The sequence below is a fragment of the Ranitomeya imitator genome, chromosome 6, assembly GCF_032444005.1.
Source record: "Ranitomeya imitator isolate aRanImi1 chromosome 6, aRanImi1.pri, whole genome shotgun sequence".
Classification (NCBI taxonomy): Eukaryota; Metazoa; Chordata; class Amphibia; order Anura; family Dendrobatidae; genus Ranitomeya; species Ranitomeya imitator.
Genome location: NC_091287.1, coordinates 400,849,620 through 401,126,932, shown reverse-complemented (window position 1 = coordinate 401,126,932; position 277,313 = coordinate 400,849,620). Strand labels below are relative to the sequence as shown.

The following is a 277,313-nucleotide window of genomic DNA, read 5'->3' as shown; positions in this document are numbered from 1 at the left end:
ACATGCTGCGGAATGTAAACAGCTGCGTTTCCGCGTGTTTTTTTTATCCGCAGCAAAATCCGCAACGTGTGCACATAGCCTTAACAACCAGAGGCATTTTTGGTGTTGCATTTTTAGTTTTTGCTCCCCTTCATCTCAGAGCCATAACAGTTTTATTTTTTTGGTCAATATGGCCATGTGAGGGCTTGTTTTTTGCGGGACGAGTTGTACTTTTGATAGACTCCATTGGTTTTACCATGTCATGTACTAAAAAACGGGAAAAAATTCCAAGTGCGGTGAAATTGCAAAGGAAAGTGCAATCCCCCTTTGTTTGGCCTTTTTACTAGGTTCACTAAATGCCAAAACTCACCTGCCATTGTGATTCTCCAGGTCATTACAAGTTCATAGACACCCAAGATGCCTAGGTTCTTTTTTAGCTAAGGGGTGAAAAACAATCCAAACTTTGTTAAAAAAATAAAAATTGTGCGATTTTTTAATACCTGTGGCGTCTCCATTTTTCATGTTCTCGAGTTGGGTGACTGCTTATTTTTTGCATGCAGAGCTGACATTTTTATGGATACCATTTTGGAGAAGATACAATCTTTTGATCGCTCGTTATTGCATTTTAATGCAATGTCGCGGTGACCAAAAAAATGTAATGCTGGCGTTTTGACTCTCGCTACACCGTTTAGCGATAAGGTTAATTTTTTTAATGATAGATCGGGCGATTCTGAACACGGCCATACCAAATGTGTATGTTTGAATTTTTTTTATTGTTTTATTATGAATCGGGCAAAAAGGGGGGTGATTTGAACTTATATATCTACATATTGTTTTTAAAAATATTTAAAAAAATATATATTTTTTTACTTTTGGCATGCTTCAATAGTCTCTATGGGAGAATAGAAGCTGCCACAACCCCATCGGCTCTGCTGCATACAGGCGATGCTCAGATCGCCTCTATGTAGTAGAATTACTCATTTGCTATGAGCGCCGACCACTAGGTGGTGCTAACAGCAAGCCGGCAGTGACAACCATAGAGGTCTCTAGGAGACCTCTGGTTGTCATGCCAACGAACCAGTAGCCCACGATCACGAGACGGGGGGGGGGGTCACCGATGGGCAGATTTGTGGTCCGATGGCCGGAAGCGCTAGTTAAAGGCCACTGTCAGCATTTGACAGTGGCATTTAACAGGTTAATAGCCATGGGTGGATCTCGATTCCACTTAGGAATCAACACTGTTTGACAATCAATTTCACATGCTGCCGCTTCTGTTCCGGGCACATGTCAACTCTGACATTAAAAATACTGCTTCAAAAGAAAAGAAAACAAATGCCCAAAACTTGTCGGATGTAGTCCAAGCATCCTGGGCTGGAATAACAGGAGCTAGGGGCCAGAAGTTAGTTGACTATGCAACATAGATGTGAAGCTGTTCTAAAAAAAACTGTGGGTATACAACTAAATATTAGGTTACTGATTCATACTAAATTGTCATAAAAATAGTACATTTTGTGAATTTGTAAAGACAAATGCAATATTTTTTTTTTTGCTGCAAAAGCTCAAAATGTTAATTTTTTGTTATTTTAGTTAAAAATTCTATACATTTTTCTAAATGTTTTGAATTTGAAAACCGTGTGCAATGTTCCTAATGCACGGGGATAAAAAGGAGATTTTTGTGTACTCACCGTAAAATCTCTTTCTCTTAGCCTCTAATTGGGGGACACAGGACCATAGTCCTGTGTCCCCCAATGAGGCGACAAAGTAAGATACTATAAAGATTATGTGATTAACTCATGTTTTTGAACACACTGCTATTATTATGAACACTACTGTGTCATTGACAGAACACAAGCATTACAGTCTATGGTGCTATTCACATCTCCATGTTATTTTGCAGACTATCTGCAAAAAAACAAAAACAAAACACATCCAAGTAATTGATGAAAATTACCCATAGAAGTCTATGAGACTTTGGAAAAATAAATGACAGAACATGAAGTGCACACAGATGGTAATTTATGCTGTCAGTTTTTTAACACCGTGACGGATTTAAAAAAAAGAAAAAAACTATTGCAGAACTTCTATATGAAAATACTTGGGCGTGCATCCTCAAGTCATCTTTTTTCAGGTGGGAGAATCAAAAGTTTTTAAAGAAGACAACTTCTGTAAATGCTGGCATTATAGCAGTTTTGCAGCTTTTTTCCCCTCACATTTTCTGGACTTTTACTTTATATGAAAAAAAAAAAAAAAGCTTGTTCAAAGAAAAACTCTGGCAAAATACTCAAAGTTTTTTTTAAGCCATCACATAGACATCTGTTATAAAGTATAGAGCAGAAAACACCAGAAGAACAGAATGCACAATGCTTTTAACCACTTTGAGGTTATACCAAGTGCTTTTTCAGGCGGGTTTCGAAATGGTATGTGCACACATTAAGCATTTTCTTCAGAAGTTTCTGCACCATATCTGAATCTCTTGACAGGAAAGACAATGTTTATTACCGTATATACTCGAGTATAAGCCGACCCGAGTATAAGCCGACCCCCCTAATTTTGCCACAAAAAACTGGGAAAACTTATTGACTCGAGTATAAGCCTAGGGTGGAAATGCAGCATTTACCGGTGAATTTCAAAAATAAAAATAGATCATTATTTCCCCATAGCTGTGCCATATAGTGCTCTGCACCGTTCATATTTCCCCATAGGTGTGAACCATATAGTGCTCTGCACCGTTCATTGTGCCCCCTAGCTGTGCCATATACGGTGCTCTGCACCGTTCATTGTGCCCCATAGCTGTGCCATATACGGTGCTCTGCACCGTTCACTGTGCCCCATAGCTGTGCTGTGCCATATACGGTGCTCTGCACCGTTCACTGTGCCCCATAGCTGTGCCATATACGGTGCTCTGCACCGTTCACTGTGCCCCATAGCTGTGCTGTGCCATATACGGTGCTCTGCACCGTTCACTGTGCCCCATACATAGCTGTGCTGTGCCATATACGGTGCTCTGCACCGTTCACTGTGCCCCATAGCTGTGCTGTGCCATATACGGTGCTCTGCACCGTTCACTGTGCCCCATAGCTGTGCTGTGCCATATACGGTGCTCTGCACCGTTCACTGTGCCCCATAGCTGTGCTGTGCCATATACGGTGCTCTGCACCGTTCACTGTGCCCCATACATAGCTGTGCTGTGCCATATACGGTGCTCTGCACCGTTCACTGTGCCCCATAGCTGTGCTGTGCCATATACGGTGCTCTGCACCGTTCACTGTGCCCCATAGCTGTGCTGTGCCATATACGGTGCTCTGCACCGTTCACTGTGCCCCATAGCTGTGCTGTGCCATATACGGTGCTCTGCACCGTTCACTGTGCCCCATAGCTGTGCTGTGCCATATACGGTGCTCTGCACCGTTCACTGTGCCCCATAGCTGTGCTGTGCCATATACGGTGCTCTGCACCGTTCACTGTGCCCCATAGCTGTGCTGTGCCATATACGGTGCTCTGCACCGTTCACTGTGCCCCATAGCTGTGCTGTGCCATATACGGTGCTCTGCACCGTTCACTGTGCCCCATAGATGTTCCACATAAATTTGTGCCGCCGCTGCCGCAATAAAGAAAAAAAAACACATACTCACCTCCCTTGATTGCAGCTCCCGGCGTCTCGTTCCGGCGCCTCCATCTTCCCGGCGTCTCTGCTCTGACTGATCAGGCAGAGGGCGCCGTGCACACTATATGCGTCATCGCGCCCCCTGCCTGAACAGTCAGAGAGCAGAGACGCCGGGAAGATGGAGGCGCCGGCCGGGAAGATGGATCGGCGCCCGGCGGCTGGAACGAGGACAGGTGAATATGCTATACTCACCTAGTCCTGGCGATCCTCGCGCTGTCCCCTCCTGTCTTCGGTGCCGCAGCTTCTTTCTCTATCAGCGGTCACCGGCACCGCTGATTAGAGAAATGAATAAGCGGCTCCGCCCCTATGGGAGGTGGAGCCGCTTATTCATTTCTGTAATGAGCGGTCCCACGTGACCGCTGAAGAGAGGAAGAAACTGCAGCGCCGAAGCCCGTGGGACGGCAGGGACAGCGCGAGGATCGCTGGGACTAGGTAAGTATACCCCAGCGCCCTCAGCCCCTCACCTGCCGACCCCACCGCTACCGTGACTCGAGTATAAGCCGAGGGGGGCACTTTCAGCCCAAAAATTTGGGCTGAAAATCTCGGCTTATACTCGAGTATATACGGTAACCCCTTTCTGACATCGGGCGTAATAGTATGCTGATGTCGGAATCCCCGTTTGCGCCAGAACCTGCATCTTTCCGGGTACATTACAGCTGATCTATACAGATGACATGTTTCCGCAACAGCCGCAGGTGGAATCACGATCCACCAGCGGCTGTTAACTAGTTAAATGCCGCTGTCAAGATCTGACAGCGGCATTTAACTTGCGGTTACCCAAAGTGCGTCGTAAATCCCACCCATCGGTATCCCCGTCACCGATGAATATGCGGCTCAACCTCCCATAGGGGTGGAGCCGCATATTCATGACTAATGGGCGGCACCACGTGACCGCTCATACAGGAGAAGGTGCGGCGCAGACAGGACGCTTCGAGGGAGTCGGGTGAGTATTTTATTAACAGCGACCGGGCGCACAGGGGGCGGGGACAGGGATCTTTATTTTAACCCCTTCATGACCCAGCTTATTTTGACCTTAATGACCTTGCCGTTTTTTGCAATTCTGACCAGTGTCCCTTTATGAGGTAATAACTCAGGAACGCTTCAATGGATCCTAGCGGTTCTGAGATTGTTTTTTCGTGACATATTGGGCTTCATGTTAGTGGTAAATTTAGGTCAATAAATTCTGCGTTTATTTGTGATAAAAACGGAAATTTGGTGAAAATTTAGAAAATTTCGCAATTTTCACATTTTGAATTTTTATTCTGTTAAACCAGAGAGTTATGTGACACAAAATAGTTAATAAATAACATTTCCCACATGTATACTTTACATCAGCACAATTTTGGAAACAAAATTTTTTTTTTTGCTAGGAAGTTATAAGGGTTAACATTTGACCAGCGATTTCTCATTTTTACAACACCATTTTTTTTAGGGACCACCTCACATTTGAAGTCAGTTTTGAGGGGTCTATATGGCTGAAAATACCCAAAAGTGACACCATTCTAAAAACTGCACCCCTCAAGGTGCACAAAACCACATTCAAGAAGTTTATTAACCCTTCAGGTGCTTCACAGCAGCAGAAGCAACATGGAAGGAAAAAAATGAACATTTAACTTTTTAGTCACAAAAATGATATTTTAGCAACAATTTTTTTATTTTCCCAATGGTAAAAGGAGAAACTGAACCACAAAAGTTGTTGTCCAATTTGTCCTGAGTACGCTGATACCTCATATGTGGGGGTAAACCACTGTTTGGGCGCACGGCAGGGCTTGGAAGGGAAGGAGCGCCATTTGACTTTTTGAATGAAAAATTGGCTGCACTCTTTAGCGGACACCATGTCGTGTTTGGAGAGCCCCCGTATGCCTAAAAATTGGAGCTCCCCCACAAGTGACCCCATTTTGGAAACTAGATGCCCCAAGGAACTTATCTAGATACCTAGTGAGCACTTTAAACCTTCAGGTGAGTAGTGTATAAGCGGGTGGTTTCGTCAAACTCAATCTGACAGGTGCCCCGCCCCTATCAAAGTGTATCAAAGTGTGTAACCCCTCCCCTCCCCTTGTTTGACGGCTGGTATCCAGCTGTCCCTCCTTGTTTGATTTCCCCTTTTGATATAGTTTAATATAGTTTAATTTGTTGTAGTTTTGATATTATTCCCGTATTTTGTGGAATAACACATGTTTATAATTATAGCCTAGTCGTGTATTTATTTTACACGTGGTTTATAACACCTTTCTCATTTGTTTATAATAGATTTTATACGTATCCCCGAGTTTGATTCTGTAAGCTTTTGTTTTATTCACAGTGTATTCATATAGTGGAGAACTTAAAGCTGTTTATATGTGTCTCTACTGAACACTATGGTGAACATTAACTAAATGTTTATTTTCCCAAACAGAGAATCTGCTGTGGGTATTTGCAGTGTATTCATATAGTGGAGAACTTAAAGCTGTCTATTTGTTTTTGTAAATGGTGAACACTAACTAAATGGTGAACATTATCTAAATTAGGTTAACTGCGGTTCAGAGGTTCATAACACCTAGGTCAAGCAATTGTTGTTGTATTTGCGTACCCCATAAATGTTTATTTCCACAAACAGAAAAGTTATTGTGTCCTGAAGATGGCATCTGAGGTTATTTGTTATCTACTGAGGCCATTGCAAGCTGTGTTTATTCACATTGTAGCAGGTTTTATCCTTGTGGCTGCCTTATATACACAGAAGAGATATGCACCAATGTCACAACACAAGTTATAATATGACCCAATGTTACAATACAAGTAAGAAGCGGCGTGTTTTATACGAATAAAAACCAAAGACACGATATTGTAAAAAAAATTTAAAAGATTTATTTCTCACGATAAAACAGCATCTCAAAGACATTTCAACACTATAAAAAATTCTTACAGAATATAAAAAGTAAAAACATTACAATACAGTAATATGACAGTACAGTAACAGTACAATGATCAATTACACTTCTTACAAAATAATTAATATAGCGTTACAAGGCGTGTACAGCATTTATCCAGTACATTCTTTACATCGTGAGCCACATGGTTTGTAGCAGCGGTAGAGACCTTTTTTTAGGTAGCAAAGTTCCACGTGTGGTACCTAATGACGGGGAATGTAAAGATTGAATTGTACGGGGTGACGCCGCTAACTTCAGCGGTGTAGATACAGAGCGTGTCTCACTGTTGGTAATTTTTAATTCATCTAAAAGCTTCCTAGTAGCGGGGTTACCCACAACTGTAGACGGCATATTTAGCTCTGCCATAGCCTGCATAAATGAATCCCAACCCGGCGGTAAATTTCTACTGTTCAGAGCATGACTCTGCGTTGTACTACGTACCAAATCCAGTAAGTTAGACCCTGGTATTACGGATCCTTTGAAAATAAATTCAGCATTATTATTCCATGCTGTGACATTTTTATTCTGCAGCAGCCTGTTTAGTAAAAATTCAGCATTCTTTTTATATCTTTGGTTTATATGGCCGACAATTTCAGCGATCTCATGATTTTTATCAGAGTCGGTATTTGGCAATTGCTGCTGACCAGGATCAGGAGGGCTAACGAGATTTAAAGCCGTTACTTCTTTTGAGCTGTGCCTCGTATGTACCAAGTAGCGTTGTAGCACAGCGCTATACATTTTAATTTTCACATCATCGGGAATGTCACGACGCTGTAAAATGTCGCTAATCTCACCATCAAGGCGCCGAATAACACTGTCGCGTATGTTATCTGTAGTACCGGGTCTTAGTTTGTCTAGCTCCTGTTTGGGGACTAGATACATTTTCGTTGTATGCTCCATTATCTTCCGGCGATCAGGCTTGTTATTATTGGGATTGCAAAAGCTAAAAGAGGACCGATAAACCCGCCGGCCTGTTTTAGTAGGCGCTTCTTTTTCTTTATGGGCTGAGACCTGTCGTCAGTGATTTTTGCACTTTATTAACATACAACACACAAGAAATAGACATTTAGAACTTATTTATGATTAATATGCGATTATTAGGCATTTAGGACTTATGTTATCATGTTTTTGCACTTTATTAATATGCGGTTATTAGTCATTTAGGACTTATGTTATCATGTTTTTGCACTTTATTAATATGCTGACCACATAGGTCAGGGATTTTTTGTACTTTATTAATATGCGGGCCACAAACACTTCTGCACCCACGGGCGCTTCTCAACCAACCATGCATCCGGTACTCATCAGGCACTGTGAAATAATGCAAAAATACATCTGTGCGCGGCTGTCGGCATCAACATTGTGCTATTATAAGTTTATGGTTCTGTAAAGAACACGCAACACATACAGAACTCACACACACACACAAATACACACAGCACACAACACGCACACATTTCTCAAAATGCCATACACTTCAGAATATATTTGCAATTCACTACGCATGTAACACATATTTCTTCGCCCCACACGCATTTAACAGTCTTTCATATGTATCGCAGAAAGATTTTAGTTCCAACTGCGGGTCAGCGGCTTAAAGAAAAGTTATTGTGGCCTTGATTCTGGGGTAACACATGTTTATAAATATAGCCTAGTCGTGTATTTATTTTACACATGGTTTATAACACATTTCATGGCCTTGATTCTGGGGTAACACATGTTTATAAATATAGCCTAGTCGTGTATTTATTTTACACATGGTTTATAACACATTTCATTTGTTTTTGTTGTTTGATTGTCATGTAAGAAGCGTTGTGTTTTATACGAATATAAAAGTGACACATTCCCATATATTATTACAGCTTTCATTAATTCTACATTATTTTAGCACATATTAATTTTACACTATTAATTTTACAGGAGCCTGTGCTGCCTATAATTTGACTCCTTTTTATACAAAGACATCTAACATATACAGACTTTTAATATTTTTGTGTAAAATCGCGGTCAGACAGGCACAAACACACACACACACACACACACGCACACAACACAGAACCACACACAACAAACACACAGAACCCACACACACACACACACACACACACACACAAGAAATAGACATTTAGGACTTATTTATGTTATTATCTTTATGCACTTTGAATGTGCTGTCTATAATTTGACTCTATCCTTGTTTTGTTGAAAATAACTGGACATACATAAGAAACCGGGCAATATATCTTTATAGAAATAACACTTCTGCACTCTTTGTGTATTTCTATCAGTTTTATTCAGGCATTTATAACACAACATGTTTGATATTGGTAATTTGATTCTGGGAACACATTTTAAGTTACTGCTGCACATGTATTACTGTTTTTCTTGTTTTTTGTGTAAAATTTCGTTGTTGGTTTACAAAGACATTTCTTTGAGAAATGTGTAGCATAACCAATTACCCATCACGGCCACTAGATGGCAGAATATCATATTAATTATTCTGGGATAACATTTCTCTTTGTGCCTATTAATTTTACAGGAGCCTGTGCTGCCTATAATTTGACTCCTTTTTATACAAAGACATCTAACATATACAGACTTTTAATATTTTTGTGTAAAATCGCGGTCAGACAGGCACAAACACACACACACACACACACGCACACAACACAGAACCACACACAACAAACACACAGAACCCACACACACACACACACACACAAGAAATAGACATTTAGGACTTATTTATGTTATTATCTTTATGCACTTTGAATGTGCTGTCTATAATTTGACTCTATCCTTGTTTTGTTGAAAATAACTGGACATACATAAGAAACCGGGCAATATATCTTTATAGAAATAACACTTCTGCACTCTTTGTGTATTTCTATCAGTTTTATTCAGGCATTTATAACACAACATGTTTGATATTGGTAATTTGATTCTGGGAACACATTTTAAGTTACTGCTGCACATGTATTACTGTTTTTCTTGTTTTTTGTGTAAAATTTCGTTGTTGGCTTACAAAGACATTTCTTTGAGAAATGTGTAGCATAACCAATTACCCATCACGGCCACTAGATGGCAGAATATCATATTAATTATTCTGGGATAACATTTCTCTTTGGGCATTTCTATCAGTTTTATTTATGCTTTTATAACACAACATGTCTGCTATTGTTAATTTGATTCGGGGATAACACATGTTTATAAAAATAACGCTATAGCAAGCGGTAATGTCAAATTCTGAAAATAGCCATTTTATATTGAATTACTAACATTTTTCTATTTTAGCGCTGACACAGCCACATATATTATTCCAGCTTTCTTTAATTCTGCATTATTTTATCACATGATGAAAATAGTCATTTTATATTGAATTACTGCAGCTCGCGGCGCGTTACCACTGGTCTCGTTTCTCAATTAATTTCCCAGCTGACGACGCTATCTATAATTCTGCGTATACCTTAGGCGTGTATTTACATGACAGTGTAATTATTTCTCACAATAAAACAACAGCTCAAATTTTAAGTTAGCTAACAGCATAATGATGACAAATGCATCTTTGCGGAATCTGATAACGACACGCTGAACAAAGGACGGAGCCTGACAAATACACACAACACACAACACGCACATATTATGAAAAATGACAACCATTGTATGTGATTTAAAAAACTTTAGTTAGATTTATCAGGGGTGATTTAGTTTGAAAGCACGCAGCTCCTCGGTAATGTCATGTGTTGGACACGCATTTAACAGTCTTTCATATGTATCGCAGAAAGATTTTAGTTCCATCTGTGCGAGTTTGCTTTGAGCGTACTGCGCAGACATGTCAGTAAACATTTTGACATGGTCAGCATCCCACGAAGGACGACCTGTGTAAGGTGTATGTACAGCAACTTTCTGCTTTCTACCTACACGGCGTCGGGATACGGTTCGTTTCTTTAGAGGTAATACAGGGGCAAAAACGCTAGAAAAGTCTGCAAGAGCAGTATCTGCAGATTGCACAGTCTGGCACACAGGTATATTGAGGGGCTCTGTGGGTGACCACAGACCCTCGGAGAGCTGCTCAATTTCTCTGTTTTCAGGCGTAACTTGGGGTATGGCGCCTGTGCTATTGGCGGGCCGTGTTATGCGGGGCCGAGCGTTCGGCGCTGCACGTTTCTCTCTTGAAACGTTCGTATATTTCTGATGTGAAATCTTGGGGCTTGGATTCCCGGGTTGTTTTGGTGCAGCGTAGCATTCATCACGATCCACAACACAGATGGGCGAGAGAGATGTTGTTCGCACCGCCGTATTAGCTCTTTGTGGTTGATTCTCTTCAGTGTCGTAATTACGCCAGTGCAAAACTCGTTGTTGAAGAGGCGACGTATCTAAAAGAAAAGATACAAGTGGCGGGTAGCCGCGAAACGGCGCAAAATTGGAAAAGCTAAACGGCGACGCATAGCTATGATCATACGTAATATTTGAAAAGTTAATGGGGACAGGTAGCCATGAAATCATTGTAACAATATTTACATAAACCTGTATAGAGCAGTCCAGATATATACTTACAAGTATGAAGCGGGAATTGTCCCACATCAGCTCCTGGTTTAACGGGAGGCGCAATGCTCAAACTCGCAGAGGCGGGAATATTCTCTTTTTCAAGCTGTATTTTCCGGGCAACTAGATTAGCGGGTGTAAGTAAAAATATAACGATTAGCGAACACAGAATTGATTTTCTACACAAAACTGCAGCGGTGAGAAGAATATATATATATTCAAAAATGAATTTTCTGACAGTTAGCTAGCAGCTGTAAGTAAATATGAGTATTACACAAAAGTGAGAATCGACTGTATTTCAAGTGAACAGATACCTTTTCTATTCTTGAAACATCGGTGTAACGAGTTGCCGCGTCTTTTAGGCGCATCGGGTTTCGCTGAAGTTGCAGGGTTCTTGACATCTATGATCTCCACGTCTGAACCCAGCGTATCGCGTGGTTCGGGAACACACCAGTTTTCAGCCATAGCGTCAGATGTCTCCGTGTCAGTATCTGTATGAGAAATTGCGCGTAGTTCGTGTTTACATACAAAGGATTAAAGCAACTGATATAGTATAATATAGTTTTACGGTATAAACATATTTGCGGTGTAAATTAATATAGCAAGACTTATGCCGCTATATATTAATAATTCAGTATTATATTGACGGCTACCGCTATTATTTGTTTTATTAATTTAATCATATATTTATTATGCCATAATTTGTGTAATACAATAGTTAAATGTCTGTTGTACTGTAGTGGGACAGTCAGCTGTATTTATCCTGAGTGTCAGAAAGCAACTCAGGTGTTAACACCCAGAAACACACCCAGTTACGCCACATCACACGCCTTCTGTTAACACCCAGAACACAGTCATACATGCAATTAATGCATGTATTAACTCGGTATTATACGCGTATAATGTACAGAGTATTGACTCATTCTGATTGTGTCATTATATTATAAGTAAATTATATTAATTATATATTCATGCATTCTTTCTTATTTAAGAGCCGTGTATGTCGCCCGATTGGCGCAATAATTTCATAACGCAGAATTATGCGCGCATTGAAGCCGTGGCGCCGATAGCCGATAATGGGCCTGCTCTTCATCTCATCATGGGTAATTAGGAGCACCTTTTTGCTTTTAGATAGGGAAAAATGTCATTGTAACACGGTACAAAGATATTTATCTTTCATGTATCACATGTAAGAAAGCTAAATATATATATATATATATATATTATCTATGTTAATATATACTGTTTATGGCGTAAAACTATAGCATCTATTAACTATTGTATTACACAAATTATGGCATAATAAATATATGATTAAATTAATAAAACAAATAATAGCGGTAGCCGTCAATATAATACTGAATTATTAATATATAGCGGCATAAGTCTTGCTATATTAATTTACACCGCAAATATGTTTATACCGTAAAACTATATTATACTATATCAGTTGCTTTAATCCTTTGTATGTAAACACGAACTACGCGCAATTTCTCATACAGATACTGACACGGAGACATCTGACGCTATGGCTGAAAACTGGTGTGTTCCCGAACCACGCGATACGCTGGGTTCAGACGTGGAGATCATAGATGTCAAGAACCCTGCAACTTCAGCGAAACCCGATGCGCCTAAAAGACGCGGCAACTCGTTACACCGATGTTTCAAGAATAGAAAAGGTATCTGTTCACTTGAAATACAGTCGATTCTCACTTTTGTGTAATACTCATATTTACTTACAGCTGCTAGCTAACTGTCAGAAAATTCATTTTTGAATATATATATATTCTTCTCACCGCTGCAGTTTTGTGTAGAAAATCAATTCTGTGTTCGCTAATCGTTATATTTTTACTTACACCCGCTAATCTAGTTGCCCGGAAAATACAGCTTGAAAAAGAGAATATTCCCGCCTCTGCGAGTTTGAGCATTGCGCCTCCCGTTAAACCAGGAGCTGATGTGGGACAATTCCCGCTTCATACTTGTAAGTATATATCTGGACTGCTCTATACAGGTTTATGTAAATATTGTTACAATGATTTCATGGCTACCTGTCCCCATTAACTTTTCAAATATTACGTATGATCATAGCTATGCGTCGCCGTTTAGCTTTTCCAATTTTGCGCCGTTTCGCGGCTAACCGCCACTTGTATCTTTTCTTTTAGATACGTCGCCTCTTCAACAACGAGTTTTGCACTGGCGTAATTACGACACTGAAGAGAATCAACCACAAAGAGCTAATACGGCGGTGCGAACAACATCTCTCTCGCCCATCTGTGTTGTGGATCGTGATGAATGCTACGCTGCACCAAAACAACCCGGGAATCCAAGCCCCAAGATTTCACATCAGAAATATACGAACGTTTCAAGAGAGAAACGTGCAGCGCCGAACGCTCGGCCCCGCATAACACGGCCCGCCAATAGCACAGGCGCCATACCCCAAGTTACGCCTGAAAACAGAGAAATTGAGCAGCTCTCCGAGGGTCTGTGGTCACCCACAGAGCCCCTCAATATACCTGTGTGCCAGACTGTGCAATCTGCAGATACTGCTCTTGCAGACTTTTCTAGCGTTTTTGCCCCTGTATTACCTCTAAAGAAACGAACCGTATCCCGACGCCGTGTAGGTAGAAAGCAGAAAGTTGCTGTACATACACCTTACACAGGTCGTCCTTCGTGGGATGCTGACCATGTCAAAATGTTTACTGACATGTCTGCGCAGTACGCTCAAAGCAAACTCGCACAGATGGAACTAAAATCTTTCTGCGATACATATGAAAGACTGTTAAATGCGTGTCCAACACATGACATTACCGAGGAGCTGCGTGCTTTCAAACTAAATCACCCCTGATAAATCTAACTAAAGTTTTTTAAATCACATACAATGGTTGTCATTTTTCATAATATGTGCGTGTTGTGTGTTGTGTGTATTTGTCAGGCTCCGTCCTTTGTTCAGCGTGTCGTTATCAGATTCCGCAAAGATGCATTTGTCATCATTATGCTGTTAGCTAACTTAAAATTTGAGCTGTTGTTTTATTGTGAGAAATAATTACACTGTCATGTAAATACACGCCTAAGGTATACGCAGAATTATAGATAGCGTCGTCAGCTGGGAAATTAATTGAGAAACGAGACCAGTGGTAACGCGCCGCGAGCTGCAGTAATTCAATATAAAATGACTATTTTCATCATGTGATAAAATAATGCAGAATTAAAGAAAGCTGGAATAATATATGTGGCTGTGTCAGCGCTAAAATAGAAAAATGTTAGTAATTCAATATAAAATGGCTATTTTCAGAATTTGACATTACCGCTTGCTATAGCGTTATTTTTATAAACATGTGTTATCCCCGAATCAAATTAACAATAGCAGACATGTTGTGTTATAAAAGCATAAATAAAACTGATAGAAATGCCCAAAGAGAAATGTTATCCCAGAATAATTAATATGATATTCTGCCATCTAGTGGCCGTGATGGGTAATTGGTTATGCTACACATTTCTCAAAGAAATGTCTTTGTAAGCCAACAACGAAATTTTACACAAAAAACAAGAAAAACAGTAATACATGTGCAGCAGTAACTTAAAATGTGTTCCCAGAATCAAATTACCAATATCAAACATGTTGTGTTATAAATGCCTGAATAAAACTGATAGAAATACACAAAGAGTGCAGAAGTGTTATTTCTATAAAGATATATTGCCCGGTTTCTTATGTATGTCCAGTTATTTTCAACAAAACAAGGATAGAGTCAAATTATAGACAGCACATTCAAAGTGCATAAAGATAATAACATAAATAAGTCCTAAATGTCTATTTCTTGTGTGTGTGTGTGTGTGTGTGGGTTCTGTGTGTTTGTTGTGTGTGGTTCTGTGTTGTGTGCGTGTGTGTGTGTGTGTGTGTTTGTGCCTGTCTGACCGCGATTTTACACAAAAATATTAAAAGTCTGTATATGTTAGATGTCTTTGTATAAAAAGGAGTCAAATTATAGGCAGCACAGGCTCCTGTAAAATTAATAGGCACAAAGAGAAATGTTATCCCAGAATAATTAATATGATATTCTGCCATCTAGTGGCCGTGATGGGTAATTGGTTATGCTACACATTTCTCAAAGAAATGTCTTTGTAAACCAACAACGAAATTTTACACAAAAAACAAGAAAAACAGTAATACATGTGCAGCAGTAACTTAAAATGTGTTCCCAGAATCAAATTACCAATATCAAACATGTTGTGTTATAAATGCCTGAATAAAACTGATAGAAATACACAAAGAGTGCAGAAGTGTTATTTCTATAAAGATATATTGCCCGGTTTCTTATGTATGTCCAGTTATTTTCAACAAAACAAGGATAGAGTCAAATTATAGACAGCACATTCAAAGTGCATAAAGATAATAACATAAATAAGTCCTAAATGTCTATTTCTTGTGTGTGTGTGTGTGTGTGTGTGTGTGTGGGTTCTGTGTGTTTGTTGTGTGTGGTTCTGTGTTGTGTGCGTGTGTGTGTGTGTGTGTGTGTTTGTGCCTGTCTGACCGCGATTTTACACAAAAATATTAAAAGTCTGTATATGTTAGATGTCTTTGTATAAAAAGGAGTCAAATTATAGGCAGCACAGGCTCCTGTAAAATTAATAGTGTAAAATTAATATGTGCTAAAATAATGTAGAATTAATGAAAGCTGTAATAATATATGGGAATGTGTCACTTTTATATTCGTATAAAACACAACGCTTCTTACATGACAATCAAACAACAAAAACAAATGAAATGTGTTATAAACCATGTGTAAAATAAATACACGACTAGGCTATATTTATAAACATGTGTTACCCCAGAATCAAGGCCATGAAATGTGTTATAAACCATGTGTAAAATAAATACACGACTAGGCTATATTTATAAACATGTGTTACCCCAGAATCAAGGCCACAATAACTTTTCTTTAAGCCGCTGACCCGCAGTTGGAACTAAAATCTTTCTGCGATACATATGAAAGACTGTTAAATGCGTGTGGGGCGAAGAAATATGTGTTACATGCGTAGTGAATTGCAAATATATTCTGAAGTGTATGGCATTTTGAGAAATGTGTGCGTGTTGTGTGCTGTGTGTATTTGTGTGTGTGTGTGAGTTCTGTATGTGTTGCGTGTTCTTTACAGAACCATAAACTTATAATAGCACAATGTTGATGCCGACAGCCGCGCACAGATGTATTTTTGCATTATTTCACAGTGCCTGATGAGTACCGGATGCATGGTTGGTTGAGAAGCGCCCGTGGGTGCAGAAGTGTTTGTGGCCCGCATATTAATAAAGTACAAAAAATCCCTGACCTATGTGGTCAGCATATTAATAAAGTGCAAAAACATGATAACATAAGTCCTAAATGACTAATAACCGCATATTAATAAAGTGCAAAAACATGATAACATAAGTCCTAAATGCCTAATAATCGCATATTAATCATAAATAAGTTCTAAATGTCTATTTCTTGTGTGTTGTATGTTAATAAAGTGCAAAAATCACTGGCGACAGGTCTCAGCCCATAAAGAAAAAGAAGCGCCTACTAAAACAGGCCGGCGGGTTTATCGGTCCTCTTTTAGCTTTTGCAATCCCAATAATAACAAGCCTGATCGCCGGAAGATAATGGAGCATACAACGAAAATGTATCTAGTCCCCAAACAGGAGCTAGACAAACTAAGACCCGGTACTACAGATAACATACGCGACAGTGTTATTCGGCGCCTTGATGGTGAGATTAGCGACATTTTACAGCGTCGTGACATTCCCGATGATGTGAAAATTAAAATGTATAGCGCTGTGCTACAACGCTACTTGGTACATACGAGGCACAGCTCAAGAGAAGTAACGGCTTTAAATCTCGTTAGCCCTCCTGATCCTGGTCAGCAGCAATTGCCAAATACCGACTCTGATAAAAATCATGAGATCGCTGAAATTGTCGGCCATATAAACCAAAGATATAAAAAGAATGCTGAATTTTTACTAAACAGGCTGCTGCAGAATAAAAATGTCACAGCATGGAATAATAATGCTGAATTTATTTTCAAAGGATCCGTAATACCAGGGTCTAACTTACTGGATTTGGTACGTAGTACAACGCAGAGTCATGCTCTGAACAGTAGAAATTTACCGCCGGGTTGGGATTCATTTATGCAGGCTATGGCAGAGCTAAATATGCCGTCTACAGTTGTGGGTAACCCCGCTACTAGGAAGCTTTTAGATGAATTAAAAATTACCAACAGTGAGACACGCTCTGTATCTACACCGCTGAAGTTAGCGGCGTCACCCCGTACAATTCAATCTTTACATTCCCCGTCATTAGGTACCACACGTGGAACTTTGCTACCTAAAAAAAGGTCTCTACCGCTGCTACAAACCATGTGGCTCACGATGTAAAGAATGTACTGGATAAATGCTGTACACGCCTTGTAACGCTATATTAATTATTTTGTAAGAAGTGTAATTGATCATTGTACTGTTACTGTACTGTCATATTACTGTATTGTAATGTTTTTACTTTTTATATTCTGTAAGAATTTTTTATAGTGTTGAAATGTCTTTGAGATGCTGTTTTATCGTGAGAAATAAATCTTTTAAATTTTTTTTACAATATCGTGTCTTTGGTTTTTATTCGTATAAAACACGCCGCTTCTTACTTGTATTGTAACATTGGGTCATATTATAACTTGTGTTGTGACATTGGTGCATATCTCTTCTGTGTATATAAGGCAGCCACAAGGATAAAACCTGCTACAATGTGAATAAACACAGCTTGCAATGGCCTCAGTAGATAACAAATAACCTCAGATGCCATCTTCAGGACACAATAACTTTTCTGTTTGTGGAAATAAACATTTATGGGGTACGCAAATACAACAACAATTGCTTGACCTAGGTGTTATGAACCTCTGAACCGCAGTTAACCTAATTTAGATAATGTTCACCATTTAGTTAGTGTTCACCATTTACAAAAACAAATAGACAGCTTTAAGTTCTCCACTATATGAATACACTGCAAATACCCACAGCAGATTCTCTGTTTGGGAAAATAAACATTTAGTTAATGTTCACCATAGTGTTCAGTAGAGACACATATAAACAGCTTTAAGTTCTCCACTATATGAATACACTGTGAATAAAACAAAAGCTTACAGAATCAAACTCGGGGATACGTATAAAATCTATTATAAACAAATGAGAAAGGTGTTATAAACCACGTGTAAAATAAATACACGACTAGGCTATAATTATAAACATGTGTTATTCCACAAAATACGGGAATAATATCAAAACTACAACAAATTAAACTATATTAAACTATATCAAAAGGGGAAATCAAACAAGGAGGGACAGCTGGATACCAGCCGTCAAACAAGGGGAGGGGAGGGGTTACACACTTTGATACACTTTGATAGGGGCGGGGCACCTGTCAGATTGAGTTTGACGAAACCACCCGCTTATACACTACTCAGGTGCTTCACAAATTGATCTGTAAAAATGAAAAAGTACTTTTTTTTTTTTCACAAAAAATTTTTTTCGCCTCAATTTTTTCATTTTCACATGGGCAATAGGATAAAATGGATCGTAAAAATTGTTGGGCAATTTCTCCCGAGTACGCCGATACCTCACATGTGGGGGTAAACCACTGTTTGGCCACATGGTAAGGCTCGGAAGGGAAGGAGCGCCATATGACTTTTTGAATGGAAAATTAGCTCCAATTGTTAGCGGACACCATGTCGCGTTTGGAGAGCCCCTGTGTGCCTAAATATTGGAGCTCCCCCACAAGTGACCCCATTTTGGAAACTAGACCCCCCAAGGAACTTATCTAGATGCATATTGAGCACTTTAAACCCCCAGGTGCTTCACAGAAGTTCATAACGCAGAGCCATGAAAATAAAAAATACTTTCTTTCCTCAAAAATTATATTTTAGCCTGGAATTTCCTATTTTGCCAAGGGTAATAGGACAAACTGGACAACAACATTTGGGGTCCAATTTCTCCTGAGTTCGCTGATACCCCATATGTGGGGGTAAACCACTGTTTTGGCGCACGGCAGGGCTCGGAAGGGAAGGCACGCCATTTGGCTTTTTAAATGGAAAATTAGCTCCAATCATTAGCGGACACCATGTCGCGTTTGGAGAGCCCCTGTGTGCCTAAACATTGCAGATCCCCCACAAATGACCACATTTTGAAAACTAGACCCCCAAAGGAACTAATCTAGATGTGTGGTGAGCACTTTGAACCCCCAAGTGCTTCACAGAAGTTTATAACGCAGAACCATGAAAATTAAAAAAAAAAATTATTTTCTCAAAAATGATTTTTTAGCCCGCAATTTTTTATTTTCCCAAGGGTAACAGGAGAAATTTGACCCCAAAAGTTGTTGTACAGTTTCTCCTGAGTACGCTGATACCCCATATGTGGGGGTAAACCACTGTTTGGGCACACGTCGGGGTTTGGAAGGGAAGTAGTGATGTTTTGAAATGCAGACTTTGATGGAATGCTCTGCGGGCGTCACGTTGCGTTTGCAGAGCCCCTGATGTGGCTAAACAGTAGAAATCCCCCACAAGTGACCCCATTTTGGAAACTAGACCCCCAAAGGAACTTATCTAGATACGTGGTGAGCACTTTGAACCCCCAAGTGCTTCACAGACGTTTACAATGCAGAGCCGTGAAAATAAAAAATAATTTTTCTTTCCTCAAAAATGATGTTTTAGCAAGCAATTTTTTATTTTCACAAGGGTAACAGGAGAAATTGGACCCCAATAATTGTTGCGCAGTTTGTCCTGAGTATGCTGGTACCCCATATGTGAGGGTAAACCACTGTTTGGGCACACGTCGGGGCTCGGAAGTGAGGGAGCACCATTTGACTTTTTGAACACAAGCTTGGCTGGAATCAATGGTGGCGCCATGTTGCGTTTGGAGACCCCTGATGTGCCTAAACAGTGAAAACCCCTCAATTCTACCTCCAACACTAACCCCAACACACCCCTAACCCTAATCCCAACTGCAGCCATAACCCTAATCACAACTCTAACCACAACCCTAATTCCAACCCTAACCCTAAGGCTATGTGCCCACGTTGCGGATTCGTGTGAGATTTTTCCGCACCATTTTTGAAAAATCCGTGGGTAAAAGGCACTGCGTTTTACCTGCGGATTTACAGTGTTTTTTTGTGCGGATTTCACCTGCGGATTCCTATTGAGGAACAGGTGTAAAACGCTGTGGAATCCGCACAAAGAATTTACATGCTGCGGAAAATACAACGCAGCGTTTCCGCACTGTATTTTCCGCACTATGGGCACAGCGAATTTGGTTTTCCATAGGTTTACTTGGTACTGTAAACCTGATGGAACACTGCTGCGAATCCGCAGCGGCCAATCCGTGTGCACATAGCCTAATTCTAAAGGTATGTGCACACACTGCGGAAAACGCTGCGGATCCGCAGCAGTTTCCCATGAGTTTACAGTTCAATGTAAACCTATGGGAAACAAAAATCTCTGTACACATGCTGCGGAAAAACTGCACTGAAACGCAGGGGTTTACATTCCGCAGCATGTCGCTTCTTTCTGCGGATTCCGAAGTGGTTTTACAACTGCTCCAATAGTAAACCGCAGTTGTAAAACCGCAGTGAAATGCGCAGAAAAACCGCGATAAATCCGCAGCGGTTTAGCACTGCGGATTTATCAAATCCGCTGCGGAAAAATCCGCAGAGGACCAGAATACGTGTGCACATACCGAAACCCTAACCCTAGCCCTAATCTTAGTGGAAGAAAAGAAAAAATGTCTTTATTTTATTATTGTCCCTACCTATGGGGGTGACAAGGGGGGGGGGGGGGTCATTTAGTATTTTTTTTTATTTTGATCACTGTGAGGTTTTATCACAGTGATCAAAATGCACCCGCCATTTTGGAAGATGGCGGCACCAAGGAAAGAAGACGGACGGACCCTGGGAGGCTCGGTAAGTATGATGGGGTGGGGGGTGGGGGGGATCGGAGCATGGGGGGTGGATCGCAGTGCGGGGGGGTGGATCGCAGTGCGGGGGGTGGATCGGAGTGCGGGGGTGGATCGGAGCACGGGGGTGGGATTGGAGCACGGGGGGAGCGGACAGGAGGACGGGGGAGCGGACCACAGATCTGAGGGCTGGGGGGGGCGATCGGTGGGTTGGGGTGGGGGCACATTAGTGTTTCCAGCCATGGCCGATGATATTGCAGCATCGGCCATGGCTGGATTGTAATATTTCACCAGTTTTTTAGGTGAAATATTACAAATCGCTCTGATTGGCTGATTGGTTTCACTTTCAACAGCCAATCAGAGCGATTGTAGCCATGGGGGGGTGAAGCCACCCCCCCTGGGCCAAAGTACAACTCCTCCTGTCCCTGCAGGCCGGGTGAAATTACAGTTAACCCTTTCACCCGGCCTGCAGGAGCCCAATCCGGCCATGACGCATATGCTGCGTCACAGGTCGGATTGGCACAGGTTTTCATGACGCATACGGTGCGTCAAAGGTCGGGAAGGGGTTAAACATGAAAAAAAAGGATTTTTCATATCTTCTCTCTAGCGAACGCTGCTGGAAAGAAGATATGAATGGCGGCTTCAGCGCTTACTTGTAGCACTGTCTCCTGCACGGTCCGTGTGGTACCCAGTTGGCACACGGGCGGCACACGGCTGCTGCACGTGTGCCACACTGATGTTCACGGTAACCACACGGACACGGATAATTCCGGTACCGATTTTTCAGGTACCGGAATTATCTGGACGTGTGAGACTGGCCTAAGTGAGCATTTCTGCTACACACAGGCAATCTGATCGTCGCCTGTGTGTAGCAGAACTGATCAGACAACTGCAGCTTCTAGTCTCACATGGAAACTATTGAAGCAAGCAAAAAGTAAAAAAAAAAGTTCATAAAGTAAAAAAAAAAATATAAACATTCAAATCACCACCCCCCTTTCTCCCCATTCAAAAAAAATAAAATAAATGATAATTACTTACGGGTAATTTGATTTTCCAGATCCATGACAGCACTGTTACATGAGAGATGGTCCCGCCCCCAAGAACAGGAAACCTGCAGAGGAGATAAAAGATGGGGGCGGCACCTCTCTCCTCATTTTGTTTACAGAGAATGAACGCCCTCCCCTGAGTTTATCTCAGGGGGGTCGCATGAGAACACAGCCCCCTTTAACATGTTCATCTATTGGTGGTTTATGGTAAACATGAAAGGGTTAATTTTGGGTTTTCTTCCAAGTAAGCTGTGCAAGGCACGAGCAGGTTTTAACCGGTTTATACAGGTTCTCCTTCTGTGTGCTTCCCGCAATTTTTAAGCAATTTGATTGGTTATCTGATTTTGTGCGGGAAGAATTGTTTGTATATAAACAGCTGTTTGTGGACCGTTTCATCAGTCGACCTCAGGAAGATCTGAAGACCTGAAGACGTCAGATGGAAGCATTGATGGAGCAGCTGAGGAGGAGGGCCGAAGAGGAGGGCGGCGCTGAGTGGCTACAAAGCTGCCTGGCTATAAAACCTGCTATATTACCTACCTCCGCTCCGGAGGTTATCGCAGCTTGTGGTCCTCGGTCTCCGCTCTCTCCCAGTGTCCATCCAGAGTCTCCGGCACCTCAACGTTCTTCACGCAGCTCCACAAGGAATCGCCAGCCGAGGAGATCCTTCTCGCCGCCGCCATCTTCGTCAGCTGACCGGACTCGTGATACCCGGAACAGGAAGCCGTCGCGTCTGAACTCTCGCAGCCCCCTGCGCGACTCTGCCGGTTATCATCAAGCGACGCCCCCGACGTCATCTTCCACGGCCGCTTCCGCCATAGGTCACAGAGGAAGCCGGCCGGCAAGCGGAGGACACGTCGGCGGGTATCCATCTAGCCATCACACCCATAAAAGAGGTGCATTGGCCCAGGGAATGCCGGCGCCTGAACCGCAACAAATGAAGAAAACAGCTGCAAGAAAACCGAGTGCCACTTGCGCTGCGGCGGCCGTCTGGAGATCTGCATCACCTGGCTCGGATGAAGAGCAGGAGTTCCCCTTGCGGCAGCATTCGCCCTCTGATACGGGCTTGAGTGCTTCTGCTCCCACAGGCCAGGACGACATCAGACCAGAGAGGGGTGAGATTTTAAATGTGCCCCTGTCTGTCCCCCCTTTTGAGCTAAAATCTATGGTAAAAGACATCATTAACGAATATCTATCTAAAGGGCCTCCTCAGAATTTTTCCGCACCTGCTACACAATGTGTTGCAGGTAGGGTTAATCTTGTACAAAAGCCAGGTCTACCTGAGGTATTGTTAAAAGAGTCCCTCACATGTGAATTGTCACCACTTGGATTCCATCTTAGCTCTGCGTTAAAAGAGCAAATATGGAATAGGGAGTATGTTGATTTATTCTCATTACTGCCATCTGTCAAGGAACAACAGCATAGATATGAGAGGAAGGATGAAACGGAGGATAAAAGGAAGTATTCTCAGGTTAAGTCGTTTAACAATTGGCTTCAAGCCTTTTCTATCTATGCTGCAGTTCTAGGAGAAAAATTCCCTAACATTTGTTCAGGCCTTTTTCAGCATTTGGATTCTATTTTAGAAGCCTATAGGAATTTTGGGGGCATGGCTTGGCTCATCTACGATGAATCTTTCAGGCAAAAGCTAGCCATGCATCCCGATTTATCCTGGGGCAAGAAGGACATAGGGCTTTGGATTAACTTGATGTTGCCCCAAAAATTTTCTTCATTTAGACAGGGAGTGGCTGCTCCTGCTAAAAATGGAGTCTGCTTTGCATTTAATGAAGGCAATTGTAAATGGGCCCTTAATTACCGTTTTCGACATGAATGCTCTTTTTGCGGTAACAGCCATCCCATGTCTAAATGCTATAAAAAACAATTGCAATCTGGTCAGCAGGCCCTTAGGGAATCTATTCCAAAGGGCCCAGACTCCGGTGAAATTGCAAAACATGGTGCCGTGGCTAGAGGTATTTCCAGATCGGGAGATTAGCTCACTGATTTTTAATGGTTTTTACTATGGATTTTTTGTTCCACAGTTTAAAGGGGTTGGTTGCTCTTTGGTTCGGAACTTACCATCTGCTTCCGATTTTCCTTTAATTGTGAAAAAAAAAATCTTTAAGGAAGTTGAGGCGGGTAGGGCAGCTGGCCCCTTTAATTCTCCCCTCTTTGTGAATTTTAGGATCTCCCCTCTTGGGGTGGTTCCTAAGAAAGAGCAAGGCTCCTTTCGATTGATACACCATTTGTCGTATCCGAAAGGGGCGTCGCTTAATGATTAAGTTGACTCATCTTTATGCTCCGTTAGGTATTCTTCTTTTGATGAAGCTTTGGAACTATTACAAAAATTTGGTTCTAACGCTTTGATGGCTAAATCAGACATAAAATCGGCCTTTAGACTCTTGCCAGTTAACCCAGATGGGTTCAATTCCCTCGGTTTTTGTTTTAATAATAAAATTATTTTTTGACAAATGCCTCCCTATGGGTTTTTCGTTATGTTATTATTTTGAGTCATTTTCCTCATTTTTGCATTGGGTGGTCCAATTTTCCCTTTCAAATGGTGGGGTTCTTCACTACTTAGACGACTTCTTATTTATTGGCCCGGGTAGTTCAGATATCTGTAGTTCCCTTCTGGATAGGTTCCTTAAAATTTGTCTCCATTTTGGCGTTCCTATTGCCGTGGAAAAAACAGTCTCTCCCTGCACTGCGTTGGAATTTTTAGGCATTCATATTGATTCCTCTACCATGACATGTTCCCTCCCATCTGACAAGATAGCTAAAATGTGCTCCTTAATCAATTTATTTTTAACAAAAGAAAGTGTTACCCTTAGAGAGCTTCAATCTCTTTTGGGTATGCTAAATTTTGCGCTTAAGATCATACCTATGGGCCGTGTTTTTTCCAAGCGCCTCTATGAGCTTACATCCGGTCAGTCTTCTCCTAGCGCTCTTATTTATTTGAGCAGTGAGGTTAAGGATGACTTACGGATCTGGCTCCAATTCCTGCTTAGCTTTAACGGAAAAAATGTATGGCAAACGCCTTTTGCCTACGCTGAGGATCTGGGTTTTTCATTTTTTACTCATGAGAGCTTAGGTATGAGCCTTTCATTTGTTTCTTTTTGGGCCTTTGAGTCTTGGCCCCAGTTATGGGTGGATAACAAGGTCACTAAAAATCCATCATTTTTGGACCTGTTTTCCATTTTTTTAGCTATCCAGCTTTGGGGCGTTCATCTTTCCAACAGGCGAATCATGCTTCGCTCTGACAAACAAAACTTGGTTTTCATGTTGAATACCCTTTCATCAAAGAATAGGCAGTGTTCCATCATCCTGAGGCATCTTACTCTTATTTGTTTGAAATTCAATATCTGGTTGAAGGCTGTTTTTTCCAGCAATATTAATATTTATAATGCTCAGTTTATTTGTCACCGCCAGGCGTCTCGTTCCTTGGATCAAGTTCCAGAAGAGGTCAGGGGAAGATCAGTTTGTCCTCCACAGTTATGGGACTTGATTTGGGTTTAATTCAACATTCTTTGGCAGATAAAACTTGGGCCGATTACTCGGCTGCTTGGAACTTATGGGTAAAATTCTGTCAATCACACAATTATCTATTCAATGAATCAGACCCGGCTGTCGCATTATCTTTTATTGAGCAATTATTAAAAAATGGTTCTTCCTATTCTGTCATATATAAGAACTTAGCGGGAATCTCATTTTTTCTTAAGACCTTAGGTAAGAAATCTTTAACTGAGTATTTTTTAGTTAAGCAGCTTTTAAAGGGTTTTAAGAAAGCGACGTTTTCTGTAGATCGTCGCCGCCCGATATCAGTTAACATTTTAAGAGACATTTGTCTAGCCCTTTCCACGGTATGTGTTGATCAATTCGAGGCCTTCCTTTTTTCTGCTGCTTTTTCTCTTTCATTTTTTGCAGCTTTATGGGTGTCTGAGGTTGTTTCTTTAAATAAAACCTCCCCATCGGGTTTGTTTTTTGAGCATGTCCAAGTAGGAGTCCGATTCTTGCACTTGTTCATTAAAAAATCCAAGACAGATCAGTTGGGCAGGGGGTCATTGGTAAAGCTAAAATCTGTGTCAGATCCGATTATTTGCCGAGTTTTTTAATGCTTCAAGATGGTTGGCTCATCGGCCGAATATTGTCGGCCCATTTTTTGTACACAGGGATGGACAACCTGCAACAGTGTTTCAATTTAATTTTATACTTAAGAGGGCATTAGATCATTTAAATCTAGGTGGTCAGAATTTTTCTTCCCATTCATTCCGTATTGGAGCGGCGACTGAAGCAGCTAGTTTGGGCTTAAACGAAACTACTATAAGGAGGATTGGTAGATGGGAATCTAACCGCTTTAAGTGTATGTCCGTCCAAATTTATATTATCATTAACGTGTTATTCATTTCTTAGGTATCCTCACAGTATGGATCATCGGACATTCCTTTGTTTATTGGGCTGAGAAGAGGGCTACCGTAAGATGTTATACACAGAACTTATCGTTTGATAGTTCATCTTTACAAATTTTTTGGCATAGTAAGAGGGGGATGGTTTGGCAGAACTTAATTTTCGAGATGCATAGACTAGCAGAGAGAAGTCCTCACCCAAATTTAGTCATTTTTCACTTAGGGGGTAATGATTTAGGTAAAATAGGTACTCTTGACCTTTTAGCATTTATTAAAAGGGATCTTTGCTTATTAAAAATGGAGTTTTCTGATACAACTTTTGTTTTTTCTGAGATTGTACCCAGATTTTTATGGCTTAAAAGTAATACCCGTTTTTTGGAGCGTATAAGGAAAAGGGTTAATAGAGCGGTCCAAAAATGTATGCCTTTAATTCATGGGTTTTCTTTTAGGCACTCTAATCTTGAGGATACGGTTCCTGGGCTTTACAGGAGGGATTGGGTGCATTTGTCGGATGTTGGCCTGGATATCTTCAATTTAGATCTCCAGGCCATTATTGAAATTTGGCTGCGGCGTTTTGGGGGGGCCATTCCTCAATGAGGTCTGGCTTTTGGGAAAATCACCCGGTTTCGGGTGGATTTGGACAATTCATGGTATTTGATATTTTTAAATTCATGGAAATCTTTATAATGATTTAGTTGGTTATAATTTATTTAAATTATTATTCTGGTTACTCAAAAATAAACGCCACGGCCCAAAAAATTATTTATTCCAAACCTATATCTTGTGTCTTTGTTTTTATTTATTAGCATTAAGTGGGGCTTGTGTTACCATGAACGCCCTCCCCTGAGTTTATCTCAGGGGGGTCGCATGAGAACACAGCCCCCTTTAACATGTTCATCTATTGGTGGTTTATGGTAAACATGAAAGGGTTAATTTTGGGTTTTCTTCTAAGTAAGCTGTGCAAGGCACGAGCAGGTTTTAACCGGTTTATACAGGTTCTCCTTCTGTGTGCTTCCCGCAATTTTTAAGCAATTTGATTGGTTATCTGATTTTGTGCGGGAAGAATTGTTTGTATATAAACAGCTGTTTGTGGACCGTTTCATCAGTCGACCTCAGGAAGATCTGAAGACCCCACCCGCCCTCCCCTTTGGACTGTTAATTCCCCATTGCCGTGTCGTTTGTTTTGTGGGAAAATCGCCCGGTTTCGGGTGGATTTGGACAATTCATGGTATTTGATATTTTTAAATTCATGGAAATCTTTATAATGATTTAGTTGGTTATAATTTATTTAAATTATTATTCTGGTTACTCAAAAATAAACGCCACGGCCCAAAAAATTATTTATTCCAAACCTATATCTTGTGTCTTTGTTTTTATTTATTAGCATTAAGTGGGGCTTGTGTTACCATGTAAGGTAACCGCTTTGTCAGTCCTAGGCATATATTAATCTCTGAAGACTATTTATTGTTATATTAAGTGGTTATTACCCCATCTTATGTGTATAATTATATATTATATATATAATCAAATTACCCGTAAGTATCATTTTTTCCCTTCCCCATGACCGCACCGTTACATGAGAGGAAGAAATAGAAAGGACCTCTAGGGTGGGATAACGGCAGATAGCACTTTTCTCCCGAAGGCGAGATTTGATAGCCTCAGATTTAATCTATAATGGCGGAAGAAAGTAGAGGGTGAAGACCATACTGCTGCATTACAAATTTGCTCTATAGACACATTTGCCCTCTCTGCCCAAGATGTGGAAATAGCCCTAGTAGAGTGGGCCGTAACACCAGGTGGAGGGACCTGCCCCGAAGAGGAATAGGAAAGTGATATAGCCATACGGAGCCACCGTGCAATGGTTGATTTTGTGGCCTTTTTTCCCCGTTTGCCCCCTGGAAGGAGACAAAAAGGGCTGAAGACTGTCGCCATGGATTTGTCACTTCTATATATTGAAATAGGCAACGTCTGACGTCCAAGCAATGGAAGGTTTCTTCTCCCTGCGAGTTAGCACAAAATGAAGGCAAAACTATCTCCTGGTCCCTGTGGAATTTTGAGTTGACCTTTGGTAAGGAGGCCGGATCAGATTTTAGAATTACCCTGTCCTCCAAAAATGTAGTGTAAAGGTACCTTCACACAACGATATTGTTAACGATATCGTTGCTTTTTGTGATGTAGCAACGATATCGTTAATGAAATCGTTATGTTTGACAGCGACCAACGATCAGGCCCCTGCTGGGAGATCGTTGGTCGCTGAATAAAGTCCAGAACTTTATTTAGTCGCTGGACTCCTCCTGACATCGCTGGATCGGCGTGTGTGACACCGATCCAGCGATGTCTTCACTGGTAACCAGGGTAAACATCGGGTTACTAAGCGCAGGGCCGCGCTTAGTAACCCGATGTTTACCCTGGTTACCATCCTAAAAGTAAAAAAAAACAAACGCTACATACTTACCTACAGCTGTCTGTCCTCCAGCGCTGTGCTCTGCTCTCCTCCTGCACTGACTGAGCACAGCGGCCGGAAAGCAGAGCGGTGACGTCACCGCTCTGCTTTCCGGCTGACCGACGCTCACAGCCAGTGCAGGAGGAGAGCAGAGCACAGCGCTGGAGGACAGACAGCTGTAGGTAAGTATGTAGCGTTTGTTTTTTTTTACTTTTAGGATGGTAACCAGGGTAAACATCGGGTTACTAAGCGCGGCCCTGCGCTTAGTTACCCGATGTTTACCCTGGTTACCGGCATCGTTGGTCGCTGGAGAGCGGTCTGTGTGACAGCTCTCCAGCGACCAAACAGCGACGCTGCAGCGATCCGGATCGTTGTCGGTATCGCTGCAGCGTCGCTTAATGTGAAGGGGCCTTAAGGAGGGTCTATAGATATAGCCTGGGGCTCACTAATGCGTCTGGCTGAGGTAAAGGCAATCAGGAGAACAGTTTAGCTAGCGCTTTTACCGATATGAAGGAAAGAGGCTCAAAGGGAGATGTGGTTAAAGCATTTCAAACTAAATTTAGATCACAGGGAGCGACCTTTGGACGAGGTTTGAATGGTCTGGCTGTAAAGGAGGCCCGAATGAACCTACACACCCAGGGGTGATCAGCCAATTTTTGGTCAAACAGGGCGCTAAGCGCCGAGACTTGCACTTTTAGGGTGCTGGTAGATAATCCTCTCTCCAGACTCTTTTGGAGAAATTCTAGGATTTCTGATATAGGGACTTTCTGAACGGTATCTGTTATACCTCGGCCTGAAAACTCTAAAAATTTTCCCCATAATTTTTGATATTTATCAGCTGTGATCTTCTTTCTACTGGACATCAGAGTAGTAACTAACGGGTCCGAGAATCCCTTTGCTAGCAGAAGTCCCCTCTCAAGTTCCAAGCAGTGAGGTGTAGACTGTGTACTTGAGGATGTGCTACTGGACCCTGGTATAGAAGGTCTGGAACATCTGGAAGGATCCATGGGTCCGAGATGGTTCACTTGGCTCAGACGTATGTCCAAGCTCTCTTTGGCCAGAAGGGTGTGATTAAGATTATGCATGCTTTCTCTTCTCGGATCTTCTTCAAGACTGTAGGGATTAATGGAATTGGGGGAAACGCGTAGGCTAGTTGGAGCCTCCATTGGTGTAGCAACCCCTTCCGGGTTCTCTTTCGGGTTCAGAGAGTAGAATCTTTCTACTTTTCGGTTCTGTTTTGTGGAAAAAAGATCCACTTGAGGAAGCCCCCAGATGGCAAAGATTTCTCCAAAAATTTTTTGATTTAGCGACTACTCGTCCTGGTGCAGCACGTGACGACTCAGAAACTCTGCAACAAGGTTGTCCGACCCCTTTAAGTGTGTACTCGTAAGAGATAAGAGATGATTTTCGGCCCAACGAAATAGCCTTCTTGCTTCTTCCATCAGGGGACTATCTTGTTCCTCCTTGTCGATTTATATACGATACCGTTGTGCTGTTGTCGGACAATACTACCAGATGTCTTCCTTTGATGTCCTTTTCAGTTTGAAGAATCGCTTGCCTTACTGCTGTTAATTCCTTCAGGTTTGAGGAGGCTAATTGCAATTGTGAATCCCATAGAGCCTGTAGGACCTGATCTGATAGGTGTGCACCCCAACCTAACGGGCTCGCATCCGTAGTCAGTACTACCGGATTTTTGCTTGACCATGGGACCCCTTTTTTTTAAATATTTTGAATTTAGCCACCAGTTTAGAGAGTCTAAGTTGTAGGGTTTTTTTGTTTGTTCTGACAGGATCTGCCACTATAGGTCCCTTGAATGCAGTTGTGCCCATTGGACCGCTGGAATTGTTGCTGTTATCATACCTAAGAGGGACATGGCTTCCCTTACCGAGACGGATTGGGCCGCTTGTATTTGTCTTATTCGCTGTTTTATGGTCTCGATCTTTCTGTCTGGAAGAACACAGTCTTGTCTGACTGAATTTAACTGAATCCCCAGAAACTCCTGCATCTGGACCGGAACCATTATTGATTTCTTTAAGTTTTTTATTCACCCCAGCGTGGTCAGTAACTCTCGCACCTTCGTAACTGCCTTCGTACAGTCTTCTTGATTGTCTGCTATAAGGAGGAAATTGTCTAAATAGGGCACAAGTAGAATAATTTCTCTCCTCACGAAGGATGCCATTTCTGAAATTATTTTTGTAAAGATACGAGGAGCCACTGATAACCCGAAGGGGAGACATTGGTATTGTAGATGGGTGTATACCTGTCCCAGCTGCACTACTAACCTTAGACATTGTTGATGCTCCATGCTAATTGGTACATGGTAGTAGGCATCTGTAAGGTCTATGACTGCCATATAACATCCTGGATACAGCAATTTTACCGTCGTTTTCCGAGTCTCCATTTTGAATTTTTCTACTCGGATGAACTTGTTTAACTCTTTTTGGTTGAAGATTGTTCTTAACGACCCATCCGGTTTTGGTGTGAGGAATAGGGTGCTGTAAAACCCCTTCCCTATTTCTTGTGGAGGTACTCTTACCAGGACTTTTTTGTCTAGGAGAAGATGAATTTCTTTTTCGAGTACAATCTGGTTCTTTTTGGCCACACGAGTAACTTTTATTCGGTGAGGAGGCAGGGAAATAAAGTTTAATCGTAGGCCATCGGAAAATAGGTTTATTATCCATTGAGATGGCTGTAAGCTTACCCACTGATGGACAAACAACCGTAGCCTTCCTCCCACCTGGAATATGGCGCCATTGTTTAGGGTCTGGTTTTGGAGGCTTACTGAATAGGAACCCTCTCTCTCTTCTTTCGTCCCAGGTTTTCCCTCGCGTGGCCCTATCTGTTGGACAGCCCCGGCCTGCTTTACCTGATCCCCGAAAGGACCGACGATTGTCATACTAACGGCGTCTAAAGAAGGGAGGTGGAGGGAAATGTTTTTTCTTATCCGCCGCTTTTTCTAAAATTTCATCTAATGCCTTCCCGAATAAATATTGCCCCTCACAAGGTACGGCACAGAGCTTCACTTTTGACTGAAAATCAGCATTCCAGTTTTTTAACCATAACGCTCTTCTGCCCGAATTAGCGAGGGCACTTGCCCGGGCAGCAAATCGTACCGAATCAATGGCAGCGTCTGCCAGGAACCCTGCTGCATTTTGTAGTGAAGGGATGACTTCTAGAAGTCTGTCTCTTGGACATTTGTCCTTTATTTGGTCGCTTAGTTCATGTAGCCATCTAACCATGGCACGGGCAGTGCAAGTAGCCGCTACCCCTGGTTTGAACACCAAAGTTGAAGCTTCCCAGGCTGATTTTAGAAAGGGATCTGCCTTTTTTATCTAGGGGGTCTTTTAGGGCACCCATATCTTCGAAAGGAAGCGCTATGCCCCTGGAGGTACTTGCAATAGCTGCGTCCAACTTAGGTGCCTTTTCCCATTTTTCACAAATTTCCTCAAAGGGATATTTTCGTTTTAGGGCCTGGGGAACCGAAATCTTTTTGTTTGGTTTTTTCCATTCCTTTTTGATAAGATTTAATATATTATCGTGAAACGGAAAAACTTTCCGTTTCTTCCCTTCCAAATTACTGAACATAGTAACATAGTAACATAGTTAGTAAGGCCGAAAAAAGACATTTGTCCATCCAGTTCAGCCTATATTCCATTATAATAAATACCCAGATCTACGTCCTTCTACAGAACCTAATAATTGTATGATACAATATTGTTCTGCTCCAGGAAGACATCCAGGCCTCTCTTGAACCCCTCGACTGAGTTCGCCATCACCACCTCCTCAGGCAAGCAATTCCAGATTCTCACTGCCCTAACAGTAAAGAATCCTCTTCTATGTTGGTGGAAAAACCTTCTCTCCTCCAGACGCAAAGAATGCCCCCTTGTGCCCGTCACCTTCCTTGGTATAAACAGATCCTCAGCGAGATATTTGTATTGTCCCCTTATATACTTATACATGGTTATTAGATCGCCCCTCAGTCGTCTTTTTTCTAGACTAAATAATCCTAATTTCGCTAATCTATCTGGGTATTGTAGTTCTCCCATCCCCTTTATTAATTTTGTTGCCCTCCTTTGTACTCTCTCTAGTTCCATTATATCCTTCCTGAGCACCGGTGCCCAAAACTGGACACAGTACTCCATGTGCGGTCTAACTAGGGATTTGTACAGAGGCAGTATAATGCTCTCATCATGTGTATCCAGACCTCTTTTAATGCACCCCATGATCCTGTTTGCCTTGGCAGCTGCTGCCTGGCACTGGCTGCTCCAGGTAAGTTTATCATTAACTAGGATCCCCAAGTCCTTCTCCCTGTCAGATTTACCCAGTGGTTTCCCATTCAGTGTGTAATGGTGATATTGATTCCTTCTTCCCATGTGTATAACCTTACATTTATCATTGTTAAACCTCATCTGCCACCTTTCAGCCCAAGTTTCCAACTTATCCAGATCCATCTGTAGCAGAATACTATCTTCTCTTGTATTAACTGCTTTACATAGTTTTGTATCATCTGCAAATATCGATATTTTACTGTGTAAACCTTCTACCAGATCATTAATGAATATGTTGAAGAGAACAGGTCCCAATACTGACCCCTGCGGTACCCCACTGGTCACAGCGACCCAGTTAGAGACTATACCATTTATAACCACCCTCTGCTTTCTATCACTAAGCCAGTTACTAACCCATTTACACACATTTTCCCCCAGACCAAGCATTCTCATTTTGTGTACCAACCTCTTGTGCGGCACGGTATCAAACGCTTTGGAAAAATCGAGATATACCACGTCCAATGACTCACCGTGGTCCAGTCTATAGCTTACCTCTTCATAAAAACTGATTAGATTGGTTTGACAGGAGCGATTTCTCATAAACCCATGCTGATATGGAGTTAAACAGTTATTCTCATTGAGATAATCCAGAATAACATCCCTCAGAAACCCTTCAAATATTTTACCAACAATAGAGGTTAGACTTACTGGCCTATAATTTCCAGGTTCACTTTTAGAGCCCTTTTTGAATATTGGCACCACATTTGCTATGCGCCAGTCCTGCGGAACAGACCCTGTCGCTATAGAGTCCCTAAAAATAAGAAATAATGGTTTATCTATTACATTACTTAGTTCTCTTAGTACTCGTGGGTGTATGCCATCCGGACCCGGAGATTTATCTATTTTAATCTTATTTAGCCGGTTTCGCACCTCTTCTTGGGTTAGATTGGTGACCCTTAATATAGGGTTTTCATTGTTTCTTGGGATTTCACCTAGCATTTCATTTTCCACCGTGAATACCGTGGAGAAGAAGGTGTTTAATATGTTAGCTTTTTCCTCGTCATCTACAACCATTCTTTCCTCAGTATTTTTTAAGGGGCCTACATTTTCAGTTTTTATTCTTTTACTATTGATATAGTTGAAGAACAGTTTGGGATTAGTTTTACTCTCCTTAGCAATGTGCTTCTCTGTTTCCTTTTTGGCAGCTTTAATTAGTTTTTTAGATAAAGTATTTTTCTCCCTATAGTTTTTTAGAGCTTCAATGGTGCCATCCTGCTTTAGTAGTGCAAATGCTTTCTTTTTACTGTTAATTGCCTGTCTTACTTCTTTGTTTAGCCACATTGGGTTTTTCCTATTTCTAGTCCTTTTATTCCCACAAGGTATAAACCGCTTACACTGCCTATTTAGGATGTTCTTAAACATTTCCCATTTATTATCTGTATTCTCATTTCTGAGGATATTGTCCCAGTCTACCAGATTAAGGGCATCTCTAAGCTGTTCAAACTTTGCCTTCCTAAAGTTCAATGTTTTTGTGACTCCCTGACAAGTCCCCCTAGTGAAAGACAGATGAAACTGCACAATATTGTGGTCGCTATTTCCTAAATGCCCAACCACCTGCAGATTTGTTATTCTGTCAGGTCTATTAGATAGTATTAGGTCTAAAAGTGCTGCTCCTCTGGTTGGATTCTGCACCAATTGTGAAAGAATTTTTCTTGGTTATTAGCAGAAACCTGTTGCCTTTATGGGTTTCACAGGTTTCTGTTTCCCAGTTAATATCCGGGTAGTTAAAGTCCCCCATAACCAGGACCTCATTATGGGTTGCAGCTTCATCTATCTGCTTTAGAAGTAGACTTTCCATGCTTTCTGTTATATTTGGGGGTTTGTAACAGACCCCAATGAGAATTTTGTTACCATTTTTCCCTCCATGAATTTCAACCCATATGGACTCGACATCCTCATTCCCTTCGCTAATATCCTCCCTTACAGTGGACTTTAGACAAGACTTTACATAGAGACAAACCCCTCCTCCTCTCCGATTTTTACGATCCTTTCTAAACAGACTGTAACCCTGTAAGTTAACTGCCCAGTCATAGCTTTCATCTAACCATGTCTCGGTTATTCCCACTATGTCAAAGTTACCTGTAGATATTTCTGCTTCTAGTTCTTCCATCTTGTTTGTCAGGCTTCTGGCGTTTGCGAGCATGCAGTTTAGAGGATTTTGTTTTGTTCCAATCTCCTCACTGTGGATTGTTTTAGAAATGTTCTTACCTCCCTTCTGAGTATGTTTTCCTGGGTCGTCTTTGTTCGAGTCTAATGTTTTTCTTCCCGTCCCCTCTTCTTCTAGTTTAACGCCCTCCTGATGAGTGTAGCGAGTCTTCTGGCGAATGTGTGTTTCCCAGGTTTGTTGAGGTGTAGTCCGTCTCTGGCGAGGAGTCCAACATGGAGTCCTGAATCATTTGTTTTTCTTTTGATGTCTCAACTCCCAAGGTGGATCTGACCAGTTTTAGTAACTTCCCCATATCTTCTGATAACACATATGGGTGACCACACTCTTCATCCGAAGAGTCCAGGTCCGAGTCCTCCTCGGGCGGAAGCTCTCCCGGTTCACCCTCAGATTCTATATCAGATGTTTCGGCAAGCGTAGAAGGCGGATTTACGGAGCTCTGCAACCCATGATGTCTTAATTGCTCCTTTACTGTGCTTTGCACTTCGTCTCTAACAAAAGCCTTTATATTCTGAAGAAATGATGATGACTCTTCAGTTACAGTTTTTTCCATACATGAGCGGCATATTCGCTTCTCATATGTCTTGGGAAGGCTTTTATCATAGAGTGCACACACTTTATTCTTTTGTTTAGAGGTAACTTTCTTTCCCTGCACAAATATGCAGAAAACACAGTGTTACTGACATGGTTTGCCTTACAAATGCACTCACCCACCGGACCCTCAGTACCACGACAGGCTGTGGGTTTTCTGCTGGGATCGCTGATTCCACAGGATCTGCCATCTTGTAGGAGGCTGTTACCAGCGTCTGCTTGCCTCCTTCCAGTTTAAATATGCGTGGGCAGGAAGCGGTGTGTGTGCCCCTGAACTTCCTTTCCCCCGGGGAGTGTCAGCACACCGCTTCTCCGGCGTGTAGCTTCACTTCCGGTTTACAAACCGGAAGTTCTCCCATTCACTTGGCGCCAGCGTCGTGATGGGAACGCCCCCTTTCGTTTCTCCCCCGGCCCAGCCTCCGTCCAGGAGCGGACGCCGGGGAGTCCGCAGTGGGGAATGAAGCGCCTGCAGCCAGGTATGTAGGCGACGCACGCGCGCTGCCGCCGCTGCTCCCACCGTGGACCTCGGTTCGTGACCGGTTAGCAAAGGGAGATCCCCCCCATGCAGCACCACAGGTTCCTTGCAAGAACAGGAAACCAAACTGATGAGAGGTGCCACCCCCATCTTTTATTTCCTCTGCAGGTTTCCTGTTCTTGGGGGCGGGACCATCTCTCGTAACGGTGCGGTCATGGGGAAGGGAAAAATCAAATATACACATAATAGGTATTGCCGCTTTCAGAATCGCCCGATTATCAACATAAAAAAAAGAATTAACCCAATCGCCAAACGGCGTAAAGAGAAAAAATTAAAAAATGTCAAAAATGTTTTTTGGTTAGCACTACATTGAAATAAAATACAATAAATGGGCGATCAAAAGATCGTATCTACACCAAAATAGCATCAAAAACGTCAGCTAGGCGCATAAAATAAAAATAAGCTCTCACCCAACCCAAGATCACGAAAAATGGAGACGCTACAGGTCTTGGAAAACGGCGCTTTTTTTTACCACTTAAATAAAAAAGAACCTAGACATGGTTTGTGTCTGTGAACTCATAATGACCTGGAGAATCATAATGGCAGGTCAGTTATAGCATTTAGTGAACATGGTAAAAAAAAATAAGTGTGGGATTGCACTTTTTTGCAATCTCACAGCACTTGGAATTTATTTTCCCGTTTTCCAGTAAACGATATGTTTAAACCAAGGGTGTTCTTCACAAGAACAACTTGTCCCGCAAAAAAAACAAGTCCTCACATGGCCATATTGACCAAAAAATAAAAAAAGTTATGGCTCTAAGAAGAGGGGGAGCAAAAAACAAATTGCAAAAACGAGAATACCTCTGGCCGTTAAGGGGTTAAGCGTGTTTTGATGCATTTTCCCCCACTCAGTAGGAGTGAAAGCAGCAGCATAAACGCTGAAATTGAAATACTGCAGATTTAAATCGCCAAGTCAAAAATAAGCAATGTGAGCACAGACCCTCAATGTATATAGAAATAAACGACAAAGGATCTAATATATAAACTACAAACGTTAGAAGAAAACCCCATCTTGCTAAACAAGAGGTTTTTACGCTTTCTCTTTTGTTGGGGCTGGATTACACCTTTTTTCATATTAATCTATTTAGCAGAGAACCAGCTTGGAACTTCTGTGCACCTCATCATCGTAAAGATCCCTCTCCCCTTCCCTGGTGGCGGTGAGCCAGTACATAGTCTGTTTCTTTTTCAAGGATTTATTGGAGACAAATTTGTAACTGATCAACTAGAATTAGAGGCACAAAAAAGAGTGATATAGATTTCCTTACTGGTAATCTGTCAGAATTATTTCACTTCCAGAACAATTGATATGCAAATGAGGCTGAAGAGCAATTGTAGATCTGTAGACTGTCACTCCAGCTTTATCCGCTATCTCCTACAGCTTTACTAATGGCTCCTTTGCCTGAAGTCTCACAGCATAGTAGCTGTCAGTTAAAGTGAACCTGTCTGCAGTTTTGGCCGATATAAAATGCGGCCACCGCCTTTCAGGGCTTATCTGTAGCATTCTATAATGCTGTAGATAAGCCCAGATCCGACCAGAAAAATAAGAAAAATAACTTATTACACTCACCTGGGGGACGGTCTGATGGGTGTCGAAGGTCCGGCGCCCTCCCATCTACTTGCGATGTCACCCTCCTGTTGCTTCATGTCTCCCCGGCATTGCACTCCTGCGCAGGCGTACTTATCTGCCCTATAGAGGGCAGAGGAAAGTACTACAGTGCACTGGCACCGGGAAAGGTCAGAGGGCCAGCGCCAGCGCACTGCAGTACTTTACTCCGCCCTTTACAGGGCAGATAAGTACGCCTGCGCAGGAGCGCGATGAAGCAACAGGAGGGCGGCATCGCAAGAAGATGGGAGGCACAGGACCCAGACCTGCCACACCCATCAGACCGGATCACCTACCTCCCCAGGTGAGTATAAAAATTATTTTTCTTATCTTTCAGGTCGGACCGGGGGCTATCTACAGCATTATAGAATGCTGTACATAAGCCCTGAAAGGCAGTGGCCGTATCTTATATCCGTCAAAACAGCTGACAGGTTCCCTTTAAGCAGGAGGAGTTGGCGCTGGGCAGGAAATAGAGCTGGAGTGACAGAGGCTTCAGATCTACTGTAGTCCTTCAGCCGCACTTGCTTCGCTACAAAAAAATAAAAAGTAAATCAACATTTGAGTAGATGAGGAATCAATTGGACATGTAAAGGCATTGCTGTAGATGTCTTTGAAAGAGCTACATGCATATATAGTTTGGAGAGTGAGATTCCCTTTATTTTGGCTTCTATGGCCTGGGTATGTCTTGGATACAGAACTTAAAACTAAATGCTCACATACGCAATTCACTGGTCACTAAAAGGTGATTGCTGATTTTTGGAATACCGTATATTTTTTATATTCAGGATTTTATGTATTCGTATTTGCCAATATCACAACAATCCTGATGTAAATGGCTGCTTATATCCCTGAAATTCTAAAGAATACATGTACTGTATACACTTAATAATATTGGATTGTTTTCCTTGTTGTATTTGAAAGACCTTTATCAATGAATGTAAAATCTTTGATACTTGGATATGCTCTGCTTTGTGAAGTCAGATTCATAAAGCCATTACCACTCCATAAAAAGAATAAACATCTCTCTATATTAGGATATTTTGAACTTCTCAAACACACCAGTAATATTCACACTTGAGAATATTTAGAAATTCTTCAATTAACATCTTTCGAGCTTATCAAAATAACATTTATTTTTCAATATAAGGTATATATTTCTGCATCACATAAAATTTCAGACCCTAGACATGAGTGTATGCCATCTGCCAGCACCAGTTCAACACTACAATTCCTACTGGTGTTTATGGTAGCCTAGAAGGTTTCATGTATTGGATGGTTTTACAAAATGCCAACTAATCCAGTAGGGTTACATAAATTAAGTGCTATGGGGTTTGTGAAGGTGCAAGTTGCACAAAAAGTCAGAGAACACAAATCTACATTTCATACAGCTGAATAGACTCCTCTCGTGGCCACGATCAATAGATATCTGGAAGGTATGTGTAATTTCTGTCCCAGTACTTCCCACGGTAAAGCCAGTCCTGCGCATTGTTGTGAGGATTAGGGCCTTGGTGAAACCACCTGCAAAAAGAATTATTTGCATGTAAATTATATTAAAATGCAGATTATACTTAACATACTTAAGTGCATATATTGTCATATCAGCGACAATTGTTACCATACTGTGTGTTCAGGCAAGAAAGGGGCTTTCAGAGCTTACAATACTGATCGCCCATCTGTCGGGAAATGTCATTATAATCAAATCGGTAAAGGCCGTACTCCAGGCACCCTCACTGTTCAGCTGTTTACCTACTTGCCGTCTACTGGATATTGGATATATTTTGCTTAGGGGAAAGAACAGCGGCACAGCCAAAGTGAAAATCGAAGGGTGCAACTATTGCGCCTATAATATAAATGTATTTAGAAAAAAAAAAAAGAAAAAAAGAGGTGCAAATGAAAGTGCACACACAACAAATACGGTAAGTGAAATAAGCTTTATTTAGAAAACTAAAAAGTGTAAAATGGCATAAAAACATGTAAAATAGCATAAAAAACAGACAGCACACACCCCTAGTAGAATGTGCGAATACGGGCTAAGTAGGTCCAAATAACCCCACAAAGTATAAATATAACTCCAGTGAAGTAGGGCAATAGATGACTCCATGCAATGGACAAGCAGTAAACAACATGGAATAATTATGTGGAGAACCACTAAAATTTGAAAAGCACCAAATAAAAATATAATATTAATTATCAAATCACTCACAATAAAGTACAGATCTTGTAAACAATAATATGGTGCAAAAATTCAGCAAGATCACAAATGTATCCATGTTGTAAACCACAAAAGATATGTAAAGAACACCACCAATACTTGCCACCACATGAGCAACATGAGCATAAGAAACCCTGGAGTATCCCAACGCGTATCGCTACTCCATGTATATAATATAGCCTCCATCCCCTGTTGATGCCAGTCACTCTGGCGAAACATGTCGGGGAGGTTTAGGGCAATTTTTTAGATAACACTAGGCAGTGTAGGTTGATATGGCGATAAATATGGTATAGGTAGCGGCCGCACCTGAATCCACATGCCTTCTATTGTATTTATTAATGGGGTAATGAGAATCTTATAGGACGTGAGTTCAATCTAATTCAACCATTGGTATATTGGTGTCCCCCAATACCACACTGTCTAGTGCGAGTTTTAATCTTTTCCTTAGTTGGCAAATAAAGTATAATTTTTTTAGGTCTTTAGTTAGGGTTACTTGCTTTCGGCAATCTGTTATTTAACATACAAGAATGCGCTCCAAAGGCTGGAAGCTATCACAGCGCATGCAGAAGCAATCGCTATGCGTTCTAAAGAAGCAGAGAATGTGTCTCGCCACCAGCATACAGTGAGCAGGAGCTAGAGAAGCAAACAAGGTATTAAAAAAAAAAAAAAAGGAAAGAAATATTGAAAGCATTATTAGCAATGTAATTCATAACACTCCGAGGCCAAGTACAAACGGCCACATCAATGAAGACTTTATCAAACAAGTAGTAGAGACACAACCCTATAAAATGTGGAGACACAGGTGTGAGTAAGGGTCCGAAGGGAACAATGGGTGAGAGTACATCCAGAATTCCCCCTAATGCAGACACACCCACACCATGGTGACCACATCAGGGCATTAAAAAACCTGTGAACAGATATATCTTGCTCACACAAGAACTACAAGCCCTTTCCATGGCTGATTGGTAGGAATGTAGCATGTCAGACACCTAATCATTTGATATCAATATAGAAAAGACCAGGGAAATTACAGTTATTTATGTGTCAGCATGTCATGTCCAGGGGTTCCACACTTGATGAACAAGATGGCAAATGTTTCGATCTTCCCAGACCTTGGGACCCGTTACGAGCAATATACACTGCTCAAAAAAAATAAAGGGAACACATCTTAGATATCACTGAATGAAATATTCCAGTTGTAAATCTTCATTCATTACATAGTGGAATGGGTTGACAACAATAAAACCTAAAAAGGATCAACTTAATTCACAACTAACATTCCACGGAGGTCTAGAGTTGCAATGATGCTCAAAATCAAAGTGGAAAATGAAGTTACAGGCTGATCCACCTTCAGTGGAAATGGCTCAAGACAAGGAAATGATGCTCAGTAGTGTGTAGCCTCCACATGCCTGTATGATCTCCTTACAACACCTGGGCATGATCCTGATGAGGCGGCAGATGGTCTCCTGAGGGATCTCCTCCCAGTTCTGGACCAAAGCATCTGGCAACTCCTGGACAGTCTGTGGTGCAGCGTGACGTTGGTGGATGGTGCGAGACATGATGCCCCAGATGTGTTCAATCGGATTCAGGTCTGGGGAACGGGAGGGCCAGTCCATAACTTCAATGCCTTCATCTTGTAGGAACTGCTGACACACTCCAGCCACATGAGGTCTGGCATTGTCCTGCATTAGGAGGAACCCAGGGCCAACTGCACCAGCATATGGTCTCACAAGGGGTCTGAAGATCTCATCTCGGTACCTAATGGCAGTCAGGCTACCTCTGGCGAGCTCATGGAGGGCTGTGCGGCCCTCCAAAGAAATGCCACCCCACACCATTACTGACCCACTCCCAAACCGGTCATGCTGAAGGATGTTGCAGGCAGCAAATCGCTCTCTACTGCGTCTCCAGACTCTGTCACATGGGCTCAGTGTGAATCTGCTTTCACCTGTGAAGAGCACAGGGCACCACTGGCAAATTTGCCAGTGGCGAATTGGCCAATCCTGGTGTTCTGTGGCAAATGCTAAGTGTCCTGCACAGTGTTAGGCTGTGAGCACAACCCTCATCTGTGGACATCGGGCACTCAGACCATCCTCATGGAGTCAGTTTCTAACCATTTGTGCAGACACATGCACATTTGTGGTCTGCTGGAAGTCATTTTGCAGGGCCCTGGCAGTGCTCCTCCTGTTCCTCCTTGCACAAAGGCTGAGGTAGCCATCCTGCTGCTGGGTTGTTGCCCTTCTATAGCTCCCTCCACGTCTCCTGGTGTACTGGCTGTCTCCTGGTAGCGCCTCCAGCCTCTGGACACTACGCTGACAGACACAGCAAACCTTCTTACCACAGCTCGCATTGATGTGCCATCCTGGATGAGCTGCACTACCTGAGCCACTTGTGTGGGTTGTTGAGTCTGTATCATGCTACCATGAGTGTGAAAGCACAACCAACATTCAAAAGTGACCAAAACATCAGCCAGAAAACATTGGTACTGAGATGTGGTCTGTCGTCCCCACCTGCAGAACCACTCCTTTATTGAGTGTCTTGATAATTGCCAATAATTTCCATCTGTTGTCTATTCCATTTGCACAACCGCATGTGAAATTGATTGTCAGTGTTGCCCCCTAAGTGGACAGTTTGATTTCACAGAAGTTTGATTTACTTGGAGTTATATTCTGTTGTTTAAGTGTTCCCTTTATTTTTTGAGCAGTGTACTTCGTTGTCAGCCTCTTCACAAACCTCTACTAAATTGCTCCAAACAGGGTGGAACAAAGTACTGGGTGGACACTGGACATATCAATGGTGCAAATTCCCTCTCCAAAGCAGGAGGAAATGTGCATTAGGCCGGTTTCACACGTCAGTGGCTCCGGTACGTGAGGTGACGTACCAGAGCCACTGACACACGTAGACACACAAAAATCAATGCATCTGTTCAGATGTCATTGATTTTTTGCGGATCGTGTCTCCGTGTGCCAAACACGGAGACATGTCAGTGTTCGTGGGAGCGCATGTATTACACGGACCCATTAAAGTCTCCGTGTAGGAGACAGCGCTACATTAACCCCTTCATGACCTTGGGATTTTTTGTTTTTCCGTGTTCGTTTTTCACTCCCCTCCTTCCCAGAGCCATAACTTTTTTATTTTTCCATCAATTTGGCCATGTGAGGGCTTATTTTTTGCGGGACGAGTTGTACTTTTGAACGACATCATTGGTTTTAGCATGTCGTGTACTAGAAAACGGGAAAAAAATTCCAAGTGCGGTGAAATTGCAAAAAAAGTGCAATCCCACACTTGTTTTTGGTTTGGCTTTTTTGCTAGGTTCACTAAATGCTAAAACTGACCTGACATTATGATTCTCCAGGTCAGTACGAGTTCATAGACACCTAACATGAGTAGGTTATTTTTTATCTAAGTGGTGAAAAAAAATTCCAAACTTTGCTAAAAAAAAAAAAAAAAAATTGCGCCATTTTCCGATACTCGTAGCGTCTCCATTTTTCATGGTCTGGGGTCGGTGGAGGGCTTATTTTTTGCGTGCTGAGATGACGTTTTTAATGATAGCATTTTGGTGCAGATACGTTCTTTTGATCGCCCGTTATTGCATTTTAATGCAATATTGCGGCGACCTAAAAAACGTAATTCTGGCGTTTCGAATTTTTTTCTTGCTACGCCGTTTAGCGATCAGGTTAATGCTTTTTTTTATTTGATAGATCCGGCGATTCTGAGCGCGGCGATACCAAATATGTGTAGATTTGATTTTTTTTTTATTGATTTATTTTGATTGGGGCGAAAGGGGGCGATTTAAACTTTTATATTTTTTTCACATTTTTTTTTAACTTTTTTTTTTTTTTAACTTTTGCCATGCTTCAATAGCCTCCATGGGAGGCTAGAAGCAGGCACAACTCGATCGGCCTCTGCTACATAGCAGCGATCTGCTGTTCGCTGCTATGTAGCAGAAATGGAGGTGTGCTGTGAGCGCCGACCACAGGGTGGAGCTCACAGCCACCGGTGATCAGTAACCATAGAGGTCCCTAGGACCTCTATGGTTACCATCCTGACGCATCCTGATGCATCGCCGACCCCCGATCATGTGACGGGGGTTGGCGATGACGTCATTTCCGGCCGCCCGGCCGGAAGCGGTAGTTAAATGCCGCTGTCTGCGTTTGACAGCGGCATTTAACTAGTTAATAGGTGCGGGGCAGATCGCGATTCTGCCCGCGCCTATTACGGGCACATGTCAGCTGTTCAAAACAGCTGACATGTCCCGGCTTTGATGCGGGCTCACCGCGGAGCCCTGCATCAAAGCAGGGGATCTGACCTCAGACGTACTATCCCGTCCGAGGTCAGAAAGGGGTTAAGCGCTGCCCCCCCCACTGGTGCTGAAGCCGCGATTCATATCTTCCCTGCAGCAGCGTTTGCTGCAGAGAAGGTAGATCTTTATTTTAAACACACTTATTCTATGTGCCAGATTTTGGGGAACAGGAAAGGAGTGAGATTAGTGAAGTTCGGACTCTAAAGAGATGTATTTCTATATCATGCTTAAAAATGTGACACCTAGGTATTACTCGGATCATCTAGGGTAGTGTATTACAGAATACTGGAGCAGCATAAAAAGTCTTGGAGGCATTTCTTACATTCACATCTAGACTTTCACCAAACTGTGGAGCAGTGAGTGACAAGAATGGTGAGTGATGAGTAAGATATTGCGGCTACGGAGAAAACATAAAGGACAATGGAATACATCAATGCTTGCAGATTACTGCGCTGGACAATCATAAGAGATGATCCGATGAAGGAGTACAAGAGACAAGCATAAAAAAAAAAAAGTAGTCACTGAATGAGGACCAAATGTTGTAGTGCAATTTCTGTAACCGTGTTGAATTCGCAATAGTGTTTAGACATGATTTATTTATTTGAATTGTTGCCAAGTTTCCTCTAAATAAATATCGGAAAATAGGCATAACAATATTCTGCATCTTTATATTTGCAAAAATAACAATGTTTCAAAGAATTGAATCTTTTATGCATTAATTATATGCAGCAGTAAAAGGAAAACTGATATAGCCAACTAAAAATTTTCATTGGCAGATTTTAATTCAGGAGGTCAAAATCATTAAGAAATCAATCATTTAAAGGGACACTGTCACCTGAATTTGGAGGGAACAATCTTCAGCCATGGAGGCGGGGTTTTGAGTTTTTTGATTCACCCTTTCCTTACCCGCTGGCTGCATGCTGGCTGCAATATTGGATAGAAGTTCATTCTCTGTCCTCCATAGTACACGCCTGCACATGCCTGCAATCTTGCCTTGTGCAGGCATGTACTACAGAGGACAGAGAATGAACTTCAATCCAATATTGCAGCCAGCATGCAGCCAGTGGGTAAGGAAAGGGTGAATCAAAACCCCCAAAACCTCGCCTCCATGGCTGAAGATTGTTCCCTCCAAATTCAGGTGACAGTGTCCCTTTAATAACAACATGACAACTATTGAAAATATGTAGAACAGTGTAGAATTCCTTTAACCAAATATTACAATAACATATAGAGACCATTTATTTAGGTACAATCAAGGATACATCACATTAAAAATAATAATTTATATGATCATAGAACAATTATATAACCTGGGTTAAGAAGACTTTCTCAACTGCTCAAATGATGCTAATCCTGAGGCATTAAGCCAAGGGACCCAAATGTTTGTATAATGTAATTGCCCACCAGTTTAAGATATACACTTCTTTCCATAAGAACATAATTAATGAATACTCTACATGTGGGTGGAGTTTCCGACAACCAGTGGGAGGCAATCAATTTCCGTGCAGCATAAAGAAATCTAAATTTTTATTTTTCCCTGTTCATCTGTAAAAGCTTCATCCACATATCCTAGAATGCATACAATAGGATTTCTATATACTGTCGCTCCCATTTCTTCAATTAAGTTTAGAACAGTTGTCCAAAACCTCCAAGCTTCGGCAAGCCCACATCTAGGGCATGTGGAACCCCCACGTAGACCATTTTTAAACATCCATACTGATGTTTTATATAACCTATATGTGATATACCTACTGTATCCTCACCCATCCCTTGTAGATTGTGAGCCCTCGTGGGCAGGGTCCTCTCCTCCTGTACCAGTTGTGACTTGTATTGTTCAAGATTATTGTACTTGTTTTATTATGTATACCCCTCCTCACATGTAAAGCGCCATGGAATAAATGGCGCTATAATAATAAATAATAATAATAATAATATACAGTTGCGACAAACCTTTTAGTCTTGCCAAGAGGCAATTTGGGGATGTACTCTAAAATGGAGTTCCACATCTCATTTGAAATGGGCCCCAACTCATTTTCCCATTTGACGTTGGCTTTCAGAGGGTAGTTTGAAAGAATTATACTTAGAAGGTTATGTAGATTAAGGATATGAACTATTTGGTGTTTCTCTGTGACCCTATAATGTCTAGCACCAAGATCTGCATTGACACTCAAAAGCATGTTGCAACTGTAGGAATTGATAAAACAATATGACATAAGGTGTATCCCTCTTGCAGTCTATCAATTGTTTAAAAAATATTCTGTTCCATAAGTTGCAAGAGGTTCCACACCCCAACCTGCCATCAATATTCAAAGCCTTATATGGACAAACTCCGAAACATTATTTGTATTTCAAATTTTGGTGAATTTTGTAAAAGCAGTCACATTCCATAACTGTTCAATTATTTCCATTTTTTTTTGTGTTGTGGAGTATTTGGAAGAGCATATATGGAATTTGCCTGCCTCAAGATTTGAAAGCAGTGGACCCAGTCTAACCATGTATCGAAGGGCAATTCCCATAGGGTTATTACTATTATATTGCCCCCTCCCCCAATCTTCAAAATATTTCATCTTCTGAAACCGCCTTTTTCTTTCTGTAGCCCGTAAGGTTACCTGATTTTGCATGTCCTGAGCAGGTTTCAACCTGCTTTGCACAGCCGGCGCTGGATCTGTAATCATTGCACTCTCTACATCTCCCAATTCCTGAAATACCAATTGATCCTGCTGCTTAGGACAGGATTTAACTGCTGACATTTCTTTTATAAAATTACCCCTAATGTAGGCCTTCATGGCTTCCCATACACGTAAAAAAGTTGTATTTTTTATTGATCTAAAGTGTTACATACGTGGTTGTGGAACCACTGTGCCCCGGTCCGGTGGAGAACCTGGAGGTGTGTTACTAAGCGACCAGCTGGTTCTTTACTAGGGCCCCTGATGGTGTGGTTAGACTTGAATCCAGATGGACAGCAGGTGTTACTCCAGGACAAACAATGAAGCCGCATCAGCTGGCTGGGAAGCAGAACCGGCCAGGAACTGGATAACAAGAGGACATGCGTCTGGCAGACAGAACAGGTACTGGATCAGGAATGGACCGGATAGGTTCAGGAAGACAGGACGGACTCCGGTTCAGGTTCACAGATGCAGGTTCAGACTTGACTGGTGAGGCTGGTGGCATAGGTGCAGACAAGACGAATCAGGCTGTGGATTTCATAAAGGCAGGACAGCTCAGGAACAGGTTACAGCAGGGTAAGTAGGACCCCCTTCAGACAGGGTAGGCAGGATGGACAGACTCTGGTTCAGACAGAGCAGGCACTCCATACCCGTCTCCATCTGAAGCACAGGCTCCACATCTTTACCAACCTCAAGCTTGATAGACAGACTGATCAAGCTTTGTCATTCTAAACCTATCGGTTGATCCAACTCAATAGACGTACGGTTATCTGTAACTGAAGAAGGTCTGAAGTAAGACCGAAACGTTTTGCTACTACAGTGGACAACAATAAACCACCACTTGTTTATTTAAAGTAGAGTGCCGAGTTTTTGAATGCATAATGATATTTTGGTAACCTATTCGAGCACCCTCTCTATTTGTGCGCACGGTTATCCATTTCACTAGAGCAGGCAGGACAGACAGGATCAAGTTCAGGGAGCACTGGTGCTAAAACCTTACAACTTGGTAGCAGGAAACACAGTGAATACTAAAGTTGCTAAGGCACCTCCCAAAAGTGAAGGGTGCCTTTTATATCAGACGTCTCCCAGATCTTGGCTGGGAAGATTTTCAGAAAAGTGAGTGCTGTCCCTTTCAGAGGCAGGGAGAGCGTGCCCTAAGCATATTCCCAGGAGACCTGCGTGACATGCGTGGGACCTGGAAGGAAGCAGACACCAAGAAAGGATGGGTAAGTGACCATGCCGGCATTCCTGCTGGACCGGGGAAAGAGGACTTGTGCAGGGGTGCCGATGCTGTTCTAACAAAAAGATACTCCTTTAGTTCCCGTTCAATTTTTCCCTCAAGGTCTATAACTTGCAACTAAAAAGTGGGTCTACACTGCACTGAGACATTAAGCAGGCCTAGGGAGATACAGAGAGGCCAATGATCGAATAGCACTCTGGGTAGCTAGCTGATGTATGATGTAACGCCCTGATTCAGTTCAGTTCCAAGACCCACAACAATTCTCGACAAAGGAGAGTTTGGATGAAAAACAGGAGTATTGGTATAAAAAGATGACCAGCTCTCCAAAAACAAATTAAAGCAGTCTCCTTAAGTAGGTGACCAAAGGGGATACAGTTGCCTTCCACCCTCTTGGCTTCATGCCTCCCTCTGTCCCAGAGAGAATCTGGCAGATATACGGTAATTAAAATCCCCTATTAAAATATAGCGGATTTGTGAGACACCAGCAATAATAGACTTTTTGGTATAATTTTACTGGAATACGGTGGTGCTATGTAGATCGAGATTATTAATAGAGACTTTGTAAATGACTGAGAAGAAACATGCATACTGACCCTCTGTATCCATTATCACTAACACAAATTGAGCACTAGAATGTACTAATATACTAACTCAAGAGTAGGTAGTTTGCGTGGAGTAATAGTTGACCTGTAACCACTTCTTATTTAGTAGATGAAGTTTCTCAGAGGTAGGATGTGAAAGATTCCCTGCCTTTTAACATTAGCAGACCCCTTATATTCCAGCTAAACATTTTCACTAACCCCGCCATATTTAATATAGTAGATATAAGTCAATTCCAATATCCTATGAGTAGAGCATTTCCGTTTTACATAGCTAGTTAAGCAGATCTTACAGGATTGTCGACAATATAAAACATTCAAAAAACCCCAACCAGATATGAAGCACCTGAACAAGGAGATGAAGTATTTCTATGGCTCTGTCTAGTTATCTCTCAAACCCCTAAAAGGCAGAGAAAATGACGGCTCAGTCACTGTGGAAAGTATAGGAGAATCCCGCCTAAAACCTGCGCCTAGCTGGGGTTCAATTATCCACCAAGGAGACTTAAGGACTGCAATATAAACATAATAAAACCTGAGGGGGAAAAAAACCCCAAAATATTTGTTAACCTGTCCAACATGCAGGATTTCTTCCCATGCTCAAGAATCACAGTGTTTCTGAAGAATTAAAGTTCATACTACAGGATCTTCAACTTGTAACATCAAGAATTTGATCCTGGGGTATTTGTCTCTAATTCATAACCAGCCAGCGGCTTCTTTTGAATCTTGGGAGAAAAAAAAAAAAAAAAAAAGTATATGGTACTTCCGGATACCACCCTTATTTTGGCAGGGTACATCACTGACCATGGGACAAGCAAATCTCTTATGTTTTTGAAACCAAGGAATTTGGCCCTTTGTTTCTGCACTTCTATATGATAGTCTGAAAGATCGAGATTTTTGATCCATTAATCGTAAGAGTCGGGGGATCCCTTGCCTGTCGCAGGATCATCTCTGTCCCAATAGTGTTAAATTTTAGCCAGCACAGGTCTTGGAGGCTGTCCAGGAGGAAGAGAACCCCATGAGCTTGTTCCATAGAAAACAGAGGGGTTAAGGTTGCAGGGCCGATTTTTAAATTTCAGCCAGTTTTTAAAGAACTCGGTAGAAGAGCCTTCTATTTTTTCAGTCAAACCAATAAGTCTTATATCATTGCGCCTTGATCCATTTTCAAGGTCATCTGTTTTCGCCAGCAGTGATAATATCTGCTATACTGCAAGCCTGCTCTTTGCTTGTGCTGGCTATTTGATCCTCATTAGTGCCGATTCTGCCTTCCACTGTCCCTGTTCCATCTTCTATTTTATGCCGTTTGTGACATATACCTGCCATCTCATCTGTAAGACCACCAAACTGTACACTCAAAACAGAAATACCACTGCCATGAAAGGGTCTTTTAAAGTGGGTTCCTCTGGTACCTGTATGTCCCCATGGTGCAGATTAGGCTGTGGGCAGGAAGTACTGTACCACGTGCAGCTTTGCCGGCTTTTCGCCCCTCGATCAATCTGGCTGCCTCTCCTATCTTTCCCTCACCTGATTCTTCCGCTCCGTAGCCTGTGCATAGCTGCGGGGTAGTTGCTGTGTTAATGCCTCCATCACCAAATGAGACCAGAATTACGGTGATGGAAAATTGCTCAAGCCTGGTCACCACTTCCATCCTCCTCCTCATTTCCCGTTCAATCTGTCTCCAGCATGACGACGACAGCGCCATCTTGAAGCGGAGGGACTGCTTTTCACGCTGTCTTTTTGTGGCTCCTTCTGGTCAGTCCCCCACGGAACAAGGTTCCCCCACTCTGATCAACTTATCCAGTAAATATACTGCGATAGCACTTTTAATCATACCAATACACAAGCTTTCATTGTTCTACCCACCTTGTTTTCCAGTCTTCATCTGACTTAGAACGATTCTTCCGAGCAGCTCTTTGTTTTTCTTCTAGTCTTTTCTTTTCTTCACTTGCTGTATCTTAGATAATGAAAATAAAAAAGGCAGTTAGACCAATTTGTGTGTGCAACTTGTTATACATTATTAAAAGGGAATCTATCAGTAGGAACAACTCTCTTAAGTTGTCTATATGAACATGTAGGTGATAGAAAGTTGAATACAATTATACATTGATATCTGAGATCTAATTTCTTATTCCCAACAAATCCACATTTTTCTTAATATGTAAGTGAACTGTTAAGATCTATGGGCATAACCTAGATCTCTCTGAGAATCTTCCAGAGCTTACTTTACAATAATAAGGGTATGTGTACACGTTGCAGATTCTCTGCGGATCCGCAGCGTTTTTTGCAGTGCAGAAATGCTGCAGATCCGCAATTGATTTTCAGTACAATGTAAATCAATGAGAAAAAAAAAATGCTGTGCGCACTTTGCGGAAAATCCGCTGCGGAAACGCTGCAGTTTAAAAGAAGTAGCATGTCACTTTTTTGTGAATCTACAGGGTTTTGCACCCATTCCATTATAGAAAACCGCAGGGGTAAAAACCGCAGCAAATCCGCAAGAAAACCGCAGCAAAAAATGCTGCGGAACCGCACAAGAAACGCGACAAATCCGCAGGTGCGTTTTCTGCCAGGAGAGGCAGAATCCGCACCAGAAATTCCTAAGTTTAATCCACAACGTGTGCACATAGCCTAAAGAGGGGTGGAGATTTGCATTAGTAGTGTGACACATGTAGATCTGGAGCGCAGAATGGCAGTCATTACATATCACACTGGTAATGCCCCCTTTATTTTAAAATATGCTCTGGAGGCAGATCTTCATGAAGATCTATGAGCCAAACAGATGTGAATAGCCCTTTACATATTAAGAATACTGTGCATTTTCCTGGTATAAAACATCGAAAGCAGGTATCAACAAATCACTTTTATTCAGCTTCCCAAGACCTACATGTCCATATACATGACTTACCAGGGTTGATCCTACTGACAGATGTCATTACAATGGTGCTTGCAGGTTTCTGAATCCTTCAGAATTATACATTTTGTGGCATAAATTTGACCTAAAACTACTGCAGATTTTTACACAAGGTTGATAAAGAAAAGCAAATTAAATGCTGTATATACTTGAGTATAAGCCGACCCCCCTAATTTTGCCACAAAAAAACTGGGAAAACTTAATGACGTGAGTATAAGCCTAGGGTGGAAAATGCAGCAGCTACTGGTAAATTTCAAAAATAAAAATAGGTACCAATAAAAGTAAAATTAATTGAGACATCAGTAGGTTAAGTGTTTTTGAATATCCATATTGAATCAGGAGCCTCATATAATGCTCCATACAGTTCTTGATGGGCCCCATAAGATGCTCCATACAAAATACGCCCCATATAATGCTCCATAAAGTTTGAGCCCCATAAAATGCTCCATATTAAAACATGCCTCATATAATGCTGCACAAAAGTTAATAATGGCCCCATAAGATGCTCCATAGAAAATGTGCCCCATACATTGCTTCACAAATGTTGATTATGGCCCCATAAGATGCTCCATAGAGACATTTGCCCCATACAATGCTGCACAAATGTTGATTATAGCCCCATAAAAAACCAAGAGAAAAATGGACACTTGAGCAAAATAGAATATTTTATTGAAGAACTATATTAAAATACATAAATAATGCAAGATAAGAACATCATAAGATGATGCAATGACAAACAAGAAGGCGACACTAGTGCCACACACAGGCGTGATAATAAATCAGTGGAGCAAATAAGATAAATTTATATATATGCCACAGGAATACACTTATATATATCAAGAAAATACATCATGATATAGGGTGATGCATAATGCATATGAGAGATATATATCCAGATATAGTATAATTAACTGGGCAAATAGTGACAAGAATCAATAAAATAGTAACATGCAATATTGCTCATAGATATACTATGGGTACAGGGAGATACAGGATGAGAAATGCCTAGTATTGCAGCCAAAGTGGTAATAAAAGAGTACCAATAAAGTGCAGAGTGCAAGCCAAATATGGCAAGGTAAACAGTACCACTATTAATGCTAATGCAGAAGCTCATTAAAGTAATGAATATGCGGCTACACCCCTATGGAAGTAGAGTCGCGTCCATATTCATTACTGTAATGAGCGGTACCATGTGACCGCTCAACACAGGAAGAACTGCCGGCGCCTGGAGACCATTGGAGATGCAGGGACTGCGCCAGGAGCAGCTGAGAATGTGACAGCTGCCGCTCCCCCTCCCCCGTCGACCCCCTGAGACAATGACTCGAGTATAAGCCGAGAGGGGTGCTTTCAGCCTAAAAAAAATGGGCTGAAAATCTCAGCTTATACTCGAGTATATACGGTAAGTAAAATAGATTGTTTCCTCATAGAAAAAACATTACTAAATCTATCAAAGTCTGATCTTCATAGCACAATTGTGGAAATCTACAAAGGCAACTTCCGAAAACATCAGCAGAAGAATTGTTGATGCTCCCCAGGTCAGAAAAGGTTACACAACTATCTCTAAAGAGTTTGGACTCAACCAATTCACAGTTACAAAGATTGTAGTCAAATGGAGAAAACTCAAAGCCATCATTTACCTTTCCAATGTATAGTTGAAGTGTAACAGTTTTTTTTTTATTTTATATAAATCAATAGTACATATGAAAAGAAAGTTTGCCATCAGATGAATGGGCTACTTTCTCCACCAGGACTGATCATTCATTCTGAAAAGATTTTTGGTACTCAATGTAAAATCTGTCTCCGTAGTCTTCATTGGGGGAAACAGAGAACCGTGGGATAGTCTGCTGTCAGATGGAACCAATATTACCTTCTAAATGAAAATTGTCTCAGCAGACTATACCACCCCTGCTAGCCTAAGGCTCCCTCAATTTAGTGAGAAAGGAGGTAGGAGAAGCAAAACAAACATTAAAGCATATGGAAAAATAATTCAATTACACCCAGAGAGATGAAAATGAACGCCTAACCAGGCAACTAAGGGTGGGTGCTGTGTCCCCAATGAAGAATACAGAGGAACAGATTTTACAATGAGTACCACAAATCTTAATTGATCAGACCCTTCATTGGGGGACAGAGAACCACAGAACATCCTAAAAAGGTCCCAGGGTTGGGAAAATCTACTGTTTCTACCAAGTTCTCCACTCTTACTCAGGCCGAAGCTTGAGCAACTGCCGCCTGCCCAAATTTGCATCCAAAGAACTAAAGTTGTGGACCCTGTAAAATGTGAAGGTGGTCCACAATCCAACTAATTCTAATCCAACAGCAATGTTGCTTTAGATACAACCATGCCCCCGCGAGGGCCATCCGGCATGACAAACAAGTAATCAGACCTTCTAAATGGGACAGTGGCTGGTGAATAACACTGTACAGTCCTGACAACATCTAACTTACGGAAAGCCTTCTCGACTGGTGCAGTCAAGACCTTTACAACCTATAGAAAGGTTGTGGAGGACCTGAAGTAAGCAGTTCATGGAAGAAAGCTCACCAACATAACATAATAGAAGACGTTTTGTAGAGAGGAATGGGCTATAATTCCTCGAAGCTAATATATAGGACCAATCAATTACCAGGAAATGTTTAGATACAGTTATTGCTGCATAAGGCAGTCACACCAAATACTGAGAGCAAATGTTCACATTCGTTTGCCTCTCTCACACATATGCAATATTTAATAAGTAAAAGATGACAAACTATTATTTTTTACTCCCTTGATGTGGTTCTTTTTTTCTACATTTAGGACTTGTGTGAAAATGTAATGAAGTTTTAAGTCAAATCTATGCAAAAATATGGAAAATTCTGAAGGGTTCACAAATTTTCAATCACTATGCGCTTATAAATATGTGTATAATATAGCGGAAATGCATTAAAATATTTAATGATCACCGTCTCCAGCTTCCAGCGATGCTCCAGTACTCTCCCGGACCATGTGACCACTTCAGCTTTGCCAGATCACATGGGATCTACTGTGTGGGGTGGTGCTACTTTCCCAATGCAAGTCTTGGAGACTGAACAATGGTCTATATCAACACTGAGAAAGCGACTTCCGTTCCACAGTAAACCCTTTTGTGAGCCAGCAAGTCTGATCACATGGTCCAGGAGATGACTAGAGTGGAACTGGAAACTGGAGAAGTCAGCGATAAAGTATTTTACTGCACTTACACTAAACACATTAGCGAATAAAAATTTAGCTGGAAGAAAAGGTTATCAAAATGTAATGTTTTCACAACAGAATGCTATATATCAGAACAGAGGAAAATGTATAATCTTATTTCAAGGTGGAAACCTCTGAGGCAACCACCCCAAATTGCATTGATATATGGTCTTTTGGGTGGAAAGGTGGGGGTAGTGGGTGGTCTTAAAGTTAAGGGACAGTAAGCATAATATAGAATGAAATCTAAAATGTCACAGCAAATCTGATGTTGATTTAAAGTTTTCTCAAAGAGGGATACTTTTGAGGTAGTTTCACTGTATAAAGAACGTATTATAATTCATAGAGCTAAGGGTTGTGCTAGATCTTCCATGGAACTTTCATGGTTGTGAATTTGCTATGGGTACAGGAGTCCATTCATGGACCTTAAGTTTGTGATGGCCATTGAGAAGTGTTCTATAATTACCAATATCTCCATTTTCCATTGCCCTAATATCAGGACGCAGTCTGCAGTCTGTCTTGGGTATAATTTTTTCCATGCCTTTATCAGATTCATTCAAGGCCATAGCGAAGTGGGTGAAGTTATACATCTATAAACAAAGAAAGGCAGATATTTTAGTCAACAGGAAAACAAGGTGTATCATTAAATGTGAAAATTGCCTCTACAGAGAAAAAGAGGACTTGAACTCTATAGCGCCACCTGTTGGAAGTAGCGATCCTACAAGTCACAATCAACCCTTTAACGAGTCTTGTAATATGACTTCGGATAAAAGCCAAATCAGTATCTCAATTCGCAGACACGGTGTTTCGGGCTGTTGGCCCTCATCAGTGCAAAGTATGAGAACTGATTTGGCTAGGTGAGAGGCTCTGGACTGAGGTCAAAGGGATAAGGTTTCTCCTTGTGGAGTGACATACCAGCTCTGGCTTGTCAAGGTAAGGAGGCTTATTCGCCATGCAATGCTCCTCTGGGAAATTTAATATGCAAATTACCCCTTCAGAGAAAAAGAGGACTTGAACTCTATAGCACCACCTGTTGGAAGTAGCGATCCTACAAGTCACAATCAACCCTTAGACCTCAGTCCAGAGCCTCTCACCTATCCAAATCAGTTCTCATGCTTTGCACTGACTAGGACCAACAGCCCAAAACACCGTGTCTGCAAATTGAGATTCTGATTTGGCTTTTATCTAAGTCATATTAAAAGACTTGTTAAAGGGTGGATTGCGACTTGTAGGATCGCTACTTCCAACAGGTGGCGCTATAGAGTTTAAGTCCTCTTTTTCTCTGAAGAGACAATTTGCATATTAAATTTCCCAGAGGAGCATTGCACGGCGAATAAGCCTCCTTACAAGCCAGAGCTGGTATGTCACTCTCCACAAGGAGAAACCTTATCATTAAATGAGCATTGTTTTATTAAGAATGTAGGAGTTTGATGGTTTCAATTATTTTACTGCGTTACCAGATAAAAAGTAAAAGTTTTAGAATCTAGGTAAGTCGCGCTCACTCACTTACAAGCTGTTTTCTATGTATTCTAAACAGCTCGCAAAAGCGACTTTGAAGCCAACCAGATCGCTGGGAGGCAGATGATCAGTGCCCTCTTGAAGATCAGATCCTAAAAAATGTGCTTTAATTAGTTCCTTACTAACCATATGAAAACTCCTGGTGTACTTCTTTCCATTAGATAATGTGATCTCCTAATTCCCCCCCTCCGAAGCATCAAGGCTTCATAAGTTCTCTGAAAGGGGGTCACTTAACCAGAACTTCCTGAATGATGAAATTGCTTTGACTGTACTAAAGTTCTCCACAAAAAGGAACTTAAACCTCTATTACAATTACAGATGATTATTAGACAGCTCCTCACCCAGTTATAGTTAGAGAGATCACATTTCAATGTCCCAGCTTATTTAAGAGAACATACAAAGTAGGATAATCCCACTACTCTCACAGCTGCCAGAGATGTACTGGTGCTAGATGTCCACATGGTGCTGTACTGATGCATCATGAGATTTATAACAAATCAAAGGAATAAATGCAAGGTGAAATCTAGAAAAAGTAAGTGGACCTTGTACTCCAGGGAAGGAAGTACACCATAAAAAAAATGCACAGTGCAATAGACAGTTGGGGGGTGCAGGGATGGACAAAAAAAGATGCAGAGTTATGCATAAGTCTAAACTTTCATTTAACAAAACTACTTTGTGACAATTTTGATTACATGCATCTTTGCCGAATATACAGTGGGTGGAATAAGTATAGAACACGACACCAGTTTTCTAAGTAAATGTATTTGTAAAAGTGCTATTGGCTTGAAATTCTCACCAGATGTCGGTAATAACCCATCCACACAAACAATGAATCTCAATTGGTTTCAGAGAAAGAAAATAAAGTTGCTAGAATGGCCCAGCCAATCACCTGGCCTGAATCCTATAGAAAATGTATGTAAGGAGCTAAAGCTCTGAGTTCATGGAAGGAGCCCACGGGATCTAAATGATCTGAAGTGTGTTTGTGTGGTAGAATGGGACAAAAATCACACCTGAGCAATGCATGCGACTAGTTTCTCCATATAGGAGGTGTGATGAAGATGTCATCATTAACAATGGCTTTTGTACGAAGTATTAAATACATTTCAGAAAGTGTTCAATACATTTTCCTGTATCATTTTTCTTTATTTCATATAACTTATTTTATGGTCATCTATGGTTTGATTTCTTTGCATGTGTGGATTGCATGGGTTGTTACCGACATCTGGTGAGAATTTCATGTCAATAGCACCTTCAGAAATATATTTACTTAAACTGTTGCTGTGTTCAATACGCATTTCACCCAACATATGTGCTGAGAATTATCAAGATCTGTATTCTTTCAGCAGAATGTGCATAGAAGTTGTGGCAATGTACATGCCATCATTAACAAAACTCTTCTGCTCATTACATTTAGGTGGACTAGGTGTTTCTCACCAAATTACCCGAATAACTCACACCTGTATTGAGTAATTTCATCAGCTGAAGTATGTTAGGGAACTACTCCAACTCTTTAAATATACAAAGTATGCTACTGCTTTATGCCAAATACTGAATAAAGGGTTTCATTATTTTGCAGTAATAGTGCCACTTTTGTCCATGGGTTGTGACTGGTGTTGCAGCTTAGCCAACCTGTTACAGTCTTTTCAAGAACGTATAAAGTTATGTAGTATACGCTTAAAATGGAGTAGGATGAGGCCAACCTGTGCAGAATTGGATGGTCGAGGGGCTATTCGCCATAGCAGGGTACTCCCGGGAACAACTTGTACGCTCTCGGAGTCTGGTAATGGCATTTCATCAACCTCCTCAGTATTTCCAGACTGTTAAAAGTAAATGAAATCATATGCATTAGAAACAATGACACCATTGGCATTAAGTTGACGCAGACCACACGGGTTTAGCATTGCTTTTGAATAACAAAGTTATATGGTAAATGACTTGTGTTCCTTCTATAGCACTGGTTATATATATATATATATATATATATATATATATATATATATATATATATATATATATATATATATATATATATATATATATATATATATATATATTCATACATATACACACTGGTATCCATAACTGCATAGTATCTGGTGTAAAGACTACATCTGCCAGCATTTAAACAAGAAAAAGTGACTAACAATGAGAAAGTAGGACCATTAGTGATGAGCGAATACAGGTATACTCGTTACTCGAGATTTCCCGAGCACGCTCGGGTGTCCTCCGAGTATTTTTTAGTGCTCGGAGATTTTGTTTTCTTCGCCGCAGCTGGATGATTTACAGCTACTAGCCAGCTTGATTACATGTGGGGATTACCTAGCAACCAGGCTACCCCCACATGTACTTAGCCTGGCTAATAGCTGTAAATCATTCATCTGCGGCAATGAAAACTAAATCTCCGAGCACTAAAAAAATACTCGGAGGAACGAGTATATTCTCTCATCACTAAGGACCATGAATGCATTTCCAGACTCAAATTCTATGTAAACCCAGGCAAACATTTATATTTCCAAAGCATTTCTGTATTACACTGAATTACGAAACTTTTCATTAAAAGTACATTTATATCTACAGCTCCTGTGCAGACCTATATGTTGTCTTATACAACAAAAGCTTTTCTGTAACAAATGCTGTATAAGTATGGTAGATCTGAAGCCTACGTCACTGCAGCTCTATTTTCCGTGTAGCATGCCCTCCCCCGGCTTGACTGACTTCTCCTCTGCCAGGAGTCACACAGCATAGAGTGTCAGTGTAGCAAGAGGAAGTGAGGCTGAGTGGGGAATAGAGCTGGAGTGACAGAGGTGTCAAATATACAGACTCATTTACATATCAATTCAAACGCTGATTTCTCAGTAACAGGTGAATGGACTGGCAATGTAAACGGTATCGCTTAACTTGTCTTTAAAAGACCTACATGTGTAGTGACCTGGTCCAGAGTGTGTCCGTCCCTTTCCCGACCTGTGACGCCACATAGGCGTCATGAAAGTCGGTGGCAGGATCGCGTTCCTGCAGATCGGGTGAAAGTGTTAACTGAAATTTCACTCGACCTGCAGGGACAGGGGGAGTGGTACTTGAGCCTGGGGGGTTGCTTTGGGTGGCTTTGCCCCCCGTGGCTACGATCGCTCTGACTGGCTGTTGAAAGTGAAACAATCAATCAGAGCAATCGTAATATTTCACCAATGAAAATTGGTGAAATATCACAATCCAGCCATGGCCGATGCTGCAATATCATCGGCCACGGCTGGAGACCGCGATCTGCCCCCACCACCGACTGACGGCGGAGATCTGCAGCCGCCGCCAGTGTTCCCTACCCTCCATTAAGTCCTCAACTGCAATCGTCACCTCTTCATCCTGTCCGGCACCCCTCCTGTTATGACCTGGTGGTCAGGACAATAATGGACCTGGTGGTTAAGAGCACACGGAATGACCTGATAGTTACTGATAATAAAGGATGAGCTCTGGGACGTGGGAACTCTGCTGACCGCAATCCCTAATCCTATAACGCACACTAGAAATAGCCGTGGATTGCTCCTAACGCTCCCTATGCAACTCGACACAGCCTAAGGAACTAGCTAGCCCTGAAGATAGAAAAATAAAGCCTACCTTGCCTCAGAGAAATTCCCCAAAGGAAAAGGCAGCCCCCCACATATAATGACTGTGAGTAAAGATGAAAATTACAAACACAGATGAAATAGATTTAGCAAAGTGAGGCCCGACTTACTGAACAGACTGAGGATAGGAAAGGTTGCTTTGCGGTCAGCACAAAAACCTACAAAAAGACCACGCAGAGGGCGCAAAAAGGCCCTCCGCACCGACTCACGGTGCGGAGGCGCTCCCTCTGCGTCCCAGAGCTTCCAGCAAGCAAGACTACAATAAAAATAGCAAGCTGGACAGAAAAATAGCAAACCAAAGAAAATACAAGCAGGAACTTAGCTTCTGCTGGGAAGACAGGTCACAAGAACGATCCAGGAGTGAACTAGACCAATACTGGAACATTGACAGGTGGCATGGAGCAAAGATCTAAGTGGAGTTAAATAGAGCAGCCAGCTAACGAATTAACCTCGTCACCTGTGGAAGGAAACTCAGAAACACCCACCAGAGGAAGTCCATGGACAGAACCAGCCGAAGTAACATTCATGACCACAGGAGGGAGCCCGACAACAGAATTCACAACAGTACCCCCCCTTGAGGAGGGGTCACCGAAGTCTCACCAGAGCCCTCTGGCCTACCAGGATGAGCCAAATGAAAGGCACGAACCAGATCGGCAGCATGAACATCAGAGGCAAAAACCCAGGAATTCTCTTCCTGACCATAACCCTTCCACTTGACCAGGTACTGGAGTTTCCGTCTCGAAATACGAGAATCCAAAATCTTCTCCACCACATACTCCAACTCCCCCCTCAACCAACACCGAGGCAGGAGGATCAACGGATGGAACCACAGGCGCCACGTATCTCCGCAACAACGACCTATGGAACACATTATGGATGGCAAAAGAAGCAGGAAGGGCCAAACGAAATGACACAGGATTGATAACCTCAGAAATCTTATATGGACCAATGAAACGAGGCTTAAACTTAGGAGAGGAAACCTTCATAGGAACATAACGAGATGACAACCAAACCAAATCCCCAACACGAAGTCGGGGACCCACCCAGCGCCGGCGGTTAGCGAAACGTTGAGCCTTCTCCTGGGACAAAGTCAAATTGTCCACCACATGAGTCCAAATCTGCTGCAACCTATCCACCACAGTATCTACACCAGGACAGTCCGAAGACTCAACCTGCCGTGAAGAGAAACGAGGATGGAAACCAGAATTGCAGAAAAACGGCGAAACCAAAGTAGCCGAGCTGGACCAATTATTAAGGGCGAACTCAGCCAACGGCAAAAAGGACACCCAATCGTCCTGATCAGCAGAAACAAAGCATCTCAGATATGTTTCCAAAGTTTGATTAGTTCGTTCGGTTTGGCCATTAGTCTGAGGATGGAAAGCCGAGGAAAAAGACAAATCAATGCCCATCCTAGCACAAAAGGATCGCCAAAACCTCGAAACAAACTGGGAACCTCTGTCAGAAACGATGTTCTCCGGGATACCATGTAAACGAACCACATGCTGGAAAAATAATGGCACCAAATCAGAGGAGGAAGGCAATTTAGACAAAGGTACCAAATGGACCATCTTAGAAAAGCGATCACAAACTACCCAAATGACCGACATCTTTTGAGAGACGGGGAGATCCGAAATAAAATCCATAGAAATATGCGTCCAGGGCCTCTTCGGGACCGGCAAGGGTAAAAGCAACCCACTGGCACGAGAACAGCAGGGCTTAGCCCGAGCACAAGTCCCACAGGACTGCACAAAAGAACGCACATCCCGTGACAAAGACGGCCACCAAAAGGATCTAGCCACCAAATCTCTGGTACCAAAGATTCCAGGATGCCCAGCCAACACTGAACAATGAATCTCAGAGATAACTCTACTAGTCCATCTATCAGGGACAAACAGTTTCTCCGCTGGGCAACGGTCAGGTCTATCAGCCTGAAATTTTTGCAGCACCCGCCGCAAATCAGGGGAGATGGCAGACAAAATTACCCCCTCTTTGAGAATACCCACCGGCTCAGGAACACCCGGAGAGTCAGGCACAAAACTCCTTGACAGGGCATCAGCCTTCACATTCTCAGAGCCCGGAAGGTACGAAACCACAAAATCAAAACGGGAGAAAAATACCGACCATCGAGCCTGTCTCGGATTCAACCGTTTGGCAGACTCAAGATAAGTCAAATTCTTGTGATCTGTCAAGACCACCACGCGATGCTTGGCTCCTTCAAGCCAATGATGCCACTCCTCGAATGCCCACTTCATGGCCAACAACTCTCGATTACCAACATCATAATTGCGTTCAGCAGGCGAAAACTTTCTAGAAAAGAAAGCACATGGCTTCATCACCGAGCCATCAGAACTTCTTTGCGACAAAACAGCCCCTGCTCCAATCTCAGAAGCATCAACCTCAACCTGAAATGGGAGCGAAACATCTGGCTGGCACAACACAGGGGCAGAAGAAAAACGACGCTTCAACTCCTGAAAAGCCTCTACAGCCGCAGAAGACCAATTGACCACATCAGCACCCTTCTTGGTCAAATCAGTCAACGGTTTAGCAACACTAGAAAAATTAGCGATGAAGCGCCGATAAAAATTAGCAAAACCCAGGAACTTTTGCAGGCTCTTCACAGATGTCGGCTGAGTCCAATCGTAAATGGCCTGAACTTTAACAGGGTACATCTCGATAGTAGAAGGGGAAAAAATGAACCCCAAAAATGAAACCTTCTGAACTCCAAAGAGACACTTTGACCCCTTCACAAACAAGGAATTCGCACGAAGGACCTGGAACACCATTCTGACCTGCTTCACATGAGACTCCCAATCATCCGAAAAGACCAAAATATCATCCAAATATAGAATCAGGAATTTATCCAGGTACTCTCAGAAGATGTCATGCATAAAGGACTGAAATACCGATGGAGCATTGGAAAGCCCGAATGGCATAACCAGGTACTCAAAATGGCCCTCGGGCGTATTAAATGCTGTTTTCCATTCATCGCCTTGTTTAATACGCACAAGATTATACGCCCCTCGAAGATCTATCTTGGTGAACCAACTAGCCCCTTTAATACGAGCAAACAAATCAGACAGCAACGGCAAAGGATATTGAAATTTGACTGTAATTTTATTAAGAAGGCGGTAATCAATACAAGGTCTCAAAGAACCATCCTTCTTGGCCACAAAAAAGAACCCTGCTCCTAACGGTGATGACGACGGGCGAATATGGCCTTTCTCCAAGGATTCCTTTATATAACTCCGCATAGAGGCGTGTTCTGGCACAGATAAATTGAACAATCGGCCCTTAGGAAACTTACTACCAGGAATCAAATTAATTGCACAATCGCAATCCCTATGAGTAGGTAGGGCACTGGCTTTGGGCTCATCAAGTACATCCCGATAATCCGACAAAAACTCTGGAACTTCAGAAGGAGTGGAAGACGAAATAGACAAAAATGGAACATCACCATATACCCCCTGGCAACCCCAGCTGGACACAGACATAGATTTCCAGTCCAATACTGGATTATGAACCTGTAGCCATGGTAACCCCAAAACGACCACATCATGCAGATTATGCAACACCAGAAAGCGGATATCCTCCTGATGTGCAGGAGCCATGCACATGGTCAATTGGGTCCAGTACTGAGGCTTATTCTTGGCCAAAGGCGTAGCATCAATTCCTCTCAATGGAATAGGATACTGCAAGGGCTCTAAGAAAAAACCACAGCGCCTAGCATACTCCAAGTCCATCAAATTCAGGGCAGCGCCTGAATCCACAAATGCCATAACCGAATAGGATGACAAAGAGCAAATCAGAGTAACGGACAATAGAAATTTAGACTGTACCGTACCAATGGTGGCAGACCTAGCGAACCGCTTAGTGCGCTTAGGACAATCGGAGATAACATGAGTGGAATCACCACAGTAAAAACATAGCCCATTCCGACGTCTGTGTTCTTGCCGTTCAGCTCTGGTCAAAGTACTATCACATTGCATAGGCTCAGGCCCATGCTCAGATAGTACCGCCAAATGGTGCACAGCTTTACGTTCACGCAAGCGTCAATCGATCTGAATGGCCAAAGACAGACTCATTCAGACCAGCAGGCATGGGAAATCCCACCATGACATCCTTAAGGGCTTCAGAGAGACCCCTTCTGAAGATTGCTGCCAGGGCACATTCATTCCACTGAGTGAGCACAGACCACTTTCTAAACTTCTGACAATATATCTCCGCTTCATCCTGACCCTGACACAGAGCCAGCAAGATTTTCTCTGCCTGATCCACTGAATTAGGTTCGTCATAAAGCAATCCAAGCGCCAGGAAAAACGCATCAACATCACGCAATGCCGGATCTCCTGGCGCAAGGGAAAATGCCCAGTCTTGAGGGTCACCACGTAACAAAGAAATAATGATCTTTACTTGTTGAACCGGGTCACCTGAGGAGCGAGGTTTCAAGGCAAGAAACAATTTACAATTATTTTTGAAATTCAAGAACTTAGATCTATCACCAAAAAACAAATCAGGAATTGGAATCCTAGGCTCTGACATCGGATTCTGAACCACAAAATCTTGAATGTTTTGTACCCTTGTAGTGAGATTATCCATCCAAGAGGACAGACCTTGAATGTCCATGTTTACACCTGTGTCCTGAACCACCCAGAGGTAAAGGGGAAAAGAGAAACAAAACACACTGCAAAGAAAAAAAAATGGTCTCAGAACTTCTCTTATCCCTCTATTGAGATGCATTAGTACTTTGGGCCACCTGTACTGTTATGACCTGGTGGTCAGGACAATAATGGACCTGGTGGTTAAGAGCACACGGAATGACCTGATAGTTACTGATAATAAAGGACGAGCTCTGGGACGTGGGAACTCTGCTGACCGCAATCCCTAATCCTATCACACACACTAGAAATAGCCGTGGATTACTCCTAACGCTCCCTATGCAACTCGGCACAGCCTAAGGAACTAGCTAGCCCTGAAGATAGAAAAATAAAGCCTACCTTGCCTCAGAGAAATTCCCCAAAGGAAAAGGTAGCCCCCCACATATAATGACTGTGAGTAAAGATGAAAATACAAACAGAGATTAAATAGATTTAGCAAAGTGAGGCCCGACTTACTGAACAGACTGAGGATAGGAAAGGTTGCTTTGCGGTCAGCACAAAAAGACCACGCAGAGGGCGCAAAAAGACCCTCCGCACCGACTCACGGTGCGAAGGCGCTCCCTCTGTGTCCCAGAGCTTCCAGCAAGCAAGACAACAATAAAAATAGCAAGCTGGACAGAAAAATAGCAAACCAAAGAAAATACAAGCAGGAACTTAGCTTCTGCTGGGAAGACAGGTCACAAGAACGATCCAGGAGTGAACTAGACCAATACTGGAACATTGACAGGTGGCATGGAGCAAAGATCTAAGTGGAGTTAAATAGAGCAGCCAGCTAACGAATTAACCTCGTCACCTGTGGAAGGAAACTCAGAAACACCCACCAGAGGAAGTCCATGGACAGAACCAGCCGAAGTACCATTCATGACCACAGGAGGGAGCCCGACAACAGAATTCACAACACCCCTTCCCCCCCCCACTGTCTGATCCCACCCCCGGTACCTCCGGAGTCCCTCCCGGTGTCCATCCGGCTTCTAGTATGGGCGCCACCATCTTCCAAAATGGCCGGCAGATTTGTTCATTCAATTTGATCACTGCGATAGATCATATCACAGGGACCGAAATTAAAAAAATAGTAAATAACCCCCCCCCTATCCTTTATAACCCCCATAGGTAGGGAACATAATAAAATAAAGAAAATATATTTATTTTTATTTTTCCACTAGGGTTAGGGTTGCAATTAGGATTTCGGTTAGAATTAGGGTTACAATTAGGCTATGTGCACATGGTGCGGATTTGGCTGCGGATCCGCAGCAGAGTTTTCCATCATGTTTACAGTACCATGTAAACCTATGGAAAACCAAATCCGCTGTGCCCATGGTGTGGAAAATACTACTCGGTATTTTCCGCAGCATGTCAATTTTTTTTTTTTACACCTGTTCCTGTATAGGAAACCGCTGGTGAAATCCACACAAAAAACACTGGAAATCCGTGGTAAAACCACAGGTAAAACGCAATGCGTTTTACCTACTGATTTTTCAAAAACGGTGCGGAAAAATCCGCACACAAAACAACGTGGGCACATAGCCTTAGGGTTAGGGTTGGAATTAGGGTTAAGATTAGGGTTAGGGGTGTGTTGGAGTTAGGGTAAGGCTTATGGTTGGGATTAGGGGTGTGTTGGGGTTAGGGTTGGGATTAGGGTTGGGATTAGGGTTAGAGGTGTGTTGGGGCTAGTGTTGGAGTTAGAATTGAGGGGTTTCCACTGTTTAGGCACATCAGGGGGTCTCCAAACGCGACATGGCGCCACTATTGATTCCAGCCAATCTTGAGTTCAAAAAGTCAAATGGTGCTCCCTCCCGTCCGAACCCCGACGTGTGCCCAAACAGTGGTTTACCCCCACATATGGGGTAGCAGCGTACTCAGGACAAACTGGACAACAACTTTTGGGGTCCAATTTCTCCTGTCATCCTTGTGAAAATAAAAAATTGCAGGCTAAAAAATCATTTTTTAGGAAAGAAAAATAATTTTTTATTTTCATGGCTCTGCGTTATAAACTTCTGTGAAGCACTTGGGGGTTCAAAGTGTTCACCACACATCTAGATAAGTTCCTTGGGGGGTCTAGTTTCCAAAATGGGGTCACTTGTGGTGGGTTTCTACTGTTTAGGCACATCAGGGGCTCTGCAAACAACGTGACACCCGCAGACCATTCCATCAAAGTCTGCATTTCAAAATGTCACTACTTCCCTTCCGAGCCCCGACGTGTGCCCAAATAGTGGTTTACCCCTACATATGGGGTATCAGCGTACTCAGGACAAACTGGACAACAACTTTTGGGGTTGAATTTCTCTTGTTACCCTTGTGAAAATAAGAAATTGTGGGCTAAAAAAATCATTTTTGAGGAAAGAAAAATGATTTTATATTTTCACGGCTCTGCGTTACAAACTTCTGTGAAGCACTTGGGGGTTCAAAGTGCTCACCACACATCTACATAAGTTCTTTGGGGGGGGGGGGGGGGTCTAGTTTCCAAAATGGGGTCACTTGTGGGGGAATTCCAATGTTCAGGCACACAGGGGCTCTCCAAATGTGACATGGTGTCCGCTAACGATTGGAGCTAATTTTCCATTCAAAAAGTCAAATGGCGCTCCTTCCCTTCCGAGCCCTGCCGTGCTCCATAACAGTGGTTTACCCCCACATATGAGGTATCGGTGTACTCAGGAGACATTGCCCAACAAATTTTAGGAACTATTCTATCCTGTTGCCCATGTGAAAATCAAAAAAATTGAGGCCCAAAAAAGTTGTGTGAAAAAAACAAGTACCGTATATACTTGAGTATAAGCCGACCCGAGTATAAGCCGAGACCCCTAATTTTGCCACAAAAAACTGGAAAAACTTAATGACTCGAGTATAAGCCTAGGGTGGAAAATGCAGCAGCTATTGGTAAATTCCAAAAATAAAAATAGATACCAATAAAAGTAAAATTAATTGAGACATCAGTAGGTTTAGTGTTTTTGAATATCCATATTGAATCAGGAGCCCCATACAGTTCATGATGGGCCCTAAAAGATGCTCCATATTAAAATATGCCCCATATAATGCTGAACAAATGCTGATTATGGCCCCATAAGATGCTCCATACGGACATTTGCCCCATATAACACTCCACAAATGCAGATTATGATCCCATAAGATGCTCTATACAGACTTTTGCCCCATGTAATGCTCCATCCCTCCCCACTCATCTCAGCTGAAGACTTTGTCTCTGATGTTCTCAATCTTCTGCTTGAAAAATGAGGCAGTTGTAGTCGACAGCCCCCAGAGCCCTTTTTCCCCAACTACCCAGCCCTCTACCTCCAAAACCAACTTCACCATTACAGAAGATCGACTATCCACTCTACTCTCAAGATCGCATCTCACCACCTGTGTACTTGACCCGATGCCTTCCCACTTCATCCCAAACCTCGCCACAGTCTTCATCCCAACCCTAATCCATCTCTTCAACCTATCACTAACAACTGGAGTTTTCCCCTCAAGCTTTAAAGGGAACCTGTCACCTGAATTTGGCGGGACCGGTTTTAGGTCATATGGGCGGAGTATTCGGGTGTTTAATTCACCCTTTTTTTACCCGCTGGCTGCATGCTGGCCGCAATATTGGATTGAAGTTCATTCTCTGTCCTCCGTAGTTTGCCAAGATTGCCTTGCGCAGGCGTGTACTACAGAGGACAGAGAATGAACTTCAATCCAATATTGCGGCCAGCATGCAGCCAGCGGGTAAGGAAAGGGTGAATCAAACACCCGAATACTCCGCCCACATGACCCAAAACCGGTCCCGTCAAATTCGGGTGACAAGCTCCCTTTAAACATGCCTCAATCACACCTATCCTCAAAAAGCCCTCTATTGACCCATCCTCTGTATCTAGCTATCGCCCTATATCACTTCTCCCCTATGCCTCAAAACTACTGGAACAACACGTCCATCTTGAACTGACCTCCCATCCACTTCACTGAAACTGCTTTAACTAAGGTCACCAATGACCTATTAATCGCCAAGAGCAAGCAACACTACTCTATCCTCCTCCTCCTGGACCTGTCCTCTGCCTTTGACACAGTGGACCATTCCCTATTAATACAGAACCCCTCATACCTTGGCATCACAGACTTGGCCCTATCCTGGATCTCGTCATACCTAACTGACCGAACATTCAGTGTCTCCCATTCACACACCACCTCCTCACCTCGACCCCTATCTGTCGGAGTCCCACAAGGTTCAGTTCTAGGGCCCCTGCTCTTCTCCATTTACACTTTTGGCCTGGGACAGCTTATAGAATCTCACGGTTTTCAGTATCATCTGTATGCTGATGATCCACAGATCTACATCTCTGGACTAGATATCACCACCCTACTAACCAAAATCCCTCAATGTCTATCTGCTATTTCATCCTTCTTCTCTGCTAGATTTCAAAAACTTAACATGGACAAACAGAATTCATTGTCTTTCCTCCATCTCATGCAACCTCCCCAACGAACCTATCCATTACAGTAAACGGCTGCCCACTCTCCCCAGTCGCACAAGCTCGCTGTCTAGGGGTAATCCTCGTCACTGATCTCTCCTTCAAACCGCATATCCAAGCCCTTTCCACTTCCTGCCGCCTTCAACACAAAAATATTTCATGGATCCGTACATTCCTAAACCAAGAATCTGCAAAAACCCTAGTCCATGCCCTCATCTCGCCTCGACTACTGTAACCTCCTTCTCTGTGGCCTCCCCTCGAACACTCTCGCACCCCTCCAATCTATTCTAAACTCAACTTCCCAACTAATCCACCTGTCCCCCCGCTATTCCCCGGCCTCTCCCCTCTGTCAATCCATTCACTGGCTCCCCGTTACCCAGAGAATCCAGTACAAAAGCCTAACTATGATATACAAAGCCATCCACAACCTATCTCCTCCATACATCCGTGCCTTGACTTTTTATATTGATTTTTATTAGTTATTCAAAGTTAAAACATAGTATGTTATTACATCAACTTTTGTTGGAATCTCTTCCTACCTAATGATAATATGCCGTATAAGATCAGGTTTCGTCACAAATTGCTAGACAAGGAGCAGTTTAAATATACACAACAAACACTAAAACCACTGGCAGGTGACAGATTAACATTTTAATGTGATTATCAAAGTGCAAGCTATACAAGGTAGAAATTGAGAAGTCAGTTTTTGAATATATTGTGTTGGAAGAAGACAACTGGCAACCAAAAGGATCTATGATTATTATAAGGGCCAAATTGTGATGACTAAATAATGGTCAGAGCAGCAGGTCTTGCAGTGGTTAGCAACCATCAAATAATTGTCCAAGGAAGAACAAGATAAATGGCAACAGGGTTATGGGATCTCAGGGTTTATTGATGCATTTAGAGAGCAAAGATTAACCTACTGGATCCAATCCGCGGAAGATGTCGTCTGGGTATAAACCATTGTCTATGACAGAAAGGTGTTGGAACACACAGTGCTTACCAACTCCATTCACCTCCTTGAAGGTGCAAGAAAGCATCAGAACTAGACAATGGATCAATGGAAGAAGGTTACCTGGTCTGAGATTTAGTTTTCTTTTCCCAAAGAAAGCAACCCACATGCACCCAGTCATCCACATGATGTAAGACATGGCACCAGTATAAATTAGGCCTTGGCCACACTGCACACTTTTGATCATTAACAGTTTGATGAACATGACAGTTCAAGGTGATGATCTCCAAATTTCCAGATCTCATATGGCTTGATTATCTGTGGAATACGCTGGAACATCAAGTCTGATCCCTGGAGGTCTTACCATGCAATTTACAGGATTACCCCACAAACTGTTTTGATAAATGTTTGATGAATGGTGGAACAACCAGTCAAATCCCCACAGAACAAGGGAATACAGAACTGGAGTTGGTGGGGGTCTCAGTGGTCAGACTATAAATAACCGATTTATCAAATTTCCTGTGGATAGTTAATCTACACTGTGTGCGAAATTATTAGGCAAGTTGTATTTTGATCACATGATACTTTTTATACATGTTTTCCTACTCCAAGCTGTTCAGGCTTGAGAGCCAACTACCAATTAAGTAAATCAGGTGATGTGCATCTCTGTAATGAGGAAGGGTGTTGTCTAATGACATCAAAACCCTATGTAAGGTGTGCGTAATCATTAGGCAACTTCCTTTCCTTTGGCAAAATGGGTCAGAAGAGAGATTTGACGGGCTCTAAAAAGTGCCAAATTGTGAGATGTCTTGCAGAGGGATGCAGCAGTCTTGAAATTGCCAAACTTTTGAAGCGTGATTACCGAACAATCAAGCGTTTCATGGAAAATAGCCAACAGGGTCGCAAGAAGCGTGTTGGGCAAAAAAGGCGTAAAATAACTGCCCATGAATTGAGGAAAATCAAGGGTGAAGCTGCCAAGATGCCATTTGCCTTCAGTTTTGCCATATTTCAGAGCTGCAATGTTACTGGAGTAACAAAAAGCACAAGGTGTGCAATACCCAGGAACATGGCCAAGGTAAGGAAGGCTGAAAAACGACCACCATTGAACAAGAAACATAATATTAAACGTCAAGACTGGGCCAAGAAATATCTTAAGACTGACTTTTCAAAGGTTTTATGGACTGATGAAATGAGAGTGACTCTTGATGGGCCAGATGGATGGGCCAGAGGCTGGATCAGTTAAGGGGAGAGATCTCCACTCAGACTCAGACGCCAGCAAGGTGGAGGTGGGGTACTGGTATGGGCTAGTATCATCTAAGATGAACTTGTGGGACCTTTTCGGGTTGAGGATGGAGTGAAGCTCAACTCCCAGACCTACTGCCAGTTTCTGGTAGACAACGTCTTCAAGCAGTGGTACAGGAAGAAGTCGGTATCGTTCAAGAAAAACATGATTTTCATGCAGGACAATGCTCCATCACATGCCCCCAACTACTCCACAGCGTGGCTGGCCAGTAAAGGTCTCAAAGGAAAAAAAAATAATGACATTGCCCCCTTGTTCACCTGGTCTGAACCCCATAGAGAACCTGTGGTCCCTCATAAAATTTGAGATTTACAGGGAGGTAAAACAGTACACCTCTCGGAACAGTGTCTGGGAAGCTGCGGTGGCTGCTGCACGCAATGTTCATCGTAAACAGATCAAGCAACTGACAATCTATGGATGGAAGGCTATTGAGTGTCATCATAAAGAAAGGTGGCTATATTGGTCACCATTTTGGGGGTTTTGTTTTTGCATGTCAGAAATGTTTATTTCTAAATTTTGTGCAGTTAAATTGGTTTACCTGGTGAAAATAAACAAGTGAGATGGGAATATATTTGGTTTTTATTAAGTTGCCTAATAATTCTGCACAGTAATAGTTATCTGTGCAAACCGATATCCTCCTAAGATGGCCAAATCTAAAAAAAAAACCACTCCAACTTCCAAAAATATTAAGCTTTGATATTTATGAGTCTTTTGGGTTGATTCAGAACATACCATAGTTGTTGATCAATAATAAAAATAATCCTCTAAAATACAACTTGGCTAATAATTCTGCACACACAGTGTATATTGCTTGAAAGATACCTCTATAATAGGATATATTGTTAATGTCTTGATCGCATATCACACGACAACATAAAAATCAGGGTTTTAATGCCTGTAGTGGTAGACTGCTCAGCATTAGGCCCTCTTTCCCCGCCTTTCACAAATTCAGTGGACTTTGCATCCAGTGGACGAGGATACCAATGAATGCCATAGTGGATCAAGGAACCAACAGCTCCATGATCCACTATTCGGTGTGCACCTGAGTCCGAGACTCGGCACACTGCAGTCGCAATGACGTCACTAAATTATGTCTGCAGTGTGGCGCGTCATACTTCACACGCCCAAGCAGAGCAGCAGGGGAACAAGAATAGGTAAGCAGTGTTTGATGTTAAATGTAAGAACTTGCAGTGATTGGGCTGTGGGGCCATCATACTGAGTGAGGGCCTTCATATTGGGTGACAGAGCAATCCTACCGAGTTGGGGGCCATCATAGGGAAAGGGATAGGATTCTGCATTTGGGAGAATTTTGGAAACACCATACTGTGGGATGAGGGGAACACTACTGTACATGTGGGGAGATCACACTCTGTGTGGATGACTGCATTTTGGGAGCAACATACTCCATAATTATGACGAGGATATCGTGGGTGAGAACACTAAGAAGCTTTAACAGGGGTATACAGCAATTACCATGTACAAGAAATGTCCCTTTCCTGGTTTATAAAAGTTGACAGAAATTACCCGCTTAACCCATTGTTTATTTTTGAGGGAAGAGGGACAATTATATCTTTTGCTCGGAGTGCCATGATTTCTTTGCACATCCCTGATCAAAAGTTCTGGCATAATTAACATCTTGTTAAGTCAGAATTGTTTTTCGCGGCACATGGGTACCTACACAATATTATAATGGTGGTTGTAAGGTCATAGCCGATCAGTGCACATTGGTTTAATATACTTCTTTATAGAAATTACCTGTTTTGAGCTTTTTTTATCGTCTCCATTCTTCTTGTCATTTTTTTTAAATGTGTCAAATGAAGTAGGATCAATACTATAGAGACACTCTGTCCACTTTCCATACAGAGCAGAAAGCTTCTTTTTGCTGCACATTAAATAAAATAATGCAAATTAAACTAAGCGTGTATTCTTGTTTTGTAGATTTAAGGCCTAGCTGAAGGATATGCTATAAATGTACAGTAAAGGTGGGTGCCATAAATAGGTCCCAGTCACATGCTGCGGTCACTGGAGAGGAGGATGGAATTTTCATACCAGTAGGAATTCTGCAGACCTCTTCATTGACTGCAGCACGATATAGGTTCGTTTTTTTAGATAGATGTGGATCCCATCACTCAGAAAATCTTGCTCCGATTGGGGACTAACTGGAAACCAGACTAGTCCAGCTCCATCTCTGACCAGCTCTTCCCAGAGCAGCTACAGGTGACGGACAAGCTTCTCACTAGTCAATTGCGTATAGCAGTGCTGGGAGAAGCATGGCATCATTCTATTGTCCCCGGCCAGCTCTTTATATATTAAAGTTTGAGAATAGGTTGCGAGTATATTTCCTCTGACAAGCCAAAGTATTGGGGCACCATGAATCAGATGATGAGTTCCCTTTAAACTTCAGTGATAAAATTAGAATCAAACACATATCTACAGCGGGTAAAATAAGTATTTAACAAGTCACCAATTTTCTAAGTACGGTAAATATAATTTCTAAAGGTGCTATTGACATGGAACTTTCACCAGATGTCGGTAACAACCCATCCAATCCACAGAGGCAAACAAATCAAACCATAAATGCTCAAAAATTAATGTGTAATAAAGATAAATGACACAGGGAACAAGTATTGAACACATGAAAAAAAAGAAAGGTGCAAAAAGCCGTAACTCCAGCTGAAATCAATTTGTAATTATAAAACAATCCTGTCACTTACTGAAAAATAACATCACCTGGTTCAATTGATAGCCTATATAAAGGTCTCTCATTACCAAGGTGCCACCCAGGAAACATCTCATGATGGGTAAAACCAGTGAGCTTTCTCAAGACTTTTGCAACCTTATTGTTGTAAAACATACTGATGTAATTTATTACAGAAGAACTTCTAAACTAATGAAGGTTCCAGTGAACACTGTGGGACAATACTCCGGAAGTGGAAAGAATATTTCACCATAAACCGGCGACGACCAGGTGCTCCCCGCAAAATTTCAGGCTACCCAGTTTATTATTATATATAGATATAGGTAAATTCGTGAACGAAGGTAGTATAATATCTGCATGCCCACTTCTCCTCCCCCCCAAGTAAGTGTTACTGGTGGACCCTTGTCACCCCAGTCTGACACTGTACGAATTTATTACATTTCAGTAAGCATGTTCAATACTTTTCCCCTGTGTTATTTCACAAAACCTAAATTTATGGACATCTATAGTTTGATTGGATTGCCTTTGTGGACTGAATGTGTTGTTACCAATATCTGGTGAGAATCTCATGTCAATAGCACCTTTAAAAATGTATTTACATGGAAAATGTGTGACGTCTTAAAAACTTCATTCACCTGCTGTACGTACACATGCATACAACTTGTAGTTTCCAAATGCCATGATTAATTGAGAAATCATGGGGTCAAAAATGAATAGATACTGAAAATTTAAGGGAAAGTGTCGTATGATTTATGACATGACAAATGCAACATTTTGGAGTGAAACTTGGACAGAGTTTCAAAGAACAGATTTTAAATGGGGCAATGAATAAGGTGAAGGAGAAGGATAGTCACTTGGGCGACATTTCACGACCTGGCTCTGCCTAATTTACAGGTGTATGTAAAACACACACAGAATACATTTCTGCTTATAACAATTAAGCAATCAATAACAAATGTGAGAAAAGGATCTTTTCACAAATCGCATGAAATACTACCTCTCTAAACCTAGGTTATTACATTCCCTGTTCTTGCTAAAAAAAAAAAATCCTTTAATTGACTAAATGACGAATATCCACTTACCTCTTGTCCTGAATGTATCCCTCCACTTTGTGTAATTCCTTCCCAAACAGACCACAAGGCTTAAAATTTAGTATGCATTTATCACCAGTCCTATAAATGGATGTACCTACATTAATATCTGGTCTACAGAAATGTTGCAAAGTCTGGAAAAATGAAAACATGAAACTTACTTGTGATTGGTAATTTCCATATTGCCATACTGCTCAATCCACAGCTTGCCAACTATTATATTGTGTACACAGCAAGTAGGGTTTGTCCATGTATAAGCCTCATTGTGCCTATGAAACAGAAAAAGGACGTACAATCAGCCGCCTAATATAAACTAATTTACGTTACGTGCTTTAAGTTCCCCCTGGTCAGTGAGGCCTCAAGGATAAGTTTTGGCTAGACAACACCCATCAAAGACATTCTGAATTAAAGGGGAAGCCCAGAATCTGCAAATATAGGATAGGATTGATTTTGCCCGGCCACTGTACTGAAATTGCAGCACTACGTAAAAAAAATAATAAAAAATTAACCCGATTCCTCCTGGAAGCCGCTTGCTTTCAGTCGTGCAGTTATTTCGGGAGCAATTACAGTCACCCCTCACAGCACTGAGCATTTACTGACAGCCGGTTCTGTGCCGATGCACGGTAGAGTGAGGCTACTTTCACACTTCCGTAGGTATGGGGCCGTCGCAAACCGTCGGCCCGACGGACGTTGTGCTAAATTTAGCACAATGTGGGCAGCGGATGCAGTTTTACAACGCATCCACTGCCCATTGTGATGAGCGGGGAGGAGGAGCGGAGTTTCGGCCACGCATGCGGGGTCGAAAATGGCAGATACGTCGCACAAAAAAACTTTATATTGAACTTTTTTTGTGCATCGCGTCCGCCAAAACACAACGGATCTGTTGCACGACGGATGCGACGTGTGCCCATCCGTCGCGATCCGTTGCTAATACAAGTCTATGGGCAAAAAACGCATCCTGTGAGCACATTTGCAGGATCTGTTTTTTGCTCATAACGACGGATTGCGACGGAGGAAAAAAGATGGAAATGTGAAAGTAGCCTTAGCGGTCAGTCAGTGCAGGGGAATGCTTTCATCTGCCGCTCGGTGCTGGGAGCAGTGTCTAATTGCTCTGATGCCTGCATTACTGAAAGCTGGCGGCTCCCAAGCGGAATAAAGTTCATTTTCTCCCGGGTGCTGAACTGTCCGTATAGCAGCTAGGCATCTTCATAAATGCCATTAACCTGCAGATTGACCTTATATCTGCATTTAACAGCATTATAAGACTTGACCGAAAGCTTTTAAAATTAATAGCCATTCATATAATACAATACATATATGATGAGCGAGGAGTAGAGGTGGTTTATATTTCGACCTCCCCCAATCATATCAATATCTCCTAAACCCAGTGACATATCTATGTAACACAATAAACATTACTCGAAATCATAGTTTTACATTTCGGTGCAAATGTTTTACTCACTTAAGAAGTTCCAGTGTTATTATTCCTTTGGGTTCAGCTTCAACGCTCTTGCCCCAGAACTTTAGTTTTGGATAGATTGATCCATGAAATACAAAGTCATTGGAAAGACCTTCCGCATGGAAAGCGCTAACAGGTGGGTGGTGGCTGACCTGTTCAGAAATGAGCCTAAATCCAAGATCATCACTAGAATACAAAAATAGACATTCTGTAGTGTTGCAGAGACTAGCTGCAGTATAGCCACTGCATACATGTAAGATTTACTGGGAAATCTTAATTACATGTTCAGCATTATAGAAAATAATGTATCACCAGCTGATAAGACTTGGAATAAAGGAATATGAATGGATTTGGATATATCTTTATACATATTTGGTTCTGGGATGCCAGTCTTACAAGGAATATAAAACAGCCCTCATTACTCTGATACAGATGATTATTTGTCCCTGAAGCAATTGAAAGCAGAATCGTTAAAATAGGGAACCACCTTTAGTGAAATGTCAGCAAAGCAAATGTTCACAGATTTGCTGATCGTTCGATCACTCCAAAGTAAAAAAGGACAAATATTCTGTTGTGATCAGAACAATGAAAACTATGTCTCATCAGCTCTATTCACAAGTGCTTGGTATGAATTCTATGGATGCCATTTTTTCCTACCATGAAGAGTCCAGAACCAGTCCACGCACAGCTCTAGAATTGCTTCTCTCGTGTAATGAAGTGTTACTAGTCGACCATACTAAAGAATACGAATATCCGTAATTCATATCTCCTTATCAATTTCTCTTACCGAACTAATTCATAGGTTTCACCAAGAAGTGGGTTGAATGGTTTCCCTGTGCGTTCCCATTGCGATGCAACTGCTGAGACGGCGAAGGCAGCAACAGACTAAGAAAAATGTAATATTGGGATTTAAAATTAAAAAAATAAATAATCGGTTTACATTAACTACGTAGAAACGTTAGTGTTAATAATGATGCAACATTCACGAGCCGTTCCAGGCTGCGGTCCGGACATTGATCTGCATGATAATCTGCCTCCAGAGATTATTTTAAATGAAAGGGGAAGTTACCAGTGTGAGACAAGTAACTAACACCGCACAGGAGAACTGAACATTGTCATCTTACATTACCAGCTGCAGCTCTCACAGCTCTGCTGTATAGCAACCCTGGCTGCCTGTGCTGTGAAAGCTGAAGTTGAGAGGAACCTGCAGATGTGTCAGGTATAATCACACACAGCTCTGCAGTGAGATCAGGAGAGTGGCCATTACATATCACACTGGCAATTCCCCCTTTTGTTTATAATAACCAATTTAGGCAGATTCTCAGGATCAGTGTCTGGCCCGTAGATCTGAACAGCTCATTTACATATTAGAAAAACATGGATTTCTCTGGAAGACGACATCAGATTTCAGATATCAAAGCCTCATTTTATTCAGCTTCCTATGATCTACATGCCCATATAGAGGACTTATGAGGGTTGATCCTACTGACAGATTCCCTGTTAAGAAGTAATGGTTCCCAGGAGTCAGACCCTACAGCATTCAGAATGTTATAATATATCCTACTAATATTTACATCTATAGTACAGAAAATAGGGATTCTATCAAAACTGCACCAAAAATTCCAGTAAATAAAATATCACTGAAATCTGGCTCTCTGCCCCTACATCATGCGGCAACAAGATCACACTGCCAAAGTCTGCTGACTAATTCTCTTTACGTCTGATGCCTATTCTGTGGGCACATTTAACTTCAACCTTTTCACGCCACGACCATTTTCCATTAGGTTTTTTTCTCTTTTTCTTCCAAGAGCCATAACGCATTTATTTTTTCCATCAATATACCTGTGTGAGGGCTTGATTTTTTGTTTTCTGCGGGACGAGTTGTACTTTTGAATGATGCCATTCATGCTACCATATAGTGTACTGGAAAACAGCAAAAAACTAATTCCAAGCACGTGGAAATTACAAACAAAAGTGCAATTTCACTTTTTTTTTTATTTTATTTACCAAGTTCACTATATGGTAAAACTGATATGGCAATATAACATTTTCAAAGTCAGTAAGAGTACGCCGATACTGAACGAGTATAGTTTTTTTTTTTTTAAATTACATTGTGAAAAAAAATATATCAAATTTGTAAGAATTTTTTTTTCCTGCTTTTGTTACCATTTTCCCAAGAATAATAACGTTTCATTTTTTGGATTTTGAGGCTATGCGAGGGATTACTTTTATTTTTTTCTCCTAATTACGCCATTTACTGATCGGCTTAAATTATGTTAGATTTTGATAGATCGGACTTTTACGAATGCAGCGATACCAAATATGTGTATTTATTTAGAGCAAAAGGCGAGTGTGATTTCTACTTTTTTATTTGTTTAAAAACTTTTTGGTTTCACTTTTTACTGGAATTAATAGTCACCCTTTGGGATCTTTAAATCGCTTGTGGTATACACAGCAGTGCATCAGCTCTACCAGCGGATGTTAAGCGGTACATGATGGCTGATTAAATCAGCGATCATCTGCTGGAAAAGATGCTGGCGATGAGTAAAAGCCCACATCAAAGGAACACAACATATGGTGTAGGATTACGTCATATGTTGTGAAGGGGTTAAGAAAAAAAAATATCATTCCTAGCTAGAATAAGGCAACAGAGCTATGTGACCAGCAAACTTGAACAGGCATGTTGGCATTTAGGTGTTATGACCGATTTCGAAACACGCAAAAAGCAAGATCTGGTGTAAAAGGAACACCCATGGGAAGAAAACCACACTAACATGAAAGGTTTGCGGTCTCTGCCAAATAGAAAGTCATAGTCTAGCCATGGTTTTGGTGAAATTTGGAATCTTGGTTACATAATATAGGTTTTGAGCTTCAGAACCCTACAGAGGTACCAAAAGTATACAAGCAACATAGAAAAAAATCCAAGTCAGCAATTTACCTGCATTCTTTCCATCTGGTCTGTACATTGATTTGCTTTATGGATGAGATACGTGTGCTCCATATATTCTGACAGGCGTTGTAGAAAGCTCAGCGGCTCATTGAAAATTACAGGCATCGTGATCTTGGATAATTCCTGTAAGTGCAGAAGAAATGCATTTGAATCAGTTTTAAGTGAGGTATAAATTGATGAAATCGCTTAATATCTTTCTTATCTGCTTCACCCGTCCACGCAAGTTTGTATTAAGCATGCTCTGCAACCTTACCATCTATTCCATAGCCCCAATTACAAATACAGAAATGTAAAAAAAAAAAAAAAAAAAATAAATAAAACATCTAGTATTGCGGTGTCCATAAAAGTTTGGTCTATCAAAATCTAAAATTAATCTGTATTGTAAACACTGTAAAGAGAAAGAAGTGTCAATCTTGGTTTTTTTGGGCACCACACATCCTTAAAAAAAATATAATAGGGGTGATCAAAACATTACTTGTTCCTTAAAATGGTATAAAAACCATAAACTCGCAAAAAATAAGCCCTAAAGGCTTCTTTCACACTTTCGTTGGTACAGGGCCGTCGCTAAGCTTCGGCGCGATGTACCGACAAACGTTGTAAAAATTCGGCACAACGTGGGCAGCGGATGCAGTTTTTCAACGCATCTGCTGCCCATTCTAAAGTCCCATGGAGGAGGGGGCAGAGTTCCAGCCGCGCATGCGTGGTAGGAATTGCAGGATCGGACGTACGAAAAAACGTTCCCTTCAACGTTTTTCGTGATGGTCCGCCAAAACACGACGCATCCAGTGCACGACTGACGCGACGTATGGCCATACGTCGCGATTCGTCGGCAATACAAGTCTATGGGAAAAAAATGCATCCTGCGGGCACATTTGCAGGATGCGTTTTTTTCCCAAAACGACGTATTGCGACGGAGGCCAAACGACGCAAGTATGAAAGTAGCCTTACACATCTCCAATGATGAAAAAAACAAAAATGTGCTTAGGACAACCGAAATCCAATTCTTTTTGCTTTATTTTTCTTATAAATTATGTACAAAAATCTATATTTCATACCACTTGAATTATTTTACCCACTTTCTAGTACATTGTATAGCAAAATGAATGGCGCCATTCAAAACTACAACAAAAAAACCTCATGTCTAATTTTACAGAGAGAAAAAAAAGATACCCATTAAGGGAAATAAAAACTAAAGCGCTAAAATTAAGAGAAAAAAAAAAGACCTGGGCGATAAAAATGAAAAATGGCAAAAAGTCTTAACGTTACGATTTTACTTTTTCTTCTTCAATAAAGTACGGTAATCTTGCAATTTTCACACAGTCCACTGTAGCTTTTTGGATTTATATTCATACATTGTCCTTTCAGGAAGAGTTTTCAGCACGGCATCTTATCACCACAGACTGGATTACTCAGACCGGTAACATCTATACACACTGATAACACAATAGGCTGTCACTTGTGACCCTACTCTCCTCCCTTCACAATGATCTTTTCACAAAAACCATTGCCATTTATAAAAAAAAAAAAAAAAAAAAAAAATACATGGTAAATCCGAAAACCTGACTAAACAATAGGTCAATTTCTGGATGACGGCTTCCCTTTAAGGCAAACCTGACAGCATATTCAGAGCCAGGCAGCATGAATCAGTTACTGGTAGCATTACTACAGCAATATATGGTATGTTTCTGATAAAACATGCTTTTAAAAGCTGCCCAGGGACCATCCGACTAGGATAACTAGTCCAAGAGGCAGGTGCCCTGCGGCTAAACCCTGCCCCACTCCCCTAGATTGACAGGTCTGTCCCTGTGTGTGTATATGGAGGGGTTAGACTGGCAGGAGCCACAGTGAACCAGCACTTTGGACTCGTCATCCTTGTCACATTGTCATGACTGCAATAATGCAGTGTGTGCCTGTGGTATGGATTGTCTGTCACATTCACTATAGGCTTAGAATAATCTAAATTGTTTATTTCTACAGAAATCACGCAGTGCAACCTGCGAAAAAAGGGGACAGATTAGTGGCTACACCATAAAAATGTTCATATTTGGCTTTATATCTTCCCTCACAAGGTGTCTGACAATCCAGATTCCAATTTAATTGCAAGTTTTTAAAAAACAGGGCCATGACTTACTATCTAAATTATATGGCACCATGAAATAAGAAGATCTATCACAGAGGCATAAATAGTTATGCTACTTACTAGAAGATGCCATTTGTACTGGAACAATGTACTTACAATGCAGCAATTAAAGGAAACCTGACAGCACATATATTGCTGCCCGAGCCACAGGCCGCATGTATCCGACACTGGCTGAATGGTTTCAGCCATGTATGTTTGACGCTGAAACACTGCAACATTTCAGAGAAAAATATGATTTAAAAGCTGCTTGTGACATAGCTGCACAGAAGACTAGTCAGACAGGTGGGTCCCGGAGACTTCTCCCCGCCTGCTCCCCTCTGCAGGCACACAGTGAGACCTGTCAGTCATTGGCATTAGGTGAGGAAGAAGACGCCTGTGCTTCAGAGTCAAACAAACAGTGGGGAAAATAAGTATTTGATACACTGCCGATTTTCCAAGGTTTCCCACCTACAAAAAATGAAGAGGTCTGTAATTTTATTGTAGGTATACTTCAACTGTGAGACAAAATCTTAAACAACCCCCCCCCCCCAAAAAAAAAAACAAAAAAAACATAAAAACACATTGTATGATTTTAAAAAATTAAATAGCATTTTATTGCATGAAATAAGTATTTGATCACCTACCAGCAAGTATTCTGGCTCTACAGACGTGTTCATTTACTTGAAGAAGCTCCCTCTGCACTCATTACCTGTATTAATTGCACCTGTCCACACAATAACACTCCAACTTCTACACCATGGTCAAGACCAAAGAGTTGTCTAATGACACCAGGGACAAAATTGTAGACATGCACAAGTCTGGGATGGGCTACAGGACAATAAGCAAGCAGATTGGTGAGCAGGCAACTGTTAGCACAATTAATAGAAAACAGAAGAAACACGATGACTGTCAATCTTTCTCTGTTTGGGGCTCCATGCAAGATCTTGCCTTGTGGAGTAAGGATGATTTAAGTTCACCAAAGACCATCTGGATGATCCACAGGAGACATGGGAGAAGGTCATGCGGTCAGATGAGGCCAAATTAGAACTTTTTGGTATCAACTCCAGTTGTCATGTTTGGAGGAAGAAGGATGAGTACAACCCCAAGAACATTGGGGGAAACCTCATACTTTGGGGTGCTTTTCTGAAAAGGGGACAGGACGACTGCACCGTATTGAAGGGAGGATGGATGGGGTCATGCATCGTGATATTTTGGCCAACAGTCTCCTTCCCTCAGTAAGAGCACTGACGATAGGTTGTGGCTGAGTCTTCCAGCACAACAATGACCCAAAACACAGCCAGGGTAACCAAGGAGTTGCTCTGTAAGAAGTGTTTCATGGTCCTGGGGTGGCCTAGCCAGTCAACCCAATAGAATATCTTTGGAGGGAGCTGAAAATTCAATGTTACCCAGCGACAGCCTCAAAAACCTGAAAGGTCCGGAGAAGATCTGTATGGAGGAGTGGGCCAAAATCCCTGCTGCAGTGTGTGTAAACTCGGTCAAGAACTACAGGAAACGTCTGACCTCTAACTGTAAACAAAGGTTTAGTAACTGTAGGTTTATGTACTGTTGTACTCACTGAGCTGCGGTTGTGGTAGGCACAGGAAGCGGTTTACAGGGGCGGACATAGACAGCTTAGGGCCCCTGTGCAAGAAATGTATCTGGGCCCCCCTCCTTTCATCGCGACCAAGCTACAGATATACATATTTTTTTTACAGTGTTCTCTCATATACCGTATATTGCCGCCCTTATTACACAGTGCTCTCTCTTTATGTATAGCACCGTCCCGTATCATATAATTCCCTCTTGTTATGTACAGCACCGTCCCTTACATATCAGATTCTCAATATTTTTGTTATTTATACTTCCATGTTCTTTATTACATATCATCCACTCCTGTTAGACATAAACTGAAATGATGGCTGATGGAGCATGGGAAAGCTTCTTTTGTGATGATGCGGCTGATGGATTGGTCTTCTGGTCAGATGCTGCTCCCTCAGCAGTCATTTTACATTTTACAGGAGAGGACACCATGCAATAAAGAGAAGACACTGTGAATAACAAAAATAATGAGAATACTCAATATAAGGGACGGTGATGACAAGAGATGATACTGTGTAATAATGGACGGCGCTCCACATAACAGGACGCTATTAGTGATGAGCGAATATACTCGTTACTCGAGATTTCCCGAGCACGCTCAGGTGTCCTCTGAGTATTTTTTAGTGCTCGGAGATTTACTTTTTCTTGCCGCACCTGAATGATTTACATCTGTTAGCCAGCATAAGTACATGTGTGGATTCCCTAGCAACCAGGCAACCCCCACATGTACTTAGCCGGGCTAACAGATGTAAAACATTCAGCTGCGGCGAAGAAAACTAAATCTCCGAGCACTAAAAAATACTCGGAGGACCCCCGAGCATGCTCAAGAAATCTTGAGTAACGAGTATATTCACTCATCACTAGATGCTATATAATAAAGGACGGCACCACACATAAATAGAGAGGATGTTACGTAATAAGGGACGGGAGGGTACCGGTACCGCAGATGCGATTTCAGAATACGGACACCGCCGAAGCAGTCACAGGAAGCGAGCACTAATAACAGTACACAGGGTAGGGTATGGGATATGGGATACTATATCAGACTAGGGATGGGGGACCTGGCAACATACAGTTGCATACACACCAACCACCTAACATAGTGTTACTGTAAGGATTGCTCAGGCACCTCCCTACTGAGGAGGGTGCTTTTTATACAAGATGTCTCCACGCTTTTGGCTGGGAGACACGTTGCAAGTGAACACACATTTAACTAAATGCCTCCCAGCTGAGCATTTACCATCTGTACGTGCTGCCCCTTTTAGAATAGGGGAGTGCGCACACATGCACCCTAGGCACGCCATCAGGACACAGTGCAGCGTGCATAGTGGAGGTAGAAGGCAGGAGCATGCTGGAGACAGTGCCATGGGCCGGTGAGTAAGCTGGTGTCCCTGCATGGAGGGAGGAGGGGACACCATGTCGGGCATACCGCTACATGCCCCCTTCTGAATTTGTCTTGTTCTTCTGCAACACATGGAAAAAACCCTATTCTACTCACCTTTCTCCGCTCCCACGCCACGCAGCGTCCTCTTCTGCAACCGGCGCAAGAGCCGCCAGCTGACTTGTCACCACTGCCATATGCCCCCCAGTCATGGACACACCGAGGTCAGATGCTGGATGCAAATTGGTCAGTGGCGTGTACTGCAGTGGAACTGGATCACCGGCGCTGCAATATATGTCAGCTGAATGTGCATCCAAGGATGAAGATCGAGCTGAAATATCTGCTGGTGTCAGTGGCCGCACTCCACTTCTGGGCCCGATGCAGCTGCATTGGCGATTTGTCTGGCCCCAGGAATGCCCCGTTAAAGGGAACCTGTCACCAGGTTTGGCAGATATAAGATACAGCCACCACCTTTCAGGGCTCATCTACAGCATTCTATAATGCTGTATATATGCCTCTGATCCAACCTGCAAAAGAAAAATAAGTTTTATTATACTCACCCGGGGGCGGTCCGGTCTGATGAGTTGATGAGTGTCATAGCTCTGGGTCCGGCACCTCCCATCTTTTTATGATCGCCGCCGTCCTGCTTGCATCATGGCCCCCCGTCATTGCGCTCCTGCGCAGTCGTACTTATCTGCGCATAGTACTGCAGTGCGCAGATGCCAGGAAAGGTCAGAGAGGCCCGGCGCCTGTGCACTGCAGGACTTTGCTCTGCCCTCAACAGGAGAGATAAAGTACGCCTGTGCAGGAGCGCGATGTCGGGGACCCATGAAGCAACAGGGGGACAGTATCGCAAGAAGATGGGAGGCCCTGGACCCTGACCTGTGACACCCATCGGACCGGACCGCCCCCCCCATGTGAGTATAAGAAAACTTATTTTTCTTATCTTTCAGGTCGGATCGGGGGCATATCTACAGCATTACAGAATTCTGTAGATAAGCCCTGAAAGGTGGTGGCCGTATCTTATAGCGGCCAAAACTGCTGACATGTTCCCTTTAAGTGGTATTTACCTTCTTTACACTTACTACCTACTGTGTCTCAGGTACATATATATATATATATATATATATATATATATATATATATATATATATATATATATATATATATATATATATATATATATATATATATATATATATATATATATATATATATATATATATACACATATACACACACACACTAGATGGTGGCCCGATTCTAATGCGTCGGGTATTCTAGAATATGCATGTCCACGTAGTATATTGCCCAGCCACATAGTATATTGCCCAGTTACGTAGTATATTGCGCAGCCACGTAGTATATTGCCCAGTCAGGTAGTATATTGCCCAGCGATGTAGTATATTGCCCAGTCACATAGTATATTGCCTAGTGACTAGTATATTGCGCAGCCTCGTAGTATATTGCCCAGTCACATAGTATATTGCCCAGCCACATAGTATATTGCCTAGTGACGTAGTATATTGCGCAGCCTCGTAGTATATTGCCCAGTCACATAGTATATTGCCCAGCCACATAGTATATTGCCTAGTGACGTAGTATATTGCGCAGCCACGTAGTATATTGCCCAGCCACGTAGTATATTGCCCAGCCACGTAGTATATTGCCCAGCCACGTGGTATATTGCCCAGCCACGTGGTATATTGCCCAGCCACGTGGTATATTGCCTAGTGACGTAGTATATTGCACAGCCACGTAGTATATTGCCCAGTGACGTAGTATATTGCCCAGTGATGTAGTATACAGCACAGAGCCGCGTAGTATATTGCGCAGCCACGTAGTATATTGCCCAGTGACGTAGTATATTGGCCAGTGATGTAGTATACAGCGCAGAGCCACGTAGTATATTGCACAGCGACGTAGTATATTGCCCAGTGATGTAGTATACAGCAGAGCCACGTAGTATATTGCACAGCGACGTAGCATACAGCACAGAGCCACGTAGTATATTGCCCAGTCACGTAGTATATTGCCCAGTCACGTAGTATATTGCCCAGTGATGTAGTATACAGCACAGAGCCACGTAGTATATTGCCCAGTCACGTAGTATATTGCCCAGCTACGTAGTATATTGACCAGCCAGGTTTGTCACAGGTTAAAAAATAAAAAAATCAACATATACTCACCTTTCCGAAGGCCCCTTGTAGTCCACGGCAGCTTCCGGTCCCAGGGTTGGTATAAGCGCAGGGTCTGTGATGACGTCGCGGTCACATGACCGTGACGTCATGGCAGGTCCTTCTCCCATAGCATCTTTGCCACTGGAACCTGGAACGGAAGATGGCGGCCGGCGCGAGCGACTCAGCGGACTACGGAGGGTGAGTATAGCAGGTTTTTTTAAATTTTTTTATTATTTTTAACATTACATTTTTTTACTATTGATGCCGCACAGGCAGCGTCAATAGTAAAAAGTTGAGGACACACAGGGTTAATAGCGGCGGTAACGGAGTACGTTACCCGCGGCATAACGCGGTCCGTTACCGCCGGTATTAACCCTGTGTTAGCGGTGACCGGAGGGGAGTATGCGGGCGACAGGCACTGACTGCGGGGAGTAACAAACAGGTGCACAGAAGTATGGTAATGCACATAGGTGATAGTAAGTCTGTACACATTGTTACTTACACGTGCTGTCCCTCTGTCAGGTGCATTCTTCCATCTCCAGCAGCTCCATCCTGGGGGTCTTCAGTCCTCCATCAGCACTTACTGGCCTGATCTCCAGCTCTCGCCAGTCCTCCTGCCTCTTCACTACCTCTGATAGCTGCAGAGTGTTCTCCCCGCAGTCAGTGGATCTGAGACTTCTTCCTCCTGAGAAGTTCTGTCATGTGTCTGACCCATGTGAACATCGGCCATCACATCAACCTCCCCTCCCCCCCGTAGCCACTTACCACCCCTGTACTGAGGGGTCTTTACTGAGGAATGGCTGCACTGGCCACTCAGGCAGCATTCACACTGCAGCTCCTGCATCTGAAAGGGCCAGTGCAGCGGTTTTCCAATAAAGCCCCCTCAGTACAGTAGGTGGAGGTAGCAACAGGGGGATTGATGTGATCTCATGTGAGCACTGATCAAGCAGTTCAGTTGTCAGAACTCTCATGAGGCAGGAGAGGTGACAGATGTACTGACTGCTCAGAGGCTGGTCCCAGCAGCAGTCAGAGGCAGTGAGGAGGAGGCAGGAGACAGGACTGGCTGAGATCAGCCATACTTACCAGGCCTGTTCCTGCCTGCACCAGGATGAGAAGCTGGGGGCGTGTCCAAGGATTCCAGGGGGCGTGTCCAGGGATCCCGGGCTCCTTCATCATATCAAAGAGCCAGCGGCAGCATCAACTGTGAGGAGAGGAAGGGGCAACAGAAAAAGACTCGGGTACGGCCCCTTCCTCTCCTCTTAGTGTACATGCAGCCGCTGGCTCTATGAGAGAGTAAGATATTTGAGCAGCTGATCGGGCCCCCTGTCCTCCTGGGCCCCTGTGCAGCTGCACAGGCTGAACATGCGGTGTGTCCGCCCATGGCGGTTTAACCCCTTAATGACAGCCAATACGTCTTAACTGACCTGCGATATAAGAGAATAGCCTCCCCATACAAGTGACTATCCAGTAGCTTTCGGCTGTCCACTATAGCTGATAATTTGCTGCATCAGCCACGATCAGTGATTGCACAGTCCAAATCTGTTTAACCCCTTAGAAGCTGCTGTCAATAGTGACTACATCATTATAAATGAGTGTGGGGGCTTCCTATTTAAGCCAATTGGTGCCCTCATTTTGTGGTCCTGATGTTTGCCATGGCAATTTATGACCAAATAGCGGCCTTAGAGTCTGATGGCTGTAGTAATCTGTTCAGAAGTTAGAGACATTTAGGTGGCAAAAATGCACATTTTCATTCCTATCATGCCACTTTGCATTAATTCCTGTAAAGCACCTGAAGGGTTAATAAACTACCTGAATGCAGTTTTCAATATGTCTGGGGGTGCGGTTTTTAAAATGGTATCACGTTTGGGGGTTTCCCAATATATGAGACCCCTATAGGCACTTCAAACATTGATAAGTCCCTAAAAAAATAAATTTTGTAAATTTCCTTGAAAAAATTAAAAATTGCTGCTACAATTTTAATCCTCCTAAAATGCTAACAAAATAAAATAACATTTTAAAAATGGTGCTGATGTAAAGCCGACATGTGGGAATTATTATTTATTAATGGTTTGCTGTGGTATGACCATCTGGATTAACCCCTTCATGACCCAGCCTATTTTGACCTTAATGACCTGGCCGTTTTTTGCTATTCTGACCAGTGTCCCTTTATGAGGTAATAACTCAGGAACGCTTCAACGGATCCTAGCGGTTCTGAGACTGTTTTTTCGTGACATATTGGGCTTCATGTTAGTGGTAAATTTAGGTCAATAAATTCTGCGTTTATTTGTGATAAAAACGTAAATTTGGCGAAAATTTTGAAAATTTCGCAATTTTCACATTTTGAATTTTTATTTTGTTAAACCAGAGAGTTATGTGACACAAAATAGTTAATAAATAACATTTCCCACATGTCTACTTTACATCAGCACAATTTTGTAAACAAAATTTTTTTTTGCTATGAAGTTATAAGGGTTAAAATTTGACCAGCGATCTCATTTTTACAACGAAATTTACAAAACCATTTTTTTTTAGGGACCACCTCACATTTGAAGTCAGTTTGAGGAGTCTATATGGCTGAAAATACCCAAAAGTGACACCATACTAAAAACTGCACCCCTCAAGGTGCTCAAAACCACATTCAAGAAGTTTATTAACCCTTCAGGTGCTTCACAGCAGCAGAAGCAACATGGAAGGAAAAAATGAACATTTCACTTTTTAGTCACAAACTTGATCTTTTAGCAACAATTTTTTTTATTTTCCCAATGGTAAAAGGAGAAAATGAACCACGAAAGTTGTTGTCCAATTTGTCCTGAGTACGCTGATACCTCATATGTGGGGGTAAACCACTGTTTGGGCGCACGGCAGGGCTTGGAAGGGAAGGAGTGCCATTTGACTTTTTGAATGAAAAATTGGCTCCACTCTTTAGCGGACACCATGTTGCGTTTGGAGAGCCCCCGTGTGCCTAAAAATTGGAGCTCCCCCACAAGTGACCCCATTTTGGAAACTAGACACCCCAAGGAACTTATCTAGATGCATAGTGAGCACTTTAAACTCTCAGGTGCTTTACAAATTGATCCGTAAAAATGAAAAGGTACTTTTTTTTCACAAAAAAATTCTTTTAGCCTCAATTTTTTCATTTTCACATGGGCAACAGGATAAAATGGATCCTAAAATTTGTCGGGCAATTTCTCCTGAGTACACCGATACCTCACATGTGGGGGTAAACCACTGTTTGGGCACATGGTAAGGCTCAGAAGGGAAGGAGCGCCATTTGACTTTTTGAATGGAAAATTAGCTCCAATCATTAGCGGACACCATGTCGCATTTGGAGAGCCCCTGTGTGCCTAAACATTGCAGTTCCCCCAAAAATGACCCCATTTTGGAAACTAGACCCCCAAAGGAACTAATATAGATGTGTGGTGAGCACTTTGAACCCCCAAGTGCTTCACAGAAGTTTATAACGCAGAGCCATGAAAATAAAAAAAAAATTTTCTTTTCTCAAAAATGATTTTTTAGCCCACAATTTTTTATTTTACCAAGGGTAACAGGAAAAACTGGACAACAACTTTTGGGGTCAAATTTCTCCTGAGTACGCCGATACCCCATATGTGGGGGTAAACCACTGTTTGGGCACACGTCGGGGTTTGGAAGGGAAGTAGTGATGTTTTGAAATGCAGACTTTGATGGAATGCTCTGCGGGCGTCACGTTGCGTTTGTAGAGCCCCTGATGTGCCTAAACAGTAGAAACTCCCCACAAGTGACCCCATTTTGGAAACTAGACCCCCAAAGGAACTTATCTAGATGTGTGGTGAGCACTTTGAACCCCCAAGTGCTTCACAGACGTTTACAACGCAGAGCCGTGAAAATAAAAAAATCATTTTTCTTTCCTCAAAAATGATGTTTTAGCAAGCAATTTTTTATTTTCACAAGGGTAACAGGAGAAATTGGACCCCATTAATTGTTGTGCAGTTTGTCCCGAGTATGCTGGTACCCCATATGTGGGGGTAAACCACTGTTTGGGCACACGTCGGGGCTCGGAAGTGAGGGAGCACCATTTGACTTTTTGAATACAAGATTGGCTGGAATCAATGGTGGCGCCATGTTGCGTTTGGAGACCCCTGATGTGCCTAAACAGTGGTAACCCCTCAATTCTACCTCCAACACTAACCCCAACACACCCCTAACCCTAATCCCAACTGTAGCCATAACCCTAATCACAACCCTATTTCCAACCCTAACCCTAAGGCTATGTGCCCACGTTGCGGATTCGTGCACCATTTTTCAGCACCATTTTTGAAAAATCCACGGGTAAAAGGCACTGCGTTTTACCTGTGGATTTACCACGGATTTCCAGTGTTTTTTGTGCGGATTTCACCTGCGGATTCCTATTGAGGAACAGGTGTAAAACGCTGCGGAATCGGCACAAAGAATTGACATGCTGCGGAAAATACAACGCAGCGTTTCCGCGCGGTATTTTCCGCACCATGGGCACAGCGGATTTGGTTTTCCATATGTTTACTTGGTACTGTAAACCTGATGGAACACTGCTGCGAATCCGCAGCGGCCAATCAGCCAAATCCGCACCGTGTGCACATAGCCTAATTCTAAAGGTATGTGCACACACTGCAGAAAACGCTGCGGATCCGCAGCAGTTTCCCATGAGTTGAACATGTAAACCTATGGGAAACAAAAATCGCTGTACACATGCTGCAGAAAAACTGCACGGAAACGCAGCGGTTTACATTCCGCAGCATGTCACTTCTTTCTGCGGATTCCGCAGAGGTTTTACAACTGCTCCAATAGTAAACTGCAGTTGTAAAACCGCAGCGAAGTGCGCAGAAAAACCGCAGTAAATCTGCAGCAGTTTAGCACTGCGAATTTATCAAATCCGCTGCGGAAAAATTCGCAGAGGACCAGAATACGTGTGCACATACTGAAACCCTAACCCTAACCCTAGTTCTTACCCCAACCTTAGTGGAAGAAAAAAAAAATTCTTTATTTTATTATTGTCCCTACCTATGGGGTTGACAAGGGGGGGGGGGGGGAGGGTCATTTAGTATTTTTTTTATTTTGATCACTGTGATAGGTCTTATCGCAGTGATCAAAATGCACTTGAAACGAATCTGCCGGCTGGCAGATTCGGCAGGCGCACTGCGCATGCGCCCGCCATTTTGGAAGATGGCGGCGCCCATGGAGAAGACGGACGGACCCTGGGAGGCTCGGTAAGTATGATGGGGTGGGGAGGGCATGGGGGGGGGGGGGGGTCGATCGGAGCGCGGGGGGTGGATCGGAGCACGGGGGGGTGGATCGGAGCGCGGGGGGGGTGGATCGGAGCACGGGGGGGGGGATCGGAGCGCAGGGGGGTGGATCGGAGCGCGGGGGGGGTGGATCGGAGCGCAGGGGGGTGGATTGGAGCACAGGGGGGGTGGATCGGAGCGCAGGGGTGGGATTGGAGCACGGGGGTGAGCGGACAAGAGCACAGGGGGAGCGGACAGGAGGACGGAGGGGAGCGGAGCTGTGTACCGGACTGATCGGAGGACTGGGGGGGGGGGGGAATCGGTGGGGTGGGGTGCAGACCAGTGTTTCCAGCCATGGCCGATGATATTGCAGCATCGGCCATGGCTGGATTGTAATATTTCACCAGTTCTAATAGGTGAAATATTACAAATCGCTCTGATTGGCTGTTGAAAGTGAAACTGCCAATCAGAGCGATCGTAGCCACGGGGGGGTGAAGCCACCCCCCCCCCCCGGGCTAAAGTAAAGTGGAGTTAACCCTTTCACCCGATCTGCAGGGACGCGATCATTCTGTGACACAGCATATGCGTCACAGGTCGGATTGGCACCGACTTTCATGACGCATACGCTGTGTCACAGGTTGGGAAGGGGTTAAAGGGATAATCAAAGTTTGAAAATTGCTAATTTTTTAACATTTTTCTCAAATTTGATTTTTTTTTATAAATAAACACAAAACATATTGATCTAAATTTACCATTATCATAAAGTATAATGTGTCACGAAAAAACGGTCTCAAAATCACTGGGATTTGTTGAAGCGTTGCAGAGTTATTACCACAAAGTGACACTGGTCAGATATCAATAATTTGGCTCCGTCACTAAGGGGTTAATAAAAAATGTCCAGTCAGGTTTATTAATCCATAAACCTGCTTAGGCATAAGCTAACAAAAGTCAAAACAAACAGAAAATAAACCGTTCATACAGTACGGCGGGTCCGCCCGATCAGGTCTGTGTCTTTAGTTAACACACTTGAGGCTCCACACCTCCTGTCCGAGATACCGAATGAGACACTTGGTCTCAATTTTGTCTGACAAACCACGACCCCTGGGTGGGGATTTGAGAGCAGGGATTCCCACCCATCTGTTGACTGTTCGTAAAACCCAACCCTGGAATGACCTAAAAACTCTCTCAGCACTATATGTGCTGGAGCATCCTTTCCAAGCTCACATCACCGAAGTTCTGCTTTTCTACTGTTTCAAATACTTATTTCATGCACTAAAATGCAAATTAATTATGTAAAAATCATACAATGATTTTCTGGATTTTATTTTTAGATTCGGTCTCTCACAGTTGAAGTGTATGTATGATAAAAATTACAGACCTCTTCATTCATTGTAGGTGGGAGAACTTGCAAAATCGGCAGTGTATCAAATACTTCTTTCCCCACTGTACCTGGCTGAGATCATACATGCAAGCTCCTGTGGCTCAGGCATCAAGTATCTACTGTCTGGTTCTCTTTAATTATTTTACAGCATTTTTACAATCATTCTGTATTGTACATAATTTGAAATGTCCCAGTGGAAACCAAAGAGAAAAAAAGCCAGAAATATAGAAACATGCATAATAAAGGAAGATAAATGTGGATTTTCATTAATTTAATTGAACAGATAGATAAGAATGTACTTACCATTCCAATGCACTTTCTTAAAATACTCCAAATACTGAAATCATTTCTGGAAAACATTGGGGACGGCAAAGTTGTTCTGACAAGAGAAACAGACGATGTTCAGTCATGGGAGAACTCTGTTCAGAAATAGAAGCGAGCATTTTGCAGCAGTAAATCCTAAGCAGAGTCTTTAGCTTTGTGTGGTTAAAGGCAGTGCACGCTGATTTACTCCAGGGACATGGTCTATGATAAAAAGCTGGTTTATTGCTGTTCAGAATAAAAATATAAAACATTGCAGAAATTTCTTCACAATTATTTTATTTCTGTATGCCTAAGATTAGCGTTATTAACTGGAAAAATACCCAAAACAAAAGACTTTTTCTGACATCACGCGCTTAACTGAGAAATACTGGATAACCAACAAAAATTATATCTAAAAAAAAAAAAAACTCATGGGAGTGGAGAACAGTGAATATTCATTCCCTTTAATTGACGGCACACGTGAATGCAAGGCAGCTGCAGGAAGCCGGCTGGTGCGACTAACACTGTGCCCGCTATTAAAGATCAATGCATATTCACTGCTCCACACGCCCATATTCATGGCATGGGGAGCTGTGAGTATTCCGGCAGCTACCCTCTGCTTGCAGGCAACACAACGTCACTGCCATGCGCTGCTTACAAGCATAAACTAGCTGCTGGCATCACAACAGGATGCTGCGAGAGAGTGCAGGGAAGATAAGTAGAATGGTTTGTGCTTTTTTAATGTTTTGGGAGGTGGGCCATGCAAACCAGGATAGGGAAGGGGGGGGGGGGGAAGGGGGCGTGCATACCAGGGTAGGGATGAGGAGGCCATGAATGCCAGGATAGGGATGAGGAGGCCATGGATACCAGGATAGAGATGAGGAGGCCATGCATACCAGGATAGAGATGAGGAGGCCATGCATACCAGGATAAAGGAAGGATGGGGGGGCGTGCATACCAGGATATGGATGAGGGGGGCTATGCATGCCAGAATAGGGATGAGGAGGCCATGCATGCCACGATAGAGATGAGGAGGCCATGCATACCAGGATAGGGAAGGGGGGGCGTGCATACCAGGATAGGGATGAGGGGGCCTTGCATACCAGGATAAGGAAGAAGGGGCCATGCATACCAGGATAAGGAAGAAGGGGCCATGCATACCAGGATAGCGATGAGGGGACCATGCCTACCAGGCTAGGGATGAGGGGGCCATGCATACCAGGCTAGGGATGAGGGGGCCATGCATAACAGGCTAGGGATGAGGGGGCCATGCATAACAGGCTAGGGATGAGGGGGCCATGCACACACACACACACACCAGGATATTGGATATTGGTACACAATTGACCACAATTTTCGTTTTATTTTTTCTAATTTCCTCCTCTAAAACCTAAGTGCGTCTTATGGTCTGGTGTGTCTAAGGCCAGTCTCACACGTTCAGATATTTCTGGTACCGGAAGAAAAGGTCCCGGAGCTATCCGTGTCCGTGTGTGCACGTAGGCCGTTCGTGTGCAGTCCGTGTATTGAAACAATTTGTTTCAATTTTAACCCTATGACTTTAAAAAAAAACAACGATGTCGTTGGTTGTTGTGACCCTGTCACATGGCAGCTATTATGACGATTCAGACCTCGATGAGGGACGTCCTGTGTGATGTTGTAGTCACACAGGCGTGCATTTGCGTTGCCTTTTCCGCGCCCATTCAGTTCTGATTGGTGGTCGCTACTGCGTTCTGATTGGTGGCGGCCTTGCCTTATGAGGCGACAATAGCCCTTCCGTCCTTTGTTCTTGACCGTGTGGTGGTTTGCAGATCGTTGTAGAGTTCTCCGGCCTGCGACTCCTCTTCGATTTATCTATTCTTCAACGGTTCTTCTGACACCTAGGATGGAAGCGCTAATATGTCGCCTTCTGTTGAAGGCATGACCGCCAATCAGAACGTAGTAGCGACCACCAATCGGAGCAGAGGGGTGCGGAAAAGGCAACGCAAATGCACGCCTATGTGTCGGTGTCTGAGTCGTCAACGAGGTCGTTGGTAAGGTGTCAAACACAGCGATGTGTGCTACCCAGCGGGACCTCAATGATCAAAAAAAGGTCCAGGCCACTCCGACACGACCAGCGATCTCACAGCAGGGGCCTGGTCGCTGCTACGTGTCAAACATAGCGAGATCGCTACTGAGGTCGCTGTTGCATCACAAAACTTGTGACTCAGCAGCGATCTCGCTAGCGACCTCGCTTAGTGTGAAGGTACCTTAACACTATGTTCACATGATCCTGTTTTCTGTTGCCAAAAAAGCTGCAGACAAAAAGAAGGTTTTCCTAGCTTTGCTTGCTGCATTTTTCAGGATCCCAATGTTCAGATTTAGTTTTAGTTTGCATAAAAAAAGCAAAAACGCAATGTGTGAATATAGCCCAAATCTAAAAACTCATTACAGAGTGCAGCCATTGAACACACAATCAAAGCGACACATTGTTGGATTCTATTTCCCTACATCAGGCTGCTCTCAGATGAAGTAGCAAAAACTTGTTGACAGATTCCCTTTAATGCTCCTCCAGAAGATAATCAAAATCGGCAGCTTCCCTGTAAATCAATGTACAACCCAGTAATAAGTTTGAAACATGAATAGAAATGGCAAAACCGGGGAGACATTTACAAGAAAAGATCTTATCTACACGAAAATGGTATCAGTAAAAATGTCAGCTCGGGGCGCAAAAATTAAGCCCTCACCCAGCCACCGATCATGAAAAATTGAGACACTACGGGTCCTGGAAAATAGAGCCTTTTTATTTTTGAGACAATTTTGATTTTCTTTTATCACAAAAAAAAAACCCTATACATGTTTGCCATCTACGAACTTGTAATGACCTTAAAAATCATAATGGCAGGTCAGTTTTAGCATTTAGTCAACATGGTAAAAAAAAAAAAAAGAGAATTTCCCTTTATTGTAGTTTCACCACACTTTAAATTGCTTACCCGTTTTCCAAGACACTATATGATGGCAATGGTGTCGTTCAAGAGTACAACTCGTCCCGCAAAAAACAGGCACTCACATGGCCATATTGACAGAAAAATCAAAAAATTACGGCTCTTGGAATAAGGGGAGCAAAAAATGGAAACTCAAAGTGAAAAACCCAAGGTGGTGAAGGTGTTAAAAGTCTCAGAATTTTTCACATCACTAATAAGTCTGGAAAGGGAGAGAGTGGCACATGTAGCGGTCGACGGCCATTTTGGGCTTGTCTGCGCTTCAATGGGTCCAATGATCTGCGCAGACAGGCAATAGGCTGCTGCCAGAGATGTTTAGCAGTGACTCAGAGCACAGAAGTGCTTGGCAGAATGAGTGCTCCTGTATATGGGAGCACCCAGCAAGACAGCTGCCAGCCAAATGAGGTCTATAGGTTATGGGGGCTTTAGTCAATTGTTCAGCTGATAAACCTTCAGGCAGCTGTATTTTAAGTACAGCACACTTCTCCTATTACGTTTTAGTATCAAATCTGATTAAAGTTAACAAGGTATACATGACAATCACCAGAACCACTGTCAGAACATACATCAACAGAACTTCCATCAGTACAGTAATGCATCACCACAACCACCATCAGTGCAGTAATACATCACCAGAACTAAAAAATACATCTCTGGAACCAGACAGTACAGTAACTAATCACAAGAGCCCCAATCAGTACACAAATACATTGTGAAGAGTAATCAATTGCAGTGTCAGGTTAGCCACATATACAGTTGTATGACATTAACCTATAACTCCCACTGTGATTGAAGTTGTTCTTACCAGCCATCATACTATGGACCAAACAGGAAACATAGTATTGCTTAGTCATAGGCAGTAGCGTTAATAAACATTTTAAGACTAACTTTACTTATGGAAGATATCTTACACGTTTTCAGTCCATTCATTCGGAGCGTAGTGTGTGAGCCTGAGGTTGGCTCAGTATAGAGAAGGGGCATCATAGGGTGAGATCTGAGACCCCCACTGTTTGTTCAAAAGACCACTTAGAAGTGCACAGCTCAGGAAACTGTTATAACTTTCTACTCACTGCATCCATTCTGCACTGCGTGCATTCACTCGTGTCTACCGAGCTGCATTCTTCTAGGAGGTCTTTGCTTAGCGACTGGTGGGGGCCTCAAAACAGGTTGACCCACTGATCTGCTCAGAATGGGCATAAAAAAAATCCCAAAAGTTTAGATATTCTTTAAAGCGTATTTTTCAAATTTGAAAGTTATTCCCTATAAACAGAATAGGGAATAACTTTCCGATCGCTGGGGGTCCAACATCCATGGTCCCAACCAATCCCGAGAAGCAGAGCTCTGAGGAGCCCTGGTTGAATGGAGCAGTAGATTATCATCCGCACTACTGCTCCATTCATTCTAATGGGAATGCCGAAGAGCAGCAGAACGCTGTGTAGGGCAATCTCTGGCACTCCCATTAGGAATGAAAGGAGCGGTAGTGTGGATAATCACCCATTACAACGGTTCTCGGAAATGCTGGTGGTCCACCCACCTGAGGATAGGGAATAACTTTCCAACTTGAGATGACCCCTTTTGAAAAGGAGCATTAACACTGGAGCCAATAATGGGAAACTAATCGATCTACCTAAACAGACCTGTCAATCACTTGATGCATGAGCAAAACACTCATTCGGAAGGTAAAATTATTTTTAAGCATATTGAAAGGGAGTATGTCACCCCAAAATTAGACTGCATAAACCTTTATCTAGAGGACGTTGCCCCTATAAAACTAATACCAGGTATATGCAGTTTAGCTCATTAGCTAAAAAAGCAATGTTTATTTAATATGCAAATGAGGACACTTCTGTGCACCCTTGGAGTGGTCCAGGTCTTGGTGCTCCATATTGACCTAATATTTGAAAATTAAAACCAGTCCCTTGCCTTGATTGATTGTGATCCATTGGTAAGAGCAAGTACTGTTTAACATCAGCTCCACCTGTCTGTGCTTGAGCACCCACACTGGAGGAGCACAGCAGCATGGTCCAAGTGTCAGTGCGGGTGTGCACACAATGTGGCTGTGGGCGCATTCTAACCCTGGATCTGGTTTGCCACTCAATGCACCTGGAAGTAGCGAACGAGTGGCTTCAGTGACTGTGGATAAGGTGGTGTGATGTGCTGTCTGCTCACTCCAACGCTCTTCTTTCTTGTTGAATCCGCAGGCAGCAACCAGGCGTTAGATCATGCCTGCAGTCACATTGTGTGCGCACCCACACTAACATCTGGAGTGCTACTGTGCTCCTCCAGTGTTAGGCCACAAGCACAGAAATACAAAGTGATTTTGAGCAGCACTTACCAAAGGACCGCTGTCAGTAAAGTAAAATAGGAGGTTGTAACGGTGCACCAAGGCATAGGCCGTGGGAAGGGTGCACAGAACCACCCTCAAAAATAAAATATCAAGTTAAAACTGTATATGCCTGGGCTAGTGTTCCTTATATAAATGCAGATCAATTGGCATTTTGAGGGTGAAAAAAATCCCTTAAAATATAATCGTTCTCAGCAACACATTGTCCTGTGTACACGTGCTGCTGAGAACAATGCTTTCAATGTGCACAGAACGATTATGTTAACAATCGATTTCGTGCTGCTCATGTTTACCAGCCTCTTATGTCATTAATTTTACTTTTAATCTTGTCGGATTTGGTTTTTATCTTGACTCATGTGGCGTCTTCAATAAACATATGGATATATTATATGATGCCACTTTTTTCCCCAAATAGTCTTTTTGGTTCTATATTTGTCTGCTGGGTTGTGCTGAATTGCACCTACTATATATATTTACTTTAGGACATACTCCTTTTACAGGTTTAAGCTTTCTCCGCTCTTCAGCAGAACATCCCAATACAGTGCCCTTAAAAATAAGTGTAATTTTAATGTTCCAAAATAAAAATACCCACCCATGCTGTTCTATAAAAAAAAGCCTATGCTGTGTCCCTAAATAAATTGCCTGTCACTGCGTGTTCTACAGAAAAAATGACCCCACACTCCTTATGGTACATTGTCACCACACTATTTTCTCCTATAAAATATGACAGCAAAACCACCACACTAGCCTCTCCATTATTAAATTTTACCAGCCACACCTTATGAACCATGATCTCCACACTGTCCTCCCTCCATACAGCCCCTTCACTGTCCCCACTAAACAGCGAGATCTCCCATGCTACCAATTGTACATACTAAGCCCCCTACTTCCCATATCGATCCACCCAAGCTACCCCATTCTTCATACTGAGCCTCCCCAGCCACACTTCTCCACACCAACCCCTATGAGCCACCTTTTCTCCATACCGAGCGCCCCTCAATCACCCTTTCTCTATACTGAGCTCTCCCTTCTCAATACTGAGCCTTCTATGCTACACCATTCTGCATACAGAGTCCCCAATGCAACCCCTTCTCCATACTGAGCTCCTTCATTCTCTATACCTTCCATGCCACTTTTTCATACAGAATTCCCCATTCTTCATATCAAGTCCCCATGCTACCCCCTTCTCCATACAGAGCCCACTCATGCTACCCCCTTCTCCTTACCAAGTCCCCCCATGTTCTCCATACCGGGCTCCTCCATATCGAGTCAGCCTCTATCTTTGGCTCTAAGCGCTTACCTGCTACAGCCTCCATCTTGTCGTCCTCATCCGCACTCTGCAATGATGTCAGCAGCGAGATGAGGTAAACTCATCGAGCTGCCAGGATGTCCGTAGTGTGTGTGTGTACACCGCCGCACATCAGATCATGAAGCCGATTGGATCTCCACTGACCTCAAAGTGCAGGTGAGAGCTCATACTGTATACAGAGGGGCTATTTGGGGGTTCATACTGTATATAAAAGGCTATGTGCAGGCTTATACGGTATATAGGGGATGTCAGCATTCTTCTACTCAATATTAAATAATAAAATATAAAAATGATAAAGAATCGGTTATTAATATTGAGCAGAATTAACTTCAGCCAATTGATTTGGACTGCCACAACAGTCAAGGTCTCATGCGACCACTCAGGAACATAAATTGCCTACCATAGGTTTATGCACTTACATCATATGAGGAGTTCTAGTTACTGACATCACCCCCCGCACAACACAACATGAAGCCAAGTAATTTCCACAAAAGCTTCACCAAGACATTAAATGACAAAGCTGATGGAACTGCTTCACTGAATTTCCAGAAAACTAGATAAGGCAATTCCAGACGAGTTATCATGTGGGACTAGTGACAGGATAAGTTAATTAAAAAAAACAACAAAAAGGCGCTACTTGAAGTAAATGGTATACCGAATAAAAAAATATCAAAATAGAGGCCTATGGAAATGTTAATGTATACACCAGGAGCGGCGTCCACCTTCAGATCAGTGCACAGATGCAGTGTGTAGTTTACATTTTGATTTAAAATAAAAAAAACCTTCTGATTTCTTTAGGCTCATACTCAACTATGGAAATTATGTGCAGAGGTGAAGAAGCTACGCCTTCATCTATTTATTTTGGGATGACTAGACAGATACAGAATTCCTAATGAAGATTCATGTTTATTAGGAAACAGGAAAATTAGGAATCGAGAAAATCTCTCACACAGCTCACAATATATATTGGGTTAATCTGCAGGTAAATAGAGTTAATATCCCATGTAGCCAGCTTTCGGGTCTAGCAGCTCCAGGGAGAAAATTAAGCTTTATTCTCCCTGCTGCCCCTCACTTCATAGGGGGCAATGTAGAGAGGTTAGAGGCACTGCTCACTATTCAGTGAGTGACAGAGTGCTGAAATCACTCCCTGGAACCGTCACCGACGGCTGGCTCTGCAGCATATGTGCGAAGGACATTACAGCTCTCACTATATAGTGAGTGCTTACGATAATACTTCTCTGCACCTCCCCAATGACAGGCAGTAAGTGGCGGCTGGGAGAATAAAACTTATTTTTTGCCTGTAATCGCGTTTCCATTGTCTTTCTGGATAGGACACCTTTATAATATCTGTCAATAACAGCTTTAGTGCCCATTAGCAGCCAGAGGACAGCCAATACAACAGTTGTAAAGTAAATTAGCAAACTCTAGAAGACTTAAACCAACAGTGCAGCAATTGGAAGTATCTGGCATGATTTCCAGAGGTCGTGATATGTGCAAGGTATGTCCTGTACTTCCTGTAACACTGCACTACAGTAACTCATCAATGCAAGAGGATGACACGATCGGAAGGGGGGATATCAGTTGACAGAAGCTACAAGAAGTCGTTTTCCATGTGAGGTTTCGCAAACGAATATATTTTAATTAGAAAACACAAATGTGGTCTGCGTGTGCCAGGATTGCTTTACAATGAGTATATACAGAAAGGCCGTGCGCATGCGCATGTAGCTCCTTCAAAGACAAGTCCAGCATAACTTTTACATGGTCAGTCCAGTTCCTGAGAAAACTACAAATGAGGCTGAAAACTTATTGTAAATCTGAAGCCTCTGTCACTCCAGCTCTATTCCTCACCCAGCGCCGCCTCCTCCTGCTGCTTGACTAACTGCTCCCTTGCCTGAAGTAGCACAGGATAGAGGCTGCAAGCGGAAGGAGGTTATGCTGGTCAGTGAATAAAGCTAGAGTGACAGGTTTGAGATGGACCATAGCTTTTCAGACTCATTTACACATCAATAAGCACGCACATTTCTCAGTGAGGGAGGATAGGACTGCCCATGCAAGTAGTTGTGGGAGTTCGGGCGCCATCTTGCCGCATTGACGAGGAGAGGGAGCTTAGGCGCAGCATGGACCAGGAGGAGATCTCCCTGACGGGGGTGGGGAGGTCGGTCACACAACCTGCTTACATCAGCAGCAGGCTCCTACTGAGCAGAGGGCGCTGTCTCCTTCTGGGCAATACCCTTCTGCAGTGCCAAGCGGATGAGTCTCCTCTGTCCCCAAGGTTAAGAGGATCCCTCAGAAAAATAACAGTTCAGAAAGGAATGGAGAGGGAATGGTCTCCCTGACAGGTCTCCCCTATATTTCCCATTCTGCTAATAATGCAGAGGTTTCAAGTGATTACACAGGTGAGTCCTCTGAGGAAGAGGGTTAAATGAGTGCTCCTCCTTTTTCATCCTGGAAAAGACATCTTGCACAATTTCCTTCCAAGCATGATTTTAAATCCTCAATTGCAGAGGTCAAGGAGACCTGTAGGTATGAGATTGCCTGTATGAGACTGAATTTGCAGCATTTAGCTGACCATATAGGCTCTCTGGGGGGTAACATACCACTAGATCTCATGTGGCTGATCTCCATCGGTTAACCTGATTACAGGAGATGTCTGTTAGAGAACTACGAGGGCAACTGGAATATCTGGATAATAGAGGGAGGGGGTGCAATATCAGGGGGCGTTCCAGAATCTACTGAGAAAAAATAAACTCCGCATTAAAGATCTCCTGAAGAATTAATTTGGTGTTAGGGGAACCTCCCTTAAAGGGAACCTGTCACCTGAATTTGGCGGGACTGGTTTTGGGTCATATGGGCGGAGTTTTTGGGTGTTTGATACACCCTTTCCTTACCTGCTGGCTGCATGCTGGCCGAAATATGGGATTGAAGTTCATTCTCTGTCATCCGTAGTACACGCCTGCGCAAGGCAATCTTGCCTTGCGCAGGCGTGTACTACGGAGGACAGAGAATGAACTTTAATCCAATATTTTGGCCAGCATGCAGCCAGCGGGTAAGGAAAGGGTGTATCAAACACTCGAAAACTCCGCCCATATGACCCAAAACCGGTCCTGCCAAATTCAGGTGACAGGTTCCCTTTAACATCTATTAAATTTGACAGCGCTCATCGTGCCTTACAACCTAAGGGGTCAACCTCATAGCTACTGGATATCATCTGTTGTCTCCATGACTATGAGACTAAAGAAAAGATCATGGCAAAGGCAAGGTTGCAGAAAGATTATACTCAGGGACTGTGACCCAGTTGTTTACGGATTTGTCCAGTTTCACACTAGAGAAAAGAAACCTCTTCAGACTTTTGTTTTCCATTTTGAAAGACCTTCATATCCCGTAACGATGGGGTTTCCCCTGTACCCTGACAGCTCGCAGAGAAGGAATCTCAGCGACGCTATGGTCCTTGGAGGACCTTACAGCTTTTTGTGAAGCTATGAGATTGCAGATACCCAAGATGGAGGACTGGGATGCTCCTCTGCTGGTTGGATTACCGCCACCTCTGATCTAGAACCAGAAGAAGAGAAAAGAGTGGGGAGGTCTAAGAGAAAGAGCGAATAAAAGAGGACTACCTTCCAAAAGACTTCGTTGAAAGAGTCCTTCTTGGGGTTGTCTGAATATATTGTTTAATGTCTCATAATACGTTATAAAGAGTTACTTTCAGCATTTTTTCTTATCTGAGCATGTATTAGCAGGTAGAGACACATTCATATATTAATATGTCAGTTTTATGAAGCTGTTTAGTTGTTTTGTGGATTCATCCACATGGTGTCATTCTTAATGGCCAGGAGGAGCCCTGTATCTTTGCTCTCTTTTCTATTCTCTTTCAGGCAGGTCAGACTTTGGGCACTGCCGCCTAGGACAGTGTTTCTCACCTCCAGTCCTCAAAACCCCACAGGGTTTCAGGAAATCCTGAAAACATGACCTGTTGTGGGATCTTGAGGACTGGAGTTGAGAAACACTCGCCTTTTCATCAATTACTGCATCAATGTGGTGTGGCAGGGAGGCAATGAGCCTGTAGGTTTGCTGAGGTGTTATGGAAGCCCAGGTTGCTTTGATAGCAGCATTCAGCTCGTCAGCATTGTGCAGTCTGGTGCCTCAGCTGTCTCTTTACAATACCCCATAGATTCTCTATAGAGTTAAGGTCAGGTGAGTTTGCTGGCCAATCAAGCACAGTGATACTGTTGTTTTTAAACCAGGTATTGGTACTTTTGGTAGTGTGGACAGGTGCCAAGTCCAGCTGGAGAATGAAATTTCCATCTCCAAAAAGCTTGTCAGGAGAGGGAAGCATGAAGTGCTCTAAAATTCCCGGGAAGACGCCTGCGCGGACTTTGGTTTTGATAAAACACAGTGTACCTATACCAGCAGATGACATGGCTCCCCAAACCTTCACCGATTGTGATGGTTTGGGGAGCCATGTCAACTGCTGGTATAGGTACACTTGTGTTTCTACCCTTTCTATTTGCCCAGGTACAACAGTTTGGATGGAAGAATTATGACCGCAGATAGAGTTTGGAATTTCTTCACCTGCTGTGGGTTCTTGGTGGGGGGACATTTTCAGGGTCCTTGACATATGCGAGTACCTCTCCTGTTCATTATGGCTGACTTAATTTCATTGAATGTTAGGGGTTTCAATTCCCCTAGGAAACATAGGCTCACTTTACAGGAACTGTCTCAGAGCTGATATTACCTTTATCCAAGAAACCCATTATGATAAGGCTGGAACGTTTAATTTTGTCCTCGGCGCCTTTCCTGTGTCTTATTCAGATTATAGCAATAATAAGAAGGGAGGTGTTGCAATATTAATATCTTCACTTTGCCCCATACAGGTGGATAGGACACATTTATCCTGAGGGAAAATTTATTGTTTTGGAGGCCTCATTAAAGGGGGCAGGTCCATTATTTTGAGTGATTTATACGCCCCAAACACGAGGCAGATTCGCTTTTTGAGGAGAGTGTTCTCTCTTCTTCAGAAACTTCCGCCGCTGGCTTTAGTGGTAGGTGGGGACTTTAATATTCCCTTCTCAGAGGTTTCTGATGGAGCCTATTCCCAAGGGAATGTCTATCTCAGAATGTAACTAGACTGGAATTAGATTTTAGTAAATTAATTAGGGCCAATTCCCTTTTTGATTTATGGAGGATACAGGCACCTTGGGGAAAGGACATTTTCTTTTTTTTCTCTTTCCCTCATCACACCCATACCAGAATAGATTTTTTTTTTTGCAAACATAATATCTCTTAGGATGTTGGAAAAAGTGGAGATGGGTCAAATAACAGTCTGATCACGCTCCTGTGATGTTGGATCTTAAATGCACTCAACCTCCTTCCCGGGCACGTTGTTGGCGCCTGAATGAGTTCTTAATCAAAGATCCTAATATTAGAAAGACTTTATGGACCATCTCACTGAATTATTTCCTCTTAATGAGTGTTCAGTTTCTTCCCCTTCAGTCCTGTGGGAGGCTCAAAAGGCAGTGATGAGGGGGTATTGTTAAAAAAGAGGGCTCTAGATTGAAAAAGAATGCTAAATTTGAATAAAATAGACTAGTCTTGCAACTTAAACTAGAAAGTAAATTGTAATCCAATAAGTCCAAATCTATACCTTGTAATGGTACTTCCCAAATACCTATAAACAACCACAAGATGGCAGTAAATTAACTGCCCCCGGAAGAAGCTAGGGCGAAACGCGCGTTGGGGCGCTGGGAATAAGCCAGAGTGGACGCACACTATCTAGGACCTGCTTGAGGTAATATCAGCATTCATACTATCTACCTACCTTTTATTGTGATCAGCTTGTTGCGATCTGTATTGTGGGGTCTCTATGGGGTGGTGGTATGTTAAGATCTATTGGTAAATAGGATGGCCGTATAAACATGGGACACAGTTATTATGAAGTGGATGCAGATAGCACCTTATATTTAACCCTATGTGTTCGATGAGGAGGCTGGCTTTGATTTTTACATACGTACTTTATTGGTCTGATAATATAGTGTGCCTTTTTTGGCGTTCCCATGGGGTATTACCCGGAAGAAATGAAGTAGCTTTTTAATATGTATATGTATTGTCTTCAATTCTTTTGTTTGTTTAATAAAATTTATTTAATTTTTTAATCAATGGTTGGCTTCTTTGGGATGACAGTTAATTTACTGCCATCTTGTGGTTGTTTATAGAAAGTAAATTGGCTGATTCACCTTAGTTAGGGACTTTGTGGAAAGTTGGGGCGATTAGAAACAGGTTATAAGACATTTCTATATGTAAAGCTGATAAACAACTCCTATATACGAAACAAAAAATATTATTAAAGGGGTAATAAGGCTCATTCATTACTGGTTAGGCAACTGAGGGAGAGAGTCTCATCAAGTAACCCCCAGGCTATTAGAGGAGATGATGGCACGATTCACTATAACCCGGCGGAAATCTAGAACTTGTAATTTACAATAGAACATAGCCTAAAAGATACCCTTCCCACGGATGTGGAAACTAAAAGTACCTTGTTGCAGAACTTTGTTTCAGGTCTAAATCTACCAGTGCTCCCTCCAGAAGCATTAATATTTCTTAATCAGCCAATATCTAAAGATGAGATCGTAGACATCTTGAAGACACTTCCCTTTGGTAAATCTCCCAGCCCAGATTGACCTATTTGTATTATAAGACCTTTTTAGAGATTACACCCAACATGATTAAGATGTTCATTTCTTTTATGGAGAGTTCTCCCATCCCAGGTTCACTCTCGCACTCCTATCTGGTCCTTGTCCCCAAGACTGGAAGGGATCCCTTGGATTGTTCAAACTATAACCCAACAGCTTTATTAAATTCTGACGTTAAAATTTTTACCCGCATACTAGCCAACAGGCACAATTCCTGGCTGCCCTGGCTTGTTGACAAGGACCAGGTGGGTTTTGTTCCCTTTTATCAGGGGGCGATACTACTAGACGGGCAATAGACTCGATAGAGGTCTCTAACAAAAATACTGTGCAAACCCTTATCTTGAGCCTGAATGCAGAAAAGGCATTTGACCAACTAAATTGGTCTTTTCTGTCTGAGACTATGAGGGCATTTGGTATCTCAGAGGCTTTATTAAAATCTCGAATGGAATGCATCAGGGATGCCTCCTATCACTTTTACTATATGTTCTGTGCATAGAGATTCTAGCGGCCATCATACGACAAAATCCTAATATTTCAGGGGTAGAGGTGAGAAATAAAGTTGACAAGATTTATTTATTTGTGGATGATGTACTTATGACCCTTACTAAACTTCATAGTACTTTACCCAATCTCATGGAGGTTTTAAAAATATACGGGGGCTTATTGGGTTATAAATTAAATACTACTAAAACAGAAGCCATGCCGTTAAATGTACCCGCGGGCGTTCTGGACCATTTGAAATTAAACTTAAAATTTAGATTGAAGATTAACGCCGTCAAGTATTTGGGGGTTCACTTGTCCACTTCTTACAATACACTTTAGAATTGCAATTTTCCTTCATTTTTTTCTGAACTGAGGAAATTAGATAAATGGATGCCACTTTGGGTTTCCTTGACACGTCGTATAGCCTCCATTAACCCTGCTGTTCTGTTGGTCAAAAATGACAGACTTTGAACTTCAATATTCTTTAAAATATTCAAGATGCGGCTCTGAAACCCGTGGCCGACCGACCCATCCTCATTTAAGTCAATCAACCACAAGTTTCAGAACCGCATCTTGAACACCCCAAAAAATACCAAAGTTCAAAATAGGTCTCCCCAGACCGAACAGAACAGCAGGGTTAAGATGTCTCTTGTCCCCAAGGTGCTTCACTATTTTGAAACTCTTCCAGTTAAGGTATCCATGGGGGAACTTAAGTCCTTTCAGGTTTCTATAACGAAGTTCACACTTCGCTTCTTTCCCACTTGCGTCGGTACAGGTCCGTCTCTAAGTGTCGGCATGACGTACCGACGCAAGTTGTGAAAATTTGGCACGACATGGGCAGCGAATGCAGTTTTTCAACGCATCCGCTGCCCATTCTAATGTCCGGAGAGGAGGGGGTGGAGTTCCGGCCGCGCATGCGCGATAGAAAATGGTGGACGCGACTTACGAAAAAACGTTCCCTTGAATGTTTTTTCATGCCGACGGTCCGCCAAAACACGACGGATCCAGTGCACAACGGACGCGACGTATGGACATACATCGCGATCCATCGGCAATACAAGTCTATTGGCAAAAAACGCATCCTGCAGGCACATTTGCAGGATCAGTTTTTTTCCCCAAAACGACGCATTGCGACGGACGTCACACGACGCAAGTGTGAAAGTAGCCTATGTGTGACGGAAATAGAAAATCTATGGATAGCCCCAATCCATCTGAATGCCTTATGGACAAAAAACAATCAGGGTTTCAGTCTCGCTATTGGGACATATGCAGTTTACGAGAGGTTTGGTTAACGTGTATGAGGAAGTTTAATTTGGCCTCTCAACTCGCCAATGATATCATTAACTTACCAACCTCTGATTCCAAATAGCATGGATCCTGCAATGGTCCACTAGTGGATTTTGGCGGGATTGTTCAGATTTGGGGACCTGGTGGATGGTGACACGCTGGAAGTTTTGTCGTTTGATATCAAGTCTAGATTTCCTATAGCTAATAAGTAGTTCTTTCAATTCATGCAGATTAAGCACCTTGCTTTATCATTATAGGAAGCATCAAAGGAGTCCTCACCATCTGAGAGGATTTGCAAAAGAGGCCCATCAACCAAGGGATTAACACCGGAAATATATAAGATAATAATCATCCCCATGAGGGTCAGTAATGAAAACATCCGTACATGATTAGATAGGAATCTTGATAAGGAGTTATCAGTATAAAATTTTGATGTTCTGGGTACCACAATCCAGATCTCCTGCACAGATTGAATCCTTAGCTCTCGAACCTTTGCTGGCGTTGTGGTTTGGAGGTTGGCTCTCAATACACATATTTTGGTCTTGTCCGGAGATCATTAGTTTTTGGGAGGAAGAAAGTGCCTTCATCTACAGGGTTCGTTTTGTGGAGGTTAAATTAGATTTAGCTATTTTTCTCCTAAATGTCTCTCCTAGAGAGGTGGGGAAAATGCATATTAATTGCTGTTACACATTCTCACTGCGGTGCGGTGTTTGATAGCTCTTAATTGGAAACAGACCTCCCCCCTCCCACCAACACTTACTAAATAGAATTGATGACATCCGTAGAATGGAATATATGACGGCTTTGCTGAGAGCTGGAGTGGACAGATTTGACACAATTTGGGCTCCTTGGGATTATTGGGCTCAGATTGGCAGTTAGGACGTTTTTCTCTTAATATTTCTACACAGTTTGTGCCCTTATCCTGACTTTTCTCCTTATCCCTTTCTGTCCATGTCTTGTCCTTTTTATATTAAGGTATCAGCTAGTGGATTAAAGGATGGAGCTAGCATATAGTGTAATCAATCATTCTCTCAAGGTTTTTTTTTTAGAACTGGATTTGGAGTCTATCACTAAACACATCAGTTTCTGTTCCATTAGGGGGAGCGATCCCTCATATTTTATGTACCGGTAACTGTATTTAGTATTTGAAGCCCTTTCAATTGTCTTATTTTCGTATTTACATTGCACTTTGACAGATGCCTAGAATGCAACTATTCGTTTTTTGGGATTTTTGTTTACAATTGTCTACATATAAAACGTTAATAATATTTTACAGTTTAATAAAATATATATGGATCAGCTGTATATTGGATACAGTCAATCCTTCTATTAGGATGTAATGTTAAAGTGAATCTGTCAGCAGGTTTTTGCTATTAAATTTAAGAGCGACATAAGGAAGAGACAAGAAGCCTGATTCCAAGGGTATATCACTTATTAGAATGTGAGCTGTAGTTTCAATTCAATCAGTGTTTTATCAGCAGGATATTAACAATGCTGGACTAAGTCTCACAAGCAAGCCAGTCAGGCTGACCTGTACAAAATTCTATGTAGCAGGAAGAGGTAGAAGCTCCGGCTCTAGCTCCCTCTTCCTCCTACATAGAATCTCAGTAATATAGCATTGTCTACACTGAATACAGATTGTACAAGAGCATTGAGAATTTTGAAAATGACCGATCTGTCCTGAGAATGAAGCAGATTTCTCAGATATATCCCCATCAGGGCTTCATCAATTTGCGTGAACAGGCAGGTAAATCTGTACCAATAAGCAGTTTAGCGGCCTAGATAGGTGCATCTAAATATGCCACGAAGCCTAGTCCCATTCTTTCATCTATACACTCCAATTATTTCTCAGAGGTAATCTGTAGGTTGGACCAAACTTCCTAAGATATCTATATGAGCATGTAGGTCAAAGGAAGCGGAATAACATTATACCTTAAAATTCGAATTTCTTTGGAATCACATATATCCTTATATGTAATTGTCCTATTGGGAACTATGGGCCAGACATAAATTTCAGTGAGAATCTGCCCCGAGAGCCAATTTAAAATAAAAGGGAGCATGGCCAGTGTAAGACAAGTAACTTACATAGGACAGTAGAACTGAACTTTGTCTCATTACAAACACATTTACTGCAGCTCTCACAGCTCTGTTGTATTCAACCCGGCCTGCCTGCAAGATGGAAGCCGAGAGGAACCTGCAGATGTGTCAGGTATAATCACACACAGCTCTGCAGTGAGATCAGGAGGAGAGCAGAGAGCAGCCATTACACATCACACTGGTAACCATTACACATCACACTGGTAATGCATCCTTTTAGTTAAAATAATCTATTGTCACCTCAGCATTCCTATTCTAATAGCAGTCTAGGGTTTGTCAATACCTGTGAAACAAATCATATCTGTACTGTGGTCTGCAGGCAGAGGTGAAAGCAAAATTTGCTGCTAAAACTCCACTCCATCACTCCATTCCCATCATATGGGTAGAGCACAGACATGAAGACTCACAGTTCAAGTCTGAACCATGCCCACCACTGCCAACTTGTCAGACGTCCCACTGAAGGTCCTGAGTGGGGCATCGAGGAAGGAATGAATGTGGAGATTAATTTACATTTAAAACGTTAACATGACTTTAAAATTTTCATGTTTTTCAAGTACTACTAAGGTTAGAAAATCAAGCAGAATACTACAAAGTGCATATATAACATGGAAATTAAAGACCGCCAAACATACAGGGAGAGGGGCTGAGGACACCGCTACATTATGTGTATGGACACCTGTACTTGGTACACAGACTCAAATACCATATGATATAAACAGGATTTATAACAGACAACCAGGAACATTTGTGGCCCATTGTGAGTAATACAAGGATTAATGGTCACAGATGTTAACACAATTTTTTTTTTTTTTAATAAGATGCTCAATAATCTGGTCAAGCTTCAGTGTTAACCCCTCGATTCTCAGAACAAAAAGGTCATGGCAACCAGTGATGCACAAACCTTACTGAAATTCAATGGTTCCAAACCGTACATTAAAAACTAAAAACAAAGCTTGAGAACTAGCATTAGTGCCATCTCATTGTAAGAAGATGTGAAATCAAGTATATAAGGTATTGAAATCATTGAGAACGTAAAAGAAACAAAGTGCAGCTCACAAGTAATGTCCGGAGTTTTCGCTAAATCACTCTAAAGTGAAAACAAGGAAATGCCAAAAAACATGCGTGTCTGCTTAGATCGATGGAAATCATCAACGCGTTTCTGGTACGTCAAGCACCCTTAGTCACGGTATGGTATACTGACGTGCACCAGAAGAGAGTCAGTGTTTTCTATAGTTTTAGGCTTACATAGATAAAGTTTGGAATTTTTAATATGTATCAAAAGATAATTATTTTTTTTTATATCCATGGAGCTGGATCTCTTCTCCTTGAAACCCAAACTTAGAGTCCAATCACTCATGATCTTTTGCATAATGTACTGACATGTAAGTAGGCAACAAAATAAGTCAAATTCTTCTTCTGTTCTCCTCCTGGAGTCATTACATCTCCCCTGTCCCATCAATACCATGACATGAGCGGACATGTCACTGCCTCCTAGTGTCAGTGAACATAACATTCCGGGGACATGATACATTCTGATATCACACTTCCACACGAGAACCTCAAGCATTACAAACAAGACGAAATCTACACAAGTGTGCTCCGACCTAATGAAGTCCCATTAAAGGGAACCTGAATATGAGGCAGAATGTTATAGAGCAGATGATGATCAGACTGATGTACATTTTTTGTAGGAAAAGTTTAAGTAAAACTTTTATTCATTAAATTCCCTGGTGTTTGTATCCATGAGTCCAGTGGACGTTTCTACTCGGTCACTGACCTGTATGACTGTGCGTGCAGTGATAGTCACCAATCACTATTAGGACCGCCCTCTGGACCCACATCGATACAAATACCAGGGATTTCAATAAATAAAATACAAGTTATACCATAATGATACATCGGGTGAATTTTAAGACTAAGTCCCAAAACCTCTTAATGAATTAATGGCGTCTGCTATATTTTGCCCCCTCATCAAGACTGATGTTGTTCACCCCAGTCCTGAAGGGGCGTAATTAGGGCAATTCATTATGTGGGGTACGCCTCTTACTGAATACAATGCTGCGTGCGCCTCACCACAAATCTATTCACTTGGTCTGGAGTAAGATTTGAGGTGTGGGTACGCCACAGCTTGTCATGAATTAGATGAGCTGTGGAGCCACAAACAAAATTCCACCCCAGCTCCGTCCACTTTGGCAGAGCTGGATGAAATAGGGAAGTAGTACGCAAAAAATAACAACATTTCTGTGCTACACAGTGTTAGGCAAAAATTCTGAAACTTTTCATATTGATTTATGTCAAAATTCTGGCATAATGGTTTTGATGAATCAGTGCTCAAGTTTGCATTGTCCAAGAATTAAATAGCACTAATAAATATACCCCGATACGTACAGTACAGACCAAAAGTTTGGACACCTCTTCATTTAAAGATTTTTCTGTATTTTCATGACTATGAAAATTGTAAATTCACACTGAAGGCATCAAAACTATGAATTAACACATGTGGAATTATATACTTAATTTCAATTGTTTCACACTTTTTTGTTATGTATTAGATTCTAGGTTCTTCAAAATAGCCACCTTTTGTTTTGATGACTGCTTTGAACACTCTTGGCGTTCTCTTTATGAGCTTAAAGAGGTAGTCACCGGGAATGGTTTTCCAACAATATTGAAGGAGTTCCCAGACATGCGAGTCCATCCGTTCACCTTTCCTGCGTCGCACAAAGACACGGTGGTTGGAACCAAAGATCTCAAATTTGGACTCGTCAGACCAAAGCACAGATTTCCACTGGTCACGCCTCCTGACGAAGCCACGACAGGTGAAACGCGCGTCGAGGCCTCCCTCTCTGCTCACAGCACGCCGGCATTTATGACCAACATGTCCCAAGGTAACTTTACATAATTACTGTGACATATACGCATAATTTTGTTGCCTGGACCATACCATGTGCTTCCTGTCTTTCACCATTCATAGGGTTTAACCCTTAGGGATCGTCCAATTTAGGACTGTGTGCACATTAAGGATTGTTAACCCTACTATGATCATCTAGCACATGCTGGTATGCGGTCAGAGTTAGGGTGCTTGGATTTCTGATGCTATCTCTAGCATTGCTTTTGCCATCTATGTATGCTACCTTTTAGCGGTTTCTCCCTTTTCACCTTCTTGTCCATATATTCTGCTCATCTATATTATGTTTATGTATATTTAATATCTTAATAAACGTATCTATGCATATTTATTACATCCTCTGATACCTCTATTTTTCAGCATGGACCTTTGGTCAATGACCATTTTATTATTAAGTATGATCTTTTGGATCTAGGAATATTAGATATTATTCCATAAGTCTGGTATTTGCTTTTTAGGTTTATATGGTATGGCCTAGAGGTATGCCCCCTGTTGGCCGAGAGGGCGCTTTTGTTTAGGTGTTTTTCCCACTGGTCTAATGTCCACTCCTTGTGTTCTTTATCCCAAACAAGTCTCTTCTGCTTGTTCCTTGTATTTAGCAGTGGTTTCTTAGCAAGTATTTTACTATGAAGGCCTGCTGCACAAAGTCTCCTCTTAACAGTTGTTGTAGAGATGTGTCTGCTGCTAGAACTCTGTGTGGCATTGACCTGGTCTATAATCTGAGCTGCTGTTAACCTGCGATTTCTGAGGCTGGTGACTCGGATAAACTTATCCTCAGAAGCAGAGGTGACTCTTGGTCTTCCTTTCCTGGGGCGGTCCTCATGTGAGCCACTTTCTTTGTAGCGCTTGATGGTTTTTTTCCACTGCACTTGGGGACACTTTCAAAGTATTCCCAATTTTTCCAGACTGACTGACCTTCATTTCTTAAAGTAATGATGGCCACTCGTTTTTATTTACTTAGCTGCTTTTTTCTTGCCATAATACAAATTCTAACATTCTATTCAGTAGGACTATCAGCTGTGTATCCACCAGACTTCTGCACAACACAACTGATGGTCCCAACACCATTTATAAGGCAAGAAGACCCACTTATTAAACCTGACAGGGCACACCTGTGAAGTAAAAACCATTCCCGGTGACTACTTCTTGAAGCTCATTAAGAGAATGCCAAGAGTGTCCAAAGCAGCCATCAGAGCAAAAGGTGGCTACATTGAAGAACCTAGAATATAAGACATAATTTTAGTTGTTTCACACTTTTTTGTTAAGTCTATAATTCCACATGTGTTAATTCATAGTTTAGATGCCTTCAGAGTGAATTTACAATTTTCATAGTCATGAAAATACAGAAAAATCTTTAAATGAGAAGAGGTGTCCAAACTTTTGGTCTGTACTGTATATGTTTAGGGTGTATTTACCTTAGGAACTACACATAGGTTCTTGTTACAATGATGGCATCCGTACGTGTGAAGATCTTCCAGGTGCAGGCTGCATCTGCTCTACATGATATTCGCTTATGCTTCGTGGCGTGATACTTTCTACAGTCAGACGGTCAGAGTATGTGATCTGTGATGCAACCTAGCAAAGTATCTGCTACATTAGCCAGATCCAGTAAAATGGAGGAGTAGAGAAAAGGGATATACTAGATGGAGAGAAAAATTAAATGGTTCACACGTTCAGTAGTAGCAGCAGAGGCCTGGCGGGGAGAAGCATCAGAACCACAGAAATGACAGCAAACCCAAGTGTAAAATACACATGGTCTACAATACGGATATGCTGATTTCATCCTGAACAACTGTATACAATGTTCATAGCAAAGATCTCAGCCACAATATAGTGCTGGGCAAAAATGACTGAAAGCTTTACCTGCCTCAAAACCAAGGAATGAGAGAGGTGGGACCCGGGGAGAGCAATAAATCTTCTGTGTAATGGTAATAAAGTGAGGAATTGCAGATATAAAGCGAGTGTTTTCTCAAAGTAAAACTTTTTGGAAACATGTCTTGAACAGAAAACCACATGTAGTCAGTGAAGGAAAAGCAAGAAAGCAGTTACAAAAAAAAAAAAAAAAAAGAAGCATTAAAAATAAAGTGCTGTGTATTTGAATGGCCCAGTGTACATGGTCAGTATGTAATATCTGCTTTGCCCTTGTATGACATTATAGGGGCATTTGGATGAAAAACTTGACATCCGTCCACAGGCAGGGTCATTACACACAGCACTACACCACTTCTACTTCCTAAACATGTATTTTTGTTACCCCACTATCACTATGTGATCCTTCTCACATAATACACATTTGGGCAGTGGTCTACAGTACGTATCCTGTGCCTGTATTCCCCTAAAGAGCAAGTCTCTACCCTCTTCTGCACCTCATATTGTGCTCCATTTCCGTAGAGCCTTCCATGTAAGTTACACCTTCCTAAAATCTCCTGAGCATTCGTGTCCAGCAAAGTGAAGTTGAGGTACGGAAGTAACCTTAGACCATAAGATATAACCATCACACTGTAGGCGAGGGCGGGACAGGTTCCAGCAATTTTCCAGAACGCTAAGGCTATGTGCACATGTTCAGGATTTTTCAAGTTTTTTTTCACGTTTTTTCGGCCATTTTCCACAATAAAAACGCATACATATGCATCCCATCATTTAGAATGAATGCCGCAATTTTTGTGCACATGATGCGTTTTTTCCGTGAAAGCAGCATCCTCATTAATTTTGCGGATTTTTCGCATTTTTCCCGCTATTTAATGCATTGGGAAAGCTCTGGAAAAAAACACGCAAAAACCGCGAAATAAACGCATGCGGATTTGTGGCAGAAATATCCGTTTTTGTCAGGAAGTTTCTGCAAGAAATCCTGAAAGTGTGCACATACCCTAATCATTCAAATTACTCCATGCCCAGTGCCAACCCTTGGACTTCAGTGATGTCTGTTGACCATGGCTGATGAAGACATAGGGGCGCTGAGCAGGCTTTAATAAACACCTATGGCAACTAAAACTAGGCCGGAAATGAGGATGGATGCACTGACTAGGAATCTCTAGTTGCTGTGCACTTGTAGATTAGCTTATATAAAAGATTTCAAATTCATCTGCTCAGGAATGGAAAATTCATTTGTTCAGCAAAAGCCATGTTTGAACTTCTGATTAGTCCGTAACCCTGACCGGTTCCCTTTAAATGCAACTATAACCATTAATGATCATCCTTAACAGGCTGCGTCTATGGTCAGCCTAGGAATATTGCTCAGTAATTCTTGTAACCCTTTCCTTACATAAAAACTATTGCCCCCCATTTCGGGGGCAAGGTGTATGGGGCGGGCTATAGTAGGTGCTGGTTGTGTTATATAGCAGTGATGTGAGCTAGCTCCAATCCAAGCTGTTTAATCACAGACAAGCAGCTTTTAAGTAGCGCCAGCCCAAGGAGGAGCCCGAAGTGCAGTCTTTGAGTAAGTGCATCTACCCATAAAAAAAAAAATTAAAAAAAAAGTATGTACCCCAGTAAAAACTACAGCTCCTCACAAAAAGAAACAAATCAAAATCAACAAGCCCTCACATAGCTCCACAGAGGAAAAATTGAAAAAAAAAGCCATTGCTCTAAGAAATGGTTACACAACCCTTTTTTTTCAAACATTTTCAGCACTTGCAAAAAAAACAAACAAACTAAGTTTGGCATTGTCTCAGTCACATGGACCCGGAAAATGTTGATGCAAGGTAATTTTTACCACATAATAAACATCGTCAAAACAAAAAATGGTTCTCAAAAAGGGAACCTTTTAACGGATTCATGTCACCCAGACTAAGCTGCACAACTGCAGCTAGGTATATCTTTCTCCGATTTGCTCCGGAGTTTCAGAGAAAATACGGTGTAGTGATCCAGGTGGAGACCACAGCAAAGACTAGTCCAGCGCCGCACCCAGCTGACTTCCCAGCACCGCTACAGTTGACTCACCGGTCTCTCAGATAGCGAGATACCTGTAAAACTGGCCTCTAGTCTCGTCTCTAGCGATGTTCCCTGGCTGGACCTTCAAACTAGATGTTCTCTGAAACACTAGAGTATTTCAGAGTACAATATACCTAGTTGCAGTCTGGCACCATGGCTCTGATTCATGCTGCCTGTGTGGTTTGTACGGCATGAATCAGTGGACAGGTTCGCTAATGTTTTCTAGTAATATGTTTGATATTATAAATGGCGCCATTTAAAACTACAACTCATTCTGCAAAACTAGAAGCCCTCGTTTGGCCATGTTGGCAGATAAAATAAAGTTATTGGATGACTCTTGGAAGGAGGGAGGGAAAAAAAAACAAAAAGAAAAATAGTTCGACATGGGCGGAAAGAGGCTTGACACTTGGGGATAGACTTTGCTGTGTTAAGAGTGTCGATTTGTTTACTCAAACTGTGGATTATGTGCCGCCATTTCCAATAACATGCCATACCATGCCAGGCGGTGAAAAAAGTGCTGGATACATAAACATGCCCATTTTATTTACACGCCAACCTGTCGCAGAGACCATCAAAGTCATTGGAGAAGTGTGGTGTGCGTTTCATCCTGGCAGATCAGAGAACATAGACTATGCTGCAATGTATCGTCTTACAGACACCATTACAGAAGTGAACGGAAGAATAATTACACTATACAAAAAGTGTACTATAGCATCTGCGTATGCCAACATCTAGACTAAAATTAGTTATATAGGAATCTAATGCCACAAAAATAAAAGAAATACAAACTATGGCTCCTGTCATCAAGATGCCATATATACCAAGGAGACGGCCAAGTGAGAGATCAAATGACTGGAAACTGAAAAGCAACTGGAGATCCATTAATAAATAATGTTTAATTACCAGAGCGAAAGAACAATGAGCAACAAAGCTCCTACTGACCAGACCCAGCGTAATAGAATTTCCTATGGCCCGGCATTAATTCTCTAATGTTATAGCCAGAATACAAATAACGCAGTCTGGTTGAGGTGACGAAAACTGGGAAAAATTCCTGGGAAGAGCCTGGCTTCAATGGGCACAGGACAATGCTCCGACCCCTCTGTTCTAAGGATTTGGTGAAGAATCAGTCGCTAGGTCCAAGTACATGGCATTTTCTTGCACTATAATGTATATAAAAAGGTTTTTCACTTTTTCTGTGCAGTTTTACTCAATCTTCACCGCAGGGAAATTATTAATTTGGCCAAACAGACTGAAAAGTGAATGACGAGCCAAGACGTTTACAAGAAGGTTCTTGCCCGAGAATAAGCTGCAGTCACACACATTATTCCTACAGGGTCGTTATAGCCTCGCTGAATGGCTTGTCATGAATAAACCCTTCTGTCTGGCCTATTAGTAGTTTAGCTGTGTACTCCGGAGAACAGCTTTCCAGATTGTCTAGATTAACTCTTTCTGACCACAATGCTCATTGTAATTTCTCCATTCACAGACTAAGCCCAGAAAATAATAATTCTCTCATGTTGGGAGTTCCTCATTTCACTCCTCTTCGGTACCCACCATTTTAAAATAAGAAAAAGGTTTTGCACATTGGATATATATCTTACAAATTGTGTAAGGTGAAAATACATTCAGAGCTACTCTACCTGTGTTTCTTGATGCCATTCGATGTGGCGTCTCCTCCGCCGGGCTTCTTCTCATCTGACATGTTGGCTTTGTGGAAGTTAAACTCCAAACTCTCTTCTGCTGAAGAATTTCCAACAGTCTCAAATCCAGTCAAGGAATGATCAGACTCTGAATCTAAAAAAACAGTTGTGTGAATGAGATGTACGCTGCAACTACTGAAAACTTCTCACATTCACTGAGCACTGAAACTCGAGGAGGTTACTTTGTTTTTCGACAAGCTCCATTCATTAACAGATGCATCTCACATCAGCTCTTCACGTTATATAGGGGAGAAAAGGAGCAAACACTCCAGTATTATAAATAAATAAATATATTATTATATATATTATTATATACATTATATATATATATATATCACATATACACACATTATATATATATATATATATATACACACACACACACACGTACGTGTGTGTGTGTGTGTGTGTGTGTGTGTGTGTGTGTGTGTGTGTGTATACACACATATATATACACACACACATATATATATATATATATATATATATATATATATATATATATATATATATATACACATATATACATACATACATACATATATACATATATACACACACAAATATATTTATACATATATATATTAGCTATTGAACCCGTTCTACGCCCGGGTGGCGAGCATTTATATTGGTATATGGTCTCCATCATGTGCTGCTGCCATCCTGCGCCCGTTCTGTCATGCGCTGCTGCCATCCTGCGCCCGTTCTGTCATGCGCTGCTGCCATCCTGCGCCCGTTCTGTCATGCGCTGCTGCCATCCTGCGCCCGTTCTGTCATGCGCTGCTGCCATCCTGCGCCCGTTCTGTCATGTGCTGCTGCCATCCTGCGCCCGTTCTGTCATGTGCTGCTGCCATCCTGCGCCCGTTCTGTCATGTGCTGCTGCCAACCTGCGCCCGTTCTGTCATGTGCTGCTGCCATCCTGCGCCCGTTCTGTCATGCGCTGCTGCCATCCTGCGCCCGTTCTGTCATGTGCTGTTCCCATCCTGCGCCACTATTGTATTATATGCCCCCCATAAGACGCTCCAGTGTGTATGCCCCCGTATGCTGCTGCCATATAAAAAAAAAAAAAAAAAATACCATACTCACCTATCGTCCGACTCCACTGCAGGTGTGTCTTCAAGGCGATTCCGCGCTTTCCGGCGCCATTTTCTTGAAGACACACTCCGGCTCCTCTGCCTGTGACTGGACTCTGTCACAGCAGAGGAGCCGGGAGATGGAGCCACACGCAGCGCTGGAACGGAGGACAGGTGAATATACTTACCCTCCCTCCTGGCGCATCCACGGTCCCGGACTCTCCGGTATGCGTTCAGTGCTTACGCATACCGCGATCTCCTGGGAGCGTCACTCTGTGGGGGCCAGACTTGCGCCTGCGCAGTCTATAAAGGCTTCGGACAGAGTGACGCTCCCAGCGTTATATTATAGATAGATAGATATTATACACACATACACATATATACATACATATATATATTATATCTTCATGTATGCTGGGCCAGTTGCTTGACTTACACAATGAACATATTTAGGCAAGTAAGAGACCAATTTTCCCTATTTTCTTAAGCATGCACAATTGAAGATGGACTACTGGCCATTGTTGAGGTCTATTAGAAATGCTGCTTTTTGTATAAGACTCTTGACCTCTCAAAATCGTTCTCAGGTCCTCTTCTAATAACTCGTAGAGGACTTTTAGCACAAACTATTTACCAGACTCATTATTTGCAATTTACTGAAGTCAGTTTTTTTTTTCACTTGAGATTTTTTTGTTTGCAAAAATGTTTTTTGTCTAACAGCTTTTTTTTTTTTTTTCTTTTTTTTTTTAAGAGCAAACAATGTTGAAAAACTTTTTTCACCTTTTCTTAAAAAAGCACCAAATTAAAAACTTTGCCAGAAGCTTTAATCCACACAGGTGGGTCCCCAGCAGCTTCTCCCCACCCGCTGCCTTGAATTGACAGGTCTCTGCCTATGTGCAGGACAGAAGGGGGGAGAAGCCGCTTGGGCCCTGGAGGCTATTAAAGTGCGTTTTTCTCCGACACACCCTGGCTGGGATCATACAACCCATTCCCGATACATGCTGCACAATTCATGGCAGCATGTATCTGCTGCAAGGGTCTCTAATATCTCTGCTTACAATTAGCGACTTATTATTCTAGTCGGTTCTCATAATACTATCCAAATACAAATTCTCCAATAGACCAAAATATATGTGCATGCTACATTTACGTTAATACACATGGACGGCACATTTCTGAGTCTCTAAATACAATTTGAATTAATACACCATTTTTATACACAAATGGCGGCTACGTCAAATACACAACTTATCTCCTCCTACAGAATTAAGAGAACATGATATATTCATGTAGCCAAAACCACAGGCTTCATGAATAAAAGTCCATCTCTGTTATTTTAGCCAGGTATGTGTTAAATGCTGAAACATTGCAGCTTTTCGGAGAAAACATACATTTCAAAGAAACCCAAACCGCATAACGGCCACCGACTAGAAAGGATCAGTGGTACTCAGCAGCTTCTTTCTGCCCAGCTCCAGGAGACTGACAGCTCTCTTCCTATACATACAAATACAGAGTCACTTTGGAGAAGCAGTGAGAAGCTGTGGGTGACCAGCCCCTCGAACTGGTCAGCCCTGTCTCCTTTTCCCTGGCTGGTATCTAAATACAATTCTAAGGACAAAGAAAATAAAAGGGGAATAGAAAACTAAATTAAAAATGTTAAAATTCATGACAAAATACTATCATTTTCCATAATTCCACTGAAATCACCATTTGTAAGAGTAATTTCCATAATGGGAAACATTAAGCCTTCATAATCATTATATAAAAGGTTACCAGTAAAGTTACTGGCATTCCTTTCCTTGTATCTCTACATCCTCATGTGAAAATGGAACCAAACTGCACAAAGCTGATTTCAAAAACAAACAAAGACGACCTAGTAGAGAGAAGATAAGACCTAGTAAGGCAGATGAATAATGTTACCCGAGATGGCATCGTAGAATTCATCCTCGCTGAGAATACTGTGGTGTGGAGGGCTTCCTTTAACCAGTGACTGCTCTAATTCGTGGTGTTCAGTAGCCAAAGTCTGTAACGCCTCTGATAAGATCTTACTTCTTTCTTGCTCGTGTTCTAGTTTCAGATTTCTCGCCTATATTGGAGTAAGAACATTCCTATGTTAGTTCATTACCTGTAAGGTAAATGAAGGCGACAGATGAAGTAAAGCAAAAGGATCCATCCTAAATGCAGAGCGAAGAGCACTATTCTGCCGTCCAGCATTGCTCCACTTTACCCAGTGCACCCTTCCGATTTTAAGTGGTGCAATTGTTCTGTGTTACTGTAAAAATAAACTTCTTCGGAAAATAAATTAAATATAAAATTACCGTAAATGGACAAAACATTTTATGTTCTGCCGTGCTTATAGGTTTCCATCAATTTCAGAAGAACAAGTAACAATATCAAAGCTTAAAAAAAAATGTAGGCGTATCATAATCACAATGGGCATGTGCAGAAGTTTATTTTTTCGGACTATAAGACACAGTTTTTCCCCAAAAATTTTTGAATGAAAATGGGGGTGTATCTGATAGTGGGAATATACTTACAAGTAGTGTGGTAGCAGCAGGAGTTGCGCGATTCTGCGGCGGTCCAACGGTGCAGGGCAATTATCACACCACTCCCTTCACAAGTTGGTGCAGCAGTATTCGGCGATACGGGGTCTCTGCCGACATTTTGTGAAAGCCCGGAGACCCCGCACTTCCATTGCTGGAAGCAGCACATGTCTCGGCAACGAGATCTCGTCCTGAGATCTCTGGAGATGAGATCTTGGTGCCAAAATCTCAACCTGCGCATGCACCGCCCCCTGTGGCGATTGCAAAAACCAATGGTGGCCAGTGGAAAATTACCTCTAAATAAAGTGCAGAGTGCGCAGCTCCTGGAAGGGCTGCAGGGAAGGGGGGTGTGCCCGGCCCATCATACGTTTCAGTACTGCCTTCATTAGAGGTAATTTTCCACTGCCCACCATTGTTTTTTGCTGGGGCAGCATTATGTGATTCAATATAAGCTTTAGGCTATGTGCACAAGTCCAGAATTGCCGTGGAAATTTCCACGGCAATTCCGCAACTGTAAAACGCATGCGGAATTGGGATGCGTTTCCCTCTAAACACTAGCGCTTTACAAGCGTAATTAGCTTGCAGAATGCTAGCGTTTTTCCAAGCGATCTGTAGCATCGCTTGGAAAACTGATTGACAGAAAAGGTAAAGCATCAATAGTAAAAAGATAGAATGTTAAAAGAAATTTAAAAATCGTGATATTCTCACCTTCCGACGTCCCCTGCAGCCTTCCTGCTCCTCGCGATGCTCCCAGCAGCTTTCCCCAGATGACAGGTCATTGCCGCAAAGCATCCCTGGGAACGGAAGCATCGCGAGGAGTGGGAAGGCTGCCGGGGCCGCCGGAATGTGAGAATATCATGATTTTTTATTTCAAAAATGTTTTTCTTTTTTTTACAGGGATATGGTTCCCAGGGTCTGGAGGAGAGTCTCCTCTCCTCCACTCTGAGTACCAACCGCACATGATCCGCTTACTTCCCGCATGGTGGGCATAGTCACATGCAGAATGCAAGCGGATCAATGCATTCCTATGTGTGCGGAATCCCCGCGATTCCATAAAAAGAATAAACATGCTGCATTTGTTTCCGGAATGCAATTCCGCCGTGGAAAAAAACACAACATGTGCACAAAAATTGCAGATTGCATTCTAACAATAGGATACTTAATGTAAGCTTTTTTTCGAGGTTTTATAGCGAAAAACCGCAAAAAAAATGTGAAAAATCCTGAACATGTGCACATAGCCTAATACTTACCATATGGGGCCAAAACGGAGTAGTGTTATACTTGTTGTGCAGACCACAATATGTGATTTATTATGAAGTGATACATAGGTTTATCATTCTGTGCAATTGCTCTCATTGCTCTGGGTGGTTGTTTGTGGGGGTGCGTGTGCCTTTTCTGTTAACGGCATATTTGTATAATTGTGGTGTAAATGTAGTATCATTTCCTGTTTCCATGGTTTATGGTGTCAATTTTACATTTTTTCATATAATAAAGTATATTATTATACCAATTATTATACATTGGATTTGTACATCATTGCTCCCTTTGGTAGCTATTTTTCCGGGGTTAAAGTGGCCTAGGTCAGAGTATACCCTGGGCATATTCTGGCCTAGGCTAAAATATATCCCTCCAAGCCCGAATATTGGTGTGGTTTTCCTGCTCACCCACCCAAATCACATAATAGTTGTCCCGTGTATTGGGACCTTTAGGACAGGGACACACGGCAACTTTGTAAGCGATTGTTGCATGTGACTTTAAACGTTTATAATGTAGCAAGGACTTGCTAGTCTAAGGCAAGGGGTAAAGGCAAACACTGATAACATTAACATTAAAATGATCATGCCTCCTTTCAAGATAAAGTGCATGTTCTGTTGTTGACTGCAGATTGAAGCTTGCAGGATAGGTCAAACAATCCATAGAGTCAACGACTTGTGTGGATGACAACGTCACAGTTCAACAGATTGGCACTACGGCAGGAAAGACACACCAATATTTGGGAATTGAGGGGTATAGTTTAGCCTAGGCTAGAATATACCCGGGGTATCCTCTGGGCTAGGCCACGTTAAAGGGAACCCGTCACCCCCAAAACGGAAGGTGAGCTAAGCCCACTGGCATCATGGGCTTATCTACAGAATTCTGGAATGCTGTAGATGAGCCCCCGATGTAACCTGAAAGATGAGAAAAAGAGGTTAGATTATACTCACCTGGGCGGCAGTCCGATCCGATGGGCGTTGCGGTCCGGTCCGGGGCCTCCCATCTTCTTACGATGATGTCCTCTTCTTGTCTTCACGCTGCGGCTCCGGCGTACTTTCTCTGTCCTGTTGAGGGCAGTGCAAAGTACTGCAGTGCATAGGCGCCAGGGAAAGGTCAGAGAGGCCCGGCACCTGCACACTGCAGTACTTTGTTCTGCCCTCAACAGGACAGACAAAGTACGCCTGCGCCGGAGCTGTGGTGTGAAGACAAGAAGAGGACGTCATCCTATGAAGAAGGGAGGCCCCGGACCAGACCGCGACGCCCATCGGACCGGACTGCAGCAGGGAACGCCCCTGGGTGAGTGTAATCTAACCTCTTTCTCATCTTTCAGGATACAGCATTCCAGAATGCTGTAGATAAACGACTGATGCCGGTGGGCTTCGCTCATCTTCCATTTTGGGGTTGACAGGTTCCCTTTAACCCAGGCATAGTCTGGCCCAGGCTTTTTTTTACGCCTCGGGGGGTATATTCTGGCCTGAAGGGGTATAATGTGGCCTAGGCCAGAATATACCCCGTGGTATATTCTGGCCTAGGCCACTTTAACTCTGGGTATAGTCTGGGATAGTTTATATTCTGGCCTGTTACATCGGAGGCTACCGCATCACAGCAATGGATGTGAGGAGGATCCGGGCTTAAAGAAAATGTCGGCGGAGCCCCCGCACCACCGAACCTGTCGCACCAGTGTACGATGGGAGTCATATCACTGCTAGAACACTCCCTGTGACCACGCTCCACCAGCGCAACCGATCTGACCCCCCCACCCCCCCAAAACCACCGCCACCCCCCGGTAAGCTGAATTCGGACTGTGAAATGGACCCCCATTTGACATTCTTTTTCCCACTATTTTCCTCCTGGACATTTGGGGTGCGTCTTATGGTCCGGTGCATTTTATAGTCCAAAAAATACAGTATTTCCTCCACAGCACTGAGACTAGTTTAAGGCTACATTTACACATTCAGTATTTTACATCAGTATTTATAAGCCAAAACCAGGGGTGAGTGAAAAATGGAGAAGTGGTGAATGTGGCTTTAGATTGGCTCATATAAAACTATAAATGCTGTATATATTAAACACTACGCACGCTACATTTACCTTAGTTGAAGTTTATTATTAGGAAATTTTCTTTATGGCTCATGCCCATGGCTGTATTATAATTAGTGTTATACATGTATATATACACACACATTTAGAAAAAGTCAGAGGTACATGAAAATAAATAATCAAAAAATCATTTGTATATATTGGATCATTGCTGATTATAATGAAATGTTATTAGAAAAGTGAAATATAAAGCTGCACTTAGCGATAGCATTGGCATTTAGAGACAATATTTTTTTGCCATATGGCAAGTTCTGATAGAGGATAAGTCCTGTACCATATGTTCGTATATTTGTTTAAATCCATTTTATTTAGCGCATTACATTCCGCAGCACTTTACAGATATTGTCATCGCTGTCCCCATTGGGGCTCACAATCTAAACTCAAAACCAGTATGCCTTTGCAGTGTGGGAAAGAAGCCTAAGCACCACAAACACTGGTAGAACATACAAACTTCTTGCAGATGTTATCCTTGATGGGATTTGGACCCAGGACTTCAGCGCTGCAGAGCACCTGTGCTAACCACTGAACCACGGATATAAAATAAGTTTGACAAAAAGAGAAGCGATATCATGCTCTCTTGGACTCGGTATATACAGTCATGGCCAAAAGTATTGACGCCCCTGCAATTCTGTCAGATAATACTCATTTTCTTCCTGAAAATTATTGCAAACACAAATTATTTGGTATTACTATCTTCATTTAATTTTTCTTAAATGAAAAAACACAAAAAGAATTGTCCTAAAGCCAAATTGGATATAATTCCACACCAAACATAAAAAAGGGGGTGAACAAAAGTATTGGCACTGTTCGAAAAATCATGTGATGCTTCTCTAATTAGTGTAATTAACAGCACCTGTAACTTACCTGTGGCACCTAACAGGTGTTAGCAATAACTAAATCACACTTGCAGCCAGTTGACATGGATTAAAGTTGACTCAACCTCTGTCCTGTCTCCTTGTGTGTACCACTTTGAGCATGGAGAAAAGAAAGAAGACCAAAGAACTGTCTGAAGACTTGAGAAACCAAATTGTGAGAAAGCATGAACAATCTCAAGGCTACAAGTCCATCTCCAAAGACCTGAATGTTCCTGTGTCTACCGTGCGCAGTGTCATCAAGAAGTTTAAACCCCATGGCACTGTGGCTAACCTCCCTAGATGTGGACGGAAAAGAAAAATTGACAAGAGATTTCAACGCAAGATTGTGTGGATGTTGGATAAAGAACCTCGACTAACATCCAAACAAGTTCAAGCTGCCCTGCAGTCCGAGGGTACAACAGTGTCAACCCGTACTATCCGTCGGCGTCTGAATGAAAAGGGAATGTATGGTAGGAGACCCCGGAAGACCCCATTTCTTACCCCGAGACATAAAAAAACCAGGCTGGAGTTTGCCAAAACTTACCTGAAAAAGCCTAAAACGTTTTGGAAGAATGTTCTCTGGTCAGATGAGACAAAAGTAGAGCTTGGGCAAAGGCATCAACAGAGTTTACAGAAGAAAAAAAAAGAGGCATTCAAAGAAAAGAACACGGTCCCTACAGTCAAGCATGGCGGAGGTTCCCTGATGTTTTGGGGTTGCTCTGCTGCCTCTGGCACTGGACTGCTTGACAGTGTGCATGGCATTATGAAGTCCGAAGACTACCAACAAATTTTGCAGCATAATGTAGGGCCCAGTGTGAGAAAGCTGGGTCTCCCTCAGAGGTCATGGGTCTTCCAGCAGGGCAATGACCCAAAACACTTCAAAAAGCACTAGAAAATGGTTTGAGAGAAAGCACTGGAGACTTCTAAGGTGGCCAGCAATGAGTCCAGACCTGAATCCAGTAGAACACCTGTGGAGAGGTCTAAAAATGGCAGTTTGGAGAAGGCACCCTTCAAATATCAGGGACCTGGAGCAGTTTGCCAAAGAAGAATGGTCTAAAATTCCAGCAGAGCATTGTAAGAAACTCATTGATGGTTATCGGAAGCGGTTGGTCGCAGTTATTTTGGCTACAGGTTGTACAACCAAGTAATACTTTTGTCTGGCCCTTTTTTGGAGTTTTGTGTGAAATGATCAATGTTTTGCTTTTTGCTTCATTCTCTTTTGTGTTTTTTCATTTAAGACAAATTAAATGAAGATGATACTCATTTTTTTCCTGAAAATGATTGCAATCACAAATTCTTTGGTATTATCTGACAGAATTGCAGGGGTATCAATACTTTTGGCCATGACTCTATGCATTGCTACTATGGGAGAATATTTCAATACACCTTAAAGATTTGAAGGCACCATACGCCTCTCTGCACTTCAGTACAAATAAATGCTGTTGTGTACATGAGTCTTACCATGGCTATGTTCACACGTTGCATTTTTCACCTTTTTAATGCAAATTTTCACCTGCATTTTACAGTACCAGTAAAGTATGTGAGACTTCAGCAATCTCATGCACACAGCTTTTTTTGTCCTTGGTATTTTGAGAAAAACCTTGGTTTTTGCAGAATTCAGCATGTCACTTTCAGCATTATTTAACTATTGAAAGCAATGGGTGGTAGAAAAAATGCTGGAAAAACGATGAAAAACCGCAGGTATCAGTTTTTGTGGAATTTTGCGTGCCAAAACTTGATGAAGAATCAGATTCATTTTTTTGCACTAAATGTTATCAGCATGCACTAGAACACATGTGCCATGTCAAAAACAACAAAAAAAAGCAACAAAAACTAAGCAAAACCGTTTCTTATTGCCAAGAGAGCAGGTTTTACTGTAAACTGCAACACCAAGAAGGAAATGTGTGTAAGTGGGTGTATTTCCGCATGTGGCACTCAAATCGGTTTATTCAGTATGGAGTTTTAAAAATCTTTCTATTGTGCAATCATTTGCAAATCATTAACATGTCTATAGATGCTGTGAGTTTCATAATTCCATAATTTTTTTTCTACTTTGTGTTGCAATTTAAATGTTGAGAAGTGTAGATACAATGGAATAAGAGTCTAAAATCTCTGCTATCAGTGTTAGAAAAATATGTATCCATCTCCATTTGACCACTTTTCTACCATCTTTGTCGCAGTGAATAGTTCCTGGTAGAAATAAGTCAACAGCTCTTTAATCACTTGAAGATCCTGATTAATATTATGTACCCAAAAAAACATGCAACATATATTTTAGAAATTATATACCCACCTCTATCTAATATATAAAGCTGAATGTGTGTGTATATATGTGTGTATGTATGTCCGGGATTGGCATCTGCACCGTCGCAGCTACAGCCACAAAATTTTGCACAGTCACACGTCTGGACCCTGAGAGCGTCATAGGCTATGTTGTGAGGCGAAATTTTGACCCCGCGCGTTTCAATTAACCAAACAATTTTTCCCCTATCTACATAATGGGGAAAAAGTGAAAGGAAAAGTGTTGGAGGCAAATTGACAGCTACCAGATGTGAACAAGGGGGACTTAAAGAGTGAGAGCGATGGCGCCAAAGAGTATATACCAGGGGTGTCAAACTGCATTCCTCAAGGGCTGCAAACAGGTCATGTTTTCAGGATTTCCTTGTACTGCACAGGTGATAATTTATTCACTTACACACAATGATAACAGCACCTTGTGCAAAGCTAAGGAAATCTTGAAAACACGCATGGTTTGCGGCCCTCGAGAAATGCAGTTTGACACCCCTGGTATATACCGTACAGTTGCTAAGGTGGGGCCCCGACATGGGATACTCACCACGCACGGGGATATGAACACACACAAAATGCGCCACACACTACCACGTGCTTGAACACCTATCACCCTCAGCACACATTTTACCAAACATACACCAACCTCGCCACATAAAAGTCAAAACACAAAAGTTGCCGCGCAAAACTCGCCACATGCAAAACTAGGCTCACGCAAAACTCGCTACACGTGCAAAACTCACCTCACGGAAAACTCGCCACACGCAAAACTTGCACACGAGGAAAAATTGACACATGCACAAAAGTTGCAACACATGCAAAAGTTGCCTCCCAAAACTTGCACATACTCAAAACGCACCACACATAAAACTCGCCAAGCGCAAAACTCGCTATGCGCAAAACTGGCTACACTAACCTGTCACATGCAACTCGACACAAAAAGTTGCTACACGCATGTCGCCACACAAAACTCATCTCACAAAAGTCGCTACATGCATGTCGCCACATGCAACTCAACACACACAACTTGACACATGAAACTCGCCCTAAAACACACACACACACACACACACACACAAGTCTGGTATTATCCTTCAAAAATAAAAATCTGATTAATAAGCAGACAGACTACAAAAGCAACAAATGTACCATATAGGAAATCCGGCAGCTGTCAGTCACATGACCTGTCTATTATGTGTGAGCTAATATATACTGCCAGGGGGGGAAAGCTTCCTGTTGGCTGGGGATTTACCAGGCTGCCAATTTAGCTTACAAATACGGAGGTAAAAATACTGAGCAAATAACGTGTGAACGAGGTCTTATACAGGAGGAGATGACATACAGATACTGTATACAGGGGAGATGGCACACAGATATCTACTATATAATTGTCTAAGGGTCACTTCCGTCTTTCTGTCACAGATATTCATTGGTCGCAGCCTCTGTCTGGAATCCAAGTCCCTGAGTGGTCGCGGCAAAACAGCCACGATGAATCAGCGACGGGCACAGACCGGAAGAAAATGGCCGCTCCATACTCCCGCAGTCAGTGTCCCCGGCACCCGCTCCATACTCCCCACGGCGCAGTTCAGTGTCCCCAGCGCCCGCTCCATAATCCCCGCTCCATACTCCCCGCAGTCAGTGTCCCCGGCGCCTGCTCCATACTCCCCGCAGTCAGTGTGCCCGGCGCCTGCTCCATACTCCCCGCTCCACACTCCCCGCAGTCAGTGTCCCCGACGCCTGCTCCATACTCCCCGCTCCATACTCCCCGCAGTCAGTGTGCCCGGCGCCTGCTCCATACTCCCCGCTCCATACTCCCCGCAGTCAGTGTCCCCGGCGCCTGCTCCATACTCCCCGCAGTCAGTGTGCCCGGCGCCTGCTCCATACTCCCTGCTCCATACACCCCGCACCGCAGTCAGTGTCCCCGGTGTCCGCTCCATACTCCCCGCTCCATACTCCCCGCAGTCAGTGTGCCCGGCACCTGCTCCATACTCCCCGCGGCGCAGTCAGTGTCCCCGGCGCCCGCTCCATACTCCCCTCCGGTCACCGCTCACACAGGGTTAATGCCAGCGGTAACGGACCGCGATATGCCGCGGGTAACGCACTCCGTAACCGCTGCTATTAACCCTGTGTGACCAAGCTTTTACTATTGATGCTGCCTATGCAGCATCAATAGTAAAAAGATGTAATGTTAAAAATAATAAAAAAACAAAAAATCTGCAATTCTCACCTTCCGTCGTCGGAAGATGTGCTCGCGCCAGCCGCCATCTTCTGTTCCCAGAGATGCATTGCGAACTTACCCAGAAGACTTACCGGTCTCGCAAGACCGCTAAGTCATCTGGGTAATTTTGCAATGCATCTTGGGAACGGAAGATGGCGGCCGCATCGCACAGCTTCGCTGGTTCCCAGGGGTGAGTATATAACTATTTTTTATTTTAATTTTTTTTTTTTTTTTTTTTTTAACAGGGATATGGTGCACACACTGCTAAATACTGCGTGGGCTGTGTTAGATACGGCGTGACTGGGCAGTATACTACGTGGCTGGGCAGTATACTACGTGGCTGGGCAGTATACTACGTGGCTGGGCAGTATACTACGTCGCTGGGCAATATACTACGTGGACATGCATATTCTAGAATATCCGATGCGTTAGAATTGGGCCACCATCTAGTAGTATATATGTGTTTGTGTCATCTCCTGTATATAGTATATACATGTAGGTCATCTCCTCCTGTATATAGTATATACCTGTGTGTCATCTCCTCCTGTATATAGTATATACGTGTGTCATCTCCTCCTGTATATAGTATATACGTGTGTGTCATCTCCCCTGTATATAGTATATACCTGTGTGTCATCTCCCCTGTATATAGTATATACCTGTGTGTCATCTCCCCTGTATATAGTATATACCTGTGTGTCATCTCCCCTGTATATAGTATATACCTGTGTGTCATCTCCTCTGTATATAGTATGTACCTGTATGTCATCTCCCCTTTATATTAGTATATACCAGTGTGTCATCTCCTCCTGTATATAGTATATACCTCCTCCCCGCAACTCACAATGGGGCAGCGGATGCGTTGTAATAATGCATCCGCTGCCCCCGTTGTGCTGTGTTTTCACAGGACGCTAGTGTGAAAGGAGCCTAAGCCCTATTAAAGGAAAACTACTTAAACAGGCCACAGGTTTCAAACAAAATAGGATAGAAAGGATCTATCTGCTGCCAAAATATATCAAATCGTGCAACACCTTAGACAAGGTATGAAAACATTAGATATTTCACAAAAACTTAAAATCTCTTCACAATACGATGATCACGCTTCAGCTGATAGAGCAGAGATGGGTTTAGTGCAGATAAAAGGCATAATGAAGAATGTTTCTGCGAGACTAATTAATCGCATTAAGAGAGCAGCTGCTAAAATACCATTACAATGCAGCAAACAGATATTTGAAGCTGCTCGTGCCTCTGGAGTCCTGTCAATTTCAAGGTGTAGGATCCTCCAGAGGCTTGCAGTTCTGAATAAACCTATTATTCAGCCACCCCTAAACAATACTAAAGTAGAGATGAGCGAATTTGCTCGGGTTACCTCTTATTCGGCAAGCTAATGCTCTTGCTGAATAAGGCTGCTTTCACAAATCAGTTTTTTTGTTTCAGGCTAAATCCGGGAAATTTGCTAAAAAAACGGATCCGGCGTAAAAGAAAGTAAGAAAGAGAGCGAGAGAAAGAGAGAGAGAGAAAGAGAGAGAGAGAGAGAGAGAAAGAGAGAGAAAGAGAGAGAAAGAGAGAAAGAGAGAGAAAGAGAGAAAGAGAGAGAAAGAGAGAAAGAGAGAAAGAGAGAGAAAGAGAGAGAGAAAGAGAGAGAGAAAGAGAGAGAGAAAGAGAGAGAGAAAGAGAGAAAGAGAGAAAGAGAGAAAGAGAGAAAGAGAGAAAGAGAGAGAAAGAGAGAAAGAGAGAGAGAGAGAAAGAAAGAGAAAGAGAGAGAGAAAGAGAGAAAGAGAGAGAGAGAGAAAGAGAGAAAAGAGAGAAAGAGAGAAAGAGAGAAAGAGAGAGAGAGAGAAAGAAAGAGAAAGAGAGAGAGAAAGAGAGAAAGAGAGAAAGAGAGAAAGAGAGAAAGAGAGAAAGAGAAAGAAAGAGAGAAAGAGAAAGAGAGAGAAAGAGAGAAAGAGAGAGAGAGAGAAAGAGAGAGAAAGAGAGAAAGAGAGAAAGAGAAAGAAAGAGAGAGAGAAAGAGAGAGAAAGAGAGAAAGAGAGAAAGAGAAAGAAAGAGAGAGAGAGAAAGAGAGAGAAAGAGAGAGAAAGAGAGAGAGAAAGAGAGAGAAAGAGAGAAAGATTTTTTTTCCCATGCCAGAATCAAAAACAAAGCTCCTGGGCATGCTCAATGTGTAAGAACGGATTCGGTAGCCAGAAACGTTCATTCACACATCGGTTCCATGCGTTTATTGCCAGAAACGTCCCTTCAGGCTTTTTCGCCGGACACAAAAAACGTTGCAGTGATTCCAAAAAAACTGGATCCGGCGTAAGAAAAAAACGTATTCGGATTGTGCCTGAAACTGCCGGATTGTGCCTGAAAGAAAAAACCTGATGTGTGAAAGCAGCCTAAGCTGCAGAAGGAACCCGGCTTCCTGAATCGCGCCGGCCGATCACCTAATCGGCACCGCAGCTGCATTTGTCGTGGGACACCAGTGATCGTCAGCACTCCGACATTGTTGTGATTCGACGACTCTGGGCCAAATCGCTGTTGCATGACTAGGAAGGTGCCACGCCACATGTCAGAAATGATTTTGGTAAGTGGTCTGATGCGCCAGTGAACCTCTAAATGTAGGTGCATTGTTTTACAATTAATTTTTTTCTTTCTTTCCCCCTCCACAGTGAAGAGAATAAGAATCCGTTGGCGTTCGATGAAGGATCGCTTCAACAAGGACATGAGAGAGGAGATTTAGGTTAAAAGTGGTGCTGCTGAAATGCTAAGGATATACAAATACCAGCGTTACCTTGCTTTTCTGAGGCCTGCGCTTGCTCAGCAAACTTGAGTATCTTTTGTGTTGTCTTACTATTTAAACTTTTTTTTTTTTAAACTAATGTTTTATTTTGTTTTCCACACAGAACCTGGTGCAGCACAACACAACCTGGAACATCCTCTGTTGAAGAGGCCCCTCATCAACAAGCCACCGAACAGAAGCAGTCTCAATCATAAACCAGCGATGCAGCAGCCTGGCAGGCTTCACAGGCTGGGGAACAGGCAGCCGGTCCATCTGGTTTTCCCCTCTCCCAGCCCTCTGCTTTTGTTGGGTCTTCTCGTCAGCAGCGGAGGGCCTAGGAGAGGCCAATCATGCCCGAGTTTATGCACTTAAGCTCGGTCTTCCAGGATGAGATTAAGGTGCTTGGTGACAGACAGAAGAGTGGGTTCAACCAGGTGAACACACTTCTACAGGATGTCAACAAACGCCTTGACCCCCTGGAAGCCAACCTTGAGACCGCGCGACATTTGTTTTGCTGCAATAGAGCGGGATTTGTCGGAAAACCTTACGCCTCAACTCCAGATGAATGTCATGCAGGCCTGCCAGGCTGCTTACAGCCACGCATTGCAGCAGCAGCAGTCCCAAGCTACAATCCACAGGTCGGAGGATATTACCAGCAGCCAAACATCTACTTTCCAACTCCCACAGCACCGAATTATCCACCACCACTGCCTCCAGTTCACAGATCCACCACGATGCAGAGTTCAGCACCCCTGCAGCCAGCACCATCCACCACGCTTCAGAGTTCAGCACCCCTGCAGCCAGCAGCATCCACCACGCGGCCGAGTTCAGCACCCCTGCAGCATCCACGATGCTGCCCAGTCCAGCACCACGCCAGAAGACTGGTACAGAGGCCACCACTCCCACTCGGTCAAGAAAACAAAGGACAAAAACAAAACATATTGCCACCAGGATGAAGACCCGGAGCCAAAAAAACCCTGCCAAAATTGGACCTACCACCTCCACCCTCAATTACTAATGTGTCTCTGTTTTCAAATGTGTCACTCACTACATTTGTCTCTGTCCCTTCCAGTTTGTCTATCCATTCCCATAATTCCACTGTCGTCAACTCCCAATGTGTCCAGTCCCACACATGATCCAATCCTTCAATTTGTTTTCCCTTCCCCTGTAACCCCTTCCTCATCAACTACAACCAAATCCTCAGCACCACACCCACAAGGTACACCACATCTCACCCTCACATAGACCCAGATCTTAAAACCTATTTTTTTTGTTAAATAAAATTTTTATTTTGTTTGCACAATTTCTGTATTTTCTTGGTCTATATGTGCCGCCGCAAACACACACATTTGTGTATTGTATTATTGAGGGAACTTGTAACGGGTGTTTTACTGGAGGTCTGATTATTTAAGTCAGCAAACATTACAGGAACATTTTAACATTACAGGTAAATTTTAAAATTACAAGAACATTTTACTTAGTGGCTTAACCCCTTAATGACCGCCAATACGTCTTTTAACTGACCTGAGATATAATAGAATAGCCTCCCCATACAGATGACAATCCAGCTTCTGTCGGTTGTACACTATAGCTGAAAACTTGCTGTACCAGCCACGATCAGTATTTGCACCATCTAAATCTGTTTAACCCCTTAGATGCTGCTGTCAATAGTGACTACATCATTATAAATGGTTAACAGAGTGTGGGGGCTTCTTTGTCACAATTGGTGCCCTCATATCATGATTTTGTTGTCCTGATGTTTGCGGTGGCAATTCATGACCAAATAGCGGCCTTAGAGTCTGACGGCTGTAGTAATCTGTTTAGAAGTTAGCAACATTTAGGTGGTAAAAATACACATTTTCATTTCTGTCATACCACTTTGCATTAATTCCTGTAAAGCACCTGAAGGGTTAATAAACTACCTGACAGCAGTTTTCAATATGTTTAGGGGTGCTGTTTTTAAAATGGTATCACGTTTGTGGGTTTCCTAATATATGGGACCCCTAAAGTCACTTCAAACATGGATAAGTCCCTAAAAAAATAAATTTTGTAAATTTCTTTGAAAAAATGAAAAATTGCTGCTACATTTTTAAACCTCCTAAAATGCTAACAAAATAAAATAACATTTTACAAATGGTGCTGATGTAAAGCAGACATGTGGGAAATGTTATTTATTAATGGTTTGCTGTTGTATGACTATCTGGATTAAAGGGATAATCATTCAAATTTAGAAAATTGCTAATTTTTTAACATTTTTCTCAAATTTTTTATATTTTTTATAAATAAACACAAAAAATGTTGAAGAAAATTTACCATTATCATAAAGTATAATGTGTCACGAAAAAACAATCTCAAAATCACTGGGATTTGTTGAAGCGTTGCAGAGTTATTACCACATAAAGTGACACTGGCCAGATTTCAAAAATTTGGCTCGGTCACTAAGGACCATTCCGTCTTGCCATGTCACACGTCCATTATCAGAAACAAAGTAAGCAGCAAGCTTATCGCTCATCGGGGCAACTTCCACTCAAGTCCTCAGAGGGTGATGTTGGTAATCCTGGAATGTAACAGGTTCCTTAGGTTCTAAGTTGGGTCGCTCTTTTGCCAGGATGTATTTGTGCATAACACACGCTTTCACAACCTCATCAATTGTCTAAATTTTTAGACTGATGGCCGTTCCCCAAAATATACCTTTAGATACCAGCAATCCAAAGGAACACTCCACAGTTCTTCGTGCCTTTGTCAGTCGATAGTTCTAAATCCGTTTGGTGTGATTCAAGTCCCGACTTGAGTACGGTTTTATGAGGTTGGCACACATTTGAGACACCTCATCCCCAACAAACGGCATTGGTGGTCCTTCAGTGTTCGGAAGAGATTGTGGCTGTGGAAAATTGAAATCATACAAACGTTGGCCCATGTCAGAGGTTTTGAAAGTCAGTCATTTCCTCGTCCAAATGAGCCAACGTCCACAGCGACAAATCGACATTCAGCATCTGCAATCGCCATGAGAATAGAAAAGTATTTTTTGTAATTAAAATACTCGGTTCCACTTCCAGCTGGTTTCATAATCCGAATGTATTTGCCATCCACAGCCCCCAGTGTTAGGAAAATTACAAATGTCCTGGAATTTTGCAGCATTTTCCAGCAAGAGTTCATTTGTGGGTTGGGGAGGAATTCTTGGCACAGAATGTCACACAATGCACGGCAGGTGTCTCCAACAATCCCAGAAAGACTGTCCACCCTAACCTGGAATTGGAAATGTAGCGATCTTAAGGTCTCTCCGGTAGCCAAGAATCTGCCAAATATAAAATGGAAAAATATGTTCCGACATACTCGTGTACTAAAAAAAAACACTTCTCCGGGTTTTCACGCAACTCATTGTACAACGAGTGGTAGGCTCCACGGCTCTCTGAGTTCAAGGATAGGGTGTTGCCAGTAGCGACGACGACGTCTTCAGTCTTTCTCCTCCTTTCTTCCTCATAAGCCACAGCAAAAGCTAAAACCAATTTCAATTGTAAATCCAGATTATCATGGAAGCTGTCCATGTCAAGATCCATTTTGCAGCTGGACACAGTAGCCAAAGATGACAATTTCATCAGTGCAGTGTGCCTATATATACACAGAAATCCCATGAGCCACACCTATTGGGTGCCTTATGTCAATGAAAAATCTACTGTAAAAGCATTGGAAATATCGAATGCATGCGCATAAACGCATGCAAACGCAAATGTTTTTTTGTCATCATGCGTAAGATGCGGATAAAACGCTGCATAAGCATGCATTTGCGTATACAGATGATAAGCTGCGCAAACAAATGCTAATGTGAACCTAGCCTAAAGGAGTGTCAGAATCTGTTCCCATCTTGATACACTAGCACGGTCAGCAAATGTGCCAATTTTGTCCATAGAGTCACATGTACCCAGGATATGACAACAGAGTGCACCTAGTGAATATGCCATAGTCATAGATTTTGACACAAAGAAAAAAAAAACTAGTAGTAGTCAAACGCGCGTAGGGGCTGGCAATCCTCACATCCACACCACGACTGACATGGGTAAGGTCCAGTCCGGTATACCTTCCGTGACAGCTATTTTCACATAGGTTCCCAGTGGGACTAAATGAGAGTTTTTTTAACTTTTGATATACTTATCTTGTGCTTTGAACCTTGGACCTTAAGTCGTACTAACTTTTTGGTGTGGTACGTGATTGTTACCTGTACCCTTCACATAAGTAACCCTACATGTATTATAGAATTTTACTAATTGCTTTTTTGATTGTATGTTACTACTTAATAAATGTTTGAAATATTTTATTGATCTATTTGGCAGCGTTTGGACTCCTTTTTTCTAATTGTTTATGCTGTTATTGGGAGTTTTGTCTGTCCTTGATTGGACGTTTTTGTGGCTCTGATCTAATTAATCATAGTAGTCAATATTTGTTGGTACGAAAAAACGGAGCATAAACATCCATAACACCATAGTTATTAAAAAGGTATAATGTTTATTTAGTAATTCTATCAAGAAGTAACAACAATAATAATAACACCAATATTAGCATCAGAGAGACATATCTAATGCTGATAATGCAGTAAGTGCTGTAAGCACTCCGCACATACAGGAAGGTAATAAAAAGGAGACATGGTGATAGCCAAAACACAAGGAGGGACAGACACTATTTCACATATCACATTTATCTTTGTATCATCCCTTAAGGTACCGTCACACTTAGCAACGCTGCAGCGATACCGACAACGATCCGGATCGCTGCAGCGTCGCTGTTTGGTCGCTGGAGAGCTGTCACACAGACCGCTCTCCAGCGACCAACGATGCCGGTAACCAGGGTAAACATCGGGTAACTAAGCGCAGGGCCGCGCTTAGTAACCCGATGTTTACCCTGGTTACCATCCTAAAAGTAAAAAAAACCAAACACTACATACTTACCTACAGCCGTCTGTCCTCCAGCGCTGTGCTCTGCACTCCTCCTGTACTGACTGAGCACAGCGGCCGGAAAGCAGAGCGGTGACGTCACCGCTCTGCTTTCCGGCTGACCGACGCTCACTGCCAGTACAGGAGGAGTGCAGAGCACAGCGCTGGAGGACAGACGGCTGTAGGTAAGTATGTACTGTTTGTTTTTCTTTACTTTTAGGATGGTAACCAGGGTAAACATCGGGTTACTAAGCGCGGCCCTGCGCTTAGTTACCCGATGTTTACCCTGGTTACCAGTGAAGACATCGCTGAATCGGTGTCACACACGCCGATTCAGCGATGTCTGCGGGGAGTCCAGCGACCAAATAAAGTTCTGGACTTTCTTCCCCGACCAGCGACAGCACAGCAGGGGCCTGATCGCTGCTGCCTGTCACACTGGACGATATCGCTAGGGAGGACGCTGCAACGTCACGGATCGCTAGCGATATCGTCTAGTGTGACGGTACCTTTACACTAGCACTTTTAAATCATTTACCATTACATTCAGGGTCCCACCGGTCTCTCCTTAATATAACTAGCACAAGAGCATGGTGCCAATAGTGCACCATATATTAGGTCCGGCTTACCCATAGTGATTTCGCTAGGAAAGGTGTCCCCTCTTGGTGTGGCTCCCCTAGACGCGCGTTTCGCGTATATCGCTTTCTCAACAGGGTTCGAGTAGTCAATATTGTATTTTATTTACTAAAGCTTAGCAATACTGCTTACTTTGCATGAAAACACTATAAAATCCAGGAACAGCTGCAGGCATCATTCTCAAAACAAACTGTGGTCCCCTAACCCCTTAATGGCCACCAATAGGTCTTCTTACTGACCTGAGATATAAGGGAATAGTATCCTCATACAGGTGACAATCCAGCATCCGTCGGCTGTGCCCTATAGCTGACAACTTGCTGCATCAGCCACATCAGTGTTTGCACCGTCCAAATCGGTTTAACCTCTTAGATGCTGCTGCTAAAAGTGACTACATCATATAAATGGTTAACAGAGTGTGGGGGCTTCCTCTTTAAACCCATAGGCACCCAGAGATCATGATTGTGTAGTCCCGATGTTTGCCATGGCAATTCACAGCTTTAGAGTCTCCTGGCTATAGCAGCCTGTTCAGAAGTTACGCGGACCTTTAGGTAGTAAAAATAAAAAATTTTGTTTCAGTTATGCCACTTTGCATTAATTCCCGAGTATCACTTGAAGAGTAAATAAATCACCTGACAGCAGTTTTCAATATGTCGAGGGGTGCAGTTTTTAAAATGGTATAACTTTTTTGGGGTTTCCCAATATATAGGACCCTCTAAGTCACTTCAAATCTTGATTAGTTCCTAAAAAAAAGGAAATGTAAATTTCCTTGAAAAAAATGAAAAATTACTGCAACATTTTTTAAACCTCCTAAAATCCTAACATAAAACAACATTTTACAAATGGTGCTGATGTAAAGCAAACATGTGGGAAATGTTATTTATTCATGGTTTTCTATGGTATGACCATCTGGATTAAAGGGATAATCATTCAAAGTTTGAAAATTGCACTTTTTTTTTACATTGTCAAATTTTTTTTTTCTATAATACATGAAACATATAGACCTAAATGTACAATTATCATAAATTCTAATGTAACACGAAAAAAAAAAATCTAAATATCACTGGGATTTGTTGAAGGTTCCAGAGTTATTACCACAAAGTGACACTGGTCAAATTGAAAAAATTTGGCCTGGTCACTAAGGGGTTAAAATGGGGATGTCTCATAAGGGGATGTAAAGAGGGGCTAAGATGACCCTTTATTAGTTGGGTCAGAGAGATGCTAACAAACAACATCACTCACATCTACATGGAAAGCTATTCGTATAAAAAAGGCATGCAATACCACATTTAACCTGTAGTGGCTGCTGCAGGGGAAACGCATGGCTGATCACAGTGGATCGAGTCAGCATCAATCCCTTAAAAGTCAATTGTATAGAAAAATAGTAAATTTCATGATAACACAAAATTAAACATAAAAGTTGATGCTTATGACAGCTCTATTATAGGTAAACTATTCATGAAGCTGCTTTGTCTCCATATTCAGCATTGCATAATAACTGGACATAACACAGTAGGCCTGTCAAACACATTGCTAAAAGGACAACGTTAATTAGCCAGATACATGAAATGCTTTGGGTTCCTGTCAGGAATCACTATTGCATACTTCAATAGTCCCACTCATGACCTCCACCCACCAGTAACGGAAGATGTTCTGCATAACAACAAAACTCAGTATACGGAGGCGAGTAATGCACACAACGCTGTCAGTCAAACGCTACACAACAGCAGCATTGTATGGGCATTTATGGAATTTACCATGTAGCGCCCAACATAATGAGGCATTTTATCATCTAGTGCCAAGAGCTACCAAGTAATGTATCAATGTAAAGGGGGAAGAAAAAAAGTCCTATGTTCCAAGAAAGAGGGTGTTCGTCCTATTTATATTACCGTAGAATAATTTGTCGAAGAAAGAAACCGCAATGAAAGTTACAGTAAATATTCTATGAAGAAAAAAATTATTGTACAAAAATTGCCACCAAAAAAGGCACTTATGTGATTCTACTCACAATAAATACGTCAGCCAAAACGCTTCATTTCCTGGAAACTACAGCAAGTTAACACACCTGACCCAAGTCATCATTTGCGGGGGTAGGGGGGGGGGGGGCGGGTTTCATCTTTTTCTCCCGAGTTGGTAGATTTTGCGGAAAATTCATCAAAATTGATATTTTTTGATAAAATGGCGCGAATTCAAGAATTTTTTTTTTTTTAAAACGCCATTATAAATTAGCACAATTCTTTCAACTCCTGCGGGACAGGCCGATTTATTTTATTGCTTTATGCCTTTATTTTTTCCTCCCCTTCTTCCAAGAGCTATATTTTTTTTTTTAACATTTTTGTTAATATAGCTGTATGAGTGCTTTTTTTTATGTGAAAACCGCTGCATTTTTGAATGACATTATTAATGTTACTATATTGTATACCGAAAATCAGGAAAATAATGACAAGTGGGGTGACAGTGTGAAAAAAAAAAATAGCAATTCTGACAGGTTTTGTTTCACATTTTATTTTTATGGCATTCATTGTGTGGAAAAATCTCCAGGCAAAATCATTTTCCAGGTCAGTACAACTACGGCGATACTTAACTTGTTTAGTATTAAGATTTTACTGTTGGAAAAAAATAATTTGTGTCTCCATTTTCTGAGACCCATAACTTACTTTTCAGGTGATGGACTTTTTCTGTGTGTGCGCTGAGCTGGAGTTTTCAATTTTACCATTTGGGGGGTTATGTATGATATATTGATCACTTTATGTTGCATTTTACAGTGATAGTAAAACCACAAAACGGGGGTTTATTTTATTATTAATTTTAAGCATTCAGCGTGTTTTAAATACTTTCATATTTCACAAACCAAATTTTTATAGAAATCATCATCAATATCCAATACATTTATTATTTTTTTGGTTTATCTTAAAACTGGGGGAAAAAAGTGGGTAGAGACTTGTCAGCAGATTTTGCCGCTATAAGATGCAGCCACCGCCTTTCAGGGCTTATCTATCCGACCTGTAAGTGAAGACAAATAAGTTTTATTATACTCACCCGGGTGGCGGTCCGGTCCGATGGGTGTCGCAGGTCTGGGTCCGGCGCCTCCCATCTTCTTGTGACAACGCCCTCCTGCTTCTTCCTCGCTCCCCGGCATTGGCGCTCCTGCGTAGGCGCACTTATCTGCCCTGATTCGGGCAGAGCAAAGTACTGCAGTGCACAGGCATTGGGCCTCTCTGACCTTTTCCGGGGTCTGCGCACTTTACTCTGCCTTCAACAGGGTAGATAAGTACGCCTGCGCAGGAGCGCGATGCCGGGGAGCGATGAAGAAACAGGAAAGCGGCGTCGCAAGAAGATGGGAGGCGCCGGACCGGCAACACCCATTGGACCGGACTGCTCCGCAGGTGAGCATAATAACACTTATTTTTCTTCACTTGCAGGTCATATCAGGGGCTTATCTACAGCATTATAGAATGCTGTCGATAAGCCCTGAAACGGAGTGGTCGTATCTTAACCCCTTAATGACGGCCGATACGCCTTTTAACGGCGGCAGTTAAGGTTACTTAAACCACAGCGTGTTAATTAACGGCGCTGTGGAAAAAGTGAATAGCACCTCCCAGAATCAGATTTTCTCTGGGGTCTCGGTTACCAGGGGTAGCAAAGACCCCAGAGAACATGATTCAGGGTTTTTTTTTTTTATTTACCGACCCCCGGGTTGCGATCGCCGGTAATTGGCCGTTTACCGCGGTCGCAAAAAACCCAAAAAAACTCAATTTCCCATTTAATTTCTCTGTCCTCCGATGTGATCGCACATCAGACAGAGAAATGGGGTCCCTGATCGCCCCCCGATACTCACCTGTCTCCCCGGTTGCTCCCGATGGGCGCTGCCATCTTGTTCCGGCCAAAAAATGGCCCGCCACCCGGAAGATCTTTGGGGTCTCGGCTGCCGGGGGTAGACGAGACCCCAAAGAACATGATCGGGGTCAGTTTTTACAGACCCCTGTTTTGCAATCGCCGGTAATTAACTGTTTACCGGCGACCGCAAAAAAACAAACAAAAAAAAAACGTGTTATTCTCTGTCAGAGGACAGAGAAATAGGGGGATTCGGGGACCCTGTTATTCTTACCAGTGTCCCTGGATCCTCTTGCTTCCCCTCCTGCCCGCCAGCTTCTTCATCCGGTAGCTAGAGGAGTTGGGGCTAAAATTAGGGTTAGGATTGGGGCTAAATTTAGGGTTAGGGATAAATTTAGGGTTAGGGCTAAATTTAGGGTCACGGCTAGGGTTAGAGTTATGCTTCTTTCACACTTGCGTCGGTACAGGGCCGTCGCAATGCGTCGGCCCAACATACCGACACGTTGTGAAAATTGTGCACAACGTGGGCAGCGGATGCAGTTTTTCAACGCATCCGCTTTTCAGTCTATGTCCCGGGGAGGAGGGGGCGGAGTTACGGCCGCGCATGCGCGGTCTGAAATGGCGGACGCGACGTACAAAAAAACGTTACATTAACCCCTTCACCCCAAAGCCTGTTTTCACCTAAGTGACAGGGCCAATTTTTACAATTCTGACCACTGTCAATTTATGAGGTCATAACTCTGAAACGCTTCAACGGATCCTGGTGATTCTGACACTGTTTTCTCGTGACATATTGTACTTCATGATAGTGGTAAAACTTCTTCGATATGACTTGCATTTATTTGTGAAAAAAACAAAAATTTGTCGGAAATTATGAAAATTTAGCAATTTTCAAACTCTTAGTTTTTATGCCCTTAAATTAGAGAGTTATATCACATAATATAGTTAATAAACAACATTTCCCACATGTCTGCTTTATATCAGCACAATTTTGGAAACAGAATTTTTTTTTTGTTAGGACGTTATAAGGGTTAAAAGTTGACCAGCGATTTCTCATTTTTGCAACAAAATTTGCAAAACCATTTTTTTACGGACCACCTCACACTTGAAGTGACTTTGAGGGGTCTATATGACAGAAAATGCCCAAAAGTGACACCATTCTAAAAACTGCACCCCTCAAGGTACTCAAAACCACATTCAAAAAGTTTATTAACCCTTCAGGTGTTTCACAGGAATTTTTTGAATGTTTAAAAAAATTTAACATTTAACTTTTTTTTCACAAAATTTTTACTTCAGGTCCAATTTGTTTCATTTTACCAAGGGTAACAGGAGAAATTGGACCACAAAAGTCGTTGTACAATTTGTCCTGAGTACGCCGATACCCCATATGTGGGGGTAAACCACTGTTTGGGCACATGGCAGAGCTCGGAAGGGAAGGAGCGCCATTTGACTTTTCAATGCAAGATTTGCTGGAATTGAGATCGGAGCCCATGTCACGATTGGAGAGCCTCTGATGTGCCTAAACAGTGGAAACCCCCACAAGTGACACCATTTTGGAAAGTAGACCCCCTAAGGAACTAATCTAGATGTGTGGTGAGCACTTTGAACCTCCAAGTGCTTCACAGAAGTTTATAATGTAGAGCCGTAAAAAAAAATTTATATTAATTTTCACAAAAAATGATCTTTTTGCCCCAAATTTTTTATTTTCCCAAGGGTAACAGGATAAATTGGACCCCAAAAGTTGCTGTGCAATTTGTTTTGAGTACGTCGATACTTCATATATGGGGATAAACCACTGTTTGAGCGCATGGCAGAGCTCGGAAGGGAAGGAGTGCCATTTGACTTTTCAATGCAAAATTGGCTGGAATTGAGATCGGACGCCATGTCGCATTTGGAGAGCCCCTGACGTGCCTTAACAGTGGAAACCCCCCACAAGTGACCCCATTTTGGAAAGAAGACCCCCTAAGGAACTTATCTAGATGTGTAGTGAGCACTTTTAACCCCCAATTGTTTCACTAAAGTTTAGAATGTAGCATTGTGAAAATTAAAAAAATCATTTTTTCTTTCCACAAAATGATGTTTTAGCCCGAAATTTTTTTTTTCCCAAGGGTAACAGGAGAAACTGGACCATAAATGTTATTGTCCAATTTGTCCTGAGTACGCTGATACCCCACATGTGGGGGGGAACCACCGTTTGAGTGCATGGCAGAGCTCGGAAGGGAAGGAGCACCGTTTGAAATGCAGACTTAGATGGAATGGACTGCAGGTGTCATGTTGCATTTGCAGAGCCCCTGATGTACCTAAACAGTAGAAACCCACCACAAGTGACCCCATATTGGAAACTAGACCCCCCAAGGAACTTATCTAGATGTGTTGTGAGAGCTTTGAACCAACAAGTGTTTCACTACAGTTTCTAACAGAGCCGTGAAAATAAAAAATATTTTTTTTTCCACGAAAATGATATTTTATCCCCTATGTTTTTATTTTCCCAAGGGTAACAGGACAAATTGGACCCCAAAAGTTGTTGTTTAACTTGTCCTGAGAACGCTGATACCCCATATGTTGGGGGGAACCACTGTTTGGGTACACAGGAGAACTCGGAAGGGAAGGAGCCCTGTTTTACTTTTTCAAAGCAGAATTGGCTGGAATTGAGATCGGACGCCATGTCGTGTTTGGAGAGCCCCTGATGTGCCTAAACAGTGGAAACCCCCAATTATAACTGAAACCCTAACCCCAACCCTAACCCTAGCCCTAACCCTAGCCCTAACCCTAGCCCTAGCCGGAAAATGGAAATAAATACATTTTTTTACATTTTATTATTTTTCCCTAACTAAGGGGGTGATGAAGGGGGGTTTGATTTACTTTTATAGCGTTTTTTTGGCGGATTTTTATGATTGGCAGCTGTCACACACTAAAAGACGCTTTTTATTGCAAAAAATAGTTTTTGCATCACCACATTTTGAGAGCTATAATTTATCCATATTTTGGCCCACAGAGTCATATGAGGTCTTGTTTTTTGCGGGACGAGTTGACGTTTTTATTGGTAACATTTTCGGGCAGATGACATTTTTTGATCGCTTTTTATTCCGATTTTTGGGAGGCGGAATGAACAAAAACCGGCAATTCCGGAATTTCTTTTAGGGGGGGGGCGTTTATACCGTTCCACGTGTGGTAAAATGGATAAAGCAGTTTTATTTTTCAGGTCAGTACGATTACAGCGATACCTCATTTATGTAATTTTTTTTTATGTTTTGGCGCTTTTACACAATAAAAACTATTTTATATAAAAAAATAATTGTTTTTGCATCGCATTATTCTGAGAGCTATAACTTTTTTATTTTTCTGCTGATGATGCTGTATGGCGGCTTTTTTTTTGCGGGACAAGATGACGTTTTTAGCGGTACCATGGTTATTTATATCCGTCGTTTTGATCGCGTGTTACTCCACTTTTTGTTCGCCTGTATGATAATATAGCAATGTTTTTTGCCTTTTTTTTTGCGGTGTTCACTGAAGGGGTTAACTAGTTTTATAGAGCGGGTCGTTACGGACGCAGCGATACCAAATATGTGTACATTTATTGTTTTTTTTTATTTACATAAATAAATGGATTTATTGGGAAATGTTTTTGTTTTGTTTTACTTTTTTTTTTTTTTTTTTTTTTTTACACATTCTACTTTTTTTTTTTTTAACTTTCTAACATTGTCCCAGGGTGGGACATCTCTATTAGATCAGATCGTCGATCTGACACTGTGCATAGCACAGTGTCAGATCAACGTTCTGACAGGCAGTTTAGCTGGCTTTCCAGCGCCTGCTCTCAGCAGGCGCCGGCTAGCCAGGTCATTTCATGACCCGGAAGGAGTCCGGCGGCCATCTTGGATCCGGGGACTCCTTCCGGGTCACCGGAGCAACGCGATCTCATTGCGTTGCTCCGGTGGGAGAGCGCAGGGAGCCCCCGTCCCTGCGCGATCCCCCTCTATGCCGCTGTCACTACTGACAGCGGCATCAGAGGGGTTAAATGCCCGCGATCGGCGATGGCGCCGATCGTGGGCATTGCTGCGGGGTGTCAGCTGTTATACAGCCGACACCCGCACCCGATCACCGCGGCGCTCAGCGCGAGACCGCGGTGATCGGTTCGCCGTACTAGTACTGCTGCTGGCACAAATGCAGTGCCGGCAGCGCAGTACTAGTGCGACGCATGGCACGAAGGGGTTAAACGCTTTTTGTGACGACGGTCCGCCAAAACACATCGGATCCAGTGCACGACGGACGCGACTTGTGGCCATCCGTCGCGATCCGTTGGCAATACAAGTTTATGGGCAAAAAACGCATCCTGCGGGCACATTTGCAGGATCCGTTTTTTGTCCAAAAACGACGGATTGCGACGGATGCCACACGACGCAAGTGTGAAAGTAGGGTTGGGGCTAAAGTTAGGGTTGGGGCTAAAGTTAGGGTTGGGGCTAAAGTTAGGGTTGGGGCTAAAGTTAGGGTTGGGGCTAAAGTTAGGGTTGGGGCTAAAGTTAGGGTTGGGGCTAAAGTTAGGGTTGGGGCTAAAGTTAGGGTTGGGGCTAAAGTTAGGGTTGGGGCTAAAGTTAGGGTTGGGGCTAAAGTTAGGGCTAGGGTTGGGATAAGGGTTAGGGTTTGGATTAGGGTTGGCATTAGGATTACGTTTGGGATTATGGTTAGGTTTGGGGTTAGGGTTGAGATTAGGACTAGGGGTGTATTGGGATTAGGGTTAGGTTTGAGGTTAGGGTTGAGATTAGGACTAGGGGTGTGTTGGTTTTAGGGTTTTGATTAGGGTCATGGTTAGTGTTGAGATTAGGGTTGTTTTGGGGTTAGGGTTGTGATTAGGATTATGGATCGGGTTGGATTAGGGTTCAGGGTGTGTTGGGGTTTGGTTTGGAGTTAGAATTGGGGGTTTTCCACTGTTTAGGTACATCAGGGGGTCTCCAAACACGACAGCCAATTTTGCGTTCAAAAAGTCAAATGGTGCTCCCTCCCTTCTGAGCTCTGCCGTGTGTCCAAACAGTGGTTTGCCCCCACATATGGGGCATCAGCGTACTCGGGATAAATTGGACAACTTTTGGGGTCCAATTTCTCCTGTTACCCTTGTGAAAATAAAAAATATTTTTTATTTTCACGACTGAATGCCCAAGTGCTTCACAGAAGTTTATTATGCAAAGTTCTCACCACACATCTAGATAAGTTCCTTGGGGAGTCTAGTTTCCAACAAAATGGGGTCACTTGTGGGGGAGGGGGGGGGTTTCTACTGTTTAGATACATCAGGGGCTCTGCAAATGCAACATAACGCCCGCAGACCATGTAATCAAAGTCTGCATTCCAAAACGGCGCTCCTTCCCTTCCGAGCTCTGCCATGCACCCAAACAGTGGTAGGGTATCAGCCTACTCCGCATAAATTGCACAATAAATTTTGGGGTCCAATTTCTCCTGTTACCCTTGTGAAAGTAAAAATTTGGGGGCAAAAATATCATTTTTGTAGAAAAAATGCGATTTTTTTATTTTCACGGCTCTACTTTATAAATTTCTGTGAAGCACCTGGGGGTTTAAAGTGCTCACCACACATCTAGATAAGATCCTTAAGGGGTCTAGTTTCCAAGATGGTGTCACTTGTGGGGGGTTTCCACTGTTTAGGCACATCAGGGGCTCTCCAAACGCAACATGGTGTCCGATCTCAAATTCCAGCCAATTCTACATTGAAAAAGTAAAACGGCACCCCTTCTTTTCCAAGCTCTGCGGTGCACCCAAACAGTGGTTTACCCCCACATATGGGGCATCGGCGTATTCAGGAGAAATTGCAGAGCAAAATTTATGGTTACATTTCTGTTTTTACACTTGTGAAAATTTAAAAAAATGGTTCTGAAGTAAAATGTTTGCAAAAAAAAGTTAAATGTTCATTTTTTCCTTCCACATTGTATCAGTTCCTGTGAAGCACGTAAAGGGTTAATAAACTTCTTTAATGTGGTTTTGAGCACCTTGAGGGGTGCAGTTTTTAGAATGGTGTCATTTGGTTATTTTCTATCATATAGACCCCTCAAAATGACTTCAAATGTGATGTGGTCCCTAAATAAAAAAAATGGTGTTGTAAAAATGAGAAATTGCTGGTCAACTTTTAACCCTTATAACTCCCTAACAAAAAAAAAATTTTGTTTCCAAAATTGTGCTGATGTAAAGTAGACATGTGAGAAATGTTATTTATTAACGATTTTTCGTGACATATCTCTCTGATTTAAGGGCATAAAAATGGAAAGTCTGAAAATTGCAATATTTTAAAAATGTTCGTCATATATCCGTTTTTTATAAATAATCGCAAGTAATATTGAAGAAATGTTACCACTAACATGAAGTAAAATATATCACGAAAAAACAATCTCAGAATCAGTGGGATCCGTTAAAGCGTTCCAGAGTTATAGCCTCATAAAGTGACAGTGGTCAGAATTGTAAAAATTGGCTCGGTCATTAAGTACCAAATTGGCTCTGTCACTGAGGGGTTTAAGCGGCAAATTCTGCTCATAGGTTCCCTTTAAACTTTATTTTTAGTGCCCATAGATTACTTTAACCTGTGATCATTTGGTCGCCTATACCAGTTGTCCTTAACCTCTCTTTGCCATGGGAGCCCCATTCAGCTCAGAGATGGTCCTGTAGAATGTAAGTCCGCAAGGGCAGGGTCCTCTTCCCTCTATCAATTAATGGGGCTATATAAATAATAATTATTATAATAAAAATGGTGGTGAGCCATATCCAGCCCTGCTCCACCTCACATTAATGCCACTCGGAGCCCTCCATATATCAGTATAATGACCGACAAAGCATCCCCACAGGAAGCACCCCAAAACCTTGGGCCCCAGTCCGTTAGCAGTGTACTTACTGCCAAAGCTTCCTACTCTCCCACCATTTGGTATTCTTGTAGCAGACACACCCCATTTAGCTCTTCTTTATATTATTATATAATATATATTAAGTGAGTAAACAAAGGCACAATTTAATCAATTAGGCAGAAAGGGGAAAATATATATATATATTTTACTTGCGAAAAGAAACAAGAACAATGATATATCGGCCCGAAGTATTTGGCCTGCTTGAATTCATGTCAGTGATAACACAAAGTAGAATACTGTACTGTACTATACTGTATGTGAATATGGATTATACAAAAAAATATTGCTGACAGTTTGAGGCAAAATATCTCAGAAGTGAACATTAATTTTAGAATGGATCCATGACAACTACAAGGGAATGGGCTTCTAACACTAACAGGACACTCTGCTCGGCAGCACCTACACTGTACAAGCACATCTCACTCGTGAACATATAGAGTCTTCTTAATAGAGTTCTCTGTCATTCTGCAATAATCCCCTCCATCCATGTTCACAGGTTCGTGCACCAGCGCGAAGACAGATCTTCTTGTAAATCACACATCTTAGGAAAAGCTCCTGTTAACCCTTGTGTGCCGAGGTCCTAAACAACCACTCATTGGGCCCTTCCATGCATACGTATCTAGTAACCATTTCTAAATAATTCTATTAATTTATGTATTCTGCCAAGTCAAGGTCAGAAGGGCACACTTCGCACGTGTGACAGCATTCACTAGTCATCAGGGCTAATCCACGGAGATCATCCCTAATAGCCTTTCCACCGGTACAGACAGGGCTAGATGCACGGCCGTACACAGGATACTTGTGGACGAGTTATACTGGGAAGGATCCTTTGTACATACGATTTTCTAAGACCGAAGGCAAATTAGTATCAGATCAGAGATCACCTCAAGGTCCTTCATGGTTGACAATGATAAAGAGCAAAAATAATACAAGTATATAATAATTCCATTCTTAAGTCCTGTGCCAGCTAGGACTGCAGGATAGCACTGAAGCCAGCAGTATGTGCAGACTGTACAGCACAAGCCATAGGGGCAGATCCGGGACACAGCAGTGCATAGAACATCTTACCTCTCAGGTGGGATTCCGCCTGCCCAGCAGGATCCTATGCACCACTATGTGCTGGCCAGCAGCCTGCCTCCCTAGTCCTCATCTCAGCAGGCACAGAGCACAAGCAGCTGCAGGAGAAGGCAGCACAGTTCTCTGCTGACAGCAAATCTTTCCATGTAAGCAAATCTGCGATTGGCCACACGGCACCACTTCTATTGGCTCCTGCTGCCCTCGGTAAACTCCCGGGATAAGACGCCTGTTCAGCCTGGTGCACGCTGCATTTCACACTCCTCTATGTGGAAAACCAAACAAATATTTAAAGGGATATTCTCATCTCCAAGATCCTATCCCAGTACGTAGTAGGTGTAATAGTAATATTAGCAAACACTTCCAATTAGAAATGTAGCATAGTTCTTCTGATTCGCTTTTTCTCCTTCCTTATGTGCAGAAACTTAGGTATCCATGGTTATGTCCACTGATATAGTGACAGTTGCTAGTTGCTCTTGCTCGTAGCCATGGATATCCAAGGTCCTGCAATTCTCTCACATGAGTAAAGAGACAAAGCAAATCAGGAGAACTATACTATATTTCTAATTGGAGGTATCTGCTAATATTATACCTACTACATATTGGGATAGGATCTTGGAGACTTTAACACTTGGTAAGCCACCACACTGCAAATTTATTAGTTTAGAGAGGATTTGTAAATTGCCATAATGACTTTTTCTTAACTTGATGCAATTGCAGCTGTTCTCCTGAATCTGGTGGCCTATTTGAGGTATGACCCACTTTCCCTGTATAGAAACCTAATCTTTTAAAGATAGTAGGTGTTGTCCAGTCTCCCTCAGGATCACATCCACTTGGCTAAAAAGACTAGGGAAGAGAGGGACAAAGCTCAGGGAAAAAAACAGACAATGCCTGGATTCATTGGAACCGTGACATTTCATGAAGTTACAAATTTTAATTAAAAATATACATATTTACAGTAAGTGCCAGGACCATTACTTATAGGATTTTTCTGTAGCCACGTCATTATTGGCATGGGCTAGATCTCTGGAATCCCACGAATACTGATGAAGGGGTCACAGCGCTTAGAGTTTCATCTCTTTTCCTTTCATATCAGATAATACACTAACTACCGTATATACTGGGGAGCGGGGAATATAAAGGGTTTTACATAGGAACTAGCTGCCCTACACAGGTTACACTCGTGTCTCCCCAGTGTGTGTCTGACACATAGGAAACTACTCCTTTTGTGACAAACCCAGAAATCGGGAGGTATACAAGATCACCAGCAAAAGACAAGTGGAAACCATTGCAGAGTGTCAGAAAAATGCACAAAGCAATGCAAGGTCGTGCAGATGGTACACCATGAGAACACAAAAGCATCCAAATCTGAAAACGTATTTCCAAGAAATTCTATATCAATAACAAGTAAAAGGCAAAAAAAATGCATCAATGGGACCCAGCAGAATAAGATGGGACGACTCCCTGGAAACATATGATTCCCCCTCCCATTTAGGAGATTTAAATCTTTTGCCTGATGCTACATATTCTTGCAAGTTATACACTCCTATAGACATGCAACTTGGGGTACCTAGATGCTGGACTATTTGGGGATTAATGACATTGTTTGGGGATTAACCCCTTTACCCCCAAGGGTGGTTTGCACGTTAATGACCGGGCCAATTGTTACAATTCTGACCACTGTCCCTTTATGAGGTTATAACTCTGGAACGCTTCAATGGATTCCAGTGATTCTGACACTGTTTTCTCGTGACATATTGTACTTCATGACAATGGTAAAAATTCTTTGATAGTACTTGCGTTTATTTGTGAAAAAAACGGAAATTTGGCGAAAATTATGAAAATTTCGCAATTTTCCAAATTTGAATTTTTATGCAATTAAATCACAGATATATGTCCCACAAAATACTTAATAAGTAACATTTCCCACATGTTTACTTTACATCAGCACAATTTTGGAACCAACATTTTTTTTTTTGTTAGGGAGTTATAAGGGTTAAAAGTTGACCAGCAATTTCTCATTTTTACAACACCATTTTTTTTTAGGGACCACATCTCATTTGAAGTCATTTTGAGGGGTCTATATGATAGAAAATACCCAAGTGTGACACCATTTTAAAAACTGCACCCCTCATGGTGCTCAAAACCATATTCAAGAAGTTTATTAACCCTTCTGGTGCTTCATAGGAATTTTTGGAATGTTTAAATTAAAATGAACATTAACTTTTTTTCACAAAAAATTTAATTCAGCTCCAATTTGTTTTATTTTACCAAGGGTAACAGGAGAAAATGGACCGCAAAAGTTGTTGTACAATTTGTCCTGAGTACACCGATACCCCATATGTGGGGGTAAACCACTGTTTGGGTGCATGACAGAGCTCGGAAGCGAAGGAGCGCCATTTGACTTTTCAATGCAAAATTGACTGGAATCGAGATGGGACACCATGTTGCCTTTGGAGAGCCCCTGATGTGCCTAAACATTGAAACCCCCCACAAGTGACAACATTTTGGAAAGTAGACCCCCTAAGGAACTTATCTAGAGGTGTGGTGAGCACTTTGACCCACCAAGTGCTTCACAGAACTTTATAATGCAGAACCGTAAAAATAAAAAAATCATTTTTTCACAAAAATTATCTTTTCGCCCCCAATTTTTTATTTTCCCAAGGGTAAGAGAAGAAATTGGACCCCAAAAGTTGTTGTACAATTTGTCCTGAGTACGCTGATACCCCATATGTGGGGGTAAACCACTGTTTGGGCGCATGGGAGAGCTCGGAAGGGAAGGAGCGCCGTTTGACTTTTCAATGCAAAATTGACAGGAATTGAGATGGGACGCCATGTTGCGTTTGGAGAGCCACTGATGTGCCTAAACATTGAAACCCCCACAAGTGACACCATTTTGGAAAGTAGACCCCCTAAGGAACTTATTTAGATGTGTGGTGAGCGCTTTGACCCACCAAGGGCTTCACAGAAGTTTATAATGCAGAGCCGTAAAAATAAAACAAAAATTTTTTCCCACAAAAATTATTTTTTAGCCCCCAGTTTTGTATTTTCCCGAGGGTAAGAGGAGAAATTCGACCCCAAAAGTTGTTGTCCAATTTGTCCTGAGTACGCTGATACCCCATATGTGGAGGGAACCACCGTTTGGGCGCATGGGAGGGCTCGGAAGGGAAGGAGTGCCATTTGGAATGCAGACTTAGATGGAATAGTCTGCAGGCGTCACATTGCGTTTGCAGAGCCCCTAATGTACCTAAACAGTAGAAACCCCCACAAGTGACCCCATATTGGAATCTAGACCCCCCAGGGAACTCATCTAGATGTGTTGGGAGAACTTTGAACCCCCAAGTGTTTCACTACAGTTTATAACGCAGAGCCGTGAAAATAAAAAATCTTTTTTTTTCCCACAAAAATTATTTTTTAGCCCCTAGTTTTGTATTTTCCCAAGGGTAACAGGAGAAATTGGACCCCAAAAGTTGTTGTCCTATTTGTCCTGAGTACGCTGATACCCCATATGTTGGGGCAAACCCCTGTTTGGGCACACGGGTGAGCTTGGAAGGGAAGGAGCACTGTTTTACTTTTTCAACGCAGAATTGGCTGGAATTGAGATCGGACGCCATGTCGTGTTTGGAGAGCCCCTGATGTGCCTAAACAGTGGAAACCCTCCAATTATAACTGAAGCCCTATCCAAACACACCCCTAACCCTAATTCCAACGGTAACCCTAACACACCCCTAATCCCAACCCTATTCCCAACTGTAAATGTAATCTAAACCCTAACCCTAACTTTAGCCCCAACCCTAACTGTAGCCCCAACCCTAACTGTAGCCCCAACCCTAACTGTAGCCCCAACCCTAACCCTAACCCTAGCCCTAACCCCAACCCTAGCCCCAACCCTAGCCCTAGCCCCAACCCTAGCCCTAACCCTAGCCCTAACGGGAAAATGGATATAAATACATTTTTTAAATTTTTCCCTAACTAAGGGGGTGATGAAGGGGGGTTTGATTTACTTTTATAGCGGGTTTTTTAGCGGATTTTTATGATTGGCAGCCGTCACACACTGAAAGACGCTTTTTATTGCAAAAAAATATTTTTTGCGTTACCACATTTTGAGAGCTATAATTTTTCCATATTTTGGTCCACAGAGTCATGTGAGGTCTTGTTTTTTGCGGGACGAGTTGACGATTTTATTGGTAACATTTTCAGGCACGTGACATTTTTTGATCGCTTTTTATTCCGATTTTTGTGAGGAAGAATGACCAAAAAACAGCTATTCATGAATTTCTTTTGGGGGAGGCGTTTATACCGTTCCGCGTTTGGTAAAATTGATAAAGCAGTTTTATTCTTCGGGTCAGTACGATTACAGCGACACCTCATTTATATCATTTTTTTATGTTTTGGCGCTTTTATACGATAAAAACTATTTTACGGAAAAAATAATTATTTTTGCATCGCTTTATTCTCAGGACTATAACTTTTTTATGTTTTTGCTGATGATGCTGTATGGCGGCTCGTTTTTTGCGGGACAAGATGACGCTTTCAGCGGTACCATGGTTATTTATATCCATCTTTTTGATCGCGTGTTATTCCACTTGTTGTTCGGCGGTATGATAATAAAGCGTTGTTTTTTGCCTCTTTTTTCTTACGGTGTTTACTGAAGGGGTTAACTAGTGGGCCAGTTTTATAGGTCGGGCCGTTACGGACGCGGCGATACTAAATATGTGTACTTTTATTGTTTTGTTTTTTTTATTTAGATAAAGAAATGTATTTATGGGAATAATATTATTTTTTTTTTTTTCATTATTTTGGAATATTTTTTTTTATTTTTTTTTTTACACATTTGAAAATTTTTTTTTTTACTTTTTTACTTTGTCCCAGGGGGGGACATCACAGATCAGTGATCTGACAGTTTGCACAGCACTCTGTCAGATCACCGATCTGATAGGAGTGCAGGCTGCTTCACAGTGCCTGCTCTGAGCAGGCTCTGTGAAGCCACCTCCCTCCCTGCAGGACCCGGATCCGCGGCCATCTTGGATCCGGGCCTGGAGCAGGGAGGGAGGGAGGCAAGACCCTCGCAGCAACGCGATCACATCGCGTTGCTGCGGGGGGCTCAGGGAAGATCCCAGGGAGCCCCCTCCCTGCGCGGTGCTTCCCTGCACCGCCGGTACATCGCGATCATCTTTGATCGCGGTGTGCCGGGGGTTAATGTGCCGGGGGCGGTCTTTGACCGCTCCTGGCACATAGTGCCAGATGTCAGCTGCGATAGGCAGCTGACACCCGGCCGCGATCGGCGGCGCTCCCCCCGTGAGCGCTGCCGATCGCATATGACGTACTATTGCGTCCTTGGGAAGTAAAGCCCACCCCACATGGACGCAATAGTACATCTAATGGCAGAAAGGGGTTAATGACATTATTGAATGTGCGGCTGCGTCCCAATGTGGTTAGTGTAAGATTGCTCTCACTAAGTGCATTGGGGGACACTCGCTTGGCACGGGATCAACGTAGTCAGGCACGATTTTTGAACACAAAACAGTCCATACGGTTTATTAAAGTGTCATAAACCGGGTTATGCAGTTCATAATATACATTCCATAGAACACAATGGACACCAACTGGTGATATTAACTTGCAGCTTTGTCTTAATTCATTTACGGCTTTGTCTCAGACACTAAAAATGCTGGGCCTCTCACTTCGCCCAGTTACCATGGGTGTCTGTACGCCCTACACTTCACCTATGCCCCAAGTCACATAAAGCACATATGACACTGGGTCGCGGTCTCTAAACATGCTAAACCTCACTCCGTTCAGTCATCGTGGGAGACCACACAGTTCATGGAACGTCACAAGCACCAACAATCAATGGTACCTTATGGGAGCTCCTGCTCCACCTGCCGACTCCTCGTCAGTCCACTCCTCCGGGAAAGCTGCCTCACAGGGATCACCAACTTGCCTGGGCGGCATATCTTAGTCAGTCCAGATCCACCGAAGGACGGTAGCTTCCCCCAACATAGACCATCCAGAACCACAGTCACTGTGTGCTATTCAGGGATCCGATCCTACTCCCAGAACCTCCCAACACTCCAGCATGTGCTCTTCAGGAAGCCTCCTCCCCACATGAACCGCACATGTGACCTGTCCAGGTGCTATTCAGGACCTCGTCCAACACCCCAGGCCACTAGCAAGTCCAAAGTCCCACCAAGTGCTATTCAGAACTCCTACTCCCAGGAAATTCAACACAGGTTGTTCAGTGTGCTATTCGGGACTCCTACTCCCAGGAAATCCAACACACCCAGGCCACCAGGTCCAAAGCCCCACCATGTGCTATTCAGGACTCCTACTCCCAGGAAATCCAACACACATGGTTCAGTGTGCTATTCAGGGATCCGGTCCTCACCTCGTGCTATTCAGGGATCCGGTCCTACTCCCAGGACCTCCCAACACCCAGGTTACACAGGATCACACAGGTGGCCAGTCCGGGTACTATTCAGGACGTCCATCCCCAGCTGGGACCCGTCCAATACCCAGGCCACCAGGTCTGAAGCCCACCATGTGCTATTCAGGAAGCATCCTCCCAGGTCTTCCAACACAGGCTCACACAGGTCACTCACCGCGACCATACACAGGCACTCCCTGTGACCCACACCCTGGTCACATCATATATACACTTAAACCACTCCCCTGGGTGGGAGTGTGGGTGTGTGTGGCTAGTTTGTCCCACCCATCTCACATAACTAGCCCTGCCAAACCTCCCATGACTATTATACAACACTTATACTTATAGGACTACAGGTCCCAGAACACCATATCGCTTCAGGCTGGCAGCACAGAGTCCCCTCCTCTGCGACACACATCGACCATTCACAATGCCGGACTTTGTCACATCATCACATCCATGCCTGTGATTCTCATGCACTCACGGCCTCAATACACCTCTGTGCGCATACTGGGGAGACCATGCAGCGCCCCCTCTCTGCCACAGGGGTCACTGCATCACATCAACTACAGATGGTTGTCCCTGGACCGTCTCATGATCGCACCCAGCTCTATTTTTATACTATGGCTTGCTATAACCGATGCCAGTTTGGCTCTGCTCATTGTGGCCCATCTTGCTCATGTTGTGGGGACTTTATTTTTTACATGTTTGGAGTCGTTGGTTCCAAATTTTTGATAATTATAGTTTCCACATTTGGGCCTTTATAGTCGCTTTCATTCTTTCTTTTTATGCTTTGGTATGTCACACTTGAGCCGAGTGCACCAATAATTGTCAGTGTAAAGAGTGCCTTTCTTTTCGTGCTGTATTCCAGCAAGAAAAATGATGGAGTGTGTATCCCCTTTCAATTGAGCACTTTGGTTTCCATGGGGTACACTGTAGTTTGGAATCCGAGTAGTTGGGGCTCAGGTTTGTGGGTGGACCTGTGTGCAGACACGGATGGTGATATAGCTCTTAGCTGCTCAGACACAGTCACTGCGCTTGGCATCGCCAGGGGCTACAGTGTCACAACAACAAATTTCAGTAAGTGGCATAGTACACGTATGCTCTTTTGTGGCTAGAACACTAGGATGGAAATAGTTTTCCATTTTTTTTTTACTGTTCCTGCTATAATAGTTACAACTTCTCTACTGCCGTAACAAGTCCTCGCGCTGTAATGTGCTATATGCGAGTAATGGATATGGGCATTGGTGTTTGGATGACACTATTTTACTACTTAACAAGGAAATGGAAAGGAAAGCCTGGTGACACCATATTGTAGCGAGAGCTGCCTGCTGTGGGCTCAACCATTTGTAGCAATTCCAGAGCATCATTTGAGCCACGTGGGCGGGCGCAGAAGTCGCTGATTACAATAGTCAGTATAAGGTTCGGCACCAGTTCACATAAAGTGCACTTACACATTCCCTTTAACAGATTATACACATGACGAACAAAACTGTCAAAAAGTAATGCAATGCCAACAGGTTTCAATGAACACATGAAATATGAAGCTGCAAATCACCTATGCAAGAACATAAGTGCATTGTGTACAAATGTCACTACAAGAGGCATTGGGCAGGTCTGCAGCCTCAGAACCAGAAACTGATGTATGGACATTGTCTGAGAAACGCAACACTGGGCTACTCAATTATACAGAGCAACTACACAAAGGATTAATGCCAAGTACACAGACCTTTTCATGCCGGGTACAAAGAAGAAGACAGTCCGCTAGAGCTCTGCAGGTATCCTGGGAGGCAACAGATATGTTTCTCATCTGTTGCAAGATAACTGGATCGATATCTGAAAAAAACACAAATGGCAAATATAGATAAGAGGAAAAAGGCAGAGCGTAAGAGAGGGATGAGAAAAATAGAGGACAGAGCAAATCCAAACAGAGAAAAGGAAAGACAATACCTGCAGAGAACCTCGCCCCCCCCCCCAAAAAAAAAGTATATATATATATATATATATATATATATATATATATATATATATATATATATATATATATATATATATATATATATATATATATATATATATATATATATATACATATATATATATATACACACACACATATACTACTACTACTACCGAAAAAGGACCTTCACACAAAGACCAAAATATAAAAACATATATAGTCTTTATTGAAACAATCATTAAAAACATACAATAAATAAATAATGCGACAGTAACCACTGATGCAGGACAGAAACAGTGGGACCCATACAGGAACCAACCTCAAAAACAACAGTAGTACAGTGATAATAAACGGCTGGGTATAAAGAAATGGACATATATAATTAGGTAAAATACATCTAAGATGAATACGAGCCCTATAAGAAGAAATAGGCATGTATGACAAATAGACCAAAGATCTACAATAAACCCAGACACATGATGGAAATACAGACTACTGCAAATAAAGTAATAAAGGCATAGTTACCTAGAGGAGGAACCCAGGGACCCACCACACCCGACGCGCGTTTCGCACTGAAATGCTTCGTCCAGGGGTCAGTGCGAAACGCGCGTCGGGTGTGGTGGGTCCCTGGGTTCCTCCTCTAGGTAACTATGCCTTTATTACTTTATTTGCAGTAGTCTGTATTTCCATCATGTGTCTGGGTTTATTGTAGATCTTTGGTCTATTTGTCATACATGCCTATTTCTTCTTATAGGGCTCGTATTCATCTTAGATGTATTTTACCTAATTATATATGTCCATTTCTTTATACCCAGCCGTTTATTATCACTGTACTACTGTTGTTTTTGAGGTTGGTTCCTGTATGGGTCCCACTGTTTCTGTCCTGCATCAGTGGTTACTGTCGCATTATTTATTTATTGTATGTTTTTAATGATTGTTTCAATAAAGACTATATATGTTTTTATATTTTGGTCTTTGTGTGAAGGTCCTTTTTCGGTAGTAGTATATGATTTCCTTCATGACCCTGATAGGAATATTATTTGGTGTTATATATATATATATATATATATATATATATTTTTTTTTTTTTTTTTTTTTAAATGATATCATATGTTTCCTGCCAAGCTGTTATACCCTGTGAATGGTACATGCATGTGCATTAGTCTGCTTCTCCCACTTTGGCAGCATACACCGTGGTTCTGGTTTCTTTCCATGAACCGGGCCGATGAGCTATTGGACCCTCCTACCGTGTTGGCTCTATGGGGCTGCTACATACAGTACATAAGACTGTAGGACGTTATCTATTTAAATCAAGATCATTTATACATTTTTGCTTTTTATGTGAGTGCAGGGTCTGATTTTAGCTTTTCATTATCTAAATTACACTGATGGCGTTTGATTGCTTATAGGCAATTGGTTCATGTCTCATAATCAGGGCTAAGCTGCAATACTGGACACATTATGGAAAAATGGCATAGTTTACATACAGCTTATGTTCTGTAACTTATCACTTCAGTTACAAGTTTAATTTATTGGTGAAGAATTAATAAACTCACAAAGCCGTCATTTATGCTAATCTATCTGACAATGTATATTTTACTACACCATTCTTCTGTTAGAACATATCCAAGAAGCCAAGTACTTTTGCAAGTTAATCAAATAAAAGGTTTATCTTCAGAGGATTAGGATAGATATCTCTGCTTAAAGATTGAGGTCATCAATTCACAACCTAGTAAAGCTACTTTTCAGCCAAGCTGTACAGGGCATTCAGACGTTGTCCTCAAAATGGTCAGTCCGGCTGCACAGAGGCTACAATAGTACAAGAACTATCAGAGGCATAGACAACGCATAAAAGGGTCTACATGATGGAAACAAAAGCCCCTTCAAATGGTATTTGCCATTATTTTATGAAATGCTCTCCAGAGTTAATGACAAGAGATCGATGTCGAAAAGTATCGTCATTAAATCTGTTCAGTCTCCTCATAAGGAGTCACAAAGAAAATCGCAGAAACAAAAAAAGTGTCCTAAGTATAACGACTGATTGTGCCGGATGCTGGTGTACACCACGGGGCTTCCCTACAGTTTAGGGTATCCTCTGCAGCCTTGCAAGAGCAGCTGTTAGGGCAGGCACGGCGTATGACTGGTCCAGGACAAATGGATATTTGATGGCAATTTTAAAAGAGTGAAGTTTTAAGCATTCACCATGCTCATCAATGTAGCAATGAGATTTACCGCATCTGTGCCTTAAACAAATCACACAGCTAGTTCAACTAAAAGGCTGAATTAATTGGAAATCACAGACAATACCCTAACTTAGTACTTTAGTATTTTGAAAAAGGTCCAGAAACAAGGGGAATAGCTTAACTTTTGTGTGTGCCTTAAAGACAAATCGCCATGTAGATTAATCTAAACAATAGGAGGTGTACGATAGAGAAAGTCCATTCTGTATTGAAACAATTACGCCAGAATTCTGGAGTCAATCACTTTGAAAGTTGCGGAACTTTTGGGCAATGCAGAGTTACGCAAAAAGATTGCCATCTCTGACCGTTTTGCACCAGTTTCTAACAAAATGGACAGAGCTTGGGTGTGATGGGGGTGAGACGCCACATCTTGTCAAATTCATGACAAGCGGCGACGTTCCTTAAGCCAGAAATCTTTCTCAATTCACTGACTAGAATAAGATTTCGGGTGTCGGATGCTTCGGATTCATTAAGAGGCGTGACTCCAGCACACCTCCTCATCAATATAGGCCTAAACATGTTCGGTCTAGATGAATTATTTGTCGCCATACTGACGTCCTTTACCGAATATTCTTGAAAAGCTCATCTATTCTCATTAGATATGCAGCACAGACTTGGTCTTACCTTTGCAATCCTCTGAAGTCCCCGAAGCGCTGAGAAATGTGGAGATTTCTTCATCAAGTCTCCGATGACTGAGCCCAGCTTTCTGTATAAATATATAATCATTCAACCAAATTTGAATATTTTTTTATTCTGCATTTCATTCATATGCAGAACAAACTTTATAACAGAGAAAAGACAAAAGATGAATTTTTCATAGCAGGCGCTCTATTTTAATGCTAATGAAAAAAAAAATAAAAAAAAATAACCTATGACGCATTTTCATTCTCATTGTGTGTTTTTTTACCCCTCTCTGCTTTCAAAATAAAAAAAAAGTTTTGATTTTCTGGGGTTGTTAATTAAACTCGATGCAAACGCTTATATGAGAAGAATTGCCATTACAGTGGATCAATGAAGAAAACTAGACCCCCCCCCCCCCCCCCCCAAAAAAAAAAAAAAAAAAAAAAATTTCCCATAAAAACTTTAAAGAAGGTGCCCCTATACATTAAAGGAAAAGACTGACCAATGAAGACATGTGCACGAGGATGTCCCCTGTCTCATTAAAGGATGCCAGCTTGTGTATTGAAGGATTTTGTTTTTGCTTTTTTTAATATGAATAGAGGAATAATCCAGGGCTAAATTACCTGCCTGTTCTACCCGATCTGGGCTCAGAGCAGTTACAGACCGCTCCGGTTGGTGACTCAGCTGCTCCTCGTCAACCGAGCAGCTCATCTTCTTCCAGACTTTTCTGCCAATCGGGCATGACTGCCAACGTCATGCTGACTGAAAGCCGGCTTTGCGCAGTTAGGCAATCATGCCTCGCCAACAGAGCAGAGTGGAAGAGAAGCCACTGCTCTGCCTACGTGACATCAGTGGAAGCCGCAGAGTCGCCGGCAGGAGCGGTCTGTGACCCCTCTGTGCCAACGGACATCTGCGCTGGGCAGAACTGGCAGGTAGTTCCGCGCTGGGCAGAAATGGCAGGTAGTTAGCAGACAATAACGTTACACAGCGTCTCCACTACTGCTACGCTGACCTTTAAAATTTGGAGCATTTTATAAGACAAACGGGAAACAAATTATTTCTTATGGAAACAAAACAGCCAAGTCACAGCAGATCCAGTCTGCAATTATCTTATAACATGCTGATCAACTGCTCAAGGTGACATTTCTCTTGTTTCATTGCATTAATGTTTTAGCACAAAGAGTAAATTTAGCTAACTGACGAAAGGAGAAAGGTTTTAGTGCTGAGTGCAATGACAATCAGGGACTGCATGACTCCACATGGAAGAGGACTTATCTATAACACAGAAGAGAGAAAGGCTACCTGTAAATGAAGCCTCTGTCACTGCTGGGATATGTAGTCTTACAACAACTGAAGCATTGACATACAGCTTTTCAGCATAATTTCCAGAAAAAAGCAGATTGAAAAGGATGCCCCGGATTAATAAAGGGACTTTGTCACCAGGTTTTTGACACCTAGTCAGAGAGAAGCATAATGTAGGGGCAGAGACTATTTCCAGCAATTTATCAGCAAGAGATCATCATTACAGGACTAGTGAACCTGCTGCCATGCAGTCCTTCATATTCATGAGCTCTGTATAACCCCGCCATTGGCAGCTGTGTGTGCACTCTGCATAGGCTGAAATCTGCCATTCAGTGGTATGGGCAAAGTTATACAAATATCAGCATCGGGCAAACTGGTTAATCTACAGCAGTTATGTGGTTTCCCCAAAACTGCATCAAGTAAGTGACACATCGCTGGAATCCGGATATTTGCCCCTATATCATGCTACTCTCAGAGGGGGGGCTTGATAAAAACCTGGTGACAGATTCCCTTTACATACATCAGAGTTAATGAGGGCACACCTACAAGTAGTGCTGGCATTGATCACAGGCGAAAAGACAACAGCAAGATATTCTCAATTGCACCGTAATGTAGATTTATTGATATATCAGCGCACATTCATCTATTGTTGCCTCTCCACATAATTTGTAACAGACTATTAACGGAACAGTCGTGAAAAATGAAAAGTGCATTCATTACACAGAGACAACTGTGCTCACTAGACAGCTACATGTATAGCTAGTGTAAACAGCTTATGGATCCCAAACTGTCCATTTTACATTTATCTTGTAGAGGTCTCTATTTAAAGGGGTTTTCCACTAAAGTTGTTAAAGCCAAATACCAGGAAGAGTCAAAAACAAGGCAGCTTTAAAACATGATATACCAAGAGATAGAAATTGCAGAATCAAAAACGCAACCAAAAAAATGCATGCAAAAAAAAAAAAAATTCAAAAATGCAATGAAAAAAAACAAAACCTAAATTTACTTTATTGGTGATGAAAACCTGCAACATCAAAAGTTATAAAAAGCTCATTCTGGGAACGTAGCTTAATGGGAGTATTCAGTACTTTACAAAGAACAAAAAATATGCTCAAGCACTAACAGGCAGGTAATTGATACTTACCTGCCTGTTGTGGGTAAAACTGAAAATTTCGTAATGAATATTATATTAACCTTACTTTCATGTTATGGGTTAAAAAATGTTCTATGAAACTCAATCTTGTTAAAATGTTAGAAATTGTTCTTGTGTTCAGTGATATACGAGTGCACTCATTTATGCGGAGCACTGTGTTCTCGTATATATTGTAGGTAGCACAAATCCTTTTCTGATCAGACACTCCAGTTTATATCACAACACCTTAAGAAAAAGAATAATGACTCCTAACATCTTGAGAGTATAATTGATGCTGCGGTACTTGACATACGGTTACGCCACGTGCTACTAATTAACAAAACCCTTCTCTCAACATGTCTAACTAATTAAAATAAGGCTGTAACGCAACATCCAACGTGTATAAAGGGCTATGTCAAATGCTATTCAGCTAAACATCAAATTACTGCACAGCCAAGCTAAAACTATATTCAAATCTCTAACACAAAATAGTCACTTTTTAATGCGCTTTTTGGCAAAAAAATAAAAATATATAAATCTTAGAAAAAGCGTATTTTATATTCTAGAAGCAGCTCCTTATGATAGAAGAGAATGCCAACACAGAGTCCCTCCTGATTACTCAGTGTTAGGCCGGCCTCACACTCAGCGTACAAAAATACGGTCCGTAAATTACGGTCGTAATACGCATAAAAGTCCCCAAAATAGTGGTCCGTATCTCTATATGTGTCAGTAGACACACATGTATATATATTAATATTTCATCCAGCGGGAGATGGCTTTAAAGCCGGTAATTCAATTGCCGGCTTTTGCCATCTCCTTCCTAAACCCGACATGATATGAGATATGGTTTACATACAGTAAACATAGTAACATAGTAACATAGTTAGTAAGGCCGAAAAAAGACATTTGTCCATCCAGTTCAGCCTATATTCCATCATAATAAATACCCAGATCTACGTCCTTCTACAGAACCTAATAATTGTATGATACAATATTGTTCTGCTCCAGGAAGACATCCAGGCCTCTCTTGAACCCCTCGACTGAGTTCGCCATCACCACCTCCTCAGGCAAGCAATTCCAGATTCTCACTGCCCTAACAGTAAAGAATCCTCTTCTATGTTGGTGGAAAAACCTTCTCTCCTCCAGACGCAAAGAATGCCCCCTTGTGCCCGTCACCTTCCTTGGTATAAACAGATCCTCAGCGAGATATTTGTATTGTCCCCTTATATACTTATACATGGTTATTAGATCGCCCCTCAGTCGTCTTTTTTCTAGACTAAATAATCCTAATTTCGCTAATCTATCTGGGTATTGTAGTTCTCCCATCCCCTTTATTAATTTTGTTGCCCTCCTTTGTACTCTCTCTAGTTCCATTATATCCTTCATGAGCACCGGTGCCCAAAACTGGACACAGTACTCCATGTGCGGTCTAACTAGGGATTTGTACAGAGGCAGTATAATGCTCTCATCATGTGTATCCAGACCTCTTTTAATGCACCCCATGATCCTGTTTGCCTTGGCAGCTGCTGCCTGGCACTGGCTGCTCCAGGTAAGTTTATCATTAACTAGGATCCCCAAGTCCTTCTCCCTGTCAGATTTACCCAGTGGTTTCCCGTTCAGTGTGTAATGGTGATATTGATTCCCTCTTCCCATGTGTATAACCTTACATTTATCATTGTTAAACCTCATCTGCCACCTTTCAGCCCAAGTTTCCAACTTATCCAGATCCATCTGTAGCAGAATACTATCTTCTCTTGTATTAACTGCTTTACATAGTTTTGTATCATCTGCAAATATCGATATTTTACTGTGTAAACCTTCTACCAGATCATTAATGAATATGTTGAAGAGAACAGGTCCCAATACTGACCCCTGCGGTACCCCACTGGTCACAGCGACCCAGTTAGAGACTATACCATTTATAACCACCCTCTGCTTTCTATCACTAAGCCAGTTACTAACCCATTTACACACATTTTCCCCCAGACCAAGCATTCTCATTTTGTGTACCAACCTCTTGTGCGGCACGGTATCAAACGCTTTGGAAAAATCGAGATATACCACGTCCAATGACTCACCGTGGTCCAGTCTATAGCTTACCTCTTCATAAAAACTGATTAGATTGGTTTGACAGGAGCGATTTCTCATAAACCCATGCTGATATGGAGTTAAACAGTTATTCTCATTGAGATAATCCAGAATAACATCCCTCAGAAACCCTTCAAATATTTTACCAACAATAGAGGTTAGACTTACTGGCCTATAATTTCCAGGTTCACTTTTAGAGCCCTTTTTGAATATTGGCACCACATTTGCTATGCGCCAGTCCTGCGGAACAGACCCTGTCGCTATAGAGTCACTAAAAATAAGAAATAATGGTTTATCTATTACATTACTTAGTTCTCTTAGTACTCGTGGGTGTATGCCATCCGGACCCGGAGATTTATCTATTTTAATCTTATTTAGCCGGTTTCGCACCTCTTCTTGGGTTAGATTGGTGACCCTTAATATAGGGTTTTCATTGTTTCTTGGGATTTCACCTATCATTTCATTTTCCACCGTGAATACCGTGGAGAAGAAGGTGTTTAATATGTTAGCTTTTTCCTCGTCATCTACAACCATTCTTTCCTCACCATTTTTTAAGGGGCCTACATTTTCAGTTTTTATTCTTTTACTATTGATATAGTTGAAGAACAGTTTGGGATTAGTTTTACTCTCCTTAGCAATGTGCTTCTCTGTTTCCTTTTTGGCAGCTTTAATTAGTTTTTTAGATAAAGTATTTTTCTCCCTATAGTTTTTTAGAGCTTCAATGGTGCCATCCTGCTTTAGTAGTGCAAATGCTTTCTTTTTACTGTTAATTGCCTGTCTTACTTCTTTGTTTAGCCACATTGGGTTTTTCCTATTTCTAGTCCTTTTATTCCCACAAGGTATAAACCGCTTACACTGCCTATTTAGGATGTTCTTAAACATTTCCCATTTATTATCTGTATTCTCATTTCTGAGGATATTGTCCCAGTCTACCAGATTAAGGGCATCTCTAAGCTGTTCAAACTTTGCCTTCCTAAAGTTCAATGTTTTTGTGACTCCCTGACAAGTCCCCCTAGTGAAAGACAGGTGAAACTGCACAATATTGTGGTCGCTATTTCCTAAATGCCCAACCACCTGCAGATTTGTTATTCTGTCAGGTCTATTAGATAGTATTAGGTCTAAAAGTGCTGCTCCTCTGGTTGGATTCTGCACCAATTGTGAAAGATAATTTTTCTTGGTTATTAGCAGAAACCTGTTGCCTTTATGGGTTTCACAGGTTTCTGTTTCCCAGTTAATATCCGGGTAGTTAAAGTCCCCCATAACCAGGACCTCATTATGGGTTGCAGCTTCATCTATCTGCTTTAGAAGTAGACTTTCCATGCTTTCTGTTATATTTGGGGGTTTGTAACAGACCCCAATGAGAATTTTGTTACCATTTTTCCCTCCATGAATTTCAACCCATATGGACTCGACATCCTCATTCCCTTCGCTAATATCCTCCCTTAAAGTGGACTTTAGACAAGACTTTACATAGAGACAAACCCCTCCTCCTCTCCGATTTTTACGATCCTTTCTAAACAGACTGTAACCCTGTAAGTTAACTGCCCAGTCATAGCTTTCATCTAACCATGTCTCGGTTATTCCCACTATGTCAAAGTTACCTGTAGATATTTCTGCTTCTAGTTCTTCCATCTTGTTTGTCAGGCTTCTGGCGTTTGCGAGCATGCAGTTTAGAGGATTTTGTTTTGTTCCAATCTCCTCACTGTGGATTGTTTTAGAAATGTTCTTACCTCCCTTCTGAGTATGTTTTCCTGGGTCGTCTTTGTTCGAGTCTAATGTTTTTCTTCCCGTCCCCTCTTCTTCTAGTTTAACGCCCTCCTGATGAGTGTAGCGAGTCTTCTGGCGAATGTGTGTTTCCCAGGTTTGTTGAGGTGTAGTCCGTCTCTGTCCGTGTAAACCATCTCATATCCCCATTTTTTTTGCATATTCCACACTACTAATGTTAGTAGTATGTATGTGCAAAATTTGGGCTCTCTAGCTATTAAATTAAAGGGTTAAATGGCGGAAAAAATTGGCGTGGGCTCCCGCGCAATTTTCTCCGGCAGAGTAGTAAAGCCAGTGACTGAGGGCAGATATTAATAGCCTGGAGAGGGTGCTCGGTTATTGCCCCCCCCCCCCCCCCCCCCCCTGGCTAAAAACATCTGCCCCCAGCCACCCTAGAAAAGGCACATCTGGAGGATGCGCCTATTCTGGCCCTTGGCCACTCTCTTCCCATTCCCGTGTAGCGGTGGGATATGGGGTAATGAAGGGTTACTGTCACCTTGCTATTGTAAGGTGACATTAAGCCAGATTAATAATGGAGAGGTGTCAATTATGACACCTATCCATTATTAATCCAATTGTATGAAATGGTTAAAAAAAAACACTTTATTAAAAATCATTTTAATGAAAAACACAGGTTGTTTTAATATTTTATTGTTCTCTCAATCCACCTGAAGACCCTCGATCTGTAACAAATAAAAAATAATAAACCAACAATATACATTACTTTCCGTTGATCTGTAACGTCCCACGATGTAAATCCATCTGAAGGGGTTAAAATATTTTACAGGCAGGAGCTCTGCTATAATGCAGCTGTGCTCCTGCCTGTAAAACCCTGGGGAATGAAGGTAATGTAGGTCAATGACCTATAGTTACCTTCATTTGCGGTGATGCGCCCTCTGCTGGATGTCCTTCGAGCGTGGGAACTTTCCTGGAAAGCTCCCAGGCTCGAGTTCATATGAGTTCATATGCACTTCAATGCAGGTGCACAAATGCTGCAGGTCTTGACTAGCTGAAGGTGATCAGTCACAGGTTATCAACTTGGTAGGTGCTTGAAGATGTGGTAGCACACGTGTGTATATACACAGTAAAAGGGTGTTGAAAAACAGAGCCAAGAGCGTATGCAACAGAGCTGTGTATGTATGTTGCAGAGCCGTGTGCATGCAGCAGTGTGTGCTGAAAAGCTATATATAATGTGCATGCTGTACAGAAACACTAATAGGACTATTAATGCAATATTCTACCCTAGTGTATTAAAATTTGTAATATTGACTCCCCCACTTTATACCACCAGGGAATTTTATAATAATATGAAATATGATATTCCCAATTTCTGTTTTCCAATCCTTGGCTGCATCGTATGATGAGGTGTGTCGAAGTTTGAAAAATATGGAAAACCGCATATTTATTTTCCTATAGTGAGCATTCAAATCCATAAAAAAAACAAAAACAACTTATGACTGGGCCTCAATACCAGGCCAACACCTATGAGAACAGATGGAAACTTATCTCAGCATCATTAAGAAAGCAAAGCTGCTTGAAAGTCCTCATTGTGCTTCGCACACAATACACTGATTGTCAACTATGGCTTGTGCACCCAGAACAGTGTGTCTGGAAAAATCTCATAGATATGAATATCTGACCAAAGGAGAAGACCGCATCACAGCACCAGCTAGAGATATCTTCAGTTTTGCTAAGGCTGAAAACATCCTTTACATACATTTCTATCAAAGATTTAATTTCAAATCATTCCATAGAATAAATTATTTTTTGCCTTAAAATATCTTTTAGTCTCAGATCCTCAGCAGAGGATGCCATAATCTATAAAGACTTCTGAGCGGATCATGACACATCAAGTCCAGGACTCTCGCACACACTCACAAGCCGCAGGAGTGGCCAAAGATTCCCAACATGTCTGGTAGGGAACAGGTAAGCAAAATACGGTCAATACCATTTATAAAAGCTAGGTTTTACATCTTATTCATAGACATGACGGAGCTGAACAGTCCGCTTTCATAAGTTGATCAAAACTTAGGACTTCAGGAAAACAAAAATGACAGTCTGTCCTTAGCAAAAAACATCAATGTTTGCTCACTGAACTCTACTGCTCCGCAGAATCATAAGTGACTGGGGCTGTGCCAACAGTGTAGAGATGCAGGACCCAGGGGCGGACAAAGACAGCTTGGGGCCCCTGTGCAGGAAATGTGTCTGGGCCCCCCTCCTTTTAAGGCGACAAAGCTAGCTATATAGATATTTCATGGTCTCCTTTATTATGTATATTGCCATCCCTTATTATACAGTGCCCTCTCGTTATGTAAAGTACCATCCCTTACATATTGATTTTATAGAGCCCTTGTTTTTTATTACATACCGTCCTGTCTTGTTAGCTGTATAATGCAATGATGGATGATGGAGCATGGGAAACCTTTTCTAAAGGAGGAGCTGATGGTCTGGTCACCGCCTCCTCCATCAGTAGTTATTTTACATCTAACAAGAGAGGGGACTATGCAACAAAGGAGGGCGCTGTAAATAACAAAAATAACAAGAATACACTATGTAAGAGACAGCACTGTACATAATGGCAAAGAAAGCTATATAATAAGGGACGGCACCATATATAACTAGAGAGGATGGTATGTAATAAGGGACGGTGTTCTACATAAAAGAGGAAACTATGTAACCATGGATGGTGTTACACATAAGTGAGTACACTATATACAAAGGGACAGTGCTATGCATAATAAGTGAGTACACTTTCTACTAAGGGACTGTGTTAGACATAAAAGATAATAATGTCTTCCTCCACCTCCCCTGTTCCTAAATCCATTATAAATCCCCCTTCCTCACATCCCAATCCCCCACACCCCTTATTGTCCCCCCCCCGCATCCCATCATTTCCTCCTCCCCCATCTTTGCCCTTTCCACCACCACTCCCATTACACCGCCTCCATCATTTCCTCCTCCCAACCACCCCATTATTGCCCTTTCCACCCCCCCCATTATTGCTTTCTTCCCCATCATTGCCCTCTGTCAACCCAATTATTGTCTTCCGCCCCACCACCCCCATCATTGCCCATTACACCGCCTCCATCATTTACTCCCCACCCCCCCATTATTGCCCATTCACCACCTCCATTTCCTCCTCCCCCACCACCCCCATTAATGCCCTTTCCACCACCCCATCACTGCTTTCTCCTCCATCATTGCCTTCTGCCCCACCACCCCCATCATTGCCCATTACACCGCCTCCATCATTTCCTCCCCACCCCCCCCCCATTATTGCCCATTCACCACCTCCATTTCCTCCTCCCCCACCACCCCCATTAATGCCCTTTCCACCACCCCATCACTGCTTTCTCCTCCATCATTGCCTTCTGCCCCACCACCCCCATCATTGCTCTTTCCTCCACACATAGCACCATTCACCTCTGCATACACACACAGCATCATTCTCCTCTCTGCATACACAGCACCATCCACCTCTCTGCATACACACACAGCACCATTCACCTTTCTGCATACACACACAGCACCATTCACCTTTCTGCATACACACACAGCACCATTCACCTCGTTGCATACACACAGCAACATTCACCTCGTTGCATACATACACAGCACCATTCACCTCTCTGTATACACACACGGTATCCTAAAGCCGCACTATCATCGCCGGCAGCTTCCTGTCTCGCACAGCCGCCGCGCTGAATGATGATGTCATTCAGCCGCTGAGGTGAGACAGGAAGCGCTGGGCAGGAAGCAGGATGGATCCATTCCCTGCAGCTCTGCTGCCATTTTCTCTTGCAGGGAGCGGAGTATGAAGGGATTGCTCCCTGCCCGCCGCACATGAGGGCAATCTGGAGCCTCAGGGCCGGATAAACTGGCCAGATTGCCCTCATTAATAGACGCCCTGCAGGGGCCCCCCGGAGCCTCCGGGCCCCGATGCAGCCACACCGGTTGAACTGGCGGTATGTCCGCCCATGGCAGGACCTTCATTCTGCCAACACTACGGGCCAGAACCAGCTAAAGTTAGATTTTGTGGGAGCAAACCATTGTGTATATTCAGTGGCACACATAGAAATCAGAGCCCAATAACAAAATTCTAATTGCCCACCACTGTTCACCCCAAATAAAGAGATATATTACGTAGATATCTATCTGGATAGAGAATTATATTTCAGTATCTTTTCTTGTTCTTGGAGAGGTGGCCTAATTAGAATTTATTTATAGTTATTCAGTGGAGTCAAATCTCCAAACTTTTATAGACCAGAAGGATATGTATTGTAAAATGTACACCGTGATTATGTCCATATTTAAACCCCTTAATGCTCTCAGCAGCAACACCCCTTTTATGGCCTTTATGGAGTATGAGGTTTACAAAAAATGCCCCAACACACAAACCCCGAGTTTGGCATCAACACAGTGAACCTCCCAGCACCACACGTACAGTAAAGTTACTTTCACACTAGCGTCATACCGACGCTAGCAGTGAATGCGCCGCAGAACGGGGGCAGCGGCTGCGTTTTTCCAGCGCATCCGCTGCCCCATTGTGAAGTGCGGGGAGGTGGGGGCGGAGTTCCGACCGCGCATGCGGGGTCGGAAATGGCGGACCGTTGGAAGCAAAAAACATTACATGTAACGTTTTTTGCTGCCGGCGGTCCGCCACAATGCATCTCAAATGTTAGTCTATGGGGAAAAAACGCATCCTGCAGACAACTTTGCAGGATGCGTTTTTCCCCCTAAACGACGCATTGCGACGTATTGAAAACGACGCTATTGTGAAAGTAGCCTAACGCAGTATAACAGCCCCACAGCATGATGCCCCTAAAGTTCCCCGCCCCCATAGTTTGATATCCCAATAGATTCCCCTGCTCCTGCACACACACATGATGACAGCCTGTCAGTATGATGGCTTCCGCAGCCTACCACTCAGCATGCTAGCCTCCAAAGCCAGCCCACAACTTCATATGAGGACCCTCACAGTGACCCCCAAAGATATTCAGCATAATGGCCTCCACCAGCCTCCCACAGTATAAGGTTTTTCACCATTACTGGTAAAAAAAAAAAAATAATGAATCGGCGCCAAATACTTTAAACGTCTGAGCAGTCATAGTAACATAGTAACATAGTAACATAGTTAGTAAGGCCGAAAAAAGACATTTGTCCATCCAGTTCAGCCTATATTCCATCATAATAAATACCCAGATCTACGTCCTTCTACAGAATCTAATAATTGTATGATACAATATTGTTCTGCTCCAGGAAGACATCCAGGCCTCTCTTGAACCCCTCGACTGAGTTCGCCATCACCACCTCCTCAGGCAAGCAATTCCAGATTCTCACTGCCCTAACAGTAAAGAATCCTCTTCTATGTTGGTGGAAAAACCTTCTCTCCTCCAGACGCAAAGAATGCCCCCTTGTGCCCGTCACCTTCCTTGGTATAAACAGATCCTCAGCGAGATATTTGTATTGTCCCCTTATATACTTATACATGGTTATTAGATCGCCCCTCAGTCGTCTTTTTTCTAGACTAAATAATCCTAATTTCGCTAATCTATCTGGGTATTGTAGTTCTCCCATCCCCTTTATTAATTTTGTTGCCCTCCTTTGTACTCTCTCTAGTTCCATTATATCCTTCCTGAGCACCGGTGCCCAAAACTGGACACAGTACTCCATGTGCGGTCTAACTAGGGATTTGTACAGAGGCAGTATAATGCTCTCATCATGTGTATCCAGACCTCTTTTAATGCACCCCATGATCCTGTTTGCCTTGGCAGCTGCTGCCTGGCACTGGCTGCTCCAGGTAAGTTTATCATTAACTAGGATCCCCAAGTCCTTCTCCCTGTCAGATTTACCCAGTGGTTTCCCGTTCAGTGTGTAATGGTGATATTGATTCCCTCTTCCCATGTGTATAACCTTACATTTATCATTGTTAAACCTCATCTGCCACCTTTCAGCCCAAGTTTCCAACTTATCCAGATCCATCTGTAGCAGAATACTATCTTCTCTTGTATTAACTGCTTTACATAGTTTTGTATCATCTGCAAATATCGATATTTTACTGTGTAAACCTTCAACCAGATCATTAATGAATATGTTGAAGAGAACAGGTCCCAATACTGACCCCTGCGGTACCCCACTGGTCACAGCGACCCAGTTAGAGACTATACCATTTATAACCACCCTCTGCTTTCTATCACTAAGCCAGTTACTAACCCATTTACACACATTTTCCCCCAGACCAAGCATTCTCATTTTGTGTACCAACCTCTTGTGCGGCACGGTATCAAACGCTTTGGAAAAATCGAGATATACCACGTCCAATGACTCACCGTGGTCCAGTCTATAGCTTACCTCTTCATAAAAACTGATTAGATTGGTTTGACAGGAGCGATTTCTCATAAACCCATGCTGATATGGAGTTAAACAGTTATTCTCATTGAGATAATCCAGAATAACATCCCTCAGAAACCCTTCAAATATTTTACCAACAATAGAGGTTAGACTTACTGGCCTATAATTTCCAGGTTCACTTTTAGAGCCCTTTTTGAATATTGGCACCACATTTGCTATGCGCCAGTCCTGCGGAACAGACCCTGTCGCTATAGAGTCACTAAAAATAAGAAATAATGGTTTATCTATTACATTACTTAGTTCTCTTAGTACTCGTGGGTGTATGCCATCCGGACCCGGAGATTTATCTATTTTAATCTTATTTAGCCGGTTTCGCACCTCTTCTTGGGTTAGATTGGTGACCCTTAATATAGGGTTTTCATTGTTTCTTGGGATTTCACCTAGCATTTCATTTTCCACCGTGAATACCGTGGAGAAGAAGGTGTTTAATATGTTAGCTTTTTCCTCGTCATCTACAACCATTCTTCCCTCACTATTTTTTAAGGGGCCTACATTTTCAGTTTTTATTCTTTTACTATTGATATAGTTGAAGAACAGTTTGGGATTAGTTTTACTCTCCTTAGCAATGTGCTTCTCTGTTTCCTTTTTGGCAGCTTTAATTAGTTTTTTAGATAAAGTATTTTTCTCCCTATAGTTTTTTAGAGCTTCAATGGTGCCATCCTGCTTTAGTAGTGCAAATGCTTTCTTTTTACTGTTAATTGCCTGTCTTACTTCTTTGTTTAGCCACATTGGGTTTTTCCTATTTCTAGTCCTTTTATTCCCACAAGGTATAAACCGCTTACACTGCCTATTTAGGATCAGTCCACACTTTGCACTGATATAGTAACACAAAAATAAAGAGTAAGCAGTTTGTATGAAATCATGCACAAGGGGCAGCAGGAACTGAATGACAGATACCATTGGTCTCCCTATAGGAGGAAGGGAGGTTTTGTAACAAGCACTGTGCATACAGTACAGTAAGCACTATAAGGCCTTCCTCCTACAGACCCAGCTATCATGCTTTCGGGGCATAGAAAAACAGTTGTGTATTAGTAGACTGTCAGCTCTGCTATGCAGGCAGGAGAATTTTATTAACTGGAGTTAATATATCATCCCTAGGCATATGGAAAATCAGAGAAAGATACAACAAAAATTGGGATACGGTATGTTAAAGTGCCCCCTTACATAAAAAAAAAAACAAAAAAAAAACAAAAAAACATACGGTAGCTAGTAGGAAATCCTGTTCTAGCTATACAATTATTATATTATCTAATTATATATTTCCAATATATAAAAGTAATTTCAGCAGAACAGGGAATGAAATTTAAAATGCTTTTTAGCAGTCCTTTGCGTGGTAAATAGAGAAAAATTGGAAAAACTATGAAAAATAGACATGCATTTCATAATTTCTCTTTATATTTTTTGTGTTATCGGAAAAAATGTAAAAGGTAAAAGACATACGGTAGTTAAGGAAAAAAAAAAGTAAAGCTATTTGAATATTCAAAAGAGAAAATATTTTAGAGCCAGCAAAAGCGCACATATGAGAAAAAAATATATAATATATATTTTTATTTATATATATATATCTACTATATAATTGTCTAAGGGTCACTTCTCTCTGTCTGTGTGTCACAGATATTCATTGGTTGAGGCCTCTGTCTGTCAAGGAATTTCAAGTCGCTGATTGGTCATGGCAAAACAGCCGACGGGCAGAGTCCGGAAGAAAATGGCAGCTCCTTACTCCCCGCAGTCAGTGCTCGACGTCCGCATACTCCCCTCCGGTCAGCGCTCACACAGGGTTAATGGCAGCGTTGACCGCGGTGTAACGCACTCGGTTAACGCTGCCATTAACCCTGTGTGACCAACTTTTTACTATTCATGCGGCCTATGCAGCATGCATAGTAAAAAGATCTAATGTTAAAAATAATTAAAAAAAATAAAAAATCGTTATATACTCACCGTCCATCGGCCCCTCGCATCCACAACAGGCCTTTCCCGCTCGCGATGCTCCGGTAACCGGTCCATGCTGCGATCTGGCGAGAGGACGTAGCAGTCTCGCGAGACCGCTACGTCAACATCTCGCGAGACCGTAATGCACTCTTGGGACCGAAGCACGCGAGCACCATCGGTAACCGGCCGCTTCGATCGGGAGGCTCCAGAAGGCAAGTATGTAACCATTTTTTATTTTAATTCTTTTTTTTAACAGGGATATGGTGCATACTACGTGACTGGCCAATATACTACGATATAGAATATACTCAGCACACTCCAGGAAGTCTGATGCAAAAGGGTGTTTAATACATACAGTATTTATATTCACAAACGTTTCGGTCTGTGAAGACCTTCATCAGTGTGCTCTATTGTTTTGAGCGAAAGGGTGTAAGCTATTCACCCTTTATGTGGAGAATTTGCATCAGGTGCTGGGGTATAAACAGGGGTAGATGTTTAGAATAGAGGGCTGACACTAGCCGGTCGAGCACTGCCAATGACAGAAAGGAGGATCTTGAAAAATAGAGGGCTGAGCAAGCCGATCACGCCTGCAGCAGGCATCAGACTTCCTGGAGTGTGCTGAGTATATTCTATATCACGGTTAAAGGTCTGGGCACCTACTCTTATGCACCTCCACCCTAGGCTGTGCTGAAAATTTACGTGGCTGGGCAATATACTACGTGGCTGGGCAATATACTACGTGGCTGGGCAATATACTACGTGGCTGGGCAATATACTACGTGGCTGGGCAATATACTACGTGGCTGGGCAATATACTACGTGGCTGGGCAATATACTACGCGGCTGGGCAATATACTACGTGGCTGGATATATACACTAGATGGTGGCCCGATTCTAACGCATCAGGTATATTGCCCAGCCACGTAGTATATTGCCCAGCCACGTAGTATATTGCCCAGCCACGTAGTATATTGCCCAGCCACGTAGTATATTGCACAGAGCCACGTAGTATATTGCAGAGCCACGTAGTATACAGCACAGGCACGTAGTATATTGACCAGTCACGTAGTATATTGCCCAGCCACGTATGTAACAGGTTAAAAAATAATAAAAACATATACTCACCCACCCTCCAAGGTGTCCCTCGTAGTCCTGTCACCCGTGTGTGGTGCACGCGGCAGCTTCCGGACCCAGGATTGGTTTGAGCACAGGACCTGTGATGACGTCGCGGTCACATGACCGTCATGGAAGGTCCTTCTCGCATAGCATCTTTGGAACAGAAACCTGCAGCTTGCACTCCAGATGACAGGACGCACGTCGGAGGGTGAGAACCTTTTTTTTTTTTTATTATTATTTTTAACATTAGATCGTTTTACTATTGATGCTGCATACATAGCATCAATAGTAAAAAGTTGGTCACAGGGTTAATAGCTGCGTAACCGGAGTGTGTTACACTGTCATGATTAAGGGAGCTTAGTCTCCATAAACGCGTTGAGATTCTTACCCATATGGTTCGTGCTGAAGTCTGTATCCTCTATGCTTAAAGTTTGTTTATAAAGAAAACTTTTTTACGGATTCAGTGAAGCTGGACATTCTCTTCTTGTTTTGGATGTAGTATATTGCCCAGTCACGTAATATATTGCCCGCAGCGCTCCCCTGCCCCCCGTCCCCTGCATAGACAGCATCAATAGTAAAACAGTTGGTCACACAGGGTTAATAGCAGCGTTAATGGAGTGCGTTACACCGCGCCATAATGCGGTCCATTAGCGCTGCCATTAACCCTGTGTGAGCGCTGACTGGAGGGGAGTACGGAGCGGGCACTGACTGCGGGGAGGAAGGAGCGGCCATGTTGCCGCCAGAATGCGCCTGTTGCGGATTGGTCATGGCAATGGTCGTGGGCGTTTTGCCATGACCAATCAGTGACTTGGATTTTTAGGACAGACAGAGGCCGCGACCAATGAATATCCGTGACAAAGACAGACAGAAGTGACCCTTAGACAATTATATAGTAGATACATATTATATACATATACACACACTAGACTGGTCACAGAGTAACTAAACTATCATTGAACTATCCTCCTCCAGGGATTGCAAGTTATAATTTTTATAACATACATCATTGCCTTATTTAGATTCCTTTTATTCCAGACACTAGGTGGCTGCTCCATTGCACAGCTTATGCTTCCTTTTAAACAGCTTTTAACTGCTGCTCCGCAAGAATCCATACAGTATATAGGAGCAATCTACCATATGTACGAGACTGTCCCTGTCTGAGCCTCTCTGCTCTCCATCCTTTAATTCAAATCATGTGAATGACACAAAGTACTATACATCAAAGGGATTTACGGTGGCACGCAGTAGAAAGCTGAACGCCATCTTCTGAAATACTGTTTGTCTTTCAGAAGACTCAGTTGCTTATAAAGCTCAATGGCATTATTAAATATTATGAAAAACTCACAATTTGTTTTTTACGCTGCCATGCAGATTACCTCAAGTGACTTCTTTAAGTCTCCAACATGCACCAGATCTTCATCTTCATCATCACTCAGCTGATCATGAGAACAGTAGTGAGTGCTGTAAGCTGAATGCTCCTCAATGGCTGCCAGCCAGCCCTGTATAGATGGAAAAGCACATTTAGACCCCAGTAATCAGGAAACAATTATGAGTAGCATTTATTCAACTACAATATACCAAATTTGCAAAGGTTTCAGATTATTAATCTTTTAGTAGTAGATTTTTGGTGCCAGAGCCAACGGCAACATCAAAGCCTGTGGCACGATTGCAGCCAGGTATGTTTTAGGGATCGCTCACATGAGCGTATAAAAATAAAAAATAGCTATGATATTGTTCCTGAAAAGTTGGACAAGTGGAATCCGTATGGTTCAACTTATGTCATGCAAGTGGGTGTTTATTTTTTTCCTCACTGATCATCTGTAAGGGTATGTGCACATGACCCAGTACGCTTTGGACGTAGCGCATGTTGACTGCATTTAAAGCACTGTCATTTATTGAACGCAGGTGAATCTGCATGTGGTCAATGAACCATGCGGATTAACTGCGTTCAATACACTCTATGGGTGAAATTTCTCTTGTGGAGAGTAGAATTTCCACAAGAAAAATTGACCTGCTGCGGTATGGCGAGAAGGGCCACATGTTTAGCTCTGCGAGTGAGCCGCAGGCGTCTGTGGACGCATAGTGGTTAAGGGCTTTCTTGAAATCTCATCCACTATGCAGTAACATCTGAACGCTGCGGGTTGGATGCTGCACAAGTACAAGGCGTCCAACCAGCAGGGTTTACTGATCATTAGAGTTGAGTGAATTTGTTCAGATTTGGTTGCCGAATCTGAATTTGCCATATTCGGCCCATATTCGAACCCTATTCATGCCAAATGTATGTTTGATGATCGGCTCCGAACATATTGGGTAAGTTCTACTCCCAATGACTAATGACGTTCGGCTGTTTTCGACGAATCCTGCAAAACAATATTCGATGGCAATCATATTTGGAACCAAATCCGAACAAATTCGCTCAACTCTACTGATCATCTGCACATACCCTTAGGCCGGTTTCACACGTCAGTGGCTCCGGTACGTGTGGTGACAGTTTCCTCATGTACCTGAGACACTGACTCACGTAGACACATTAAAATAAATAAATGAGTCGCTGCACATGTCAGCGTGTTTTTACAGACCGTGTGTGCGTTTGCAAAACACGGAGACATGTCAGTGTTCGTGGGAGTGCATGGATCGCACGTACTGCACATGGATGCTGTCTGTGTGCCGCCTGAGGACCACACGGAACAGCGCAACAATAAGTGCTGTCCCCTGTGTGTGGTGCTGAAGCTGCCATTCATCCCTTCTGTCCTGCTCGGCTGAAAGCAGCGCTCGCAGGAGAGAAGGGATGAAAGATCAAGTTTTTTTCTTTGTTTTTTTTGTTTAAGTTTGGGGTCACCTCCCATAGGGGTGGAGGCGCATATTCATCACTGTAATGAGCGGTACCACGTAACCGCTCACACAGGACAAGATGCGGCGCTGAGAGGAGGCATCGCGGGAGCTGGGTGAGTATTTCTCTACAAGCGGGCGGGCGCACGGGGGGTGAGAGGCGGGAGGTGACCCCAAACTATTTTTAACAAAAAAAAAAAAAAAACAACTTGATTTTTCATCCCTTCTCTCCTGCACGCGCTGCTTTCAGCCGAGCAGGACAGAAGGGATGCATGGCGGCTTCAGCACCACACACAGGGGACAGCGCAGTCTCTCCTGCACGGTCCGTGTGGGCCTCAGGCGGCACACGGCTGCAGCATGTGTGCCACACTGATGTGCCACGTGAGCACACGGACAACTCCGGTACAGTTTTCTCCGGTACCGGAATTATCTGGACGTGTGAGACTGGCCTTAGACATGTGTATGCAATGCGTTTTTTAAAATCAGCTTTTACATACAGTAACTCTCTATGCAATTTAAAAATTGCTTTAATAGTTTGAAAAATATCTTATATGCAGATATAGATAAAAAGATAGAATAGATACCAGTAAATACAGTGGCTTGTAAAAGTTTGGGCAACTCTGATCAAAATTACTGTTATTGTGAACTGTTAAGCAAGATGAAATGATGTCTAAAATGGCCTAAAGTTAGATGACAGTTCCGACCGATGCAAAAGTTTATGCCCCTTGGAGATCTGAGTACTCCGATAACTTTGTAAAAAGTTTCAAAACTTACTTAGCCTGTTAGGGTTATGGCTTGTTCACCATCATCGTTAGGAAATGCCAGCTGATGCAGATTTCTCACCTTTATAAAAACCCAGTCTCCTCTAACCTTGTGCCAAGAAACAGCAGCCATGGGTTCTTCTATGCAGCTGCCAAGCACTCTGAAAATAAAAATGGTGGAGTCCCACAAAGCAGGAGAAGGCTATAAGATGATAACAAAGCTTTTTCAAGTTGCCCTTTCTTCAGTGCAAAATGTAATTAAGAAATGGCAGTTAACGGGAACAGTGGAGGTCAAGATAAGGTCTTTAAGGCCAAGCAAAATTTCAGTGAGCTGCTGGTAGTATTGCTAGAGAGGCAAATAAGAACCCCTGTTTGACTGCAAAAGACCTTCAGAAAGATTTAGCAGGCTCTGGAGTTATGATACATTGAACAGTAGAACAGACACCTGCACAAATATGGCCTTCAAGGAAAAGTCAACAGAAGAAAACCTCTCCTGCATCCTGACCATAAAAATCAGTGCTAGAAGTATTGAAAAGAAAATCTAAACATGACGTATTTTGGCAACAAGTCCTGTGGACTGATTAGGTTAAAATAGTACTCTTGTTGTGAATTCCGCTCTTGGGCTCCCTCTGGTGGTTGTAAGTGGTATGGCTGCTCCTTGGATTTAGCAGTCTGCAGCTGCTTCCACTAATTGTCTTTCTGCTTGGCTATTTATGCCTGGCTCTTCCCTTCAGCCAGTGCCACTTGTCAATGGTTCCTGGTTGGATTCACATCTCTCTTGGATTTCCCTGTTATCCTGACCAGTTCAGCAAAGTTAAGTCCTTGCTTGCTCTTTTCTGTCCACAGGTTGTGGACTTATCCGTTCTGTGCTTTCTATGTTTTGTCCAGCTTGTCAGTATGGATTAATTCAGTTAAGCTGGAAGCTCTGGGAAGCAGATTTACCCTCCACACCTTTAGTCAGGTGTGGAGATTTTTGTAAACTCTGGATTTTTTGTAGTTTTTTACTGACCGCACAGTATTCCATCCTGTCCCATCTATCTAGCTAGACTGGCCTCCTGTGCTATATCCAGGTTTCATTCTGTGTATGTCTTTTTCCCTCTCCACTCACAGTCATTACTTGTGGGGGGCTATCTATCCATTGGGGATTTTCTCTGAGGCAAGATAGTTTTCCTGTTTCTATCTTTAGGGGTAGTTAGTTCTCAGGCTGTGACGAGGTGCCTAGGGAGTGTCAGGAGCATCCCACGGCTACTTCTAGTGTTGTGTTGAGCTTAGGGACTGCAGTCAGTACAGGTACCACTTCCTTCAGAGCTCGTCCCATGTGGCTCCTATACCACCAGTTTATAACAGTACAAGTGGCCAAAAATGAATTAAATGCATCTCAAAAGGGAAAAAAAAATTCTGAGCCATTTTTTTTTCTGTGTCCCGTGCTCTGTTTTGTCTTTTTTTTCCTCTTGATCTCTGGGTGGTTCAGGATTTATGCTTTGGCATGGATGTTCAGGGTTTGTTTTCTCATGTGGATCAACTTGCTGCAAGAGTACAGAGTATCCAAGATTATGTTGTCCAGACTCCGGCTTTGGAGCCTAGAATTCCTACTCCTGATTTGTTTTTTGGGGACAGATCCAAGTTTTTGAACTTTAAAAATAACTGCAAATTGTTTTTTGCTTTGAAACCCCGTTCTTCTGGTGATCCCATTCAGAAACTTAAAATCATCATATCCTTGCTGCATGGTGACCTTCAGGACTGGGCATTCTCCCTTGAAACAGGGGATCCGGCATTGCTGAATGTAGACGCATTTTTTCAAGTGCTCGGATTATTGTATGACGAACCTAATTCTGTGGATCATGCAGAAAAAACCCTGTTGGCCCTGTGTCAAGGTCAGGAAGCGGCAGAATTATACTGCCAGAAATTTAGGAAATGTTCTGTGCTCACTAAATGGAATGAGGATGCTCTGGCTGCTATTTTCAGAAAAGGTCTTTCTGAAGCCCTTAAAGATGTTATGGTGGGCTTCCCTACGCCTACTGGTTTGAGCGAATCTATGTCTCTAGCCATTCAGATTGATCGGCGTCTGCGCGAGCGCAAAGCTGTGCACCATATGGCAGTGTCCTCTGAGCAGAGTCCTGAGCCTATGCAATGTGATAGGATTTTGACTAGAACAGAACGGCAGGAATTCAGAAGTCAGAATAGGCTGTGTTTTTACTGTGGTGATTCTGCTCATGTTATTTCTGATTGCCCTAAGCGTACTAGGAGGGTCGCTAGGTCTTACCATCAGTACTATACAGCCTAAATTTATCTTATCTGTGACCCCGATTTGCTCATTGTCGTCCTTTTCTGTCATGGCATTTGTGGATTCAGGTGCTGCCCTTAACTTAATGGACTTAGAATTCGCCAGGCGCTGTGGTTTTTCCTTGCAGCCTTTGCAGAGCCCTATTCCTTTGAGGGGCATTGATGCTACACCATTGGCCAAGGATAAACCTCAGTACTGGACGCAGATGACCATGTACATGGCTCCAGCACATCAGGAAGATTGCAGTTTTCTGGTGTTGCATAACCTGCATGATGTTGTTGTACTGGGTTTTCCATGGTTACAGGAACATAATCCGGTGCAGGATTGGAAAACTAGGTCTGTGACTAGTTGGGGTTGTCAAGGGGTACATAGTGACGTTCCTTTGATGTCAATTTCCTCTTCCCCCCTCTTCTGAGGTCCCTGAGTTTTTGTCGGATTTCCAGGATGTATTTGATGAGCCCAAGTCCAGTTCCCTTCCTCCACATAGGGACTGTGATTGTGCTATTAACTTGATTCCAGGTTGTAAGTTCCCCAAGACCCGACTTTTCAATCTGTCTGTGCCAGAGCATGCCGCCATGCAGAGCTATGTTAAGGAATCTTTGGAGAAGGGGCATATTCGGCCGTCTTCAGCACCATTGGGAGCCGGTTTCTTTTTTGTTGCTAAGAAGGATGGCTCCTTGAGACCCTGTATAGATTATCGTCTTCTTAATAAGATCACGGTCAAATTCCAATACCCCTTGCCTTTGCTTTCGGATTTGTTTGCTCAGATTAAGGGGGCTAGTTGGTTTACCAAGATTGACCTCCGAGGGGCATAAAATCTTGTTCGTATTAAACAGGGTGACGAATGGAAAACTGCATTTAATACGCCCGAAGGCCATTTTGAATACCTCGTGATGCCATTCGGGCTCTCTAATGCTCCATCTGTGTTCCAATCTTTCATGCATGATATTTTCCGCAATTATCTTGATAAATTCATGGTTGTATATTTGGATGATATTTTGATTTTTTCTGATGATTGGGAGTCTCATGTGAAGAAGGTCAGGATGGTATTCCAGATCCTTCGTGATAATGCTTTATTTGTGAAGGGGTCTAAGTGCCTATTCGGAGTTCAGAAGGTCTCTTTTTTGGGTTTTATTTTTTCTCCCTCGTCTATGGAAATGGATCCTGTTAAGGTCCAAGCTATTCATGACTGGTTTCAACCCACATCTGTGAAGAGCCTTCAAAAATTTTTGGGCTTTGCTAATTTCTATCGCTGTATCATTGCCAACTTTTCCAGTGTGGTTAAGCCCCTTACTGATTTGACGAAGAAAGGCGCTGATGTGACGAATTGGTCCTCTGCGGCTGTTGAGGCCTTTCGGGAGCTTAAACGCTGATTTACTTCTGCCCCTGTGTTGAGTCAGCCGGACGTTTCTCTTCCTTTTCAGGTTGAGGTTGACGCTTCTGAGATTGGGGCAGGGGCCGTTTTGTCTCAGAGGGATTCTGATGGTTCTTTGATGAAACCGTGTGCTTTTTTTTCCAGAAAGTTTTCACCTGCGGAACGCAATTATGATGTCGGCAATCGGGAGTTGTTGGCTATGAAGTGGGCGTTTGAGGAGTGGCGACATTGGCTTGAGGGAGCTAAGCACCGCGTTGTGGTCTTGACTGATCATAAGAATCTGATTTACCTCGAGTCGGCCAAGCGGCTGAATCCTAGACAGGCTCGATGGTCCCCGTTTTTCTCCCGTTTTGATTTTGTGGTCTCGTATCTTCCGGGATCTAAGAATGTTAAGGCTGATGCCCTCTCTAGGAGCTTTTCGCCTGATTCTCCTGGAGTCCTCGAGCCGGTTGGCATTCTTAAGGAAGGGGTGATTCTTTCTGCCATCTCCCCTGATTTGCGGCGGGTGCTTCGGGGATTTCAGGCTGATAGGCCTGACCGCTGTCCAGTGGGGAAGCTGTTTGTTCCTGATAGATGGACAAGTAAGGTAATTTCTGAGGTTCATTGTTCAGTGTTGGCTGGTCATCCTGGGATTTTTGGTACCAGAGATTTGGTTGCTAGGTCCTTTTGGTGGCCTTCCTTGTCGCGCGATGTGCGTGCTTTTGTGCAGTCCTGTGGGACTTGCGCCCGGGCCAAGCCTTGCTGTTCCCGCGATAGTGGGTTGCTTTTGCCTTTGCCGGTCCCTGAGAGGCCCTGGACGCATATTTCCATGGATTTTATTTCGGATCTTCCTGTTTCCTAGAAGATGTCTGTTGTCTGGGTTGTTTGTGACCGGTTCTCTAAAATGGTCCATCTGGTACCTTTGCCTAAGTTGCCTTCCTCCTCAGATTTGGTTCCATTGTTTTTTCAGCATGTGGTTCGTTTGCATGGCATTCCGGAGAATATTGTGTCTGACAGAGGTTCTCAGTTTGTCTCTAGGTTTTGGCGGGCCTTTTGTGCTAGGATGGGCATTGATTGGTCTTTCTTCGGCGTTTCATCCTCAGACTAATGGCCAAACTGAGCGAACTAATCAGACCTTGGAAACCTATTTGAGATGCTTTGTGTCTGCTGATCAGGATGATTGGGTGGCTTTCTTGCCGTTGGCCGAGTTTGCCCTTAATAATCGGGCTAGTTCGGCTACTTTGGTTTCACTTTTGTTTGTAATTTTGGTTTTCATCCTCGTTTTTCTTCGAGGCAGGTTGAGCCTTCTGATTGTCCTAGTGTGGATTCTGTGGTGGACAGGCTGCAGCAGATTTGGACTCATGTGGTGGACAATTTGACGTTGTCTCAGGAAAGGGCTCAACGTTTTGCTAACCGCCATCGGTGTGTTGGTTCCCGGCTTCGTGTGGGGGATTTGGTTTGGTTGTCTACTCGTCATGTTCCTATGAAGGTTTCTTCCCCTAAGTTTAAGCCTCGGTTTATTGGTCCTTATAAAATTTCTGAAATTATCAATCCGGTGTCTTTTCGTTTGGCTCTTCCAGCCTCTTTTGCCATTCATAATGTTTTCCATAGATCTTTGTTGCGGAGATATGTGGTGCCCGTTGTTCCCTCGGTTGATCCTCCTGCCCCGGTGTTGGTTGAGGGAGAGTTGGAATATGAGGTTGAGAAAATTTTGGATTCTCGTTTTTCGAGGCAGAGGCTTCAGTATCTTGTCAAGTGGAAGGGTTATGGCCAGGAGGATAATTCTTGGGTTGTTGCCTCCGATGTCCATGCCGCCGATTTGGTTCACGCTTTTCACTTGGCACGTCCTGATCGGCCTGGGGGCTCTGGTGAGGGTTCGGTGACCCCTCCTCAAGGGGGGGGGGGTACTGTTGTGAATTCCGCTCTTGGGCTCCCTCCAGTGGTTTTAAGTGGTATGGCTGCTCCTTGGATTTAGCAGTCTGCAGCTGCTTCCACTAATTCTCTTTCTGCTCGGCTATTTATGCCTGGCTCTTCCCTTCAGCCAGTGCCACTTGTCAATGCTTCCTGGTTGGATTCACATCTCTCTTGGATTTCCCTGTTATCCTGACCAGTTCAGCAAAGTTAAGTCCTTGCTTGCTCTTTTCTGTCCACAGGTTGTGGACTTATCCGTTCTGTGCTTTCTATGTTTTGTCCAGCTTGTCAGTATGGATTAATTCAGTTAAGCTGGAAGCTCTGGGAAGCAGATTTACCCTCCACACCTTTAGTCAGGTGTGGAGATTTTTGTAAACTCTGGATTTTTTGTAGTTTTTTACTGACCGCACAGTATTCCTTCCTGTCCCATTTATCTAGCTAGACTGGCCTCCTGTGCTACATCCTGGTTTCATTCTGTGTATGTCTTTTCCCTCTCCACTCACAGTCATTACTTCTGGGGGGCTATCTATCCATTGGGGATTTTCTCTGAGGCAAGATAGTTTTCCTGTTTCTATCTTTAGGGGTAGTTAGTTCTCAGGCTGTGACGAGGTGCCTAGGGAGTGTCAGGAGCATCCCACGGCTACTTCTAGTGTTGTGTTGAGCTTAGGGACTGCAGTCAGTACAGGTACCACTTCCTTCAGAGCTCGTCCCATGTGGCTCCTAAACCACCAGTTCATAACAACTCTTTGGCCACAATGATGAAAGGTATGTGTGGAGAAAAGGCACAGAATTTCAGGAAAAGAACATATTGCCAACTATTAAGCATGGGGGTGCATAATGCTTTGGGGTTGTGTTGCAGCCAATGGTACGAGGAACATTTCATGGGTAGAGGGAAGAATGGATTCAATGAAATTTTAACAAATTCTTGATGCAAACGTAACATCTGTAAAAAAGCTGAAGAGGATGGCTTCTACAAATGGACAATGCTCCTAAACGCACATCAAAATCCACAAAAGACTACCTCAAAAGGGGCAAACTGGAGGTTTTACTATGGCCCTCACAGTCCTCATCTGAACATCACGGAAAATCCATGTCTACGCCTACAATATAGAAGTGCATGCAAGACGACCCAGGAATCTCACAGAACTGGAAGAATTCTCCAAGAATGGATGAAAATCTCTCTAACAAAAATTGAAAGGCTACAAAAAGCATTTACAAGCTGTGATACTTGCAAAGGGGGTGCTACTAAGTACTAACCATGCAGGACACCCAAACTTTTGCATGAACCCTTTTATAATTTTTAAATGTAGAAAATGAAAATATATTCATTTTTTGCCTAAAATACAAAGGAAATGTGTCCTCTTTAACTTTAGGCCTTTTAGAGATTATTTCAACTTCAACTTACTTAACTGTTACCAATAACAGTAATTTTGAGCAGGGGTGCCCAAACTTTTCCATGTCAAGGTTGAGTAGATAGGTAGAATAGATGAAGGCTAAACATGAAAGGCACTAAAGGGTGTGTGTGTGGGTTGGGTTGTGAATTTACTGTACTTGGCTGTTGAAACACCAGCTGTCCTTTGAGAGGTGTGCGTAAAAATTGGGTAGCACAGGTATGGTCCATGCGCTGTCCAATTTTTTTCTAGCACCCATTGATTTGCATTGGCAAGTGCGATCCAATTCTGGCAGACAATCACAGCATGCTGCAATTTTTTCCTCAGTCCGATCGGAGCTAAGAAACAACTCAGATGAGCAACGAATCATTTTATAACATTGGTCAGAGTGCACTGCGATGTTTTCTCGCACTGCACATTTTCCCTGAAACAGTTTGAAAATCCGACTGGGGACTAGCATGAGAGACTAGAGTCTAGTCACTAGACTATTTCAAGGACATCCTCAGCAGGCATCGCTACGCCCTTCTTCAGTTGACTGACAGATCTCCCAGGTAGCCAGGTTCAGATTCATGATGTTCGTAATTCGGGCATCATGAATCCAATGACAGATTCTAGTTAAGTGAAGTAGGAAGTAAAACTGGAACACAAATCGATTGTAATTACCCTCCATCTAGACTGTAATGACTGACATTAATCGGGCATATCACACAAGCCTTACCCAAAGTAAACATCATGCCTTTTGCTGGCAAATTCTAGCAAAGCACATTTTTTGATTCACAAATGACCCCTAACAATACATACCTCCCTTGTATGCTTAAGGTTTTTGGTTAATACTTTGAAATGGTGGATGCTGTCGTCAAAGCATTTTACAGAGAAAGACATGCTGTCTGAGGACTTCACCTGGAGAGAACAGTATTTTATGAGACTATACACAGACATTAAAACGCTTAAAGAGTATGTTCACACATCGTTCTTTCATGGGATTTAAATTCCATGTAAAAAAATAGTTAAAATTTATTTCAATGGGAAAATAGGTCTATAATATTCGTCAGTTTTTAACCATTGCCACTACCAACCTCTTACAATTAAAAACACATCAAAAGCAAAAAAAAAAAAAAGAGAAAAAGCGTTTGTTTGTTTTTTAACAAAACCACGCCAAAAACCTTGCATCTCTAAAAAGCAGTTTTTAAATGGAAAATCTCCACAAAATAAACTTAAATTTTAACATACCCTTACTATTAAGCTGAATAGTCAAATATTGTTCCCAACAGGCTCCAATGATCAGCCTCACTAAGATTTTAAGTGAGCTGTACCTCAACTATTGAATTGCAGATTTCTTTCTGCAATATCCTGAATAGCTACAGGTCTGTCATGTACAATAAATCAAGGTTTTTTTGTTGTTTGTTTCAAGAGCTTTAGGACATGTCAAAAGATAACTTTCCGTAACTCCCTTTTCTATGGAATGTGAAAACATATGCTGTTTGATCGGCGCTTTAAAGAGAAAAAAATCTAAATATTTAAACATTCACTAAAAGGGGGGATATCTGGCAGGCATTTATAAAGGGCCTTTTTTAACTATCTTTAAGCCCTAACCACATTTGTAATTAGCTTTATTATTAAATTCCTTACACTTCTCCATGTCCTGTTATTTGCTGTATGTGTTTTTTCCCTTTACTTCCTGTGATGTTTCATTTAAGAGGAGTCTCAAACAGGACATCACAGGAGGCTGGGACTGCACTCACTGCGCTGCGGTGTCGATCACCACTCCTGAAAATCGGACATCAGAGGGTGTCACTTTTCACAGCTACTGTCACCGCCGTCCCCTGACGACATCACCTGGTTCAGTAGTGGTGATAGAGAAGTTCTCACATCTTTAGTTACCACCATTGAAGTCACTGCTTTTAACACTGGAGTCTTTTCCCCTAAAATGAATCATCATCAACAGGGGGTGGAGATAGAGGCAGTGTGAGTTACACCAGAACCGGCCCTTATGACGATTCACTTGAGGGCAGTAACCATAGCGCTGTCCCACAGCTTCACACACATAATGGCATTATTAGATTTCATTAAAACACCCATGAAGTCTTTGAAGTCCATTAATCACACGACTTATACCATTTGATACAGAACAGTTTGATAAGACACACTGATTTGGTAAAAACAAACGTGATTAAAAAAATTCCTCAGCACATTACGATTAAACAGCTCTTACCGTGCAAATAGCTTGTGTTAGGTGTTTACAGCCCTGCCGGTACACACCATTAATTGCATCTGACCTAAAGAAAAAAAACAAAAAAAAAAACAGTATAACTAAAGAAGAAAAGGAATAGAGCAAAAGAGGCCTAACATACAAAACTTACAATTACTTCCTTGGCTTAAAGCAGGGGTGGGGAATCTTTTTTCTGCCAAGGGCCTTTGGATATTTATACCATCCTTTCGGGGTCGCACAAACTCTGCCCCAAAGTGCATCCTGACTGGCACTGGTGTCAGGACGTAATCTTTCATTGCATGCCCTTTAGTGTTCAGTAGTGAGCACTGCATGTGTGTGCTAACAGAGCAAGAAGAAATTAATGAGCTGGTTGTAATCAAAATACACCTCCCTGCTCAAGAATGTGGTCCCTGAGAATCTGCTTAGGTGCCTGAAAAAAGGTCATCGAGGGAAGTAAGTGGCCCTGGGGCCTGAGGTTCCCCACCCCTGGCTTAAAGGTGGATCAATATAAAGCAAATAGGAAGCAGGAAGTACGAAGGTACATGTATTGTCAAAGAATAACCAAACCTGAAGCAGGTTTATTTGTTGCAGGCACTCCACCTGCCCGCAGATCAATGGGTGTCTCAGACCTCAGATCCCCACTGATCACTCAAAAGTTGCCTGAGCACAGAGAGTTAAATGAGAATTAAATAGCAAGAATATGCTGTGCAGTCCATGCTTTCTACTTAATGTATGTGTGCTCTCATACAGAAGCTGCTGTTCTCATGTCTCCAAGGTGCACAGTTCTCGGGGGGACTTTTGAGAAATGGGGGGGGTTAGGACCAAGACCTCCAATTAAAAGTACCTGCTATGCAAGTATTAAAAAAAACAAACTATTTAAAGGATTAGTCAGTTTTCAAATCATAGTGGATGCCTTCCAAGCTGAAATGCATTAACTAAAGGGTTCGCTCAAGTTAGCTTATAAATCGGACGGGTGCAATGCAAAAGGAAAATTGCATTGCACTTTCTTATTCAATGAGGCAGTGCAAATTTGCATGTTTTTCCTCAGTTGCTATAGGGTTGAGGGAACAAAAAAAAAAAAAAAAAAAAATCACAGCTTATGGTCACATATATAGGACGAGACTTCCGAATGGATAGCCTTCCTCATTTCTATTCTACCTGCTTCCTTGTTAATTATAAACTACGCGCATAATTGGGACATTTTTATTTTTTCATTGTAATTTTTATTGAATTTTTCAAATTTGCAGGAAAAGAAAAAATTATCAGGCCTTTTGGATTTTTCACTATCATTTACAGGTTTAATCAGGTAATTTGTATTTTTGATGATTAATCTTATTATTGAACAATAACAGTGCTGCTGGTCAATCCAAAAGGATAATAAACCTGAATATATAAGAAAGCAAAAGTGCGGATGTCTGTCTTAGAACAATCTGCGTGTGTAGAATTATTACGCAACTAAATGAAAAATGTAAATGTTCCCATCTCATTTATTTTCATTTGTTAAAGTGAAAACACCAAACTCCTCAAAATGTAAAAAACAAACATTTCTGACATTTAGAACAAATAAGACAAACAAACAAACAAAAAAAAAAAAAAAAAAATTAATAATAATAATAATAATAATAATAATAATAATAATAATAATAATAATAATAATAATAATAATAATAATAATAATAATAATAATAATAATAATATTATTATTATTATTAATAGGTGACCAATATAACCACCATTCTTTTCAATAACAGTTTTAAGTAGAGAAGTGAATGTGATCGGGTCCCTCCTTATTCGGCAAGCTATAGCGCTTTCCGAATAAGCTGCAGAGGGAACCCGGATACCTGGATCACTCCGGCTGATCAGCTGTTCGGTTCTGCAGCTGCATGCGTCGCAGCTGTGAGACAGTCACAACACATGTATGGAGAGCCTGTTTGTTGGGCTCTCCGTGCATTTGTCGTGACGGTCACACAGCCGTGACACATGCAGCTGCAGAACCGAACAGCTGATCAGCCGGAGTGATCCAGGTATCCGGGTTCCCTCTGCAGCTTATTCGGTAATTGCTATAGCTTACTGAATAAAGAAGGACCCAATCAAATTCACTTATCTCTAGTTATAAGCCTTCAATCCATGGAGCCCATCAATTCCTTACTGTTGATCTTTTTGGACAGCACCAACCACAGCCTCCCAGACACTGTTCAGAGAGGTGACTGTAAATCTCTGGTTTAAGAAGGGCACACAAGTTCTCAATTAGGTTTAGGAAGGGGCCATGTAATTATTCTTTTATCTTGAAGGTCTTTACTGGCAAGCCAAGCAGAGGAGTACTTTGATGTGTGTGATGGATAATTGACCTGCGTAAAAATCAGGATTTTCTTTAAAGATGCAGACTTTTTCCTGTACTACTGCTTGAAGAAAGTCTTAAAAACTGTCATTACGTTTAAGAGTTGATTTAGAGTCCATCTAGAATCCAAAGGGTCCGACTAGCTCATCTTTGATAATACTAGCCCATACTAATACACCACCTCTACCTTGCTAGCATGAGTCGAAGTGGAAGTCTGCCGTTACTGATCCAGCCACGGGGCCATCCATCTGGTCCGTCAAGAGTCACTCATCTCATAAGTCCATAAAATCTTTGAAAAATCCAGTGCTGTGGGGTTGGTGTCAATTTTGGTGTGGATAAAAAAAAAATTTGGATCAGTTATGAAATGTCCTATAAATGTCTATTCTATTCCTGATCTAAGGATCTTGGCTTTTAGTTGAGATGAATCTGTGCTGCACTTTATGTACAAGCTCAGTAGTGAAGCTCCTCCTCTACAGATCAGAGGTAAAAGGCACTGGGAAGGAACGCCTGCAGCACTGCACTCATCTCAGAACTGCTAGAATTTATAGGAGAACAGGATTAAGGAAAATACATAACTTGATTATTGTATCATAATGGTGATGAAAATCCTGATGTTACCATACAATAAATTTATCACTTAAACATGATCCATGTAATAGGGAGTCTGGAGTCAGAGTCCATGGAAATTGAAGCTTCTGAGAGGGAGGTTTGGCTTACTGACTATACAGCCTTGGAATAATCTGTCTTCAGATATTTCTTTGCCCAGTTTGTTTCTCTTTTGCATCTTGATCTGTGGTGGATGGGTTTCAGCCTTCCTTACCCTGATCATGTCTCTGATCACTGAACACCTTGCACTTCTGGGCCTCCAGGGAGACTGCAGCTCTTTAATATGACAACACTAGAGGATAATGGATTACACCGGTTGTTTCACATTTGATTCCTCTCAAATTTTTGGCAGTTAATGCGCAGCTTTTTTTCTCACCACAGTTTATTGCGACCCTGTTGACTACTTGCAACAAATCTTTAGATGGTTCTGTGAGCATGCCCCAATATCGTAAAAGTCTTAAAGAACGATGCAGCACTCTTGAAATATTTTTTTTTTTACTTCTCAGTCAGTTAAATCTCTTTTTAGGCCCATTTTTCCTCAGGAAAATAAGCTGCCTATTAATTCTGCACATCTTGATAAAAGGTGTTGATATCCTTCGGCTACACCCTCCCATATTACACAAATAAACATCAGATCCCAGAATCATTCAAGTTTATACAGCTTGGAGTTGGAAAATAAGCAATAGAAAAGAAGAATATGATTCCGCAGCGAGCCCGCCCCATACCCGCCAGGTGATGGCGGTGTATTCCAGCCAGGGCCTGCTGCTAACAATCGCGGGTGGAGCAGTGCTCAGCTCGCTATTGTTAATCTGTTAGATGCCGCTGTCAATACAGTAGCATTTAACACACACCGAAGTGCACATCATTTTCTTCGCCCATCAGCACACCAGTGATGAGATTGCAGGTCACCGATGTGTTGTAATGACAGCCGGGTGTCAGGGGACGCCTGTGACAGATTACGGAATTCCTTTGAAACCATGCCTGTGGCCAGGCTTCAATCAGGGCTATTGGCAGGAAGGCATAAGCTAGATGGTAATTCGAACAAGTCTATTTCTGGCCAACCCCAAAGTTCTACGATCTGATTGAATACTGATTCAGTTCCCACTCCCCTTGTCTCATTCGTGTCCGACTTAGGAAATCTGCCGTCCGATTTTCTGTGCCTTATGTGGAGTGCTGACAACGATCCTAAGCTGACCTCTGCTAGATGAAGGATGGATTTTGTTACGTCCATCAGGGACAGGGACCTGGTGCCTCCCTAGTGGTTCAGATATGCTACCACCACTCGGTTGTTCGAGAACACCTATACATGGTGGATTGAAGGGAGCCTAGAAGGCGAAAGAGCAAGTTTTACCGCTAACAGTTCATTCATGTTTGAAGAAGCTAACTTTTGTTCCTTTGACCAAAGACCTTGGATTATTTGATCTCCTAGTTGCACACCCCACCCCAGGGGCTTGCGTCCATGTATAGGGTTTGGGATATTGGCCATACCTAGGGAACATACCTGGCTAAATTGTTTGAATCCGCCCACCATGCTAGAGAGCGTGCTGTTTCTGATGAGATGTTTAACCGCCCTTCTAAATCTCCTCCTAGGGATGCTTCTGCTGCTAATATTTCCCACTGTAGCTCTCTGGTATGGCTTTGGGCCCACTGGACCGCCGGAATACAGGCTGTCATCAATCACAGCAGTGACATTGCCTTCTGCAAGGTGGTGACAGGGGAGTTTCTCATATTTGATACCAGCTGTATCACGTTTTGAATTTTTCCCTGTGGGATATGACATTGTTTGTTCGAGTCTAGAATTATTCCCAAGCACTCTTGCAACCGACTCCGTATGATTCTGAATTTGGATAAATTCAAAAGCCATCCCAAACTCGTCAGAGACCTCATAACTTTGTCTAGCTGTTTGCAGTGATGAGCGGAAACACTTATTACCAGGAGGTCGTCCAGAATATTTTGTGGGCCATAACTTCTGCCATTATTTTGGTGAATACCTTTGGGGCAATGGCCAGGCCGAAAGGGAGTGCCCTGAACTGGTAATGTTTTAATTCCCCCTAAATTTTTACACTCAGTGAGAAATTTTCGATGGTCCTTGTGGATGGGTACATGGTAGTATGCGTCTCTCAAGTCTAATACAGTCATGAAGCAGGACAGGAAAAGTATTCTCACAGATGATTTTATTGTTTCCATTTTGAAATATTGGGTTTCCAGAAACCTGTTCAATTTTTTTAAATTTACAATTGTCCTGTACGTCCCGTCTGGTTTCTTCCGCAGAAAAAGAGGAGAGCAAAATCCTTTGCCTCTTTCTTGGTAGGTGACTTCTTGTAGTACGTCCTTCTCTATCAGACCTAGAATTTTTTTCTGAAGGGATAGTTGTTAGTCTTCTGCTGCCCTTTGAGGAGTGACTATGAAGAAAGGGGTTTGGGAGGGAATTAAATTTTAGTTTTAGGCCTCCATTTCTTTTTTTTTTTTTTAATGTCCAGTATCCATGTACTTCTGGATATTTTTTTCCCAGGCCGGGAGAAAGTAGGCCAACCTCCCTCCGACCTGGGGAACACCATCATTGGGGTTGTTTTTTTGTTATCGGAGGGTTTGTTGAACATGAACCCCTTGCCTCTATTTCTTTTATCCTCCCATCCATCCTTGTGGCCTTTTGTGGGTTTTCTTCCCATTAACCTTCTGTTCCGAAAGGGCCTTCTGTAAGACTGGCTGGAGTACCCAGGAAAATATTTTTTCTTATCTCCTGCCTTGCCCAGAACATCGTTTATTGCAAATATCATTTGGTCCAAACAGGAACTCGCCCTCGCAAGGAATGGAGCAGAATTTCAATTTTGTTGGCAGATCCCCCGGCCAGCACTTGAGCCAGAGGCCTCGCAGCATTCAAAATGGAAGCGGACCTGGCCGCTAACATGATAGAGTCTGCTGATGCGTCTGCTAGAAATGCTGCTGCTCCTCTCAGACTGAATCTAGAATTGTTTCTCCGGGGACTTTCTCTTTCAATTGTGAGTACAAGTGGTCTAGCCATATCATTAAGGCTCTGGCAGTGCGTGTGGCGGCTATGGCTGGTTTCAACCCCCCCAGCTGCCTCCCAGGAGCCCTTTAGAAAAAGGTCTGCCTTTTTATCCATGGGGTCTTTTAATGTCCCCATGTCTTTTTTGGAGGCTTTTGCCATCGCCACATCCACCTTTGGCGATTTCCCCCAAAAGGAGCATACAGGGTCATCAAAGGGGTTAGAAGACCCTTTTTTCTGGTCTCTTCCACTCTCTCGATTAAGGACTGGATTTTTTCATTTACTGGAAATGCCCTCAGTTTTTTTTTTTCTTCTAGTCCACTAAACGTTAAGTCCTGGACTGATTTTGTGAGTCTACCAGCCCCATGGTTGTTCTGACCGCTTTCACAAGAGCGTCTGTCTCTTCAATCGGGAAGCATCTGCGACCCCCTTCTGAGGATGAGGAAGAAGGGGAAGATGACTAATCACTTGAGCCGGACAAGTCACTCCCCGCCTCACTAACACTTGATTCAGGGGACCTGTGCCTGGACCTACATTTTTTTTCTTTGAGCCTTTAAGGCCTTTGGGGGCATTGTCTACCTGATTTTTAATTAGCGTTCTCAGGTCTGATGCAAACTTCGGGGACACTTCACAAATTGTTTGCTCTATGCAGGTAGCACAGAGCCTCTTTCCCCACGCAGTGGGTAGCTCTTCTGTGCAGATCGCACATGTCCTAGGTTTGGACTTTGCTACACATTTCTTCCCCTATGAGAGAAACAGACCCTAGTTAAAGGGTGGACTTTCACGAAGTTCACTTACCCTCCAGTAGAAAGAGAGATACCGGCTTTGTCCCAGGGACGATTTCCACAGATGGATCCACTTTTGGCCCGGCCGTTCTGCTTGAGCCTCTGCTGTGCTGAGACCCCGAATGACTGCCGCAGCCGCGTTGCTTGGAAGAAGCCTCTCCCTGCTGCTGCTGTCGTTGCTGGTGCTGTTACTGCTGCCTCTGCTTTTGCTGCCCATGATGAGGGGACTGCTCTTGCAGGACCTGCTCCTCCGGCTGCTCCTGGTCACTCACAGCCTCTGAGCACCATTTCTTGTGAGTTTTCTGCATTTAAATCTTCCTCAAGGCCTCCCCTTAATTCCGGCGACGCAGCGTGTTGTGATCGCTGGTATCTCTCAGTGATAGACCGCGCTAACCATGGGATTGCCTCCGCGCATGCGCACTACAGATTTCCCTGTAGTGCTTTGCGGTTGCTCTCGTCATAGGGGCCCGGTTCGCATGTGTACAGATCCCTCCATGTGTCCTGCCGCCGGCCATTCCTTCCTGAAGAGCCAGCGGAATTGCAGTAAGGTGACCGCCGTTACCTTTCTGCCCTGGACGGTCCAGCGGCGTTCCAAATGAGATGACCGCTGTCACCCCGAAGCCAGCATCTCTGGAGAACCCACGGCCCTTTGTCATGGATGGCCTGGCGGTGTTCACCTAAGGCGACTGCTGTCACCTAGCTGCCCGGCCTGCCGGCCTGTGATTATCTCAGGAGAGGCAGACTGATTCTTTCTTCACTGCCTCTCCCCACACACCCTCAAGGTCCGCTGACCCCAGCGGTGGCACATCGGGGAATAAACCCACCCCATCAGAGGCAGGGAACCCCCACTGCCTGGATCAGACTGGTCAGCCCCCGGCATCCCACGATGTTCTACAGGTATGTTTCCACATTGACTGTAGGTCGTTCCTCCATCAGGAACAGGAAACCAACTGATACGGGAGAGAGGTACCGCCTTTTTATCTGTAGGTTTCCTGTCCCTGTGGGACGGATCCCCTCTCTCCATGGTGCGGTCATGGGGGAAAGAGAAACAAAAGTTATGGCTCTGGTAGAAGATGAGGAAAAAATGGAGATGGAAAAATGGAAATTGGCTTCAGCGTGAATGGGTAAGGCTGTATTTGCAGAAAATTGGGCACGTGCCGTTACAGCTGTGGTCACACTGTACTCAAGAATCCGGAGCGATATAATATATTTTAGGTCGGGGGGTGGGAGGTCAAGATGATAAATGTTATTTTGTCCATGTGGACATTTTTCTGGTCACCATATTCCACTTACCTTACTGTTTCCTATACAGAACAGCAGTGTAAATGCCAGCAGTGCATCATGGGAACTAAAAAGAGAAGCTGCAGAAGAAGTGGGCACACACCTCTCTGTGTCCTCCATACATGTTAGGAGAATGGGGTCCCTAGAACCCCATTACAGGAGGCCATCTTTGCTAGCAGCTTTCTGTATTGAAGTTTATGACATTTAGGCTGCAGTCAGACAGTTATATGTTCTCATGAGAGACAATTAGGCAGATTATGCTAATGACCCTTGGCTCAAACTCTGTCAGAGTGTGATCTTACTGTGAATAGAACATTGGATAGCACTCGACCATTTCATACGCTCGTGTGAATGAGTCCTAAAATGAACAATGGGGAGAGCTATATCCACTCATGGTCTTCCCCTCTCCTAAGCACCAATGGTGGGTAAAAAGTGTCTACCTATTATTCTCATGGTTGCACAATACATTTTCTGGACTACTATCAGGAGCTTATGGCATATAATAATATTAATATACTGGAAATGTCTACGATGGTAAAGCCCCTATAAGTTTTGAGGTCTTTGAGATTGATCAGAACAATATGGATCTCGGACCAGAAAAGGTTGTGCACCCCTGCTTATAAGGAGAAAGATGTTTTCACGTTAGTTCTACAAGTAAGCTGATATAAGTGTGAGCATGTATGAGGAATGCTGCCATTTCTGGTCATTATATGGCTTGTATCCTACATTTTTCACCAACTTTCTCTTCTTCAGACTTCAACTCTAATTTGCAATTGACTGAGCTAGCTTGTGGAGACTAGCTGCTATGAAGTCTTCCCATCACTAAGCACAGAAAAAAAAAGTGATGCCTGCTCTTTTTCCCTTTTGTAGAACACAAACAGCAGAGCCACAGAGGAAATTGAACAGCAGTACTGACTAGTGCGGCTGTGAATCCAGCTTGGGGATAAACTAGCAACAATTTGCATAATCTGTTTCTCTGCCCCTCACTCTCCCTCTTACACACAGACTTGAATATGTTGAGTACCCCTACACCTTACTGTGCTAGCAGTCTATCTTGCCTTGAACAAGATGTACAGTATATTAGCCATTGTTTTTTCCAGAGATAATTAGGAGGTTTCAAGGATGTAAGGAGGGACGAAGTGGGTCACTATTGGAAAGAGAAACAGAATAGATAATTCTCTGATCATACATTACAACATTTTTTGTAGTCACTTGTACAATTGATTTTTTCCCTTTCGTTATTTTGCACACCAAAGTTATATAACAAACTACTCACTGTTTCTGAAACCAAGACATAACGCCATGCTCCAGAACCACCCAAAGCAGCTTCCACCCAAAGAATCGTGAACTCTGAAAGGTAAAGGTTGTTTATTCTGTAATCCAAGTGGTACAAAAGCCAGGACCATTATCATGATATACAAAAAACGACTAACTGGCTAATTTAAGCCATGGGAAGAAGCCCATAGCCCAGCAGTGACCAGCGTTAGCCTGCAGTCCCACGTAGCACATGGTGCGTGAAGCATGTATTCAAGATTCAGCTAAAAAGCCATTTCATATAACAGCATGGGTCATTTTGACTGTTCCTTCCGTGTAACACTATAAAAGAAAATGCAATGTAACTGACACCACCCTGTCCCGCTTATATAATAATATAGATACAGTTATATGAAAAAGCTTGGGCACCCCTAATAATCTTAAGCTTAATGTTTTCTAAAAATGTTTTTTTTGCAACAGCTATTTCAGTTTCATACATCTAATAACTGTGGGACACAGTAATGTTTCTGCCTTGAAATGAGGCTTATTGTACTAACTGAAAATGTGCAATCTGCATTCAAACAAAATGTGACAGGTGCATAAGTATGGGCACCTTTATTTTCTTGTTTGAAATACTCCTACCTACTTTTTAGTGACTTACTAAAGCACTTTTTTGGTTTTCTAACCTCATTGAGCTTTGAGCTTCATAGCCAGGTGTATGCAATCATGAGAAAAGCTACTTAAAGTGGCCACTTGCAAGTTTTTCTCCTGTTTGAATCTGCTCTGAAGAGTGGCATCATGGGCTCCTCAAAACAACTGTCTAATGACCTGAAAACAAAGATTACTCAACATAGTTGTTCAGGGCAAGGATACAAAAAGCTGTCTCAGAGATTTAACCTGTCAATTTCCACTGTGAGGAACATAGTAATGAAATGGAAGGACACAGGTACAGTTCTTGTTAAGGCCAGAAGTGGCAGGCCAAGAAAAACATCAGAATGGCAGAGAAGAAGAATGGTGAGATCAGTCAAGGACAATCCTCAGAGCACCTCCAGAGAGCTGCAGCATCAACTTGCTGCAGATGGTGTCACTGTGCATCGGTCAACTATACAACGCACTTTGCACAAGGAGAAGCTGTATGGGAGAGTGATGCGAAATAAGCAGTTTCTGCAAGCACGCCACAAACAGAGTCGGCTGAGGTATGCAAAAGCACATTTGGAGAAGCCAATTTCTTTTTGGAAGAAGGTCCTGTGGACTGATGAAACCAAGATTGAGTTGTTTGGTCATACAAAAAGGTGTTATGCATGGCGGCCAAAAAACACAGCATTCCAAGAAAAACACTTGCTACCCACAGTAAAATTTGGTGGAGGTTCCATCATGCTTTGGGGCTGTGTGGCCAATGTCAGCACCGGGAATCTTGTTAAAGTTGAGGGACGCATGGATTCCTCTCAGTATCAGCAGATTCTTGATAATAATGTTCATGAATCAGTGACAAAGTTGAAGTTACGCAGGGGATGGATCTTTCAGCAAGACAATGATCCAAAACACCGCTCCAAATCTACTCAAGCATTCATGCAGAGGAACAATTACACTGTTCTGGAATGGCCATCCCAGTCCTGAATATCATTGAACATCTGTGGGATCATTTGAAGAGGGCTGTCCATGCTCGGCGACCATCAAACTTAACTGAACTGGAATTATTTTGTAAAGAGGAATGGTCAAAAATACCTTCATCCAGGATCCAGGAACTCATTAAAAGCTACAGGAAGCGACTAGAGGCTGTTATTTTTGCAAAAGGAGGATCTACTAAATATTAATGTCACTTTTCTGGTGGGGTGCCCATACTTATGAACCTGTCAAATTTTGTTTGAATGTAGATTGCACATTTTCTGTTAGTACAATAAACCTCATTTCAAGGCAGAAACATTACTGTGTCCAACAGTTATTAGATATATGAAACTGAAATAGCTGTTGCAAAAAAAACAAAACAATTTTTATAAAACATTAAGCTTAAGATTAATAGGGGTGCCCAAACTTTTTCATATAACTGTATCATCCTCCCACCATATTATCCACATACATACTTATCAAGGTGTGTGTATTTTGGGGAACAAAAAGCATTTTCTGCAGTTCATTTTATTTTTAAAAAAAAGTGTTGTAGTTCTTGCTTTTACAAGCTCTTGTTTCAAATTGTGCCAAAATAATATAAAGCTTCTTAGTGAACACAATAAGATAAAGCTGGAAGAGCACTCTGCAATGTGCAGACAGATTCCATTTGAATATCTGAGATGCAATACCATTTATTGACACATCTGTGTATTCTACAGCTGATTATTCTATGCTACGTACTGCTGTATATACATATTTCTCACTAGGCACCAAGGTTTAGCATGTGCTGTAATATATCCAATTGCCTCCATAGCACAATCACATTCTCCAGCTCTGCGCAGAGCTCAACACTCAACAGGCTTGGTTTCCAAAAATGCTGATATCATTTCCCCAAGATTTTATACAAATGGTTAATAGATCCATAGAAGACACACCTTGCATAATGGGCCTTCAAATCTCTGAAGATTTTTAATTAAAAACTGTAAGTAAAAAAAAAAAAAAAATAGATTAAATATGTGCATAGCATTTGCTCACAGTGTTAGGTAGGTCATTATGACAAAAGTTTTTACCTTTCCAGTTTTGCTTTGCAGTACTTGCTTGATTTCTATACGTTGGGCAAGATCTATTGGTCTTTGGTCTAAAAAAAAAAAAAAAAATGATATACGAGTAAAGAGTTAAATCGATAACAAAAAGAAAAAGAAACACAAATCAATTCCAGTAAGGGACTGCATCTGAGATATAGACCAAGGAAGATTTCGGGTCTGTTCAGAACTAATTTTACACTACATTTACTCTATACATAAGCAATTTATCTCAACATACAGTACCAGTCAAACGTTTAGACATATCTTCATGCAATGGTTTTCCTTGTTCTTATTGGAAAAAAATAAATAGATTTAGATTCAGACTGAAGGCAGCAAAGGGACAAGGGGTACACAAAAAACTGTAACACCCCAGACTGCGTGTCAAACCTTAGATTCCTCATTCCTTGACTCCGATGACCACTTTGCACCCCTTTGGCATCATCTCAAACAACATTATCAGTGGGAAAGCCATTCCAGGTGACTAAAAATCTTGAAGGCGTTTCCAAAGATGCAGAGCATTTGTTGGTTGCTTTGCCTTCGCTCTGCCAAACAGTCAATTGGGTTGAGGCTGGGCGATTGTGAAGGACATGACATCTGATGCAGAACTCCATCCCTTTCCTTCTTGGTCACATAGCCCCCCTACATATCCTGGAATTGTGCTCTGGGCCATTGCTCAGTTGTAACACAAATAATAATCCCACTAAGTGAAAACCAAATGGGATGGCAAGTCATTGCAGAATGCTGTGGTAGACATACTAGGCAAGTGCGCCTTGAATTTGAAATAAATCACCAATAGCGTCACCAGCAAAGCACCCCCACACCATCACACCTGCCACTCCATACTTCACAGTGGGCAACATGAATGTAGAAACCATCCACCCACCTTTTCTGCATCTTAAACATGTCGATTGGCACTAAAAACCTCACGTCGACTCAAACAGCACAGATTTCCAATTATCTAATGTCCAGTCAGTCCTTGTGTTGCTTGGCCAAAACAAGTCACCACTCCTTGTTTGCGGTCCTATGTAGTGGCTTCTTTGCAGATATTCAACCATAAAGAGCTGCTTGTTGCAGTCTCCTCTGGAGAGTTTAGATGTTTGTTACTTGATGTATGTGAATTATCCCCAAGAGAGATTATCTGCTGCTCTGACAATTTGCAGGTTCTGAAGTTGGTAACGCAAAACATATCCTCTGCAGCTGAGGTAACTCTTGGTCTTTCTTTTGTGGAGCACACCTCATGAAAGCCAGTTTGATTATTGATTATGATGGTGACTGATGATTTTCATGACTGTTGTTCGAGAATCCTTCAAGGTTCTAGCAATTTTCTAGACTGACTGACCTTTATGACAAAGTAATTGACTGTTAATGCTCTTTATTTAGCTGAGTGGTTCTTCTGAAGGCTGGGGATATTAAAAAAAAAAAATGAACTCTTGAGGCATACAGGCTCATTGGAAGACATTTCAGGTGATTACCTGATGTTTGAGAAAATGACAAGGGGGTTTAAAGCCGTGATCAAAGTAAGAGAGGGGTACACGGCAGGGTTATAAAGCCATTTGACTTCTGGAGCACAATTTTGGATTAAATAGATTGCAGACACCACATCACATTTGCAGAGTCCCAGAGGTGGCAAAACAGCAGAAACTTTCAGAAGTGACCCAATTTTTGGAAACTACAACCGTCAAGGAATTCATCTAATCAAGTAGTGGACATTATGAAATCAAAAGTGATTCGTGGAAATTTCTAACAGTGTACAAGTTTTAAAATTTTGTTTTTTCTACTAATATTTAGCCCCAAATTTTTCATTTTACAGGGTGTAACAGGACAAACTGGACCTTGGAATTTGTTACATTTTCTCTTAATCTCACAAATTCCCAAAATGTGGCCAAAAAGTATTGTTTGGGCGCACTGCAAAACTTACAAGAGACAGAGTGCCATTTTTTAGTGCACTTTTGCTGGAATGGTTTCTGGGTGCCATGTCACATTAGCAGAACCCCCTGAGGTGCTATTGCAGCACAACCCCCCTCCCCCAAAGAGACCCCAGTTACAAACTACAGTGTAGAGAGAATATGCCAACACCACCGGTGTTTCACAGAATTTTAGGCAGTTGGCCAGTGAAAAAAAAAATTAAATTACCTTTTTACCACTAATGTTTTCAACACAGATTTTTCGATTTCATGAGGTGTAATAGATGAATATGGAAGCTAAAGTTAGAAAGTTACTTGCAAATACCCTATACGTGGTAGTAGAATGCAGTTTGGGGACAAAGGCAGCGCAGATTTGCCTGGAATTATGGGCACCATTTGTAAAGCCCCTTTGTGAAAGAACGGAAACATCCCCCAATGTGACCCCATAGTAAACATAACATCGCTCGTGGAATTCACTTACAGTTCTCATGACTATTTTGACACCACAGCTATTTCCCAAAATAAGCACAAGTTTGTGTTGCAGAGTGAGAGTTACAAATATGCAAGTTTAGTGCCCAAACCTTGTGCCCAACCAGTAATTCTAGAGACATAAACCCCAAAAATGTAATTATTAAGTGGGCACGTCATGCTACAGCAATGCCATACATGTAGAGGAGAACTGTGGTCTAGGCACACTGTGGGGCCCATGTAATTACGTAAAAAAGAGGGCGATCCCCCTTCGTTTCATAACCTTTTTACTGCCACAATTGCGGTTTAGAGGGGATTAACCAACTAGGTATGGTGATGGCACAGGCTTTGGCGGTTACAGCAGAAGCTCGGCTTTTTGCCAGTGATTATAATCAACATGACAGAACTTTCACATTGTTAATTGTCGCACAAGGATTAAAAGGTGTTCTCGCAGAAAAACAGCCCCTTTTCATAAAGTCAATAGCGATAAACCATTTTCCCTCAAAAGGATGTCAAACCCCGTAAAACATGGGTAGGTTGGATCCACCATAGCGTGAACTGTGTTTTTGCAGTTACTCTCCTCTTTGGGGTTTTTCTCAAACCAATGTATGCCATATGGAGACCGTTTATTTTAGTGCGACAACAACTTTAATACTCCTTCAAAAGAATTACAATATAGGTGCTTACAAGAATGAAATGATTACATACATCTCCGAATGTTGCACACAGTTCTCTCTTCAGGATATGTGCCTCAATGACAATCATAAAAGACCAAATTAATTATAAAAGCGTAAACCTCATCAAGAAGTAGCACTCCAACATATGGACTTCTGCCAGTTCTACAAGACTTACCATTTATATTCTTGATGTTTACATCTGCGCCACTTTTTAGAAGTCTGGCGACACACTGCTTCATCCCTCTATATGCAGCACAGTGCAGAGGCGTGTTACCCATCTGGTCGGTGCAGTTAATGTTAGGTGGCTTAGCTCTGGTTAGCTAGAGAAAGAAGCAACCACATTTCAGACGCATACACATTCATCTATAGTCAACCAAGCTCAGGTCCCTAGTAGACCTTGGTCATGGGTCAGTCCATCTACAAAACTGTATCAAGACTACTGATGGAGTCGTAACCTTCAAATAGGCAGTTGGAGTCCAAAATACATACAATACTGTATTTAACACTATTGGGGCCAACAAATAAATTAAATTAATGCCACCAAAAATTAAGTCAAGTAGTATCAAAAGTTTCATATATTGAACACTGACTCAAAGGTTTGAAGGCAAAGTAATATTGCTTTTAACTCCTTATCTATTTAGTCCCATAATCTAAGCTATTTTCTAATATTCTTGCTTTAAAAATTCCCTATTATTCTCTACCTACACTAACTGCCATTGTATTTTTTTTCTATTTCCGGTCAGATGAAGATTTGTTTCAGTATCAGTGCATGAAGCGTCATCAGGGGGCAGAGACTGCAGTGATTGCCGCAGCCTCCTCCCTTAAACAAAAAGTCAGTGATACTGGCACAGCCCCTGAAACATCTTCCCTGGCCACAGTGCTGTCCCTACTGCGTCCCCTCTATGCACACCACTGCCATTTTTTGTTTTATGGTTGAAAAATGCCGCTTGCTGATGACATGATCCTTTAATGTTGCATTTTGGAAGAATGAAGGAACAGAATCATCTCTCTGGTGCCCTAGAAATTATTGGTCTCCGAATTTGCTGGTAACTCGGTAGGAAGTTGTCCCAAGGAAGCACAGAGCCTGTGGAGTGGTGCAAAGGGAACTACTAATATGGACAGTGTGCACAGCACAGCGTTGTCCCTACTCCAAATCTACGCTGTCTCCCCTGTGCACAGCATCTGTTCTTGTTCCCTTATGAACAGTAATAAGCCGGCAGCAGAGCGGTGTCACTATGCCCAACGTGGAGGAGACTAGGGGGGAGACAGCGCAGAGACTGAACTGTACCCGGGAGGGGGGGGGGGGGGGTTGATTGACAGTGCAGAGACTGAACTGTGCCCAGGGGGGGGAAGGTGGGGGGGTGTGTGGCAGCGCAAAGACTGAACTGTGCCCGGGGGGAGAGAGCGCAGAGACCGAACTGTGCCCGGGAGGGGGGAGGGGGGGGGGGACAGTGCAGAGACTGAACTGTGCCCGGGATGGGGGGGGAGACAGTGCAGGGACTGTACTGTGCCTGGGAGGGGGGGGGGGGTGTGGCAGCGCAAAGACTGAACTGTGCCCGGGGGGAGAGAGCGCAGAGACTGAACTGTGCCCGGGGAGAGAGAGAGCGCAGAGACTGAACTGTGCCCGGGGGGAGAGAGCAGAGGCAGCAAAGATTCAAAAATGATGCTTTATCTCACGGAGGGGACAGGGGCTGCGGAAGTCACTGCAGCCTCCGCCTCTGATGACGCTTCGCTCAAGTATCCCACAATGCACAGGTGATACGCAAATGAATCATCACCAGACTGGAAATAGAAATTAAAACATGCACGCACTAGCTGTCATGACCGTTACGAGAAAGTCAAATTTTTAAAGCAAATATTTTAGAAAATAGGGAGTAGGCAGCAAAATTAATTTGTCTTCAGACCACCCTTTTAAGTTAAAGGCTTGGTCTGTGCAGAGACTCAATTCATTTTTTTCACATGTTCAGATGGTAGCCTCCAATGGAGATGCTGAACCATGGTTAAATCCTAATGTATCTCCATAAAAGTAACTAAGTGCACAAATCAAATATATTGGCAGCTTGTGATCACAAACTTATTGGGTGTTTTTAAAAGTTTACTTCCAAGATAGCCCATGGCAACAAAAGACTTCAAAATAACCAGTCATTACATGTAATTTTATTCATGTTGCATTAGTTGATACTAGTCAATAATTAGTACAGCAAAACCTGATCAATAGTAAAAAAAAAAAAAAAAAGAAAAGAAGAAAAGAAAGTATAAGCCACAGAGGTAGTAAGAACCGTTATGTGGTCTGACTACACAACTTACTAGTGCAGATAATTTTGCAAGGTTTCCTTCTCTAGCAGCTCCTAGAAGTATTTCTTCCAGTTTTCTTTCCTGTGTTCGTTGTACAGCTGATGAGATACACAATGAGATACAAAGGCTCATGAGACATAATAAAACTAAGGAAGTATTTTTAATAGGCATAACACTGCTGTCTCCCAAGGACACATTCACACTAACTGATATGGTGCATTTTTTTTTTTATGGTGTACAACGTGGTGCTCAGTATTTAGTGGTTTGGTTGTTCGTTTTTTATAGATATGGAGAAAAGCAATAAAAACAAATAGGGCAAGTTGCAGTTAAAACAAAGACTGCAGTGAGACATGAAAAAATCCAAGCAAATAAAATAAAGCTGCAGTAAAAAAAAAAAAAAAAAAAACACAAAAAAATATATATTTATCTCTATTCACTAACATGACTATATGTTGCAATATATTTCACTGTTTAAAAAATGCAGCGAGAAAAAGAAAATGCAAATATACACTTTGTGTGAACAATTAATAAAGCTTGCTTACAGATAAGTGACACTTGTTAAAATATTGAAAGACGAGAAGACTATCTAGGTAGTTGCTGCGTTTGTGCCAATTACATACCGTAAGTATTTGGCCTGCAGCCTCAAGAAAATCTGCTAATTAGGCCTCATTCAGACGGTCTGATTGATGGCAAATATGTCACACTGATGACAATGTTTCATTAGTGATTTCCTCCCATGCAGAAAAAAAAAGTTGAAGTTTGCAAAGCTTGTCCTTCCCATTGCAAAGTTAGAAATGGACAGAACATGTGTGCTGTCTATAGTTTTCATGGGCCCAAAAAACAACAATTGATTTTGATCAGTATCTTGAATCAAAACCGGAAAAGTGTCAGGAATTTCATTGTTGAACATATATGAACAGCACCAAGGTCTGCAATGGGCGCGTGTTCTACCCATGAAAAACAGACTTCATCATATTTCAGAGTGCCTTGAAAATTATGTGCCACCTTGTGGAGAATGAAGATAATACATTAAAACAATGACCACAGAATTGATCAAATATATACAAAAGAGCCCTACATACGCTACTTGGGTACCAATTTAATCCATTATCCTTTCAACATTTGTACGTTTTTCTACACACGGGTGCTTGCTTTGAAACGGCTCCATTGCCACAGCGGTGTCGGAAGGGGCCTCAGATGCTCAATACTGTTGCGGGATAAGTTTCTAATGTTTGTGATATTTTCTGTGGATATGCAATCTATGCCTGGGAAGGAAATACCTCTTCAAGACTAATCGTGGCAGGTCAGACTTGTTTTCTAACTTCCCATAATAGCATACTCTTTCGGTTAACTACATACATGTCCAAATTTAGGTTCTTGTTAGAGTCAAGCTGTCATCAGGATTTGCCCTGATAACATTAAAGAGGGATGCATCAGTCTCTTAGTGGCATTACTAATCATCCCATGATTATAGCGAAGTGTTGCAGTGTTTGTGTAAAAACACAGTATAAACCTGGCATGCGTCTTATTTTGAACTATCCCGAAATGCAGCCATTAATCTAGGAACAGTCTTTCCTAGCGTTCCAATGTTATGCGTACCGTAGGAGGAAAAGGAGATATTTTCTTCAGACGACAGAGGGAGACCCTAAAAGGGCTACCCACCAACAAGAAACCAGAGGGAGATCTCAGTTATTTAAATAGGGGGTAGGGTCCAAAGGAGAAGGTTAGGAGGGCGATTCCAGGGGAGAAAAGTCTGCATGCTAAATTACATTTTTTTAATTTTAGATAGGCTTCCATCGTCTAAAATTCAACAAAAAGGATTGCTAACCAACCCCTACTCTAGTGCCAGCGGCAAGCAGAAGATTTGCAGAAAATTATAGAGCAATTCAAATGGAAACATCAAGCCTCATTCAGAGGTTATGGATAGAACTCACACCCATTATAGTGTAAGGGGCTCAAAGGGTTTGTGTCATGGACAAAACTATATTTTAATCAATAGACCTTGGAATAATAATAAGTTCCACAATTGGATGTGTTTAAATAAAATGTTCCTGTGCCGAGATAATCTTATAAATGTGCTCCTGCTGTGTACTATGTAATGTCTGTGCAGGAACATGGTCTGATCAGCTCCTGGGCAGGGGAGGAAGCAAAAGAAAATTCAGATATTACAGCATGGGGTCACAACTGATTCTTTTTGTGAGTAAAACATGTCACTGCCTGCTTTTAAACAATATCTTACCTCAAAGAATTGGCTGTGATCCCAATGCTGTAATGTCTGTATAGTTAGTTTGCTTCCTTCCCTGACCAGTAGCTGTGGTTTATCTCACCTGTTCTTTCATGGTCGGACACCGCTATTACACTGGGTAACATTTATAAGATCTGAGCACAGGAACATTTTTTCTTTAAACATCCAATTGTGGGGCTTGTTTTTATTTCAGGTTCAGAGGACTAAAATACATTTTTGTTTGTGGCACAACCTCTAACACCTTGACGACCAGAGTTTTTTTCATTTTTCCTCACTTTCTTACCAAAGCCATAATTTTTTTAATTTTTCGGTCAATATGGCCATGTGAGGGCTTGTTTTTTGCGGGACAAATTGTCCTTTTGAATGACACCATTGGTTTTAACATATCGTGTACTGGAAAATGGGAAGAAATAAATAGCCAAGTGCGGTGAAATGTTCACTAAATGGTAAAACTGACCTGCCATTATGATTCTCCAGGTCATTATGAGCAGAGGTGTCAAACTACATTCCTCGAGGGCCTCAGACCATGCGTGTTTTCAAGATTTCCTTTGCATTGCACAAGGTGCTGGAATCATTCTGTGCAGGTGATAAAATTATCACCTGTGCAATACAAGGAAATCCTGAAAACATGACCTGTTTGCGGCCCTCGAGGAATGCAGTTTGACACCCCTGATTATGAGTTATTTTTTTTGCGCCGAATTTACATTTTTATTGATACTATTTTGGTGTAGATACGATCTTTTGATCGTCCGTTATTGCAATGTAGCTGCGACCAAAAAAATGTAATTGATGTTTTTTATTTTTTTCTCATTACGTCGTTTAGCGTTCGGGTTAATTTTTTTTTATATTGATAGGTAGGGTGATTCCGTACGCAGTGATACCAAATGTGTTTGATTTTTTTTTTATTTTGAATAGGGCGAAAGAGGGGTGATTTGAACTTATGTTTTTTTAATATTTCTATTGCCTAGGTATAGCAGAAATGCTCACTTGCTGTGGACGCTGATCACAGGGCTGAAGAATTCTGGCTGCCATGCCGACCCATCGGTGACCGGAGATCATTTGATGGGGTCACCGATGGGCGGGATTAGTGATGTGATTTCGGTAAGTCAGATGCTCTGCACCACCTCTGTGTGAACAGTGCCATAGACAGACCTTTTTTTGTGCATTAATATACCAAGCAACCATCCCTTCCATGGATTGGCAGGTCATGAGTGGTTGTCTCATCGGCTTTTTTTGCACCTGCTTTAACCCCTTCATGACCTTGGGATTTTTCGTTTTTCCGTGTTCGTTTTTCACTCCCCTCCTTCCCAGAGCCATAACTTTTTTATTTTTCCGTCAATTTGGCCATGTGAGGGCTTATTTTTTGCGGGACGAGTTGTACTTTTGAACGACATCATTGGTTTTAGCATGTCGTGTACTAGAAAACGGGAAAAAAATTCCACGTGCGGTGAAATTGCAAAAAAAGTGCAATCCCACACTTGTTTTTGGTTTGGCTTTTTTGCTAGGTTCACTAAATGCTAAAACTGACCTGCCATTATGATTCTCCAGGTCAGTACGAGTTCATAGACACCTAACATGACTAAGTTATTTTTTATCTAAGTGGTGAAAAAAAATTCCAAACTTTGCTAAAAAAAAAAAAAAAATTGCGTCATTTTCCGATACTCGTAGCGTCTCCATTTTTCATGATCTGGGGTCGGTTGAGGGCTTATTTTTTGCGTGCCGAGCTGGCATTTAATGATAGCATTTTGGTGCAGATACGTTCTTTTGATCGCCCGTTATTGCATTTTAATGCAATGTCGCGGCGACCTAAAAAACGTAATTCTGGCGTTTCGAATTTTTTTCTCGCTACGCCGTTTAGCGATCAGGTTAATGCTTTTTTTTAATTGATAGATCGGGCGATTCTGAGCGCGGCGATACCAAATATGTGTAGATTTGATTTTTTTTATTGATGTATTTTGATTGGGGCGAAAGGGGGGTGATTTAAACTTTTATATATTATTTTTTTTTTTTTTTTTTTACTTTTGCCATGCTTCAATAGCCTCCATGGGAGGCTAGAAGCAGGCACAGCACGATCGCCTCTGCTACATAGCAGCGATCTGCTGATCGCTGCTATGTAGCAGAAATGGAGGTGTGCTGTGAGCGCCGACCACAGGGTGGCGCTCACAGCCACCGGTCATCAGTAACCATAGAGGTCTCTAGGACCTCTATGGTTACCATCCTGACGCATCGCCGACCCCCGATCATGTGACAGGGGTCGGCGATGACGTCATTTCCGGCCGCCCGGCCGGAAGCGGTAGTTAAATGCCGCTGTCTGCGTTTGACAGCGGCATTTAACTAGTTAATAGGTGCGGGCAGATCACGATTCTGCCTGCACCTATTACGGGCACATGTCAGCTGTTCAAAACAGCTGACATGTCCCGGCTTTGATGCGGGCTCACCGCGGAGTCCTGCATCAAATCAGGGGATCTGACCTCGGACGTACTATCCCGTCCGAGGTCAGATAGGGGTTAAGTGGGTCCACTGCATCCTGTTAGTGCATTTGTCTGGAGGCCTGGGCAGGTAAACATCTCTGCTCTGCTTAAAAATTCTACAAAACATTGAGAAAAGTATAAGTCCTTTTTTGCTGCTTAGGAATACGGTAAGCATGGAGTTAAATGTTGCTGTCAGAAATTGACAACGGCAATTAACCAGCTGCGGGTGGGTGGATCGCGATTCCACCAGCGGCTGTTGCAGGCACATGTCAGCTGTATATATATCAGCTGACAAGTGCCCGGAAAAGTGAGCGTCTGAGCCCGCACCAAACAGTGGGAGTCCAACATCGGCGCACTATTACGCCCGATATCAGAAAGGGGTTGAGGTTTTTTTTGCTTTTTTTCTTCTATGGGGTGGACTGAGTGGTCTGCACCATAAACACTGAAATCTTCAATTTTGATCCTAGTCATGGACCAAAAGCGCAAATACAAGTTTATGGGTTTAAAGAGAAGAAAAATAATGGGCAGCACTCAGGTGCCATCCCTTGACACACACTCTGAAGCTCACCATTAGCATGAAACAAAAACTGAACAATACCTTCCAACATGGTTTTAATCTCTTTGTCTTGGGCCACATCGGCAGCGTTTTGACCCTCTCCATTTATCACAGTGGTGTCTGCATTGGACTCTAGCAACAACATCACTAGTTCCTGAAATTAATCAAGACATACACACATTGATACATTACATCTCATTTTGCCAAAATGAACACTTTAGTAAATAAGGGGTGCAATGATTCATGGTACTCACTAAAAATCTCTTTGAAGGAGCCTTCATTGAGGGACAGGTAACCATGGGTGTTTGCTGCTGTCACTAGTAGGATGACACTAGGCAAAAAAAGTTACCTTAGTTCCTCCTCAGCAGTATACACCCACCGACTGGCACAAAGCACAATTAATTAGTGAAAAAGCAGTAGGAAAAACAACAATTAACTATATACAGGCCCAATATAGTCACTGAGGTCCAACATAGGCCTAAAGCAAGGGTGGGTGCTGTGTCCCCAATGAAATCTCCAAGAAAGATTTTAAAGCGAGTACCAAAAATTCTTATCTTTATCGCTTCATTGGGGGACACAGGTAACCATGGGACATCCTGAAGCAATCATAAGGGAGCAAACAGACTACAGTGCTCAAATCAGGTCGGGAGACTGGCAACTGCTGCATGGAACACCTTTCTACCTAGGCCAGCATCAGCCGAGGCGTAGGTATGTACTCTGTAGAATCTTGCAAATGTATGAAGGGGTAACCAGGTAGTGGCCTTGCAAATCTGGGTTGCAGAAGCCTAGCGCAAATAGTCTGGGAGGCCCCCACAGCACAGGTGGAGTGAGCCCTCACTCCTGGAGGTGGTGTTCTATCCTTAAGTCGATAAGCCTCCAGTATAGCCGAGCTGATCCAGACTTGGAGACAGGTAGTCCCCTACGACAACCCTCAGGAATGAGAAATAAGACATACGAATGACTGAAAGATGCTGTCTTTGAAAGATAGAGACGTAAGGCTCCGAATAAGTCTAGCTTATGAAGAGACTTTTCCTGGGGATGGACCGGGAACGGAGATAAGGACAATATCCTATGGAACGGGAAAACCACCGTAGGAAGGAAAAAGTAACTGGTCATAGTTGTACCTTGTCCTGGTGGAGGACGAGGCAAGAACGGCAAGAGAAAACTGTTAACTTTGAAACCCCACTGATGGAAGTGACCAAAAAGGTTACTTTGGAGGAGAGAAGGGAAGACGCGATGTCCGGAATGGGTTTAAAAGGGTGCCTGAAGAATGTTCAAAACTTGATTAAGGTCCGACAGATCCACAGTGGGATGGTAGGGGGGCAATGAGCAATACCCTGAATGAAGGTCTTGGGCCTAGGGCGAGAGGCCAAATTCCATTGAAATAGAAATGAAAGTGCAGAGACCTGACCCTTGAGAGTACTAATGGACAAACCGGACTTTAAATCCGATTGTCAGAAAGCCAGGAAGAAGGAAGGGATAAAGACATGGGAGCTGTGTGAATTCAGGTGGAAGAGGGAACCCTGACAGAAAGTAGGTATGGTCAGTCTGGGCGTCTCCAGGGTACAACCATGAGAAGGTTGACTAACTCTGCATACCAGGCTCACTAGGATAACTGGACGTCTTTCCACCTTGATTTTCTTGACGAGTCTGGGAAAGGTACGGAAAATAAAACAGACCAAAGTACTGCCGTGTGCCGGCGCCCAGAAAGGTCAGACAGGCCCAGCGCCTGTCCACTGCAGTACTTTGCTCTGCCCTCAACATGACAGATAAGAACACCTGCGCAGGAGCGTGATGCCGAGCAGACTGTGTGGACTTTGCAGGGACTCGTCATCCACAGGAACCAAGAAGGAGGACGGCATCGCGAAAAGATGGGAGGCACCGGACCAAGAAGAGCAACACCCCTCGGACCGGACGCAAGTATAATAAAAGTTATTTTTCTTCTCTTACAGGTCAGGTTGGAGGCTTATATACAGCATTATAGAATGCTGTATATAAGTCCTGAAAGGCGGTGGCCATAACTCGTATCGGCCAAAACTGGTGACAGGTTCCCTTTAATATTGAGGGTCTGTTGGACCTCAGATGAGACTATCCTTGACTTTATATGTTTAGTCAGTATCCGGATTTGATTCTAACTCAGAAGCAAGACCGGACTCAGGATCGCCACAGGAGAGGAGGAATGGGATACCGAGGGCATCCTGGAAGATGTGGAAGGAGAAGAGGAAGACAAGGAGCTGGAATGTGTGCTGTTCTTGGATCTTATCCTGGATCAGTCAATGCTGATGTTGGTGGGTGGGTGCCCACGATTCGTCCTGAGAAACGATCTGGGCACTGGTAGTAGCTGAAAGGTTAGGTAAACGTTCAAGGACCTGTACCAGGGACTGGGATACCTCAATGAGGTCAGTTATTGAGAAATAGCAACAGTCCACCTGGGGTGAAAAGGAATGCTCTCATTTAGTGATGAGCAAGTATACTCGTTGCTCGAGATTTCCCGAGCATGCTCGGGGGGGTCTCCGAGAATTTGGAAGTGCTCTGAGATTTAGTTTTTGTTGACGCAGCTGCATGATTTACAGCTGCTAGCCAGCATAAGTACATGTGGGAGTTGCCTGGTTGCCAGGGAATCCCCACATGTAATAAAGCTGGCTAACAGATGTAAATCATTCAGCTGCGGCGATGAAGACAATCTCGAGTAACGAGTATACTCACTCATCACTACTCATCCCTGGCAGCGCCTTCTGTGATGCTTGCATGGTGGAAGGACTGCAATTCAGACAAAGCCGAGTCAGGATGTGTGGGTGGCTTCTTTTTACACAGGTGTAATGAGTGATCGTATATGAGGGTCTGTGCATATGTTGAAATCTGGGGCTGAGAGGGGCCTGCTGCGGAGGGCTAAGTCTAGGGAAAAAAGAAACAAAAACAGCATGGACGGAGCCTACCCGGCCCTGGAAGTGGAATCCCCGTTTGAGAAGGTATGTGCTCCTGTTGGTGGAGAAGGCAGGTCTGGCAGGAGTGACACTGAAGCTGCAATAGAGTGGGAGCAAAAAGGAAAGAAGGGGAGGGGATTAGAACAGGTGCACCGAATAGTCCACGCTGTGAGGAAAAGAACAAGAGCTCCCACAAGACGGAAAGGGCATGCAAACCCTTGATCACAGATTAGCTGGTGTGCACGAGGGGGGGCATGTACAGGGGAAATGGAGACTTAAGAGGTCGAGGAGTAAATTTTTGATCAGGACATTGGTGCGTATAAAAATGCGTTTTGGTAAGGAGATAGAAGCTGGAGCTTCCTATATTCCTGCAGATTATCTCCCACCACGAGGAATAACTGTAGAAAAAAAAGGGAGAAGGACAGTACCTGCCTGGACAAAGTCCCGAATGCATCTTCTCGATCGAGAGAACGGCATCAGGAGCCCCCAGGTGAGGAGGGGGTTACTGGAAGAAAAAAAAAAAAAGTACTTCTTCCTGCACAGTCGTGGTCAAGGAGGGCGCAGAAGACTGTCAACCCTGAGGAGCGAAAGGTTACATGGAGTGACCACAGTCTACATCCCAGCCCACTAAGAAAAGGGCTGGGGTGGGGGAATAGGCAAGGAACAGTCACCACACACCGCCCTGAGACACGCTTGAAGTGTCAGAGGGTAAAGTCCTGCCTTGCAGACCAGAGAGGGTATGATGTGGACAGCACCACACTGTTTTCTCGGTCGCTTATTTTGGGAAAACAGTGAGAGAAGTTACACCCTGTTACCCTATGAAAAACAAAAGGTAAAAGATTAATTTAACACAATAAGGTAACCCAAGGAGAAAAAGAACAGATCTGGGAACAGATACAGGTCCGCCTCCTACTGACACCAAGCTAAAACTAACAAGCTTTGTCCCAGTCGGTGGGTGTACCCTGCTGAGGTGGAGCTTACTACTTTTTTTGTTTGCCAACTAATGACAACAGCATTCACCCATGGTTACATGTGTCCCCCCCATGAAGCGATAAAGAAAAGAATTACCAGTATATCCTTTTCTGTTGAAATAGCGTGTCATTGCTTAAGAGCTACACAATTTGGTATTTAGCATAGCTCAATATTTTTCAGTTTACTGTAAAAAAATCAAATAATAAGAAGCAGTTTGTAAAACCACCCACAGACTGTCCTTAGACACCAGATATTGAAGAAAATTTGAAGAAAAGACATTTGTACAGTCTAAAGCACAACTAAGCAAAGTGCGGCCCGCAGACCTGGCTGTTCCAGAGGTCCACACTGTGCCCTCCCCAGCCCAACCACCCACTGTCACTGCTGCCAAATCCAGGGTAAATGAATTGGTGGAGGAGCTGCCAGCCACGTTATTCACCAATCAACATGTGAAACAGCTGACAATAACGCGTTTGTTTTTTTTCATGTGTATGGGATGTTTGGTTGGAGATGGGGAGTCTACGGGGTGGTGGGTCTCCTGCTGGACATGGGGAGGCTATGGGGGGTCTCCTGCTGTATATACAGGTGCTTCTCACAGAATTAAAATATCAAAGATATTTTCTCTCAGTTCTTCAATACAAAAAGTGAAACTCAATATATAAAGCCATTACAGAGTGATCTATTTCAAGTGTTTATTTCTATTAATGTTGATTATTATGGCTTACAGTCAGTGAAAACCCAAAAGTCATTATCTCAGTAAAGTAGAATACTTTATAACACCAGCTTGAAAAATGAATTTAAAATCCAAAATGTTGGACAATTGAAATGTATGTTCAGTAAATGCACTCAATACTTAGTCGGGGCTCCTTTTCCATCAATTACTCCATCAATGCAGCGCGGCATGGAGGCGATCAGCTCGTGGCACTGCTGAGGTGTTATGGAAGCCTTCATCTTGTCTGCATTGTTGGGTCTGGTGTCTCATCTTCCTTTTGACAATATCCTATAGATTCACCATGGGGTTAAGGTCAGGTGAGTTTGCAGGATAATCAAGCACAGTGATACTGCTGTTTTTAAACCAGGTATTGGCACCTGTCCACACTGCCAAAAGTACCAAGTCCTGCTGGAGAATGAAATTTCCATCTCCAAAAAGCTTGTCGGCAGAGGGAAGCAAGAAGTGCTCTAAAATTTCTTTGTAGACAGCTGCGCTGACTTTGGTCTTGATAAAACACAGTGGACCTACACCAGCAGATGACATGGCTCCAAAAACCACCACTGATTGTGGAAGCTTCACACTAGACCTCAAGCAGATTGTGTGCCTCTTCACTTTTCCTCCATACTCTGGGACCTTGATTATCAAATGAAATGCAAAACTTACTTTCATCTGAAAACACCTTGGACCACTGAGCAACAGTCCAGTTCTTTTCCTCATTGGCCCAGTTAAGACACTTCGTGTGTTGTCTATTGTCATGAGTGGTGTGAGATATGGGGAAATTATATCATTTTGATATCTGATAGAATGCCTTGTCAGATACATTTTGTCCTAAAATACTTGCTTCGAAACTCAGCCCCTACCCTCGGGATTTAGCCAAAGCAAATAAGTCTTTGAAGCGCTCTCCGTGGGGCTGAAAGACCACGTGTCTCCAAGCACCTAGTTCCACAATCACAGGGGTGTGAACTCTCACTCAGACACATTGGGAGTCCAAAGATCCCAGATTAAATCAGCAAAAGGCTCAGATATTGAAACTAGAAAATGACCTATAATAACAATGCAATATCTTTGAGCCTAGCCAAGCACATAATTGGAATAGGCATTCCATCCCCCCACACCCCCATACCCGGCAGCCACCTGTAGAACTTTGCGTTATTGAGTTATAAAGCATAGCTACCAGGAATTCCATAAGGTAGGCATATTTGGTTTCCCTGCGCAGATAAGCGGCAGCAAAATCCAGTGGCGCCGCTGCTGTTCCATTCAGAGCTTCAGGCGGAAAGTTATGAGTGTCCACGGTTCCAGACAGAAAATCACACTCAAATAAAAAAAATATGGGAGAGAGGCTGCACAAGCCGAGGGGTGGGTGCAGCGTGTGTGAGGGGGCAGTCTAGGGGATAATAGGCAGCTCCTCATTTTGGACTCAGTCTTTCAATTGGCAGGAGGCCTATTAGCCGACGCGGCCAGAAAATCATGCAACAAAGATTTGGACCTGTGATCCATCAGCGCCTCCCTGTGGTCAAATGCTACATAACGCGTTAATTGCAACTTATCTATACCTACCCTTGTACTACACTCTTGACTGTATACTGACATATCTGTTCTTGTAAATATATACCAGTATATTACTAGTGCACCTTTCGGCAATTAAATATAAAATTAATCTTGAGCTGCTCTTATCTCGATTCATGAATCCCCACGTCCGCACGCTCCGTTGGTTATTATACGCTACTCTGGGTTGGTTTCTGACATGATATAATCCTGTTGTTGGGGCTTATGTATAACGAGAAACTGGTGGCAGCATACCGTACTATGTTGGTGAGGAACACTGATGGTGATGGCCGGGAGGTTTACATATATGTCCCCAGCCTGGACTGGTGATTTATATCCCCACCTCACTGGGAGCTCCTCAATAACTCGTACCTATAAGGGACGCCTCTCCAGCGACTATTTGCCCTCGGTGCAGTTCCCTGACTGACCTGTGGCAAGTGATGGTGCCAAAGCCGATCCCTGCTGGGTCCTTCTCTCCCCTACACGGAGGTGAGTGAAGTCGACACACCCCTTCCCCTGTGCCATCCGTCACAAGTGGCTTGACACAAGGAATACGACACTTGAAGCCCATGCCCTGGATACGTCTGTGTGTGGTGGCTCTTAAAGGGACACTGTCACCTGAATTTGGAGGGAACAATCTTCAGCCATGGAGGCGGGGTTTTTGGGTGTTTGATTCACCCTTTCCTTACCCGCTGGCTGCATGCTGGCTGCAATATTGGATTGAAGTTCATTCTCTGTCCTCCATAGTACACGCCAGCGGAAGGCAAGATTGCCTTGCGCAGGCGTGTACTATTGAGGACAGAGAATTAACTTCAATCCAATATTGCAGCCAACATGCCGCCAGCAGGTAAGGAAGGGGTGAATCAAACACCCAAAAACCCCACCTCCATGGCTGAAGATTGTTCCCTCCAAATTCAGGTGACAGTGTCCCTTTAAAGCAATGATTCAAGCAGCAGTCCACGCCTTCTAAATCTCCCCCAAATTTTCGAATGGCCTTTTCTTAATCCTTCCAAGGCTGCGGTTATCCCGGTTGTTTGTTCATCTTTTTCTACCACACTTTTTCCTTCCACTCAACTTTCCATTAATATGCTTGGATACAGCACTCTTAACAGCCAGCTTCTTTAGCAATGACCTTTTGTGGCTTACCCTCCTTTTGGAGTGTGTCAATGACTGCCTTCTGGACCAGGGCTGTGGAGTCAGTAAGCAACGACTCGGACTCTGACTCCATCATAAATGGCCAATTCGTAACAATAAATTTACTGTTGTCAAATATTAACATCGTGCTTATTCAGTTTCTCACCATCATATAAGTAATCAGACCACTTAGAGCAAAAACTATATTTATTAGAATACAATTAGAATATAGCAAATAACTTTTATAAACTTTTCTAAACTCTTGTAAGTAAATATGCAATAAACACTGTTATGCAGTTAATAAGAAGAAATCTATAAATTTGTCCTCAGAAAAAGTATTGCCTCTGTCAGATCCTCCTTCATGGATGCCCTCAAATCTGATCTAATTATTTTGAGAGCAGAGAACAACCTCTCTACACTAACTTGGGTTGGTGGCAAAGCAATCACCACTCGGGCAACATCTCTGACAATGTCGGGATACAGAGGAATCGCTTGTTGCACTGTTATTTTTGATGAACGGTCAAATTTCTCAATTTCTTTTAGTGCACATGAAAAATTCTGCTGAAATGTACTGGCTGTGTTCTTATCTGCTTATCACTGTTGTTCATAGTTTGATAGAACATATATATTTGAGTAACATTTATAAAATTCATATGAAAGTTCAATTATGAAATATTAATACATTTTTTTTAAAGCTGGAGTCGGTACATTTCTACCGACTCCAACCAAAACTAACTCCGACTCCACAGCCCTGTTCTGGACATCTGTCAAGTCCGCAGTCTTCCCTTTTTAAACGCTTAGGAAGCCTTTTCAGGTATTTTTTTTTGTTCATTACTCTAATTTGCTGAGATAAGGACTTTTGGGTTTTCATTGGTTGCAAGCCATAATCAACATTAACAGAAATAAACAGTTGACACAGATCACGGTTTGTAATGACTCTACATAATATACGAGTTTCACTTTTTGTATTCAAGAACTGAAATAAATTAACTTTTTGATATTCTAATTTTGTGAGAAGCACCTGTGTGCGGGCTCAAACGGTATACAGGGTGATATCAGCATACTTAATTCTGCTCATTATTAAGTAATACAATTATTAATCTAAAATAATTATACTTAACATGTTAATATTAATATGGAGCACAATTAAATTTTAGCCTGTTAGTTCGGCCCTCCACAGTAACTATTTCTCAAGTGGCCCCTCAGGAAAATTAAATGCCCACCCCTGGTCCAAAGCATCAATACACATTAGATATCTGCAGTTAAAACATATCAAGGAGATTTTAATAAATATATATATATAGCGCTGCATCCTTCCCTTCTCGGATATACCGTATATCTTGGGGAAAATTTGGGAGATCCTCAATTTGACAGTCATCTGATCCTGCAAATATCTACTGATTTTAGTGTAATGTTTATTGGGCTCTTAATTTTGGGACGAGTCGTGCAGGTTTATCTATTAAAAATCTGCATAGAAGACAAGTGCAAGAACTGCCTGCTATATACATGTACTAGTCTGGTCCATAAATTGTCAGCCTGACTACAATTGCGTAGGCAGGGTCTGATGTAGGCCGGGATCACACATGCGAGAAACACGGCAGAGTCTCGCATGTTAATACCCGGCCCTGCCGCCGTCACTTAGGAGCTGAGCGTGTGGCTCCATGTATTGCTATGCGGCTGCACGCTCCGTTCCGGAGTGCCAGCGGCAGGGCCGGATACTAACATGGGTGACTCGGGTGTGTTTCTCGCATGTGTGATCCTGGCCTAAATCAGACCCTGCCTACGCAATTGTAGCCAGGTATATATTTTTCTGAAATGCTCCAGCATTTCAAAGGAAGTTGACTTTAAAGATCCAGGAACCCTTGGCAGACTAGAGGCCAGTCTGGCACCGTCCCTGGCCATCTCTTCTTGACGATTCAAGTTGCCAGCGGTTTGGGCAGCATTAATCAGGTGACAGGATACCTTTAATGATGGATGAATTAACACAATAAGATTGAAAAACTGCAACATGCATAGATTTGTCAGAAGAGTCATTCTTTTTTCCGATCCATGTCGATCAATTTTGTACTTTAATTTTTCCTCCTCTTATTGCAAAACGCATATCACCCTAACATGAACAGTCCTGTGTGCAGGGAACACCGCTCTGACAAGCGTGGAGATCATGAAAAATCTGAGGTTCCAACTTCTGGTACAATTTAAAAATCCATCTTTATACAATAGTTTAAAAATTCATTATGAAGTGCGGGGGAACAAGAACCACAATCCCCCTGCATAATCGCAATCTTAATAAAAAAAATTTAACGATTGAATAAAGATGGATTTTTAAATTCATTCCACCAGAAGCTGAAACCTCCATTTTTACCACTGAAAAACATTCCAAGTGCAATGAAATGGTGAACAGCAAAATGCATCTTCATTGCATTTACTGTGTGGTAAAAATTACCTGGCCACAGTTCTTCATTTGTGCTTAATTACAATCATGCCAAACATATTTTGTATATTGTAGTGATTAAAATAATATTCACAAGATTGAAAAAAATAAGTGAAGTGTAACGCATGTTTAAGAAACTCAATGGTTTCTTTCTGTCAATGGAGTTGGTTGAGGGATTGTATTTTTGCAAGACCACCCAACATATTTATTATCATCATTTGTGGGTATGAACATTTCTCAAGGGTTATTCTTGCCTACTGTTTTTTTATTCCTTTAGCTTATTGTATGGTTTAATTAAATTTTATATTTTGATAGACCAAACTTTTATGGATGTGATAATAAAATTGTAAATTTTTTTAAATTAAAAATAAAGGGACCAATCATTGTAATCAATTTATATACACTGCTCAAAAAAAAAATAAAGGAAACACTTAAACGACAGAATATACCTCCAAGTAAATCAAACTTCTGTGAAAGCAAACAGTCCACTTAAGAAGCAACACTGTTTGACAATCAATTTCATATGCTGTTGTGCAAATGTAATAGACAACAGATGGAAATTATTGGCAATTAACACTCAATAAAAGGAGTGGTTCTGCAGGTGGGGACCACAGACCACATCTCAGTACCAATGCCTTCTGGCTGTTTTGGTCACTTGAATATTGGTTGTGCTTTCACACTCGTGGAAGCACGAGACTGACTCTACAACCCACACAAGTGGCTCAGGTAGCGCAGCTCATACAGGATGGCACATCAATGCGAGCTGTGGCAAGAAGGTTTGCTGTGTGTCAGTGTAGTGTCCAGAGGCTGGAGGCGCTACCAGGAGACAGGCCAGTACACCAGGAGAGGTGGAGGGGGACGTAGGAGGGCAACAACCGAGTAGCAGGACTGCTACATCAGCTTTGTGCAAGGAGGAACAGAAGCATGTCATGATTCCAATGGCAGGGAACCACAAAAGGACAAGCACCAACGAGCTCTAGGGTGATGGAACCTGAGCTGACCGCGACCCTAAACCTGAACACACAAATAACAATAGCCGGGGAACGTGCCTACGTTGATCCTAGACGTCTCGCACCAGCCGAAGATCTAACTTCCCCTATTAGAAGAAACACAGACCTCTCTTGCCTCCAGAGAAATTCCCCACAGAAATAGCAGCCCCCCACATATAATGACGATGAAATGAGAGGAAGGCACATACACAGTATGAAAACAGATTCAGCAAAATGAGGCCCGCTAAAACTAGATAGCAGAGGAAACAAAAGTAAACTGCGCGGTCAGCAAAAAACCCTTCAAAAAACCATCCTGTAATTACTTGAACTCATGTTCCAACTCATGGAACATGAGGAGCAATTACAGCCCACTAGAGCAACCTGCAGCAAAGAAACAATTATATGCAAGCTGGACAAGACAAAAAATAAAGCAAAACGTGGAACAAGAAAATCAAAAACTTAGCTTGTCCTGAAGATTACTGAAGCCAGAAGCTGAGGTAACAAAACACTCTGATAACCTTGATAGCCGGCAGGGAAATGACAAGAAAGCCCGGTTAAATAGGAAACTCCCAAATGCTAATAGAACAGGTGGACACCAGAGACAGCAGAACACAAATCACCCAGTACCATCAGTAACCACCAGAGGGAGCCCAAAAACAGAACTCACAACAGTACCCCCCCCTTGAGGAGGGGTCACCGAACCCTCACGAGAACCACCAGGGCGACCAGGATGAGCCCTATGAAAAGCGCGGACCAAATCATCAGCATGAACATCAGAGGCAACCACCCAAGAATTATCCTCCTGACCATAACCCTTCCACTTGACCAAATATTGGAGTTTCCGTCTGGAAACACGAGAATCCAAGATCTTCTCCACAACATACTCCAATTCTCCCTCCACCAGCACCGGAGCAGGAGGCTCAAGCGAAGGAACAACAGGTACCTCATACCTCCGCAACAACGACCGATGGAACACATTATGAATAGCAAACGATGCCGGGAGATCCAAACGAAACGACACAGGGTTAAGAATTTCCAAGATCCTATAAGGACCGATGAACCGAGGCTTGAACTTAGGAGAAGAGACCTTCATAGGAACAAAACGAGAAGACAACCACACCAAGTCCCCAACACGAAGCCGAGGACCCACGCGGCGACGGCGATTAGCAAACTGCTGAGCCTTCTCCTGGGACAACTTCAAATTGTCCACCACATGACTCCAAATCCGATGCAACCCATCCACCACCATGTCCACTCCAGGACAATCAGAAGGCTCCACCTGACCAGAGGAAAAACGAGGATGAAACCCCGAATTACAAAAGAAAGGAGAAACCAAGGTAGCAGAACTAGCCCGATTATTAAGGGCAAACTCGGCCAGCGGCAAAAAGGTAACCCAGTCATCCTGATCAGCAGAAACAAAACACCTCAAATAAGTTTCCAAGGTCTGATTAGTTCGCTCCGTCTGGCCATTCGTCTGAGGGTGGAATGCAGACGAAAAGGACAAATCAATGCCCATCTTAGCACAGAACGTCCGCCAAAATCTAGACACAAACTGGGATCCCCTGTCAGAAACGATGTTCTCCGGAATCCCATGCAAACGAACCACGTTCTGGAAAAACAGAGGGACCAACTCAGAGGAGGAAGGCAACTTAGGCAAGGGTACAAGATGAACCATTTTAGAAAAGCGGTCACACACAACCCAGATGACGGACATTTTTTGAGAGACAGGGAGATCCGAAATAAAGTCCATGGAAATGTGCATCCAAGGCCTCTTCGGGATAGGCAAAGGTGACAACAATTCACTGGCTCGAGAACAGCAAGGCTTAGCCCGAAAACAAACCTCACAAGACTGCACAAAAGAACGCACATCCCTCGACAAGGAAGGCCACCAAAAAGACCTGGCCACCAAGTCTCTAGTACCAAATATTCCAGGATGACCTGCCAACGCAGAAGAATGGACCTCGGAGATGACTCTACTGGTCCAACTATCCGGAACAAACAGTCTCTCAGGCGGACAACGATCAGGTTTACCCGCCTGAAACTCCTGCAAAGCATGTCACAAGTCTGGGAAGACGGCCGACAAAATCACCCCATCCCTAAGGATACCAGTGGGCTCAGAATTTCCAGGGGAGTCAGGCACAAAACTCCTAGAAAGAGCATCCGCCTTCACATTCTTTGAACCTGGCAGGTATGAAACCACAAAATTGAAACGAGAGAAACAGTGACCAACGAGCCTGTCTAGGATTCAGACGCCTGGCAGACTCAAGGTAAATCAGATTTTTGTGATCAGTCAAGACCACCACACGATGTCTAGCACCCTCAAGCCAATGACGCCACTCCTCAAATGCCCACTTCATGGCCAAAAGTTCCCGATTACCCACATCATAATTCCGCTCAGCGGGCGAAAACTTCCTAGAAAAGAACGCACATGGCTTCATCACCGAGCAATCGGAGCCTCTCTGCGACAAAACCGCCCCCGCTCCAATCTCGGAAGCATCAACCTCAACCTGGAAAGGAAGCGAAACATCTGGCTGACGCAACACAGGAGCAGAAGAAAACCGGCGTTTAAGTTCCTGAAAGGCCTCCACAGCCGCAGGAGACCAATCAGCAACATCAGCACCCTTCTTAGTCAAATCCGTCAAAGGCTTAACAACACTAGAAAAATTAGTTATAAAACGACGATAGAAATTAGCAAAGCCCAAGAACTTCTGCAGACTCTTAAGAGATGCAGGCTGCGTCCAGTCACAAATAGCCCGAACCTTGACGGGATCCATCTCAATAGTAGAAGGGGAAAAAATATACCCCAAGAAAGAAATCTTCTGGACTCCAAAGAGACACTTTGAGCCCTTTACAAACAAGGAATTAGCCTGCAGGACCTGAAACACCTTCCTGACCTGCTGAACATGAGACTCCCAGTCATCAGAAAAAACCAAAATATCATCCAAATACACAATCATAAATTTATCCAGATATTCACGGAAAATATCGTGCATAAAGGACTGGAAGACTGAAGGAGCATTAGAAAGTCCGAAAGGCATTACCAAATACTCAAAATGGCCCTCAGGCGTATTAAATGCGGTTTTCCACTCATCACCTTGCTTTATTCGTATAAGATTATACGCACCCCGAAGATCAATCTTAGTGAACCATTTAGCCCCCTTAATGCGAGCAAACAAATCAGTCAACAAAGGCAAAGGATACTGATATTTTACGGTAATCTTATTCAAAAGACTATAATCTATACAAGGCCTCAAGGACCCATCTTTTTTGGCCACGAAAAAAAAACCTGCTCCCAAAGGGGACGAAGATGGACGGATATGTCCCTTTTCCAAGGACTCCTTAACATAATCCCGCATAGCAGTATGCTCTGGCACTGACAGATTGAACAAACGACCTTTAGGAAATTTACTGCCAGGAATCAAATCTATAGCACAATCGCAATTCCTGTGAGGAGGAAGCGAACTGAGCTTAGGCTCCTCAAAAACATCCCGATAATCCGACAAAAATACAGGAACCTCAGAAGGAGTAGATGAAGCGATAGAAATCGGAGGTGCATCATCATGAACCCCCTGACATCCCCAGCTTAACACAGACATTGTTTTCCAGTCAAGGACTGGATTATGAGTTTGTAACCATGGCAGACCAAGTACTAGAACATCATGTAAATTATACAATACCAGGAAGCGAATCACCTCCTGATGAACGGGAGTCATACGCATGGTCACTTGTGTCCAGTACTGAGGTTTATTCATAGCCAAAGGTGTAGAGTCAATTCCCTTCAAAGGAATAGGGACTTCCAGAGGCTCAAGACTAAACCCACAACGCTTGGCAAATGACCAATCCATAAGACTCAGGGCAGCGCCTGAATCTACATAGGCATCGACGGAAATGGATGATAATGAGCAAATCAGAGTCACAGACAGAATGAACTTAGACTGTAACGTACTAATGGCAACAGACTTATCAACCTTTTTTGTGCGTTTAGAGCATGCTGATATAACATGAGCTGAATCACCACAATAAAAGCACAACCCATTTTTCCGCCTATAGTTTTGCCGTTCACTTCTAGACTGAATTCTATCACATTGCATTGTCTCAAGTGCCTGTTCAGAAGACACCGCCAAATGGTGCACAGGTTTGCGCTCCCGTAAACGCCGATCAATCTGAATAGCCATAGTCAGACTCATTCAGACCCGTAGGCGCAGGGAACCCCACCATAACATCTTTAATGGCCTCAGAAAGGCCATCTCTGAACTTTGCAGCCAGGGCGCACTCATTCCACTGAGTAAGCACTGACCATTTCCGAAATTTTTGACAATATATTTCTGCTTCATCTTGCCCCTGAGAGAGAGCTAATAAAGCTTTTTCAGCCTGAATCTCCTGGTTAGGTTCCTCATAGAGCAAACCCAATGCCAGAAAAAACGCATCCACATTGAGCAATGCAGGATCCCCTGGTGCCAATGCAAATGCCCAATTTTGAGGGTCACCCCGCAGGAAAGATATAATAATCTTAACCTGCTGAGCAGGGTCTCCAGAAGAGCGAGATTTCAAAGAAAGGAACAGCTTGCAATTGTTCCTAAAATTCAGAAAACTAGATCTATCTCCAGCAAAGAACTCTGGAATAGGAATTCTAGGTTCAGACATAGGAGCATGTACAACAAAATCTTGTATATTTTGAACCTTAGCAGCAAGATTATTCAAGCTGGAAGCTAAACTCTGGACGTCCATGATAAACAGCTAAGGTCAGAGCCATTCAAGGATTAAGAGGAGGAAAAAAAAAAAAAAAAAAAAAATCAGCCAGGCTGCAATTAGGGCTAGGCAGCAACCTCAGAGGAGAAAAAAAAAAAAAACTTCCTCAGACTACTTTTCCTCCTACTTCAGCCCAAACATTTTTGGCCGGCTATACAGTCATGATTCCAATGGCGGGGAATCACAAAAGGACAAGCACCAACGAGCTCTAGGGTGATGGAACCTGAGCTGACCGCGACCCTAAACCTGAACACACAAATAACAATAGCCGGGGAACGTGCCTACGTTGATCCTAGACGTCTCGCACCAGCCGAAGATCTAACTTCCCCTATTAGAAGAAACACAGACCTCTCTTGCCTCCAGAGAAATACCCCACAGAAATAGCAGCCCCCCACATATAATGACGGTGAAATGAGAGGAAGGCACATACACAGTATGAAAACAGATTCAGCAAAATGAGGCCCGCTAAAACTAGATAGCAGAGGATACAAAAGTAAACTGCGCGGTCAGCAAAAAACCCTTCAAAAAACCATCCTGTAATTACTTGAACTCATGTTCCAACTCATGGAACATGAGGAGCAATTACAGCCCACTAGAGCAACCAGCAGCAAAGAAACAATTATATGCAAGCTGGACAAGACAAAAAATAAAGCAAAACGTGGAACAAGAAAATCAAAAACTTAGCTTGTCCTGAAGATTACTGAAGCCAGAAGCTGAGGTAACAAAACACTCTGATAACCTTGATAGCCGGCAGGGAAATGACAAGAAAGCCCGGTTAAATAGGAAACTCCCAAATGCTAATAGAACAGGTGGACACCAGAGACAGCAGAACACAAATCACCCAGTACCATCAGTAACCACCAGAGGGAGCCCAAAAACAGAACTCACAACAGGAGCAGCACTTCCAGAGCCCTGTAAAATGAACTCCAGCAGGCCACAAATGTGCATGTGTCTTCACAAACTATTAGAAACCGACTACATGAGGATGGTCTTAGTGCCCGACGTCCACAGATGGGGGTTGTACTCACAGCCCAATACAGTGCAGGACGCTTGGCATTTGCCACAGAACACCACGATTGTCAAATTCGCCATTGCAGCCATGTGCTCTTCAAAGATGAAAGCAGGTTCACACTGAGCACATGTGAGTGTGTAAACGCCGTGGAGAGCGATCTGCTGCCTGCAACATCCTTCAGCATGACCGGTTTGGCAATGGGTCAGTAAAGGTGTGGAGGGCAGCACAACCCTCCATGTGCTCGCCAGAGGTAGCCTGACTGTCATTAGGTCCAGAGAGGAGATCCTGAGACCCCTTGTGAGACCATATGCTGGTACGGTTGGCCCTGGGTTCCTCCTAATGCAGGAAAATGCCAGACCTCATGTGGCTGGAGTGTGTCAGCAGTTCCTGCAATATGAAGGCATTGAAGCTATGGACTGCCTTGCCCGTTCCCCAGACCTGAATCCGATTGAACATATCTGGGACATCCTGTCTCGCACCATCCACCAATGTCATGTTGCACCACAGACTGTCCAGGAGTTGGCGGATGCTTTAGTCCATGTCTGGGAGGAGATCTCTCAGGAGACTATCTGCCGCCTCATCAGGCGCATGCCCAGGCATTGTAGGGAGGTTATATAGGCACGTGGAGGCCACACACACACACACACACACACTACTGAGCATCATTTCCTTGTCTTGAGGCATTTCCATTGAAGTTTGGTCAGCCTGTAACTTCATTTTCCACTTTGATTTTGAGCATCATTCCAACTCCAGACTTCCGTGGGATATTAGTTGTGATTTACGTTGATCATTTTTAGGTTTTATTGTTCTTAACACTTTCCACTATGTAATGAATAAAGATTTACAACTGGAATATTTCATTAAGTGATATCTAGGATGTGGGATTTTAGAGTTCCCTTTATTTTTTTGAGCAGTGTATATTTAAAATCATTTGGTGAACGTTGAACTTGATGGACGGAGGTCATTTTTCAACCTATGTAACATTCATAACCTTCCTAGAGTCGCTTGTCAGATCAGAGCTAGCTATGGTCGCTGATGTTAGCGGTAAGTGCTGGCTGTATACGACATCACCATATAACTTCAAGCAACACAGGACGTACCGAAGTGTCTGGAAGGGATTAGGCTAATATTTGAACTTCAGCTTCCAAACAATGAATGTGGAGTTCCCAATTAAGAAAACCAAAGCGGACAGTTGTAACATATATAGGTAATAGTTGGTCATGCAGATACTTGATGAATAGGGGCTACGGGACAACTATCCTTCCCATTAGTGGGATTCAAGTCATGCAACATCACCAAAAAGCCTGAAATGGCATAGTCAAGTGACAGACCCTCTTGAACGCTTCCTTTATACCCTTATTGAGTATAAGGGGCTTTCCTATATTGTAGGGAAACCAGAGTGTTGTTAAGTTTCCTTTATGCAATAATGCAATGTCTGAATGCAACTTCATAGATTCTGGCTGCTGCAGTAAAACTATCATTTCTCGCATTAGAATGACCCTTCACCAGTCATAATGATGTGAGGTACAGAAACAAAGCATGCTTTTCACCTTACGTCCAGTGAAGGCGGCTCTGTGCAAAGGTGTGTCCCCCATATCGTTCAAAATATTAACGTCAGTTCCTGCCTGTAAAGAATAAGGGGGAGAGTCACAAGCACTTGATAAATTGGGCATTTGTTTAAATGAAAGGAAAACAAATGAGGATTACATTTCTCATAAATACTTATAAAGGGTTCGTGCACGTGGCCATATTTTCGGTCTGAGTGCGATCCAACAAAACATCTGCCAATGTTATGCTATGGGGTTGTACACATGTCAAGAGTTTTTCTATGGACCATGCCAAGGAAAAAAAGTAAAAATTAAAAATTGCTGCATACCCGAGTTTGATCTGATAGTCGGATCATACTTGACAATGCAAGTCAATGAGTGCGTGGAGACCATCGGACTCCACTCTGGAAATCGGATTGAACTCAGAGGTCATCAAAGACTGACAGAATGGAGAAGATGGAGACATTTTTTTCTCCATTTTCATCTCATAAGAGAGAATCAGATCACACTATACTCACACTCTGATCAAACTCTGATGAGGGTGTGATTTGCATAATCGACCCATTTCTCTAGGGTGAAAGTACACAAAGTCGTCTGCACTTAGAACAAGAGTAAGAACTCCAAATTCCATTCATTTCTCTCCACACCCATAGATAGGAGGCGTCAACGAACTGCTCCTTTCTACATCTCTTCTTAGGCATATACGCTAACGGGCTGCTGCTAGCGCAAGTGCCGGCGTTCAATGGCGCTAGCGCAGATAGAGCAGCTGCTAGCTCCATCTGCGCTAGCAGTGACGGACCCGGAAATGCTGCAGCCCGTGTCTCCGGGTCCGTCACTCAATGACGGCACATCCTTGGCGCACGAATGGGCATGCGCTAGCGATGCATCCGACATTGCAGTCAACGGCGGCCGTAACGGACTACATTACACCACGTTTATGCCGCAGTGTAACTTAGTCCATCTAACGGACTGCCTTGACACAATGTGAACCTGGCCTTAGGGTAGCATAACCAAGCGCTCTCCAGAGGTTTTCGCCAGTTAGTGGATTTGTCAGGAGCAAGCTCAGACTAGTCCACTGTAAAATTAGCAAATCACCCGATGGGCATGTCTCATTGTTTACTAGTAAGCTCTGCCCCCAGATCATCATATAGACTGACTTCTAAAATGAGAAAAGGAAGGATAGCAAAACGTATATTTAGAATATTAAAAAAAAAAAAAAAAAAAAAAAAAAAAAAACACAACACAACTCTTCAATCATCATTTAGTATCCATTGGGTTAAAATACAGATACCAGTGATGTAGTGCCACCCAGAGTGCCTGCATGTCTGCCCAAGATATTATATAGGTGTAAAATATGTGTGCCATTATGTAAGCACCACTACTCCTTCTCTTATATGCCTGGACCAGGGAAATGCTGAAACTTTACATTACTCTAACTCATGATTTTTCACTGCAGATGTACTCACTACATTTTATATACATGCAGCAGAGAAATCTCTAGTGTAAATTAACAGACGCTGCAATAGAAAATCTGCAGATTTTCAATTTATGTTGGGGATGTTGCAACAGATTTCACCTTTTTAAATGCAACGGGTAAATGTGCAGCAAAATGCAGCGCAGTGCGGCTGTAAAATCCAGTTATCCCCACAGTGGATTTAGCTGCAGATTTATTAAAGCAGGAGGTGGTTTTTTAAGAATTAAGAAATTAATTCTCACCTATGTCTTTTTAGATTGAAAAAAGAATTTGTGGGCAACTAAGGGGGAAAGGAAATGGTCACTCATTTTCTTTATAAATATTTTAATCTATTTCCTTTGAACTAAACTAAAAAAAAAAAAAAGAGCTAAACAAAACTTTAGTGGATTTTCTATTTTTCCTGCCATCAAGACTCCCACTCCCCCCAAATATTAAACAGGTTTCCCCATTTTAAAAAGAGGTTAAGCAGGATGTAAAAATATAAAGTACAGCATACTCCCCTACCTATCCCCTGCTGCTCCATTACTCAATACATCCTGGTTAGCTGATACCTTTCTGCAGCACAGTACCAATCAGCAGACACAAACAGGGGCCAGTGATGAGCGCACACTGACAATGTGTGAGCAGTGCAAGGCTGGGCTCCTGCAGTGTCAGTGTGCGCTTATTGCTGGCTCCTATCTAAAGCAGCCACAACGTATTAGGGCTCGTGCAGACGGCCATATTACCAGGACGAATTATATCCGCTGTGACGTATAGCACTCGTCCCCATGTTACTCAAGGAGGCAGCACAATTTCTCATCTGACCAAGTGGGCAGAAGCAAAAAAAAAAAAAAAAAAAAAAAAAAACACAATTGCAGCATGCATGATTTGCCTCTGATAATTATGGCACTCACCCATTCATGTTTACGTGCCTGTGAAAAACATCGGATCGCACTCAGATGACATCTGAATGAAGACCAATTTTCATGAACAGACCGAATGGAGCAATTTTTTTCTTTTTCACTTCACTTCTGAGAAAATCTGATCAGAGAGTATCAGCATAATTGCACTGATTTTCTCGGTTGGAGAACTTTGTGTTGTGTGACCCTAGCCTTACACTGCAGACAGAAGCCAGTAATGACAGTGTACACTGACATCAAGTCCGGCGAGGCTCCCACAGCGCCACTGTCCAGAGGTGCAAAGCTGCTGATCAAATTCAGGCTTGAGCTCTGGCAATCAAAGCATGACGAAGTGCTCAGTTTACAAATTGAGGGGGTTTAATGGTGAGCTGAGCCCTTGCCACACCAAGGGTGCAATGTAGCATCTATCAATTTGCATCCAAAATAAATCCATTATTCCATTATTTTTTTCTAGCAACTAAAATCACTAAAGTCTATACTACAAGCATGATTTTTAGATTTGTACAAGTGGCTTGCCGTATATACTCGAGTATAAGCCAAGATTTTCAGCCCATTTTTGGGTGCTGAAAGTCCCCCTCTCGGCTTAGGGTACTTTCACACTGGCGTTTTTTTTTTTTTTTTAATACGTCGCAATGCGTCGTTTAGGGGAAAAAATGCATCCTGCAAAGTTGTTTGCAGGATGCGTTTTTGCCCCATAGAGTAACATTACTGACGCATTGCGGCGTATTAACACACGTCGCAACCGTCGTGCGACGGTTGCGCCGTGTTGTGGCGGACCGCCGGGAGCAAAAAACGTTAAATGTAACGTTTTTTGCTCCAGACGGACCGCTTTTTCCGACCGCGCATGCGCGGCCGGAACTCCGCCCCCACCTCCCTGCTCATCACAAATGGGCAGCGGATGCGCCGGAGAATGCATCCACTGCACGTCGGAATCTCGGCCCGACGCAATGTGACGGGCCGAATTCCGACGCTAGTGTGAAAGTAGCCTTATACTCGAGTCATACCGAGGGGTCGGCAGGGGAGGGGGAGCGGGGACTGTGTAATTATACTCACCTGCCCCTGGCGTGGTCCCTGCATGTCTTTTTCCCAGCGCCGGCAGCTTCTTCCTGTACTGAGCGGTCACATGGTACCGCTCATTACAGTAATGAATATTGCGGCTCCACCTCCCATAAGGGTGGAGCCGCATATTCATTACTGTAATGAGTGGTAACGGTGACCGCTCAGTACATGATGAAGCTGCAGCGCCGGGGAAGCAGGGACTGTACAGCGCCAGGAGCAGGTGAGTATAACGGGGAGGGCTGAGCGATATTCACCGGTTTCTCGTTCCAGCCGCGGCTCTGTCTTCAGCGTCTTCTGCAGTGACGCTCAGATCAGAGGGCACAGTGACGTGGTTAGTGCACGTCCTCTGCCTGAACGTCAGTGCAGAAGACGCTGAAGATGGAGCGGAAAAAAAAGATGGAGCGGCACCGGAACGAAGTCAGGTGAATATTGAAAGTGCCGGGGGCCTGAGCGACGGAGAGGTGAGTATGTGATTTTATTTATTTATTTTTTTTATTGCAGCAACAGCAAATGGGGCAAGTGTCTGTATAGAGCATCTTATGGGGCCATAACGCTTGTTCAGCACTATATGGGGCAAGTGTCTTTATAGAGCCATAATCAACGTTTGTGCAGCATTATATGGGGCAAATATCTTTATGAAGCATCTTATGGGGCCCATCATAAACTTTATGGATCATTATATGGGGCTCCTGATTCAATATGAATATTCAAAAACACTAACCTACTGATGTCTCAATTAAATTTACTTTTATTGGTATCTATTTTTACTTTTGACTTTTACCGGTAGCTGCTGCATTTCCCACCCTAGGCTTATACTCGAGTCATTAAGTTTTCCCAGTTTATTTGAGGCAAAATTAGGGGGGGGGGCGGGATGTGTCGGCTCATACTCTGGTCGGCTTATACTCAAGTATATACGGTAATTAATGTCTTGGGAGTGAAACTCCATTTACGGTAACTGGAAACAGTCAATGCAGCTCAAACTAACTTATCAGATCATGTTCCTGGTACTGGCAAAATAAAATTATATTTGCTTCACAATATTTATGCATGAGGCTCGATAATATTGCCCAAGCAAACCTGTTAGTATACTTCATTGCTGTTAAATAAAGATATTTTATTAGGAGAATAAACCTAGCTGCTTATTTAGAAAAATTGCTGGGCTGGTTTTCCCATAAAGCATGTCATACTTTAATGGAAATATTCAGTCTAACCTTTAATAACTCTTCCACCACGTCCCGGTGTCCAAAATAACAGGCAAGATGAAGAGGCGTCCATCCCATATTAGACTTACTTTTACCTAGAAACAAGAGATTTATTTACTTTACACCACAATGACTAGAATCACCAATGCTACTGTACAGGAGAAGTAATGCATCTACAATTTGACGATTGACTGGCTGCAGCGGTCATAGGATCCCCACAGGAAACGTGAACAAGGAGACGAGGGGGGGTGGGGGGATTAATGGCAGCAGTGTGGAGTAACGACATAGCATAAAACAAAACCATCATTATGTCACTGCTGCAGACATGAAGAAAAACCAGCAAGAGCTGCAGAGAGGCAACACTGACTGGAGTGGCCGCAATTTTATTATTTTTATCACAAATCAGCATTTGGACATTAGCTGTAAATCAGAGCAGCCTTTAAAAAGGTTGTCTCCTACATAGGCCCATCTCAGGTGTTAATAAGACATTGTCATAAAAGGGCTATAAGGCGTTATTAATGTCAGAGTACCGTCCATCTCTGTCAGCGTAGCTACGGGGGAAAGCAGCAGGGGGCCATCGCCCCGGGCTCCACGCTCTGAGGGGACCCACCTGGAGCTACGCTACTGTAAGTGTACTGGCGTGCACAGCACACCGATACAGTTAATTCTGCGGCAGAGCAGGGAGAATTGATGTGGTGCCAGCAGCTGACTGCATTGATGAGGGAAGGAGTGCTATGCTCCTTCTCCCTTCATCTCCCTGTCAGAGTCTCACGTCACCGACACCGGCAGGGGGCGCAACGACTACATTGCCCGATGCCCGTGGTCCGGAGGTTAAGAAGGAGCAGGGCAGCAACCAGGAAGAAGAGAGGTGAGTATTTATTGTTTTTCTTTATGGGGGCTGCCTTATACTACAGAGTCTGCCTGTGGGGTGGGGGGTGCTGCCTTATACTAGAGTCTGCCTGTGGGGGGGTGCTGCCTTATACTAGAGTCTGCCTGTGGGGGGGTGCTGCCTTATACTACAGAGTCTGCCTGTGGGGGGGTGCTGCCTTATACTACAGAGTCTGCCTATGGGATTCTGCCTTATACTACAGAGTCTGCCTATGGGGGGCTGCCTTATGCTATAGAGTCTGCCTATGGGGAGTGTATTATACTATATTGAGGACTATCTGGAGCATTGTACTATATGGAGGCCCTCTAGGGGGCCATCATACAGTGTGGAGATTATAGTGAGGGGGTCATTTTACAGTGTTGGGGGCTACTAAGGGTCCAGTATACTGTGTGGGTGGTACTATACAGTGAGGGGGCATTATACGGTGTATAAAAGAGCATCATACTGTGTATAGGGGAGTTATAAGGGGGGAGACTCAGGACATTATTCAATGTAAAGTGTGTACTTTTTGTTATAGGAGAACTCAGGTTACTGTGACTATCAAAGGGGCACACAGGGCAATATTACTTTCTAGGGGGGGAAAATATGAGCACTGTTTTCTAGGGCACTTGCACCCAGCATTACTATATTATAGAGGGTTGCATTAGAATTTAGATGGCACAGAGAACCACACAGCAGGTGCAGTAAAAAAACACATACGGCAGCAGCGGCTCAGTATTGGGGTATCAGCAGGATGAGGAGTTTGTGCAGGTTGGGAATAGATGGTGACGTGCTGAAAATATGAGACGCGAAACGTTTCTTTGTTGTATTCTCTGCAGCCGAGTCGTGGCTGGAAGAAGTTGTCGTGTCGGTTTGGCCAGATGGAAAAGACGGGAAAAATGAACGATTCCATCAGAAAGAAAGAACGTCAGCGGTAAGTCATTATCTGTAACTGTGCTGTGATCTCTTATATGTTCTGTAGGGCTGTTATCTACCACTGACCATATGGCGGTAATATCCATATTGGTCTTTATATAGCGATTATTTTCAGTAACATCTGTCATCTGCTGAGGTTCTCCTCCACTATTAGGGTGCGTCACCCAGTTGTAGTCAAGGTTACCTGGGCCCACTCAGAAGTTTCGCACCCCCCCGAACCAAAACCCTAGCTACGCCTCTGCTCACTGTAATCCAACAATTGGCCTACACAGCGGTAATAAGCTCATCGTTTCAACAGCTGGAAACTGACGGTGAATTAAACCACCTCACTGTAGTGAAAAATGAAGCGTCAGCGTTTTATAGGAAGAAAACACAGGTCCGTGGAGTTCAACCTACAGCTTTAACCTAGGGCTGGGCTATTTTGAATAAAATTGAAATCTTAAAAAAATAAATAAATAAAGTATACAGATTAGTATATGATATACTGACTACAGAAATCAGATGTCATATACAGGATAATATGTGATGGTAATATGTGATCTACGAGTACAGAATATCAGATATCACACCAGTCACATTAGCCTGTATAAACCATCTGATGTCTGTACACAGTATATTACATACAGTATGCAGATATGTGACTGGTATAAGGGCAGCACGGTGGCGCAGTGTTGGCGGAGCGCAGCCTTGCAGCGCTGGAGTCCTGGGTTCTAATCCCACCTTGGACACCATCTGCAAGTATGTTCTCCCCGTGTTTGCGTGGGTTTCCTCCGGGTACTCCGGTTTCCTCCCACATTCCAAAGACATACTGATTGCGAATGTAGATTGTGAGCCCCATCGGGGACAGTGATGATAATGTGTGCAAAACTGTAAAGCGCTGCGGAATATGTTAGCGCTATATAAAAATAAAGATTATTATTATTATATACTGACTACAGGACGACATGTGATATTCTGCAATCATTGGATAATATATAATGTGCGCCACATACATACACAGGAAAGCCCATAGTACAATATATCACATTATCCTGTAATAAGGTTTGTCAGGCAATCCCCGCATGTTTGTAGGCCAACAGCCACGAAACATGCAGCTGCAGGGACTCGAACTTGTTACCCGTGCATCAACGATACTCCGCACATACCCCAACACCGGCAGAAAACTCGAGGACTTGCACTCATCACTATTACATATACAGCTGTTTGTTAGGAAGATGGATGAAAACTTATAAAACAAACTATTAGAGCCGCATTCTTTATTACCTTTGCAATCCAGGTTAATGGTAACGTGTCCTTTTTTGCAGCTTGCTAGAAGGGTTCGGACTCCATCTATGTTTCCATTTCGGGCATCATGGAGAAGCTGCTCTTCAGGTTCACCGTTTATACCTGAGTGGAAAGATGACCAGATTAATCACCGTAGCAAAGGAGTTGTCAGAGATACTCTGCCCTAAGGGTATGTGCTCACGATGCGTTTTGTCCTGAAAAATGGAGGTGAAAGAAGCATATTTCTTCAACTAGTGATGAGCGAGTACTCGTTGCTCGGGTTTTCCCGAGTACGCTCAGGTGATCTCCGAGTATTTGATAGTGCTCGGAGATTTAGTTTTCATCGCCTCAGCTGCATGATATATGGCTGCTAGCCAGCCTGAGTACATGTGGGGATTTCCTAGCAACCAGGCAACCCCCACGTGTACTCAGGCTGTCTATCAGCCGTAAATCATACGGCCGAGTCAACAAAAACAATCTCCGAGCATTCACAAATACGCTGCGTATTTATGCAACGTCAAACCCGCAGCAGCCAGATGTTACAGCATAGTAGATGGGATGTCTACAAATCCCATGTCCATTATGCATCCATACTTGCCTGTGAATCACCTACAGAGAAGGACATGAGACGCGTTTTTCCAGTTGCTAGTCTCCGCAACAGAAATTTCACCAATAGAAGGTATTGGACGCGTTGAATCGACACGGTTCAGTGAACACATGTGGACCTATCTGCATTCAGTAGACGGCAGCACTTTGGACACAGTGAACATGCACTACGTCCAAAGCGCTGCTACTTCTGGATTGTGGCCACCTTGCCTTACTCTAAGCTCTGTAGAAATCTGCACTGTGGATTTTCTGTTGTACACAGACCCCACAATCATGGCTGATGCACAGACAGCTAAGGCGACCCCTTTAAGAACATCACACATGCCACTATCATAGTGAATGTACAGTGGGTACATATTCAGACCCCTTTACATTTTTTAGTCTTTCACTGCAGCCATTTGGTAAATACAAAAAAGTTCATTTTTTCACATTAATGTACACTCTGCACCCCATCTTGACTGAAAAAAAGAACAAATGTAGATATTTTTGCTAATTTAATAAAAAAGAAAACTGAAATATCACATGGTTATAAGTATTCAGACCCTTGGCTGAGACACTCATTTAAGTCACATGCTGTCCATTTCCTTGTGATCCTCCTTGAGATGGTTCTACTGCTGAGTTTAATTAAACTGATAGGACTTGATTTGGAAAGGCACACACCTGTGTATATAAGACCTCACAGCTCACAGTGCATGTGAGACCAAATGAGAATCATGAGGTCAAAGGAACTGGCCAAGAAGCTCAGAGACAAAATTGTGGCAAGGCAAAGATCTGGCCAAGGTTACAAAAGAATTTCTGCAGTACTCAAGGTTCCTAAGAGCACAGTGGCCTCCATAATCCTTAAATGGAAGAAGTTTGGGACCACCAAAAGTCTTCCTAGACCTGGCCATCCAGCCAAACTGAGCACTCATGGTAGAAGAGCCTTGGTGAGAGAGGTAAAGAAGAACCCCAAGATCACTATGGCTAAGCTCCAGAAATGCAGTAGGGAGATGGGAGAAAGCTCCACAAAGTCAACCATCACTGAAGCCCTCCACCAGTCGGGCCTTTATGGCAGAGTGGCCCGATCGAAGCCTCTCCTCAGTGCAAGACGTATGAAAGCCCACACAGTTTGCTAAAAAAAAAAAAAACACATGAAGGACTCCCAGACTATGACCAATAAGATTCTCTGGTCTGATGAGAAGATAGACTTTTTGGTGATAATTCTAAGCGGTATGTGTGGAGAAAACCAGGTACTGCTCATCACCTGCCCAAAACAATCCAAACAGTGAATCATGGTGGTGGCAACATCATGATATGTGGGTGTTTTTCAGCTGCAGGGGCAGGACGACTGTTTGTCATTGAAGGAAACATGAATGCGGCCAAGTACAGAGATATCCTGGATGAAAACCTCTTCCAAAGTGCTCTGGACCTCAGACTTGGCCAAAAGTTCACCTTCCAACAAGACAATGACCCTAAGCACACAGCTAAAATAACAAAGGAGTGGCTTCAGAACAACTCTGTGACCAATCTTTACTGGCGCAGCCAGAGCCCTGACCTAAACCCAATTGAGCTTCTCTGGAGAGACCTGAAAATGGCTGTCCACCAACGTTCAACATCCAACCTGAAGAACTGGAGAGGATCTGCAAGGAAGAATGGCAGAGGATCCCCAAATCCAGGTGTGAAAAACTTTTTACATTATTCCCAAGACGACTCATGGCTGTACTAGCTCAAAAGAGTGCTTCTACTCAATACTGAGCAAAGGGTCTGAATACTTATGACCATGTGATATTTCAGTTTTTCTTTTTCAATATATTTGCAAAAAATTCTACATTTGTTTTATTTTTGTCAAGATGGGACGCAGAGTGTACATTGAGAAAAAATTAACTTTGAATTTACCAAATGGCTGCAATGAAACAAAGTAAAAAATGTAAAGGGGTCTGAATACTTTCCGTACTCACTGTATATTAGTGTGCTTTATCAATTTGTGTTTCAAACAATTTCATGTACATTTCACGAGTGTTTATTTGGTAGAACGACCCCTTTGAAAAAGAAATAGCCTTTCATTGCTGAGATAGGCAAACTCCATTTAGCTCCGACCACCGAGTTGCAGAACAAGACGCTAGCGGATGAACTATGGTGTTTATGTAACTCGCATAGAAGTCATCAAGCGTTCTGTTAGTGCTCGTCTGCATGCTAGTCATTTCTATGGAAGTTACAGAATCACCGTAGGTCAGGCACTTTTTGCCGTTTCTGGATTTCCATCTTAACCATGAAAGGCCGAAATGGGAATAACCTTTTAGTCATATCGCTACAATTAGGACTTCACAATATGTTGAAAACAAGTTAGTGTTAGACTTTAACCTATAATTGTTGTTTGGTTTTCGATTTTAAAGGGGTTTTCTGTTTTTGGAGAAAAAAAAAAATCACTGTTCCCTGCTGCAGTTCCAGCGCTCAGTCTCCTCCGCAGCCCCAGGTGTCCTTTATGGTATCATGACGACAGCAGTGCAGCCAATAATTGAGCTCAGCGGCTCTGCCAATGTGGGCAGCTCAGACCCGCTGACCTCAGTTTCTTGCTGATGCGTCACCAACGCTGCAGACAATACCAGAAATCTGGATCAGCAGCGGAGACTTGGCACTGGACCTGGGGAGGGTGAGTAAAATGCAAGTTTTTTTTTTATTTTAGCAGGTAATAAAAGGGTTTTCTGGTTTTGGCAAACCTCCAGATACCTTCATTAAGAAGAAGCTGCTTTTACTCCATGTATTGGACACATCTGTTTTACTTGCAGTATACTATTTTTCACTTTATTGCAAAAAAAACACAATATAGCGAGTCATTTGAAAAGCACAGGATCGGCTACATTGAATAGAGTTATGAAATAAAATAGTGACATGATGAGCAAACAAGGGTTTCTAAGATAAGGAGACAGTGAGTTATGTCCTGGTTCCTCTTTCCATAGTACTTGCATTTGCAGCGTTTCCTTGCTCGTAAAAGCCATTTTCCTTGCTTATCTGAAACTTTTGAAGTGACCCTCCACAAGATAATGCTGCAAATAGCTGTAAGCTTACGAAGTAATCACGAGCTAGAAAAAAAACTAAGGTTACGTTCACACGTTGCGTTTTTGCTGCTTTTTTATGCAAATTTTAAGCTGCGTTTTACATCAGCAAAGGAAATTAGATTTCAGTAATCTCATGCACACACATTAGGTTTTTTTTCCCTAAATGGGAAAACTGCTATGCTTTTGCAAAAACCTCAGATATCAGGTCTTGCTGTGTTTTTAGTGCAAAAACCTTAAAAGGATGTGTACACAATCCGGAAGTGGCAGCGCTATGGACACAGAGGATGTTCGATGTGTCAAGTGCTGCAGTCTTTTGAGCGCAGGTGATTACACATGTGTTCACTGAACCGTGCGGATTCACCGCGTCCAATACATTCTATTGGTGAAACTTCTCTTGCGGAAATTGACATACTGCGGTCTGGAGAGATGCGCCACATGTCAGCCTCCCCGGGTGAGCCGCGGACGTCTCTGGACACATAGTGGGCATGGGATTTCTAGAAAACCCATCCACTAGGATGTCACATCTGGACACTGCACAAATACACAACACCCAACCCGCAGGGTTCACTGATGGTGTTCACATACCCTTAGGAAGTTGCATCGTGATTTTTTAAGAGGCACCAAGCTATCAGCATGCACAAGAGACAGCAAAAACTCAGCAAAAAAAAAAAATGGTTGTTAAAGTCTATCCTTGTTCATAGGGCATATGGAATTAAGAGCTTGTTCCCCTGCTCAGTACCCCTCTCTATGAGACAGAATAGTAAGCCACTGACAAATCCGGCTTACCCTGACAAAATTAGCTGTTTGCAAGCAGAGCTTTCAGCTGCAAACAAAGGAATCACCTCTTTTCAAAGCGCCCCTTTAATGCTTTGTCAAGCCTTATTCACATGATAATAAAAAGCTTAAAACCTCACCAAGGCTTGAAGAGAACAATAAACCGGTCATAGCCTCAAATGCCAGTAACCTACAAATATGGGGTTAATCTGCAGGTTTCTTACAGAAAACCCAGCTGCCCGGAGGAAATTAACTTTCAGTCACACAGGCGAGTCCAAAGTGGCTACAGTCACTACATAGCAAGCAGCAGCTGTAGGCACACCCTGGCACATTGAATGGCAGCCTGCGGTGTAGCGTATCAGTGCAGAGACGGCTGTCAGTCAATGTGGCAGGGTGTGCCTTCAGCCGCCCCTCACCACATACTGGACACTGATGCCTTGCAGACGCTCCTCCATGACTGAAAGCTGGAGGCAGTGGGAGGGATAGAGTTAATTTATTCCTGTTAGCTGTCATTTCAGTAGGGCAAATATAGAATGCTACTGACCTGCAGATTAACTCCATATTGAAAGGTTAATAGCATTTGGAGAGATGACAGGTTCTCTTAAAAGGTATTGCTCACATTGCCGTAAACCACTGCCGAGCGCTATACGATGTTTTAGCAGATAGCTCTCGGCCCAGTGTTATACTATGGAGCAGTGCAGATCTGTGATGTTTTGTCAGATAGCACTTGGCCCAATGCTATACATTCCCTTGCAAAAAATTATGGAATCACCGGCCTTGGAGGATGTTCATTCAGTTGTTTAATTTTGTAGAAAAAAAGCAGATCACAGACATGGCACAAAACTAAAGTCATTTCAAATGGCAACTTTCTGGCTTTAAGAAACAGTAAAAAAAATCAAAAACAAACTAGATGGGTATTTCCTGAAGGAACTACAGATAGTGCTTTGGAATGGTGCCCGAGCTGCCCCTGCAAGACTTTCACACTTGGGTGCCCCTCAGGTGCTGGTTTGGTAGTTGTAGCCCCTCAGGGTTGAGCTTAACCCCTGGGGACCAGCTGAGGCCACTTGCGCCTCCTAGGGCCCATTTTATTTTGATCTTCAGAAAACGTAAGAGCAAATTAAAAATGGAAATTGCAGATCTGACACGGGCCAACATGTGGAAGATCCCCAGAACATATAAGGTGAAGTTTAAATGTGTCAAGATTAGGGTTGAGCTGAACCGTTCACTGAGGTTCGTTATTAGTAAAGATCCTTGTGTGTTTGTATTCACTTTAGGTGCGTACGAACACACGCTGAAAGTTCGTTCCAAAAAATATATTTTTGGGGGCAGGGTCACTCTGGGTCCGATTTGGTGGACGGGGTCACTCTGGGTCCGATTTGGTGGGCGGGGCATTTCAGGGACAGATTTGGTGGGCGGGGCACCTCAGGGTTTGATTTGGTGGGCTGGGCACCTCAGGGTCCGATTTGGTGGGCGGGGTCACCCTTGTGGGTCACTTTGACCTTCGGGGGTCCCCGAGGCCACTTTCAACTTAAAACTGCCCGGGGTCCCTTAAAGGCCTTGAAACTGCCCGAGGTCCTTTAGAGGCCTTGAAACTGCCCGAGGTCCCTTAGAAGCCTTGAAACTGCCCGGGCTCTCTTAGAGGCCTTAAAACTACCTGGGGTCCCTTTGGGGCCTTAAAACCACCTGAGGTTCTTTAGGAGCCGCAATACTGCCCGGCGTCCTTTAGGGGCCGCAATACTGCCTGGGGTCCCTTATGGGGCGCAGTGGGCTTCTACATCCACTTTGGTGCATGTTCTCTTTCAGCGGCATAGTCATGTGATTAAGCTAGATTTGCATTTGTGCTGTGCTGTTCCTTTCACTGTAAGAGCTGATATTATCTGGCAAAACCTGTGTCCTGGTGGGGTCATGTAGAGTTCATAGGCATTGGCATAGTAACTGGGTCTGACTGCGCATATCAATGAGCTAATCAGCCCAGGTGGCAGTTACATTTGAAATTGCCTCAGAAATCAGGCCCATATAACCCTATGGGAAGATTTCCCCAATGAAATAAATTGAGACGATGCATTCCAATGACGGGAAAAAAAAATTTCAAATGCAAATTGCGCCAAAACTACAAATCAGATCGACACGAAAAATACTTAGCACACCGCTTGTGGACGCTGGCTTCGAAATGACGCCTCACTGGAATCTGTGCGTGCAGCAGTTCGGGCCGCATTAATTGCGGAAAAAAGCCTAATAAGAAGAAGAAGTTAACCACGTTCGGATTACAATATATGTGCTTTGTTCCAAAGCACTATAAAATTATGGAATCACCCTGTAAATTTCATACCCAAAAACAACGCATGCATCAAATTAGATCTGCTCGCTAGTCTGCATCTAAAAAGGAGTGATCACACCTTGGAGAGCTGTTGCTCTGATATGAATCATGGCTCCAACATGAGAGATGTTAATTGAAACAAAGGAGAGGATTATCAAACTCTTAAAAGAGGGTAAATCATCACACAATGTTGCAAAAGATGTTGGTTGTTCACAGTCAGCTGTGTCTAAAATCTGGACCAAATACAAATAAAATGGGAAGGTTGTTAAAGACAAATATACTGGTAGGCCAAGGAAGACATCAAAACGTCAAGACCGGAAACTTAAAGCAATATGTCTCCAAAACAGGAAATGCACAACAAAACAAATGAGGAATGAATGGGTGGAAACTGGAGTCAACGTCTGTGACCGAGCTGTAAGAAACCGCCTAAAGGAAATGGGATTTACATACAGAAAAGCTAAACGAAAGCCATCATTAACACCTAAACAAAAAAAAACAAGGTTACAATGGGCTAAGGAAAAGCAATTGTGGACTGTGGATGACTGGATGAAAGTCATATTCCGTGATGAATCACGAATCTGCATTGGGCAAGGTGATGATGCTGGAACTTTTGTTTGGTGCCATTCCAACGATATTTATAAAGATGACTGCCTGAAGAGAACATGCAAATTTCCACAGTCATTGATGATATGGGGCTGCATGTCAGGTAAAGGCACTGGGGAGACAGCTGTAATTACATCTTCAATAAATGCACAAGTTTATGTTGAGATTTTGGACATTTTTCTTATCCCATCAATTGAAAGGATGTTTGGGGATGATGAAATCATTTTTCAAGATGATAATGCATCCTGCCATAGAGCAAAAACTGTGAAAACATTCCTTGAAAAAAGACACAAGGTCAATGTCATGGCCTGCAAATAGTCCGGATCTCAATCCAAATAAAAATCTTTGGTGGAAGTTGAAGAAAATGGTCCATGACAAGGCTCCAACCTGCAAAGCTGACCTGGCAACAGCAATCAGAGGAAGTTGGAGCCAGATTGATGAAGAGTACTGTTTGACACTCATTAAGTCCATGCCTCAGAGACTGCAAGCTGTTATAAAACCACACAAAAAAAGGAACAGTAAAACCACAAAATACTCTGTTGCAAAAAAATAACAGTAAACAGCAAGTGCTAATAAAAGGATGGAAAAATACAGGGTATTTGGTTAATAAGTTTTTTTGAAAAAAAAAATATTAAGCCGATCTACAAAACGTCAAGGTATATCCGTATTAGAGCAGTCCTAACTAATGCATGTAATCCCTATCTGATGTATTTAAAAAATAGTGAGGAAAGAATGGTTGTAGATGACGAGGAAAAAGCTAACATATTAAACACCTTCTTCTCCACGGTATTCACGGTGGAAAATGAAATGCTAGGTGAAATCCCAAGAAACAATGAAAACCCTATATTAAGGGTCACCAATCTAACCCAAGAAGAGGTGCGAAACCGGCTAAATAAGATTAAAATAGATAAATCTCCGGGTCCGGATGGCATACACCCACGAGTACTAAGAGAACTAAGTAATGTAATAGATAAACCATTATTTCTTATTTTTAGTGACTCTATAGCGACAGGGTCTGTTCCGCAGGAGTGGCGCATAGCAAATGTGGTGCCAATATTCAAAAAGGGCTCTAAAAGTGAACCTGGAAATTATAGGCCAGTAAGTCTAACCTCTATTGTTGGTAAAATATTTGAAGGGTTTCTGAGGGATGTTATTCTGGATTATCTCAATGAGAATAACTGTTTAACTCCATATCAGCATGGGTTTATGAGAAATCGCTCCTGTCAAACCAATCTAATCAGTTTTTATGAAGAGGTAAGCTATAGACTGGACCACGGTGAGTCATTGGACGTGGTATATCTCGATTTTTCCAAAGCGTTTGATACCGTGACGCACAAGAGGTTGGTACACAAAATGAGAATGCTTGGTCTGGGGGAAAATGTGTGTAAATGGGTTAGTAACTGGCTTAGTGATAGAAAGCAGAGGGTGGTTATAAATGGTATAGTCTCTAACTGGGTCGCTGTGACCAGTGGGGTACCGCAGGGGTCAGTATTGGGACCTGTTCTCTTCAACATATTCATTAATGATCTGGTAGAAGGTTTACACAGTAAAATATCGATATTTGCAGATGATACAAAACTATGTAAAGCAGTTAATACAAGAGAAGATAGTATTCTGCTACAGATGGATCTGGATAAGTTGGAAACTTGGGCTGAAAGGTGGCAGATGAGGTTTAACAATGATAAATGTAAGGTTATACACATGGGAAGAGGGAATCAATATCACCATTACACACTGAACGGGAAACCACTGGGTAAATCTGACAGGGAGAAGGACTTGGGGATCCTAGTTAATGATAAACTTACCTGGAGCAGCCAGTGCCAGGCAACAGCTGCCAAGGCAAACAGGATCATGGGGTGCATTAAAAGAGGTCTGGATACACATGATGAGAGCATTATACTGCCTCTGTACAAATCCCTAGTTAGACCGCACATGGAGTACTGTGTCCAGTTTTGGGCACCGGTGCTCAGGAAGGATATAATGGAACTAGAGAGAGTACAAAGGAGGGCAACAAAATTAATAAAGGGGATGGGAGAACTACAATACCCAGATAGATTAGCGAAATTAGGATTATTTAGTCTAGAAAAAAGACGACTGAGGGGCGATCTAATAACCATGTATAAGTATATAAGGGGACAATACAAATATCTCGCTGAGGATCTGTTTATACCAAGGAAGGTGACGGGCACAAGGGGGCATTCTTTGCGTCTGGAGGAGAGAAGGTTTTTCCACCAACATAGAAGAGGATTCTTTACTGTTAGGGCAGTGAGAATCTGGAATTGCTTGCCTGAGGAGGTGGTGATGGCGAACTCAGTCGAGGGGTTCAAGAGAGGCCTGGATGTCTTCCTGGAGCAGAACAATATTGTATCATACAATTATTAGGTTCTGTAGAAGGACGTAGATCTGGGTATTTATTATGATGGAATATAGGCTGAACTGGATGGACAAATGTCTTTTTTCGGCCTTACTAACTATGTTACTATGTTACTATGTAAAAACCTGGTCATATGTATAACACCTGTATGGGCAGGATTCAGAAAGGTAATGTCCAATGTGGACACGCAGCATATAACGGCTTTTATGTGCACGGCTCACAAGGAGGGGTGGAAACCTGCCTAGTCTTGTAGAAACAAGAAAACAATAGTTTGTGTTTTGTTTTAAGTGGTTATAAAAGCCAGAAGTGGTGCAACAAAATACTAGTGATGTATTGGAGAGTTGTTTTGTTTGTTTTTCATGATTCCGTAATTTTTTCCTCATAATTGAGTAACTCCATAATTTTTCCCCTATGCGTGGTTAAAAAAAAGTATATACTCGAGTATAAGCTGACCCGACTACAAGCCAACCCCCCTAATTTTGCCACAAAAAAACTGGGAAAACTTAATGACTCGAGTATAAGCCTAGGGTGGAAAATGCAGCAGCCACTGGTAAATGTCAAAAGTAAAAATAGATACCAATAAAAGTAAAATTAATTGAGACATCAGTAGGTTAAGTGTTTTTGAACATCCATATTGAATCAGGAGCCCCATATAATGCTCCATAAAGTTAAAGGGAACCTGTCACCTGAATTTGGCGGGACTGGTTTTGGGTCATATGGGCGGAGTTTTCGGGTGTTTGATTCACCCTTTCCTTACCCGCTGGCTGCATGCTGGCTGCAATATTGGATTGAAGTTCATTCTCTGTCCTCCATAGTACACGCCTGCACAAGGCAAGATTGCTTTGTGCAGGTGTGTACTATGGAGGACAGAGAATGAACTTCAATCCAATATTGCAGCCAGCATGCAGCCAGCGGGTAAGGAAAGGGTGAATCAAACACCCGAAAACTCCGCCCATATGACCCAAAACCAGTCCCGCCAAATTCAGGTGACAGAGTCCCTTTAATGATGGCCCCATAAGATTCTCCATATTAAAACATGTCCCATATGATCCTACATAAAGGTTAATAATGGCCCCATAAGATGCTCCATAGACACATTTGCCCAATATAATGCTGCACAATTGTTGATTATGGCCCCATAAGATGCTCCATAAAGACACTTGCCCCATATAGTGCTGCACAAACATTATGGCCCCATAAGATGCTCCATACAGACATTTGCCCCATATAGTGCTGCACAAACTTTATGGCCATATAAGATGCTCCATACAGACACTTGCCCCATTTGCTGTTGCTGCAATAAAAAAAAAAAAAATAAAATCACATACTCACCTCTCCGTCACTCAGGCCCCCGGCACGTTCAATATTCACCTGCTCCCCGTTCCAGCGCCGCTCCATCTTCAGCATCTTCTGCACTGACGTTCAGGCAGAGTGCGCATACTAACCATGTCATCGCGCCCTCTGACCTGAGCATCACTGCAGAAGATGCTGAAGACGGAGCGGCGCCAGAACAAGGAGCAGGTGAATATCGCGCAGCACTTCCCCCCTCGCCATTATACTCACCTGCTCCTGGCGCTGTGCAGTCCCTACTTCCCCGGCACCGCAGCTTCTTCCTGTACTGAGCGGTCACCGTTACCGCTCATTACAGTAAAGAATATGCGGCTCCACCCCTATGAGAGGTAAAACCGCATATTCATTACTGTAATGAGCGGTACCATGTGACCGCTCAGTACAGGAAGAAGATGGGGCGCCAGGGAGCCAGTGACTGCACAGCGCCAGGAGTAGGTGAGTATAATTAGACAGCCCCCGCTCCCCCTCCCCTGCTGACACCTGGGTATGACTCGAGTATAAGCTGAGAGGGGGACTTTCAGCCCCCAAAAAATGGGCTGAAAATTTCGGCTTATACTCGAGTATATACGGTAACCATTACTGACTACCACATTTTTTGTTCTTGATTTCTTTTAGTATAAATATATATATATATATATATATATATATATATATATATATATATATCTATATATACATATACATATACACACACACATACATATACATACACACACACCTTCTCACCTGCTTGTTTTCACTCAATCTAAATCACCCTCTTTGATAGCCCTGACTTCAGTGCCAGAAAAGGTCAGAGATAGAAACCAAGCAGGTGGGAAGGTGCATATCAATGATTGACAGCACAGAATGTTTGTTCGAAGTGCTTCATGGCGAGACCAGAGTCCCTTTAAGTTCTCAGTCTCCTCCGCACATGTACTGCGATTTTCTCATGCGAGAGAATCATATCACACCAAGATCAGACTGACAGATTAATCCGAGTGACATTAGCATAATCGGCCAGGTTCTCTCACATTAGAGAATTGACAGCAGTGTGACTCCCAGCATAAAACACACCATAGCAAACCTATGCTGTAGTAAGGCTCCTGCAATCCAGCAGAAGTTGGATATGTGGCTGTCAGACCGCCAAAGAACCAGTGAATGGTAAAAGCGAATTATAAACACTTCTGTGTTTATTTTTGCAGCCTACATGAATAATATATTTTGAATAGAGGCTGTGGCAATTGTTTCCTCTTTAGATCTGGACCCAGATCAGTGCAACCAGAGAGCTGCTCCCACTGTGAATCGGGCACACCCTTATGCCCAAGTTAAAGTAGAAAAATGAATACAAAAAAAATTATATGTACACAGTCATTTATGACATTACATAAAATTTATGACATTACATAAAAATATACAAAGACATCAGCAAAGCAGGTCATGACAAAAGACAAAAAAAAACAACAAAATAAATGAAACACCAATCATTCAAGCCAACCCAAGTCATTGCTGAACCAGAGACAGTATATTATTACACTAGATTATACAATGCCAACATATGCCGCAGAACTTTACAGAAGTAATTTTAATTTCTATAGCACCAACATGTTCTGCAGCACTTTACATTTCAGCAGGGACTTGTACAGACAATATGGACACTACGGAATAACAGATACCAAGAGGAGTGAGAGTCCTGCCCTCAAGCTTAAAGTCTATGTAAATAGGGGAGACATGGTAAATGCTAAAAAGCGTTTGTATTGTATGGTCTAGCCATCAATGTAATAAATAGGATATTCACATAACGCTGCGTGAAGCAGTCACCAGTAAGTGCACAAGTATAGACACGGACGGTGTGTGAACAGATGCTACAAGAGTCTAGATTTGTAAGCACATTTTAGAAGGGAAAAACTGGAATAGTGAGGGCATGTGCAGATGATCAGTAAACGCTGCGGGTTGGACCCTGCGTTCTTCTGCAGCGTCAAACTCAAGGTGTCCAGATGTTACAGCATAGCGGATGGGATTTCAATAAATCCCATCTCCACTATGCGTGCACAGACGTCCGCGGCTCACCTGCGGAGACAGACATGCGGCGCGTCTTTCCAGTCCGCAACATGTCTATTCATTTTGCGGAGACGCGAGTCTCCACAAGATAAATATCACCCGTACAATGTATTGGACACAGTGAATCCGCACAGTTCAGCGATCACATGCGGAATCACCTGCGTTCAATAAACGGCAGTGCTTTGGACACAGCGGACATGTGCTGTGTCCAAAGCAGTGCCAATTAATGACCATGTGCACATACCCTGACATATGCGAGGCGAGGTGACAGGCCAGTCTAAAGAAACACGTTTTTAGGCCACTATTAAAACTGTCATTTTCCCCATTGGTTCTCACAATCTAAACTCCCCATCAGTAGGCCTTTGTAGCGTGGGAGGAAATCCATCCAAAACATATTATATTTTACATATTACAATTACATAAAAACATAGGAAACCTATTCTCAGGTTTTTCACCAACAAGTGACAACCCATAGTTTCCACTGTAAGGCTATGTGCACACATTCAGGATTTTTATAGATTTTTGGCTGTTTTCCGCTAAAAAACGCTTACATAAGCATCCCGTCATTTTTAATGCATTCCGCATGTTTTTCCCGCGGCGGAATCACATTCCGGAAAAGTACGCAGCATGTTCATTCTTTCTAAGAGGAGCCGGAAGGCTACGGGGGCCATCGGAAGGTGAGAATATCACGTTTTTCTATTTTTTTTTTTTTTTTACTATTTTTAACATTATATTTTTTTTTTACTATTGATGCTGCATAGGCAGAATCAATAGTAAAAAGTTGGTCACACTTGTCAAAAACTATGTTTGACTAGTGTGACCAACCTGTCAAGTTTTCCAAGCGATGCTACAGATCGATTGGAAAACGCTAGCATTCCCCAAGCTAATTGTGCTTGTAAAACACTAGTGTTTAGCGGGAAAACGCATGCCAATTCCGCATGCGTTATACTGGCGGCAGGGATGCAGAAATGCCGCGGAAATATCTGCAATGTGTGAACATAGCCTTAGAATGGTACCATTATAGTCTTTGTGCCTGTGCACAAGCACTTATATTTTTGGTGGGCTGAAAAAAAAAATTGTGCGCATTTGCTCCTGGTCTTGGATCAGTCTCACGCAGTCAAGTCTATGGGCTGGGGAAACCCACACGGGGACTAAATGCTCACCTTGTGCTAGCCAGTTTTGGGGGTTTTTTTTCGTTTTTTTTTAAATTGGTCTACGGTTGGGTTCAGAAGACCATATTTCAGCTCTAATATTTTATCACACCTCTTTATAAAGCCAATATCCCTTTGATGTAGAAGGCCACAATTTTTTTTGTTGGAGTCATAAAACTGAACAAAGAAGAAATTCATATAAAAACTCATCTGGATGTCTGTTGGGTTTTCTCTTGCATTTCAGAAGAGCATTTTTTTATGTTATTTTTATTTTTTAAAGGCTGCTTGGTTGTGTCCCTGTTTGTACCCTCAGAGGGGCATCCGTTATTTTACGTACAGTAAAGAAAAAGGTCACGTTTCTTCTAGCCAGCGGTAAAAATGGGCAACACTCAGATGACATACAGACAACATCCATGTTTTTCAATGACCTATTGATTTAAATGTGCAATTTTGACTCTGCTGAAACACGACTTGCCAATATTTAGGGGTTTTCTTTACAGACACGTGGCCTGCAAGCAAATCTGGTTGTGCACCCCCTCATATAGACTATAATGGCTGTGTGTCACTACCTCCAAAACAGCCAGAATTGTGCAAGAAGCCATGTTCACACATTCAGTATCTTACAAATACTGATCTAAGCCAAAACCAGGAGTGGGTGATAAACACAAGTGGTGATGTGTTTCTAGGCTACTTTCACACTAGCGTCGTACGACGCACGTCGCAATGCGTCATTATGCAGAAAAACCGCATCCTGCAAAGTTGTTTGCAGATGCGTTTTTTCTCCATAGGCTTGTATTAGCAACGCATTGCGACACATTGCCACACGTTGCAACAGTCGTGCGACAGTTGTGTCGTGGCGGACCGTTGGCACCAAAAAACGTTGCTTGTAATGTTTTTTTGGTGCGTTGTGTCCGCCATTTCCGACCGCGCATGCGTGGCAGGAACTCTGCCCCCTCCTCCTCGCAACTCACAATGGGGCAGCGGAGGCGTTGTAATAATGCATCCGCTGCCCCCGTTGTGCTGCGTTGACACAGGATGCGACGGTACGTCGGCCCGACGCACTGCGACGGGCCGACGCTAGTGTGAAAGTAGCCTTACACTTTTCCTCTGACCAAATCAAAACCAGGAGTTGAACAAATACTGATGTAAAATACTGACCAAACATTGAAGGTGTGAATGTGGGTATATGATGAGCTACTGGACTGGAAAGGGTCCAAAACGTTTCTTGCACAGGGGATATCTACTTATCAGTGCATACTTGATAGAATATGTATGTAAAATATGGATGCCATACTTCGGCGAGGGTAACCCCACCATTTTTTCTCTCATCAGAGAAATTCAGTCTGATTATGCTGAACTCACTCTGATCCGATCACAGTATGATCACAGTGAAGTCCAATTTTCTTGGATGAGATGGACACGAATATTGTAAGCAAATCATTCATGCTAGAACTATAGTAGGACAATATACATTTTATGGGCGCATGCACGGCATTTGACTGGCTGCAGCGGTCTTTAAATCCAGGTCATCCCTGTTTGCCTTCCGACAGATGAGTCCTTGTTGGCTTTTTTTTATCACTTATGTTACATAGCTTTACATTAAAGGGAACCTGTCACCCCCAAAATTGAAGCCGGGCTAAGCCCCCGATGTATCCTGAAAGATGAGAAAAAGAGGTTAGATTATACTCACCCAGGGGCGGTCCGGGTCAGATTGCGCATCTGTATATGGCATCGGCTTGTTCTGTATCCTTTGTAAATAGCCGGGTTACTTACCGTAATGCTCTTTTAATGAGTCCATGACAGCACCCATTCACTTCCCTCCCTAGTCATACACGGTTTCTTTCTTTTTAACAGGTAGATAGATGGTTGTATAGAGTATTTAAGTTATTTTCACATTTCCTGAGTTGAATTGAACTAAAACTTTGCGGTTCCTCTTGTACTCTGAAAACTAAACTGAGGAGGAGAGGGGGACCGCCTCCTTTTATTCTGTAGGTTTCCTGTTCATATGGGCGGATCCCTTCTCTCTCATGTGGGTGCCGTCATGGACTCATTAAAAGAGCATTACTGGTAAGTAATCTGGCATTTTTTTGCAGCAAGATTCTTACTGTCAAGAGATCAGGTTTTGCCTGCGATTGTCATGAATAGGGGATGTGTGCGCCTTCCCTTAGAGCTCACATAGCCATGATATAAATCCATAAGACATCTGAGATCACGCCTTACACCGGTTGTACGGAGTGTAAGGGAATGAGCACACGCTGTGTATTTTGCTGCGGATCCGCAGCGGTTTTGACGCTGCGGTTTCGCAGCTGTTTTTCCAGATGACATTACCATGTAAACCTATGGAAAACAAAATTCGCAGTGCACATGCTTCGGAAAAAAACGTGCGAAAGCGCGGCGTTGTTTATTCCTCAGCATGTCAATTCTTTGTGCAGATTCTGCAGCATTTTATACCGGCTCCATTATAGGAATCCACAGGTGTAAAACTGCATGTGAAATCCGCGCCAAAAAACCACGGTAATTCCGCCAGTAATCCGCAGTGTGGTTTACCTGCGGAGTTACCAAAATCAGTCCGGAAAAATCCGCCGGACTTTACGCAACGTGTGCATGTAGCCTTAAAGGGAACCTGTCACCCCCAAAATCGAACATGAGTAAGTCCACCAGCATCATGGGCTTATCGACAGCATTCTGTAATGCTGTAGATAAGCCCCCGATGTATCCTGAAAGATGAAAAAAAGAGGTTAGATTATACTCACCCAGGGGCGGTCCGGGTCAGATTGCGCATCTGTATATGGCATTGGCTTGTTCTGTATCCTTTGTGAGCGTTCTTGCGCAGCACTGCTCTTTCTATTGCGCAGGCGTGGGTCTTGTTATCACACAACTTTATTCATAGCATGCCGACAATGGGGATTAACAACATGGCCGCGACCTCCTTGTTCCATGTGCTCTCCTGCCGCCACCTCCAAACAGGTGAACACCATTTACTGCATTGTGAGTTTGTATATATATCCGATCAGCATTTCACACAGCATGCCATCTTGCCCTGAGGAAGCCTCCACTGCGGCGGCGATACGCGTGGGTTCGCACCCCACATCCCTGTCTGCTTTCCTCTCTGCTTTATCAGTGTGCACATGGCCTTGATCTAACATCGACATTTGGATCCCACTAGGTATATGTATCTGCTTGATTTAGATATGCATGGACCCTATCATATTTAGTGGCCCTTCTTTCTGTCTGGCTTCACTTTTTGTAGCCGTTTAGGCATTAACTATTTATTTGCCTGTCAGCATTTATTTTGATCCATATTCATAGGGCTATATGGTACTGTGATATTAGCAGGTTTATGCATATGCACACACTGTACTTTTTGCTGTTATCTGGGAAATTATATACACACACACACACAAACATGCCCTACTTCTTGGCATATTGATCTTATTGTGCATGGTCACACTATAGGTCATTGCAGAGTGTGTGTGTGTGTGTGTGTGTGTGTGTGTGTGTGTGTGTGTGTGTGTGTGTGTGTGTGTGTGTGTGTGTGTGTGTGTGTACATGTACTAGATGGTGGCCCGATTCTAACGCATCGGGTATTCTAGAATATGCATGTCCACGTAGTATTATGGCCCAGCCACATAGTATTATGGCCCAGCCACGTAGTGTATTGCCCAGCCACATAGTATATAGCACAGCCCACGTAGTACGGTATATTGCCCAGGCACATAGTATATTGCCCAGCACAGAGCCACGTAGTATAGAGACTTTTAAAAAAAAAAAAAAAAAAAAAAAAAAAAAAATAGAATAAACCTATACTCACCTATAGCCCGTTGAAGTCCTGCTATACTTACCATCCGCCGCCTTTCTCGCTCCTCGCCACGCTCTCGGGATCGCTCCATTGAAAGTGGCCGCTTTCGGTGCCAGGGCTGGTGTGAGCAGGACCTATGATGACGTCGCGGTCACATGACAGTGACGTCACGGCAGGTCCTTGTCGCACACCAGCCCTGGGACGGGACCTCACCGGAAGCTGCCGCTTGCAATGGAGCGGTCCCGGGAGCGTGGCGAGGAGCGAGAAAGGCGGCGAAGGGTGAGTATAGTAGGTTTTTTGTTTTTTTTATTATTTTGAACATGACATTTTTACTATTGATGCTGCATAGGCAGCATCAATAGTAAATAGTTGGGGACACACAGTGTTAATAGCAGCGGTAACGGAGTCCGTTACACCGCGGGCCGTTACCGCTGCCATTAACCCTGTGTGAGCGGTGAGTGGAGGGGATTATGGAGCAGGCGCCAGGCAGTGACTGCAAGGGAGTAGGGGAGGGACTAATCAGACTGTGCCCATCACTGATTGGTCGCGGCAGCCATGACAGGCAGCTGCCGAGACCAATCAGCGAACGAATAACCGTGACAGAAGGACAGACGGAAGTACCCCTTAGACAATTATGTATATAGAGATATAGATAGATAGATACACACACATACATACATATGTATGTATACTTCTACTTTCTGAGGGGACAAGGATGTGGTTTGTCATTTTCCCCAAATTAGGATATGACTTTTGTGGAGTTTAGTGCTGTTTGTTGCACTTTTAAAGGTTTTTTTTAGACATGTTTTGTGTGAATTGTTTATTGCTGTACATATCTCTTGCGAGATTTATTAATAAATTTTTTTTGTATTTTCGATGTTTTTTTGTGGTGCTCCCATAAGTGTGGACATGATCTTTTGTTCTTTTTCCAGGTCCGATTGGCGTCGCGGTCCGGGGTCTCCCATCTTCTTACAATGACGTCCTCTTGTCTTCACGCTGCGGCTCCAGCGCACTTTGTCTGCCCTGTTGAGGGCAGAGCAAAGTACTGCAGTGCGCAGGTGCTGGGAAAGGTCAGAGAGGCCCGGCGCCCGCACAGTGCAGTACTTTGTTCTGCCTTCAACAGGGCAGACAAAGTTCACCGGAGCCGCAGCATGAATACAAGACGAGCACGTCATCATAAGAAGATGGGAGGCCCTGGCCCGGTAAGCGACGCCCATCGGATCAGACGGTCCCCCAGATGAGTATAATCTAACCTCTTTTTCTCATCTTTTAGGATACATCGGGGGCTTATCTACAGCATTACAGAATGCTGTAGATAAGCCCATGATGCTGGTGGACTTACTCATGTTCGATTTTGGGGGTGACAGGTTCCCTTTAAGGCTACATGCACACGTTGCGTAAAGTCCGGCGGATTTTTCCGGACTGATTTTGGTAACTCCGCAGGTAAACCACACTGCGGATTACTGGCGGTCCCCCTCTCCTCCTCAGTTTAGTTTTCAGAGTACAAGAGGAACCACAAAGTTTTAGTTCAATTCAACTCAGGAAATGTGAAAATAACTTAAATACTCTATACAACCATCTATCTACCTGTTAAAAAGAAAGAAACCGTGTATGACTAGGGAGGGAAGTGAATGGGTGCTGTCATGGACTCATTAAAAGAGCATTACGGTAAGTAACCCGGCTTTTTACCCTTCGCCACGACAGCACCCACATGAGAGACTTCCAGAGAACCATCATCTGGGTGGGACAATTGTGCTAAGGACAGCTCTACCAAAAGTCAAGTCAGAAGACATAGATAGAGTCTATAATGGTTGTAAAAAGTGGATGGTGTTGACCAAGTTGCGGCCTTACATATTAAATCAATTGGCACGTCTGCTCTCTCCGCCCAAGAGGATGCCATCGCTCGTGCCGAATGTGCTTTTATGCCCTCTGGAGGAACTTTGCCTTTTGACGAATAAGCCAAGCAGATCGCTTCTCTGATCCACTGGGATAAGGTAGTTTTTGTGATCCCACATCCTTTCCTGTGGCCCTGAAAGGAGACCGAGTCCTACTCTGCCTCCAAGCCTGAGATCTTTATACATAGGTCAGGATGGCCCTTTTAACATCTAAGGTATGGAACTTTTGTTGTTCTGGAGTCACTGGAGTATCAAAAAAGGAAGGGAGAAAAATTTATTGTGACCTATGATAGCTTGATGTGACTTTAGGAAGGTATGAGGGGTCTGGTTTAAGGACTACCCGATCTTGGTAGACTAATAAGAAGTGTGGGTCTGCGGAGAGGGCCTGGATGTTGCTAACCCTTCTAGCCAATGTTAAGGCTACTAATAGAGCTACTTTATATGTTAAGATATTTAAGGGTATAGAATCCAGTGGTTCAAATGGGGAATTAGTTAAGGCCTCCAGGACTAGGTTTAAATCCCATGGTGATAAACGGGTAATGTGGACCAGGTTACTCCGCTCACATGCCTCACATGGTGACCCATCTATCTCCTGCTAAATTGCACCCGTACAGGGCCCCCAATGCTGAGACCTGCACTCTTACGGTGTTCACGGATAATCCCAGTTCTCAACCTTTTTGTAAAAATTCTAGGATGGGTACAACTGGAGCCTGTCTAGTGAAAGGTTCCGTGTGAAAATTTATGAATTTTTTCCACACTCTACTGTATATTAGGGTAGTAGATTTTTCTTCTACTCAGCAATAGAGTTTACAAGATCCTCAGAAAAGCCTCTTGAACTTTATAGCTGCCTCTCAAATTCCCGGGCGTCAAGTGAAGTCCTTTCACTTGCGGATGGAAGAATGGTCTTTGAGATAGTAGCTTCCGGTCTGATGGAAGAATCCACGGGTCGCATAGTGACATGGCTTGGAGACAAAAAAAACCACGGTCTCTTCGGCCAAAAGGGTGCGATAAGGATCACCCTTGCTTTTTCCCTCCTGATCTTTCTGAGCACCAGAGGAATTAGTGTAATCGGGGGAAAGGCATACGCTAGATCAAACTTCCAGGGATGCTGAAGTGAGTCCAACATACCCGGATGGTCTATCATGTTCAGGGAAGCGAACCTTTGGACTTGTCTGTTCTCTCTGGTAGCGAAGAAGTCTATTTGTGGAGTACCCCATAATTTTATTATCTTTTTGAATACAAGTTTGTTGAGAGTCCACTCTCCTTGTCGCAGCATGTTTCAGCTGAGAAAGTCTGCTTTTGTGTTTTCTATACCTTTGATGTGAAGGGCTGTTCGCGATGAAAGATGGGCTTCTGCTAATTGAAAAATATATGTTGCTACAGACATCAGATTTTCTGATCGTGTACCCTTGACGGTTCACGTATGCCACTGTAGTGGAATTGTCCGACAAGATTCGTACATGTGTTCCTTGAATCTGTGGGAGAAAATGATTTAAAGCATACTCAACCGCTTTTAACTCTTTCCAATTAGAAGAGTAGACTGACTGCTGGATTCCAGAGATTTTGAGCTAAACTATCCCCCATGTGGGCACCCCCAACCCGAGGGGCTAGCGTCAGTGGTGATTATTTTGGAAGGCTCTATTATCCAGGGTACTCCTTTAGAGAGGTGATCCATATCCAACCACCAGACCAGGGACTTTACTACATTTTGAGAGAGAGTTAATTTGCTTTCCAGATGGTCCTGCGAGCTTTCCTGAACATATAAAATTTCATATTGTAATGGTCCAATATGATACTGGGCCCAAGGGACTGCTGAAATACACAATGTTAGGGATCCAAGTAAGGACATAGCCTCCCTTAGTAACATGTTCGGATCTTTTATTGCCAATGTCACTTTTTATTGTATAGTCAATTTTTTTGACTCTGGGAGGAAGCACCTCTGACTTATGGAGTCTAGATGGAGTCCTAGGAAGGTTTGGAAGTTTTCTGGAATCAATCTGGATTTTTCGAAATTGATCCATCCTAACTCCTGCAGGGACGAAATCTCATTATATAGATTTTTACACTGAAACACAGAATTTCCTACTACTAGAAAATCATCTAGGTAGGGTATTATTAGAGTATCCTGTTGGCGCAGGTAAGCCATCATCTCTAGCATCACTATTGTAAAGACGTGAGGAGCCATCGAAAGACCAAAGGGCATTGCCGTGTATTAGAAGTGACGAACCGACGAACCTGTCCTGCCAGGTTGACCGCTACCCTCAGGTACCGCTGGTGTTTGGTTTGTATGGGGAGATGATAATAGGCATCTTTTTAGTCTATTCCCGCCACCACACATCTAGGAAACAAAAGTTTGATAGTAGAACCAATGGATTCCATCTTAAAGGAACGGTTACATAAAAAGGAATTTAATTTCTTGAGAGTAATAATGGCTCGGAATGAACCGTCCGGTTTATTGATCAAAAATAAAGGGGAATAAAACCCCCTTCCTTCTTGACCTTTGAGAACTTCTATTAAGACTTTTTCAGATAGTAAAGACAGGATTTCTGATTCAAGAGCCTTTTGTTGTTCTGGTCTTCTAGGCGATGTTACTATAAATGAATCCCAAGGGATTCGATCAAATTCTAACCCAAATTTAATGATGTCAAGAATCCATTGGCTTGATGTTCGCTTCCATTTCTGGAAAAAATATTTTAGTCTACCACCAACTTGAGAATTAGCAGTACTTGTTACGCCTTGCGTTAAAGGATCCACTAAACAATGCGCCTCTTTGTTTTGTGTCCTTCGTTTCCAGTGATCTCTTTGGGTCTCAAATGTTTTATTTCTGATAAAGGGGCGTCTTCTAAAGGATCTCCTGTAAAAAGGAAGAGATTGATTAGGAAATCCCTTCTTTCTCTCTCCTGCTTTGGTTAGGAGATCGTCCAATGTCTTTCCAAAAAGAAACTCATCCTGGCACGGGATCACACAAAGTTTTGCTTTTGTCTGTGTGTCCCCCTTCCAGCCCTTTAACCAGAGTGCTCGCCGGGCTGTGTTTACTAAGCCGGCTGACCTGGCAGCTAAACGTAGTGAGTCTGCTGATGCATCCGCTAGGAATGCTACAGCTTCCTTTATTATAAGGCTTGTCGGCAGAATTTTTTCTCTGGACATTTTACCTATAATCTACTCTTCCAACTGATCCACCCAAACTAGTAATGATCTGGCGGTACATGAACTAGATATGGCAGGTTTGAATGCCCCCGTGTTGGCCTCCCACGATCTTTTTAACAAGCCTTCTGCTTTACGGTCTAAAGTGTCTGGTAAGACCCCTGAATCTTCCACCGGCAGCACAGATTGTTTTGATGTGGAAGCAACCGCAGAATCCACCTTAGGCACTTTAGACCAGGAATTTAATTCTTCATCACTAAAGGGATAGCGTCTTTTAGAGGATGATTGTAAAAAACCTCGCAGGTTCTGCTTATCCCATTCCTTCTTAATGCTTTTATAGTTGAAATTACTGGAAAAGTTCTCAGTTTTTCTAGGCCAACCCAGCAAACATTATGTCCTGTGCAGATTTTGACCCTTTTGTATCAGGGCATCCCATTGTATTTCTGACGGATTTTATTAGATCTATGCTACCATCTGGTAGACCAAGAGCACCTTCAGCCTCAGATGAACTTGACTGGGACCTTGAATTGTCTGACGACTTTTCCTACACATCATCTGAATCTGTGTCTACTGGTGAAAGGGATCTGCTTGGAAGGCGTGTACTGGAACCACTGGTGTGCCCCAAACCCTGCATTTCTTCCTGAATTATAGCTCTTACATCCGCTGGTGTCATTACCCTTTCTTCCTGTAAGGTTAGACTGATGCAGTCAGGGCATAATCTTTTAATAAATGAATCTGGGAGGAGCTTTGTGCATAGGGCACATTCTTTATGTTTGGACTTGTGTGTCCGTTTCTTAGTCTAAAAGGAGAGGGGAACATAGGAGGAATAGATCAGCATATAGGAGGAGGATTTTAACACTCACCCAGTGAAGCTGAAGGGTACCGATTCTGGAGGTGGAGTTTTAGGTAGATCGTCCTTAACATTCCGCTGTCTGACAGTGGACCGCTTCTCTGTGGGGCGACCACTGCTTTTTGTGCTGTTTCCGGCGCTTCCCTCCTTGCTGGGAGGACACTGTTCTGCCGCAGGTAGGTGCGCTTCGTCAGCTCGTGGAACCATACTGACACACTGGCTCCGACGGCGCCACCATTGTTTAAATCTGGCGCTGCCTCTCCTGCCTCCCCGGACCCAACCCGGAAGTACTCCGACTACTTCCGGGTTAGACGCGCCGCTCTCCTCACCGCGCGGCAGCCACTGCCCTGAAAAGCCAGCTGCTGCAGCGCGCGCGCGCCCTCATGGAGCCAGGCGGCCCACCCCGGACCCAGACCATGGATCGGTGGACAGACGAGGGGGGAGGCTGCTCGCAGGGGCTCCGCCATCTGGTACCGCAGCCCCTGCTGTTCCCACATACACCACGCAGGCAGATGCTTCTGGCCCAGGAATCCTCTTCTTACTGCAGGTATCTTGGGATTCCTATAGGAACAGGAAACCTAAACTGCGGAGAGAGGACCGCCTCTTTTTACTCTGTAGGTTTCCTGTTCCAATGGGCAGATCCCCTCTCTCTCATGTGGGTGCTGTCGTGGCGAAGGGTAAAACACAGATTTCGCTTAGTTTTTCCTGCATTTTCGTAATGCTATATTTGTGTCTTGCATGCTGTTAGGGTATGTGCACACGATGCAGATTTAGTGCAGAATTGGTGCAGAACTGCAGCAGATTTTTCTGCTGCAGAAACGCTGCAGAACTGCACTAATTTACAGTACAATGTAAATCAATGTGAAAAAAAAAATAGAATTAGTCTTACCGTTAATTCGGTTTCTAGTAACCCACCACGACAGCACACCTGGAGGATGTTACCCCTTTCCTAATAGGGACAGGAAATGACAAAGAGGTTAAATAACCCCTCCCTCATCCTACCCCTCAGTGGTATTATAAAGGACCACAGGAGAAGGAATGCTTGAAATTATATTTATTCTTTTCAGAACGTATATCAAGCAAAGGGAGGGATTACTCCTGCTGTCGTGGTGGGTTACTAGAAACCGAATTAACGGTAAGAATAATTCTATTTTCTCTAGTAACCCCCCACGACAGCACACCTGGAGCAGTACCCAAGAGTAACATTTAGGGAGGGACTATAGCTCTAAGGACTTTTTCTACGAAGGTTAAGTCTTCTTTTGACATCCGGTCAAGCCTTTTTTGTAGTGTCTTAATGACTCTTTGATAGCCCTCTGGTCCTCAGAATTGAGAATTCAGAAGCCAGGCATTTAGGTGTAACCTCTCGGGATCTGGATGGAGTATTGGCCCCTGATGAAGAAGGTTCTTGACTGGAGGAAGTGCTATTGGTCCATCTATTTTTAGGCTGATGAGGGTCCCAAACCAGCTTCTTTTGGGCCAAAATGGAGCCACTAAGATCACCCTGAGTTTCTCTGCCCTTATCTTCTGCAGGACTCTTGGTAGGACTGGTAATGGCGGAAAAGCATATGCCAGCGTAAATGTCCATGGTTGGACCAATGCGTCCACAGCTAGCCCCGGATTGATTGGATCTAACGAGAAAAACTGGTCTACCTTTGTGTTTTGACTGTTTGCGAACAAGTCCACTTCTGGCTGTCCCCATCTTCTGACCAGTATCTGAAAGACTTCCGGGTTTAGGCTCCATTCTCCTGGATGGATCTTTGTCCTGCTCAGGAAGTCGGCCTGTATATTTATTTCTCCTTTTATATGTAGGGCAGATATGGAGAGAACATGTTCTTCGGCCCACGAAAATATTATCGCTGATATTGTCTTTAGATCTTCATGTCTTGTACTTCCCTGATGGTGAAGGTGGGCAACTGTTGTCAGAGTATATTTTTATATGGGAATTCTGCACAAGAGTTACTGCCGCCTTGAGAACTTCTTCTACTGCTTTTAGTTCTTTGAAGTTCAAGGATTGCTGTTCTATTTTGGTTGACCAGTATCCCTGGAATATGTGCTTGTCTACCGTAGCTCCCCAACCTTTTCCGCTGGCATCTACTGTTATAGTCACCGCTGGGTCCTGTAACCAGGGTACTCCCTTTATTAGGTTCTTTTTCTGTAGCCACCATGTCAATGAGGACCTTACATGCGATGGTATCCGGATCTTCTTGTCTAGAGAACCTGGGAATCCGTCCCAGCTTGACAGGATATGGGTCTGGAGTATCCTGGTGTGGGCTTGTGCCCATGCCACCATCTGGATGCATGATGTCATGGTCCGTAGAACAGACATGGCCCATCTTAGAGATACTATCATTTTGTACCGCAACATTCTTATCTTTGATGTAAGCAGGGACCGCTTTTGTTCGGGTAAGAAAGATGTTTGGTTGAGAGAGTAAAGCCCCCGTCACACATAGCGAGATCGCTAACGAGTTTTGTGACGCAACAGCGACCTCAGTAGCGATCTCGCTATGTGTGACACGTAGCAGCGACCAGGCCCCTGCTGTGAGATCGCTGGTCGTGTCGGAATGGCCTCGACCGTTTTTTGATCGTTGAGGTCCCGCTGGGTAGCACACATCGCTGTGTTTGACACCTTACCAACGACCTCGTTGACAGGACATCCCATTGAATCGTCATGAAATAGCATCGTTGTACAGGTCGCCGCATCGCTGCTGCGTCGTTGGGGAGATCGCACTGTGTGACATCTCACCAGCGACCACATAGCGACGCAACAACGATCCCTGACAGGTCGTATCGTTGTCGGGATCGCTTAAGCGTCGCTATGTGTGACGGGGCCTTAACAGGACTCCTAAAAAGATTTTCGTTGTGGACGGAACCATATTCGATTTTTTGTGGTTTACCACCCATCCTAGAGACGACAGGATCTGGACTGTTTGAAGATGCTCCTGTAGAATTGGAACCGTGGGGGCCACTACCAAGAGGTCGTCGAGGTACGGGATTATGCATATCTGCCGACCTCTGATGTAGGCCACTACCTCGGACATGATCTTTGTGAAGATCCTTGGAGCCGAGGATAGTCCGAATGGGAGGACATTGAACTGAAAGTGGTCTATAGCCTTCCCGCTGGTGACCGCAAACCTTAGAAATTTCCGATAAGTTGGATGGACGGGGACGTAATAATATGCATCCTGCACGTCTATGGTCGCCATGACGAAGTCTTGCCCTATTAGGGGTACTGTCGATCTGACGGATTCCATTCTGAATCTTCTGTAGGTTACATATTGATTCAGAGGTTTTAGATTGATTATCATCCGATGGGTTCCATTTGGTTTTCTTATCAGAAATAGGTTGGAATAATGACCTTTGTTTCTCTCGTTTTCTGGGACTGTGGAGATCACATTGTTGACTAAGATCCTGTATTCCTGCTATCAATGTGGATTGTAGCTTTGGTGTAGATAATGTTGTTGTCTTTATTCTTTTTTGGGGATATGATATGAACTCTATCTTCATCCCCTCTTTGACCAATTTTAAAGTCCACTGATCTACACCGATCTCCTGCCAGTATGGGAGGAAGTTCGAGATCCGACCCCCCACTATGATAGAGTCATTGCTTTCTCTGGTTTTGGGGTTGGGAAAGAAAAAGATTCCCGTCTTTCCCTCCTTTTGGATAACTCCAGCGTCCTGTCTTACCCTTCCCTCTGTATTGAGGAGTATGCTCTTGCTGATCGCGGAAGGGTCTTTTCCTAGGGTTTCTAGGTTCTGGTAAGGCCTTTTTCTTGTCTGAAGCCTTCTCCAGAAGATCATCCAAGGCTGGTCCAAACATATACTTTCCTTTGAAAGGAATAGAACACAGCCTCATCTTAGAAGTCATATCACCAGACCAGGATCTTAGCCAGAGTGCACGCCTTACGGAGTTTGATAATGCAGATGATCTCGCAGTCACCCTCACGGATTCTGCGGAAGCATCCGCTAAAAAGCCTGTTGCTTTCTGGAAGATAGGCAAGGAGTCTAGAATATCTTCTCTAGGAGTGCCTGAGGACAAGTGCTCCTCTAGTTGCCCTAGCCAGCGATGCATCGATCTGGCCACACAAGTGGATACCGAATTGATATTCAATAAGGACGTTGATGTTTCCCACGATTTCCTAAGTAGTCCGTCCATCTTACGTTCCAGAGGGTCTCTCAGTTGGGAGGCATCCTCGAATGGTGGCGTGGTCTTTTTGGCTACCCTGGCAATTTGAATGTCCACTGTTGGAACCTCCGACCAGCAGGAAGCTGTCTCGGCATCTACAGGAAATCTGTCCTTAATTTCCGCTGGAGTAGTCAGCCTCTTTTCTGGGGATTCCCTCTCTTCCAGAACTAAATCATGGATATTCTGGTGAATAGGAAACACCTGTCTTTTCTTAGAAGGAAGCCCCCCAAACATCTCTTCCTGTACTGACTGGGCCTTCTTTTCCTCCTCAATTTCCATAGTCTTCCTCACTGCTGTGAGGAGTTCTTCCATGTCAGTTGAAGAGAAGTAATATCTCTCTTGCTGGAAGGTTTCAGAGTCAAGGGATAATTCTCCTTCCTCTGGGGGTTCGTCCGACGTCTCCCCCTGAGAGTCCTCCTGCACTTCTTCCTGTGGATTAAGTTTCCTTTTCTTAGCCTCAGGAGGGGCACTAGGAGATGGTGTAGGCTGGGAAAGGGTGGCCAGAGATGTTCTAATTTCATGCTGGATTAAGCCTTTGATCTCATCCATTAGAGATGGCTGCTCTTCCCTGATAATTTTTTCTGTGCATTCTTTGCACAATGATTTCTTGTATGAAGAGGACAGTTTCTTGATACAAACTGCGCATTTGCGGGTAGTTTTAGTTTTGCCTCCTGATGTGGGTTCCTCGTCCCCCTAAAAAAAGAAGGGGAGAAGGAATCATAAGACTACAACCCACATCAGGGAGTGGACACCCTGGGCCAGACTACTAACTGGGGCCGGGATGGTGCTGTGATCTGCAGATGCAGAGCGCGAGGAAGCAGACATCTCCATGGTCTTCACCACACAGTGGTCCTACCTGCGATGTCTTCCTGTCCAGGGCCTAATATATAGGCGACCGGACTGCATCACCTGTCCTCTTGGAAGGAGGACTTCCTCCTCCGGTGTCCGGAAGTACGTGGGAGGAGACCGCCGACGTATTCCACGCCGTTCACTTAGCGTTCAAGCCTGGAACGCACAAGGACCTTCCAGTTCAGTGAAGCCGGCCGGCGTCTGACGTCATATCCTGCCGCCGGCTTCAGACCGGAAGTGAACACGCGCGCGTGGAGGAAGAGAAGGGCAGGAGAGCTCAGAGAGGCCTCCAGCCGAAGAATGCCCCAGACCTTACCCGAAGGTGCGGAATGGTGGCGAAGGAGTCCAGAGTTGGAGGAGACGGGAGCAGCAACGGGGAATAGACGCAAGTCCGATCCCAGCTGCCCGGCAAATATATCTCTATTCCCCCCGGTGACCGCTGCTGGCACAGTACACCTGGGATGACCTCTTCATCCCTAGTAGGGACAGGAAAGAACACTGAGGGGGAGGATGAGGGAGGGGTTATTTAACCTCTGTCATTTCCTGTCCCTATTAGGAAAGGGGTAACATCCTCCAGGTGTGCTGTCGTGGGGGGGTTACTAGAGAAAAGCTGTGCACATGGTGCAGAAAAATCTGCGCAGAAACGCTGCAGATTTCAAAGAAGTGCACGTCACTTTTGTGCAGTTCTGCAGCGTTTTTGCAGCAGTTTTTTTCTGCACCATGTGCACAGCTTTTTTTTCACATTGATCTGCACAGAAACTGCACAGAAACTGCACAGAAACTGCACAGAAACTGCACAGAAACTGCACAGAAACTGCACAGAAACTGCACAGAAACTGCACAGAAACTGCACAGAAACTGCACAGAAACTGCACAGAAACTGCACAGAAACTGCACAGAAACTGCACAGAAACTGCACAGAAACTGCACAGAAACTGCACAGAAACTGCACAGAAACTGCACAGAAACTGCACAGAAACTGCTGCACCACATTTCCTACGTGTGCACATAGCCTAAGGCTATGTTCACACATAGCGTCCTGTCCCTGCGGGTTCTCCCGCAGCGGATTTGATAAATCTGCAGGGCAAACCCGCTGTTAGCCCTGCAGATTTATCGCGGTTTGTCCTGCGGGTTCCGTTGCGGGATTTTACCCCTACTATTAATGCTGCATATGCAGCAATATGCAGCATCAATAGTAATGCTAAAAATAATAAAATCATGATATACTCGCCCTCTGACGTCCCGATCTCCTCAGCGCTGCAGGCGGCGGTCCGGTTCCAAAGATGCTGTGCGAGAAGGACCTTCATGACGTCACGGTCATGTGACCGTGACGTCACCGCAGGTCCTGGTCGCATAGCAAACCCGAGACCGGACGGCCGCGTGCAGCGCTGAGACTTCAGAGGTGAGTATATCATGATTTTTTATTTTCATTTTTTTTTTTACTCAAATATGGTTCCCGGGGCCTGGAGGAGAGTCTCCTCTCCTCCACCCCGGGTACCACCCGCACAATATCCGCTTACTTCCCGCATGGTGTGCACAGCCCCATGCGGGAAGTAAGCGGATCAATGCATTTCTATGGGTGCAGAATCGCTGCGATTCTGCACAAAGAAGTGACATGCTGCGGGTTGTAAACCGCTGCGTTCCCGCGCGGTTTTTCCCGCAGCATGTGCACAGCGGTTTGCGGTTTCCATAGGGTTTACATGTTACTGTAAACGCTATGGAAACTGCTGCGGACCCGCAGCTGCAAAATCGCCGCGGTTCCGCGGTAAAAACCGCAATGTGTGAACATAGCCAAAGTGTCGTGCTTTAAAAAAAAAAAAAATCTGTTTCTACTTCATCAGGTTTTGCGATCGTAATTTTTTCAGCATTTTTTGCACCACTCATTGCTATCAATGGGTAAAAAACACTAAGTAGTAACATGTTGCATTCTGCAAATCCCAAGGTTTTGCACAAAATACCGAGGACGAAAAAAAAGATGTGCATGAGATTTCTGAAATCTCAGACTTTGCTGGTACTGTAACATTGCAGCTGAAAAATTACATAAGGCCTCTTTCAGATGTCAGTGTGTCCTGTAAGTGTGGTGACATTTTTCACACGTAAACCCATTCAAGTGAATGGGTCTGTGCACATCACTGAGTTTCTATTGATCATGTGTTAAAGGCCAAAATACATAGGTCCATTTTATAACAGCATACATTTCACAAACCTGACCGGCACATCCAAACATAGACTGAGTGTGGACAGGTGCTGAACCCAGAGTCGCCAACTCGTATATAGTTAAGTAAAAAGGGCAGCACACTGCAGCGCCAAAACATGCAAACTTGAAAACACGAAATTTGAACTGCATTACTGCACTAGAAATATGTAAAATGAGAGCTTTTAGCGCATAAAAATGGCCATATTTATGTGTACCTCGTAGCCACTTTACGGCATCTCTCTTATACGAGGTCCTACGCTTGACCTACCTCACTGAGAATAAACGTCTCCATCTGAATAGGTACATGTGAAACCTCTTCTTGGACTCAAATTCTCTCTTTCTGTGGAGGTGTATTGGACCTACTATAATTAAAACACCTGTGGCTAGGAGGCGGGGAGTGCACGATCAGAAGGCTAAAGAATACATTTCAAAAACCTGACCTGCACATCCAAACATAGACTGAGTGTGGACAGGTGCTGAACCCAGAGTCGCCAACTCGTATATAGTTAAGTAAAAAGGGCAGCACACTGCAGCGCCAAAACATGCAAACTTGAAAACACGAAATTTGAACTGCAGTTCAACTATATACGAGTTGGCGACTCTGGGTTCAGCACCTGTCCACACTCAGTCTATGTTTGGATGTGCAGGTCAGGTTTTTGAAATGTATTCTTTAGCCTTCTGATCGTGCACTCCCCGCCTCCTAGCCACAGGTGTTTTAATTATAGTAGGTCCAATACCCCTCCACAGAAAGAGAGAATTTGAGTCCAAGAAGAGGTTTCACATGTACCCATTCAGATGGAGACGTTTATTCTCAGTGAGGTAGGTCAAGCGTAGGACCTCGTATAAGAGAGATGCCGTAAAGTGGCTACGAGGTACACATAAATATGGCCATTTTTATGCGCTAAAAGCTCTCATTTTACATATTTCTAGTGCAGTAATGCAGTTCAAATTTCGTGTTTTCAAGTTTGCATGTTTTGGCGCTGCAGTGTGCTGCCCATTTTATAACAGCAGCACAAGCTAAACGTCCTGCACACGGATGACACACATTGATGTCATCCGTGTGACACGTCTCGGTGTCTGGGAAGCAGCATTACAGTAAGTGCTGTTCCCCATCGCCGGGTGCTGAAGACAGCTCTCATCATTCTCCCCTGCTCTGCTGGCGATCGGCGCGAGCAGGGGAGAATGACAAGTCATATTCAACTGATAACAGCGAGAGTGGGCGGCCACTGATTGGACTATTACTCCCATCAGCCTACACTTGCTGCTGCTAACAGTGAGAGCAGGCCAAGGCTGATGGGAGTATTGATCCCCCCCCCCCCCCCCAGCTGCGCTATAAATAAAAAAGGCATGGGGCCCCCTGTTTTTTTGATAACCAGTCAGGCAAAACTCACAGCTGGGGGCTGCAATCCTCAGCTGTCAACTTCAGCAAGGCTGGTTATCAAGAATTTGAATAAATAATTTTTAAACAAAAAATGGCGTGGGATCCCTGCAATTTTTGACAACAAACCTTGCTAAAGACTGGTTATCAAAAATACAGGGGAACCAGTGTTTAATTTCTTTACTGTATAGTGCAGGCGACAGGTGATGAATACTCCCATCAGCTGCCGTCTGCTCTCATTTATCAGTGAGATAAAATTCCTCATTCGCCTCAGCTAGCGCTGATTGTCGGCATAACAGGGGAGAATGATGAATGCTGTTTTCAGCAGCCAGCGTTGGGGAACAGCGCTTACTGTACCGCTGCCTCTCAGGCGCCGGGACATGTGGCACTTGTGCAGCACAGGTGTGCGGCAAGTATTACACACACGGACTTGGATATCTCCGGTAGTAGAAATATCAGGACATGTATAACTGGCCCAAAAAAGGCAACGTGTGAACACAGCCTTACTGTGCACATGTTCAGTCTCTGCATTTTTCTTAACCATTTCAGATTTCAAAATCCACAAAGCAGATAAAAGATGTGAGAACCATTCTTCAGGTACTCACTAGCAATACATACAAGAATTTAAAAAAAAAAAAATCTGGAGGACAGAAAAGACACCTCAGGAACAACACTGCAGGTGGCGTCTTTACCAGGAATAAGGCAGTGCCCACAATCCGGAATAGTAGCGTTTTGGAAGCATCGTATTTTCGCAGAGTCCAAAATGTTGAGTTCTAATTACTGCACTTGTCCATCAGTACATGCGGAGTCACTGCACATAATGAATGAGACCAGAAACTGACATGCTGCGGTTGGTAACCCGCCCCGGGGGAGTTTACACAGCAGTAAATAGACATAGCGGGCAGGAGAAGGCTATACAGCCCGTCCACTGTGCCTGTGAAGTAGAACACGGCTGTTCCTGATTGTGGGCACGCAGCCTTTATACCCTAGGGCCCAAGAGATGTCACATGCACATATCCAGAGGGACAGGCTCACCAGAAGGATCTTCAGCTAATACAATGTTTGCTGACACTTTGTAACACATGAAGAGATACAATGACCAACAAGCTTTATATACAGGACATCGGCAGAAAACGGCTGGATGGATACGGTCCTCATACTTATTATTCAAGGTGACTGATAACAGAACAGAAGTGCGGGCAACAACGGGGCAGTTACCCATAGCAACAGGACCCCTGCTTATTATGGAACTGGTAAAGGGCTATGATAGATTGCTATAGGCAACTGCTCCACTGCCTGCACTTAGCTATAGCAGGTGTGTGTGTGCGCGCGCGCGCAGTAGTGAGGCAGCAGAGGTGTGTGTGTGCGCAGTAGTGAGGCAGCAGAGGTGTGTGTGTGCGCAGTAGTGAGGCAGCAGAGGTGTGTGTGTGCGCAGTAGTGAGGCAGCAGAGGTGTGTGTGTGCGCAGTAGTGAGGCAGCAGAGGTGTGTGTGTGCGCAGTAGTGAGGCAGCAGAGGTGTGTGTGTGCGCAGTAGTGAGGCAGCAGAGGTGTGTGTGCGCAGTAGTGAGGCAGCAGAGGTGTGTGTGTGCGCAGTAGTGAGGCAGCAGAGGTGTGTGTGTGCGCAGTAGTGAGGCAGCAAAGGTGTGTGTGTGCGCAGTAGTGAGGCAGCAGAGGTGTGTGTGCGCAGTAGTGAGGCAGCAGAGGTGTGTGTGTGCGCAGTAGTGAGGCAGCAGAGGTGTGTGTGTGCGCAGTAGTGAGGCAGCAGAGGTGTGTGTGCGCAGTAGTGAGGCAGCAGAGGTGTGTGTGCGCAGTAGTGAGGCAGCAGAGGTGTGTGTGTGCGCAGTAGTGAGGCAGCAGAGGTGTGTGTGTGCGCAGTAGTGAGGCAGCAGAGGTGTGTGTGTGCGCAGTAGTGAGGCAGCAGAGGTGTGTGTGTGCGCAGTAGTGAGGCAGCAGAGGTGTGTGTGTGCGCAGTAGTGAGGCAGCAGAGGTGTGTGTGTGCGCAGTAGTGAGGCAGCAGAGGTGTGTGTGTGCGCAGTAGTGAGGCAGCAGAGGTGTGTGTGTGCGCAGTAGTGAGGCAGCAGAGGTGTGTGTGTGCGCAGTAGTGAGGCAGCAGAGGTGTGTGTGTGCGCAGTAGTGAGGCAGCAGAGGTGTGTGTGCGCAGTAGTGAGGCAGCAGAGGTGTGTGTGTGCGCAGTAGTGAGGCAGCAGAGGTGTGTGTGTGCGCAGTAGTGAGGCAGCAGAGGTGTGTGTGTGCGCAGTAGTGAGGCAGCAGAGGTGTGTGTGTGCGCAGTAGTGAGGCAGCAGAGGTGTGTGTGTGCGCAGTAGTGAGGCAGCAGAGGTGTGTGTGTGCGCAGTAGTGAGGCAGCAGAGGTGTGTGTGTGCGCAGTAGTGAGGCAGCAGAGGTGTGTGTGTGCGCAGTAGTGAGGCAGCAGAGGTGTGTGTGTGCGCAGTAGTGAGGCAGCAGAGGTGTGTGTGCGCAGTAGTGAGGCAGCAGAGGTGTGTGTGCGCAGTAGTGAGGCAGCAGAGGTGTGTGTGCGCAGTAGTGAGGCAGCAGAGGTGTGTGTGTGCGCAGTAGTGAGGCAGCAGAGGTGTGTGTGTGCGCAGTAGTGAGGCAGCAGAGGTGTGTGTGTGCGCAGTAGTGAGGCAGCAGAGGTGTGTGTGCGCAGTAGTGAGGCAGCAGAGGTGTGTGTGTGCGCAGTAGTGAGGCAGCAGAGGTGTGTGTGCGCAGTAGTGAGGCAGCAGAGGTGTGTGTGTGTGCGCAGTAGTGAGGCAGCAGAGGTGTGTGTGCGCGCAGTAGTGAGGCAGCAGAGGTGTGTGTGCGCGCAGTAGTGAGGCAGCAGAGGTGTGTGTGCGCGCAGTAGTGAGGCAGCAGAGGTGTGTGTGCGCGCAGTAGTGAGGCAGCAGAGGTGTGTGTGCGCGCAGTAGTGAGGCAGCAGAGGTGTGTGTGCGGTAGTGAGGCAGCAGAGGTGTGTGTGCGGTAGTGAGGCAGCAGAGGTGTGTGTGCGGTAGTGAGGCAGCAGAGGTGTGTGTGCGGTAGTGAGGCAGCAGAGGTGTGTGTGCGGTAGTGAGGCAGCAGAGGTGTGTGTGCGGTAGTGAGGCAGCAGAGGTGTGTGTGCGGTAGTGAGGCAGCAGAGGTGTGTGTGCGGTAGTGAGGCAGCAGAGGTGTGTGTGCGGTAGTGAGGCAGCAGAGGTGTGTGTGCGGTAGTGAGGCAGCAGAGGTGTGTGTGCGGTAGTGAGGCAGCAGAGGTGTGTGTGTGCAGTGGTGTGGCAGTAGTGGTGTGTGTGCGGTAGGGAGGCAGCAGAGGTGTGTGTGTGGTAGTGTGGGGGCAGAGGGTTGTGTATGCGTGTGGTAGTGTGGGAGCAGAGGTGTGTGTGTGTGTGTGTGTGTGCGCGTGTGGTAGTGTGGGAGCAGAGGGTTGTGTGTGTGGTAGTGTGGGAGCAGAGGGTTGTGTGTGTGTGTGTGTGTGTGTGTGTGTGTGTGCAGAGGGTTGTGTGTGTGTGTGTGTGCAGAGGGTTGTGTGTGTGTGTGTGAGCAGAGGGTTGTGTGTGTGTGTGTGTTAGTGTGGGAGCAGAGGGGTGTGTGTGTGTGTGTGGGAGCAGAGGGGTGTGTGTGTGTGTGTGTGTAGAGGGTTGTGTGTGTGTGTGTGCAGAGGGGTGTGTGTGTGTGGGAGCAGAGGGGGGTGGGGTGTGTGTGTGTGTGTGTGTGTGTGTGTGTGTGTGTGTGTGTGTGTGTGTGTGTGTGTGTAGTAGTGTGGCAGCAGAGGGGGGTGTGTGTGTGTGTGGGAGCAGAGGGGGGTGGGGGTGGGGGTGTGTGTGTGTGTGTGTGTGAGTGTGTGTGTTAGTGTGGCAGCAGAGGGGGGTGTGCAGGCAGGCTGGCTGTCCCGGGCAGAGCTCAGCACATAGCGGCCGGTGCAGTCACCTGTTGCCCTCGGTGTCAGGCTCGCACTTACCGCACACAGCGCTCATCCTGCCTGCGGCGGACACTGGGGACAGCGGCTCCTCCCCGCACACATGGCTCCTCTTATGCTCTTGCTTCCTGTTCTCCTCCCTCCTATGGCAGCTGTGGTCGGTCCGGCTCCCGCCTGCTGCTGCTGATGATGATGGTGTCATATAACGGGGCCGTGTGGGGTGGAGCAGTCACGGTCAGGAATGTGCTGGAGGATTTCACATTTTCTCCCTGGAGTTTTCCTTTGGTACCAAGGTCGCCTCCCTGATAATTTACCTGTGATGATATCAATGATTGGAGCACGGTTATAAATGTAGACAGGCTGTAAACAAATATCATTCTTTATAATGGTCTGGCGTGGAATGGGACTAGCAATGACTGAGTTGTGTCTTTTCCCCGCTGCCCTGTACGCCTGGCATCATCCATGGAGAGGACCCGGGCACAGGAGGGCAGCAGGGATCTGTAGGAGAGGAGTCGC

At 43.1% G+C, this 277,313-nt stretch overlaps 3 protein-coding genes across 5 annotated transcripts; 1 reads left to right on the top strand and 2 right to left on the bottom strand.

Annotated features, from left to right (window-relative positions):
- Positions 1-9,870: 9,870 nt before the first annotated feature.
- Positions 9,871-11,576, bottom strand: LOC138641435 (uncharacterized). Its single transcript, XM_069728956.1, has 3 exons — positions 11,406-11,576; positions 11,104-11,214; positions 9,871-10,922 (listed from the first exon to the last, which is right to left on the bottom strand). Exons 1-3 carry the CDS (start codon positions 11,554-11,556, stop codon positions 10,240-10,242), a joined length of 945 nt encoding a protein of 314 aa, XP_069585057.1. The 5' UTR covers positions 11,557-11,576; the 3' UTR covers positions 9,871-10,239.
- A 1,033-nt stretch (positions 11,577-12,609) lies between these two features.
- On the top strand, positions 12,610-14,305 carry LOC138641434 (uncharacterized). The gene is made up of 3 exons (XM_069728955.1): positions 12,610-12,770; positions 12,962-13,072; positions 13,254-14,305. The coding sequence occupies exons 1-3, from the start codon at positions 12,620-12,622 to the stop codon at positions 13,934-13,936; spliced, it is 945 nt and encodes a 314-aa protein (XP_069585056.1). The 5' UTR covers positions 12,610-12,619; the 3' UTR covers positions 13,937-14,305.
- Positions 14,306-39,263: 24,958 nt separating this feature from the next.
- On the bottom strand, positions 39,264-276,926 carry OSBPL1A (oxysterol binding protein like 1A). Of its 3 annotated transcripts, XM_069731208.1 has the most exons (28): positions 276,840-276,926; positions 240,349-240,471; positions 237,291-237,376; positions 232,651-232,725; positions 214,678-214,789; positions 209,376-209,461; positions 207,244-207,388; positions 204,005-204,072; positions 203,870-203,914; positions 201,352-201,425; positions 192,062-192,125; positions 190,651-190,749; positions 180,696-180,818; positions 163,581-163,662; positions 160,486-160,592; positions 122,875-123,040; positions 119,825-119,978; positions 94,166-94,241; positions 79,954-80,088; positions 77,803-77,900; positions 77,019-77,201; positions 75,718-75,825; positions 75,548-75,637; positions 73,523-73,649; positions 58,502-58,618; positions 55,750-55,873; positions 51,034-51,124; positions 39,264-39,674 (listed from the first exon to the last, which is right to left on the bottom strand). In XM_069731208.1, exons 1-28 carry the CDS (start codon positions 276,853-276,855, stop codon positions 39,572-39,574), a joined length of 2,877 nt encoding a protein of 958 aa, XP_069587309.1. In that variant the 5' UTR covers positions 276,856-276,926; the 3' UTR covers positions 39,264-39,571. The 3 variants fall into 3 exon arrangements, with proteins under 3 accessions (XP_069587309.1, XP_069587310.1, XP_069587311.1); XM_069731209.1 differs by lacking the exons at positions 237,291-237,376; positions 240,349-240,471; positions 276,840-276,926 and having other exon boundaries at positions 232,656-232,731; XM_069731210.1 differs by lacking the exons at positions 160,486-160,592; positions 163,581-163,662; positions 180,696-180,818; ... (10 more) ...; positions 240,349-240,471; positions 276,840-276,926 and adding an exon at positions 152,324-152,451.
- Positions 276,927-277,313: the final 387 nt, after the last annotated feature.

Excerpts from the sequence above, each read along its gene's own strand:
- LOC138641435 (XM_069728956.1), bottom strand. The coding sequence starts at position 11,556 with ATGGCTGAAAACTGGTGTGTTCCCGAACCACGCGATACGCTGGGTTCA. Across the intron at positions 11,215-11,405 it reads ATGTTTCAAGAATAGAAAAG|TTGCCCGGAAAATACAGCTT; the intron begins GTATCTGTTCAC and ends CCGCTAATCTAG. Across the intron at positions 10,923-11,103 it reads ACAATTCCCGCTTCATACTT|ATACGTCGCCTCTTCAACAA; the intron begins GTAAGTATATAT and ends CTTTTCTTTTAG.
- LOC138641434 (XM_069728955.1), top strand. The coding sequence starts at position 12,620 with ATGGCTGAAAACTGGTGTGTTCCCGAACCACGCGATACGCTGGGTTCA. Across the intron at positions 12,771-12,961 it reads ATGTTTCAAGAATAGAAAAG|TTGCCCGGAAAATACAGCTT; the intron begins GTATCTGTTCAC and ends CCGCTAATCTAG. Across the intron at positions 13,073-13,253 it reads ACAATTCCCGCTTCATACTT|ATACGTCGCCTCTTCAACAA; the intron begins GTAAGTATATAT and ends CTTTTCTTTTAG.
- OSBPL1A (XM_069731208.1), bottom strand. Across the intron at positions 204,073-207,243 it reads AAACATCAAGAATATAAATG|ACCAAAGACCAATAGATCTT; the intron begins GTAAGTCTTGTA and ends TTTTTTTTTTAG. Across the intron at positions 75,826-77,018 it reads ATAACACTGGAACTTCTTAA|GCACAATGAGGCTTATACAT; the intron begins GTGAGTAAAACA and ends TCTGTTTCATAG.